Here is a 288,358-nt window from a genome sequence, read left to right as displayed (position 1 = left end):
GTAAAACTTTTATTCTTTATTAAGCATAATCTTATTTAATTTGTAAAAACTGTTAGCGAATAAAGTAAAATATATTCATTCACCTATTTAATTTGCAAAATAAATTACTAATCAGTGAAATAAATTATTTAAAAAACCATGAAAACTAGAAAAGCAAATCATTTATCGAAAAATAAAATTAGTTCAAAAACGAAATCGAACCATTAATAATGATTTGAAATAAATACGTAATTCTGTTTTTACAACAGCCAATAAAGTTACAAGTTCTACAATTTCATTTTTTTTAAGTAAAAAGAGAAAATTTATACTGTTTTGAAATGAAAATAGAATATTGCCTACTTTAATTTTTAAACATATTTAGTTCTTAAGATAATAAAAAATATTAATATTTCCGAAATTTAATCTTAAAGCAAAATTATTCGTTTAATTATCTTTACAGAATTGGTAATGGTATATTTAAGAAATTTTATACATGTGTATTATTATATAATAAGACCACATTTGTTTAAACAAAAATATACGAAGAACAAACATCTGCCTACAAAAAAAAGTGCTTTGCTTTTTTCCCCCTAATATATTACAAAATAAATAAAGCGAGTTCGAATAACAGATTATAAAATTTCCTTCTGGAACTAATTGAAAGTAATTTTTTTTTATCTAAATCTGCACTAACTGAAATCCACGTGCCTTCAGTTTCCGGCCGGAAACTTGTAAACAGTACAATTTATAGTGATCTAATTTTAAATATATCTGCATGATAAATTTAATTCCAAATCTTTTCAGCTGTCATTTTATCATGTTCCGCTGCAGAATCCATGAAACTAGAAGAATTTATGGCAAACTTGGCGAAAAGTGGAAGTGAAAGTGCCAACGAAGTAAGTTAACAATACATTTAACAGCATAGAACTTTATTTTTAAAATAACTAATATATTATATTTAACCAATTAAAACTCTTAGCTCTTTATTTGCAGAAAACGTTTTATTTATTAAAATTAAACAGTCATTGTTTTAGAACAGGGGTTTCCAACTTACAGGTGGCCGGGGGCCGCAATTAAAAACACCAGTCAAATGGTGGGCAGCAAATTTATCAAAATTTTATATAGGACACTTTTATGTTTGAAGTAACGTTAAATATTACTGTCAGATTTTTATCAAAGTTTTTCAAAGATTATAAAGCAAAATAACAAGCATTACAAATATTACTTGTTACGTTGAATCTTCTCTTAATCAAAAACTTAGTGATAAGATTTTTTTTTTCGTTTAAATTTAATTCTGTGATAAATTAACATTTTTTCGACTTATTAGGAACTAAACAACAAAGAAAGAAAAAATTCTCTAGCATCTAAAATTATTATTTTTTTCTTTTCCGCTCATGCGTTATTCAAATCAAGGAATTTAAATAAAACACGATATTCATTCCCTCTTTTATGAGTTTTAAAATTTGCAAATGTAAATAATTTCGTCCAAAATGAGTGGTTTCAAAAAGTAAAATGGCAGAATTTCCTCGAGAAAATTTCTGATATGCACATGCTAAATTCTATTCACAAATTACAAAAAAAAAGAAATAAAAAAGAGCAAAATACACGATTATATTTGTATTTGAATAAATATTTTCTTGGACGCAAAACCTGAGAAATAAATTTGCCCACAAAAAAAAAGCTTCGCGGGCCGCCAGTTTGTAACCACTTTTTTAGAAGTTATAGATGTTTAGATAAATGGAAGTGGGGTAATACTGAATAGCTAAGATTCGATGTCTGGTAGGAGCTTAACTGTTCGACCTAGAAACTGTCAGACTTCTACAATATATCTTTCCAATATGCAATATATTAGTCCAGTTGTACAATATATCAGTCCTAAAGTCATTGATTCACTACTTTTTTAAATGATTTTTTTTGTATGAAAAATCAAATCCACCGATCTTACCCCACATGTGGGGTAAAGCCTAGTACACATGTTTACTCTGAGGGGAATTCAGAAATGCTGGAATTTCAATGAAAAAGTAACAGGTTATTTTTATTTTATATGACATTCCTATTTTATGTGGCAATTAAGGAAAAATATGCACGTATTTTACATTTAGTCAAAGCCGTTGAAGGGGACAATTGTCGTTGACCTCGGAACTGCATAGGACCCAACCGAAATTCTTCACAAATATGTAGTGCTTATTAATAACATTTTAAAAGAAAATTACAGAGAATTTCTTTATATCTATACAAAAACTACGTTTTTGTGCAAAGGATCCTACAAAATATGAAACAACACAAACAAAATATGTTCCACAAAATATGAAAATAAAAATAAGGCTTTTTGTGCTTTGAAAGAGGGATCACAATACATTTTGTCTCGGGGTCCGTAAAAATTTTATTAAGCCTTGGATACTGCTATTTTCTTCCTCCGTTGCACAGCAGTTTTTGTGCGATCAGCAGAAGGGGGGTGCCCAGTCTTATCCCGAGATCAAAGATTATCGAAATGAAACAAAACAGTGCTACTATTGTACAAAATCCTCACCGTTTTCAGGGTATGAATCTTTAGAAAATGTATAATAAGCTGGTTATATAATAATAAGCACCAATAAATAAGGATAGCTTTAAAACAGGAAAACATTGGAATGTTGACACAATAGAACGAATTTATCGGCACAGACGCTGTGAAGGACAGTACGCCAATATGGTATGGCCTTCTTCTTGATCAGTAAAGTGTAATTAAGAGTTTGCTCGACTTGGAGTTATATTGGAAAATTTATCTCGATATAATAAAAACTGGTCTCTTAAACTCTAAGGAATGATAAATAGAAGGTAATGAAATTAATTTGTATATAACTTCTTTTCAGGATCAAGAATCCGCTCCATTATCTGACGACCAGTTATCTCAGTTCATGAAACGGTCTGGTCTTATTCAACCATCTGTAGACTCTCAAAATATGAACCGAGAACAAATGATAGCTTCAGCACTTCAAGCCCTGCAATCCTTGAATCCACAATCATCTCCCTTTTTATTAGCACCGCAATATTCTGCCCAAACATCTAGCGCAACTACTGCTCAACAGCCACTTCCAAAGACTGTTCAACCAGGACAAACAGCCACAGCGTATGCTTCCCAACAAAAAGGTCTGCTTTGGGATGATGACAAGTCCGCTCAAATGCAAAGCTATCAACAACCTTCAAGGCCTTATTCTCCATCAGCCTCAGCGTCTTCCAGCTTACCAACAGTTCAATCACAGCAGCCAGTCTACTTATCGCAAGGGCAGCAGCAACTTTACTCTCAATACATGCAAGCTTCAAATATTGGTTCAGACAAGACACAGACTTCCGCGGATAAGGATCTCAGCAGTTCCAAAGGTGTCCTTAAGCAGGATCGACAAGGTCCGTATGCCTATGAACACGGATACGAACCTGCTGCATACGATCATCAAGAAACGCAATATCGCAATCCAGGAGTATATAACCAAGGAGGTTATGGTGGTGGTGGTTACAGCAAACCATCAGCCGCCGTTGCTATAAAATTAGATCCTTTAGGTTTGCTGAAACTTCTGCTCTCAGGACTTCCGAAACCTTTACTAAACTTGAATGGCAAAGTATTCTTTGGAGTTGAATTAGGAAATAATTTAGGTATAGCCAAAGGTATAGGTGGTAAAGGAGGTTATGCTGGTCAAGGAGGTTATGCAGGTCAAGGAGGTTATAATAATGGCGGTACTGTTATATCTCTAGGTTAAAACCACCCGGATTCCAACTGCCAATTAATAATGATATCGAGTAAAGAATGACTTATTTTCTTAGTATGGAGATTTTCTTGATGAAATATGATAATAATTGTAATCACATTCATTATTTATTCCTCATCGCTTCATAGGATAATTTATTTTCATTTAAAGTATGTCTTTTAAAAATACCTCTGGATTTAGCATCAAAAGCTTTTTTAAATTTATTAGATACGCATTGTACTTTTAAAAATCATCAAGATTAGGAGTATACTTTCGGGGAATTACACACACCAGGTGGTGGATGTGTAACGATAATTAACTATTTTGGCTATTCATTTAATGGCCAAATCAAGTTCATTAAGTTACGATAATAAACTATTTTGGCTATTTATTTAATGGCCAAATCAAGTTCATTAAATTGCGATAATAAACTATTTTGGCTATTCATTTAATGGCCAAATCAAGTTCATTAAGTTACGATAATAAACTATTTTGGCTATTTATTTAATGGCCAAATCAAGTTCATTAAATTGCGATAATAAACTATTTTGGCTATTCATTTAATGGCCAAATCAAGTTCATTAAGTTATGATGATCAAATAACAGCAAAAAGAAACTTTAAACTGAATTATAAGTTTGCAGTTTTTTTTAATAAATTTTGCTAACCTATGCAATTTTTGTAAGCATTAAAAGTTTAAGAATTCTTATAGTAAAATTTATATAAATTGTCAATCCATTGCTTCATTTTTATTTCAGTTTATTAAAATGAACTTGTTCTTAAAAAAGTGTCAATAATTAAATGTACTTTTTTAAAATAATTTGTCATGTTTTGTTACATTTTGACACATTAATTGTTGTAAAAAATTGTTACGAAAGTTTGTTTTGTAAAGCTTGTAAATAAACTTGAAATAAACTTTTTTTTATAAAATCATATCTAATTTTCTATGTTTCAGTTTTTAGCATAAAAAATATATTTCAGTTAATTTACTAAAATATTAACGGTGATGATTGACTGCTTGCTGAAAAAATTGACATAATTTAAAGGAATATAATCACAAGATAAATATTTCCATAAATATATTTTCTAGTTTTACTTTCTTCTACTTACCACAGTTTATGTAACAATAAGAGAAAAAAATGTACATTGGACAAAAAAATTCGTCATAAAAAATAATTTATGATCTCTTGATATTTTCTTGAATAATACTTTTATTTGTAGTTTTTGCTTATAATGTAACAGATACGCAAAACATTTTCTTAATGTTTACATTTTATATATAATTAAAAAATATATGGTATTGACCTCGGAGCAATGAGAAAATTATGTCACCAGTGAATATAGGGGGATTGACTGAAATGCTATGAATAATACTTACATTAGTTTAAACACGATAAAAACTAATGAAGGAAGCTAATTATAAATGTAATTTTAATAATATTGGCTAAAAATAATATCTATAATTTTTCCACAAAATCATACTTTCAATTACATTTACTAAAATATAACTCTATAGCTCTTTAGCGCAATATAGCATACTCTAGTTTTTACAACGTTGTCAAGCTGACAGGAATAAATTTTTTAGGTAAAGTTTTAAAAATATTACAGTTTAAAAAAAACCCTTTTTTATTTTCATTTTTTCAATATTTGCTGTGAAGTTTCAGAGTACAATCTCATAAAAAAAATTTCAATCAATCAGTATAATCTTATCTTCGGAATAAGAAAAACTGTATTAATTTTAAGATCAGTTACTTTTGAATAAACAGCTTTTAGTTTTCAAAAGCACTGGCAAAAACGTGTTAATGATAGTTTATTATAAAGTTGAACTTAATGCAATTGATGCAACCAGTCTTTATTTTTCTAAAATAATTCCTCATACAAAAATTTGGAGTATAGTACTTTTGTCTTGAATATTAAATATTTGAATTTGTTGACGTTTTTAAAGGATAAAATTTTTGGAGTTAAAGTTCGAACAATAAATTTAATTTTTCTAAAATAATCCACTGTTTTTTTAACTTACAAATCAGTTAAGAGAGCACTATACCAATGAGAAACCTTTTATGGTAAATTATTTATTAGAATCGTATATATCAGTGCATAACTCTGTTTCTCAAAGCCCTGAAATTTTACAAAATTTGGGAAGTCGATTTATATACCGATAAAGTTAGTCATTTGTTGATCGGGAAATATCGATGTATTATAAAGAAGGAAAATTAACATTTAATAACTGTAGTAATTTACTTACTTAAAGCTATTTTTAATGCGTTATATAAAATTAATTTTGCACTTTCTCTCGTCAATTTTTTTTACATATAAAGTTTTTTCATCAGAACTAATACTCAATACTTTATAACACTTTAAATGTTATTTAGAAAAAAAATGATAACAAAAGTTAAGATAATTTATTCAAGAATATTTCAAAAAATATAATACAATGAAAATTTTAAAAATATACCATGAAGTTGGAAATTCAAATATTCCAGAATATCATATGTGTTGGATTTAATAACATTAGCAGTATCGTCCAACAATGCTACACTGTAATGGATACTAGATAATCTTCATCTGCTGCCCTACAAAAAGTCGTCTACACCTCATCTAAAAAATTAAAAATGGATTCAAATCAGAGGGATAAATATCATCATCAGACGTTCTTCCGAAAAACTTACCTAGACAAAAAAGGATTCATATCAGAAGGATAAGTATCATCATCAGAACTTCTTCCGAAAAACTTACCTAGACAAAAAAAGGATTCAGATCAGAGGGATAAGTATCATCATGAGACTCTATTCCGAAAAACTTACCTAGACAAAAAAGGATTCAGATCAAAGGGATAAGTATCATCATGAGACTTTTTTCCGAAAAACTTACCTAAAAGAAAAAGGATTCAGATCAGAGGGATAAGTATCATCATCAGACTTCCGAAAAACTTACCTAGACAAAAAAAATTATAATTTTGACCATTGCTGCTCGTTTAGCTATTATAATTTACTATTATTTATTTTTCCCGGATAAATGAATCGAAAAAGTGTCTTTTCGTTAAGCTTGAAATAGCCTTACTTTCCATGAATTTCTGAAATTCAATTCATTTGTGGTTTCGATTAATATATCTTGGATCCTTTTCTCAGTTCCTTTTATATTGTTAATAAACAGATAAGTTTTAAAAATTATTAAATGAACAGTTATTTTTTATAGGTAGATAAATATGTAAATATTTTTCTGATGGTAAAAGTCAAGATTCCCCGTCATATTTAAAATTGAAATATTCATTTTTAATGAATAGTACTGTTATTCATTACGAAATTTGGCGATAAAACATATTCGTTTTACTGTTACTAAATAGTAATGTGAAACATATTTTATTTTATCCTAGTCTTAAAGAAATCCTAATGAAATCCTAATCCTTTATTTTATCCTAAGAAACACATCTATGATTAAAATATTAAAAATTATGAAAGTTATTCAATTTCAATCAGTCATCTGTTGTTGTCACCAATTGTTTACGACTAGAACATTAAAATATTTATTTGGATTAAATATAACTTGCAATAAACTAGTCAAATTGTACTTTAAAATTAGTCGTAGGATATTGAAATATATTTAATGGTTGATTATTACGTATATTTAAACAAAAATAAAGTACAGCCTGGAGCTAGATTATTGCACAGGCCAAATAAAATCTTGGCGTAGATCTGGCTTTTAAAAATCGTAAGGAAATTCATGTGATGCACAAAAACTCAGTACATGAAAAATTGTAATTTTTTTCTTTTGTTATTTCAGTAAATGACACCTCAACTAATCTTTTATTACACAATTAATGTTACGATTTAATCTATTTTTATTAATAAATTTTAATCTAATCCTTTACTTTAAACCAATTTTGTATTAAAAACTTTTTAATGAAGGAAGCAAAAAATTGGACAAAATTATAATTACACTTTTTTTCACAACACATATTAATTTCCATTTAAATTTATTTAAAAAATTTTACTTAAGAATTAAAACTTATTTGTTTGTTATCTTTCATTGTTAATTAAATTAATATATAAAACCTGTGTTTGAAGCTTTGGTAACAAGACGTTGGATAACAGTTTACAATAGCTCTTAGTTTCCTTATTATTTTCTGATTTAAGAAAAATATGCAGAATTTGCATGGATAGTTGCCAATATACTATATTATCAAATATAGAACATTTTATTGTTAATAAAGAAAATAAATTATCATTTTATACATAAAAAATGTTAAAAAAATTGAATGAACAATAAGCAAATAGTGTAAAATTCAAGAAATTTTACGCATTTCCCTGGCATTCAAAATAGAATAAAGAAAAAGAAAGTTAGAAATCTAAAATTTAATAATAGAATTGGTATCATCAATTATTATTAAATTAGTAAATCAAACTTTTGGTGATGGAGAACTTGGATAATTATTTCACTCTACTAATTGCAAAGATTTAAATAATAGGAAGTGTAAAACTAATTTTTGAAATTGTTTGTTAAGTTAAATAAAAATATTTTCAATAAATTGGTCATGCAATTAGCGAGTAACTACATTTTTTCTTTATATATTTCAATTGACAAAAATCCAAAATTGTTGACTATTGAATGCCTTGAGTTTTAAGTACATTTAAATATAATAGATGGCAGTACTAAGCTCATCAGTAAATTCAATTTAAATTTCTTTTTTAGGGAATATTGTTATATTAGATGTTAAACATTGATAAATATGCCATGGCATTAAAAAAATGATTTTTTTGTGAAAGATATAGTGTCTCAAGGTTTGAAATAGAATTATGAAATGACTTAAAATTCGATTATAAAAATTTTATACAAACATTAGTTTGTTACCTCATTCAATATAACAAAATATAAGTATAAATAAACGAAAAGCTACAAAATATTCAAAAAAAAAAAAAAAAAAACAGTAAGGAACTACCAAAATTAGTTTTTTTATCCCTAAAAATATTGCTTGACTTTATATGTGCTTAATTTTTTATGAATACTGAGGAAATTTTAAATTGTCACCACATTCTTCAAATATTTTATAGCAATTATTCCGTACCCTAAGTCTATTCGACGGCAGGGCATTCTCACCATCATCTAATTTAAGAGGAAAGAAACATATTTGAAAAATAATTCTTAATAATATAATTTTTCCCCCTTTTCTCTCCTAAATAAGATCGTTTTCTTAACTGAATGGAATGTTCTGAACAGTGAACAAAGATGGCAGCACTAACGTTTCCTTAATCCGTTAAACTTCTTTTTTTAATTTTTAAGTTTAGTTATATTTAAATCTTCTAGATAGCAGCACTATAAGCAACTATGATATCCATTTTTTTTTCCAAAATATTTTCCATATATATGCAAAAAAAACTACTCTTTTTTATGCATTCTGTAATTATTTGGTAAGTTACATGTCACATCATGTAACTGTCAAAACATGAGTTTGAGAGTTTTGATAATCACATGAATTTAGGGAAACATCTTTATAAATATACAAATTATACTCGAGTGTGCTAACTTTTCAAATTGTCCAGCAAAAACTTAATTTAAAGTATTAGTCACTTGTCACCGCAAATTCTTTGAAACTAAAATTACTTGAATTAAGACAGATAATGTAATTTGATATTAATAAACAAAACGCTGGTATTGGTGACAGATAAAATCAGAACTGAAATAGAGATACATGAAAACTAAAAAAAAAAAATTTAAAAAACGTGCAGTTAACAGATTTAGACATGGTCTTTAAAAGATACAACTCCGTCTCAAGCTAGTTGAAAAGAGCCTGCAGCAAAAACACAAATATATTTAACAAAATACACTTTCTCTAAAATTTTTGAAATGTTTTATATCAATTTGAATTTCAAAACAGTAAAGTTTAATTAACAAGCAATTTTTTAAAAAAAATTTAAAAAATGCAGTTTATTAAAATAAATTTTTGTGAGTCCCGTCACTTTATTTAAAATTGGAAGTTAGTTCGCAACATTGATATTTTGTCAAATGTATAACGTTACGGTGCTGTTACTTTTCTGAAACTGGTAGTCAAAATTTCCAGCTTTATATAAAAGTTTAACAATGTTTTAGCATTGAAGAACACTTTAAAAAAATAATTTCACACAATATTGCTCCTCCTAATCTAAATATTTTTACTGCTAATATTTTTATAAAAATCAGGTTTAAAACTATGTTAAGTAGGCTTACATTGTTTGAAATTGGTAATTGAAATTTCATGTTGTAAGTGAAAAATATGACAATGATTTTAAACGACACTTTAATTTATTTAACACAACTGCATAGAAAAATCTATTTGTTTACCATCAATATCTTCTCTAAGAATCATTCTTTAAAAATATGCCGCATTCATTTGCGTTGAACTTTCATGTGAGAAAGGCGAATCGAAATATAATGTTTAGATGGCTGAGCTTCAATTTTATAAGGAAATCTTTGAAAATATTCCAAAACTAACAGTGTAGCAAAAATAATATTTTTTTAGACATCAATATTTTCTACTACAATCAAAACAGTTTCACTTAAGTTGAAGTAACTTTGTAACAGTCAGTCAAAATATGGTGTTATAGGTGAAAATATTACAAAGCATAGTAACTTTGTTTGCAACTGACAGTCAAAATATTATGTCATAGGTGATAAGATTAGATATGATAGTATTTTGTCTGCAACTGGCAATCAAAATATCATGTTATAGGTGAAAGATTACAAAGGATAGTAACTTTGCCTGCAACTGACATTTAAAATATCACGTCATGGATGATAATATTACGAAGAATAGCAACTTTGTCTGCAACTGGCAATCAAAATATCGTGTTATAAGTGATAAGATTACAAAGGATACACTAGAAAGTAATTCCATATATTTGCACCACACACATATATTTTTTGGGCATCAATATTTTTAGCGAGAATCAGTTTAAAACTAATGTGCAATTTTTAATCAAATTGGCAATCGAAATTGAATGTTTTAAATGTAACTGAATTTTTACATTACAAAGTGCACTTTAAAAATTAACTCTGATTTAAAAATTAACTCCTAATTACTCCTAAATTAACTATTACACGTAATTGCCACGCGAAATCTATGCTTTTTGTAATATCAATATTTTTAACAAGAATCATTCCCTAAAGTAGTGCCACATATTTTGGAGTTGAAATTTAACTCTATCTGAGAATGGAAGAAATATTTTAGATTGAAGAAAAAAAAAAAAAAAAAACTGAATTTTAACTTTACAAAAGGAAATTTAACTTAAACATTTGCTTTGCGAAATCTTTAATTTGCAAACATCTATATTTTCTGCAACAATCGTGCCTTAAAATTGTGGCATACAAGCTGAAGTTAAGTTTTTGTTTAAAATGTTGTTCCAGTTATTGTTGAAGTCTAAAATCGGCAATCCAAATTCATACTTAAAGTGAAAATATGTCTGAATTTTAACATTCAAAAATTCATTTCCTCATAATTGCATTGAGAATTATACATTTTTTTACAGTCAAAATGTTTTCAAAAATATGTTCTTAAAACTGGTGTCAAATACTTCAAAATTGAGATCTAACTTGGTATGATTATGCCAATCGAAATAATATGTTTTCAGTGAAAATATGACTTAATTTTAACCATTGCAAAGGATACTTTAGAAATTAATGGTACATATTTTTCGATAAAAGAAACATATAGCTAACAGCTTTTATTTTAAAACAAATTTGCCCCACAAAACCTATTTATTACTAAAGACAATTAAAAAACTAACCTTTCTCAATTGCACACAAATATAATATAAAGTACCTTTACCTTCAATATTTTCTGCAAAAATCATTTTTTTAAAAAAAGGAACATACTTCGGAGTTGTTCTACAAATAAGTTTGAAAACAGCATTCGAAATATGATGTTTAAGTGAAAATAGGATTCATTTTTAAACTTTGCAAAGTACAATTTAGAAAATAATTTTCTTACATTAGCAACACAAAATTTATGTATTTCTTCTTGGCAATCACTGTTTCATATGATTATAATCATGCTTGAAAACGGCGTTATGTGTAGCTTAGTTTAAAATTGCCTTAATGCTCTCAAGTTTAAAGTGAAAACATTACTGCGTTATAGTTTTACAAATAACATTAAAGAAAATATTTTCTATTAATCATAGATTTTTACTAATCACTGTTTTCTACTAGTTTTCTCAGTCTATTTTCTACTTCGTCTTCAACATTTCCTCAGTGTTAACTTTTTCTGAAAGTTAAAATATCATCGTAAATTATGATCTTAATCTTACCACCTAAGACTTAAAATATCATCTAAAATATCATCTTAAAATATCATTGTAAATTAAGACTGGATTTAAGCATTAAATATGGCAATTGAGAAATTAATTCTACTAGTTTGCGTAGAAGATATTTATATTTTTAAATCTCGAAACTTTCTAGAAAAGTCATGTTTTAATTTTTTTTAAGACGGTTCGAAGTTGAGTTGTAACTTTTTTTTCAAGCAGAAAAAAAAAATCTGGTGAAATTATCGTACTGCATAATAGTGACATTTCTGGAAAAAAAAGAAGAAAAAAGACGATAATTCTGGAAATATACCATAATGAAACAAAGTATACAAATCAACACAAGTGGCGCTTCGATAAAAAGAAAATTTCACTGAATAAAATTGAAATCGCTTGCGAAAAATGATGTTCCTTCAATAACATTTTGAAGTCCAAGGAGGTAACGCCCAAGAACGACTAACCACCATTAGCGACCATTTTTCGGTGGAACAGAGTGTGGTCGCTCTCGAGAGGTTTCACTGTATCTTATAATTAACATTTATCTTGTAATAACAATAAATAACAAAGTATTGATTGTAGTAATAGTAGTACTTTATTTACGTCGCACTAGAGCTGCACAATGGGCTCTTGATGTCGGTCTGAGAAACATACTTAACACGTCATTTTGACGCATTTCGAGTTTTATTAGGAAAATTACAAAACCCGTTTACATTTTTATTTAATCTCTTGTAATGACTTTTATCCATTGATCGAGGTAAATATATATTGAAGTTTATTTTCCTCGAAAGTGTTGAAATATTGAAATTCTCTTTGTGGTATACCTACCTCTACGGATATGCGTCAATTTGACACGATCGTAATTTAGACAAAATTTTGAGTAAACATGCAAACATCACATCAATAATAAATAAGAATGTACCGACAATAGTTTTATCCGTTAGCCGATATCGTTATCTCAAATGAAACAAGTGATAAACAACTGTTGCCGATAAGCAATAATAGAAAGAACAATGCAGAATGTCAATTGATGCCAGATTTTGAAGGTTTCAGTTCCTTAGTTCGAGTATTGAAAAATAAAATACTAGAATATTTCATAAATATATATCTCATATTTTCATTTTTTCTCTTATAGTATATAATTACATTGCTTTCTAAGTGTAAAGATACCAACTGCTCCGGACACGAAAAATAATTTAAAAAAACGGTAAATAACTACTAAGTAAAGTAATAGTCGTGGTGGATAAAAATCTACTAAATTGAATTTATTAAACCAAGAATCACAATTGATAAACTTCTACTTTAAAATATATATTTGCTGTCCGGAGCAAGTTGGCATCTCTGTAAGTGCTGTTATATGTATTCGTTCATGCGTCAAATTGACGCGAGATCGTAGAGATAGGTATATAAGAAACGTCAGTAAACCTAGTGTTAACAGTCACATTTCATCTCAATTTCGATCTTCTGCAGAGGGGATGACTCTCCTGTTTTAGTAGCTCGACGAACTATGCGCGAAGTTGAGCTTTTTACAGTCGAACTGTTTAATGAAGTCTTGTACCGCGCATCCACTGTGCCTACGCAGATTGATCAGAGTTGTCACCCAATCGCTCACTAACTGCAACCAATTGATGCTTAATTTCGGTGTTCCACTGGGAACCGTGTTATTACTATCGGTCCACCGGGAGACGTTATTGCGAGGGACGTTTTACAATCAGTATAATTATTTTCTAAGAACAATTACTAACTTTAAATTGCAAATATAAACTAAAATACAATAGGATCAGCTAAATAAAACGAAACGAAACTGAAACGAAATAAAAGAAAAATATTTTTTTTCAAAATAACTAATTAATAAACTGCATAAATATTGACAAAAAAAGTGGAGAAAATTGAAAAGAAAATATAATTGATACGATTGTTTGAGGAGAATTGTTTAAATAAAATAGATACCATATTAGTGTAAAAAATATTATACAAATGCAAAATACAATTCATAAGACTTCCTGATTTTATTAGGTCAAATACTAGTGGCAATTTTTACTTTTGTCCAAAATTTAAATAATGATAATGATTGGGTGACCCAATAAATTATTCCCCACTTTATAAATTTTCATTGAAATGCGATATAAACTTAAGAATCAATGTTTGTTGATTATGATTTTAGAGCTTTATACCTAGCCAAAGACTATTGTTATATTGAGATAATGAATAACCATAGACCCAAACACCATTTTTGTAGCAAAGAGGAAAAAGTTTAAATTCTTTACTAACCTAGAAATTAAGAGTGACAATAATTCGTTAATGGACATGCACAGTCTCGTGACACAAATTTCTCATTTTTCTGTGAACAATGCCACCTCAGTTATGTCACGTGCAACACTTTCCCTACATCACCTTCAGAATCAAAATACCACACCTATGAACAAAAAACAATGGCGATTTCACTTTTTTTGACATTTTCGAATAAAAAAATTTGTCCCCAGATCACCATCTTAACCAATTACTAACACCCTCACTCCTTATTATTCATTGTCCACCTTTGCAATCTTCGGCAGATTCCGAAACAATAGATTTTCGAAGCAAGATTGCTTGACGCCATCTTTAATGGTGCCTGATCACATGCGTGGAAGAATTGATGAGAGTTGAGCTGTTTTACGGAAGCTGCTTCCGGAACAAGTATTCGCCTTCTTCGTGCGGTTATAATGTTTTCATATGAATCTAAATACAATTATTGTTAAACCAAAGAAGAAATGACTTTATTGTTCGAATGCAGTTGCACAGTTTCATATTCTAATCATTATAGTAATAAATGAGCCTTTGGTAATAAATGAGCCTTGAATTTCTAATAGCATTTAAAGTTTTCATGCTACTACTTCATTAAATGTATATCATTAAATTATTTTCTTAAACTCCGTTTCACTTTTTAAACATTAGAATGCATGCAACTGAAAGATTTTTCTTGAATTTCAGTGTTATTTGCGCTTTATTATGTTAATACTTCCGTAAACGATCCAATTATTTAAAAAAAAAACTTTGAGGACAAAATAGTGTTATATTTCGAAAACTTACTTTTTATTTTTAGTTAAGGTAAAAAATTAAATTGTAATGTTGCAAAATAAAATTATTAAATCTTAAATAGAATAGAAACAATATTTTATTGCACTAAGAAAATTGAGCTCTAATACTAACCCATAAAATTCAAAACAAGAAACCTTTAATCGCTTACATAATAGAATTTTGTGTGTAGACTTCATTAATTTTAATTACACAGGTATTTTTAGCTTATTTCTAATAAGGGCTATAAATATAATTTAAAAAAAAAAAACTTTATAGTTTTACATACAGAAAAACTTAACCAATTTTTTTCTTAAATACGATTTTCTTACAATGCTGAAACTAAATATTTTACATAGTTAGATTAAAATAAAACCCTGAAAACTGTTATTCAATTGTAGGATATTCGTTTTAAAGCCTCACTTAACATGTGCACTGACAAAATAGGAACGGTCAAATCTTCCAAAATATGGTAAAATTTACCGTGTTTTCTGTCTCTGTGGGAGCACCAAAAAGTACGGTAATTATTACCGTAGCACTTTGGTAATGACTTTAGGTAAAATTAACAATAATATATGATTTTATTACCCGCTGTACAGTAATAAAGGAGGAAAATTTTGGTAAATTTACCAAAAGAGTTTCTAATTTTAATACTACAAATATAATTAGAGATAAGGCAAAAAAGTTCCATTTTGTTGCATTTATTTTAATTAACGCTTGTTAACTTTGTCTTGGGTTAGTTGTTTTTAGTTCTGTGTTAGCTATAGGCCAACATCTACCAATTTTAAAATCCCGCAGTGAGCTGATCTTAAGGACACGGTTCCCAGCAGAACACCGATGTCGAGCATCACTATCTGCTCTCAGTAAGCGTGAGGGGGACCACTTTGATCAGCCTGCGTAGGAACTGAGGGTGCGCGGTATCAGTCCTCTTTAAACTGTCCTACCGTAAAGTGCGTAGGTCGTCGTGCTGCCAAAGGCAGGGGAGCCACTCCTCTGCAGAGGATCAAAATTGCGATGGTATGTTTTCGGATCATCCTCAGGAATGTTTCCCAGACCGTCGCCAATAGCCCATTGTGTATATTTAGAACGACGCAAATAAAGTACCTATCTGCCAACTTTAACAACTAGAAAAAAATACATATTTGTAATTAAATAAATACCTAGGCAATCAGCAATTTAAATATCGCGCATTAAGCTGTCCTAACATTTTCAAGCAGAATCATAAAGGTAGCGGGCTCGAATCCAGTGACAACAATAGTGTATCTGCTTAGACTAATTTGTTTGTATTTATTTAGTTATAATTATGTACTTAATTTTCTTATTAATATTATGTTATTCATTTATTTTTATCTATATTATGTTATTCATTTATTGTTACATATGCATATACAGGCTTGTTTACTTCTTACAGAGTTCAGTTTATGAACCCTTGCCACGATGAAGAATAGATTTCACGGAAAGAAAAAGGACATCACAAAGATATAGCCAGAAATAAGGCGGTATTCGAACTCGTTGCCTCCATGCGAGAATTAATGCATCTTTGCGATGTTTTTCTTTTCTTTTTTAATTTGTGCTATCTGTTCCTCAACTTAGTAAGAACTTGTATGAAATCTTAGTTTGTAATAATTGGTATACAAGTCTACATATTTATGTGTAACAATAAATAAATACTTGGAATTATTCGTTTCACAAGGGCCACACGGAACAAACAGTCTTGCCTTTCCGCCAAATCGTTTTTGAAATAGAAGAAGTTTGTAATCCTCAGTAAATTAAAAAAAAATTTTGGTTTTGATACTAACACAAGCTTGTGGGCTTAATACAAAAAACAAAAACGGCCTGTCTCTCTCAAAATTGAAGAACAGATTACACATAAATGAGAAAGAAAAATGCTGGGAATCTGAATGGTGGGAACTTCCAATAAAACAAGTCGAAAAATTAGTTATCTCGATCATATGATTCTATTCATTTGTGCCTCAAGGCGAAATATGTTGAATTTTTTTAATTATATATTAGTGTACTTTTTTAGGAAATATTCCAAAATGCCTATTTGACAAGTACATAATACATAAATATATTTTATAAAACTTTTACGTAGATGTTTCCCAAATTTGAAAACAATGGTGTTCTCCAAGTTTCAAAAACGGAAAAACTTTTGCCGAATAATGTAAATATAACAATATGTTCCATAACCATTTTACAATGATGTTCTTCAAATATGAAACAATGGTGTTCTCCAAGTCTCAAAAATGAAAAAGCTTTTTGTTGAATAATGTAAAAAAAAATTATAAAAATTTTACAATGATGTTCCCTAAATTTGAAAACAATGATGTTTTCCAATTGTCGAAAAATAAAAACCCCTTTGTCGAATAATGTAAAAATAATAATGTATTTTTTTAAAATTTTACAATGTTCCCTAAATTTGAAAGCGATGGTGTTCTCCAAGTCTCAAAAAAGAAAAACCTTTTTGTTGAATAATGTAATAATAAAAATACATTTTATAAACATTTTACAATGATGTTCCCTAAATATGAAAACAATGCTGTTCTCCAAGTGTCAAAAAATAAGAAAAAACTTGTTGTCGAATAATGTAAAATTAAAAATTAATTCTATGAAAATTTTACAATAATGACTTCCCCCCTAATAAGAAAACAACAGCGTCCCCCAAGTGTAAAAAAAAAGAAGAAAAACCTTTGTAAATGAGAAGCAAACTTAAATATTCCGATGAACATCCGTTTTACAGCAAATGGCACGGGCAATAACCTCTTCAACGCCTCTTCTCAAAAGAAAAATCGTCTGTCACACGATTATTCCGTTTGTAGAAGACACCCAAACAAATATTTTTAGAACTTATTAACGAACGCACACACACATCAGCGATTATGGAAAATAATCCTTAAACGAAACAGCAGTAGGAGTTCGTTATATGGCGATAACTTTCCTTTTAAAAGGCATGGCGTGCGTGTATTTCATGGATTGACGGAAAACAAGTTGTGAAAGTGAACGCTTATATTTCAACTTCGCTCTTTTTAACCTGCACGGAATACAAAATTGGAACCTTTAATTAAAAGGAGAATAGCAAAGAAACTCATGTATTACCAGTTTGTTAAGTCTAATGAGGCACGTTAGTTACTTACTGGCTTCTGGATTCTATGTAACTTTCATTGTGTATGAAAGATTTTAAATGTTTGAGGAAATTTTGAATTCTATATGGTTATAATCATGAACTGGAGCTGAACAAATGAGGAGTATTTAGTAACACTGAAACAAATTAGCATTTGATAATAATCATAGTTATATTGCATATATGAGTACATTATTAAAAATAAAGAGTTAGTAATAATGTATTCAAATCCAGGTTTGTTTTGGATAATGGAATAGCAAAAACAATACGACCTGTTTAGAGAATAATTATGCTTGATTAAAATAATGGCAATATTTTAAGTTAATAATGGCAATGTCTTAAGTTTTATAAAATCATAACTGTGTGTAAAATTTTTTGAAGGTTTCCTTCTATTTGAGTCAAATTTAAAAAAGTTTATGACAAAAAAGAAATTTTCATGCAGCGAAAGAAAAAACGTTCTGTATGGTTATCGTATTTCTGGTAAAAAAAAAAATCTTTTTAATAAAACCAAAATTTGCAGTATTCGACTTGATTTGGCAATTTTTCTGCTCATGTAGTAATGGTTGCCGGAAATTCTGGTTTTCCAAATTATAATTCTTATTACCCCACATTTAGTAAAAAATTAAAAACTAATAAGTAAATTCAACCGAATAAATGGTTTTTATGCCATGTTTTAAGGTATCGTGTTAAAATTAACAAAATTTACCACATTTACCAAATTATTTCTCGTTTTATAAAATCATATTTTACTGTTAATTTTACCAAAACGCGTTTCGGTCAAAATTATCGAGCTATTTAGTGTTCCCGTAGAATCAGAAACACGGTAAATTTTACCATATTCTGATAATTTTGAAAATAATTTTTTCTCTCAGGGTAAAAAGAAAAATATATTTTACACATACACACTAAGCATTCTGAACTGTTGACAAAAGGGTCAAGTACAAAGTGATTCATACGTCATAAATTACCTACGCATTTCTAATAAATAAAAAACCAACATTCTGTACTTAATAAATCTCATATTTCGTACTTTGCCTTAAGTCACCAAGCCATTTTATGTAATGACTTGACATTTTCAGGGATGCCGGCATTTCATACATTGAAATTATTATACATATTATCAAGCCTGATTTTTATTCGATTCACTGTGTTAATAAAAATAAGCAAAACTTAGTTCGAACAGTAACAAATAATTATTTTGTTAAATTAAAAAATATTTTAACATTACGATTTAACATATTATCGAAGTGTTCAATTTAACATCACATTAAAGTAGGAAATGCCTTTGTTTAACGTTAAACCGTAGCATCGTGTAATCGAATTTAATATTGTTTAATTTGACTGATAATGTAGTGCAACTTAGTGCTACTGAACCATATCATCGTACTAAAACTGCTATCGATATTTTGAATAAGAATATTTCGTGATTTTGCATTAATCTTATTAAGGTCAAAAATTGAATCATTTATGTGTTTCAATTGAATCTTAGGATTGTATAGTCGATACTAAATTTATCTAAGTAGAGAGATGATATTATTGAACTTGGTGTCATCGAACAATTTTATCATGCTATTTAAGCCTTAAAATTTTTACAAATACAAGTTTGCATGAATCACACTGTGTCACAATTTTTTTTTTTAAATTTCTGTTGCATAGAATTTTTGAACAAATCATAGATGCTTTCGAATCTCTGATTTCTAACCTACGATCATTTTCTCTCTCCAAGAAACATCTTTTTTTTCTAAATGACATTTTTAGTCTATTTTTGTCAAAATTTTAAGGTTTGAAAGCGTTATGCGTAATTGGGGATCGCGTAAATGTTGCGAAACATTTCTAGGGCAATTAAATCACTTCATCAGAATTGAAATTGCATAGGAACCCATTACCGGAAATGACGTCATACGCTGCTTGGGGCTCGTTAGTATTAAGAAATGTTTCTTTGTGTGCTTTTGAACAGTTCATAACAGGTAAGTGCCACTAGCTAAATATAGGACGACTTTTCCAGGTATGGGTTTCTATGTAATTTAAATTCTAATGATGTGCCTTAGGCCCCCTAGAAGTTTGTCGCAACATTTACACGACCCCCTGTTCCATGCAACTTTTCCATGTACATTTTGACAAAAATAGACAAAAATTTTATTTCAAAAATAAATTGTAGCTTAAGGCGCAAAACTAGCGTCAGTTTTGAAATCGCCTCACCCGAAATAGGCAGGATCAAGTATTTGTATAAATGCAACAAAAAACCTGTGTTATCTCTATCTGAAATGATTCATAAGTTCACTTATTTGCAACCAAATCTTTTTGTAAAGAGGCAACTACATGTAACATATTTCTAATGATTTTAGGAAAAAATGTAATGAAAAGAAGTAAAAAAAAATCTCTAACCGAAACTAAATATTAAAAGATAATAAGAAAATAAAACTTGGAAATTTCATCATGACGGAACTATTTTTTTAAAAAAATATTTGCTGACGCAAACAAACTTTTCTGCTGAAATATCTAGATTTATGTATTTTTTTATCTAATTCTTCCTCTTTTACCAGAAGTCTGAAAGTATTAGATTAAAATGTGAATTTTAGTTAAGACATTTATTTATAAAACACAAAAAAATAAAAGAGCTGCCATTGTACAAAAGCAACAAACTGTAAAAACATTATAATTTCATGTCTTTCCCATTAAATGAGAGATACTTAAATGCAGTTTATTTAAATATTTCCTCAAGCAGGCCTTTTTATAAAACGAATTTGAATTATAGAAAATCCGGATAATGTAAGCAGACATGTTACATATGAAGGAAATTAGTTTTCTAACCTATGTGACCTTTAAAAAAAATCCAGGAAAAATAATTCTATCATTAGTTCTGGCAAAAAAAAACTTGTGAAAGTGATCTTTCTCTTTATATTTTAATTTGTTTTATTTTCCTAAAAGTCTTATTTTCCATTAAAGAAATAAAGAAATTTCCCAGAGTACCAAATTCTACGTTTGTAAAATAACTACAGAATATGAATGACTAAGTTATTAGTTGTTATCAGATATTTTGTAGGGTGGTTATTATGAAAATAAAAATGTATCTTATAAATTAAATTCTCTAAAACAGATTTATGACTTCTAAGTACGGTAGAAATTTAAAACACTTTATTATTTCATTATAAATTTGTTTACTGAAAAAAAAAACAATGCAGTTAGTTTTACTAATTTCTTTTAAAAATGTCTTGAAAGAAGAAAATCATTTTGTGAATAAATAATTTTAAAAAGGGTGGAAAACGAATTGTTTCGACATAATCGTTTAATTTTTCTGAAACTTTTTAATCAAAACAATATACAGAAATGCTTTCATCATATTTTATTGTCTACTTGAAATAGAAAATTTCAGGAGTGTTTTCAATGACTGTCAATCTCTTAAATATCTATAATATCTTATAATATCTTATAGTATCTTTATAATATCTTTTAATATATATTTAAACAAGGGAAACGTGAAATCGTCATTGAAATCTGTTTAATAATAAGATGAAGAAAATGGTATTAAAATAAGATCAATTTTATTGCAGCAATTTGAAGGAGATATATATTTCGAATAATCGTTTTTCAGCACCACTCAATTTCCATGGGTATTTAAATATTTTCTTAATTCTACATCTTTCAGTAGTTATTTCTCATACACCGAGAAAAATATATGGTCAAAACTTCCAGAATATGGTAAAATTTACCATGTTTCCAGAAAAATTTCTGGAATTCGCGACCACGATCTGTAATTTTTACCTATGTGCTTTGGTAATGATTTTGGTTAAATTAATAATAAAATATGGTTTTATAATATGTGATAAGATTTGGTAAATTTGATAAAATTTGGTCACTTTAAAGATACCTTACAACTTTTTGGTAAAAATCATTTATTCGGTTAAATTTAATTTCCAGTTTTGTATATTTTACTAAATAATTGGTAATAAAACTGTAATTTTGAAATCCAGAATTTCCGGTAAACCATTACCATTTGAATAAAAAAAATACTAAATGAATGATTCAAAGACAGTGAATTTGAGTTTTTTTTTATACAAGAATTATATATTTTTCTTACCAGAAATGTCTTTACCACACAATACGGTAAATTCAATGGATATTTGTTCTCCTTGTTGTTAGATATTTTCTTCTTTATTAATATTTTGTTCTTATTATTTTGTATTATCACTCTTTTGTATTTATTATTTTATATTATTAAGCGTTTGTCTTTTGTATTATTTTGCTTTTGAGTTTTAAGTTTTAATAGTTATTAAAATTTTGTTTTTGTAGGCAAAGTTTCATAATTAGATTTTTTATGTTTACTTAATTTTTTATTGGGTTTCATTAATTTACTAAAATGAACTAATTTCCTTTATGTTTTATTTATTTATTTTCATGTAACTCAAAATAATGTAATATATAGCGAAAGAATTTTACATGCACAATGCTTTAAATGTAACGTTCTAATTTTAGAGAAAGTTTTAGTCTGTCACAGGAAATTTGTTTTTATTTCAAAACATTGTAAAGGTATTGTTCGATTAAGCAAAATATTTCTTGATTAAGCGAAATATTTCTCGAAATATTCTATTTTTTCTATTTTATATTCTTTTTGATTTTGTGAATTCATTTGCTAATTTCCTTTTGTAAATTCATTTGTGGGGAATACATTTTCATAAAATAAATAATAGTTAATTAACTTTCAGCATATTTTTTGATATTTCACTAGAAAAGTTTAAAGTTTTATCTCAAAGAACTTTTACAAAAGTTCAAATGTTTTCCAATTGTAAGCAAAAAAATGCTCTTATTAAGTTTATTTTGTAAGTGTGATTTGAAGTTAAACAATTGAAGGTTTTATATTTCCAACTTGAATATTTATGGCGGGCAGTATATATATTTAATTTTAAGAAAATCACGGGTTTTGTGGCACTAAAAAATTCTAAGTTTGTTCGTTTGATTTATTATTAACAAATGAAATGAATAGATTTTCAATTTTATAATCGATGTTCAATAGATTACTAATTTTCTAATAGGTGTAAAGTGGATTGCTTAGTCACTAATAGATTCTTAATAGATTTTTCATTTTCTAATCGATGTTTAATAGATTGTTTAAAAATGCATTTTAAATTTGTTTAGGTAATATATACTTCCCAATGCAAGGCATCGAATAATAGGTCAAACTTTTTGCAACCAATTGCACTTTTCAGTAACAATAATTGACCTGTCAACAGAAACTATAACATTATCGACTGTTTTCACTTATATATTGTAACGAGGTTAACGTTATAAAAAAAGTGCATTCTTTTACAGTGAGAAATGACAGTTTAAGTTGTTTCTCGTTCGCAATGTTTTATTTCTATAACGGAAGAGATGGAAAAATCTTTCGACCGTTTACTACTTCAAAATCGAAAATGTGACCTAAGGCTCTTTAAGGAACGATATTGCACGGACTGATGCTCTTCATAATGTCAACGGACCCTTTAATCGAAAGTGAGAAAAAATATATTACGATGAAAATAAAAAGAAAACAGAATTAAAATGTATCTTCTGTGTCCAAGCCTCTTAGTCGATATTTTCATAGCTCACGCTATCTAATTTAGGTATCACGTGATAGATGGAGGAAATTTAGAGAGTGTTAAAAATAATTTTTTTAGATGAAGTTTTTTCTTTGAAAATGTTTGAATAACGACAAGTACGATTTTTATATCATCTTTATTTAATTAAAAACATTTTTCGCTTATTAATATTAAGAATTAATTCAAAGAGTAAAAAAAAATTGTAGTTTCAATAACCAACCACAGTGCTGGCATGAAATATCCTAAATGATAGACGGATCATGGGTTAAAATCCCCTTGCTGTCAGGCTAACCGTGGGATGTTTGCGTGGTTTTCCCCTATATGTTACGCAAATGTTGGTTAGTTCCATAAAAACGTCCTCCACAAAGGTTAGTTTGCCCTAATGCTTGATTTAAGAGTTCTTTTGTCTTCTGAATTTGGTTCAAAATTACAAGGTTCGGGGAGTTGAACATTGATATTCGTAAACTCAGAATTTGGTCAGCCATTCAACTCCGGCTATAAAATAAAATATAGTTCTAGTCATATATGTATACGTTTAACTTTTAATGATTGAGCAATATATAAGTTCATTGTTATTTAAGTAATATTTAAACTTCTATATATGTAGTAAATTAAGAAAAATTTTCAAAAGAATAAATATTAATCAACACTTCTCAATCATGCACACAAAACTGCAATCCATATACCGATATAATTAAATTAGTTAAAATAATTTCAATTACTTTTATTACTATTTGTGACACTTTTCGGTCACTTTCCGTTATCAGATTAAGCAAAACGCGTTTTTAGATGCTCGACTCACCAAAATTAAGCTTATCTTTATTCAGTATTATCGTCGAGGAGGACGTTATTGAATTTCAACATAGCTTCAAGTAACTTTAGAAACATTAATTTGGTGAGGTAGTCCTCATATGCTATCTGCTTTGAACCAGGTTCATATGCTAAACAGTTTCGTCTTTAGTTTTGTTTATATTCAGACAAAGCCAATGCATGAAATGAGATTTTGTCTTAAAATATGAAATATGTTTTACCACATTTAAAATTTATTAGGGTTTTTAAATTCAGATTTAAAGAATCTCTGAAAAACTTAAAGCCATGCACAATAAAATACTTGCATTTATGTTTTCACAACTTTGATATTTTTTAATCTTTTTTATTTTTATTGTAATTGTTAAACCAACGAAAATATTTAAACTAATGAAGAGAGTTTGAAAATATAATGTTTAATTTGAAAATAATCATTGTATTGTATTTTATTTTATTTATAACCAGCGCTGAACAGCTTAGTTTACGACTATCAAAGTTCCACTCCATAGCTTTGTAATTTTGAACCCAACCCAGAGGGCAAGGAAACTCTTGGATCAAGCGTTGGACACAGTAGCCTTCAAGGAGGACTTTTAGATGAAACTAACTCACATTTGTGTTACAAGGAGAGGAAAACAACGAAAGTTCTCTACTGTTAGTCAGAGGCAAGGTGATTCTAATTCATGATCCATCTATCAATGAGGATATTTTACGTCAGCACTGTAAGCGGTTTATATTGAATTGGATGCATTCAAAGTCACAAACCATTCTTTACTACATCAAAACCCAGTCTTTCATTCCAACGCTTAATATCTAATCGTAAAAATGGACTAATGCGTCGTTTAATCAAAATAAGTGACAGATTACTTTTCTCCACAAGATGTCCTAAACATAGAGTAAAAATAACGTTCTTTATAACATTAAAATATCAATTAAGTTGAATTCCATTCTGTCTATACCATTTAAGTTGAATCAAATTGTTTTCTCTTACTTTTTTTATTTTGTTTTGTAACCGTTGTTGAACAGCCGACCCAATTTTTTGGGCTTACGACTACTAATGTTCAACTCCGTGGCCTAGTAATTTTGAACCAAATACAGAAGACAAGGTAACTCCTGGATCACGTATTGGGAGGAATTTTGCCTTCGTGGAGGACATTTTGATGGAACTAACACGCCTTTGCGTTGCATGGAGAGGAAAGTCACGCAAACTTCCCGCGGTTAACCGTCTTTTGATGAAAAAAGTTCATTGTTTATACGAAGAACTAAAACATTAAGTATCATTGGAAATTTATTTTTATGGTGTAAAGAACGGTATTTGTGACTTGGAAATTATTCTATGAAATGCAATAATTATTTTTCAAATAAAATATCTTTGCTTTAAATTACTCTTAAAGTTTTCATTGGTTGTATTAACATAATAAAAAAGTAGAAATGCGTAAGTAATAAGAGAATATTTCTAACTTAGGAAAATTGTATTAGTTTAGGTATTAAATTTTTCTTGGAATTTTTTAAAGCTAAATTGAAAGTTAAAAATTTTTGAACGCAAAGAACCATGTTTGGTATTTTAAAGCAACTTAAAAATATTTCTACTTTTCTATCAATTGGCTTTATCAAGAAAGAATGAGAAATGTTGGATGAATATCGCAGACAACTTCAAACAATGTATGCATACAATGCATTACTAACCTAGCTGAAGCAATGCCGCTTTTGTGATCACTCATTCCAGCATATTAAGATTAGCCTGATATCCATCTTGATTTTAGCATGTAATAGTTTACTAATCTTAATCAACTTTGACTGACCAATCCGCAATCAAGAATAGCGTGGAATGAACTAATTTTTTGATTAAATAGAGCTGCAAGCTAGCGAAAATCGCTGAGAAATGCCGTCATCTTTATTGCTAATGCTATCATCTTTCAGAAATGCTATTATCTTTAAAATATTTGACAGATGATAACTTTTTAGTTTAATTTATAAAAGTGATTAATGCTAAACCAATGAAAAAAATTTATTTTACAAGCATCTCTCACAAACAAACAAACTGAAAATTTGAATCCGAGGTTAGAATTCCTCTCCCAGCTGCTATCCAAATTTTAATACCATTACCACAAACGGTTTTGGAGTTATAAATAAAAGTCACGGAAATGCAGACTCACAACTCTTTTTTTTTTTAAACTTTGCATAGATATTTGAAATTACGCTTTTTAATGCTTTGTTATAACCCTATTCGATTTTCTCTTCCTAAACACTTGTATCTGATTTTCGATCAAATATTCATATTTGTTGTAATAACCAATAGTATACAACAACAATCATTCTAACAATGAATAAGACATTATTGCTTAATTTAATTAACCATTGAGATTAATCGATGAGTGTTTGTTCTATTTCGCAGTAGATTAACTCTGAAATGGAGCTAACACTCATGGATAATTTATTCTTGCAGCATTGTAAAAGGGCTACAACAGCAGGTTAGATACAAAATGCAAGTGCAAATTAACACTTATATCTTAGAACCATTTAAGCTTCTCGTAGGGCAGTGCGATTATGTATTCACGGATGACTCAGTGACACATCATTTCAACAAACGCTTCTTGCAAAAAAATTCTAATTTTATGGCTCGATAGCTGCAATAATTAACGTTTAATTTTATACCTAGTTTCAAGAAATGTCAATGAGTCTAGAAATTTAGAAAAGGATCTTCGCAAAATTAATTTTACGAGTTATTAGTAGTACACAAAAAACATGGTTTGGTTAAAGCAAGATGTAATCACAGTATAAAAAAAACATACATGATGTTTAAAGTTTTTTAACTGTATGAAAAAGCGAAATTTATAAATTTAAATTGAATTTAATGCTCTTAATTGTAGCAGCTCAAAAGGGACATACCATACCATGCTATTTCGCTTTAATTGTACAATTATTTGCGAAAAATATATATATTTAGTTAACATTTTCCATGTGCAAGCAACTTATTATATTATAAAGTTAAAAAAAAAAACTTGTTTCATATACTACACTGTGAAATTCTGCATCAAATTATGGTTAAAAGTACTGACACCTTGAGTGTAACATCCGAAAAATCAATCTTAATGTAAAATCTATTTTTACTGTAAAATTTTGCTCGAAATTTTTACAGTAATATTTATTTAACTACTTTAAATATTACAGTATAAATGACGATACATCAGAAATTTTTGTTACGCATACTTTTACGGTAAAAATGCATTGTACGGTAAAATGTATTTTTATTTAAATGTAAATGCCGGTACTTTTTACAGTAATCTGATCCGATATTTTTTACAGTATAAGACCTTCCGGATAAGATCTGGATGTTCCACGTAACCTATATATATCTAACAGTTTGCATGAAAGTAGTGTTAAAGTTAAAAGTTCAACTCTCACGAACTGCTTACAGTTTTCTTTTAAGTCTGTTTTAAGAACATGGACATTTAAATTTCATTACATATTTAGGAAATTTGCAGGTTGTTAATAAAAATTCTCGACTCTGGAATTTTCTGAAACCCGATTCCGTGTTTGGATGGTATATCATTAAAATTTTTACCGAATCCTAGGAAAATATAAATATTATATTTTCATTATTTTTTTAGTTTATTGAATATTATTATTGAATATATTTCAAATTGAATATATTTAATTGAATTTATTGAATATATTTCAAATATTAGATTTGCATTCAATTTGTAACTCTAATTATATTTTTTTTTCAGTTTTTTAATAATAAATAAATCTTTTTTAACAATTGTACATTAGTAGTTAATACCAGCAGCATTTAGCGACCAGCTTGGGTCACCTTTCAAAATTATATCGTACAACATATAAACTTTAATGGTTACCAAGCCGTGTGCACATCACAACCGTATTCAAATATTCTAATTCTTCATCCCTCCTTTTCCAATCCTAATACTTCTAATAGTTTTAAACAATGTATTAATATTTTTTTTCATAGTCTAGCTGATGCCCGTGGTTCTGTTCGCGAGGTAGAACTTCGATTTCAAATGTACCTATTTGCAAGATATATCCACGATATTCTCAATGTTCTTTACGTATTGAATTATAGCAACAATATAAAATCTGATTTATTGATAGCCATTAAATCATACAAACCACCATAGAGATCGAGATATTTAAGCATAGCAGGCAGCAGAAGTATTAAAATTATTTTCATCCCCGTCTCTTGAGATAAGATAGAAAACTCATCCCACTACTCTGTAAGTATTATATATATATATATATATATATATAATACTTACAGAGTAGTGGGATTAAAAAACGTGGCATTAAAAAAACGTAAATAGCATTAAAAAAACGTGGAAAACGTAAGATCGGGATAACGGGGTAATAAATGTAAGCCTATTTTTCAAAGAATGGACTTACGAGATGACTTGTAGAAAAAATGTGCTTACTTGTTTTTTTGTTTTTAGATACAATTTCAACAATATCCCTCACAATACTTACTATTGTTTGCCAATTTGCTTTTAGGTGTAAATTTGCTAATCAGTATTGAACCAGAGTTTTGCGCTTTGGAACTATTTTTCAGTTATGGATATATCCCCCAATATTTTTACGCATATTCATTCCTATCATTGCGAGCAAGCATTATATGAGATACTGAAGGGAGTTGAAAAGTAATGTGGTTGTGTGCTGTAATGGATATGCGCGTCATTAACTTCGGAACATTTTCAGCGACGCAATTTTATTCTGAAGGGCCAATATTCCCGTTTGATACTGAGAAGCATGGCTTAATATACTAATTTGAAATGTATTTTAGTCGATACTGTCCAATGATGTAGAAATCAAATTCAGAGTTTTCAGAACATTTAATTTTGCTTTAGAAGCGTCTTGCAGGTCAACAGAATCAAGAAAATTGATTACTTAACCAGCTGCTTAGTGAAAAGTTCTTTATTCCAAGATTCAAAGTTTGAAGTTAGCTAAAAATAATCCCACTTGCAAGTTTTACAATTTAAGCTCCCAAACTCCATATAACACCCCTTTCTCTCTATGCATATCTCACCACCCTTCTGATTTTGACTCAAGGGAGAAATCCCCTTTCACAGACGAAAGAACTATACGATAAAATCAAAAAAAATGTCAGAAGAGCTTCAAGCAGCAAATAAACAAATCTTTTTTTTGTTTTAAAAAAAAGAAGAAGAAAAAAAGAAACAGTACTCAGAAAAGGATTGTACAAGCTTTGTAGAGAAAAGAATGATTTTGATTCGTTAGAAAAATGAATAAAGTGGTATTTTCTTAAAAATGGTAATGTAAAATCTGGGATAAATTAACATTATCAGAATAGGCAATTATTACTGACAGGCAGAAAATGACGCAGCAAGCTGGATAACGTACGAAACGAACAACGTAAAACCGGGATTCCACTGTATATATAATTATAAAGATTTGTTTAAATAGTTTTTCATAAGAGCAAAAAAATTTTTTTTATTCGTTTACTCTCTGGGACTCTCTCAAAACTTTCCTTGACACCTCAGATTTGATTTAAAGATTTTGAGGCAAAGTATGCAAGAAAATATCTACGCTTGTTACGAAAATACACTGAAAGTTATGTCTTTTATTTTAATACGAATATCTATTAAAATGTAAAATTACTCAACAATACATATTTAAAAATTGCGAGTAAACAATGAATTTTATATCAGTGTCATAATATTTTCATGAAAAGAAAACGAAGGGCTTTAACGGAAGTAAAATTTTCCTCTTTCTCAATCTGCTATATACAGTTTCAAAACTAAGTTAATGGGGAAGTAAACTCATCGAAATCATTATGCAGTCGCTCCCACTGACATCGTGACATATTCTCTCCAAAAATGAATTCTCGCCAATATTTGTCACTTGGCTTTACTTTCTAAAAAGAAGTTATTGGTTGCGGATCAGTGACGTCACTTTCTTCATCACAATAACGAGGTGGAGTTAATAATTTTTCAGACGATTTTTAAAATGGAACTTTTTGTTTCGCATGGCGGGTGAGGCTTGCGTGGTTGATATTATAAGAAATATTCTAATGCCGGCAGCTGTATTTGAATATGAAAGTGATGGAGACGTGCAGCACTGATTTGATATGCTAATAATTTTTCGTTCGTTTCAAATTTCATATATCTTTCTTTCAAAATATCGTCTGCAAACTATATATTGTTTAGAAATAGAATAATTTTAATCCGTATTCATTTACTTACTATTAATTTTACTTTTTAAAATTACTATTCTAATTCGTATTTGCTTCTCAATCAAATTACATTTTTCAATTAATCTTAATTTTATACAAAATTTTGGACGATTAAACTAGTGTGACTTGTTCCAGAAAGACTACGTTTTCTTCATCTGTGCCATTTCTGTGCTTTATTTCTAATGAAGTGAAATTCTTATTTCTAAAAATAAAACACATAAGTAGTTATATAACAGAAGAAAATGCGAAGTTCTAGAGTGCCTACATCTTTGTCTTCTGTTTCATCAAAAAGTTATGGATCTGAACGAAGTAGACATAGAACACATTCATCTAGACATTCAATAGATTCTGAAACATCTTCGAAAAGTCATAGCAAAATGAAATTTATTATTGTTGTTGGAATAGCTTTACCTATAATTGCGGCCATTATTGGTAAGCATCAATTTTATTGGACACTTATTTTTATTGAATTTTAAAATTTAAATGTTTAACTTTTATTATAATATTAAAAAAAACTAATAAGTTATATTTCAAAAATATCTTGTTTCAAGAAGCCCATTCTTCAAATCAAATTAGTAATTTCCATTGCATAAAATAATTAAAAAATTCCTTTTTTGAAAAATCGTAAAGTCTTTCTTCGAAGGTTTAATAAATCAGAAAAGGTACACTGATAAAAAAATATGATCAAAACTTCCAGAATATGGCCAAATTTACTCTGTTTCTAAGTCTATGGTAACACTAAAAATCTCTCCATAAATTTTACCGAAGCACTTTGGTAATGATTTTGGTAAAATTTACGCGAAAATATGTTTTTATAATAAGTGATTAAATTTGGTAAATGCGGTAAAATTTAATAATTTTATCATGATGTCTTAGAGCATGGTATAAAATAAATGTATTTGGTTCAATTTATTCTTTAGTATAGGATTTTTTACTAAATGTGTGATAATAAGAACTGCAATTTGCAAACCAGAATTTCCTCTAGACCGTTAACATATGAATGAAAAAATTATCAAACAAATGGTTTAAGTACCGTGAATTTTGGTCAGAATTAATTTTTTTCTTTTGTACCGAAAATGTCAATACTATGCAGTACGGTAGTTTTACCAGATATTTTTTTCTCCTTGTATAAATCAGATAAGAGTCAGGTGGGGTAAAGTGGGTATAAAATCAAGCTTTTTTTAAAAGTAAGAACTAAAGCCAAATCATTAAATTAATTTTACTGAAAAGTTTGATGTATTTTTTTAACATTGGATTCATATAGATTAAATATGAAGCATAATTTATCCATTTTGTTTTCTTACAGTAATGCATTCAAAAGAACATGTTTTGTTATACTCACTTTACCCCAGAGAGGGGTGGTGAAGTGGGTATAGCTCTAAAATTAGTACATATTATTTAAAAAAAAACAATATAAATATTCTTTTGGAAATAAAAATGCTCTTTCATAAATCTATCATGATTGTAAAAAAATGAATGCTAAAAATTTTTTTTTCGTATTAGTAAATTAAAGTGTTAATGGCTATCGAAATTAAGTTGCACTTCGGATGCAGTATATATTGATAAACTCTATACAATTTCATCAGAAAACAAAAAAAGACTGTAATAGTTTTTGGTTCATTTGAAATATTAATTAGAGTCCGAAAATCAATATCTACAGTGGTAATTTAAAGAGTTGTTACGATTATAGAGCTGTTACGATTTGTATTTTTACTCAACTTAGTCATTTTAAAAAAATTTATTTGTTTTCCATGAAAAAACTGCCATATGAAGGCAGAAACTATTATCTTGTTGTTTGTCTGTCTAATATTTCTAACATATCTGTGATATTGTTATTTCCCCCATCATTGTTTTAAAAAATAACCATTCATTTAAAAAATTAAATTTTGTGATTTGGTTTTCAGTGTTAAAAATACTCTGTAGGACTGTAATCAAATAAGTAAATTATTTTTCAGTTATTTCATTACAAAGCATTAGATACTTACCAAAGCTAACACAAAAGTTAAAAAAATATTCCTTCAACAACTTAGCTAATTCCAACCATATAACTATACTTTACCTTAAATAAGAAAACATTTCATAATAAATAGAATTTGGAAATTTATTCTATGCAGATCTGTTTTTTAGATATTTCTCTACCAGTTTGAACTAAAATTAATTATTTTTGTCAGTTTTTAATGATGTTAGAAAAAAGTTCATAAACAGCATTAACTAACATAAGTTGATCATGAACAGATAGTTTGCAAACATTAATTTTTTTGTCAGTTTCTAAAACTGAAATAATTGTCAGTAAATGTCTCTAAAAATATTAAATAAATTATCTTAATTTAAAAAGAGTAAATAGCCATTTTTACCCCATGTCCCCACTTTACCCTACCTGACCATATTTATTGATAGATTTTTGAAAGCAACACTCTAAGTGTTTCCCTTCCATTACTTTCAGCTTTGTATTTTTTGTGGAAATAAAAACTTAAATTTTGAAAACCAAAATTTCCAGTAAATTATTACCATACGAGCGGAAAATATACCATATTAGTGATTTAAATACTGTTAATTTTTTACCAAAAAACTTTGTGGTAACTTTGACAGAATTTATTTCGCCATGTGCTGAAGTAAATTAAAATTATTATTGAAATTAAAATACATTGTGTGTAAGTATTTCTCACTGCGCACATAATATTTAAATACTTTTTTTCTACTACATAAAGATATCAGTTATTTAAAACTCAATAGAAATGACGTGAACAGATAATTTGCATTGGAAAAAACTATTTTAAGTTAATTACTACTGATCTGAACTGTACAATACTGAACTTTATTCTTAGAGTTCTCTTATGTAATTCTACTTGCCTTTTATTGAAACTTTAACATTAATTTACGCATACTAAAAAACTCTCAAATTAACTCCTTTTTATTCGTTTTGTGAGATTTTTAATCATTGAATTGTTAAATGATCTATTTATCTGTGTTATACTTTATTATAAGCCAACTAATTTTTATTAACATAACTAAGAATAATAAACAAAATTTAGTTCCATGTTTTTCTTTATATCTCTTTATTAATAATCTGAGAAGTTCAATTCCAAAATATACATTTTGTCAAAAATTAGTAGAATTTTCAATAACGGTAGTTATTCGAAACAACTCATTACTGAACCTAATTCTGTCTAATTAATAAGAAGAAATGATTTACTATAGAATTTTACTTAACTTTGTCATTAATGGAATAAAAATGCATGGCACCGATGTTTAACAGTAAATTAGTTAATTTCTAAACATCAGTTTACATTGTAGGGAGTAATAACATTTAATACAAAAACTTACCACTTGAAGTGATGTTATAAATTTTTATAAGAATGCACTATTTTTAGTAACTAACCACCTTAAATGATCTACTAGTTTTTTTTTTAAATATATCTGAATTGAAACTAAATAATACTACATGAAAACTATAATTTAATACTTAAGCTAAAATTAAAAAATATTTTTTTCATGTTGTAAGGATTTAGAAAAAGAACTTTAGAAGATCCTAAATTTAAAATTGCATTATTTATTTATTCTTTTAAACTTATATATGTTTGTTAACTTATATATGTTTGCATTTTATATACCGTAAACCGGGGCGAGTCTACCCATTTTAGTTTTATTTAATTTTCACTATTTTAAATTGCAAATAAAAATTTTTTACCGACTGAGGACTTGGTTCAGACTCTAAGGAAGATGGCGCTGTAGTAGTTTGATCCGTTTTTATTTATTTAGTGTCTTTTTAACCGACCTGTTCAAACGTCTTTTGAGAGATTTGTATTGAAAATCAGCAAACTTTTAGTTGGTGCTCCATAAGTATATTATTATTATTACTATTTTCACTTTGGTTAAGTGATAAACTTATCTAAGACTAAGATTGCATTAATTTTAAATGAAAAAAAAACAAAACGAATGTAAGTTTTGCTGTTGTAAACAAAAAGCCAGAATTTGCGGGGCGAGTCTACCCATTCGTATTTAGTTTTAATAAAGCATAATAATATAATTTAGAACTTTGTTTATATTAAAATTAAGTCATTTTAAATGAATTTAAGTATATTATTTTAATTCTGCATTGATAAATTTATCATTAATAAGAAAATTTATAGGTTAAATATAAATATAAATATAAAATATGTTTATTTTACCTATTTTTTCAATTTTTATATTACAAAATTAACTTTTTTTATTTAATGCAAGTTAAATAAATTATTATTTATTATTACAGATGGTTCGAAATTATATTCGCAAAACAAATGGATTTAAATGTTACAAAAAAATGCCATGATTTTGTTAATAATCTTTAATTATTATTATTTATTAATTATTTAATTGTAAATTTATATTAATTTTAATTTATTTTTATCAACAGTAATCAGAAAAAAAAATTTATTTTATAATGTTAATGATTATAAAAACAAAACTGTGATCAAAATGTGATAATCGATCAAATACTCAATTTGTGTTATTTTATGAATAAAAAAATGGAATATATAATAAAGTTATGAATTTTACTTCATAAATATCCTATATAGTAACTAAAATAAAAATTTAATAGTAAAATTTGATTCTTTACAATGTTAACATTCATTTTAGTAGAATGGGAAGACTCGCCCCTTACGAGAGATTTGTCAGCAGTTCTATAAAAATATACAGTAACAGCGTAACTGTTAATATTTTCTAAAATCGATTTCACAGCTTTAAAGAGGGAAAAATAGCGATTCCGAAACACCTATTAAAAGCCTTTTTTCTTTAATATTTACAAAAGTTTGACTACTTGAAAGTTGACAAACTGAAAAAATGGGTAGACTCGCCCCGGTTTACGGTATGTCATATGTTTGTAAACTTATATAAGTTTGAAAAATGTTGAATTTAACGAACAGAAATTAAACAGACGAGAATCAAGATAAGATTTATCTTGCATTCTAAGTGAGATAAACTCACTTTTTTACCACCCCAAAAAGAGTTAAAAATATTTTTTTGAAAGAAAAAAAAATCCTGAAATTTTCAATATTTTATGCATCGATTCTACTAATAAGGCATTTTCTTTAAAAAAAAAAAAAGTACTTAATTGAACAGACTTATAGTGGTTTCATTTGCTGGTGAAATTTCCTACATAGATAGAAGATTAAAAACTTCATTTTCCCTTTATTTTCATTTTCATCACAATCCAGCTATGCTCACCGACTGATACTGAAAAAACTGATTACAAAACGGTTTATCTGTGAGAAATAAACGATTAAGGTGATACGTGTCGTTGAACTTGAAATATCTCCGAGGGTTTTTATTACTTTAACCAGACCTTAATATCATGGGTGATTTTTAATCCATTCATCCAATAATAAAAAAATAAAAAAAAACTGTTCCTATGGATTTTCTTAAAACGAATTTTCATTTGGTTGTTGTTAATCGTAGTTATAATTCATAAATTGATAATAATTAAAATTTTAAGAGTTAAGAAATCATATTGTTTAGGTAATTACTATTGAAAAGAGAAATTATCTTTTCGCACTAACAATCACTGGCTAATTTGGGCAATTTAATATGCTTATTAACTGAAAAGAGAACCTTTCATTTGCTCTGTTATCATTTATGCAACAGTTTTAAAACCCTTTATTTTCAATAACTGCTCAGAAAAACAAAGTATAATTAAAACGACCAAAATATGGCAAAATTCTAAATAGTGAAATTCTGCTGGCTCTATCTGAACAGCAAAAAGTATGGCAATGATTTTGGTATAATTAACAATAAAATATTGTTTAATAATTTTCGTTAAAATTTAGTAAATGGGCAAATATCTGAGTGATTTAATCATGATACCCAAGGGCAAGGAATAAAAATCAATTTATTTGTTTAATTTACTTTTCAGTTTTGTATTCTTCCTAAATGTGTGAATTGTCTGAAATTCTGGAACCACATGAACAGAAACCGTTACCATATAAATGATTTAAAGACTGTATATTTTGTTTTCATTGCCAGAATTATGGTTATGTTTACCAGAAATGTCTTTATCACATGGTACTTTTTTTTTACCAGAATTCTTTGTCTCATTGTGTCTTTTTTAACAATTATCTGCATTTTCAATTGCAATTCATAGGTTACGCTTAAACTTCAAGACTTATTTTTTACAATTTCTCACAAAAACTCTAATTAAAAATTGATGTATCTTTTTATATTTAGTTTTATAATTTAACCATTCAAAACATGACAAAATGTTGAGTGACTCTATCAATCTGATTAACTATCTTATGATAGAATTACAATATTTTAGATTAGCTTATGTTAAGATAAAGTTAACAATATTTTATTTAACTTACAATGATTCTCAATTAGTATGAAATATGTTGAAGATATATATATCATACAATTCACCGAAGAAAAATTTATTGATGAACCTTTACCATTGATAATAAAGTCACAAAAACAATACAATAAGGACATAAATACTTCTTTATTGAATGCCAACTACAAATAAAAATCTATTAGCTCTACTCAAAATAGTAAATATGCTTTCACATATGCCCTTTCTCTCATAAATATCTCAATAAATGAACGAAATAAATGGACAAAAGTGGAAGGACATTGCTCCAAGCAATCAGTGGAAGAAAATGATCCCGTCCAAAATATTTCGCATGTTTCTTCAATCGACTATTTGACTTTTCATCCTCTTTAGAGCAGTCATCCGTCTCTCTAGGTCATTAATTTCTCATAATAATGCCGTACTTATGAGTGAACATACTAAACTTCGTTTTGTTCCTTCCTCGACGTCGATTATGAGGCAGACTCAAGACTAGCCTAAACTCGACACGAGCTCGATTATGAAAAGTAGATTTCTGGCTCAGGTTTTAGTACCATAATTTGACGCGTTTTTTCTTCGAGTTTAATAAAATTGGTTTTTCCAAAATTATGTCGTATTTTATGTCTAAAACCGCGATGACTGGGGGACAGCTATCCGAAGAGGCTATTTAGGTTCGAATCCTGGAAACGATTAGGAAATTCGTACAAAGCCAGCAGCTCCCGTTGATAAGATCAAAAGAAAATATTCTCATTGGCGGAGGATTCAGGGGGTTGAAGTTTTCTTCCGTCAGGCTAATTATGAACGTTTTCATGATTTTCTTTCCAGTGTAATGCAAATGTGCATTAATTTCCCTTGAAATGTCCTTAACGATAGAGGCCGACTTTGTTACAATGCTTGATGAAGATACTCCTTTATTTTCTGGGTTGAGCTTAACATTTGAAGCAATGGAGTTGGACAATGATATTGTCAAGCGTTGCTAAAACTTTGGTGATAAATTTAAATTATTAAAATGGGTACCAAATCAATTACAAATTATCATTACCAAATCAATTTACTGTTTAACAAACCAGAAAATGAGGGAGATGATTATTTAGAGAATCAAAAAAATATTTTTTGTAGAATAGAAATGAAGTTAAAGAAATCTCCGCGAATTAGGAGTAGATAGGGAACGTAACAGTGCTTAAGGTCTTCATATGTCAATGTGTTGGACCAGGGTAGATTAATAATGGTAGTTGTTTTAAGTCTTCCCAGCTTCAAATGATGGGCACGGCAATTATGAAATGCTGATCATATTACATCCATCTTATTGTCGGTCTCGAAATTACTAGGTAGTGATCTCAATGATGCGGCTAAGTCAATAAAATTTCTGTGGCTAAGTTAGTCTCTCCAATAGCCTCCAACAGGCTGTTACAGGCTTGCATTGCTTCACATTAAGGGTAGAAAATATTTTTTTTAAGAGATGGAAACAGCAAAATAATTTTCATGAAGAAAACACTATTGAGATCAGAATGAGTTAGCTAGGATAAAAATAGTAAAAAAAATTACCTTTTAACACATTTAAAACACTATTGATATCAGTATGAGTTAGCAAGGATTCAAATAATGAGAAATTAGTTTTATTATTTGATAAGGAATTGATAACTTACGTCTTTTACTAGAAAAAATCCTTTAAGCTTTATCATTAAATAAGCAAATTTTAAGAATTCTTTTTTAAATGATTTGAATCCGTCCTTCCTTACATATTTATTGTTATCAGTAAGGATTTGTCAAAATTCAAGAATTTCTCATTTAAATGAGCAAACACAATAACTTTGATTTCTTAATTTTCCTAGTTCCTTTTTTTTGTTGCTAAATTCAAAAATATGCATATATTGTATACTAAAGAAAATTTAAACACTTATTATCAAATTAAAATCTTTGTATAAAATAAGAATGCTTATTTACTTCAAATAAAGTTAGTTATTTAAAATTTTAAGATTGAGGTAAAATGTAGCGATTTTAAAGATGTTTTAGAATTTTTTTTTTGTATATTTATTTGCATTTTCTGAAATCGATGAAACTATAAATTAAACGAATAATTTTATTTCGTCAATAATCTGGTTTTTTAATAATTGGTAGAAGCAGACTTTTCTCCGTCAAGAGCTTCAACTGACGCACGAAATTCTGAAGGTGCTTCTCCAGATAATAATTTTTCATGTTTGTTTCCAACTTCAAAACAAGCTGTTGCATAACCAATTTGACATTACTGTCACAAATTCGAAATGTTGGTATTTCAGTTATTTTTTCTTAATTTTTTTGCACGAAATTCGTAAAATTTTAATGAATTTCCTTTTTAATCTTAAAAAATAAAATTCCTTTTATTTTCATTTTCAACACTTATAATTAAAACAGCTAAAAAATTTAAATAGTGGATATTTTGTTTCAAAAATGAACAAAAAAAATGTTATTATTCGGACATAATATTTTCAATTATATAGAAAATGGAGTTTTGTTTTAAACTTTTTACATTTTTTAAGAAGGACTCAGAAATTTTTTAAGCATATTTACTTACTTTTTGAATCGTACAATAGCGTAAAAATGCAAAATAAAGTATATATTATTTAAAAAAAACATTTATTTTACTATTATTAATATAACCAATTTGTTTTAATTCTACACTGAGGAAAAAGTATGGTCAAAAGTTAGAATATTGTGAACTTTATCGTGTTTCTGGCTACATAGGAACACCAAAAAGCTATGTAATTTTTACCGTAAGAAATAAATTCGATTGGAATTAATTGGGATTTAAAACAAACAGGAATAAAGATGTTTGAGGAAATTATGAGGAAGATGAGGAAAAAGTATGGTCAAAAGTCAGAATATTGTAAACTTTATCGTGTTTCTGGCTACATAGGAACACCAAAAAGCTATGTAATTTTTACCGTAAGAAATAAATTCGATTGGAATTAATTGGGATTTAAAACAAACAGGAATAAAGATGTTTGAGGAAATTATGAGGAAGATGAGGAAAAAGTATGGTCAAAAGTCAGAATATTGTAAACTTTATCGTGTTTCTGGCTACATAGGAACACCAAAAAGCTATGTAATTTTTACCGTAAGAAATAAATTCGATTGGAATTAATTGGGATTTAAAACAAACAGGAATAAAGATGTTTGAGGAAATTATGAGGAAGATGAGGAAAAAGTATGGTCAAAAGTCAGAATATTGTAAACTTTATCGTGTTTCTGGCTACATAGGAACACCAAAAAGCTATGTAATTTTTACCGTAAGAAATAAATTCGATTGGAATAAATTGGGATTTAAAACAAACAGGAATAAAGATGTTTGAGGAAATTATGAGGAAGATGAGGAAAAAGTATGGTCAAAAGTCAGAATATTGTAAACTTTATCGTGTTTCTGGCTACATAGGAACACCAAAAAGCTATGTAATTTTTACCGTAAGAAATAAATTCGATTGGAATTAATTGGGATTTAAAACAAACAGGAATAAAAAGAATTTCATTCTAGCACTTTTGGTTGATAAAATGCTTCTAGATTGAAAAATATTTATTTACCTCCAAAATTCAGTCATCTTTACTAAGTAATTAATTAGAATTTCTGATTTCAGGAAGTAATAGTAGATTAAATATCTTTGTAGATAACCGAATTAACTTTCTGCCTAAAACATTATGAGCAAACAGTTAAAAAAATGGATATTAAATGAAAACTGAGAAAACTAGGAAGTGATTTTTTTTTAAGGTTGAGTGCAGATAAGAACTAATAAACAAACTGAATCTTTTAAGAAACCCTGATATTCAAGTAGAAATTATCTCAAGGCACAAGGCATTTAAAATTTTCACGACAAATACAAATCAATACAAATCTTGCAATTTTATCCAGAATTAACTTTGATGATTTATAAAAAGTCTCTTTTACCAGCTAATGTGTTTATTTATTTTTTAAATTAATACTTTTCTATTTATTGCATATTCGTTAATGTATTTGCTCTATTTTTATTACAGTTTATGAATTGTATATAAAACAGAGGGATAATTTTAGAATAGTCAAGTAAGCAAAATGTGTCATATGATTGCGGACAACCTGAAAGTAATTAAACCAAAAAGCTTAATATGATTAAAGATATTTCATGCTGACTATAAATTTTTTTTCTATATTTCAGAATTTATATTTATGAACTTATTGGAACTCCAAGCTCATATTTTTTGCGAATTGAAAAAATTAGCCCGGTTTACGGTGATTAATAAAATTGTCTTAGAAACATAAAAAGTATTTTTTTTATTTCGTTTTATTCTTGACTGTAAAAAAAATCTTGTAAAATTTATGGTTTCGAATTGGCAGGTGGGTTGGTTGTGTAAAACCATAAAATTTACGGATTAAATCGGCACCATCAATGGTGTTTTACCATGTAAGTTTTTTCCCCCGTCCGTTATGAGACTAGTTTTTACAGTGACAATACATTGAAAATAAATATGTTGTCTCATCAGACTCTTACTATTTGTGAACAAGTTTTCTCTGGGAAAGTTACGAAGAAAATCTGCGCTCGCATCAGATATGAATATTTTACGTGGTCGAATTTGTTGATTCAAATCTGTTTAAAATCAATTAAATAATTATAAGAGTTCCTGATAAATCGAGTTTTAAATATATGACTTATTTAAAATTCGATTTCTCAGGAACTATTCGCCAGATTTCGCTCAAATTTTGTATTTTTCCATGCAAAATTACCAACTTTAAAATTATGAGAAAAATTGTATACCTTACAATTCAAAATTTTAGAGATTATTGTTTAATAAAATAATAAAAAATAATAAATATTTACTAAAACGTATTTTTTGTTTGGCGTTATCTTTCGATAAAAAAATTTATAATTGGTTGCAAAAATTTTTAAATTCGCTATTACATGAAAGGGGCTAAACTTTGGATCGCACTCCTGATCAAACTCTGGGGCCATCTGATTGAGGCCATCCCCAATATTTTGGGTGTCATAAATCCGAATACGCTGAAAAAAAAGGTATCTTTAGTCTGAGAAAGTGCGTTTTTGTGTTTGATTTCGTAATTTTTAATATCGTCTGCATTAATTAATTAGCAAATTTGAGTTCAGCCTCTAGAATCATTAAGATGGAATCCTAGAACGTGAAGATTTGATCATTAGTTCAAAAGTTATTCAGGATGGTCCGTTTTTTCTTTCTTGCGCATTGTACGTAGTATAATTCAGGCAGGTACACTCGTTAATTTTATTTCTAATTTGTTATATTTTATGAGAACTGTTACCTTTGCTCATCTTACCTCTAATTACCCTATTTATTATACTTATATAGTCAAGCATTAAGGATTTTGCTTATACCGTATGGTACACGGGTAAAATCGCCTAAATTATGCATGTATACTTTTAATAATTTCCTTGTAAAAAGTAGTTGAAATGTTTCTTAAATTTAAATTGTTGCAATTAGTTCAAAAACTCATTTGCATAATATAAACTAGTTGTATCATTATATTTTAGGTATTGTCGCATGGGCTGTTAGTGCAGACAGTGCATTTTATGCATCTGATGATAAAACACTCCGTAGATCGGACGTAAGTTTTTTTTCTCTCTCTCTTTTTAATTACATTTATTCTTGTTGTTAAATGTAACAGTAACTATCAGCAATATTTAAACAATATGCTTTCAACGAGTGTAAATTCAGAGTATTAGTTCTATTTTCTTATTTTTCACTTTGCATTTACTCATAATTGTCCAAATTGTAATTTTTAAATTGAGTTTTGTTCGTAACTCGAGAATGTTGGTATTCTGAAATGTAATTTAAAATTCAACAACAATATCAATCATCAAGCTTAACCACAATCTAACAAATAATTATTTGTACACGTGTTAAAAGTATTAAATTCAGACATTTAATAGAATATGCACAGAATCTATGAAATGTTTAAAATTAGGTAACAAGAAATAATATGATTTAGAATTTCGTCTAGACATTACATAAAATGTCAAAAGACAAGAATTCAGAGTATAAAAAAGTATACCAAAACTGCAGTCAATCTTTTTATTGCTTTTTGTTCCATAAGGTATGAGTTAAAAAGTCTGTAGAATAACCAACACCTAGCTTTACTATAAACATCTTGACTCGTGCATTGGAAAGTACAGACTTACAATGGGTGTCTTTCAAAATTTTATGAAATTTCTATCATCAGTAATAAAGTTAGCGAAGTTTCAGCTGAAAAATTTCTAGTCAAAATAATAAGATGATGATGAAAAGGATAAAACGGAATTTCTTGTGCGGATTAAAGACATAAGGGGCGCTCAGGCCATTCTTTAAAACAAATTTAGACAATCATAAAAGTAAAGCTACACATTATATTTTGTCTCTTAAGGATAGACCATGGCAGTGCACACAACATTCTTCTCGAAGATTTGGTTATAACAAACTGTTTTCAAAATGGTTGCCGTGTTTGCTTACAATAGGATAAGAAAAAAGTGAGATTTTTCATTTGTATTAGGCAATAGATGAGACATGGATCAATCACTCGACTAGGTCTTCAAATTCTTAAAGTGGTCTTCAAAGAAGTTAAAAACACAATAGTTAGTCAAGAAAGTTTTGTCAAATGTTTTTTGAGATAATAATGGCGTCATATTTTTCAACTACATAGAAGAAGGAGTATCTTCACAGGGACCGGCTCAAAGACAATACGAGCGTGGCGCTGGATTTAAAGGACCCACTGAGGAAGACTTAGGACCTGAAGATAAGGACCTGATCTTTCTTCTTCTTCTACATCTGATTTTCGACCACCATCTAAAGCATTACAGCCGATTGCCAGCCACCATGGTCTCAGTCATTTTGTCCCTTCTAGAACTATTCGATTTCTCCATCTATTAACTCCCGTTATTTAACCACTTCTCTACTGTATCTAACCATCTTGTTCTAGGTCTTTTTCTTTTTACCGCTGGTGTTTGGAAGGTTATTTTGTAACATGATTTCCAGGATGATCTTTAGGACATGAAATAAATAAATTGAATAAATTAACAAATTAAGTAAATAAATGTTTTACGTTTAGAAAAATAAAATAAAGAAATAGTTATAATCATATTTATTTTGCTTATTTTTTAGGGAGTATTTTATACATATAAGAATTTTCAGGTTTTTAATAGCTTTTCTATTATTTTCTGACAAAAATACGCACTGGAATTATTTTCCTAGAATAAAGTACTCTATCTTCACTGCGCAGGTATTAAGGGGAAAAAACTAATTTAAGGCTTCGTTTAGGCAGTAGAGCAGGACCCAAATTGTAGAGTTCCAGCTCCATAAATAACATTCAGAAAAATTATAAATTAAATGAGAAAAAAATTCCAGGTTTTATTGAAATTTAGAAGACTTAAAAGCAATAATTTCTATCATATTTTCAGCATTTTTCATAGTTAGGAAAACTCAAACAAGGACTTAAACACTTGGCCGACCGAACGAATTGCGTCTGAACATAAGCAAGCCACCGCTAATTTTTAACAGCTAAAACTAATTGAGTTCCCAAATATTGCCAACAAAACGCATTTATAAACTTTTGAAAAAAAATGCTTGAATTAAAACTTATTTATTTTAATTCAAATGGCATGAGTTTGATTCAATAATGCTTAGTATTTTTTCAAAAAATGTGATATCGATGGATGTATACAAGAGCACTCTCCAGACTGCACTTTAAAAAGTTTTGGATTAATTTACCGGAAAAGTAACAGCACTCATGATCTACTTTTACCTTAAAACTGGTACTTTTTACAGTAAAATCGCTTTCACCGGAATCAAAAATCCGATATACCGTAATTTTTACAGTAATAATTACCGTAAAATCACACTAATTAAATAAATATTACTGTAAAAATTATGGTATAGTATTTTACGGTGAAAATGGATTTTGTGGATGATGCCCCCAAACTATTATATATAATACCGGAATTTTAACAGAGTGATCTGAACTCATTATTGTACTAACACGGAATATTTCGAGTGCAATCGAGTTTTGTTACAATATGATCAACATCTTATCTTAGTCTAAAAAATACAGTCTTGAGTAAATATTCTTAAAACGCTTTATAATAATTAATTTATAATAATTAAACTCTTTATAATAATGTGGAAGCTTAATAAAAACACAAATTGCACTTTTTCCACTCTCGCAAGAGATTTTCTTGGAATAATTTAAATGTTCTTTTCTGTTTCATTTTTAAAATAAAATAAAATATAATTCGCAAAGATTTTGCCTCTGTGATACATAAACAATTAAAGCAGATATATAAGCCCTAATAATAGTGCGGTGATGTTTTTGAGTGGTTGCAAACTTAAACAAACTTGCTGACCTCAATTGAAGACCAAAGTGGAAGAAAGTTTATGTCAATTTTTTACAAAAATTATGATTAGTTCGTCATCTTTTGAGGATTACTACTTTTTAACAAATTAATAGCGGGAAAATTCAGTTTTCCTTAAATCGCTTTTTTTCTGAATAATGCTTTTATGAACATAAACCATTTTTTCACCTTGGGATTCAATTGTTATTTCACTTAAATATAGTAGGAATCTAAATTTTCTGCCTTGGTCAATATGTAAATATTGTAAGAGGTTTCCTACACCTCTTAGAAAACTTTAATAAGGGTGACGAAAAAGAGACAATCTTCACTTATTTAAAAAATTTATGACCACCCCTGTACGTTTTTTTAAAGAAGATATTTGTGCCCTACCAGACCTCTAAACGTTAAGTGGTATTTTAAAAAAAAATTCCAGCAAACATTTAACGTAAATTTACTATCACTAACAAACTCTTTTATCACAGTAGCCCCACATCTATGGGCTCAAACAAGCCCTGCGGAATCATTAGCTCGTTTAGACTCAGTATTGGTTAATTACAAAAAAAAGGCAAATCCAATATGACTCTAAAAGTATGTCATAAAGCATATATTCATTCACAATATAATATCTTAAAATGTTAAACAATGAATAAAAATAGCGTTAAGTCACAATTAAAGTAAAAATTAAGATGTCAACTTCCTACTTTATTGGCTAGTATTTTATCTTCTTACTACGTACAAAAGCGTAACACTGTTTTGCTATTTTGCTAAATTTTACAGGGAATTTTTGAGTGATAAACAACACAATTAATCCATTTGTCTACTCTGGCCATCTAACCACATTAGCCCCTATTTATTGTAAGATCAAACACTAAGTTTAACTAAATGCAAAATAAATTATGTTAAATGAAAACTTTTAAAGAGTGATTAAAGCTACGAAATGTTGCCATTTTTTTATTTCATGATATGGAGTATGCAGTACTCTTATTTTTCTGTTGCACGTAAAGGGTTACATAAAATGTTTCATATTTTTGCTAAATTACTTTATTTATTTTTAAAGAAAAGTGCAGTTTAATTTTATAATTAAAAAAAATATTTTGTGAAACTATGGTACATGGTACACAATACTATGTCATGGTATACAATATTATGTCAACCCATTTGACGATGGGAACCAAATTTTAAGACAAGCATTATTGAAAAGTACGGGCTTTTTTAAAAAACAGGCATATTTAAAAAAATATTCAAGGTAGATTTATAGTTTTTCTTAATCAAATTCTACTTTTTTAAAATTAAATAAAATGCTTCTGAAAACAATATGAATCCCAACTCTTTCTTCATGTAATGTAAAAAATAGATTACTGCATTTAGAAAACTCTATGCATGAAAATATAACGTCTGTATTTCGCTACACTTCATGTATTAGTTTGATCCTTAAATGTTAAAAAATTTGAAAAACTCTCTTAATTTTAGCACAGTAATCTTGAAAGAGTTGAACAATGGGTGACGATACTCAAAAAAATGAACTAAAAAAATACGCAAATTTACAGATTTTCAAGTTCTAAGAAAAATGTTCCCGAATTTGAGCGGAATGTTTACACGAATATTTTTCAGTTGAGATTTAAGTTTTATGCTCGAAATAACTTTATTTTAATTGAATTATATTTTCCTGTGCTTGTTTTACTAAGTACGATAGAATTAGACACAATAAAATATTTGTGAATAATCATACAGGAACAGGAATAATTTTTATTTTAGTTTGAAATTAATTTTAACAGCTGAGAAATGAAAATTGTTATAAATTACTTCACTACAAACATTTCCTCTGCATTTTCGAAAATTGATAGATTTTTAATTGAAGTTCCGCGATAAATAAATAAGAAAAAAACAAATCTCGCAAATTTCTAGTTGTTATAAAAGAAAAGAAAAACAATCATTGTTAAAGGAAAATATAACTGCGCCTACCGTTTCTATGTCGCACGTAAATCAGTTTGTTAAAAAAATTAAATTATTTTCCCTCATCGCAGCCAAAACATAATAAAATACCTTCCTATTTCCAATTATGCCATTACATAGTTTTTCTAAAAGATTAAGACTAAATCGAAGAAATCATTGTTTTTCAGTTGTCGTTTAAGAAACGAAAGCGAAATTTCGAAAATTGTGACTTTTTATTCACCGTTATCGTGTTTAACACTAAAGGTAGTTTACATCTTTATTAGAGCGAAACATATCTGCACCTACGATGTGCATCATTGAGCACCATATAACCTTTAGGGAGTAAATTGTATTTGGCGATTTTATTAGGGTAAACAATCGAGGAAAAAGAAAGTTGTCATATGTATGTTGTATCATTGACCTCTTGCTGGAAAATCCTCCCGTTTCATTTCAAGGTAATTGAATTGAAAGCATTTAAAAAATAATTGTTTATTGTTTAGATGTTGTTTTCACATGCACTTACATGGCTATGACTAGTTATAAGAAAATTTTCATCGATAATTACTTTTTCAAAATTAAGGATATGACTTTAAAAACAAACATAAACATATCTAAAAATAGGTTTAAAATTTAAATATTTTATGGAAAATACACACTTGTTTTTAACAATAAATTTGTGTACTCGTTTTTCCATAAAATTCCTTTATTTTATTCCTGATATTCCTTTATTATTTCCTATATTTGAATAAACAATATACTAGTTAATAGAGAAATAATAGCTAATTAATCCTTGCCATAAATAATAGCTAATTAATCCTTGCCATAAATAATAACTAATTAATCCTGCCTAATTAATCCATAAAATTTCTTTATCTGCATTCTAGTATTTAACCTACATTTTTAAACTAAGGATTAAAGTTAAAAAAACTTCTTAGATTATCTTAAATTTAAACACCTTTACTTATGTTCAAAATTAAGAGAATTTTCATATTTGGTCGATTATCTCCAGAACAACTGAACATATTTTTAAAAAACATTAGTTTGAACATTGGTTGATATAATACAAAAATAATTACCATTTAACAGTTACAATATCAGGGCTGATTGTGATCTGGAAAAAATCCGTATTTCCGTATTTTTCGCTAACCGTCATCCGGAATTTTCCGGAGATCGAAGGTTCAGATGTTTCAAAAAATCATTGATCACAAAAGTTTCCGGAAATCAAATTTTCAAAGGCGGAACTTAAAAACACAGTTTATTTTATTTGTTTGTAAGGGAGAGCCAGAGAGATACTTTGTAAGCTTATATTCAAGATTAATATTAGTTTTTTATCAGCAAATAGTTATTATAATCATAAACTCAAGAAAGAAAGACATATTTGTAAATTTCAATTACTTCTCCAGGTTATCATAGGTATGTGTAAAATTTTAAATATATTTTAAGTAAATTAAGAAATATTGAGAAAAAGGAATAAACCTTGCTTAAATTTTTTTTCTGATTTTTCGATTTAAACTTTTTTTTTTTTACTCAAGAAATTTTCCGGAATTTTGACTTGGGCTCACAATCACCCTTGCAATATACACGCATGATCATGCATGATCAACACTCCCGGGAGTAGTATGTATTATAAAATGGTTTTAGAATTGAATAAAAAAAATGGTATAATAGAAATATAGCCCCTTCAGGGGGGGTATGGCCCATATTGAGAATAAGATAGTTAACTAGTTCATGTATCAGTTTATCCCACTTGTCCAGTAATGCTGTTTTTAGACACTGTTCGGTATTTCAAATGCCCTTCTCAGAGCGTCTTAAGATATGCTCCATAGGGTTGAGCTCTGGAGTTCTGGCTGGCCAATCCAATCGGTAAACATTTACATTTTCCAGAAAGTCGTCAACCATAGGTGCAATGTCTGCTGTATTTTTGCCATCAATTAAAATGAAATCAGGACTTACTGCAACTGTGAAAAAGCGAATATAGCGCTTTAATTCATTTTCCTTAGATCTCACACCAGTCACAGTGCCTATTTCAAAAACATGAAGACGTGTGCGGGAATCTAAATTATGCTTGCCAGTTTTGCTTACCAAAAGTGACCCACTGGGCACTCTCAGTTGAAACGACTTCTGTTCATGCCCAGACCAGCAAACATCGACCGGCATAATGGTCAATTTCCCGGAAATTAGATAACAGAGAGCTGGTTCTCTCCGTATGAAAGTACATCGAGAGTCTGTAGTCAGATTGAAGTGGTACTCATTAGGGAAGACATCATTTGACCATTGAACCATGCTCTAATCTCTATGATCTTTGTACCATCCTAAACGGATCCTTGTGAAGTCAGCGAAATGCAAACAGAAGGTCATCGTGCAAATAGCCCTTTCACATGAAGACTGAAAAAAAGTTACCCACAAAACTCCGCTCTTCCCTAGTCCTCATAGAGGTCATGAGAGAGCTGGGAAGCTGTGTATTCTTGTTACGCCTCGCTGTAATCAACAAGGACCGATCCTCATTGGTAATTGTAGCTCTTGGCTAACCTTGGCCATGCTTTCTCTCGACAGATTCGGAATACTGAAACTGTCTCCATAAATTGAGTTCAGTACAAATCTAGATTTGAAAATCGTGGTGGCTTGGGGGATAGAGCACTCGCTTCTGAAGGGGTGAACCGTATTCGTATCGCAGTGATAAATGATAGATTTGAATTACACACCCGACTCGTACTGACCACAGTGCTGGCATAAAATATCCTCAGCGGTAGATGGATCATGGGTGAGAATCCTCGTGGTGTCAAGCTAACCGTGGGAAGTTTTCGTGGTTTTCCTCTCCATGTAACGAGTTAGTTCCATGAAAGCAAATTTCTCCCAATACTGGATCCAGTAGTTACCTTGTCTTCTGGATTGGTTTAGAAATTACAAGGCTAAGGAGTTGAACATTGGTAGTGGTAAACTCAAAATTGGTTCTGCGGTTCAACGACGGTTGTAAAATAAAATCAAATTTGGCAATCAAAAATCAAAGATTGGCCTGCTTCAATTCCCTACAATTCGCCACCTTATTCCATCATCTAAACATTGGTGGTCGCTGATTTTCGTTGTTTGAAATAAAGTTTAAAAAAGTTGGCTAAAATTATTGAAAAAAAAGGAAGAAATTTGGCAAAATGTGCCAGCGAACGAAATGCAGATTTTGGCAAGATTTTGACAAGTACAAAGTCTATTCCTTTATTACATCCGCCCACAGAACACCTACAAGCTTACGCATTTGACACGCAAGATTTACATCATTGTTACATTTTACTAAATTGTTTTTAGGCAATACAACAAAGTATTCAAATTCTCTTAATTTTGAACACCGATAGTTGTAAACAAATATTCATGAAATGAAAAATTTTTAAATTCAGCAAATAATCCCACGCAATTTTTCTTTCGTACTTGCGTGTGCTCAATTTAAGAAACTTAGCAATAACTGCTTACCATACACTTTTGCTTACCATTAACTTAAGAAATGGAGTTTTAAAACACCTAAAATATTTGTAAATTGTCAAAGAAAAAAAAGAAATAAATAATTCTGTTTGAGTAGATAGCAATTATAAAATCCATTGAGATTGAGAATATGTTTACAAACATTTCTACCTAATTTTTTCTCTCTTTTTTTTTAAATCAGACTTTTCTGTCAAGAAAAACATTACTTTCTCGTTACAGCCAGCAATAGTAGCAATTATTAATATAATATCAAAAAAACTGTTTATTACGATACGCTTGGTTATCAACAACCATTAAAAACTCATAATAATTTGCGTAATCTCTCTATGGGTGAATTTTTTCAGCATTTTCAAAAGGAACATAACGGTTTGGAGGCAAGCTACTTTTTTTGACAAAATAACGATTTTAGAAACCTCAATTAAACTCAAAAAATACTTTAAAATGTTATCGACTTTTTCCCACATTTATTAGCTATATTAAATCATCATGCATTGCAATTGCTATTTCTGACTTATACTTGTATCAATCAGCTTATAAAAAAAATTTAATTATCGTCATATAGTTTTACAAGGGATTGCAATTTCAACCCCAATTCATTAAACATCGTAAAAAGACATTTATCAGTCATCTTACTGGTTCCTGGATTCTCATTGAAAAGAAAAATCCCATGATATCTAGAAATTTATTTTTTATTTTATCTACAAAAAGGACCCAGAATTTTCCGGCTATTATTAGCTTAAAATTAATAAAAATTAATTTGGTATGTACCCGTAAAATAATAATTAATAATAACAATAATAATATATTAATAATAATAATAATACTAAATCAGTAATAATGATAATGAATTAATAATAATAATAATAAATTAATAATAATAATAATAAATTAATAATAATAATAATAAATTAATAATAATAATAAATAATTTATTTATCATTTTTTGAATTTTATTGACCCGTAATATTTATCCATTATCTCTTCCTTAATATTAGTAGCTCATCACATTTTCGATTTTGATTTATATTCAAAACTAAAGACGTGCTACTAAAAGTGTTGTTTATTTATTACAAAAGGAATATGCCCTAATTAGGCAACATTATCAGATAAAGATAGTTAGAGGCAATTTTATAATTATTAAACATCAAATTTACTTTTAATTAAAGTAAGTGATATTTGCTTTTATTATAAATTTTATTTAAAATTATCCTCAGTCAACGTAGTAACTAAAATAATAAGTACAAAAAATAACTATTTGAAATTCTAAGCCTGTATTGAGAATAAACGTTTCACGTAATTGATAGAAGTTCCCTAAGGGAAAAAATATTTAACTAGTTTTTTTAAAGAAACCAGACACAGAAAAAGATTTTTTTTTAAATGTCTGTGCCTGAAATTGAAATCGTAACTTAATAAAAAATATTAAGTTTAAATTTTAATACAATTGAATTCGAAATTAAATCTTTAGGTCCCAAATTCTGCTAATCCTTCTATATTAAAAACTGCAAGCGCCTCCCCTGTTGTTTTGGATGCTTTTCGTTACGTTACAATTTCTTTTGCTGCATAAAAAAAATAGACACGTAAAATTTAAAATTACAATGTAGAAAAATATATGGGGAATGCGATGGAATAATAAAATGTAATATTCGGTTATTCATTCGAGAAATACTAACAGCTAAACTTGTCATTAAAAACACCACTCGGGCCACTCTATTTACCACTGAAATGTAACTACAGAGATGAAACATGACCTACTGAAAAGCACATGTTTGTTAATGAGTTTAATTCAAGTTTTCTCTTTTAAAAAGAAATCTGTTGTTGTCATTTCTAATACCACTTACCAATACCAGCAAGCCTTCTTGGCGAAAACCAAACGAATTCAAGGGAGAGGAAACGTTTTCTTGTTTTTCAGTGGCGCCATCTTTGGCCAAGAATACGACTTCAGTCGCACGTACGTCGAATCTCATTTATAGGGTGGAACGATTCACACATCCATTCATTCAACGTCATTTTGACCTGAAACGGAGAATAATCAATCTCCAATTCAGTACTCACAGAGGTATGATTTGTTATGGGAACATGGAGGACTTTGAGACCCGACAGATTTAACGTACACTAGATTATTACACGAGGTGTCTTCGGCCGACGGGAATCGAATTCATGATCCCTTGCGGGAATATCAGAAAAACTCGGTTGTTTACCGAAGCGCCCTGGTAATGATTTTGGTGAAATTAAAAAAAATATATATTATTTAATATGCGATAAAATTGGTGAATGTGGTAATTTTATCGTGATATCTTAGAGTACTAACGCAGAATTTCTATTAAGCTTATTTTTTTATACTTTTACGTTATTTTGTATTGATTTAGGTCAAAATATGTGAAAAATATAATATTTTGCATTTTGATAATTTATGGTTATGATAGGAGCATGAAACACTGCGATAACACTGCGATAACACGGCTTTTAATTTTTTAACAAATTTTCAGCAATTCTAATAATTTTTCAAATTCACTATTTTTGCTAAGATCATTTTATTTAGATCTAAGAGATAATTATTTAGATTTAAAACACAGTTATTCATCAATGAAATCTCTTTAATTTACAAAATCAATGTTTGATAAATTTTTGAATATGAATGAAGAAATGTCAAACTACTTTTATTTTAATTTTATATTTTGGTACAAATATAATTCCGATATTCTGGTAGTTTTTTAATAACTATCAGACTATTTTTTATAATTTAAAAGCACCGAAATATAATTTCGCTTGTAAGTAGAGCATCAGAAAAAAATATATAGAAGGTACACCGGTGTCCCATCTGCGTCAATACTATTTATTCGATTAAATTTGCTTTTCAGTTTTGTATTTTTTTTTACTAAATGTGCGGCAAGAAGAACAATAATTTTGCAAACCAGAATTTTCGGTAAATCATTACCATATCAACGGAATAACTTACCAAATGATTATTTTAAATCCCGTATATTTTGATTTTATTAACCATAATTACGTTTTTTTTTACCAGAAATTTTATTATTATACAGTACGGTAATTTAATGAGGTAATTTTTCCTTCGTATTAGATCTTCAGCAACGATGTTTATTTCACTTTTCTTAGTTTTACTTTCAAGCTTAAACTGTTTACTTAATGTTTTTTAGACGAGTACAACATCTCAAGAAGAAGACATTTTTCAAATAATGGAAAACCGTCATGAGATGGCGTACAGTCGTTATCCAACAGCAAACAGTCAAGATAGCCATGATTCAGAGTTATCAAGATTTGACGCTAATCAAAACCATCACCCACAAAGTCAGTTTGACGACACAGCAGAGAAAGATCCATTGTACATCGTGCATTTTGTGCCCTCCCCAAAACCCAAAACAGAAGCTAGTACTGCTGGACCAGACACTCCATCAACCGTACCCGATGATGTCCTTAAAAAGATTCTTTCTGTAAGTAAGGGAGCAAAGCCTGGAACACCTCAATTTGTAGTTTTTGCTCCAATGCCTGGAGAAGAAGGTCTGTAAATATTTTTATATTTTTTGTTTGCAATATCTTGTTGTTTTTAACATTTACCTAAATATTTACTATTACCATATGGAAATTTATGCCTTTTTCAAAATGTAAATATAATTTGAAATCTTTTAAACAACGTTTTGCTTAAAGCATACCAAACATAGGTAACAAAAGTGCCAACATTTTTAGCCCGTATAGGATATGTAATTGAAATTAAGTATATTTTATTAAAGTGCTTTCAAAATGTTTGTAATTAAATGCCAGAAATTACTAAGTTAAACAAATTTTTCAACTATGTCAGTGGTGGGATTTGAAGAGAAGGCATTAGTTTTATTAATCACTTTGCGACTTAAAATATTAATTCCTTTATCCCGAACTACATAAATTAAACTTATTTTCAAAAACTTTTAAAATATCTCCAATTAATCTTATTCCCTCTTAAATGTTTTTGTATAGCGTAAAGACACCCAAAAATGTCTAAATTACAGATAAATGCTGTTATTTAAAAGCGAATAGTCCGTAACGGATAAGATTCATTACACCATGAAGTATAAGAGTCCGCTTCTATTTTGTTGCTATGACAAAAGAAGTGGAATTAGGTTTCAATTTTCTGCAACACAAATTTGAGTTAGTTTTCTTTCCAAAAAAAAAAACCCTTAAGAAAATAAATAATCGATGCAAGTATATGTTTACCCTTAGCCCCATGTTGTTAGCTAAAATGGGAATTTTGCGGAATCTTCATATCGTTCATGTAAGTTAAACTATGTAGTTTTATTTTCGTAAGTATTTAGATTTAGCCTAGACAAAGTAAAAACAATAATGCATAACATTTTTATCATTTACTTCCATTTAGGAAAGACCATGAAAAACCTCAAAATTGTATTATCTTATGATTTCAAATACTTTAAAAATTTTATTAAATCTCTTATATTTTATAGATACTACTGAAAAAATAAATGATATGCATTTGGGAGCATCTGGTTTAAATTTTCTGTCAAAGCTTCCTCCACAAAAAACGGAAATGGATTACGACTATGAAGAAGAACTGAGGAAGTACCAAGATATTTTGAATTCAAAAGATAATTTAAAACAAACAGTGCAAGTAGGCGAAAATCTGCAAAAAACTACTAATCAGGCAGATATTCTGAAAGAATCCATGCGTTTAATTTCACAAAATTATACTTCCGGTAATCTACATCAAAGCTTCCAACAAAGCCAGCCCAGGACGGAGAGCTCAAACATTGGATTAAACTATGCAGACTTCAACAGGCCATCTTCACAAGCACCAAACTATCTTTCTCCAGAACAAAGCTACATCCAACAGAATATCAACTCTCCTCAACAAACCTATCAAAATGTGCCCCAGGCCTATCCATATGCTCAAAGCAACCAAGTAGCACAACATACTTACCAAAGACCTCAACAAGTGCCTCCCCCAGTTCAGCAAGTAGCAAACTATCCTCAACAAGTGGTAAACTATCCTCAACAAAAAGGGCTAAATGACCATCCACAACAAGCTGGATCTTATTCTCAGCACCAGACACAAGGTGGAAACTACGCGCAACCGCAGAATCCAGCCATAGGTGTCGACAGATCAGGACAATACGAACCTTTGGGCATTAAGTTAAGCCTTGGTAATGGCAATAATGAACATGCTGGGGGACTTCTGGGTGGAATGCACAGTCCCTTAGGAATAATTTCATCTATATTATCACCTGTAATAAGGAGACCAAAAGTGAACTTGAATGGCAAACTCATGTTTGGTGTCATGCTGGAAAAAGGCGTCAAGTTTGGAGACGACAAAGGACACCAAGCACCAGCACAATATGGTTAAACATCACAGATTCAACGTTATAATATTGTTTACGTGCCTTAACTTATTAAAGATACTATTTATTTATACAAAAAAAGTTATTTAAGTTATTATTGTTAAAAGCATTAAATCTGGCTTTTATCACCAGAAAAAAGCAGTTGAGCACAGTGAGACCAGGATCTGGTGATAGGAAATCGGGAAATCTTCAGGATTTCTTAAGGGGAACTATTCTTATTTCTTATTCTTTTTGCTATTATGTCTATTTTGGTAGCTCTCTGCATTTATTAATTTAAATAAGCTATCCCAACCAATTTTCGAGGTCGATTTAATTCTGGCTGTTTTAATGGTCTTAATCTCTAAGTTTTATTTTCTGCTCTATTTTTTCCCACCTGGAAAAACACTCATTACTTATTTGTATTAAATTATTGTATAACAATTATAATAAATTCTTTCTTTTTTAATATATTTCAAAGATAGTGGACACGGAATATACCAATAATGCTAAAAGCTGACTTTTTCTCAGTATCTAAACAAGATACTGTTGCAATTTGTTTTTCATAGAATATTTACCTATACATCTTTACACTGTGATAACTGGTAATACATATCTTTGGCAGAAATGTTTTGAAAAAAAAAGGAATTGAGAACCTTTAATTTCTTAAAATTTTTCTTCAAACATGCACAAAATTTATAACTCAAAAAGTATTCCTTATAACCCTAAAACATTACCACGGCATGCAACTGCTATAATCTCAAATGTTCCCAAACAATTTCAAAGCGATACCATAAGTAGTTTCTTAGAAAAAGTACATCAAAAAAGGTCAGTTTTAGCATTATTGATATATGCCCCTAAGAACATGCCCTTAAGAACATGCTTTTACATCTTAAACATTGCATTTTGGAAAGGATTAAGCAAATACTTGTAACAAATGATCCATTATAATTCATTGTGTATTTTAAGATTAAATTAATATATTTACCAAAGTTTCAAAACATTTGGGTTCGGTTTGATAGAAACTATTTTGTTAGACATTTTTTGGGAAACTTATCCGAATAGATATTTTTTAGAAACTATTTAGTCATTTTATCTCCAAAGATATTTTATATGGTATAAAAATAAATCATTTCATCATATGATTAATTATTGATCATATTGAATGATTAAATGATTCATCATATATTCAATCATATGATTAATATAAAATGTAGAAAATTGTATTATGTGTTATTTATAAAAGCAGAAACAGAAAAAATAAATAAAATTCTCAACCTTATCAGGCAGGTTATCTTCAATAAAATTTTCTGTTCCTGTTACTTTTTAAAAAAGAAGGACAAATAAACCTAAGTGTAACCAGTTAATGTTGGAGACTAGTAATCCTGGTAGGTTATTGCCCGACAAATATTTCAATGCCTCCTCCAAAGTGGGTCTAAATCTGCTGACTATGTTGTTCAAGAACATATCGAACAATTGTACCTTAAAAAATATCAGTACAGAAAATACATATTATTTAACTGTAAAAAGTCACACGTGTAGTCAATCTTAATATCGAACGAAACTTGGGAGCACTGTAGAGGAAAAGTTATTTATTCATTATTGCTTTTTTAAACATATTGTTTCGTAAACATATTGTATTTTAAGTATATATTGTTTTTTAACATATTCTTTTTTAAGCATATTGTTTTTTAAACATATTGTTTTTTAAACAAGTTTCACACCCTAAATGATTTGTCAGACATACTTGTTTTAGGTAGTTAAAATGGAAAGTTTAAATTCTTCGAGATTTAATTGACTTTGATTTGTAATCACCACTTCACCAGTTAAACTTAGGTTAACTACCTGTCTTTCTATACATATTGGTAAACAGTTTTTTTTTAATTATTTGTGCTCCTCTTTCAGAATATTTATTGTATGAAAAAATTGTAAAATAGCGATTCATTATGTATTTTTATCAAAATTTTTATTTACCAAACCAATCTGAAATTGATTTCCGAGTGTTAACTGTTCTGTATTTATTTATTTGAAATTAAGTGAAATTGTTTCATGAGCTTATAATAAAGTATGTATTTACAGTTATGATGTGTATTTATTTCAAATATTAAATTTATCAATACTACATTTTTTTAAAAACTGAAATTGGCACTATATAGTAATTACTCATTTTTATAGCATGTCTAATAAATTAATATTTTGTTGTTGAATTTTAACAAGAGCTGAGAACCAGAAGCAAAAAAAAATAAATAAATTTAATGTTCTAAGTAAATAAATACGGATAAAGGCTTTTGGTGTGTTTGAAAAATACAAAGTCTACACATTTCGATAGCAGTTTGATACAGACCAAGGGTGGCCAAGCTCCTTGTTAGTCGAGCCATTTTTCAAAATTTGAAATTTTTCGCTAGCCGCATGCAAAAAAGTATTATTGAATTTAAATATTAAAAATTAAACACATTTATTTTACTTCTCTTCATAATTCTTTAAAATGTGTTAGAAATTTCTAAGAAGAAAAAAAATTATTGATAGATCGTGTTAATCGGTTTGGAGTCGGTCGATTGCGGACGATTACGCCACTGTTTATGTTCGTTCGCGCAGTTTTCGATGAGTCATATCATTCTTAACTTGAACGGAAATGAAAATTTGTTACAATGTTGCACTTAGCCTTTCACATTTGTTGTCAGTAATTTAAAAGACTTTTTAAAGCACATACGGAACGGTAACAATTTTTTTAAATATGATAGCACAAAAATGAAAAGGGGACAAGGGTCGTGCATTTATCGAGAGCCACAAATAATCCTTCAAAGAGTCGCAGTTTGCCCCCGCCCCTTGCCATAGACAATACTTTTTTTAAGAAATATTCTTAATTATATGTATAATATAATTCTTGAGTAATATTCTTCATTAAGCGTGTTGGAGAATTAGGGTCAACAACTATCTTTAGGGCAAAATCTCTTTACTAATATTCAAATAATAGTAATTTTTGTAATATTAGTAATATAATAGTACTATATGTGACCTTTCCTTTTTTTTATTTGTAAACTTTTATTTTATCCTCCAATCAATTTTATAAATTTAAGTACAATATTTCCATTGTTCTTTCTTTTGTAAATAAAGAACACAATAGCATTTTATCCACCTACTGCTCATATAGCATATCCATATTGGTTTTTGTCCTATTCATTCAATTCAATGTATTAGTTAGGCATTAGAAGTGTTTACAACGAAGTGCTACGGGTAACATCATACTCACTGTTTTCTTCAGAGAATCTAAAGGATTACAAGGATGCATTAGGGATCTAAGCTTGCTAGTAAAAAAAATTTGATGTTTAAAGGAAATCGGTAGGGAATATACCAATAATGCTAAAACTGAGCTTTTTCAATGTATCTTTTCTCAGCACCTAAACAAGATATTGCTTCAGTTTCTTTAATATTTACATATACGTGATTACACTGTGATAATTGCTAATACATATCTTTGGCAAAACATTTTTTTTTTAAAATATGAACTGAAAACCGACCGGTCTGTGTTGGAGTCAGGGAACCGGCCTTGATTTAGAAAGGTTCTTGGTTCAAATCCCGGGCAAGACATGTTCTTTCCTTCTCTGTACTATATGTCCTTACTGTGAAAGGGAGCAACGCTGGCCTACCTAATATGGTGCCCCTGAAAGAGTGGCCAACAAATCTGCCCTTCAGATGCCTGTATGACGAAAGGTCAATCTCCAGGATCGATTTTAAAAGCGTAACACCTAAAACACAATATAATAACAGACAATGTCGATATTAAGGATATGAAATAGAATAAACAGTACATTATTTGTATCAGTGAAAAGTGAACATCAATATTTCCGGTAAAATACCTTGTAGCATTAAACACCGATGTACTTATACATCATGTACAATGCACATCATTTTACATTATGTACTTATACATCATGTAAAATAGAAAGCTTAGTTTAACGCAATATACTTGCGTTTTAATCTATAGATCTTAAAAAGAACCAAAGACAAAAACAGAAAAACTTACAAAATAAAAACGTAGATAAAAGAGATAAACAAAAATAAAAACCTTCTCAAGGAATAATACCTTCTTTTAAACATTTTACTTATTGTATGTTTGTATCTAGAATTTAAAAACTTGACATTTAATGCATTAGACTCTATATATATGAAATTCAATACAAAAAGAGTTTATTCAATATTCAATGCATGAATATGAAACTGGGCTAAATAAAATAATAACTACTGTGAACAAAAAAAGGGCCTTTATTTTTTCAAGAGCAATACCTTGTTGTAAACGCTGATGAAATTAATGTAATATTGATGAAATTTAAAGGATCGATCTTACACAATTTGAAATGTAGTAGTTTAATGATTCAGCAGCTTTAACTACTTTATTCCTCATCAAAAATTTAAAACGCTCTATCTTACATGATTTGAAATTAAATATCAGTTGCTTTCGTTTTATCGTGAAGTATTTTGTAGTTTAATGAGTCAGTTGCTTTAGATACTTTACTTAGCAGCAAAAAATCTTAACCAATTAATGCGGTTTGGAATTTTTCTTCAGTTGTTCTTGAATTTTGTAGCACTGTTTTGTAGTTAAATGTCTCATCAGCTTTAGCTACCTAACTCTGTAGCATAATATCTTAAAAGATTTAAAATTTCTTTTGTATTATGTATGAGTATTTCATTGTTTGATGTCTTAGCAGCTATGACTACTTTGCTGTGCAGTAAAAATTCTTAACGCTCAACGTAACGCAATTTAAAATTTGACTTCATTAGCTCTTGAATTATGTATCAGTATTTTGTAGTTTAATGGACTCAAAAGCTTTAGCTACTTCACCGTGCAGTGAAATTCCTAAAAACTCGATCTAACACAATTTAAAATTTTACATCAGTTGATTTTGTATTATGTAGAAGATTTTTTTTAGCTTCATATCTCAGAACTTTAGCTACCTTACTTTGAAGCATAAATCTTAAATTTTACGTGATTTGAAATTTCCAGTTCTTTCTTTTCATTATATAGCAGCATTTTGTAGCTCAATAACTCAGCAGCTTTAGCTACTTTACTGTCCAGCAAAAATCCTAAGCACTCGATCTTAAACGATTTGAAATTAGTTGGTTTACACTGTAGCAAAAATCTTAACAGCATAATTTTCATGATTTGAAACATGACATAGTCACGTCATATGCTCTTTTAAAGGGTAGTAGTACTTTGTAGGTAAATGACAAATTTAATGATTCAGCATCTTTATCCATTCTTCTTCATACCAAAAATTTGAACGATATTATAGAATTATTATAACGAATGAAAAGGTTTTATGAATCTTCAAACGGCAAATAAGGTCCGCTATGCTCCTACTATAAATTTTCTATTCAAATTACCTAAAAAAAATTTAAATTCGCAAAATTTTTTAAATTCGCTTAAAAATTTCTCGAGACATGGCGATATTCGTAAAAAGTAAAATTAACTTTATCGGTCAAAACTCCTGACCAAAGTACTGCTTTCCCAGATTGCCTCTATCTCCTATATTTTAGGGGTCAGAAATCCAAATCCGTCAATAAGGTATGTTTATTCGGAGAAAGTACATTTTTGTGTCTTATTTTGTAGCTTAAAATATTGTCTGTCCCAAATCCTAGAAGATATAATAAGTTAGAAATAGCCATTCTATTGTTCGGGCTCTGAAAATTTGTTTAAATATGAAATGGCAAGGGGGTTCTAGTTTGTCTAAAGTAACTCCCCTAGCCATTCGACTGGACCTGTGTCTGTGACTATGGTAACGAGGTATAACTTTTTCAAGTAGGGGTTGTGGGCTCATTGTTTAAGACAGGTTTTGGCTAGGAGAAAGAGAATCTTTTCGTCAGTCAATTGTGTTAGACCTAGAGTGAAGAGCAGCTACCCTCCTTGCCTTTATATCTATGCCTCCCTGAAATGAGCTATCCTTGTTTCCATAGCAGCATACGGTCTCAGACTTTGTGGTGGGAGGAGTTCTTACGATAGACAAACTAAACTGCTTTAGCGAAAAATTCATAGTTTCTGGTCGCATCGCACAGGAATATTTTGTCACTTATATGGCTGTTGGTCACGAAATTGTAGCAGCTTAACCTCCATGATCCCCTGGTCCTCAACGAACCATTGTAGGAATGCTTTACTTTATAATATTGAGTTAAATTTTTAAAACATGTTTTCGTAACATATATACATACCATACAATAGAGGCCTGTTACATGAATAACGTGATTATAATCAATTTTAATCAATGCATTAACTTTTGCTGAGACTACGTATAACAATAAATTTTTTTTTAGCTATTTTGCAAGTTAAAAACCAATTAAATTCATTCCGTAACCTTTCGTGCTAAGATATAAATTGCAAATAAATGTCTAAAAACGAATATAAAAGAATAAAAATCTTATTTGTACAATGCAAAAGGTCTTCTTTTTATGAATTTTTCTTCACATCCGCATACGACCATTTCTAATTGAATTTTATAGTTCAAAATACAGCACAGCAATCCACCTACATTTAGTCAGAGATTACGAATAGGGTTTACTTGAGAGAATATCGTCCCTGAATCACGTGACAAAATTTTTTGCAACTAGGGCAACTGGTTATCTCTCCTCAACTGGTTATCTATGTAAATCTCTCCTCTAAGGCACATATTAATTAGCATATTTGGAGCCCCCCCCCCTCCTTAAACCATTCAGATTGAGTCCTAGAACGTAAAGATCCAATCATTAGATCAAAAGTTATTAAGGGTGGTTCGTTTTTTTTTTCATTTTGCACACGGTACACACATTAAAAGCCCAAAGCCAACCGTACATTTTAAATATCCGATCTGCAAATAACATTATAACTTAAGAAAGTTATAATGTTTTTATGTCAGTTCAAATGCACTCTGCAATTATTGGAGAGTGCATTCCAATATTATTTTTCATTTAAAGCAATTTATATATTTACTTTAAATCAAAAAGTGCCTCAATTGAACTGTTTTGTTTGAAATATCTATTATTACATCTTTACCCTTATATAGTCCGAAACTATCAGTGTCCGTAATATGTTAGTAAAAATAAACAGGATCCATTATAGTTCTTAGCAAGTCATTCGTGTTAACGGGAAAGCTCCGCTGTGCAATGATTAACTAATTCTAACGAGAGAAAAAACTGCATGTTGAAAGAAATAAAGTATGAATAACATGACACGGAGGTTTCGAAAATGTATTAACTTGGAGCAATGAAACCACAAATTACACGGAGTCTGTTTGCAATCTCATCTAATTTTTGATAAAAATGAATTAATTAAAAAATTAGTGCTTGTCAAACTTGTTTCTATCAATCACAATTGAATTGTTATGAGTGTCAGTGCAGAAAAAGTATAGTTTCAGTATTTAATAATTTTAAATAGCAAAAAATCACTTTTAAGCTCTCCTTCACACAAAAAAAAATTCTACTTTTTTCGTGTTAATCTGCAGAGAATTATGTGTGCTCATATTTCTTAATTATTAAGTAACTAATAAATTAATAATAGGTGAATTTGCTTCATTTTACGTTGAAGTAAATAGAGCAGAATAAGAAAAGTTTGCACTTTTAGTAATGTAGGTATTTTTGAAATTTTTTTCAAATTTCTTGTATCAAAAAAAAACTTACAATCTTAAATTTTGTAATTGTGTAACTAATTTTAATTGAACACATTTCAAGGCATAAAATGAAACAAAAACTACTCAATACTGTTAGTTGCTTGAAAACTCATAGTAAAATTTTTTAAATAGTTAAGTAAAAAGCTCTTTCTGTCGAAAGTCGAGAACTTCGGTTTACCAACAATGCAAAACTATCTTATTTTTAAGATTAATACCAAATACAAAAATATCATTTTTTAAGATTTGCAACAATACTTCTATTCTTGGAAATAATGGCAAACTTTGAAAAAATAAAAAAGAGACATAGTTTTAAATATTTTAAATCATTGTTGGCAGTAATATATCAATTGTTAAGAACAGCAACAAAGAGGCATAAAATAATTTTTACTCATTCTCTTTTGAACTTTACTTGGTGAATGTGCTTGTATTCACTGCGATTTTCATATTTAATTATGAGTTTTCTATATAACCGGGCGGTATTAAATTACTGGCTCCAAAAGTTGCAGAAGTTTCCTCAAATAACAGGTAAGTACAAACCACACACTTTTTAAACTCTTGTAACTTTAAATAACTTTTTTTCAAATGTGATTGGAACATTTGAAATCTAACAGGTTTGAATAATAGGTTCCAACTTGCCTGGCTGATATGCAATACCAATTACATGGCTACTCCCATACTGTTAGTTTCTAAAATGTGGAGTTTTAAACTTTTCTTGGCCAAATTTTTAACATGTATCATTAAATATATTTTCGAACAAGAAAAATTTAGATAAAAAGTACATTTCTAATTTATTTTTAGCTTCTGAGGAAACTAATAATGCAGCTGATGAGGAATTGGATGATATTGAGTAAGTACTTTTATAGAAATTAGCTGTGTTATAATTTCGTCAAACATTAAACTTTTCTTTAATGATACATTGTTGTATTGTAGAGAAACTATGTAAGTTGAAAAAATTCAAAGCAATAATAATACGATAGATTAATATATGCAGTTAGCATTAAAATATTTTAATTTTATTCCACTCTCAAATTGAGTTATTTGTTTCTGCTGGTAAAATTACTCTGTTGGTTTTAGATATTGCACATAATTTTATTTATTCAGAACCATAATTTCTGTTTCATTCATTCATTTATTATGTTCCTTTTATTTCATTCATTCATTTACCATCTCGTTTCTGCTTCATTCAGTGTTAGTATTAAAAAATATTGGAATTATCAATGTTCTAAACGTTGTACAATAACTCATAAACGTGTTATACTATCGCTACGCTTAAAAAAAAAGTCAATTTTGGATGTGTGAATGAGTGGAATATTGGAACCACTTTCCAGATATCTAGGGTACTCAAGTTTCTACTGGATCTCTGCATCTCATAAAGAAATTCAATATATATATTTTTTTTTACCACTTAAGCTAAAATTATTGCGATTTTATATTTCTAAAGAAAATGATTACTAATCAAATCACCGACCATTTCCTGTGAAGATATTGAAATATTGATCAAAGGTCTGCACTGATGAAGTACCGCTTTTCAGTTGTTTTCAGATATATAAAATCTGAATTTCTTGATATATTAAAAAAAGAATATATATATATTAATATATATATATATATATATATTAATATATATATATATATATATATATATATATATATATATATATATATATATATATATATATATATATATATATATATATATATATATATATATATATATATATATATATATATATATATATATATACCATAATAATATGCCAAAACTATAATGAATGCTGAATTTTCTTTTTTTTTAAATATACATAAAGTGTAAAGAATTTGAAATACCTTCTTATAATTTTAGGGAAGACTTAGGTCTTCAAGATGATGAGATAAGCGGACAGGTTGAACCAGAATTTCCATCTGGACCTGGTTTTTCCATCTGGAATATAATTGGTTGGAGGTATCGTAATTTTAATCAAATCAGTTACTTAAAATGTCATTGTAAGAAACCCTGTCCTTATATGTAAATCTATCCTCATAAACTCATCATATTAAGGAAAAATCGTGAAAATGACCCAAAGTTAAAGTCTAACATATATAATTAAAAATAAAATTGTCCCCAAAATAGTGCACATAATAATGTGTAATACAACATAAAATGTATTCACCAGACAGTTATGATTTTACAGAAATTAGCATACGTATGAAATGAATACATCAGGTGCGGATTTAAACAGATTACGCACTTTCAGAATGGACTATAATTTCCTATACCAAATATACGGTAAATACAGATATGAGTGATACTTTCAATTAAGTGGTCTACTAGTTTTGTTCGTAGTGGAGCCATTGTTCTTGCAAAGTTGCAAGCGTGGTAGGAGAGAGATTAAATGCAGTTACACGTTTTCTAAAGCATTCATGCATGCTCGATGGGATTCAAATCCGGGGATCGAGAAGACCACTCTATGTGCTGAATTCTTTAATCCTGACGATAATCATCCACAAGCCCTGTGCGGCATTGCGTAATCGACCTGTATCACGAAATCATCACCTGTAGCACTAAATCTCGTCTGCATGCATAATAAACTTTATTGTATATTACGTATAACACTATTTTTTCAACTAGATTAATGAAAATTCTTTTCACTTAGAAGTTGATTTAATTAAAGTAAAGTAGGAAAGATAGTAGGTTGGGATTTAGTAATGTAGCTGAGAAATTAAAGGAATTAGGATATTCTTTCTCTTCAAATACTTTTTTCGATACATATATCTACTTTTACTAAAAATATGTACTAAATTAATTGGAATACTTAAGAATATTATTTGTAATTTTATATCAGTAATTACAATTATTTAGAATCATAAGAATTCAAAATAGCAAATTTTACAAAAATGTCGCATTTGCTCTGTATTCATTTTTTTAAAAACTATTTTCCTGTTATAACGTCCCGTATAAAACCTAGAATTTAATTAACGGCACACTATATGTATTATTATAGACGCGAAAAGAAAGTGTTGGATGATTCAATGGTTGAGTTTGATGAATGCAAATGGGAGGAAAAATGTTTCCATCCTATATTGGGAGATGAAGTTGTTGAAAACAACAGGTATCTATAAAAATTTTAAATACTAATTTTTTTTATTAAAATTAAAAAGGTATTAGTATCTTAGATGGATTTAAAAATACAAATTGTGACCTTCAAAAAATTCAGAAGTGCTTGCCACTTCCAGATAAATCGATCTATCCCTAAATCGTTTGAGCCCTTTACGGACAAAATGATTTGACTTATATTTTTTATGTTTCAATTTAATCACAAAATTATACTCTAAACCTACTAGTTGAAATAATTTATAAAAAAATATTGGTACTTGCAATGAAAAAAAGGGAAATTATTTTGTACTTTTCAGCTACTTGACTGTTCAACAATTTTAACATTTATAGCATTTATCTATTCTGTTTCACAGCATATGTTGTTTCGACACGAACGTAAAATAACATACTAGTAACAAGTATTATTTCCTTAGTCTATTTTTGAAAAAAAATTAAAGAATTTATAGTTGGAAAAGATTTAATCTATATAAATTAATTTTTTCACGTTTAAGCATAAACAAAATTTTAAAATAATTAAAAAAAATACGTTCTCATTTTGGAGTTATACTTAACACTTTTTCATTACTGAATAGATGAAAATAATTTTTACTTGTAGTAAAAACAAGTAATTTTTAATTAAAACTAAAGAAACTCCCTTTTCTCATTAAATAAATCTTTCAATTTAATTGCATAAACGAAAAAAAATTTACGCTGATAATTACTTCAACTCTGGGCAACTGTAAACATTAAAAAAAAATTTTTATTATTGTTCTAGAGAATTCATGTGGGACGATGGTTCTACACAGTTGATTTATACTGAAGAATGTGTTTCTGAAAAGTTTGGTGACAATGGTGTAGAATGGTATGAATAAAACTTTCAAAAATAATTTTTGTTCTACATGCAAACAATTTCCTAATTACTCTGTACCGTAAAAAGAAAAAAGAAAGTTTAAGCACCTCTTGATTCTTGCGTAAAATGTAAAGTTGAATCGAAATACGACCCCCGTTTCCCCCCCCTATAACTCCGTTTCTTAAATAGACCTTCCACTATCACTTTTCCATGATTTTATAACCAAGAAGTAAATTTAAAGAAAGGAGCAGAAATACTTTTTACAGTTTAACGTCTTATGAATGGAGTTGAAGAGTTCAAATGCATTCACAGAAAAGGAAGAAAGGGTGAGATATTGAGAAGAATTTTCAAAAACTTAAATTATACAAATTGTACAAAGTTACATGCGTGAAATTAGTTTAAAAAATCTTTTTTCAATTGTTTCTTTTTCGGATATATTTCAATTATAAAGGAAGTGATTTCAGAGCTGCAAAATGTATGTTAGGTAAAATAAATATTGAGTTTAACTAAACTATGAACCAAATTTAAATTTATAATTAATTAGTGAAAAGAATAATATTTACAATTTCTTGGTTTAATTTAAATATTTTCATTTTCAATTTCATTTTTAATTTTAAGAAAAAAGTACAGTTCTTAACTTGTAACTAGCTTTTTGGATATAATATATTTCTTAAGAGCAGTCTTCAGTTCTAAGCTTTTATATAATTGGATTTTTCACGAAATATTTTAAAATATTTTTATTAATTAATTTAATAGAATAAAATCTTTTCTTTTAAATGTATGTATAGCTGTCTGCTTGAATAATAAAAACAATATTTTATTACGTTTTTTAGTGTGGAAAGTGCAAAGAAGGAATCTTTGGAAAAAGATTTGGAAGAAACACATTCCGAACCGAAAGAGAATATTGTGGCTCAAAAGTACTAAGATTTATTTTTAAGCCAAAACAAGTATTATAAATATAATTTGTAGAAGTCAAAACAGATAACTTTCTTTTCTGATTAATTTAATAGTTTATTAACCAAATTTAATTTAAGAAAATATTTATTTACAATTCATGTGCCTTATTGAAGTATTATGTAATAGACCATGCCGTATACTGGAAGCAACCGTTGCTCTGCAGTCTGTTTCTCTTCAGTTACCATCGACCATAACTGTTTTTTAAAGAAAAATCATCTATTCTCACAGACAATGCCTCGTTTTTGCAACCCTATTGCTATTACTTCCTTTTTTTCCATCCAACAATAATTATTATAAATCAGGACTTTCTCTGGATTGACTTGATATTACAAATTCTTACATAATTTGTAGTATTTGACGGAAAATTCATTTCAATTTTAGATATTTTAAAGTTGTTATTTTAATGTTTTATATTTGATGCACTTTTTAAAAAAAAACATATGTTTATAAATGAACTTTATCAAAGTTTCTTTTTTCATGGCAACAACTCTGCAGTTGAAAAAAGCAAATCCAGCTTCATATCACAACAAAAAATGTTCAGTATTTTAAATGCTTTACGTATATCTTTGAATCCTTAAGGGGTTAAATAATGACCTCGAATTTCAGATGTTAGGTACTACATTGTAAATTGTACTTGAAATCTGCATTGTAATATCTGGAATATAATCGTGTGAGTTGATAACGAGGTTATATATTTTATTAATTTTATTTTCCAAATGTTTATTTTGCTTTAATTTTTAAAAGAAATGTCGAATATTTTTAAAAGTAATTTTAAATTACTTTTTTCTTCTAGTTTAGGAATCCTTTACATCTTTTTAATCAAATAAATCACACATAAATCTTTAAGTGTAAACATGAATGAAGAATGTGTAAAAAAAGTAGTAAAGATACTAACACCATATTTTTATTTTAGAGGGGAAATTGATGTGTCAAACAGTGTGATTAACGATACTGTGGAGCCAAATATTCTACCTGAATCAACGTTTGCTTTTTGGAATATCATTAGCAAGTGGTTTCCGAAAAGAGTCCCTGAGAATGTTGTTAGAAGTCATAGGTATATCTATCTATGTCAAATTCGTTAATATACAATAAGTTTTCTCTTGTATACTTTTTTAATATTTTGACATATAAAATAATGTAGTTTTATTATCATTATTGAATGGAAAAGGAAAACTAATTCAGAGCAAGAGTAAATCTGTAAACTAAATCTGAAAAAACTAGACAAGACTAAATAGTTTATAAGAATTATTAAGAATTCTGTAGTAAAGCATTTAAAAGGCATTAAAATACATTTAAAAAGCAGTAACTGATTTTTGTAATTGTTAATTTAAGTTTTATGTCTACATTTAATTAAAAAATAAATTATTAATAAAATTAAAATATTAAATACTGACCATTTGGAAAGTGGATTGTTAAAGTTAATGCTTAAATTTATTTTATCATAGAATTCATTGTTATAATGCTTACAGTGGGTATAAAAATAGAATATTATGAATAACTTTGGATCTAATGTTTGGATTATCACGTACAAAGACTCCTCAATTTTTTGAAATAATTATTTTAAGTATGCTAATTAATTAATGCATACAATATTTCAGATGCAAAATCAAACGAATGAACTGTCACTTGAAATATTAGAATAGCCAAAATCGTGAAAATATAATCTCAATAGTTTGTTCAGGAAAACTTATTAATTAGCGTATTCAATTTTAGGCCTTCAAATCATCATGTAAAAATCCGATTATTAAATCAAAAGTTAATTCAGGGTGTTCACTTTTTATTTTCGTTTACCGTTTTACTCATCTACATATTAACTCTTTAAATATTTCAGCTCTTAAAATAATAATAGGCTGTTTTTAAGTTAGCTATACCTTAGATATGTTTTCAATTTTGAATATTTTTCAGAAAAATCTTCTATTCCAGTAATTTTGTATTTAAAAAACATAAATATGTGAGAAATTTATGTGCAAACTTGGGTGTTAGAAGTTAACCAAACAAAGAAAATAAAAACCCTCTATTATTTTATTTTAGAGTTGATGACAGTACTTGGGATGATAAGATGTTCGATTCTTTCGAATATGCCTATGAGGAGAAAAGTGTTCCTCCTAATTTGGCGAGTGAAGGTTTGGACAGTGAAAGGTATTTATGAAAATTTTATAATAAAATTGTTCTTTAAAAAATTTATTGTAGTACGAGTAACAAATATTCTTTAATTTCTTTGTTACATTAAAATTGTTGCATCTATAAAACAATAATTTCTAAACCAGACAGTGCTTGTATTCTGATTATATTTTGCACTTATGTTTATAAAGAGTAGTTTCTGGCTATTAGTTTTTAAAAAAGATGCATATTTTTCAATGTCATAAGTTGTACTTAGGATAACAATTCATTTTGGCATTAATTACATTTAAATTACTTAATTCAAAAAATAAATGATGGTTGCATGGAATTCTTTAAAAAAAATATTGTTTTATGTGTATGCATTTATCAAAACATTTTCTATTTAATGGCGAGTCCCTAAATATTGATTTGCGCACATACGATATTAAATTTTGTGTCCTAAATTTGTATAAATATGGATAATGCTGTTCAGATAAGCGCATAAAATAACAATTTATTATCAAATCTATGCATTAGGTTTATAAAGTAATTATAAAATAGTTATAAAATGAAGATAAATTTATCAAGAAAAAATAATTTTTCACATTTCAAAGCAATTTCATTTAAAAAAAAAAAATGCAGTAGAAGACTTCTATACTTGTTTTAAAGATTAAACTATTTATCCAATTTGATGCAGAAACCTTTTTTTTTTACTTAAATCTTATGCTCTTTCCAATATAATTAAAAAAATCATTATTTAATTATAAAATAAATATCTTGATTTAATGACAAAAGTGAAATAAATTTTTAAAAGCATGCGTCCATATGTTTTAGTTACCTTGAAACATAAGGAAAATTAAAAATAATTCATTTCATTATTTTAGGCATATTTATTGGAATGTAGATTCTGAAGCATCATATTATGCAGAAAAAAGTGATTCTGCGCAAATTAGTGATGATGATGCTAAAACAGAAAGGTATGTATTAAACCTTTAGAACAAAGTATTCTGTTACGAAAAGGATAATTCTGAAACTATAAGTAAATTTAGAAAAGATTGCTATCAAGCTAACTACGAAACTTTTATTGCTTCTGCATAAAAACATGAAGTTGATTTTTACATACAACTGAGATAGAGTGACCATTAAACAGTGGTTCTGCTAGTTTTCATGTTTAAATTTAAGTTAAATTAAATTTATGATAAAAATAAGAACTTTAAGCTTTCAGTATGCAATATTTACTGACAAGGGACTTTACTGACTTACCCTTTGGATGCAAAATATTTGGTTTCCGAAGTAAAATATTTAATTTCATGCTCGCGATATTCAAATAAAATGATTCTTAACCATTGGGGTTAAAATAATCTGTTCTTTTTTAAATAATATGGGTGACAGTGTTCTTGTTTTATATGTTAACTTTTATTTAGGAAAAACTGTTAAGAAAGTTCATAACAACTTTTTACATTTTCAAAGTTGGAATATGCCCTTTAGAAAAGGAAGCTGAAGCATCTGTTCAGCTAGAAATTTTTGAAAAAACTTTCACCCATAATCGGGGTCTTACTAAGGTGGATTGTGAAAGGTATTTACATTTTTAACTGAATTAAATGTAAGTTATGGAATATATTTATAAATATATTTGGTTATTTCATCGAGAAAATATGAAAAAAGTTATAAAGAATTTTTAAAGGCAAAAAAAAATGTTTTTACAAAATATTCACAATTTCAAAATTTAATAAAAAGTTAACAATTAAAAAATTTTAAAATTTAAAAAAGAAAGTGGAAAAGGAAATAAGGAAGAATATAATTTCGTCATTACCTCTAAGGATTATATTCGAAAAAAATAGTGCTTTCTAATATTGCATTAATACATTATCGTTTCATAACAACTGTTTAACTTCCTTTTATTTTACTCAAATTACGTTACATATATATATTTCTTTCACCTTTGGCTCTTGTTTTATTATATTTCACATGATACCAATGCTTTGGTCATTTTATTGAAATTTCTAGCATTGGATTTCTCAGAAACAAATAATTAATCATGTATGTTAGTTTAAACAAGGTAAAAATAAGTGATAATTGGAATTAAATTACAAATTTTAATTTGTTTATTTTTACAGAAAAAATACGAAATAGATTTTAAAATCTGATGGAGAAAAATGCATTCAGCACATAAGAAATGGATTTAAATAATTTCATATTCTAATTTGAAATTGAAATTAGTTTTTTACTTCTTCTTTAATCATTGCTTAAACATGCCAAATTTACGAACGTACACTTCTTACTGGCTGTCATTTTATATTCAAAACCTATTTTCTAGACTAAACTTTAATACTGAAGATTCCTAAAACTTTGTTTTCAGAAATGTGATAATAAATTAGAAGAAATAAATTACAATATAGAATAACTTTTAAATTGCACGAATAAATTTAATTTTTTTTTCTGAAATGATTGAATTGTGCAAATAAAATTTTAACAATAGATTTTTCTAGTTTCAGTGTTGATATACTGGATGTAGAAGTTGCATCCGATGTGAAACCAGAAATTGTGGCAGAAAAGTTTGCCCATGAACTGGGTAATGGAAATGAGGGCAGAGAAAGGTATTTTATTTTTGTTTGAGTTGATAAGTTTGTTTTTAAAATTATACAATAGTTTCATCGGAATTTTTATTAGTTTATTTTTATTATATTAGTTTTTTGTACCAAGGAATGCAAGTTTTTATGTTAAATTAAATCATGTATGTATGACAAAAATCATAATTTAAATCAAAGCGGTTAAAGTTTTATTTTAATAGTTGTCAAAAAATCAAACTTTAAGTTTAAGTCTACTTGAAATATGATAATTTGCACCAATTTCGTTAAATTTTTTTTGTCATTTAAAATAACAATGTTTGAAACTGAATAAAAATTTCTTTGTCATACAATTGATACTCATTTCAAGAATTTTTGAATTACTAATGCAAAATAATAAATATTTATTCAAAATAGTTTTCTGCATTGAATTAATTTTGGAAAGACGAATTTTATAACTGTGAGCAAAATGTTGATTCGCTTGAAATACTGGTTTTATGAATTATGGTTGTATTATGTTTATTAAAAAATACGAAGCCATATTCCATTCCGTGAATCATATTGGTATCTTTCACCATAGGTTTTTCTCAGTGTGGTTAGTGCATTTTCTTTAATGTATTTAACTTTTAAGTTACAAAATATATTTATTACTCGAAAAATTGTTAGGACAATATTTCAGTGAAAACTGAGAGATTACGTTTAAATTATACTTAAACGAAGCAGGTTTATTAATTGTTCATACATTAGTAATTGCTTGTACTCAGAATCGTAAGGCAATCACTAAGAGAATAATTTAAGTCCCTTAATAATAACCACTGCGAATATCACATCCACTGCAGAGAATTTTGGAAAGTGTTGAAATATGTCTTAGTTGAAATTCGCTAAGGACTTTGTATTATTGTACGTTTAAAAACATTTCGTGCAAATACATCATTTTTAAACTTAATTATAATACCATTATACTAATTGAATTGTAAAAGTAATTTTACACCTTGCTGAATATACACAGAGCTGAGCATATTTTTAATAAGTTAGAATATTAATTAACGTGAAGACAACTAAGTACAACACCATGTCATACAGAGATTTATTTTAAAATACAATTCTCTCTCATGTACATCTTTTACTTAAATTAGATTTATTAGTTGTGTGTGCTTTATTGTAACGGCGATATACTTTTGCTTCGTGTATTTGGCAAATTCGATGCATAATTAGTTTGTTTACCTTCTACATAGCTAAGTGCCTATCTTTATGTTAAATTAGAAATATATAGCAAAATAATTGAAATCTTTGTAAAAGGATGCAAAATGCGTCACTTAAGAGAATTAATATTTAATGGGACTGGGTTACTCGAAATGGAAAGAAGAGTTACTAACGTAAACAAATTCTACTTTTCAGAAACCAATCAGGATCAAGATACCCACGCTACGTCACTTGCAGGCATCCTATTCATCAATATTCATATCCATTTTCCCCCTAAAAGTTACAAATCATAAAGAGTTAAAATGCTTAACGCTCTGCTGCTGCATTTCATTACTAAATTTCATTTAATGTTTAATACTCGCAAAATTTAAAATAAAGGATCAATAGTTTTTCATTTTTATATGATATAAATGTTTGTTTACTAACCTTGCTATACAGAATTAGAACACATTAATTCTTTTTTTTAGGAGTGATAGTTGTGAAACTGCCGAAAATGAGATTGGTGAATCAGGGGAACAGAAAAAGACTAAAAAGACAAAAAAGAAACGCGTCGGATGGTTTTTCCGTAAGTTGTTCTGTTCCTGCATGAAAAAAAATAAGGAGTAGTTAGAGGTGACAAGAGACTGCTGAAGCTGATTTACGCAGTCTCAGAAAGATTTATCTGAAGGAAATCTCGTCGAAGCCATCGTTTTTGTCATTTTATCGAGGCAGATGAATTTCATTTCATGTTTAAATGATTTAATTTTCAATTTAGGCCATTTTTGGTATTTAATTAAATAAAAATGACAGTTTTCGGTGTTTATTGTTTCTGTTTTCTTATGTTTCAATCAAATCATAAAATTATTAGCAACTAAGTAGCTCAATCAATCAATTGATAACAAATTAATTGAAATCAATTGATAACAACACTGAAATAAAGATTCATTTGGAAGAATGGCTCATATCCATAAAAGTTGTTTCGTGAGTGTTGACGGAAAAAAAATTTAAAAAAATTAAAAAAAAAAAAAAAAGACGGATTTTGTGGTAATCGTTACCGTTTTTTCCTCAAGCCCGTCCATCCTCTCTGTGTAACAACTCTCAGGTATAACAACTTTTCATCGTTATAGACTTGACGAAATTTAGTAATTTTTAATTTTCAACAGATTACGATCTAATCGTCATTTTTGTAATAAAAAAATTGATATTAACCGTTCTTCTTTCTTGATCTTCATATATTTTGTTATAGTTGAAAAAACCACAGTTTAAACACCTTATAATTCTGAGAGAGAGAAAGGGAGAGATTTAGTGCTCAAAATATTGAACAATATTTAATACAATTTTGTCACTAAAAATATTATTTTAGTAATAACACTTTTAAAATTTTTATTTTTAAAATAATACTTTTAAATAATTCTTTTTCAATAAAAAATTTCAAATCAGATTTTTTTTTTCATTAGTTGTCAAATAATGAGCGAGGAGAGTCAGGAGAAAAATGAGCGCTACACCCTACTTTCAGGGTTAATGAGCTCACTTACTATAGTGCTATAGGATGAGCGCTACACCCTACTATTAGGGTTAATGATCTCACTTACTATAGTGCTATAGGATGAGTGCTACACCCTACTTTCAGGGTTTATGAGCTCGCCTTGTATAGTGCTATAGGATGAGCGCTACACCCAACTTCCTCAGTATGGAAGAGTCATGTTTTATTTTTATATGCATGCTCATAATGTAGCATTTATCTGACTTAAGATTGTTTCGTAAAAATTTTTGAGTACTTATTTCTTGACACACATGGGAATGTTTGAAAAAAATTGACTCTCGTTTTATGATCTGAAACGAGTGTAAAATTAATTCAAAAATTAATTAATTCTAATTGCAAAAAATTAAAAAAAAACATGGCAAATTGTCATTCTTCACAATAATTACACATAAATGCTCTTAACGTGATTCAACAAATCCTTCTTAAAATTTTGAGTACGTACTTAATTTCGGAAACATATTGGTATTTCTTAAAAAATAACGCTTTATTTGTAATCTGAAACAAGATTCAAACGAATTCTTCAAATCAAAAAATTATTTTAAAAAAAATCGCAATTTATCCGTTATTAAGAAAATTATATTAATGCTCCGAATGTAGCATGGTTTGCACTTTGCTTCTGAAAAAAATTGGGTATTTATTTCTTCACATTTGTGTTTATTTCTTAAAAAATTTGAAGTTTGCTCTGTAATCTAATACAAGTTTCAATTAACTTCCTCATTTCCAAAAGTTATAAAAAATTCGGAAATCATCCTCAAATATGGTAACTATAAATATGCTCTTAACGCAGTATTAATTGGGGTTAACATTAACTTAAACAAATAAATTATACTAAAACTTCAAACTTTTTAGTATTTATATCTTAACACATGAGAGTATTTTTGAAAGAATTGACGCATAGTTTGTAATCGGAAAAAAGCTTTAAATGATTCTCTAAATTTGCAAAACATTTTTAAAAAATTTGCAAAATAAACTAGAATATGTTAACTATATATATGCTCTTTACATAACCTGATACTGACTAAAATGCTTCTTAAATATGTTGAGTATTTATTTCTTCACAAATAAGGGTACTTTTGAAACATTTGGCACTTACTTTTTATCTGAAACAAGTTTTAAAGGAATTTCTCATCGCAAAAATGGATTAGTGTTGGATGAACGGAAGTATAGGGTTCAACTATGGTTAAATTGTAAAAATCTCCTATTATTACAATGGTTAGCAAAATTAATTTCGAAAAATTAATTCAAAGTAACATAATAGTGAGACATAGTTAATGATTACTGAAATTGGTAGATTGATGACATTACAATTGATAGCGTTGAACATTATTTGAACCAGTGGTAATAAAATATAGCAGTACAGTAATTTAGTCAGAGTTACAAAATTACATAAATATCAGAATTACAAAAATTGATAATGAATAAAATCGTGAGATTACAGAGGCTTTTGAGTTTAATTTTACAAGTATTTAATACTAGAGTTATTTGATTGAACAATTGAGAATTAAGTTAGTTGATGAATGGTAAACCATTTTCGGTTAATGTAAAGTTATAATTTTGGTGATTTGGAAAATGAAATAGTTATGGTTAGCGTGAGGTTGAGACATGGTAATATAAATAATTTGGGTGGAGATTAAGATGGGGTAATTTAATCGCGATTTCTAAAAAAACGGAGGAATTCTGCTTGAAAATGTGGACTCCGAAAAAACAAAACTAGATTTCGTTTTCGTCTTCCCGCGGTACCGAGGACCTGATCCATAGCCTGTTGCCGACAAGGTGGCATTGTAGCTAGTACGATGTTTCACCCAACTCTTACTTAGAGCTTTGGCGATTCCGGCGCGTTCAGTGCAGCAGCATGTTATACTGACACTGAAAAATATTTAAACTTGTTTCAGATTATAAAGTGAGCATCATTTTTTTTCTTAAAAAACATCCGTATGCATAAAAAAATAAGTACTCGAAATTTTTAAGAAACAATTTTTAGTCCAAACAATGCTGTGCGTTAAAAGCATTAATATAGTCAACATAATAATGGTTATATCGCGAATTTCCTAATATTTTTTGTAGTGAAGAAATCTTTTGAAATTTGTTCCAGATTACAAAGAAAGTGCCAATTTTTCCAAAAATACCCACATGTGCGATGAAATAGGAAATCAAAATTTTTAAGAAGGATTTGATTTTTAGCACTCATTCTTTAATCTAACCTGAATTTCTTTTTTTCTAGTTCTTTCAAAATTCTTTCTTGAAATGTGTCACGAAATAAAATGTACTCAAAGTTTTTTAATAGGATTTGTTTACTCCAAATAATACTATGTTAAGATCATATTTACAGTTAACATATTTTATTTTATTTTATATCCTTCGATGAACAGTCGACCCAATTTTGGGTTTACGACCACTAATGTTCAACTCCGTACCCTTGTAATTTTGAACCCAATCCAGAAGAACAGGAAACTCCTGGATCAGTACCCCCAGAGGTATTAATTTGTTATGGGAAAATGAAGGACTTTGAGACTCGACAGATTTAACGTGCATGGACATGGGCTCAGTGCTCTACCAGCCAGACTATCCCGGCCCAAAGTTACATATTAGAAAAACTTTGCGATTTTTTTTCCTTAATTTTAATTTTTGGAAATGCTTTAAACGAAAAAAATAAATTTTAATTATTTTTTTAGTTTAAAAAAATAATTACTTTTCTGAACTAAAAAAATAATTTTGTAAAGCTTTAAACTTGTTTCAAATTATAAATTAAGTGTCAATTTGTTTTCAAAAATCCCCTTAGGTGTCAAAAAATAAATACTGATTATTTTTAAGAAGCAATTTTTTATCCAAACCATATATCCTATGTTATGAGCATGCACATAAAAATAGCGAAGGAAATTTTGGAAATTCTTAATAATTTTTTGCAATGAGTATTTCATTTGAAAGTTTCTTAAAAAAACTCTCTGTAAAATATTTCAAAAAAATAGCGAAATGTCTTCTATTACGTTAATTATATACATACGCTTAACGTACCATTGTTTGAAATGAAAATTGCTTACTAAAATTTTTTTATATATGTTTCTTTACATAAATTGATATTTTTGAAGACGTTAACGCTCATTTTCAACATGAAAATTTTTTTAAAAGAATTCCTAATTGCAAAAATTATAAGTCTTATAATTAGCTAAAAATTATAGTCTTCCACTTTTTTAACTATATATACGCACTTTAACATGATTTAAACTAAACAAATGCTTCTTAAAAATTTTTGTTTTAATATTATTATTTATTTCTTGATATCTAAGGGCCATGCCACGTTAAGAGAAAATATCTGCAGAACATAATGGAGGAAACTATGAGAATTTTGTTTAGCTTTATTTCATATAATTTCATATTAGGATTAATATAAAATGTAGAAAATTGTAATATGTGTTATTTCGAAAAACAGAAGTAAAAAAATTAAAGAAGAATCACATCATTAACATACTAATTATCCTAAATGAATTTCTCTGTTTCTGCTACGGTAAAAAAAAGGACAAATAAACTAAGTGTAACCAGTTAAATTTGGTTAAAGCCTAAAAAAGATTTCAATGCCTACACTAAAGTGGGTCCGAATCTGTTGGTAATGTTCAAGTGCCTATTTAACAACTGTCATCAACCTTAAAAAAATACCTTCAAACCTAGAAAATAAATGGCCTTTAACCGTAGAAAGTCATTAGTGTGGTGAATCGTAATATCGAACGAAAGTAGTGAGGCACTGCACTAGAAGAGTTATTTATTTATTAGATAATTTATATTGTTTTTAAAACATATATAACATAACTTCATCCCCTAAATGACTTATATTTTCAGGCTTTCTTGTTTTAGACATTTAAAAAGGGAAAAGTTTAAATTCTTCGAGATTTAATTGAGTGTGATTTGTAATCTCCTTAAACAGTTAAATTTAAGTTAAATTCCCTTCTTTCTATATCCGAAGCATATTGGTAGACAGTTTTTTTTAATTATTTGTACTCATTTTCCAGAATATTTATTGTAAGTAAAAATAGTAAAATAGCTGTTAGTTATGCATTTTTCTCAAAATTTTTATTTACTAAACCAATCTGAGATTTATTTCCACATTTTAACTGTTCTGAATTATTTATTTACTTGAAATTAAATGAAATTATTTCATGAGATTATAATAAAGGATGTAGTTATAGTTACAATGTGTACTTATATCAAGCAATAAATTTATTACTACTTCACTATTTTTAAAATAAAACTGGTAAAATGTAGTAATTGCACCTTTTCTCATAGCGTGTCTAATAAATTACTATTTTTTGTTGAATATTGTCAAGACCAGAGCACCATAAGCATAAAAATAAGTTCAATGTTCTAAATAAAAAAAAATCGAAAAAGGCTATTGGTGTGTTTGAAAAATTCAATGTCTAGACATTTCGATAGCTTTCTTTTCATTTGATTTGTTCATTTACGTCGCACTAGAGCTGCACAATGGGCTATTGGCGACGGTCTGGGAAACATCACTGAGGATGATCCGAAGACATGCCATCACAATTTTGATCCTCTGCAGAGGGGATGGCACCCCGCTTCGGTAGCCCGACGACCTGCACGCGAAGTCGAGCACTTCACGGTAGAACAGTTTAACGAGGACCAATACCGCACACCCTCGGTCCCTACGCAGACTGATCCAAGTGGTCACCCTCCCGCACACTGACAGCAGTCAGTGATGTTTGACTTCGGTGATCAGCTGGGAACCGTGTCTTAACGATCAGTCCACTGCGTGACGAAATTTCGATAGCAATTTACTACAGACATTAATTTCTTTAAAAAATATTCAAAATATTTTTAAGATGTAAAATGTAATTCTTGAATAATATTTTCGATTAAGCGTGTTGATGGACTAGGGGCATCAGCTATACTCTCCTTAGTAATATTCGAATAATAGTAATATTTGTAATATTAGTAAAATAATAGTGATATTGTTATATTTGTGACCTTTTCTCCTTCTATTTGTAAATTTACATTCCATCATTCATTCAATTTTATATATTTAAGTATAATATTTCGATTGTTTTTTCTCTTATAAACAAAGAACCAAATTACATTTTGAAATACCCACCTACTGCACATACAGCATAAACTTATTGATTTTTATCCTATACATTCAAGTCAACTTTATAAACAAAGATTAGAAGTGTTTTTACCAAGTGTTAAAGGTAACATCATACTTGCTTTTTTTTACAAAGAATCTAAACGATTACAAAGATTATAAAATTCATCAGGGATTTAAGCTTCCAAATAAAAAAACTTTGATGTTTAAGGTTTTTATGTTTTTGTAGTTAGAATCAATGCGTCTAAAGTTTAACACAAAAAGAGACAAAAACAATATTCAATTTATATTTTTATTTTATATTTTATAACAGTCATTGAACTACCAAAATTGAGCTAATGATTACCAATGTTCATCTCCATAGCCTTACAATTTTGAACCCAATTCAGAAAACAAAGGAACTTTTGTAGTATATGGACAAATTTGCTTTCGTGGAAGAATTTTGGGGAAATTAATCCGCATTTCTGGAGGACTATTCGGTGGAATTACCCCACATATGCATTGCATGGAAAGGAATACCACAACAACCTACAACGGTTAACCAGGCGGCTAGAGGACTCTAACCCATGATCCACGTCATATATTTTTCCATATTTCATATTCCATATTTTGCGTCAGTACAGTACATTAGTCGGAGTGATACGGGGGCAGAATTTGTATTGACCAGCCATCGTTGGGATTCAGTCCTGGTTCACTTCATCGTGAGTCGAGAGCTTTATTCCTTGAGCCATCATAGCTCGTCAGTTCATAGTTAGTATTACTCAGGCTAAACAAGATGTTAATTTTTATCTGCGAAAAACGAGCCTCATTTCTCCTAGAGCTATGCCTAGTTGTAAGCGCTGATGTGCTTCTACCATTTTAAAAGCTCCATTTTACGAGCGTTACATCTAATGCATAATAACAGACAAAGTTAATATTATGAATATGAAATAGAATAAACAATATATCATTAGTATCAGCGAATAGTGGTCATCAATATTTCCAGAGAAATACCTTATAGCATTAAGTGTTGATATACTTATTATAATGTTTGCTTCTGGAAACTAGAAAGCTCCATTTTACACAGTACACTCGCATTATAATCTATATATCTGAAAAAGAACCAGAGGCAATATTTGATGCGGAGGTATAAAATAGGCTAAACCAAGATAAAAACTTTCATCAGCGTGAAATGGCACTTATGTTTCAAGGAACAATAACTTGCTGTAAGCGTTTTACTTGTTGTATGTTTGTATCTAGAACTTAAAGAGCTCGACATTTAATATATTAGACTCTATTCATTACAAAAAGAATTAAATTCTATATTCAATGCAAGAAATATGAAACAGGCTAAACAAAATAATAAATTCTGTGAGCAAAAAAGGGGCTTTATTTTTAAGGAGCAATGCCTCCTTTTAAAAGCTGTTGTAATTAATATAATGGGCGATTCTTTCGTTACGTGTGTTACTTTTACACGACATATTTCAACTTTAACACTTATTATAATATACTTGTTAGATATTTTTTACGTTTTTCTTAATTTGTTGTTAAATCTATATGTGTTGTAAGTTTTCAAAACGAAGATTGAAGGCGCAAATTAATTTGATGTTGAAAAAAAAAAATTCTGAAATTTTGTTACGTGTGTTACCCTTTATAATGCTAGATATTTGAAACTTTGAATATATTCATTTAATTCTGTGAAGTATAAAGGCAAAAAATTAAGATATTTTCTTTTATAGAGAGATACAATATCGAAGTTGTGTTTAGTGATTTTTAAAAATTTCTTGCAACAGTAAAAACTTCTTTATTTTGGTGAAATTGGTGCGTTACGTGTGTTAACTGAACGTTACGTGTGTTACCCTCTGTGAATATTTCAACTGAGAAGTCATAAATGTTGCACTAAAACATTTATTTATTTTAATTTAGCAGAAGAAAAACAATTTATTTTAGCAAATAAAATAGTTAATGGTCTGGAAAGATGGTTGTAGCCCTTCTTTATACTGGTTTAGAGAGTAAAACATAGCAAATCTTAGGCACATCTATTCCTTCAAAATCATTTCTGTTTGGAAACAAAAATATGCATATTTTCCAATTATTTTTTGCAAATATTGCATTTTAAGTTTACAAGCATGTGCATTTGCGTTAATAATGCTCCCGAGATAGAGCATATGTCGTTTTAATTTCAGTTATAGGCGCAATTCTGATCAGGAGGGAACAGAAATTGACTTACTGACTATTTGTGTGCCACAATGTGCATCTATGCATCTTATTCAAGTATCTAACGATACTTATGCATAGATTTTATGCTTTGTATTACCGTTGCCATGTATTGATCTTTTCAATTAATATCTTTATTTCCTTTTGGCTAATATATAATAATGTTGTATTAGGCATGAGTTGATTGTTTAGCTTTGCAAACAACACTGGATAGCACATAAATTTTTTTGTACAACAACACAATGATATAAATAACTTTGCTTTTTGCTTCGCTTTCAAGATTTTGTACTACACACCTATCCCATAGAAGGAACTTCTGCATGTGATATCGTAAAATAGTTCCAAATTAATTTCTTTTTTTATATTTTGATTGACCAAATATGAAATAATTCAACCATATATTTATTTTTAAATTCTTAACTTGACTTATTACTATAGAAGGTTTCTGTTAGCTCATCTTCTGAAGTAGAATCGTTTTTAAACAGTCTTAAAATAAAAGTGTAGACATTGTTTCACCTTTGTCTTTGCCTCAGGAAAATATTATAAAGGACTCTATTTTGAACTCTTTAGGAGAGTATCGTCTAAGACAACAGCTGCTGTGAATAACGGAACTGTGGCTGGATAGCATAATGCTGATTGAAATTCGTTTTGATATTCAAAAGAATATACCATTGCAAAGTCAACTTGAATTTCCCTGGTTTTAATGCTAGATATGTTTGCTTGGAAAGTATCACCTCGGATTCTTTTAACTCTTAGGTATTATTGAAAGTTAGTCCAATTTTCAAGAGTTATTTCAAGACATTCTTCTTGCACATTTGCCATTATATATTTTTTATTGTGAGCTATTGTCATCTTTTTCTCATCGTTACCAAACTACAATAAATGATGGTTAGAAACCTATAACAAGCAATGAGAAATTTTTGTAAGTATCAGAAGCACCCTTCCAACAATTAGATCCAAAATTTCTTTTACTTTATATACATAAATAATTCTATCATCACCATGTATTGTCATAAACTTAATTTTAGCCTTTCAGTTAAAGAATAAAAATTTCATGATATTTGTTTTTTTACAGTAGCAATAAATTTTTTAGTCATAAAGCACTAAATATGGAAAATTAAACAATGTTTAGGATGCAAGTGACAAAAATCAGTATAAGCCTCTCTTAGAAACATTGTTAGATAGTTCTATCGTTTTATTGCCCGTTTTTCCCCGTAATAATCCAGAGAACCAGCTCTTGTTTCAATACAAGCATAGTATAAACAATCTAACTTTTGAAGAAAATCCATTTATAATTAAGTTCATCTGAAATACTTAGTGGTGAACCTTTTACATCATTATCAATCTGTTTTGAAAGTTCAAGTCTAACTTTCATTATTTCCTTATTTTCTTTCCTTTGAAGTGCAAAATCTTATGCTCTTTTCTGTTTTTCTTCATCTTCTTATTCTTTTAAATCCAGATAAGGACACTATTTTAAGCTTATACATTTTATAATAATCTAGCAAATGCAGTCGAAATATTCTACTTAAACATAAACGTATAACAAATAGAAGTTTGGGAAAACAATTTCCAAAAGTTTCAAAATTATCGTCTTATTATGCTGTTTTTTTTATTAATGCTTATACCGACCTGATTTTACAAAAAACCACAATCTTACAATTCCGTATTTGTGGCATTGAAGTTGCGCGGCGGTTATAAAAAATGTCCGAACATGATTTAAATCTTTTATTGAAAATAAATAAATAATTAAAGTGTATAAGTACCTCTAACACACATAACAGTAACGCGCGTAACTTTTCGTTACGTGTGTTACCTTGAATAAAATTAATTATAAAATTTTAACTATTGGCAGTTTTAATTCGAAAATTTTTTCCGTTGCATATCTTGCCTTCTTAATTTATAAAACAAAAAATTTCTTAATTTTCTTTTTTACTAAAGTTTTTACAGAAAAAAATGCAAAATTATGTTACGTGTGTTACTGGGAAATTAGACTATCTTGATTAATCGACTTTCAAACAAGCAAAAAAATTTAGGCCAAATTAAAAAAATACATTAAACAATGATAAAAGAGTAAAATAGTTATATTTATTACTAAAAACTATTTTATTGCTCTTTAATATTTTAAGAACTCCATTGGAATATAACATAACAAAGAAAAGAACTCCTGTTAAAATTCATAGTGTTCCACCTTTTGTTAGAATTCACATAAATATTTTTTGTAATTCAAAAAACTATCTTAACTATTAAAAAATGTACATCTTCTAGATTCCGAAATTGTGTCATTTTTGATTTCACGATAATTTTGAAAATTTAGTCACTCAGGACCACTTTTCGTGGAATCGCCCTAATACTGATGAAATTTAAGAGATCAATCTGACACGATTTGAAATGTAACAGTATTTTGTAGTTTGATGACTCAATAAACTTAACTACTACTTAACTTTAATAACTTCACTCCTCATCAAGCATTTAAAGCTTTCGATCTTACATGATTTGAAATTTGACATCAGTTACAATCGTATTAATTATTTTGTAGTTTGATGACTCAACTGGTTAAGCTTGTTTACTTACCAGCAAAAAATCTTAACAGCTTAATTGTACGGGATTCGAAACTTTACTTCAGTTGCTCTTGAATAATGTAGCACAATTTTGTAGTTCAATGTCTCAGTTGCTTTAGCTACTTTTCTGCGCAGTAAAAGTCCTAAAACTCGATCTTACACAACTTGGCATCAGTTGATTTTGCATTATATATAAGTATTTTATAGTTTAATGTCTCAACAAGTTTAGCTATCATACTCTGCAGCATAACTCTTAACAGCTTAATTTTACGCAATTTGAAATTTGTCATCAGTTGCTTTTAGTTCTAAACAGCATTTTTTAATTTAATGATCTATCTGCCTTAGCAACTTTACAGTGCAATAAATATCCTAGACGCTCGATCTTAATCGAATGGATTTTTTTTAGTTTCATTTGTATTATGTATTATTCAGTTTTTGTTTAATAACTTTAGATGCTTTACTCTGAAGCAAAATTCTTAACAGCCTAATTTTCATGGTTTGAAATGTGTTTTTTAAAATTTAAAACTATTTTGAGGGTAAATAAAAAAAATGTTGATTCAGCAACTTTATCTACTCTAGTTCACACAAAAAATTTTAAATGATTTTATAAATTTAATGTAATGATATATGAATCTTCAAACGTCAAATAAGGTCTGTTTTTATCCTACTATAAATTTTCTATTCAAATTGTCTGACAAATTTTCAATAGTCTTTTTCTTAATGTACAGTGTGTAAAATAAAAGACAGTCAACCCTGATTAACTTTTGATCTATTAAGCTGATCTTCTCGTTCTAGGACTAATAATTAATCTAGGACTGCTAATTAATTAGTACATACAACATTTTGAGTTTCAATATCAGACACAAAAACATACTTTTCTGAATAAACCTACCTATTTTTCCGATAGATCCAAATTTACGGCCCACAAAATATAGAGAGGAAGGCTCAATTTTGGAAATATAGTTCCAATTTGTTGCTCAGAACAGCGGTCTAAAGCTTAGAGCTATTAATGTTAAATTTACTTCTCGCACATTTCACCGTATCTCCAGGATATTTTAAGCAAAATGAAGGATTTTTGAGCACACTCATTAAAAAACAATTTGCCAAAGTTAGTTCCACTAGGGAAATTTCAGCAATTTTTATTATTTTTTATTATTTAATTTAATATTAGTCTAAAACGTTTTGAAATGTAAGGTTAAAAAATTTTAACGTCATATTAAAAAATATAATTCAACATCGCAAAATTAAAATTTAAGTTAAATTGGCCGAATAGTTCCTGAGAAATTGAATTTCCATAATTTCATGTTTTCGAGTAATATTAAATAAAATAATTTAAAAAAATAAATACTCATAAAAAACTATTTTATGCAAGCAATTATCTTTGGAGAAACAAATTTTATATTTGCGGCAAAAATTGACGATGCACGCAATACACGCGATATGGAGATACACGCAAAAGTAAAATTAACATTAAGGGTTCCAAACTGTGGGCCGTTCTCCTGACCAAACTATTTTGACCATATTTCCCTTATTGTGGCTATCCCGTATAATTTTGGGATCAGAAATCCGAAACTGTCAATAAAAATGTATATACCAACCACAGTGCTGACGTGAAATATCCTCATTGGTAGACGGATTATGGGTTAGAGTCCCCTTACAGCCTGGTTAACCGTGGGAGGTTCTCGTGTTCCTCCTCTCCATGCAACGCAAATGTGGGCAAATTTCTCCCAATGCTCGATCCAGGAGTTCCCTTGTCTTCTGGATTGTGTTCAAATTAAAAGGCTACGGATTTGAACAGTAGCGGTCGTAAACCCATAAAATTGGGTCGGTTGTTCAACGACGGTTATAAAATAAAAATGTATAGGCGCCGTAATAGCCTGGTAAGGTAGGGCACGTCCAAGAGGTTGTGGGTTTGATCCCCGCTGACCGAAAACTCCCCGTGTATTAAATGGTGACTGATGCACGCTAAATCTGTAGGGTCACAAATTCCTCCATGTACTTAAAACAAATCATACTTCTGGAGGTACTGATCCAGGAATTTCCTTGTCTTCTGGATAGGTTCAAAATTACATGGCTACAGAATTGAACATTAGAAGTCGCAAACCCAGAATTAGATCGGCTGTTCATCAAAGGTTATAAGAAAAAATAAATAAAAGGGCATGTTTATTCAATGAAAGTACGTTTTTGTGCGCGATTTCATGACTTAATATATCGCTTGCACTAATGAGTAAGCGTATTTGAGGTGGCCCCCTTCGAATCATGAAGAATGAGTCCTAGAACGTGATCATTGGAACAAAAGTTAATAAGAGTGATCTATTTTTCATTTTTTTGGCTCACAGTGCACACATTAAAAAACTGAAGCCGCACATTTTAAATATCTAATCAGTAAATAACATTATATCTTAGAAAGAACTTAGATATTTGTTTTTAGGCGGAGTTCAAATGAATCCCACTCTGCAATTACTGGGGATAATGTTTTTGTTTCCTTTCACTATTTTTCTTTCAATTAAAATAATATATATCTATATATAAACTAAACTAAACTCAGCGGCGCGACAGCTTACGAGGGCCAAGGCCTACTGTGCCCATCTCAGTTTGTGCCCTGGGGTGCAGAAGCAGATGTTCCGGTCAGGTGATTAGCCGAACGAGGAACCCCCAGTGTTTAGTTCCCAAGCATGCTTGGTACTCATTTATCGACCCACTGAAGGGATGAAAGGCTGAGTCAACCTTGCCCGGGCCGAGGATCGAACCATCTGTCTATATATATTTACTTTAAGTCAAAAATGTGCTTCAATTAAACTATTACGGGTTAAATATCTATTCATTGAAACATATTTATCATTAGAGTCCGAAACTATCAATGTCTGTAATATTTTAGTAAAAAGGAACAGAATCCAGTATAGTTCCTTACCAGTTATTCGTGTTAACGGGAAAGTTCCGCTGTGAGAGTATTAACTAAGTCTAACGGTAAAAAAAATGACGAATAAATAACATGACATTAAGGATTCGAAAATGTAATAGCTATTTGTTTTTCAATAGAGGTAAGCACTTGCAGCAATAAACCACAAATTACCCAGAGTCTGTTTGCAACCTCATCTAATTTTTCATGAGAATAATTGAATTAAAAAATTAATGTATCTCAAACTTCTCTCTACCCGTCGCAATTGAATTGTTATAAGTGCCAGAATTTAATAGTTTTATATAGCAAAAAAATAAATCAGCACTTTTGAGCTTTTCTTTCAGACAAATAAAATTTCTACTTTCCACATGTTAATTTGCAGAGAATTATATATGCTCAAGAAGTTAATAAATAAAAAAAAAGAGGATTTGCTTTTTTTACACTAAAATAAATAGAGCTGATTTGCAAAATTTTAAATTTTAGTAATGCAGGTATTTATGAATCTTTTTTCAAATTTCCTGTTTCAAAAAATTCCGTACTCTGTAAATAAGTTTAATTGAACACATTTCAAGGAATAAAATAAAACAAACACTACTCAATGTTGTTAATTAGTTACTTGAAAACTCTCCATAAAATTGTCTAATTAGTTAGTAAAAACTTATTCTGTTTAAAGGGGAGAATTTAAGCTAAGATTTACCAACAATGCCCCTATTTCTTACACGAAATTTAAATGTAAAAACAAAATACAAAAAGTATATTTTCTGAAGATTTACAACAATACTTCGATTCTTGGAAGTATTAAAGACATTGTTTAAAACATTTTAAATCATTGTCGTTAGCAATATTTTAATTGTTAAGAACAGCAACAAAGAGGCATAAAATAATTTTTCACTCATTCTCTTTTGAACTTTACTTGGTGAATGTGCTTGTATTCACTGCGATTTTCATATTTAATTATGAGTTTTCTATATAACAGAGCGGTATTAAATTACTGGCTCCAAAAGTTGCAAAAGTTTCCTCAAATAACAGGTAAGTACAAACCACACACTTTTTAGACTCTTGTAACTTTAAATAACTTTTTTTCAAATGTGATTAGAATGTGTCTGTTCCCGGCAGCAGAATTTGCAAAGTCAATCAGCAGGAGTAACTTTAAAAATGTAAATTTTTTTGCGACTGATGCAGTCAAGGATTATTTTTGCTTAAAAGCAAGCTTAATCTAACATATGTTTCACATAATTTTCAAATATTAAATATAATAATGTTATACATGAAAATTTTATGTTGTTTAAATTTAATCCTAAAGATATCTTTCTTGACTAAACAACAGCACGATAGCAATGTTTCTAAGTTATTGTGTTGGACAGAAGTTCTGTTCTCCACTGTGGTTTGAAACCTAACAGGTTTGAACAACTTGCCCAGCCGATATGCAATACTGATTACATGGCTACTCCAATACTGTTAGTTTCTGAAATGTAGAGTTTTAAACTTTTCTTAGCCAAACTTTTTGCAGGTATCATTAAATATATTCTAGAACAAGAAAAATTTGGATGAAAAGTACATTTCTAATTTATTTTTAGCTTCAGAGGAAACTAATAATGCAGCTGATGAGGAATTGGATAATATTGAGTAAGTACTTTTAAAGAAATTAGCTGTATTAGTATTTATTCATAAATAGAACTGTTCTTTAATGCATAAATAGAAAATAAAGATACATTGCTGTATTGTAGAGAAACTATATTAGTTGAAAAATTGCAAAGCAATAATATAACGGTTGATTAATATAAGCAGTTAGCATTAAAAAATTTTTATCTCATACTACTCGCAAATTGAGTTATTTGTTTATGATGGTAAAATTACTTTGTTGATTTTAGATATTGCATAGAATTTTATTTATTCAGAACTATCAGTTTTGATTCATTCATTCATATATTATATTTCATTCATTCCTTTCATTCAATTACCATCTCGTTTCTGCTTCATTCAGTTACAGTATTAAAAACTATTTGAAATATTAATGTTCGACACGTTGTACAACAACTCATAAACGTGATATACAATAGCTACGTTTTTAAAAAAGTCAATTTCGGATGTGTGAATGAGTGGAACATTGAAGCCATTTTCAGGCTATCAAGAGAAATCAAGTTTCTACTGAATCTCTGCATCTCATGAAGAAATTCAATAAAAAAAAATTACCACTTAAGTTAAAATTATTGCGATTTCATATAACTAAAGAGAATGATTACTAATCAAATTACCGATCATTTCCTGTGAAGATATTCACACTGAAATGTTGATCAAAGGTCTGAACTGGAAGAAGTACCGCTTTTCAGTTGTTTTCAGATATATTAAATCTGAATTTGTTGATAAATTAATAAAAGAAAATTCAACATTCATCATAGTTTTGGCATATTATTATAATATATATATGTATGCATACTATAATAATATGCCGAAACTATAATGAATATTGAATTTTCTTTTTTTTAATATATATAAAGTGTAAAAAATTTGAAATACCATACTATAATTTTAGGGAAGACTTAGGTCTTCAAGATGATGAGATAAGTGAACAGGTTGAACCAGAATTTCTATCTGGACCTGGTTTTTCAATCTGGAATATAATTGGTTGGAGGTATTGTAATCTTATTTAAATCAAATCAGTTACTTAAAATGTTATTGTAAACAACTCTGTCCTTACACGTAAATCTATCCTCACAAACTGTTTATTATCAATTAAGGAAAAATCGTGAAAATGACTCTAACTTAAAGCGTTACGCAGATAATTAAAAAACTTTGTCTTCAAATGAATGTTTATAATGTATAATACAACATAAAATGTATTGACCAGCCAGTTATGGTGTTACAGAAATTAGCATACGTAGGGAATGAATAACTCAGCCAAATGGCCAGTATGGTTTGAAATGGAAAAAGCACCTTCAGAGTGGAAAATAATATTCTCTATATCGGATTTACGGCATATGTGATGCTTTCAATTAAGCGGTCTACTACTTCTGTTGGATATGTAAGCCTTGCAAAATTGCAAGCGTAGTAAGAGTCTGATAAGAAGGATTAAATGCAGTTACACGTCTATCTAAGGCATTCCATACATGATGGGTGGGATTCAAATTCGGTGATTAAACAGGCCACTCTATATGCTAAATTGTTTAATCCTGAAGATAATCATCCACAATTCGAGCCTTCTGCGGCATTGCGTTATCGACCTGTGTCACGAAATCATCACCTGTAACACGAAATCTCTACTGTATGCTTGATAAACTTCATTGTATATTACGTATAACACAATTTTCTCAACTAGTTTAATAAAATTAATTAATTAAAATTAAAATTTATTTAAAGTAGCGTAGGAAGGATAGTAGGTTGGGACTTAGCAATGTAGCTGAGGTATTAAAAATGCTGAAATGTTTTTTTCTGCAAAATACTAATTTCGATATATATATATATATATATATATATATATATATATATATATATATATATATATATATATATATATATATATATATATATATATATATATATATATATATGGGTTATTCTCACGAAAACTGTCATTTTTCAGTTCATAAAATCCCAAAAAAGTAAAGTGAATAAAAAGCTCTGAAACCTTTTATATTAATAGAAATATGTAATGGCATTATAAAGAAACTATATATCCTACAAATTATACTTAATATTTAAATTAATTAATTTTTTAAATAATTAATTTATAATTAATTAATTTATAATAATTAATAATAAATTAATTAATTTAATAAATAAATTAATTAATTTAATTAATTAATTTATTAATTTATTAATTTTTTAATTTATTTTTAAAATTAATTAATAAGTAAATTAATTATTTTCACTATTTAAAAAGTGAGGGAATGACACTAATAGTGAGGGAATGATATTTTATTTTAATACATGTTTTTATCTAAGTTATCTACCTAAAGTTTGAAAATGATAACATACTAAGTATATCTAATATTTATTATAATTTAGTCTTATATATTTAATAGTTTTTACAGGTTTGGGAAATAAAATTGGCTGGCACGATTGAACAAAAAAAAATTTGATTATATACTCATCTTGAATCATTCCCTCACTTCAGCGTCATTCCCTCACTTTATACACTAGTGAGGGAATGACGAATTCAATAAAATTTAAAAATAACAGTTAGGCCTAATTAATTTCTGAAGTCAATCACATACAATTATATTCATACAAGAAAGCAACATATAATTATCCACTTTCTCGATGAAGTTGTATTTTATTTTACTCTAAAAAATGACATTAGGGAATGACAAATGTAAAAAATTTTACCTGCTTTGATTCATTCAAATTTATTCCACAGCAAAGCTTCTTTAAGTTGAAGATGGAAGCAGACTGCAATTTTTTTCTATGATGCCAGTTGTAAACTTCTGAAGTTTTTATTAAAATATTTTTATTCTAAGAAGATTGCAGGTGATAAGAACATTGTTGTGAGGGAATGACGCGAAACACTGGGGACAAAGTTTAAAATAGTGCTGTGTTAATATTTTTATCAGAAATTAAGTATAAAATTGATTTTCTGAATTCTATATTTCAGTATTCTGAAATAAAAAACACGAATTTGTAAAAAAAAAAAAATTTATTTCAGAAACAATTTTTTTCTTTTTTTAAATCAGCAGTGGGTACAAGTGAGGGAATGACATATTGGTATATTTTAATTACCTAAAATAAATAAAAACCAAAAATTGATACTTTTATTTTTATTCTTTTGTTAGCTTGCATTCCGAAGGACACTTTCCCTGAAATTTTTTTTTTTCGTAAGCTGTAAAACAAACATAAAATATACTGGGGACATGAAAATGACTGTTTTTGTGAGAATGACCCATATATATATATATATATATATATATATATATATATATATATCTTTATTTTATTTTCAGTAAATAAAATTAATCAAAAGTGCGAATTTTACAAAAATGTCACATTTGCGCTTTATTCATTTTTTTAAAAACTATTTTCCTGTTATAACGTCCCGTATAAAACGTAGAATTTTATTAACGGCACACTATATGTTTTATTACAGACGCGAAAAGAAAGTGTTGGATGATTCAATGGTTGAGTTCGATGAATGCAAATGGGAGGAAAAATGTTTCCATCCTATACTGGGAGATGAAGTTGTTGAAAACAACAGGTATCTATAAAACTTTTAACAATGAAACATTTTTTTAATTAAAAATAAAGACGTATCAGTATCATAGATGGTTTTAAAAGTAGGAATTGTGGTGTTTAAAAAATTCAGATGTGCTTACCACTTTCAAAAATATCAATCTATCCTCCCACGGTTTGAGCCCTTTTTCAGACGAAACGATTTGATTAATATATTTTATGTTTCAATTTAAGTACAAAATTATACTTTAAAACTATTATTTGAAGTAATTTATATAAAAAATACTGGTACTTGCAATGAAAAAAAGGGAAATTATTTGTACTTTTCAGCTACTTGACTGTTCAACAATTTTAACATTTTCAGCATTTATCTGTTCTGTTTTACAGTATACGTTGTTTTGATACGAACATTAAATAACATACTAGTAACAAGTCTATTCCTTACGGGGTTTTTTTTCTTTAAAAATATGAATCTAAAGAATTTAAGAGTTGGAAAATATTCAACCTATATAAATTTATTTTTCTTGCATTTCAGCATAAACTAAATTTTAAAATAATTAAGAAATATCTTCTCATTTTAGAGTTAAGATTAACAAGTTTTCATTGCTGAATTTATGAAAATAATTTTTACTTCAAACAAATAATTTTTAATCAAAACTATATAAAATATCCCTTTGTTTATTAAATAAATCTTTCAATTTAATGACAGAAATAAAAGAAAATTTAAAAAAATATATGCTGATAAATACTTCAAATCTGGGCAACTGTAAATATTAAAAAAACTTTATAATTGTTCCAGAGAATTTGTGTGGGACGATGGTTCTAAACAGTTGATCTATACTGAGGAATGTGTTTCTGAAAAGTGTGATGACAGTAGTGTTGAGTTAGAAAGGTATGAATAAAACTTTAAAAAATAGCTTTTGTACTAAATTTTAATTAGATATTTTTCATACCAACTATTCTGTATGTACTGAAAAAAATAAAGAAATTTTAAACTCTGACACTATTCTTCTTGATTCTTACGTAAAAGGTAAAGTTGAATAGAAATATAACCCCCTGTTTCTCCCTTAAAACTCCGATTTCTAAATAGACCTTCCACAATCACTTTTCCATAATGTTATAACCAAGAAGTAAATTTCAAGAAAGGAACAGGAATAATTTTTACAATTTAACTTCTTGTGAAAGGAGTTGAAGAGTTCAAATGCATTCACAGAAAAGGGAGAAAGGGTGAGATATTGAGAAAGTTTTCAAAAACGTAAAAAAAATTTTTTTGTTTTTTCAGCTGAGCAAATCAAGATACAAACACGTAACATTTCAATACTTCTGCAGCTAAAAAAATTAAGCAAATCATAAATAAAGGATAACTTTTTAATTATATGTACCGATAAAAACAATTATGGTCAGAACAACGAGGTATATGGTAAAATTTACCGTGTTTCTGGCTCAATGAGAACATCAAAAATCCCAGTAATTTTTAACTAAGCGATTTAGTAATAGTTTTGCCTAATTAACAATAAAATATAGTTTTCAACTTATGATAAAATTCGGTAAATGTCGTAAAATTTGGCGATTGTACTATGGTACCTTTGAACATGGTATAAGTATATATTTGGTTAAATTGACTTTTCATTTTTGTATTTTTTACTAAATGTTTCGTAAAAAAATGCTGGTTTTAAAAACTAGAATTTTCCGTAGACCGTTATAATATGAAAAATTTCAAACGAAGTTTTAAAATTCCGTATATTTTGGTTTAATTAACTAGAAATATGGGGCCTTTTTTTTCCAGAAACTTAACTGCCGTATACAAATCGGAGATTTTGACTAGAAATTTTTTCTTCGCGTGCTTCATTGCAGTCTTTATAAAATAGGAATTAAAAACAAATGTTTACTTACTGTTTTAAATATAGAAAATTGTTGTTTTTCAGTTTCTTTTGTTTTAGAAAATTAATGTTTGATCCTATGAAATTACACATTTATTATTTGTAGAAAACTTGAAGTTTCCAATTTTTGAAACTTGTTTGAAAATATACGACGTATTAAATAATTTTTAAATTATGTATGTATGATAAGTTCGTATATCAATTTAGAAACTTATTAACTTACTGAAAATACAATGTTCGACAAAATAAGGAATAACATTAACTGAAATAAAGAAAAAAGATAAATTAAAAACTTAAACTTTTTTTGCGCAGATTATCCCGAAAGTAATAATAATTAATTAAAACGATTATTTTTTCATTTGCTACAAATTACACTAAGTTACATTATTGAAATTAATTTAAAAAATCTTTTGTTTAATTGTTTCTTTTTCTTATATATTGCAATTAAAAAGAATGTGATTTTAGAGTTGCAAAATGTATGTAAATAAGGGTAAATAAATAGGTAAAAAAATATTTAGTTTAATTAAAGTATGAACCAAATTCGATTTTATAATAAATTAGTGAAAAGAATAATATTTTCAATTTCTTAGTTTAATTTACGTATTTTAATTGTTAAATTCATTTTTAATTTTAAGAAAAAATTACAGTTTTTAACTTGTAACTAGCATCTTGGATATAATATATTTCTTAAGAGCAGTCTTCAATTCAAAGCTTTCATGAAATTAGATTTTTCACGAAATGTTTTAAAATATTTTTATTAATTAATTTATTAGAATAAAATCTTTTCTTTTAAATGTATGTATAGCTATCTGCTTAAATAATAAAAGCAATATTTTATTACAATTTTAGTGTGGAAAGTGCTAAGAAGGAATCTGTGGGAAAAGATTCGGAAGAAACACATTCTGAACCAAAAAAGGAAAGCAAAGATGTTGTGGCTCAAAAGTACTAAGCTATCTGCTTAAGATTTATTTTAAACCAAAACAAGTATTATAAATACTATTTGTTGTGGTCAAAACAGATAACTTTCTTTTCGGTTTATCAAGCGGTTTTAACGGTTTATCAAGCAAATTTAATTGAAGAAAATATTTATTTACAATTTAGGTACATTATTGAAGTATTTTGTAATAGACCAGGCCATATACTAGAAGCAACCATAACTCGGCGGAATCTTTCTCTCTATTTAACATCTGCCATAACTGTTTTTTTTTTTTTTTTTTTTTAAATCTACTCTCTCAGATAATGTCTCGTTTTTGCAGAACGATTGCCATTACTTCCTTTTTTCCATTCAACAATGATTATAATAAATTATGACTTTCTATGGATTGACGTAATATTACAAATCCTTACATACTTTGTAGTATTTAACAATGAATTTATTTCAATTCTAAATTTATTTTTTCACTATATTTTATGTTTGACGCACTTTATAAAAAAAAACCAAAAGTGCATAAATGATATCAGAATTTTTTTTTCTCGTTGCAACAGCTCATCAGATAAAAAAGCAAATTCATCTTCATATCACAATAAATAAAGTTCAATATTTTAAATGTTTTATATATGTCTTTGAATCCATAAAGGATTGAATATTGACCTCAAATTCTAGATGTAAGGTAGGCAATTAAAATCTACATTGTAACAACTGGAATAAAATTTCAAAAAAACTTAACAAATCTATGTACCAAATCACTAGGTAATTTAGAATATTCAGAAAATAATAAACAGTTTTGCAAAACACAAATTTGAGTTTGGAAAGAAGGTAAAACACGCTTTTCACTTTTCTAAAAGTAAACGATGCATACATATCTTAAGTTTTAAATAAATATTTTTCAAATTGCTTTAAATATATTAATACGGTATTGGAAAGCACCGAAATGTTTTGGGATGTAATTGAGATATAATCGTGTGAGCTGATGACGAGATTATATATTTTATTAATTTTAATTTCCAAATATTTTTTTTAATTTTAGAAACATTTTTCAATAAATTTTTTCCTCTCCTATGGAAATTCTTTGTAACGTTTTCCTCAAAAATATTACATATAAATCTTTAAGTGTAACCATGTATGAAGAATGTGTAAAGAAAGTAGTAAAGATAACAACACCATTTTTTTCATTTTAGTGTTGATCTTGATGAATCAGACAGTGGGATTAAAGATACTGAAGAGCCAAATGTACTACCTGATCCCACATTTTCACTTTGGAATACTATTTGCGAATGGTTTCCGAAAAGAGTCCCTGAGAATGTAGTTAGAAGTCATAGGTATATTGATCTATCTATCTATCTAATATTCTTATTTAAAAAAAACATAAATAAAACAGAAATTTATGTAACTTTTGAACTTCAATGTTAAAATTAATCAAATGAAACAAAGTACACACTCTATTATTTTATTTTAGAGTTGATGAAACTTCTTGGGATGATACAATGTTCGATTCGTTCGAAAATGCCTACGAGGAGAAAAGTGTCCCTCCTCATTTGGCGAGTGAAGTAGTTGACAATGAGAGGTATTTGTGCGAATTTTAAATAAAAGTTTTCTATAAAAAAAAATGATTTTAATGTGTGTAACAAATAATCTGTAGTTTATTTGTTACATTAAAATTGTTATAACTACAAAACAATAATTTCTGAAGAAGACACTGATGGTATTCTAATTATATTTAGTATTTTTGTTTATAAATAGTAGTTTCCACTTATTATTCAAATAAAAAAATACATATTTTTCAGTATCATAAGTTGTACTAAGGATAACAATTCATTTTGGTATTAAATACATTTAAATTACTTAATTCAAAATGTAAATGATAGTTGCATGGATGAAAAAACATACTTTTTTAAAAAAAATTTATGTCACAACTTTTTAACAATACAGAAAATATTGTTCCGATAAGAGCATAAAGTAACAATTTATTATCAAATCTATGCATTAAGTTTATAAAGATATTCTAGAATAATTAAAAAATGAAAATAAATTAATCGAGAAAAAGAAATTTCACATTTCAACACAATTTTATTTTAAAAATTGCAGTAGAAGATTTGTTATATAGATTAAACATGCTATAATTCTTCAAATTTGATATAAAAAACTTTTTTTACTTAAATCTTATGTTCTTTTTATAATAAAATCATAATTTGATTATAAAAGAAATATCTTAATTTAATGACAAAAGTGAAATAAATTTTTAAAAGCATGTTTTTAAAAGTATGTTTTAATTACCTCGAAAAATAAGAAAATTAAAAATATTTTTTTATTATTTTAGGCATATTTATTGGAATGTGGATTCTGAAGCATCATACTATGCAGAAAAAAGTGATTCTGCGCAAGTTTGCGATGATGATGCTGCAGTAGAAAGGTATTTATTAAACCTTTAAAGCAAAAAATATCTGACACTTAAACTATAACAAATATTTTTTTAAATTAATGATGAAATCAACCGAATATTAAATTCTTAGTTGACATTGCTGACATTTTCGTTTCTTTTGAGCATCAATATGATACAAAATTTTCCTAAATTGGTTTAATTTGTAAAGCGAAGAAAATGGAGGGAAAAAAATCAAAAATTTCAAGATTTATGATTACAAAAAAAATGAATAAAGTACGTACCATAAGTTATTAAAAAATTTAACTTAGATTTGGTTTTTTCTTCTTTTGATTAAAAACTTCAAATTATGCAAAGTCGCCATATCTCCTAATATAATATTTTTCACATTCTAGTCAAAAAGATCTATTAAATAATTATTTTAAAACTATAAGGTCATTATAAATGTCGATTTTTTTAGCAAATCCTTATAAATAATGTCATGTCTATTTTTTTTTATTACCAAAAATGATATTTAAGAAAATAAAACTTCAATTTTTAAATACTTTTAACCTAATTTCAAATTTTGTTTGATTGATTAATGAATATTTTTATTCAACTAATTTTGGAAGCAGAAATAATAAAGACTGAAACATCTAAATAATAAAAAGAATTTAAATTATCAAACGAATGTAACACAATCTGAAAAACTACTTATATTTCTTATCGAAACACTTTTTAATGAAACACATGTACTATGTTAAATACATTTTAATATGCCCATACCTTTGAATAGATATTACATCTTTTCCTGGCAGTGGTCCCCAATTATTAATCGAAACTTATATTTTTATTAATTATTTTTATAACTTTTTTAGCATAAATTATTTAATGGAAATATAAAAAAAGAGAGTTACAGTATTTCGTTTCTGGAAAAAATGTCTGAGAAAAACATTTTAGGAGTGTACTTTTCTTGCAAGTTCACTTTATGTTAAATTTTCATACGAAATATTTTAAAAGATTATGTGAAAAAATATTTTTAATACCGGCAACAAATGACAAAGAATTAAGTAAACTCCTCTGATAAAACTTTATGGTCAACATCATCAACATTGTAAAAAAGAGAGAGATCTGCTAAACAGGTTTGTGATTTAGAAGCTAAAAAAATTTTAAGAGATATTATATGTAAGGAAAATTTACGTTATAAATCTATGTAATCTATGACAATAAGTTTGGAATCTTTATTATATTCTGTTACGAGGATAATTCAGAAACTATATGTTAATTTAGAAAAGATTTTTATGAGGCTAACTATGAAACTTTAATTGTTTCTGCATAAAAACACGAAGTTGATTTTTACAACTGATGCTGAACGACCTTTAAACAGTGGCTGTTTCATTTTTAAATTTAAGTTAGAAAAAAGAACTTTCAACTTTCGGTGCGGAATATTTAAACAAATAAAATAAATAACTTTACTGACTTGCCTTTTGAAGACAGAAGTGAAATATTTAATTTAATGCTCGCGATATTCAGATAAATTGATTCTCAACCATTGGGGTTAAAATATTATGTTCTTTTTCAAATAACATGAATAGCGGAGTTTTTTTTTTATCCGTCAACAATTATCTAGGAAAAAACTGCAAAGAAAGTTCATAACACCTTTTTACTTTTTCAGAGTTGGAATATGCCCTTTACAAAAGGAAGCTGAAGCATTTGTTCAGCTAGAAATATTTGAAAAAACTTTCACCCATAATTGGGATTATGCAAAGATGGATTGTGAAAGGTATTTTAATTTTTAACTGAATTAAATCTAAGTTATATAAAATATATTGTAAATGCGTGTCTCTCTCTCTCTCTCTCTTTATATATATATATATATATATATATATATATATATATATATATATATATATATATATATATATATATATATATATATATATATATATATATATATATATATATATATATATATATAGATTTGACTCTTAATATTAATGTAGATAAAAATATTACATTTAAACTTTTTGACAAAAGAAATGATTTTAAATTTCCAGTTAAAAAATGCATAGATTTCAACTCTAACTTAGCCAATAAGGTTTTTTCTAATATTATTGCCAATCAAATTCATAGATTTTACAGGAATAATTCTAACTATAACGAGTTTTTGTTAGATACTGATATATATAAAAACGATTTAATTAATAGCCATTTTCCTAGTTCATTTCTTAATTTCTATTTTAAAAATATCTTAAAAAACTTGGTACATTAATTTTTAATTTTTATTTAATTTTTCTGTTTTAAGAATAAGCTCTGATTTTTTCAAGGTAACTATGATACTGTAACTCTGATTTTAACAAGGTCAACTAACTATGATAAACTATTCCTAAAGCCACTGGACGGAATAGTTTGGATGTATGACCTTTTATACTGGATTAATTAAATATTTTTTAGTTACTTTTTAATATTTGTAGCCTCTTAAAATTAATTTAATTTTAATTGTCCAGTATAATAAACAGTTTATTTATTTATTTATGTATTTATTTATTTAATTATTTATTATTTTTGTATAAGTGGAATGGGCTCTGGTTCGTAAAGAATCACCCCAAATGAATGCAGGTGATACGTGTATACTTTAAAATTATGTAAGGTTGTATGAATGAAGAATAAAACCTATAAACGGTTTTCTATTCCTGTATGCAGGCTCTGATTTTTAAATAAGTCACCCTATGAAAGATGGATATGTGTATTCTGTAAAATTATGTTAGAATTTATGATTGAAGGATAAGTCTATAAACGGCTTTCTATCCTGACAGACTGACTTTTAAATTAATATCCCTATAAATGATTTTTTTTTTTAAGACTGCTAATTTATTCAATCCGTTAAACATTTTTATTATTATTTCAATTTTATTACCTTTTTACTAATTGTTTCTCATAGATGGCAGCACTAATATTTTACCTAAACATTTTTTTTTCTTCTTCTTCGATCAAATATTTTTTAATTTTATTATATTCGATTCAAGCTATAAGCAATATTTTACATCTTCGCGATTTTTGTTAACTGTTTTATTATTGTACTTTTAAACCTAAACCGCGTTTTAATTCACGCCGGTAAGTTTGATTTCCTTTTACATTTTTCTTTTATTTCATGATTTTTTACAACATAAGGTTTTTTGCGATATCGACACATAAAAAGAATAATTTTTATCTTAGGATAATTATTCTTTATTCAGAAATATCGCATTTATAGCAATAGATGTGTCTTGACAACGACTATTTGCTTTTACCATTCTTGTTTCTCTACCATTTAGTTTTTATTTTATTCATGTTTTTCATGTTAATTTGTGTGTGTATATATATATATATATATATATATATATATATATATATGCACACAGAGAGAGAGTAAAAATGTCGGGAAAGATATAAAGATTTTTTGAAAGCCAAAAAAAAAATTTTTTTAAATATTCACAAATTTAAAATTTAAACAAAATTTAAATTTTAAAGAAATTTAAATTTAAAAAGAAGTTGGAAAATAAAATTAGAAAACGATATAATCTGGTCAATCTAATTGATCATGTATGTTAGTTTAAACTAGGTAAATAAATTATAATTGTAATTAAATTACAAATTTTAAATTATTTCTCACAGGAAAAATACGAAATAGATTTTAAAATCTTACGTAAAAAATGAATTCAGCACTTAAAAAAGGGATTTAAATGGAATTATTGGAATTGAAATAAGTTTTTTACTTCTTCTTTAATCATTGTTTAAACATGCCAAGTTTACGAGCGTGCACTTCTTACTGACTGTCATTTTATATGCAAAATCTTTTATCTAGACCGATCTTTAATTCTGAACATTCATAAAACTTTGTTTTCAGAAATGCGATACTAAATTAGAAGAAATAAATTACAATATAGAATAGCTTTTAAATTTTCACGAATAAATTTTATTTATTTTTTCTGAAATGATCGAATTGTGCAAATAAAGTTTTCACAATAGATCTTTATAGTTTCAGTGTTGATATACTGGATGTAGAAGTTGCATCCCATGTGAAGCCAGAAATTGTGGTAGAAAATTTCGCGCATGAACTGGGTTATGGAAATGAGGGCATAGAAAGGTATTATATTTTTGTTTTAGTAATAGTTTATTTTTGTTATTTCAGTTTTTTGCAGTGAATTGGTAAAAATTTTGCTTTATAGTTCTCAAAAAATCAAACTTCGAGTTTACGTCTACTTGAAACATGATAATTTGAACCAATTTTGTTTAATTTTTTTGTCATTTAAAATAACAATGTTTAAAATTGTGTGAAAATTTCTTTGTCACTCAATTGACATTCATTTCGAGTATTAGAAAATTAATAATGCAAAAGAATTCATATTTATTCAAAATAGTTTTTTTCAATTGAATAATTTTTGGAAAGGTGAATTTTAGAGCTGAGCGAAAAATGTTGATTCGCTTGAAATTCTGGTTTTATAAATAATAGCTCTTATTACTACACGTTTAATAAAAAATACGAAACTGAAAATGAAATTTAACTGAATAAATGGTTTTTAATGCCATGCGCAAAGTATCGTCATAAAATAACCAAATTTTCCATCATTTACCAAATTTTGTAACTTATTATAAAACCATATTACTATGAAAATACTATTAGTTACTATAAAAATTTAAAGCAGTTTGACTTAACATATCCATACAATGGTACAATCCATGCAAATCAATACATACAAAATACATTATGTGCTAAATCGTAAGTAAAGGCCACGGATTATTTTCAGCCGACCTTCCTCTTTTAAAATTAAAGCAAAATATAGAATATTGAATATTATCTTTAAAAAGAAGTTTAGCAATTTTAGACATTTCGGCTTAAATAAAAAGGTGTTTAACACTATCTTATAATTCTTTTTCTTGCTTAGAAAAATAAGCATAAATAAGTGAATTTAAAAGTTAATTAAATATCATCTTCTATACAGAAATCTTAATTTAAAACACATTGATTTTTTTTTCTTAGGTGTGATAGTCATGAGACTGCCAAAAATGAGATTGGTGGTGCAGGGGAACAGAAAAAGATAAAGAAGACAAAAAAGAAACGCGTCGGACGGTTTTTCCGTAAGTTATTCTGTTCCTGCATGAGAAAAAACAAGGAGTAATTAGAGGTGACAAGTCACTGTTGGAGATGATTTTTGCAGTCTCAGAAACATTTATTTGAAGGAAATCTCGTCGAAGCCATCGTTTTTGTCATTTTATCGAGGCAGATGAATTTCATTTCATGTTCAAATTATGTAATTTTCGATTCAGGCCTTTTTTGGGATTTAATTAAATAAAAATGACATTTTTCGACGCTTATTGATTCTGTTTTCTTTTGTCTCGATCATTTCATAAAATTTTTAGCAAATAAGTAGCTCAATTGTTAGCAACACTGAATAAAGATCAATTTGGAAGAATGGTTTATATGTATGAAAGTTGATTCATGAGTGCTGAGGAAGACAAAAAAGTACAAAGAAATAAACGGATTTTGTGGATACATAAATCCTTTTTTTTCCCAGACTGGCCCATCCTTTCTGCGTACATAACCGCGTTTAATCGTTATTGATTTGACAAAATTTTTTAATTTCCTATATTCAACAGATTGAATATAGGAAATCTAATCGCCATTTTTCTTGAAAAAATGAATATAAACCGTTCTTTTCCCTTGATCTTCAAATATTTTGTTATAGTTGAAAAAAAAAACACAGTTTAAATACCTTATAATTCTGAGATTCTAAGAGAAAGAGAGAGAAAAGGCTCAAAATATTGGACAATATTTTAAAATTTTTGAAATGTGAGTTGATTGTTCGTTTTTTGGATGCAAATTTTGAAATTTGTAAATCTTAAAATTATTCAAAGTTTTAACGCAGTTTGAATTTTATATTTTAAGCCAATGGTCTAACTCTTTTTCTCAAATGAAGAAATTAGCATTTGGTTAAACATAGATTTCACTTTAAAAGAATCATCGAAAAAAAAAAAGAGTCGTAGAGAGAATTTTTAAGTTTCTCTATATTTATTTACATACATATTAACATCGAGCCTTCTAATTAAAGTACAAACTTTTTTTCTGTAAAAATAGACTATGTAACAATTAGAAAAACGAATTTTAGAATTTAATGAGAAAAACCATTTCAAGTCTTGAAGAAAACGAGTCATGATATCTTCAGATCAAAAAAATATACTTATAACTTTTTTTTGCAAAACTGAACTATTATGCGGTACAAAGGGGAAAATTAAGTTTTTACATTAAATAATTTAAAAGCCAATCGATACACTAATAATATTTATATCAAAATTTTCTATTAATGAATAACTTTAGCGTTATGTGAGTGAGAAGCCTGGAAATTTTCTGAAAGAGCAGTGACTGCGACAATAAACTTTCTTTATCACAAATAAGTGGTTTTTAAGCTCACAATGTGTTGCAGATTGCACCATACAGTACAAAATGCATCGATAATCAAAAAAAATTTTTTATTTAGATTTACATTAAAATTTTTTGAAACGAAATTTTAAAATTTTAAGAAAGCTTCGAACCAGAACTTCATAATATCAATTATAAATATTTTTTGACCATCACTGTAGTGTTAAGGATTTTTACAAACTAAAACTGGGTAAATTAAAACACAACTTTATTCCATTTTTTCAAAATGTACAAAAGCAGCTTAACTGGATTATATTTTTATTTTGCAATAAAACCTTTAATTAGATTATTACTCTTTTATTGAAGTAAAAATATATATCATCTTTGAAAAGTTCTTCGTTATAGATGGAAGGAGATATTTCAAGTCCCAGGCGAAATATAACTTATTGTTTTTCATAATTTTTTTTTAAAATATCAAACTCTTTTTTTCGTTGGTATAAAAAAATACTTAAAGGAAAGAAAATAATTATTTTAAGATACCCGTCGATAGTAATTTTATAGATTCCTTAATTATTAATGAGAGCTTAATGATTTACCCTCTACTTTTATCATCAAGTCAGATTTTGGAATGTCTTTAACTGGCGATATGTCCTTGCGTTCTTTTCTTTTGGGAAGTATCGCATACTGAGTTGGAATTTCTGGAAATATATTCTTACTTTGCAAAGCAAATAACATTTTCTCTAAGAGAAAACTTTTAAAATCAGATTTCTGATAAATCTTCCTCTGATTCGATATAAATCGATTTCTTAATGTATCTCTTTCTTTTGAAATATTCCTTAACTTTTCATTTAGAACATCATTCTCGTAAATTAGATCATAAAGTGAATCCTCGTTTATCTTTGCATTCTTTAATTCATCTTTCATTTCTATTTGATCAACAACTCTTTCATTTTGTACATTCAAATCCGTCGACGTAATAGAAGGATGTTTATTAAATTTTAATTGCTCATTTCCCCGTTTGGAATCCCGTATTAGTAACTGCAAGTTATTCAGCTCGTTTCCAAGTTTCTCTACTTCTTTTTTAAGAGCGGTAGAAGTTTCCAAATTTTTACAGAGGATTTCTTCGAAATAAATCGCCAATTCCTCAGCATACTTTGAGAAAGGATGTCGCACGATATTATCATTTACCCTGGATTCAAAAATTTTTATAATTTTAGCCACTTTTTCTTTCTGGAAATTGTGAGTACTATCATGGAACGTTTGTATGCATTTTTCGGCGATGGTCTGTAATTCGTTTAAATTCTTTTCTTTGGAAACAATCAGTTGTTCTTCTTTCTCTCTCCTGTTAAATAGAACAAATTTTTCATCGATGTTATTCTTTTCGTCCTCTCGAACAACACATTCTAGAAGTCTTTGTTGGTATCGTTTTTCTTCCCCTTGTTGTGTCTTCGCCAATTGAATTTTTTCAAATGCTTTGAAGTTGCATTCGGCATCTTTCATTTCAAGCTCAAGTTCGGCAGCTAGATTTTCCCTTTCATTTTGTTTCAAGCTATGAAAAGTTTCGTCCAATTGTTTTTGAATAGTAGAATTTTTCTGAATTAAACTTTCGATTCTATTGAGAATTTCTCTATTCGAATTATGAAGAAAATCTGTGATTTCATGCCTGTCTCTTTCTGACTGAATTAAAAGCAATTTAGCTCTTTCTTTCTCTTCTACCAAAACACCGATGTAATCTTTCAATTCCTTATCTGTCATTGTTTCAACATCATAAAGACCAATAAGCGATTTTTCCTCATTATTTTTATTTTCGGCCGCCATTTTTTTATTTTGTTAAATTATTAATTTAAATGAATGCAAATTATTTCGATTTTTCTGAAAAGATTTAGGGAATTGAATTCACAAGACATTTCTTACTCCATTTTAATTCAATAAAATTTTATTATTTGATTTCCTTTCTCAATTTAAAGAAGTTGGCCGACTATTTACTCGTTTAAATAAACATCTTCTCGATTTGATTTCATTGATGCTTTTGTCCTCCTTTAATTTCTAAAGGTGAATTTTTTTAATGTTGCAAGAATTTCAAGTAATCTTTGTAAATCTTTAAAAATACAGCATTTATTAACAAGGTTAAAATTAATCAAACGACACAGATTCAAATTTTATAGAAGCGTTAATAAATACAACAAAATACGTCATCTAATACAAAGCTCCCATCGTCGCGGACCGGTCAACGTTTGTTCATTTTGAATATTTTGTTCATTGATCCGTTGAAGAGAGGGTGAACTGTGATTATTTACATTTCAGATGATTTTTATTTAATAATTTTAATTTAATTGTATTTAAACATGCCTTCAAAACAAAATGCAAATACATGAGTGGTATGGTGACGGATCTTAGTTTTAAGTTTATCTCAAATTGGGATAGGGGACCACTGATCTATTACATTAGAAAGAAAATGGAGAGAGAGAGCAAAATGCTGAGGTTCAAAATGTATACAAGGAAGCGTCACGGGCTATTAATGAGATGTACAATAAAATTTGTAATTTTTTTTCTCTTTCGTTTATTTGACACATAATTTGTTGCATCGTAAAATTTCGTTGGAATAAATTTTTTTATGGAAGCAGGTGTAAAAATGAAGAAACCTGCGCTCGTGGAAACATACTTTTATTACATTAAAAAAAAAATTCATCAGACATAAGATGTGTGCCTTGTTAAATATTGGATTTGAGCCTGCTGATTCCATGCTAGAAAACAGAGCGTTTCGAACGGAGAATGTTCACCAATCAAAGTCTGATTCTCTTTGTGACAAGATGCATTAAATAGTTGCAGTAAAAATAAACCTGCAGTAGAGTTTCAAAAAGATATAAATTTTATGTAAGCGACAAGCACATTTTATCTTGATTTTGTTTAAATAGAAATCCTAATTGGAATTAACAGAAATAAGTTATAAGAAACCATGTAACTGCTTGCAAACAAACTTTAGCACTTCACATGGTTTAAATTTGTATATATGATAATTTTAAATAAGTAAATTTATATAATAAATTTTGAAAGAAATATCTCGTTAGATCAATTTCTAGTAGAAAATGTCTCGATCACTAATACGTAAAGCTTTTGAACTAATTGAAGACGATTATAAATCTCGCAACAGTGGTAATGTCAACACAATATTAATACGTTTTAGTTCCGTTTTAAAATTTTGACATTCATTGTTCTAAATTTGATTGTGTTTTGCATGTACTTCCCTTTATATTTTTTTCTATAAAATTTTGTTTTGTGTACTAGGTATGAGTTATTTATAAAACCTGAAAAATACTACGCAATGTATTTAAAGTAAGCTTTAAAGAAATTTATTTCATGGTTGATCATGTAATGTTTGATAAATAGCATAACAATCTTCAATCAAAATTGTTTCTTTTTCGGAATTTCCATGAAAAGAATCGATCAAGGCTTAATGTATTAGTTTTATCTTAGATATTAGGTTTGGATTTTAATGGATTGGATTTTTATTTTTTAATTATATTTGACTTAAGTTTCCATTTTTTGATGGCTAGTGCTACAATTAATGTTGATGCTTATAATAATATTTTTTTAAACTAAAGAAAGTTGTGAATTTTAATATTGAGTTTAAACCTTTTAATTTGTGTGTGCATGCAAGTAAAAGAAAATATCGCAAAATGTTCACTTTTTCAAAAAAAGTAGAATTGGTACTCTTATATATCAATAAGTTAATGAACTATGCAAAGTTATTATGACATCAAAATTATATTTATTATAAAATCCTATTTGGGAAGATCTTTGTAGTGATACCTTACCAAAATAAGTGCTACATTCTATCCATTTTTAGGCAGTAGCACACGAAAAACTAAGAAAAAAACATAAAAAAAGGAGACTAACTTTGTATAACTTGTAATCCCTTTTGCTATTGTAGTCAGCCTAAACTGGTATCAATACAAAAATACCCTATCCAATATAATTTCTTTGTTACTATTATCATTAGATTTTTTAAATTATCTTTTTTTCAAAGTTTGCAGAAGCTTGTAAAAAAAAATTTAAAAAAGAACTTATTTTCCAAGTAACAGTTCATTATTTTTTTTTTTCAAATTTCATTTAATTTGTATAAATTTTATTTATTTTAAACTTTGTAGGTCAGGTGCCCCTATCAGCAGTGCAACTAATTTCCCAATGTTGAGGTAAATGAACTACATGTGGCCCTTATATCTAGGGTTGCAAGTTTCTCGCGGCGCGAATTTTCGCGACCGTTCCCGCGAAATTTCAAGTTTTTTTTCAAAAATTCACGAATTTTTTAAAATTGCGCGATTTGAACGAAAGTTATTCAATTCGAGCGATTTAAATGAAAATTATTCACAATTTGAAGTTATTATTTAATACCATTTCATCTTTCGTCACTGACAATGCGTCTTACATGAACAAAGCATGGGAAAAAAGATTGAAAGCAGTTTTCTTGAATGCTGTTCATGTGACTTGCAATGCACATCTTTTAAATCTTCTAGGAGAAATATGGCAAAATCAATTTGAAAAAGTGAATTCTTTTATTGTGCATTTAAAGCGTGCATTCAGAGCATGTCCTTCACGTAAGGGTCGATTTAGAGCCTTTTTAGTTGAAAAGGGCAAAACCGCCGCTCTACCACCGGTTCCTGTACAAACCAGATGGAATAGCTGGTTTAAGGCAGCTTTGTTTCACGTAAATTACTTAGCTGAATATGCAGAGTTCTTCGATAAAGAGTAACAAAATAGCAGTAGTTCTTTGATCAGCACGATTTCCAAAGAATGTTGTAACGCAGAATTGAGTGAAGATTTAAGAGAGATTGAAAAATATGCATCTTTAATTTTGAATCTATTAAATTTATATGAAAAACAAAGAATAAGTTCGCATGTTATTTTTAATGAAATGTCTGATCTTGCTGAAGATTTAAAAAGCAAACTATAACCTGCCAGCACTTGAAATCTAAAAAAGCTTTAAAATCATGCCAGGAAAAAATTCAGGCATACTTTATTGAAGGCAATATTACAACACACAGATTTCGTCAACCAGCATCAAGCTTTTTTAAAGCATGCAGAGCTTTTGATCCTAGTCAATTCAAATACTTAGATGTTTTCCAAGAAGATGATAGTTCTTTTATTTTTAACTCTATCTCCATGTTTGAGGATGAAGAAGAGTTGAAGAACGAATTTAGTGCTTACAAAGCGACAGTTAATGATCTACATGTTGAAAGTAGACAATTAATTCAGTTTTGGAAATCAAAGATGGAACGCTATCCAAAACTGTCTAAAGTGGCAATTCGATGTTTGTCAGTACCAACTAATAGCGTGGATGCCGAACGATCTTTTTCAAAATACAAAAATGTATTGAGTGATGAAAGGAGAAACATTAGCGAGAATAACCTAACCATGTATAATATTTTGTATCAAAATTCTGTACATTTAAGTAACGGCATTAATATTGCTTAAAAATAAAATTTTGTAACTTTTTTATGTTTTTTATTATTTTTAAATTGATTTTCGGTGTAAATATCAGTGCATATGTTATCCGCGAAAATTTCGCGAATTTTTAAAACTTTTGCGTGAATCACCCGCGAATTTATGTCTTTTTTTCCCGCGACGAACTTGCAACCCTACTTATATCCTACCAGTTGCTTTTAGATCATATCTGAAATTGAGTAACTGCACACATAGTAGCTACATGTATATGCAGTTGGCAGACTTAAGTTTCAGTTGTTCACATGTTTTACTAGTCTGTATTAGAGTATCAGAAGAAGAAAGCGTTTGAGAATTTACTTTGAGAACTTGCAACCCTACTTATATCCTACCAGTTGCTTTTAGATCATATCTGAAATTGAGTAACTGCACACATAGTAGCTACATGTATATGCAGTTGGCAGACTTAAGTTTCAGTTGTTCACATGTTTTACTAGTCTGTATTAGAGTATCAGAAGAAGAAAGCGTTTGAGAATTTACTTTGAGAACTTGCAACCCTACTTATATCCTACCAGTTGCTTTTAGATCATATCTGAAATTGAGTAATTGCACACATAGTAGCTACATGTATATGCAGTTGGCAGACTTAAGTTTCAGTTGTTCACATGTTTTACTAGTCTGTATTAGAGTATCAGAAGAAGAAAGCGTTTGAGAATTTACTTTGAGAACTTGTTTGAGAACTTGCAACCCTACTTATATCCTACCAGTTGCTTTTAGATCATATCTGAAATTGAGTAACTGCACACATAGTAGCTACATGTATATGCAGTTGGCAGACTTAAGTTTCAGTTGTTCACATGTTTTACTAGTCTGTATTAGAGTATCAGAAGAAGAAAGCGTTTGAGAATTTACTTTGAGAACTTGTTTGAGAACTTGCAACTCTACTTATATCCTACCAGTTGCTTTTAGATCATATCTGAAATTGAGTAACTGCACACATAGTAGCTACATGTATATGCAGTTGGCAGACTTAAGTTTCAGTTGTTCACATGTTTTACTAGTCTGTATTAGAGTATCAGAAGAAGAAAGCGTTTGAGAATTTACTTTGAGAACTTGCAACCCTACTTATATCCTACCAGTTGCTTTTAGATCATATCTGAAATTGAGTAATTGCACACATAGTAGCTACATGTATATGCAGTTGGCAGACTTAAGTTTCAGTTGTTCACATGTTTTACTAGTCTGTATTAGAGTATCAGAAGAAGAAAGCGTTTGAGAATTTACTTTGAGAACTTGCAACCCTACTTATATCCTACCAGTTGCTTTTAGATCATATCTGAAATTGAGTAACTGCACACATAGTAGCTACATGTATATGCAGTTGGCAGACTTAAGTTTCAGTTGTTCACATGTTTTACTAGTCTGTATTAGAGTATCAGAAGAAGAAAGCGTTTGAGAATTTACTTTGAGAACTTGTTTGAGAACTTGCAACCCTACTTATATCCTACCAGTTGCTTTTAGATCATATCTGAAATTGAGTAACTGCACACATAGTAGCTACATGTATATGCAGTTGGCAGACTTAAGTTTCAGTTGTTCACATGTTTTACTAGTCTGTATTAGAGTATCAGAAGAAGAAAGCGTTTGAGAATTTACTTTGAGAACTTGTTTGAGAACTTGCAACCCTACTTATATCCTACCAGTTGCTTTTAGATCATATCTGAAATTGAGTAACTGCACACATAGTAGCTACATGTATATGCAGTTGGCAGACTTAAGTTTCAGTTGTTCACATGTTTTACTAGTCTGTATTAGAGTATCAGAAGAAGAAAGCGTTTGAGAATTTACTTTGAGAACTTGTTTGAGAACTTGCAACCCTACTTATATCCTACCAGTTGCTTTTAGATCATATCTGAAATTGAGTAACTGCACACATAGTAGCTACATGTATATGCAGTTGGCAGACTTAAGTTTCAGTTGTTCACATGTTTTACTAGTCTGTATTAGAGTATCAGAAGAAGAAAGCGTTTGAGAATTTTTATCTATCTTAAATAATCAAGGCGATGTCTTGAAATTTAAATTAAATACTAAAAAAGTCAAGGAAAATGAATTAATTTGAGTTATGTATATCTAAAAGTATATTTTTACCTATAAAGTTGAACTTGCAATAATTTTTTCTTATAAAATTTCTGTTATTTTTCATCTTATATGACAAGTATAAATATTATAATACATTTTTTATTTTATGTATTAGAATAGGTATCTATATGTTTATAATATATACTGAATTAGGAATAGAGAATATTTACATTATGTTACGCTACGCCTTTATTATGCATATAAGAAGGCCCTTTGGTAACTGCGTATATATACTGCGAGTATATGAATACATTACACATCAATGTTAGTTTGAGGTATTGTCTAGTTTAACTTCACTAGCTATAAACAAAACCTTTATAGTTGGCCTAATTACTTATCAGAATTAATTTTCTTTGTGAAGTTTAAATTATAAATTCTTAATTTGTTAATTTTTATTATATTTTTGTCATTGTTTCATAATCTTTGGACAAAATAAGCAATAAAATGTGCTTAATTTGTCAGCAAAAGCTTTAAAAGATTTTAAATATTCTTGATTCTCTCCTAACTTTTGATTAACAATAAGAAATTATTTCTTTTTTTAAAATTTCTAGCCATTATAAAGATTTTAAAAGTTTTGTGCTGTACTGTAAAATTTATGGTCTTGTATCTAAAATCCTATTTATCTTATTTTTATATTTTTAAACTCATTTAACCCAATAAATGCTCAAAAAGTAGAGGATAACAATTATTATTTAAATGTTTTTTTTTTTTTTATATTAAGGCAGGGTTGGCAAGTTTTTGACACATGACGGTTTTTACCGGTTTATACCATGGTTTTTACCGTCATGTCAAAAACCCCTCTGTCGAAAACTGTCAAAAACCCATAGTTTTGATAAAACTGTATTTTAATTTGAGTTTAACTGCTTATTATTTAAAATTAATTCATTTTTGGGCAATAAAATTAGAAAAAAAAGTTGTTAAACGATATTTAAGAACAGATTTTTGCATTTTCTCAACATGATTATATCAAATCATACTATTTGGAGTAAAATATTGGGTTACTAAACAAAATTTTAAACATTTCCAAGCATCATTTTGTTTGGCATATTACATTACTGAAAAGTGTCAAGTCATTCCTGACTTAGAGTTTGTTAGTAGTTACAAGTTTTGAAAGTTTTGTTTAGCTTATTTCTAATATTTAGCTTATTTCTAATATTTCCAAATTTTAAATTCTTCTTTTTAGTTCCTGAATTTATTAATAGTTCCAAGTTTTTTTGTTTGTTTGTTTATTTCTAACAATTAAGAAGTGCAAAATTTCGAAAACATTGCAAATCAAGCTACTATAATGATAAAAGTTAAGTATCACTATTTTCGATTAGTATGTTACAGTATTTCTGTATGAATGTATATCCTTCTATAAGAATGCTTGTATATAGTTGCAAAATCAATAGCAATCATTTACAACATTCATTTATAAAGGCAATTAAGTGAAAATAATATATTGTCCGCTATATGCCATAAATTAAAGAAAACAGTAGGTTTTGACGGTTTTTACCGGTAAAAACACGGTTTTTACCACTGTCATATCAAAAACCAGTTTTTGACGGCAAAAACCCAACCCTGTATTAAGGTCATTGGCAACATAGCCAGCTTCTATCTACATCTCAATGTTAGTCTACGAGAGAAGTTTTAACACTTTCTCTCATACGAACTGACCTACCTGATGTAACAAATTATTTTTAAATTCTATTAAATATTTTTAAAACAATTTTGAACGTGTTTTGAGAGCAATTTTCATAATGTGTTTATGAAGTTACTTTTTAAGTTATTCACAAACTTTTTATAAAAATATAAATATAAAAAAGAACATATACGTGAAACATATACGAACAAAGAACAAAACAATTTTGAACGTGTTTTGAGAGCAATTTTCATAATGTGTTTATGAAGTTACTTTTTAAGTTATTCACAAACTTTTTATAAAAATATAAATATAAAAAAGAACATATACGTGCATAATTTTTTTTCTATTGTCAACAATATGGAAATATATGAGAGGAAGTAATGTTGAAAAATATTTTTTCAAGAGGTATGAAAAATTTTCTCCTCTGAAATTGTTCTCCTAAACCACAGGTGACTTCAAGTGGAGATCACTAAACTATGAATAAGGGAGGAACTGTGAATATCTGAGTAATGTTTATATGCTTTTAGTAATAGAGGTTAAATAAATTGAATATCAAAGCCATTATTCAGTCATTATGAAAATGTTAATTTTGATTATGAAATTATTTTTAGAATTTGGTGAACAGCAGTTACCGTAAAGTTGGATTACTTTGGGACACTTTTTTTTTAATGAAAATTTCTTTAAACTGCTTTTTAAAGCTCTGAATATATATATATATATATATGTAGGAAGCGTATTCCATACTTTGTGCGCACACACATCCCATTGCGCACATGCTAACCCTTTAACTAAACAGTGATTAGATTGTCATTCTTGTGATTCTTCCCACGCAGCGAATGTGATGAAAGCTGACGAGGCAGATGGCCTTTTCTTGTATGTTAAGTGTCCTGTACTAAGTCCTGTATGTTAATAAATGTTGCTTATTGTAGTTATGCTCCTTCCCTTATATATATATATTAAATCAAGCTTTTTTATCTCATAAATTTATGCTATAATTTTCCTTTTAATGTCAGAGTAAATTAAACTATTTATGCATAAATAAAGAAAAAGCATATTGAAACCTTAGTTTGAAACCAACACTTTAGAGGAACATATCCTTTTTCTCTTTTGGTCCTTTCACTGACCCCTTATAGAGCTAAAACACATTGGATCAGGGAAAAAAAAAGGAAATCATTCCTTTTGTGTTAACTTTCAGGATATTCGTAACATTGTACATACTGTTTCCCGAATGTAAAGTAGTGATAACTTGCAAAAGAAAAGCCTGGTGAATGAAGGGAGGTCTCATTAGCCATTCAAAAGCCTGTGGACTGCTTATTGTAATGAATCAACCCTTTGAACTTTCCAGGAATTTTTTCTCACCACCAGGGGCTAAGGATTCATGTGGTTTCCTTTGCTCTCTTCTTCCTCACAGACATTTCTCTTCCTTAGCAAGGTGTCAATGAGCTTAAGTGTTTTAATAATATAATATTTAAAAAAAATTGTTCTTAATTGTGGGGTATCTTTAAAAAATTAGATGTGGTAATATGTATTAAAAATTTAAATAGTATTATAATATTTATTTCAAATATTAATAGTGGTATTCACATGACCTTTTATTAAAATATGTAGTAACACAATTTTATAACAGTTTATTTTATGCTTAGATAATAAATCCAAGCTTCCCAAGAAACATTCATGCTGTCAAAAGAAAAACACTTTTGGATCACAATATGCCACAAATTCTGAAGCTTTTGATTGGAAAATAGGAAAAAGTAATCCAAAATGCAAGCCCAATTTAGGTGAGTTCAAGTATTTAATTTATAGTTATATTATATGGTTAGAGTCAAAATCATTTACAGTTTTTATCATTCATTCACAGTACTGTACATAGTTGGGAGAAAGGTTATAGGCTTAAAACAATTAATTTGTGATCATAATTATAAGCGAGAAAAAAATCCGTTTATATTTTATGTTTGCAACAGTACCTAATCATGGTTTACAAGTACTTAGGATTTGTTATATAAATTATTTTATACTGTTTTGCTATTTCTCTATGCTTTTGTCTTTATTTACTATCTAGCATATTATTATCTGTTTCAATATTTTTATAAATATTTTAATCAAAATATATTTATATTTTTACATGCATGTTTTTTTTTCCCGAATGTTTTCATGTTTTGTTTTAATTGATTTATCGCTATAGAAATCTTTCCCTATTTAAGACTAACAGCTTATTCTAGCAGTGTTCAGATAACAAAAAAGCACATTATTGATTGAGTAATCTGTATGAATAGTTGATAATTTAAGTAAATATGTACAGGGGTCTATCTAGACATTTTGTAAAAGGTTCTGCTTTTGCAAAATTTTGAAAAAAAACTACTCATAATTTGTGAATTTAAAATAAGTGTTAAATCACATTCTTTCAACCAGGGTCCTACTTTTGTGAATTTGTGCAAATAGGGTCCTGTTATAGCAAAAATTGCTAAAAACCTTTTTCAAGAAGTTTTTAAGTTGTAAATAGATGCAAAATTCTGCTCAACAATTGCTGCTACTAAATTAGAGATGCAACATACAAATATTTGGTATTTAGCCTATACTGCTCAACACAGAATATTCATTTCGAATGAATAATGCAAACAAAATCACTCAAAATTTTAATAATTTCAATTGACATATTTTAAATAACACAACTTAATTATGTATCACTTTTAATGTGTTACGCATTAAGTAAATTTAAACAATTAAGTTTATAATATTTTATTTAAAAAATTGCCTGAAATTAATTTTTATTTACATAATAGTCTATTAATTAATTTTATGAATAAATATAAATTGATCAATTATTTATTTACAAAAAAAATTATCATTTAATATTAATAAGAATGTGCACACAATGTTTGTAAATATAGAATTATTTTCTTAGAATACTACATTTGGAATTTAAACTTAGGGAAACTAGGAAAACTTAGTTCGTTTCAAACTGTCTCTCCACCCCCACCCCCGAGAAGGTTTATTCGATTAACAAAACAATAATGAAGATAAACAAAGTTGTGAAGTGTCCGATCGAAAGATAAATTATTTTGTGAAAGGTCCGTTTTTATGAAGAGATATTTTGTGAAGGGTTTGTTAACGGACCCAAATTTCTTCTAAACAGACCCCTGATGTATGTAATTGACTTGTGATTTCAATGTTTTATAAACAAAGAATTATGGCACTTTTAACCCATTCTTTATATTTTTTTCATTTAGTTGCTAATTGATAGGTTGCTTAAATTTTTTTGCTTTCACAATAAATTGTGCTATTCAATATTTACACTGCTATAATTGTTCAAAATTAGTCACTAATGGCTCAACCACTTTTTATAATCAATTTTGAAAGACTATTATCATGCAACTACAAATTCTTTTTCAACTATTTTGCAGTTAATAGTATTGCTGGCTGAATTAGTAAAATATGGAGGAAATATTATGATTGAAATAAATTATGAACTAATAAAAAAAGTTTGAACAAGAGTTTATGCCATACAAATAAAATTTGGGAATTATTATATCCTGTGTTCAACGAGGCAATAAGTAAGTGTGTTTGTAAAAACTACAGTGGAATAACCATATTAAACACAACATATAAAATATTATCAAGTTTGTTAATGGACAAAATATTAAAAAAAAGTGTGGAAAACTTTTTGGGAGAACATCGATGTGGATTTTGACAAAATAGAAGAACTGTAGATCAGTTTTTTGAATTATGGAAAGCTTTTATGAATACCATCAACTTCAGGCCAGGATTTCATTACATTAATAGTAAAAAATTGTATGAAGCAATGCACATATTTGGCAAGCCATCAAAACTAATAAAACTTACAAAAAGGATAATGAAAAATCCTAAAATCGGTATAAATATGGATGGAAGAAATGGAAATGCACTTGAGTTTGACAAAGGTGTTAAGCAAGAAGATTTGCTATCTGTTGTGCTGTTCAATATTGCCTTCCATTTAGAAATCAGCCAACAAGGACCAGTTAACATAAATCTGTGCATACATTATTGCGAGAACAAAAACTCTGCTGTTAAAAGAATTCATAAAGATCAACAAATGAAGCAGGTCTAGGGATAAATGAAACCAAAGTCAGAAAACGGGAGACTAATACCTTATCTAAAAATCGTTGACAAACTTTTTAAGGGTGCAAGCACCTCTGCCTATCTTGGTTAACGATAAAGCAGGGTGTGTAGCATTTTTAAAAAGTGCTTAAAGGTGCTTATTTTCGATTTTTATTTTTAAAAGCCCTTAAAGGTGCTTTTTTCATTGGATGTTTTTAAAAAGTGCTTAATTTTCCCCCTTTCAAAATGAAATTTTTCCTTGACTATGTTGATTTTCGCTACGAATTATGCAAAAAGACATAGTTCTATTCAACGTTTTCACAATTAATTCAAACCCAATCTATTTCGGCGTATTGTCAGTCCGTAGCATATGAAACCGCCATTCATTTTACATGATTCAAAACTTCAGGATTTTTGATACAATAGTCAAAAACAATGCCAAAAGTTTTTTTAAGTCCAATGGTGACATATGAACGTGATTTTATCCAACAATGATGAATATATGTTAAGAGATTGTTGCCATAAAATTACTAGAAAAACTAGATAGCATGTACATGTGACATAACCATGAAGTAGAAAAATTAATTAAAATGAAAGCATTGTGAAATTTATCAAAGCTAAAAGAATACAGTGAATAGAGCATGTTGAAAGGGAAAAGGATGATGTGCAATTCTATTGTAGAGGAAGCCAAAGCTCACCAAGGTCTGCAGAGCTGAAAAAGAAGATTTGTTACCCTTCCCAGTAACATACTTATTCAGTGACCCCATATGTCACAAAATTATTCAGGTTGATTTTATTTGTGTTAACGTAACATAGAAAAATAAGATAATGGATTAATTTATACAATATGCTGTATGCTCTCAATGAAGCTCTTTTTTGATTAAATAGAGCTGTAAACTAACTCTAAGTTTTAATTTTTATCTTTTAAATCATCGGGGGGGGGGGGGGGGGATCATATGTAGTTTAAATTGCAACAATACATAGCGATATTTTGAAAGAAAACTCTTTCTTAGGGTTGTAGCAGGTGCATTGGTGTCAAGGAAACTCTTAAGGCCAACAGTGATGATCCTCCTGCTCTCATTAATTTGTACCCCAAATTCTGTGCAAATCTGTTTAAAATGATTGAAATTTCATATCGTAATCATTCAGGCTTTGGGTTGTGTATGTATCTGTAGATGCTATTTATTCATTCCAAAGTCCTACATAGATATTATATACTTAGAATATTGGAAATAAACCTTTTAAGTACCTAACTTAAATTGATTAAAAAATTTAATTAATTGTATTTATTGAATTGAAATTATTTTTTTTATAAAAAATATTTTCTAGATTCAAGCAAAATTGATAGAACTGAAGAGAATCTGAGTATTTTAAAACAATTAAGTCAACTGAGGCCGAAACCAGCTGCTGCTCAAAAGGTAACAAAAATTTTCTATTAGGGTTTTTTTTTTTTTTTTTTTTAAAGTGAAATTTTTATTTTTAGCCCTAATTAATCTGTTACTAGAGCCTTTTTTATTTATTTACATTGTTCTTTTTATTTTCTGTTTTTTCTAAAAATTCTTTCTTACTTTAATGAAACTGTTTTAAACTTTTTATTTTTGTTTTGTCATTCAGTATGAATTAAATTCAGTTGCCCATTACAGACTTAATACTTATTAGGTATCTAGCATTATGCATTTATATTGTTACAGTAATGATTTTTTCAAAATTAAAACAAAAGAAACTTTTCTCTTTTTAATTTATTTAAGTTATTGTATCGTAGATTCTACAAAGTTCAATGTTGATGTAAAAAAATTAGAAAAAAGAATTTCTGAAAATTATTTTGAATAAAAACTTTAAAATAGACTTTTAAATTACGTGATAGATTTTATGGTATATCTTTTGAAAGCCTGATAATTATTGAATTCGACAATGTAAGTAACATTGTTTTGAAAAATTATCAGAAATTTTCTTTGAAAGTTAATTTTTATATATTACCTCTTACAATAATTTTACATTTTACCCAACTTTCTTTGATCATAAAAACTATTTTTTATGAAACAATTATACTTGTTATTAATTACTTAACAAATTTTTATCTAAAGTAAAATCTGTTGTAAAAAAATTGTCCTTAAGAATGAGAATTGTTATGTTTTTGAATTGTTTCTGAAAATGAATATCATTATTTGTAACAGTATATTTGTTTTCTTTTGAGTTTTAATTACAGTTTATTTTAACACATAATGTAAAAAATTTTTAAAAATTTATGCTTTTCCTTATATTTTTATGTGGTATTTTGACCTGCATTTTTTTATATTTCTTACTAAAAAGTTTTAGTTTTGCTCGATTCTAATTACGAGATATTATAATTACTTCACAAATAAGTATAATTATTCACAAATATTATAATTCACAAATAAGTATAAGATGAAATTTCAAGAAGTATGACTGTAAAAGTAAACTCTTCTATTGACAGTGTCTTTTTGTTTTGTTTTTTCAGAGAGTTTATATATTAGGTTATTTTCAAAAATATATTAAAAAAAATATTTTGATATCTATCTTACATTTTAGTTTGATTTGGAATTACTATCTGCCATTTACAAAGTGTTATATTTTATTATTATCCAAATTTTATTTTAGTTTCCTTTTTTACTTTCAGTACTTCAATTTTTATAAAATTGAATACTAGGAAACAGTAAAAATTTCTCAAATATTAACTGGTTTTTTTGTCTTTATTTCAATCTTAGACTGCACATGAATTTTATTTAGCTGAAAACACGAAAAAAAAAATTTTTTTCTTTATATTTAACTGAAAAACATTGTCTGCTTTTTTTAATATCTGAATCATTGTACTATTTAAACTGAGCTAGTCAGAAACTAGAAAATATTTGTTTGTGTCTTAGGAGATGCTGTAATTAATTTATTAGATATTTTGTCTTTCAACTCACACCCTAGTTTAATAATTTCCCACTGAACTATGGGTTCATCTTCAAACATGGACTTTTTAGAGTAATGTATATAGGACAGATACATATTGTAAAAAATCTTAAATTGAAATTGGGATATTTTGAATTACTCTTTTCCAGATGATTTTTTTTTTAACTGAAAAGTTAATCTATTGTGATTCTGCTGAATTTATTTGCTTGCTATTTCTAACAATATCAAAACTTACATTTACCATTCTATTTATTTTAAAGTAAAAAGTGTGAATATATTATGATATATATGCGATACTTAATATTTATCAGCTAATCCTGGTAATTTAAATAATTTGATGTGCTGAGAAACCTTTGCTGTCTGTGATTAACAATTATTCTGTGCCAAATAATTTTTTCTTAAATAATTCTTATACGCTATCTTTGCTTACTCTTAAAACTGTTCAAGCAAATAAATCCCATATTTCAAAGCTCTCTTTCTTTTTTTTTGCTCCCTTGTTTGGGTTTCTATTCACATCATTAATGAAAATTTTACTTCCAAGGCAATATTATTTAACTTTTTTTCAGACATCATTTCTCATATAGAAGTTGGTGTGTTTAAAATGAATGAGGTAAATTTGAATGCATTGTATCCTCTGATCTTCAAATTTCAATGAAATTCAGTGCAGTGTTGATATTTGACAATTCACAAACAAATGAAAGAAGGTTTTATCGTTTTCTTTTACGCTGACTCGTCATTGAATCGATTGCAAAAGAAGGGACATCTCTCTTTGTTTTGGTTAATTTAGCTATGAAAGATAGTCATTCTTTTAAAGTATCAAATTAAAGAGAAGAAAAAATAAAATAATTGAGAATAATTAATAAAGAATTAATCATAAAAGGGCTATGACCTTAGAGTTATGGTAAACTGACTGTTTGTAGTTTCATTATTATAAATTTCAGTTCATATTCTTTGAAAATTTCTAGTGTGTGTTCCATTCTACTTAAGTTTTTAAGTATTGTATTAATGATATTGTGTCAATAACATTGTTTTAGTTAGAAATTAATCTTTATTGGTATCAATCATTTTTTCCCTCTTTTTTAGTTTAATTTTATATTATTCTTTTTAAATCACTATTTCTTATAAATATTTTGAAGTGCTTGTTTTATTGCTTATTTGTTAGTAAAAATGTAATTATTTGCATTTATTTTCATCTGAATTAATCAGCAGTGCATCTAAAAGGCATTGCATTAACAGTGCATTTAGACAAACAGAGCTGGAACCTGTTCTGTAGATATGATAAAAAAAATTTATTTCTTTTTCTTCTAAACATGTGACATAGTTTCCAACTCTACTGGAATTTCCAGTAGACTATAGATTTTGTCTGTTTCTCCTAGTCTACATGTTTAATAAAAATTATCTTCTTTTTTTTTGTATATTTTTAAAAAACTTCCAAAAATTTAATCTGTGTTTTTAGGAAATCCCTACTGAAGTAAAGATTTGGCATTGACAATTATTTGCTTGAATATTTGAATAAGTATTACTAATACATAATAAAGTGAGCCTTAATACAAAAATCAGTTTAAAACTTTTTTTTGTTCTAAAATGTTGAGTTTGTTAAGACTCCCTTTTCAGATTATTTAAAAATCTTTTAACTATCTTTGATGAATTAAATGTCTATTACTATTGTAAATTATGAATAAACATAATACATAATATTTCAAGTTCATTTAATGTTAATCATAACTGGAAAATATTGCAGTTTTTCTTTTTCAGAGACTATAAAAATCCTATATGTGAAATATTTAGTACACTTTGCACTAATTATCACGAAATTTATATTATTTCATAAAATCTACTGGATTTTTTTCCTATTTATGTTGGCAACTATACTGTGAAATTTATGCACTGTCTCCCATTTATTTTAGACTTTTTCTTTATGTCCTAAATTATACATTTTACACCCTTTAGTACAATCCTTGAGTATTGCAATCCTTCCATTGTTTCGACTGCTATATGAAGTCCTGTTTGATGCTCCATAGATGCAATCTTATTTTAACACCAATTAGAACATACAAACTGAACCATTCATATCAATACAGCAATCAAAATTTTGTTTCCTTTTTTTTTCTTTCTTTTTTTTTTTTTTAGTTCCCTAAAGGTCACTTTAAAAACAGGTGTTAGACAGTTTTCTATTTTTGAAACAAAAATTTCTCCATTGACAACAAGTCATTCGATAATAAAAGTTTCGAAAAGCTATTTAAATCTCTATTTTGAAAGTTTTCTATTCTATTTTGGATGGCCCACCCATTTTTAACCTAGGAGATCCTTTTGCAAAATCTATGGTGAAAAAAAATTTTAATGTATTGATTATTTACGATTGTTTGGAATTTGAAATATATATTGTACCGTCATTTAGAAATCAGAGTTTCCTGTCTATTCAAAATCTTTCAAAAATTCTTTTCAAAAGGTTCAATATATACATGAATTATATTTTCTTGCTTAAAAATTGTATTCACTCTTTTTGGGAAGTGTTGTAAGAGGTGGTTTAGTTTGGAGTTAAAACACATGGTATCATTTTAATTTTTCTTGACTTTGGTTTTATTCTTTTCTATGGCATATGTTATTTAGTGAAAATAGCTGCTCTTAACCAGTATAATGCTGTTTGCTTAGAATGGAAATTTTAAAGGAAGGTGATAAAAGGATAATATTGTAATCTCAAATTGTTAAATGATTCAAGAATTGGAAAAGTACTTTTTTTTACAATAATTAAAAATCATGTTGTAATTCTGAAAATAAAAGAACAAAGTGATTTCATGATATCCTTCTTGTGAAGTTAAATTTCAAAATCTCAACAAAAAAAAGAAAAAAAAAATACACTGAATGACTGACTATAGTTTATGTGCGATACTAAAAGATGTCATTTGAAAAATTTGAATGTATTTTTGGCATTTTAAATACAGTGACCTCATGCTGTAACTTCCATTTTCGTACTGATCACATGGGTAGGACTGGGCGATATTAGAAATTATATATCGTGATATATCGTCAGTTTTGCATCGCGATATAGCGATGTATAGCGATGTATCGCGATATAGTATTTTTGAATTTCATTTACTTTAAGGCACAGAAAGTCAGACTTCATACGCATATTGATTTAAATCAATTTATAAATTTGAAAATATATATGTTTTGCTAAAGAAAGATATTAAATAAATTGACTAAGATGTACAAATCTTACTTAAAATATTTATTGAAAAAATGTGTGTAGATACAGAATGAAATATTTGCACTTCTTTATCGTTTATAAGGTATAAGCAGTCTTAATTTAAGTTAACCCCTAAAACACCCTTAATGAAAAAAAATATTGTTATTAAACAAAAGCTGATTTTAAAATTTCAAAATATATTTTAATTAAAATAAAAGTTAGATTGACTAAAAGCCGAAGTTTAAAATTAAAAATGTTCGAATTTTAAACTAAAAAGTAAACATAAGATTTGTCATAATTTCTTAAAATTTTCGTTCTCTGAAAGATTTCTCAGTTTAAAAATAAAAAGGGAATTTTATAAAGATATCTAGCTGAAATTATTGAAAGAAAATTTAAAAAATTAAAAAAAAAGCTTGTTAAGAAATTCATTATACACTTAAAACAAAGTGTTAAAAATATTTTTTTTTTTTTAAAAAAAGAAACTTTTTTTAACAAATCAATATTTGCTTGTACTATTATGCGTAAATAATTACAGAATTATTAAGTTCGATCGTAATGTTCAAATTCTTAATGAAGAAGTAAACACAAGTTTTGTTATATTTTCTAAAAATGATCACGCAAATAACAAAAGATTTCTTAGTTTAAAAATAAAAAAATAAATAAAAGTGAAATTTATCAATATATTTACCTAACAGCATAGGAACAAAATTTAAAAAATAAGTTCGTTAAAAAATTATTTGTATGCTTAAAACAAAGAGCTAAATAAATTTTAGGGAAAAAAAATGCTTCTTAAACACTATTTTTATTATTATTTCATATAAATAATTAAATTAAATTAAATAATGACCGAATTATGAACGAAAAACAAAGTAAGGCAAAGTTTCTTAATTAAATTCTTAAAAATAAAAACAAAAGAATTGTGATATTCGGTAATATATTTAGCTAATTAACTAATAATATAAAATGAAAATTAAAAAAAAATAATGATTTTACTCTCTAATAAAACGAAGTAGTAATTGATAAAATAAAAAAAAGAAATGAATAAAATTCGCAAACTTTTCAAATTCTTTTGAACAAATAAAGTTTATTGACTTATGTCTACAAAATAAGTTTTGTTTTAACTTTATTTCTAAAAATAAAAACAACTCAAGATTTATAAATTTAAAATCAGTAATAGAAGCCCATTAAATTATTAGAAGTTTTATCCGAAAGGTTTTTAATAAATTAAAAGAAAGTAAAAAAATAACCTAACAAATTTATTTACTTTGTAATTTAATTCCTTATGGGTGCCTTAAATTAGATTTCCGATAATTTTCACATTTAAAAATATAAAAAAAGTTTTGTCAGAAAATAAATAAAAAACTTACCTAATTAATGAAGAAACTTTTCTTTATAAATTCTTTTCAATAATAGATTGCGTTCAGAACAAGGTTACGACGGCGATCACGAAGTTAATCCCATTGAAAATAATCTACAAGAAACGATTTCAAATCGCGAAGTTGCGAAAACGAACATGTGATATAACGATATAAGGTCTCAAAAGTGATTCTGATTCTACCGCTCATCAGTCAAGGCCGTCTCAACATAACGAAACAATATCGTCTTCCACAGCGCGAGTTGGCATCGGAACGTAAGAGAAAGTCCTTGCGTGTATCGCTATATCGTTATATCGTCTTCTTCACTCGACGGCTTAAATCAGATTTCTGATGCATCGCTTGGAATGTAAGTCGCTGTATCGGTTTGCCGATATAGGCGTTAAATCGATATGTCGCGATATATCGATTTATAGCCCAGTCCTACACATGGGTCAAGTGTATAGTATTTAAATTGTTATTCTTTCTTTTTTTTCGCATCATCACATATAGCTAAAATTCTTTTCTGAAATAATTAATTGAAATCTAAGTTTTTTTTATTATTATATTCTTTATTTATTTTGATGCATCTGAACATTTACTGTATTTTTTTCTTATTTTTTTTAATTGTATTAAATTTAAAACATATATTTTGTTTTCACCCTTAAAAAAATCTAGGACCCATTAGTAATTTTTAATATTAAATAGAAAATAGTTGTAAACGTTAAATGGTAATTCCAATTCAAATCATGTATAAAAAAAACATAAGCAGTTGTTTAAAGAACCAATAGCTTTTCCCTGACAACGGCACCCTTAAAAACACTGATTTGCCTGTACAAATAAAAAGAATTTTTGGGATACCCCTTTAAACTGAAGTTCTCCACTGGAATCAATGTAATCCTGCTTGGTTAGATATATTTTTTTTAGTAATTTTATTTTATTTTTCAATGTAATTTCGTTTTCATAATTTGTCATGTCTTTGTTTTTCATGAAAAAAAATTCTAATTATTCATTCTATTTTTGCTTATATTTGGTATTCAATTTCCATTTTACTTGTAATAGTTTTGGATTTTCTACCTTTATAATACTCTAACCCTTTATCTGCTTGTATATTTTAGTAGAATAATCCTTTACGATGGTTGCTTATTTTTTGGTGTAACATCGTTGCACCACCTTATATTGTTTATAAATGTAACTTTTTCAAAGATAGTTTTACATATTCCTTTTGATCATTTTATCAATAGTTATAATTCATATTTTTAATCTGTCATATTTTATTATGGATTATTTTCACATGAAATCTATATTTCATCTTTATATTAATAATTTTTTATTTTCTTTTAAATAATTGTTTGTCGCAGTTTGATCAAAATGTTCTTCCTATCGTTCTAGTTTAAATATTACATTTGTTAATCTTTTTTCTTTCTTTTTTTTTACTTTAAAGTTTTTTGTTTCCAGTATAAACTTCTTGCATTTTTCTAGTTTTTACTTTTTTTAAAGTTATTTTGTTCAGTTTAGTTTTGGTTTTAACGTAAATGACTATTGCTTTTTCTATCAAAGGCCGTTATAGCCTATTTGGTAGGATGTTAGGCTTGTGCTTGTAAGATTCGATCCCGCTGGCCGAAGAATCCTCATGTATAAATGGTGACAGATGCTCGTTTAATCTGTTGGGATCACAGAGTCCTTCATGTTCCTATAACTTATAACCTTTAGGGTATTGAATTAGAGATTGATTGTGCTCTAGTTCAAATTTGTGAATGAGTGAATAAAAAATATGAATAAGTTCTCCCTATAAAACAGGCTGTGATGCACGTGTGGCTGAAAGCATATTCTTGTCCAAAGATGACGCCACTGAAAACAAGAAACACACCCATCTTTAAATTTGCTTGTTTTCCCACAGCAGGATTGCTGGTATTGGCAAATGGCATTTGAAATAACAACATGACTATTTATTGATGCTATTCACTATTTTATGTATGTTTTGAATCTTATATGATTTTAATCCAGTTTTGCCTCAGATATCTCATAATAAAATGACAATTTTCAATTAATTGTTACTAATGTAAAATAGAACGAGTTAACTTAAATATACTTGCTGTTGAGAATATCTTTCATTGATAAACTGAAATCAAAAGAAACATTAACAAAACTTATTTTCTCTAACAAAGAAATAAAACCTATGTTACAGCAATAGTTATGATAAAAAAGAAGCAATGGAGTTGCATTAGAGATTTTTCACATTCATGAGATCCCCCCCCCCTGAATTTAAGTTTTTTGGAATCTAGAGATTTATTGGTTAAAATGTAATTATTATTTATAAAACATTATGAGTTGATTGTAAAGCTAAAATTTGCTAACAAATTTTAGTTCCTAGTAAAGAAAATTTTTTGTATGTATTTTTTTAATTAAAAAATGTACCAGGTTCTTGTACCCAGTGAAAATTGAATCTTTTACCTGGTCAGCTTTGGGTGCCCGATAAAATTTTCGTTTCTAACTTGGCCGATTCTTTGGTACCTGGTTAAATTTAGATTTATTACCCGCATGGTTATCATAACATTTATTTGAAACAATGGAAAAGTCATATAATTTCCTATCAAATAAATATTATACAAGATATAGTTATAAGAAAATAAAATGTTTTTATTTTTAGTTCAAATTTATAAATAAAAAAATTCTTAAAATATTGCCCAATTTATATGTAATGAAATTTACCTTAGTACAATCTCTTAAACTTCTTGATGCAAAATTTATCTTATAATTAATGTTGAGCAGAAGATTTATACCACGGTTTTGCTTTACTTAAATGTTGTGAATCTATCTGCATATCCTAGTAATTTTGCACTCCCAAGAAATAAAGTATTTTTTGGATCAACAAACAAAACAAAAAATGTTTTTATTAAAAACTTCAGTGAAACTAATGAGTATTTGCAATGTAGAGCGAAAAAAATACCACGAAAACCTCCCGTTTTTAACCTGACCATTAGAAAACTTTAATCAGACTTGTTGAATGTATTGAGCTAAAGAGTAAGAGTTATAAATCGAAGTAAAGAGTATCAGTTATAAGTAATAAACCATTATATCTGCAACTAAATAAACATGAGTTAATAGTATTTATTAGGTTTTTCCCATTTCCCCCCATGGTTTTTGCCGGTAAAAACCCAACCGTGACTCTCTCTCTCAGCTAACATATTTTTCTGTCCCAAATATGTCTTCTTTACCATGGTTATTCTGAATTGAAATTCTGCTCAAGAGTAAAATATGTCATTCACTTTCAAGTTATTTCAACTAGATTATTAAGAATACATGGATTTTCAAAACTGCTAATATTTTTATGAATAATTTTAATGTTACTCTAAATCTAAATAGGATTATCTCGAACATAAATGAGCTTTACCCATCTTTAAAAACCCTGTAAAGTTGGCCAGGTACACAGTACTAGGCAGTGAAACTATTTGCCATGTTCGAGTATTGAAAACTTTTCCTGGTATCCAATACATCTCTAGTTTTGATATAGTTTGTAGTAAAGACATTAACAAAAGTTTTCCACTCCATTTTTTTATGAATTAGAGTTATTTTTAACCTCATATAGTGCAGTCGTTAATTTTATGTGCATGAAAAAAAATTTTGAAATATTTGTTCGTAACTTTGATTTTAATATCCTGTATTACATCTTTTATTTTAGATCATAGAATATCAAAGAAAATTGCAAAGTAAGCGCTATTTAGAACCAGAAATTCCTGAGCCTGAGCCAGAATCTATATTATTTCCTGAAGAGAAAAAAAAGAAAAAGAGAAGAAAAGTGGAAGAATTTTAAAATATCTTTATGATGTTTTGTAAATAACTTATCCTTTTTCTTTTTAAATAAAATTAAGTTTGATTTTACTTGTTTTTACATCATTTTTCATATTCCCTAAGAATTAGCATATTAGTTTACAGTTTACTCCCTTAAAATTGTTTTAAGATAGTTTTCCATATTTCTATTTCTTTAAAGAGTTATTTGTGAAAGAAAACATAATTATATTGTTAGAGGAGTAAATATTGTTATACAATACATCCTTAAAAGGCTATTAGATTTTTTCCACTTTTTAAAATTATTAAGTTTAATTGTGAAATTTTTTGAAAGATCTTTGTTTTTGGGGGAAAAGGGCATTTAGGGGGAAAAAAAGGCAATTTGAATTTTATTCTTAAAGTACTCTGTTATTGTAGTTAATAAATAAGTTATTGTAGTAATAATAACTCTGGTGATGGAAGATTACCTGATAGATTAAGGTTTTAAGTTTTGAGATTATTATTCTTTGATAGAAAAGTTGCAGTTTTTTTTAAAAAAAGAAATACAATGATATAGATCAATCCTGGTGAGTAGCGTTTTTAAAAAGTGCTTATTTTCGTTATTTAAGAGCCCTTGAAGGGTCTTTTTTTCATTGGTTGTTTTTAAAAAGTGCTTAATTTTTCCTTTTCGAAAATGAGATTTTTTTATTTACCATGTCAAGTTTTGCTACGTATTATGCAAAAGCGTACTTTACATTTTTCTATTCAATGTTTTCACAATTCATTCAAACTTCGGCTTATCGTCGGTCCTCAGCGTATGAAAGCGCCAATCATTTTACATGCTTGATGAAATACTTGTGAGTCCGTATGTTCATATATACTCAGCTGGGTTCAGTGAGATTATTGCACTATCATGTGCAACTCTGCTGCATTTTGCAAGATATTCTCAATTTCAGACTTCATTTTCCACTTTCTGATATCGAACCGACAAATCTTATGATCATTTTATAATAGCTAATATCAAGAAAAGAGTTCTTTGTCAGAAACTAGTTATTTTATCATGATCATGTAAAGTCTTTGAAAATTATTTTGCATTTTGTTAATGTATACAGTGCTTGAAAATAAATTTTAAGTTCTTAAAAAGTACTCAAAAGGTGCTTATTTTTTGTTGAAAGATATGGCTAAGCACCCTGTCAATATAAATAATTAATATTATAATATTTCTAATAGTTGTTTGTCAACTTGTTAAAAAAATTACAATACAATTCATTTGTAAAAATTATTAGAACTATATAAATGTAAATTAAAGTTGATGTTATTGATAATTTTTGTTGTGGCATTGATTATTGATAATGAAATGACATAGTTATAAAGCTATGAAATGCTGTTGAAAGTACACATATAAGTACTAATTTATTTTGGCTAAAGTAGGAAAATCATTTGAATGGATAATCCCAAGAAACTGAAGTGGAATGATACACTTGGTGATATAAAACTGCATTTGCTTCAAAATTTATGATAATGGTATTTAAAGTTGACATTTTTTAATGTTCGGGACTCGTCAGATGTGAGTAAGGGGAAAAAATGTTATTTAAAACTGAAAACTTAAAGTAGCAAACCTAAATTGGAAAATAAAAGTGAAAAGCAAAACTAGAAAAGCTAGTAGCTGGGAGTGAAACAAAAAATTTAAAATAACAAAAAGGTCAAAGGACGTAACCAGGAAAACTGCAGTTTGACAAGGGAGGCAAATCAGGACAAAATGCATTCATGAGCTAAAGGAAAGCGGTGAGGAACTCGTGTTGTTAACGACAGAATTGACATTCATATGAATGAAATAAGATTCCAGGGCATCAAGATGAGCTTAAGTGACAAGGGTGGAAAAAAAATTTGGCATTAACGAAATTGAATGTATGACCAAGAATCCAACAATGTGCTATAATTGATGTATAAACAGGGTGCGTAGCGTTTTTAAAAAGTGCTTAAAGGTGCTTATTTTTAATTATCATTTTTTAAAAGCCCTTAAAGGTGCTTTTTTCATTGGGTGTTTTTAAAAAGTGCTTAATTTTCCCTTTACCCTGTTGATTTTCGCTACGTATTATGCAAAAAGACTGTTCATATTGTTCTATTCAATGTTTTCACAATTAATTCAACCCCACTCTATTTCGCCGTACCGTCGGTCCTTATCGTATGAAAACGCCATTCGTTTTGTGATTCAAAATTTCATGATTTTTAACAATTGTCGAAAACTATGCCTGCAAAACTAAAGTTTTTTTTTTGACATGACATTTAAAACCGTCAATTGTCAAACACTTGCCAACCCTGCCTAATTATACATTTTTTTGAAAGTGCTGAAAAATATTTTTGAGTGCTTAAAAGGTGCTTATTTTTTGTTGAAAAATTTGGCTACGCACCCTGATAAATGAATCTTGAAAATTGACTCAGGCGATAGAGGATTCGCCTTCCAATAAGGTGAACCGAGTTCGAATCCTTGCAATGACTGGTTGATACGAATTCCGCATCCGACTTGCACCGACCCCAGTTCTGACGTGAAATAACGTCAGTAGCAGACGGATCATGGGTTAAGAGTCCCCTTACCGTTAGGCTAACCATTGGAAGTTGCCGTGGTCTTCCTCTCCATGTAACGCAAATGAGGATTAGTTCCATCAAAAAGTCATCCACGAAGGCAAATTTCTTTAAAAAAAACTTGATTCTGGAGTTCCCTTGTTTTCTGTATTGGATTCAAAATTACAAGGCTACGGAGTTAAACATTAGTAGTCGTAAACCCAAAACTTAGGTCGGCTGTTCAACGACGGCTATAAAATACATTTAAAAAAATCAAGTTTTTAAATAATCTAATTCTTAAAATGATTCTGAAAATCTTGCTCTTTTAACCAAAGAGCGTAGTGCAAGGAGATGCAAAAACTGATTTCGTTGTAAATGTCTGCTGTTACGTCTTTGGTCATTTTGACATGATTTATCACTGAAACATTATATCTTAAGGCTACAAAATAAGCCTGAATGTGCATTGAATAAACTTGAACATTAATCTTTAGTTTCGAAATTCCAAATGCAAGTACTTTTGTGTTTGGTAAGCATTTTTTCTTTTATATCGATTCAGGAATTTAAGTATTCTAACTTTTATCTTTGAAGACATAAATAATTTTCTTATCTGCCGAAGAATATCAATAATGACTATCGAACCGCACCAGGTGTTAGTACTCTCATTCAAATTTTTAAGTTAACTTTCTTTTCCTTTGAAATTATTTAAGGATCGAAGTGTACTTTATAAAATGTTCTGTTGGATTCTGTTAGTGCTTGGTATTGCAGTTGCTTTTTGTAAAACAAACCCACCTATTTATCCTTCTGAAAACTGTGAGTACTCATGCATACTGTTTTTTTTTATTGAAAATATCTTGTGCTGAACCTAAATTTATTATTTGGTTTACCAAATGCTATATTCTTTTAAATGTTATACAAAACAGAGAGTTACGATCGTCAACAGTGAATTCCTAGTGCTACCGCTTAAAAATAAATAAATGAAATAAATAAAAACATTGAGTAGCTCAGAAAGTATTTTCGTTTTATTTATGAAAAGGAAATGTGATTTTATTATAGTGAATAAATATTTGAAACCTATATACATTTCACATGGTGAGTAGCGTTTTTAAAAAGTGCTTTAGGTTGTTTATTTTCGATTTTCGTTTTTAAAAGCCCTTAAAGGCGCTTTTTTCATAGGGCGTTTTTAAGAAGTGTTTAATTTTCCCTTTTCCAAAATGTCTCTTTAACCATGTCGATTTCCGCCACGTATTATGCAAAAGCGTGGTTTTTACAGTATTCTATTCAACGTTATTCGCAATTTATTCAACCGCAATCGATTTCGGCATATAATACCGTTGGTTCATAGCGTAAAAAACGACCATCATTTTACACGTTTGATAAAATATTTGTGAGTCCGCATGTGCATATACTGTGGGTTCAGTGAGATTATTGCTCTCTCATATGCAACTCTGCTGCATTTTGCAAGATATTCTTAATTTCACGGTTCATTTTCCACCTTCTGATATCGAACCGAAAAATCTCTCGATCATTTTACAATGTCTCGATCACTACAGTATAAACAATTACGTTCTTTGTCGGAAACTAGTTATTTTGTCATGATCCTGTAAAGTCTTAGAAAATTATTTTAAATTTTGTTAATGTATATAGTGGTCATAAATATTATCATGAGTGCTTAAAAGGTGCTTGTTTTTGGTTGAAAGATTTGGCTATACGCACCCTATTCTAGTCCAATACCTTTTGCCATCTTTCTGGGCAGTAGTCATTCCACGCGTATAAAACTTTTGTTCTTTGTTGGCAAAAACTGATCCGGGTGATTTTTGAATTCGTCATTCGAAGTAAAGCTTTTACTGTTAAAAAATGTTCTATGGAGATTGGAACATTATTGTAGACTACCCATTTCTCGTCCCCAGTGATGATGCTTTCAAAAATGGATAATTTTCTTGACGTTTGAGAAGCACAAATTTATTTCCGTAAGAACATGAGGAACTCATAAGCTCATAAGTCGATGATGATGTCATATGAGATTAGACATTAGGTTTTTCAAATTATCATGAACGATAGAATTTGATAAAGTTTTATGTCCCAGCAATCTCAAGAGTTGTTATTCGCCGGTTTGTATCAGTTATTGCTCTTATTGTGTCTTCTTCAGTTTAAACTGGTGTTGTGCTTCTAAGTACATCTTAATCGAAATTTTGCAAACCAGTTTTGGCACTGGCGCACTATCAACACATCTTCAACAAACACATCGGACATTTTTTTTCTTGCTTGAATAAGAATTTTAGCTTTTTGATTTAAAAAAATTCAAATAGACCGAAAATTCTGCTTTTATCTTTCTATACTTGAAAGGGCATCCACAAAAAAACTACTGCATAGAATTAATCAAAATTTTTCACAAGCAAGTTTCACCAAATATATTATGATTATGCAGCTAAAGTATGAAATTGGCCGGGAAAAATATAATAATGCCTCTGTTAGGAAGAAACGAAATTACTTTCTTAAAAAAACCAATATAATAATGTGATATACATAGCCAGGTGGCCGAGCGGTTAGCGTGCCTGACTGCGAAGCCGTAGGCTGCGGGTTCGAATCCCGCTCTGGGCATGGATGTTTCTCTCTCTCTTTGTGATGTCCTCTGTTGTGTGTGTGTGATGTGTGAATGTGGCCCACCCTATAAACGGGTTTGTGGCAGTGTGGCGTGGGCAATGTTGCTCGCCTCCGTGACTTTGGTTCACATACTTTTTTTTCCAAAACCCCCTACATAGAGATTGTACATTTTTAATTTATAACTTTTAATCAATACCTTTTAAATCGTGGCAATGTAATGACTAGCCATATTTTCGAATCATGCAATAAAGCGTATTTAATGAAAGGAACAGTTTCACATAGGAAATAATATATAAAACTGATACAGAATTAGTTTGATTTATTAGTTTGTTTGTTTTTTTGAGAAAAAAAAACAGATTTTACTACATAAAATAACAACTTTTCACTATATAGTAAAAATAAAATTTATTTTATTGATTTTTGCGCAGTGTAAATTGGTGAAGCACAGTTTCGATGGTGATGGGAAAAAAATTTTTTAACGTAAGTTACTCAAAAATATATATTTATTAAAATATTTTGAAACATTTTTAACATAATATAGAAATTTTTCTGAAAGCAAACAAGCAAGCGTTAAACTTAATTATCTTTCAAAAGTACTGATTATTTTGGTTGTATATGTATTTTTTTTTTCCTCGCAAATTATCTATTCAATTTGTGAAATTATGCCCATTTTGCCATTCTCATTATGCAACTGTATTGTAGGCTATTCTTTTCGATAGATACTGTGAAATAGAATAAATTTCAATTAATTTGTTTATGAAAATCAAGTAAATATGATTAAAATCATATTTAGTGTTTTTTTCTGTACTCGTGAGATTCAAACTGCATATTTTGCCTATCTAAAAGCTGACCTCATAAATATTAGCTGTCAGTTCTGGTAGGAGAAATACTAATGTCTTTAAAATATAAATTTCGCGATGCTTATTTGTGATATTTATTGAAGGATATTCTTCCGTAACATTAAAATTTTAGTATTCAGTCTGCCATTTTTATACAAAGTTACAACTTAATTTCGATTATATGCAATTTTTTTTTTGCTAAACGTTTTCTAGTAAAAAAATGTTTATGTTAACTGAAGAAAAAAAGAAAGAAACTTTAATTGCATGGCTAAAACTATTAGGATATCCCAGGGTTTTCCAACTTAAGGCCGGGCGCCGCAATTAAAAACATCAGTCAAATGGCGGGTCGCAACTTTATCAAAATTTTATATAGGTCTCTTTTATGTTTGAAGGAACATTAAATATTACTGTCAGATTTTTATCAAGTTGTACAAAACAAAAGTGCTGAATTACAAATCAAAATAAAAAGTAGATTTCTACCTGAGAAAAAATTTTTTTTTGCACCGTTGGTATGTTAAATTTCAAAGAAATTAGGTTTTTTTTTAGCGAAAGAAAAGTATTATAAACACGTATAGATTTTTACGAAAATTGTCCGCAAAAAAATGACAACTAATATATGTTAGTTCGCGGGCCACAAAAAAGACTTCGCGGGCCAGATGGGGCCCGCGGGCTGCCAATTGGTAATCACTGGGGTATCTCAAACTTAAATAAACTTTTTCCATTCATAATTATGCTTGACAACTTTGACTATGACTATTGATTTTATTATATTTTTGTTTTCATTTATTTCTTTTTAGACCATGACGAATTTTTCCAAGGTGATATCTACTTGCGTAATGGAAGCTTAACATGGGTGAGATTTTAATTTTTGTTATGAAACAAATTTCTTCGACAATATGTTATTATTTGAAGAAAACAAATTCTCATATTATTAATAAAAATTAAACGCAGCTTTTTTTTTATTTATTTACAGTATAGGAGAAGTGAATCGAATTTATATTTTTATTACATAAATTCGTAGTAAGAAGGGGGAAAAAACATTATATTAAAATAATGAGACATCGCTAGAATTTTATTATTTTTCTTGTAATATTCTAAAATAATGTCTTAAATCAAAGAGCTCGCTTAAAGTAAGTTTTAGATTTCTTGTGAAAAACGAAATTTAAAAAGCATGCAATACTAGACGTTTAAAATTTATAGTATCTAAACAAAGAAAAAAAAACTTTACAAGCTAAATGGAATCGCTATTAAAGAAGAAAAGATTAAAAATCAAAACTGATTGACCTATGAGAATCAAGGTTTTTCAATTACTGTCAGTTTCTTCTTGAAATTGATTTATTATTTTTGACTCAAGCAAATTAATAAATGATTTTTTAAGTTTTAAAAACGTTTCTGTTTTCCCTCTGATTGATTAATTTACGAACTGCTGATGCAAAGTATATTTTTTGTCATTTTTGAAGAAATATTAAAAACTATGTACTTCCTTTTACAACCGCCGTTGAACTGTTGACCCAATTTTTGGGTTTATGATTACTAATGTTCAACTCAGTAGCCTTGTAATTTTGAACCCAAACTAGAAGACAAGGAAACTCCTTGATCAAGAATTGGGAGAAATTTCGCCTTCTTGGAGGACTTTTTGATGTAACTAGCCCACGTTTGCGTTACTTGGAGAGGAAAACCGCGAAACCACGTTTGCGGAAGGTTTTTATACTTTTTTTCATTTATGGAACTGTTTTCGATTAGATTTTCCAAGTAACATAAGCGCCGCTTTAGGACGCCTTAAATTCGTTTGTTAACAATATTTTTTAATTAAGAACTCATGTTTGTACTTTTTTTAAAAATTATTAACTAAGCTTTTATACTTGAGGAATAGACGAAGTCCTCAATTTATTTTATTTCGTTTTATTTCATTTCAATTTATTCGTTCGTTACAATTTATTTTACTTACACATTATGAGGCATCATAACTTCCTTGTGATGCCTCTGCTTATGTCTTACTTATAATGATAATTATAATATAAATGAAATAAAATCTAAAAATAAATTAAAATTTAAAAATAACGAAAAAGTATGAAACTTCTAGCATTAAATTTGATTGTTACTGAAAACTTTACATTTTCAAATAGGACAAATTTGCTACCACGCAGAAAACGCTCAGATGGCCAAACAAAATAGTTCCTTATATTTTTGATGATATTTATAGTAAGTAGACCTTTTTTTCTGTTTATATGAATATTTTCGAACGGAAGTTCATTATAGGTTAAGCTTTAGTAATCAATTTAAAACTCCTTTATTGTTGTATATATTTTTACAAATAGAATACAAAAAATCAATTCTCTGTCAGTATTTTTGATTGCGAATTTTTGGAAAAATTTATAAAAATTGTAATTATGAATTTATTAAACTTACTTACTTTTGACATAAGTTAATCTCTGTTACCCTCAAGTACGTGCATAGGTTTCTCAAACCTGACTAACTTTCAAACCTAGCCTTTGACTTGACACTATCTCAGTATCCTCAAGAACGCACAAGTCCATATAGTAATAAATCCTTCGATGCATAGAAGATGTATAGGAGAACTGTTTCATAGAAAAGTTAATGTTTATTATTTGTCAACAGAATAAAAATAATCACTGCACAATTGGTAAATAAAGTGACATTTTTTGAGATTTTCATATATCTTTTGTAGGATCGTACCACTAATTTTTAACTCGCAATTTTTAATAAATACTGATTTTTTTATATTATTTGCGCCAAATTCAATTTTTTTATTACCACTAGTTAAAGCTAGTTTTTGTGTTAAATTTCTACTTTTATTTGTTAATTTATTTATTTTGAATTTTTTAATTTATTTAATTTCTATATTTGTTTAACTTATAAACATAAGTTTTTTGAAAAAATATTTCTTTTTGAGTGTTGACTTGATTAAAAAAATTTTTAGTTTCATTAGTAAATAATATTTATTCTTTGATTTCATATGTCCACACGTTCTGATGTTTTAATCACACTTTTTTTACTTTATTTGCCTAGGTAACATACGCTAAAGACACCTGTGCTTAAAAAAAGAATGCATGCACGAATAATACAGTTATTCTTTAAAACCGTTAATCAATTAAAAAACAAAGAAATCGATTAAAAAGCTTTTTAATTGATTTTGAATCGATCTTTTAAACCGATTTGCCATTTAAAAAAAACTGTGCTTCTATGGTGGCTAGCATTCCCATACTGTTTAAAATTTTCAAACGCATTGAACCATATTGTTAATATTTGCTGTAACCTTAATATAATGTCAATGTTCTACTATATCATCGCACTTCCTAAACTTATTAAACTGCGTCATTTAACTCCTTATTGAAGTTGCAGCAAATTTGAAAGAAATTATCAGCATACCGATATTATGATTCATTGTTGAACCAATTTTCCGATGGGTGTAGAAATGCTTGTCAAATTTATAACAGATAGTCTACAACTTTTACAATTTAAGTAGCTCTAGCCACTTCAGTGTAAGCCTTCACTGTTCACTTACCGAAAAGAAGAGAGCTTACTAACATCCATCTTTTTTTAAAATTTAAAATTAAGCTGGTTGCAATTTACTCTTCAATTTAAAATTGTTTAATATGTTTGTATATAGTGTTATTCTTCATTAATTATATTTATTTTAATTTTGCAGCTGAGAGTGAGAAAGAACTGATGCGATCTGCAATGACTGAATTCGAAGAAAAAACGTGCATCAAATGGATTGAAAGAACAGATGAAGATTCTTATGTTGAGATATACAGTGACATGGGGTATGTTTTAAACCGATTTGAAACTGGTTTTAGATTCATTATTTATTTATAGAGCTTACGGATTTTATTTTATTTTTTGTCATTGAATATTTACCAATAATCACATTGTCAACCGAACTGATCAAAACGATTCGGTTCCCAGAAAGATCACCGAAGTCGAGCATTCCTGGCGGTGGTCAGTGAACAGGTGGTTGACGGGTTTGATTATTCTGCGAAGGGACCGAGGATGTGTGGTATCGGTCCTCATTTAACTGTTCTACCGAAAAGTTATCAACTTTGTTTTAGGTTGCTTAGGTCGTTGGACTACCAAAGCGGGAAAGCCATCTCCTCTGCGGAGGATCAAAACTGTGATGACATGTCTTTAGATCATTTGCAGCAATGTTTTCCCAGACCGTCGCCAATAGCCCATTCTGCAGCTTTAGCGAGACCGAAATAAACGACTACCACTACTAATCACATAAGTGCATAAAAAACATCTACTTCTTTAGTTCATAATTTTGTGAGTCTCAAGGAGATATCTAGAAATTTTCTAAAATTTTATTTTTCAAATATCTGTATTTTTTTCTGTTTTTTTTTTTTTTTTTTTTTTTTTTTTTGGCATTTTGCTTCATCTTTTTTCATAATGGGGGCCCCCAAATATGAGTGTGGAGTCTGGACAAAATTTGAAAGATCTTCGAATGAAAAACACCGACGAATAAAACCTTGAACAGCTCTTAACACGTTGTTGATCGGTGACGAGTTAACTCCTGATTGTACTTGCGTTATCTCTCTATCTATCTCTCTATCTATCTATCTATATATATATATATAGATATATATATATATATATATATATATATATATATATATATATATATATATATATATATATATATATATATATATATATATGTATGTATAATGTTGTTGTTGCACTAGACGCACTAGAGCTGCACAATGGGCTATCGGCGACGGTCTGGGAAACATCCCGGAGGATGATCCGAAGACATGCCATCACAATTTTGATCCTCTGCGGAGGGGATGGACCCCCGTTTCGGTAGCCCGACGACCTGCACGCGAAGTCGAACACTTTACGGTAGCACAGTTTAACGAGGACCAATACCGCACACCCTCGGTCCCTACGCAGGCTGATCAAAGTGGTCACCCACCCGCACACTGACCATAGCCAGTGATGCTTGACTTCGGTGATCTGCTGGGAACCGTGTCTTAACGATCAGTCCACTGCGTATATATATATATATATATATATATATATATATATATATATATATATATATATATATATATATATATATATATATATATATATATATATATATATATATATATATATATATATATATATATATATATATATATATATATATAATATAATATTTTCTTCAAACAAGTCTTTTGTTTCTTATTTAGTTGCTGGTCTGAATTGGGAAGAATCGGTGGCGTTCAGTCACTATCCTTGGAATCTCCTCTATGCATGAAAAAAGGAGCTATAATGCACGAAATGATGCACTCATTAGGGTTCTTGCATGAACAATCTCGTCCTGATAGAGACGATCATGTGCGTGTTATGTGGGACAACATTATAAGCGGTAAGGGTTTTCACCTTAAACTTGTTGATAAATGTCATTCTTTCGAAACATTAATTATTTGTAATTGGTTACGATAAATAATTAGTCTGGCAAATACATTACGGTTATTTTACGAATACATTTCTGCTTAACTCTGTTTAAAGTTAGCACACCTAATAATTAAGACTGCATCATAGTCTGTCAAAATCTCAATATTATATGAAAAATATTACCGTGTTCTTTTTTTTTCTATTTTACGCACTGTATTATATATATTTAATTTTTTAAAGTTATTCAATAATATGTTAATAGTAGTAGTTAAATATTTAAAAGTTTTAGTACTCGATTTATAATGACAATTTATAGATATTAAAACAAAACATTTCATAACTCCACACACTAAATTTCCCCCTCTGCGTTATTGAATTCGATACGGCGTCAAAATTCTTGACTCGTTGCTTAACATAGTAAAAGTGCATTACGAGTTTTGTCCGTTTTCACAAACATGTATTTCGAGCATTATTATTTTCGTGAACACGCATTTTAAGTTTCGTCCATTTTCGAAGAAGACACACATTTTGAGTTGTGCCCATTTTCGTAAACACGCTTTATAAGCTTTATCTATTTTGGTAACCACGCAATTTTGAGCTTTATCCATTTTAAAACCACGCATTTTGAGCTTTATCCATTTTGGTAACCACACATTTTGAGCTTAATCCATTTTGGAAACACGCATTTTGAGCTTTTCCCATTCACACAAATACGCATTTTGATCTTTGTCCATTTTCGTAAAGATGAATCTCGTGCTATATCCAGGTTCAAAAACTCACCAACGTTGTGATTAGGATTGGGCGATATTAGAAATTATATATCGTGATGCATCGTCAGTTTTGCATCGCGATATAGTATTTTTGAATTTCATTTACTTGTAAGGCACAGAAAGTCAGATTTCTATCAAAACTTCATACTCAGATTGATTTAAATCAATTTATAAATTTGAAGATATATATGTTTTGCTTAAGAAAGATATTAAACAAATTGACTACAATGTACAAATCTTACTTAAAATATTTATTGAAATGTTTGTTTAGAAATTCATAATACGCATAAAACAAAGTGTTAAAAACTTTTTTTAAAGCGTTTTTTACAAATTAATATTTTCTTGTATTATTATGTATAGATAATTACATAATTATTAAATTCGATCGTAATGTTCAATTTCTAAATGAAACGTTAAAAATTATTTGTATGTTTAAAACAAAGTGCTAAATAAATTTTAGAAAAAAAAAAACGCTTTTAAAACACTATTTTTTATTATTATCATTTCAGTTATTATAGTTCTATTATAGTTTACTTACGTCACACTAGAGCTGCACAATGGGCTATCGGCGACGGTCTGGGAAACATCCCTGAGGATGATCCGAAGACATGCCATCACAATTTTGATCCTCTGCAGAGGGGATGGCACCCCCGCTTCGGTAGCCCGACGACCTGCATGCGAAATCGAGCACTTTACTTTTGAACAGTTTAACAAGGACCAATACCGCACACCCTCGGTCCCTACGCAGACTGATCCAAGTGATCACTCACCCGCACACTGACCGCAGCCAGTGATGCTTGACTTCGGTGATCGGCAGGGAACCGTGTCTTAACGATCAGTCCACTGCGGGACCTTATTATTTCAGATAAATAATTAAATTAAATTAAATAATGACCGAATTATGAACGAAAAACAAAGTAAGATTTAATTTCTTAAAAATAAAAAAATTGCGATATTCGATAATATATTTTGCTAATTAACAAATAATATGAAAAGAATATTTTTAAAAAAAATTCATTATACTCTCTAATAAAACGAAGTGCTAAATGATTTTAAAAAATGAATAAAATACGCAAACCTTTCAAATTTTTTTGTATAAACAAAGTTGATTGACTTATGTCCAAATCCAAAGACACAAATAAATTTTGTTTTAACTTTATTTCTAAACATAAAAACAACAAGATTCATAAATTTAAAATCAGTAATAAAAACTCATTAAATTATTAGAAGTTTCACCCAAAAGTTTTTAATAAATTAAAAGAAAGAAAAAAAAATAACCTAGCAAATTCAATTCTTTATGGGCGCCTAAATTAGATTGCTGATAATTTTCACATTTAAAAATAAAAAGAAGTTTTTTTTAAAAAAAAAACTTATCTAATTAATGAAGAAACTCTTCTTTATATATTCTTTTCAATAATAGATTGCCTTCAGAACAATGTAACATCGGCGATCACGAAGTTAGTCCCACTGAAAATAATCTACAAGAAAATTCGCGACAAAGAAAAAAAAAAGCTAAGAGGTGCGAAAAGGAACATGCGATACAACGATATGCGTTCTCAAAACTCTGATTCTGATTCTACAGCTCACCAATCAAGGCCATTTCAACATAACGAAACGAACATTGTCTTCCACAGCGCCAGTCGACATCGGAACGTAAGAGAAGAGTCTAATATCGCTATATCGTTTTCTTATATCCTTGCGTGTCTTATATCGCTATATCGTTTTGCGCTCGTTGTCTTTACTCGACGGCTTAAATCAGATTTCTGATGCATCGCCTTGAATGAAAGTCGCTGTATCGTCTTGCCGATATATGTGTTAAATCGATATGTCTCGATACATCGATTTATAGCCCAGTCCTAGTTGTGATGCTTTGAGGATTATCAATTTTCTCTCATTTCGGTTGTTACTATGAGGTGTTAAGGTAAAATTCCGCCACAGACATGTTCGTTGTTATACAACTATAATATAATCTGGTACAGAGCTAATCCACATAGTCTGTTATCGACTGAAAAATAATCAATTTATTTTCGATGGCTAAGAAATAGGGGTTAAAAACTTTTGATTTGCTGATAAATTTTTCTCCAAGCACCTTAGAATGTTTTGTTGTTAGTGATTCTAACTATCTTTTAAATTCAATCAGATATCAGTCGGTCGAGAGTTCTGCAAATGCGAGATTCAGCTGCTCCTAGTATTATTTCGTAGGTTGACGTACGTATGTTTTGAATTAATTGCCCCTAACTCGTGTTAACTGCGTCTGCTCATTTATTTCAAAATATTCGTACATTAGTATACGGGATAGTACTGAACCAACCATAAATCCAGGGCTTAGTCTTCTCCCCCCCCCACCACTAAAGTGTCCATGAAACTGATTAGTTTTATTGGATACTTATTAGTTTTGCGTGATATTTCACTGATAAATTTAATTTGATAGTAGGAGGGATTAAGAAAGAGCCGCGGTGGAAAATCATTAACTAATCGCTCATGGGCTGCAGTAGTGGCACAACTCAAAAAACACGCGTTTTGGACTAAGAACAGATGTCAATATGAAAATACACATTCTTTCAGCAGCAATACTTGATAAACTCATAATTCAACTTGGAGGTAATCTTCGTTTAAGCAAACAAAAGCATTTCTTATGCATTTTGCTTAGCAATGAAAACTTGAAACCCACTTATCTCAAAACATGATTTTTTGAGTTGTGCCGCTATTGCAGCCCATGAGCGTAATAATCTGTTTAAGTAATTCAGAAAAGCCAGTAGAACATAGTAACGAAATTCCTTCTTATATTTCGAAAAAGTTGTTCATAACTGTAAAATATAAATTAATACCTACATAAGACCTTTTATTTGTAATTTACAATTAATACTCCATATGTCTAGCCTTTTTTTCTATTTATTTATTTTAGGAATGGAGCCCAATTTTGAGAAGCTTTCTCCACTAGTATTCGACGACTTAGGACTGTCCTATGATTATAGTTCAATCATGCATTATCGAGCGTATATGTTCGCTCAAGATCGATCAGAGCCTACTTTGATGCCCGTTGACCACCAAGCCAACATCGACGATCTCGGTGCCGGACAGAGAGATGCTGAGTTTACGGATTTAGATCTTCAGAAAATAAAGAAATTTTATGAATGTTAATACAAGGTTTTATAGTCAACTTTGATAACGAAAATCTTATGTATGAATAATTTAGGAATGTCTTATACGCATATATATAACTTTTTTTAATATGTAGACTGACTTTTAATTTGTTTCAGTAAATATTTTAATATGTTTTAGTATTATTGTTTAATGTGTTTGTATGTATTTAATGTTTTCTACTTTACTTTTACATTTATTTTTACCCACCGTAATTTTTAATAATGAAATATCATTTTTTTAAATAATGTCATTCACGACTGTTTTTTTTTAATAGATATGGGTTTAAAAATTAAATGAGCGTGATCGGATCATACTTCCGTGTCTTAGTCGTACGAAATTCACTCTAATGTTATATCTCTTGGTGATTTCAGAGCCGAAAAAGTTTCTGTAGGGTTGGGAAACACTGTGTGATGACTAGATGATTACTTCTGTCATTTGTTTACTGATCTAAATTGTGGTAAAACATTGTTAAAACAACCGCATTCATTAATATGGTGTTTAGACAAATACTATTGATGTATCCTTCATGGTTTCAAATAAGCCATTCACGTAGCTTTGACACTTAACAATCAAATCGATCTCAGTTTTGAGTTAGCTTAAATTTTAGACTTCAATTCAAAGCAAGTGCCTGGTATGGTGCCTAAGCACGTGACAGATGCCTTGTTAATACTGAGGTTCTTAAATATTTTTGAGGCACGAACCTGATACCTTCGTTATCGTAGTCCAATACATTATTCTGAGCCGTGATGGCTCAGGGGATAGAGCATTTGCCTTCCAATGAGATGAGCCGGGTTCGAATCCCAGCGATGGCTGGTCAATTCGAATTTCGAATCCGGCTTGCACCGACCACAGTGCTGACGTAAAATATCCTCAGTGGTTTTCGGATTGTTCTGTATTGGGTTCAAAATTGCAAGGCTACGGAGTTGAACATTAGTAGTCGTAAACCTAAAAATTAGGTCGGCTGTTCAACTACGGTTATAAAATAAAATACCTTATTTGCTGTGCCACATCTCATATTTCTCTGCTATAAAATTATGAATACGAGATGTTGGTCAAAACAATTCTAAGATTAGTGCTACCAAGACATGTTTAGAAGAGAACTCAGTTAATCTGTGTCTAATCAACTAATATGCTTTTAATTAAATTTGGAAGTTGAAAGAAGGAATTATCGACTTAGGCGTAGAACATATAGACCTAAAATATTGAAATTATGATTTTGCGTTTGTATGCGTAAATTAAGAATTTATTTAAATTGATTGCGAACTGAATTTATATTTAAATGAATTGATTTCTGTTGAATTACGATGGAGGAGAGCAGGGCACAAAGTGACAGTCTGAGAAATTTGCAATCAGGCATACTCTTTTTCTTATTTATTTATTAACCTGCATATACGACTTATGGTGATCAACTCAAGGAACAGTTTACAAACCTTTTTCAAATTGAAATATATGTATATAAATGGCATAAATTACAGATTGTATAAGATTCTTTAGCAAGTCTTAGATACTTTCGTATCACTGATTTAAAATCTGTAATCAGTTTCTCTCTACCAGCTATAGTTTTTTTCTTCTCTTTCATATGACATTTTTAGTCTTTTTTTTTTGTTGAAATGTGTAAGTTTAAAAACGTTATATATGTCAGGGATCACATAAATTTTGTGACAAATGTCTAGGGGAGTTAAAGCACGCCATCAGGATTAAAATGGTATAGGAACTCTTGTTACGAAATGTCGTCATACGCCTCTACGGGTGCTTCCCCTATCATGAACTGTTTATTTTGTGCTTTTATGAACAGGTTATAATAGAAAAGCGCTTCCATATTTCCATGCAAAGGTTTCTATGCAGTTGTAAGCCTGATGATGTTCCCTAACTCTCCTAGAAGTTAATAGCAACATTTATGCGTCCCCCTGTTCATAAAACGTTTTTAATATTGTACAATCTGACAAAAAATTAACTAAAAATTCCATTAAAAAAAATCTGTTCATGATCTGTTCAAAAATCTTTAAAAAAATCTGTTCATTATGCCATTATAAAAAATCAAAGCTTCACGAGCAAAACTGATTTCAGATTTAAAATCCTCATATCTGAATTAGGCGAGAATTAATATTTGTATTAACTTCAAAATGTGCATTCTAGTGCAATTCAAACGTTAATGGATTAAGTGTTAAATGATTCACAACTTCAAATTTTTTTCTTAAAAAAACATCATAACAGAAACCTAAAACTAATTGAAGTTTTATTTTTTTTTATAAAACCCGTTATTTACAAATATTTTACAAAAAATAATAAATAATTATAAATCGATATTAACATTCATACAGCTCAGTTATCTCCAGAATATCCGTTTCTGTGAGTGTTCCAATGGTTTTTGCTCGACCAAGATCTCTGAGTCTAGTTCTGAGCTGCTTTGGCCTCATTGTTGGCAATCTCGGTGATGTAGAAAATGCATACGCGTCATAATGCATTACGGATTGATAATCATAAGGAAATTTAAGAAAATTCGATGCTTCTGGAAAACTCTTTGCAAAATTTATTTCTTTATCTGAAAAATTGAATTCGACAATTACTAAGGTGACATTTTATTTATTAAAATTTTTAAGTAATGTATAATATTTTCATTGTTACTAAATGAAAAAGTAATGGGAATTTATTACTTTTCTAATCAGTATGAAATGATGATAACACTAATTTCTTTACTTTAAACAATATTCATTATGAAATGATAAGAGTATTATTAATTACTAATTTTATGATAATCAACTTGGCTGCAACTGTTGTACCAGCCGTCTGCAAAAGGTTTAATCTTACGTTCTAATCAGTATGAAGTGATGATAACACTAATTTCTTTACTTCAAGCAATATTCATTATGAAATTTATGAAATGATAAGAATATTAACTGAGGTTGCAACTGTTGTACCAGCCGTCTGCAAAAGGTTTAATCTTACATTCTAATCAGTAAGAAATGATGATAACACTAATTTATTTACTTTAAACAATATTCATTATGAAATGATAAGAATATTATTAATTACTAATTTTATGATATTCAAATATTAATATATCAAATACTTTTAAAACAAAAAAAAATAAACCCTTGGGCTGCAACTGTTGCACCAGCCGTCTACAAAAGGTTTAATCTTACGTTTTAATCAATATGAAATGATGATAACACTAATTTCTTTACTTTAAACAATATTCATTATGAAATTTAGGAAATGATAAGAGTATTAATAATTACAAATTTATGATAATCAAATACTAATATATCAAATACTTTCAAAATTAAAAAAATCAAAACTGAGGTTACAACTGTTGTACCAGCCGTCTGCAAAAGGTTTAATCTTGCGTTCTAATCAGTATGAAATGATGATAACACTAATTTCTTTACTTTAAGCAATATTCATTATGAAATGATAAGAATATTAACTGAGGTTGCAACTGTTGTACCAGCCGTCTTCAAAAGATTTAATCTTACGTTCTAATCAGTATGAAATGATGATAACACTAATTTCTTTACTTTAAACAATACTCATTATGAAATTTAGGAAATGATAAGAGTATTATTAATTACAAATTTATGATAATCAAATACTAATATATCAAATACTTTCAAAATTAAAAAAAATCAAAACTGAGGTTACAACTGTTGTACCAGCCGTCTGCAAAAGGTTTAATCTTACGTTCTAATCAGTATGAAATGATGATAACACTAATTTCTTTACTTTAAGCAATATTCATTATGAAATGATAAGAATATTAACTGAGGTTGCAACTGTTGTACCAGCCGTCTGCAAAAGGTTTAATCTTACGTTCTAATCAGTATGAAATGATGATAGCACTAATTTCTTTACTTTAAACAATATTTATTATGAAATTTAGGAACTGATAAGAGTATTATTAATTACAAATTTATGATAATCAAATACTAATATATCAAATACTTTCAAAATTAAAAAAAATCGAAACTGAGGTTACAACTGTTGTACCAGCCGTCTGCAAAAGGTTTAATCTTACGTTCTAATCAGTATGAAATGATGATAACACTAATTTATTTACTTTAAACAATATTCATTATGAAATTTATGAAATGATAAGAATATTATTAATAACACGTCAGCTAATTAAGGCAAAGTTTCTTACCAATGTCAAAGCAAATATTACCTTTAATAACATTACTCCAAATTATTTCAATAAAATCATCTCTGTCCGATCTATTATGCTCATGCCAGAAACCAAGAACATGCATCAACTCATGTATAACAGTCCCTTTGTTAATACAATCAGGAACAGTTAGGGAAACAACTTGAGACCCACCTTGGCGACCAACATATGACCAGCATCTACTCTTTGGATTAGATGAAAGACAGATCGGTTATAGTCATTTTAAATAAACGTCATAATAGTATTCATAAATATTATTCTTAAATTACTTTTTTTAGGTTTCTTACCCTCCATCTGGGGTGATGTAGATATAATCTTTTTCAGTTGTTCTTCGGATAAAGCTGATGCAAGTGAAGTCTTCTATTTCCTGTAGAGCTTCATTAATTACATATACGTCATAGGCATCTGGAATGAAGTTTTTGATACTTTTAATTATATTCAGACAAATCTATCTGTCTATCTTTCTATATATATATATATATATATATATATATATATATATATATATATATATATATATATATATATATATATATATATTTATATATATATATATATATATTTATATATATATATTTATATATATATATATATATATATATATATATATATATATATATATATATATATATATATATATATATATATATATATATATATATATATATATATATATATATATATATATATATATATATATACAAGAAAACACGAGGAAAGTTAAGAAGAACAATAAGTTAAGTCTGTTTTACGGATATAATCGTGTGGGCTGATGAGAAGATTATATCTTTATTTTCCGGTTTTTTAAATAAAATTTCATCCTTTTTTCTTCTTCTTCTTTTTTTTTTAAACTGTCGTTTGTTATTTTTTTACTTATTATCCCCCCCCCTCCTTTTGTTTCATATGTCTATAATTTTTCTTTGTTTTATTCTTCATTTTGAACTTATATATATATATATATATATATATATATATATATATATATATATATATATGAAATGAAAACGTATTTAAATGTAAATTAATAAGTGAATAAAAAAATAATAATAAAATAAAAACAAAACTGAAGACTTTGTGCATAACCTTGAAAAAGAATCAAAGCCTGTTGTTTCGCCTTGTTTATCTTTTGGCAACAAATGATAAATAATTTGATAAGAAAATGTTTTATCATTAAAGGTCTGTTTGTAAAGATCTTGTGTGTCACTCAAATATTACCGTGGATAAAAGATAACTGTTTACTATCAATTCCGTGAAAAAGCTGAGCTTTACATTTTCAAATTTAAATATTATGAAACACATTACATAAAGATTCAGCCAATTATTTTCTATGAGCATTAACGAATTAATATTAACTACAAGTTAATTAATTTTAAATACTTACTGGAGATGTAGAGAACACAAATAAAAGAGGGACAAAAATAAGAAACAGCAAATAGATGGTGTAACATCCGGCTCGCACTGACCGCACCCGGCTCGCACTGACCACAGTGCTGAGGTAAAATATACTTTATGGTAGGCAGATCATGGGTTAGAGTCCCCTTATCGTTAGGCTAACCGTAGGAAATTTCTGTGGTTTTCCTCTCCGTGTAACGCAAATGAGGGATAGTTCCATCAAAAAATCCTCCAAGAAGGCAAATTTATTCTAGTCCATAAAATTCCTTTGTCGTCTGAATTGTGTTTGAAGTTATAAGGTTATGGAGTTGAATATTGGCAGTTGTTAACTCAAATATTGGGTCGGCTGTTCAACGAAGGGGATAAAATAAAAACAGTAAATCATCTCTTTAGGCTATTTCATGCATGCATGTTACAGGTGTTGATTGCAGTTATTTTCAGAAACAGTTAAACAGGTATCACAGAGACGCTTTAATGCAGTAATATCTAGATCTAATGATATTACCAGTAATATAATGATTAAACCAGTAATATCTAGATCTAATGATATTACTGGTATGTCTCACAGCTACATCAGAGGTATCAGGGTCAAAGTTTGTAATCGAATCAACTTGGTCTTGTACCTCAATGTCGTGCACAGTACAGAAGTGTGTTTACCGGGTGCAAAATAAATAAATAAATAAGAACATTGGCAAGATACATTTTTCCAATGCTAATAATTCTTATAATAATACTTGTTTGATAACTTTGCCTTAATTTTAAAAATTTACAAATTTTTTAACCATTTAATTCAGTTTGTTCTTTTTGGAGCTTTGTGCCATTGGACGTTTTATTCAATTAATTTTATTCTCATTTAAATGTATATTTGGAATTGAATGAAAATTTTCGTTTCTATTTAAAGAATTTACCTCTCGTGCTTTGATTTTTTTAAAGCCCATTTAAGAGTATAAAAGAGAATTATCAAATCCCTAACTTTTTTTTCAGCTTATGTCAATTACACATTGAAAAGGTTCAGGTCTTATTGTGAAACCTTTTTACGAATTTTATTCTAAAAGTATATATGAATTCCAATAAATAAATAAAAAGATGATTCGACGGTTTTTTAGGTTCAAAAAACATTTTACTAGCAAATATAATATAAGTATTATAGTTTTATGTAAGAATATTTTGTTAATAAGTTAATCGTAAAGAAATGAACGATTTCCTGGATTTGAAAAATAATCAATTATATTTGAAATAAAATTAATAAACTAATTTTCAGAATACAGAGTGTGTAAAGAAAAAAAAATGAGTGAGAAGTAATTTTACTCGCTAACGTGACCTTTATCATTATGAAAAATTTGAAAAAGTATTTTTTCTCCCTTTTAATAAATATTTCATGTTATTTAAAAGTGCCGGCGAGGTGGCCGAGCGATTAACGTGCCAGTCTGCGAAGCCAATGCTTGCGGGTAGGATCCTGTTCAGGGCATTGATGTTTCTCTCTGTGTGTTGTCCATTGTTTTGTGATGTGTGAATATGATGTGTCCATTGTTTTGTGTGTGTCCCCATGAACGGACATCTTTGGCGTGGGTAATGTTACTCGCCTCCGTAACTTAGGAACACAGGTGTTCACCGGGTAGCGTTAAAGAGCAAAAGTTCAGTGTCTGCTGTTAAAAAGAATTTAAAAGTTCAATATAAATGTTAAGATTATCAGACATCTTCTCTCTCGTTTTTATTATTACCTTTAACATCAAATTAAGTGCAAGCTTACAAATAAATTCCAAGTAAATAAGAGAGATACATAAATTTTCCTACTACAATAATAACCAAAACAGGAGAAAAAATTGCCAAAAAAAAATTAAAATGACAATAACTTTGAATAAACTAGAATTTCCAAGGAAAAAAATCTCGTTAAATTCACAAATAAAAATAACTCTTTTAACAAATTTAATTTAAACTCTGTAGATGAATTTCTGTGGTCTGCAGAGCGGCTCATAAGGCATTTTTTACTATAATTTTAATTAATTGATTTTTAATTCTAATTAGTTGATAAAAATTCTTAATTCTTTTTATTCCATCTTACATTATTCTACAAATAATCGTAATTTCATGTTTTTAAGTTTTATACACTTGGGTAGCAAAACATGCATGAAGTAACGTTAAAATGACAACACGCAAAACAATAGTAGTGGCAGTTTTGGTTACGATTTTTTATAATTAAATTCTATATTACTGTAATATTTAACAGTACTTATCAGAAATTGTACTTACTGTAAACTGTTTCATTCAGAACATACGGTACAATACCTTCTGTCCATCTATTCTTCTTCATATCCACCAATGGACCTGATTTTCGACCCTATCATAAAGTTTAAAAATCAATACATGTTCTTTATATGGATAATTCATAGCAAATTAATAAATTCTTAAATTTTTATTAAATTTAAATTAACTGTGCAATAAGTTTCAACAGAGGAAAGAAGAACTTTAGTAAACAAAAGGCAGATTTAAACATGGTATATGTTTGATTCAAATAATTTAAAGTAAAATCTCTCTATATGAAATAATTGTAAGGGCAAAACACTCCGCTGTTTTGGTAGTTTAACTTAATGTTACATTTTGTTTTGCTGAGCAAAATTTATAAGACTAAGAAACTTGAAATTATGATGGTGAGTAGAAAAATGAACAGGAATTACAATTTAACAAAAATATTTAACATTTGATAATTAGTTCAATAACTTGTAGGAAAAAAATACCATTCGTACAGCTCTACAGGCCGCAGGTATGCAACTTGGAATACTGCAAAAACCATATTTTTTCATAAATTTAACTGAGTTTTTTTTAAATTTATTTATTTACTTATTTTTATTTATTAATTTATTTTTATTTATTCATTTATTTTTATGTATTTGTTTATTTATGTTTTTTTTTTGTCACTCTAATTTGCTTGACAGTTACTGCAATTTTAGTGCTTTCACCTTTTTTACGGTACACCTTATTGTGTCGCATAAAATCTATAGCACGTAAAAACTTAAAATACGGAATAAACAAAATTAAGATTCTACAATTAGTTCATTAATTATAAACAGTTAAACTTGTAGGGAAAAAATACGATGTCTTCTCTATCTGAAGTGAAATGCAACTATGTAGTAAACATTTTACGTGCTAAAAGACCCATTTCTTATTTGCGATCTTAACGCGAATTTCACTTCGAAATTTCAATTTGCAAGTTATTGTAAATTTAATTGCTCTTTCGTGAAATTTTTCAGATTTTTTCTTTGTTGACTATTTATCCATTGTTGTAGAAAATTTATTTTTCTCTCAGAAGATCTCTTTTTTTATTTTTGCTTAATTCATTTCTTAAGGTATCTGGACACCTTCGACAACTTTTTTTTTAAAAATCCTTATTAATTGAAACCTTAAGGGTTTTTTTGGTGCCTTGTAGTATAAAAACTGCTTTTTTGCAGTTGTTTCAGCAAAAAAAATTTTTTTTTTTGTAAATTTGGGGAAAAATATGGTAAAAAATGCTGTTTTTATGAAACCACTGTTTACGCTCTAAAAATTTTTCAAGTTAAGTTATTGAACAATTTTCTTCACTATTACGTTCGTAATTAATGTGTCTTAAAAACAGACTAAAAGCTAAGCTCTAAATTAGAGGAACTATAAGTTATGGCGTTTTAAATATCTTCATTTAAAAATTTCGAAAAAAATACAGTTCAAAATAAACAAAAATTGCTCAAACAAAGAAATTTACATATTTATGAAAAAGATTTTAGTCTATCTTTGAAAGAATGTTATAAAAAAGCTGTACACAAAATTTCAAGACTTTGGGACTAAAACTTTTTAAGTTATGATGTAAATCGTAACTCAAAAGTTGCAAAAAATCAAAACTTCAGAAAATGCATTTAAAGTAAACAATTGCATAAAAAAAATTTTTATTGTAATAAATATGCAAGGAAATCATATCAATGATATTTTACACCTTCATTTTTGTTATTCAAGTAGAAACATTTTCATAAAAACATTATTTCCTTTTTATTAATTAAGTTTTTACCAATGAGAATTATCAGATTTACTAATATGAATAAGGAGTAACCTTGATGTTTTATTTTAAATTGTAAACATCATTTATCATTGTAAACATTTAATATATTTGCTAGTTAGAACTTCTTTCTTATAAAGTGAAATGCTAGTTATATTACAAGATTAAACAAAATATAGTTTCGGTCAATAACATTTTTAAAAACAAGCATACACTTCGTAAAAGATAATGACTTAGAAGTATTATAACACACATTTAAAAAACACAGTTTAGAAAAAGAACATAATAGTTTTGAAGTAAGAGTTTAACAAAAGAAGGCACTTATAAATATTAGAAACAACCGCTTTGGTATGTAACCCCTTCTGTCAGTTCGATTTTTGAAAGCTTACGCTTTTTAGAAGCGTGTAACTTTTTTCTTTGAATTTTTGTAGACGGTAAAGAATGTCGGTGAGCAGAATTTAACCGCAGTTTGTTCATTTCTGTGAATGCAAGAGTAGTGAAATAACCAGGGTTTATTCCAAATGATCTTAAAACAGATAGTAAACCACATGACCCATCGTTGAATTGCAAAATTGCACATGACACACCAAACTGCAGAGTTTCCAGTCCAACAAAAACATTCTTTGGCAAGATTTGCCAGATAACACCATTGAAGCTTTCATTTTGATTCTGAGTTTTTCCATGCAAACATTTTTTCAACAACTCTTGATTGCACAATTTCATGTATGTTGGCTTTATAGCCGCCATTACTTTCTCAGGTAAACCTTGGACATTTTCTTTATAGTTTTTTCCTAACGCCTGAAACTGCTGGTACTTGCACCAACTCTCCAAGCCAGGAGGACACTGCACATGCATTGGCTTTTTTGAGCTAGAACAACAGTGGAAAAAAGCAGCAATTACTGATCTTTGCATCTCCAGAAGATTTCCACTATTGCTCCGAATTGCAATCCCATAATAGTTTTGTAGTTTATCTATGAACTTATCTGTCAGTTTGCCTTTCCCGCCAAGTCCTTTTGTATTTTTTTTTACCTTTCGTAAGTGGGAACCAACACGCTTTTGCACATGTCCAATGCATTCATACTTCACAACACTGTCTTTTCCATATACGTTTTTAACGGTTTCATATGCTTTTGCATCTCCATCGCCATAGTACTCTCTATACTCAAGGCTATTCAGTAGAGCCGATCTTTGAAAGATTCTAAGAGCACCAACACTCTCCATACCTCCAGCAGAGCCCGTATGATTTCGGCAAATATGAGGTTTCGTAGAATTTGTTGATGCTAAGCACATTCTACAATAGGATGACATCACCTCACAGTCAAGTACTTTACCGGTATCAATGGAGATGACAGAGACGCAACCATTCAATGAACTATAACCTCGACGTTGCCAAGTTCCATCGACAGAAATTCCACAAGGTGTCACAACTTCATTAGACTGTTTCATTGCAATTATTTCTTTTGCAGCCTCATTCATGCTGCTTTTGGACAGTTTTACAACAGCATCAGATAACTTTTTCACTTGTTTCTGAAAACTGTATGGCGCTAAGAAAGGTAAATCAAGTATAGAAAATAGCTTTCTGCCTGCAGTGTAACCTCTACCAATCAATCGCAACCCATAAACAAGAAGAGTGTTGATTTCAGAGCATTTATCAATTTTCTTTGATGTTGGGAAAGGAACCATAAAAGAGCAGCTGTTACACTTCACTGTAAAGTTTGACAAAAGTCCATACCTTGAATCTTCAATTATTGACAGCGATTGCTGAAAACATTCAGAACAAGATAGGGCAGAAAGTAAGCATACAAGGAATTCCATCGATATTATTCTATTACCTTGAATGTTAGCATTTGAAACTCGCTCATGGTTTTCCACTGTTTGTAATTTATCTTTCAGTTTAGAGAAACTAGCAGTAGAAAGTTTCTCCTTTTCAGTGCCATCCACGTTATTTTTGTTAGGTAAATTTGAATACCTATTTCCATAGAACTTTCGCTTTTTATTGCGATAATTTTTTCCTGCCATATCAGCTGAAAACAATTATTATGAAATAACCCAAAATAAAGCTATTTAATCTAGTATAAATCAAATCAAAATAAGAAAACTAACTCCAAACAACAATCGAAATCACAAGAGAGCCAAATGACAACAATCTCTTGTTGCCATATTTCAAGTAATAAAAACAATACAGACTATTAAAATATTTCGAATTGCTTATAATTACTTTAAAAAGTTCTTTAAAAGCAAAAATAAATGGAAAACAATGATTTATGCACTGAATCTGTCAAAAACATGATTAGTTTCGGTTTCGAAATTTCACTTCCGGTGAATTTTCACTGAAACTAATACTTTTTCAAATGCACATATCTCGGGTTAGAATTATCGTATCAACGAAATTTTACCACCAATCGAAAGATAAGATTCCAAATATTTTTAAAAGTAAAAAATCTCAATTTCGAAAATTTCATCGAAATTCGACTTTTCAAGGTAGTGAGGCACCTTAAGCTCGCGCTGGAGTAGATGTCAATCAAATGTAGCAAAGAGGGAGAGAGAGAGAGAAAACTTGTTGCCAGATTTAAATCTATTCATGGTGAAATTTTTAGAAACCAAAAAAAGCTTAATAAAGAGCCATTCCTATTTAAACTGATATAATTCTCGTCAACGAGTAAAATAATTCTTTTATTCATTTCTTCTTTAGTACTATAATCTATATTCTTTAGGGATACAGATGATCATTTATTAAATCTAGATAATCGTCTATTTCGTAACGATTATTATCTTAACGAAATGTTCTCGCTTAAATCTAAAATAATTGTTTATTTTGAAAACAAAATGTTCTGTTTTTCTTATGAATCAGAAGAACAATAATAAACGAGAAGCAATTACGAGGATTGTTGAGTGGAGCGAGCAGGGGCGGAGTCTCGTAGTATCTTTAAAACTTTTAAATAGAAGACAGCGAAACCTTTATAATGGAGAGCTTTTGCGTTACGTTGCGGTTTCCCGTGAATGCTAACGCAAACTACAATTACGCTTAACAGCGCATGCGTGGAACTTAACGTTACAAATAAAAACAAAAAAAGTATATCTTTTAATACAGCTTTTGCATAACGTTTGTCAAAACATTAACGAAAACGATATTTATATCAAAATCCGTACATTATAATGTATGTTATTATGTATATTAATTTGATTAAGCTGTGTGCCCTTTGATTGTGTAGCCGAAAGCTTTATTTTTTCTTTATTTTTATTAATTTCATTTTTTCTTCATTTTAATTAATTTTTTATTTATTTTACTCTTTAAAATAAGAATAATTTGTTGGAATCGGCGAATATACGATAGTATAAAAGAGAGAATGTAAGAAGCATTTATGCTGAAATTATCGAAATTTCGTACGAAAATAAACTTCAGATAAACGAAAAATGCAAGAATCGATTTTCCTTGATATGTGAGAAAGGTTTTTAAGATAATACAATTTTGATTTAAATATAGTTTTTTTTTCTTACATGATTGTTTTACATGATTTGTGAATAATATTAGAATGAAAACTAAGAAATGAACGGATGCATAAAAAATTGCTTATTAACATGTTATGGAGTAATCGACTTCATGTTAAACATTAATATTTGTAGCTCAAATATACTTTTATTCGTTTTATTCACTAACTCATTCTGTAACTTTTGATTGTTACAATCGAACTCTAAATTGATTGTTATAGAATCTAAAATTGATTGTTACAATCGAACTTGGTAATAGCTACTAACTCAAATCTTAAAAAAAAAGGTATTTACTAAAAAGGGGAGTTTTTATCCAATTACGGAACAAAAAAAATCTGATATACCGTAATTTTACTGTTAAATTACTGTAAAATCATTGAATCACTCTAATTAAATAAATATTACTGTAAAAACCATAGTATAATATTTTACGTTAAAAATGGATTTTACTGATTATGCACTCAAAGTGCCGAAACTTTATACAGTAATTTGATCCAGAATATTTTATAGTGCATGCTGTAATAAAATTAAAATGTTACTGAGAAGGACTAAAATACTTCCACTTTAATTTATTTTAACCTCTTAATACAATTTTTTCATGCTAATTAATAAGATACTAGAGGAAACATAATAATCATCAATGATATAATTCGTTAAAAAAAAATTAAAAAAAAATTTGCAAACATTTTGAAAGAAAAAAGAAAACACTTTAAACATACCCAGTAATCCTTATCTTCTCTTAACATGATATCACCTTCTATGACATCTGTAATATAGATAAAAAATTATTGCTTGTTTAAATAGAAATTAATAAGTGATAGCAAGATAATTAAAAGCAAAAAAATATGTAAAGTTAGTTTTAAATTTCACGGAAAAGTTAGTTGTAATAAAATATTTATTAAATAAAAAATGGCTTCTTAATTCAATCAGCTTTATTTTACGAACAGAATACTATTTTTAGGGAAAAAAATTAATTCTTATGGCTTATTTTTCTGCGCGAAAACTGCTTACAATCCAATTTCAATTCTTATAGATTATTCCAATTCGATGCATGGATCATAAGAAAAAAAAATATTTAATTTTAATCGTATCATTTGGAAACTTTACTTTATATCCACCACAGTTTTTATTATCTAATTTATATCCATAGAATTATATATCTAATTTAAAGCAGTTAAGATTTTAAAAAGATATATACTAGAACAATTAAAAGTTTTAACATTACTGGTTTAGTTCTTGGATTTATCACTACTTTTTGTACTGTTGCTCGTAAAATATTAGAATTCATAACATATATCGTTCATAAAATATTATAATTAATATTTTGCTTTTACGGTCTGGCAGTTATTTGAGAAAAGCTATTTCCTCTGAATTCCTTTAAAGTTTTATTTTTGTTATTTTAACGCTAAAGAACATAACCTGTTGTCTCGTAATATGCAAATTAATTTATATTTTAAATGAAAATAAATTTACGGGGGCAAACTATTTAATATTTTAATCAAGAAATCACTGAAACATTTTGAAACACGGACAAAGATATTTCATGTCTGAAATATCTTTTTACCATTTGCAAATAGATAAAAATAGTTATATTCATATTTTTAAAAAAAATTTAAATAGGAAAAAAATCATAATTTTTATCTCGCCATTTTTTTTAACTTAAGTTATTATCTTTCTAATCGATCAAAAAAATGGCATTGATTGATTTTGCATTCAGCCACCTACTGAAAAATGATCAAGCCATTTTTACTCACTTTAACGCTGCAAAAAATTCCAGATAAAATTACAGTATCAAGTACCGGCATTTTGGGTGCATCATCCGTGAAATTCATTTTACCGTATAATTAGCGTGATTCAGTGTTTTCACTGTAATTATTACTGTAAAAAGTACTGTGTGTCCGATTTTTTTTGTTCCGTAACATGTTCCGGTAAAAATGAAATTTTTTCGGTATACCGGCAACTTGAATACTGGTACTTTTTATCATAATTTGATCCAGAATTTTTTTTACAGTGTGTATGAATTTTGTAATTAATATAACAGTCTATGGCATTATTTGACGATTATTAGTGAACCGAGAAGAAATGAAGAGAGGCAAGATATGTGATTACAAATAGATTGAGATGGAGAACTATGATAGAAGCCCTATGCTCCAATTTGGAGTGAAGATATCGCTCTTGGGCTACAATAGTGGCACAACTCAAAAAACACGAATTTTGGACAAAGAACAGATGTAAATAGGAAAATACACATTCTTTCAGCAGCAGTACCTGCACAACTCATAATTCAACTTGAATGTAATCTTTGTTTAAGCAAACGAAAGCATTTCTTATGCATTTCCCTTAGCAATGAAAACTTTTAGACCCACTTATCTCAGGATTTGATTTCTTGAGTGTGCCGCTATTGAAGCCCATGAGCGATATATATGTATGTACGGCATTGTTTTTCACTCTACAGTTCTTAAGACACCATTACCACAAATTTGTTACTTATTCAATATCAAATACAATAAAGACCTTTTAAAGAGATTTTCTAAATGGCGAAAACATTGAAAACAAGCGTAGATTGGAAGAGCCAAAGAGAATTTACTTTGGTTTTTGATCAATATTATTCTCCAGAAGAGGATGCAGTATGCGTAGGGAATTTTTGTATAATAAATCAATTTATGGAAAACCTAAATAATAATCTTACTACCATAGAAAAAGGAGAACTTTTTGAATTGTCTTCGGATCTAGGATTAAAATAACCAATTCAGTAAAATGTTTATACATGAGGTGGACAAAATAATAGAAATAACACCTCCATATTAATAAATTTTTTCCTATTTCTCAAGCAATACTTAAAGAATCATTTTATAACTTCAGAAGTTTTCTAGATCATGCGATTTCTCATACTTATCAATGAAGTTTAATGCGTTTATAGGTTTCAGGAACCGACAATAAATTACAAACGGAAAATAATGTTTTTAAACACTCTATGCCAAAAAAAATGTATCAAGAAATTTGTAACTTGTAACTATTATTTCAGCTGTTATATGCGATAACTGCACTAAATATTGTTAGTTTAGCTTAAATATTTATGGAGATATAGGCATTTTTATTAAAAAAATAATTTTTGTGTTTTATTTTTTCTTGCTATAACTTTAAAAATACTCAATAAAATTAAGCAAAACTTTTAGAGCTGTTTAAAATTAACTACAAAATTTCTTCCTTAAAAATTCGTTGAAAACTGTGCAATATATAAGTAATTAAAGTTGTTCTTTTATACTGCTCATGCGCGGAATAAATTAAACAGTTTTTTTTTCATAGTTATCTAGTGAATCGTAGTTGGCATACAGTGAAAAAACTCCGATTTGAATATCTTAAAAAAATTTAAAGAATTTAATGTAATTTTCTAAGTATTTTTTGTACTTTTTAAAGACATATGATGAAACAAAGTAATATTTCAGTTTTTTTTGTTGAGTAAATAAGGATGAAGGCATAAGGTTGATATTAGTGGGCTAAGACTCGGATAATAATAATACATATACTCAAATATTCATAAGCATTGCTTTGTAGAAAAAATGGGCTGAGAATCATTTACACTGTAAAAATATGATGCAACTTTCTTCGTTTTTGAAGAAACCGTTTGGTATATTCTCCGAGCTAACATTTTGTCAAAACTGAGTAACAAAATAACTACTACTACTTCTTCGAGGAAACGAATTTATTCTAAAGTAAAGAAATATTTCTAATTTTTCAAAGAAAGAAAAAAAAGAACCTCGTGTTGTGATTAATATATATCTAACTTTTCTAATAACCGCTTTATCGTGGGTTCTATATGGGTGGCGCAACACAACAACGACAAATAGAACACAGAGATAAGTCACACTCATGCCCGAAGCGGGATTCAAACCCAGGATTTTCTTCATACGAGGCTAACACCTTGACCACCATACATCCGGTTGGCTTAATCCGACGCATTATTTTCGATTGTCTAGTCCTTATTTTAGCTTCGTCATTCCAGTTAATAATTCCCACAATGCATTCCGATGAGGTTTAGAGTTGAAGAAACATTATCCTGTTTCGTCACAAATCACGTGATTTCGCGACAAAATGATTCTCAAAATTATCTAAATACTGTTCAAAGATTATTGAATCCTTAAAAGTGAGAGTTTTCTTTCTAAGAGTGCACCCGATATAATCAGAGATCAAATTTTATTTATTCGATTTTCTCAGTAGTTCAGAAATAAAATATGTTGACATAGTAAAAATTCTTCACCTTAACTTTTTCTTATTGACTAAACAAATTAACGCTTTAATCAAGTTAATTTTATTCCATCATAGATTTTAAACATGAACTTTTTTTAATCTATTAAACTACAAGCTATAATGCTATTAAAACAAAGAATAAAATACTCACTCTGTGACTTTTTTTCTTTTTGACTTACTGCAGCTACACCAGATATAAAAATTAACAATAGTGCATTAAATGGAATCATACTTCACTAAAACACTACAATTAATTGCACTTTTGAAAATATTAGTCACTATTTTTTCTCGTATAATTTCTTAAAGAATTCGTTCTCCTGTGTACAAACTATCAAATAATAATCTTAATATTTTAGCTGGCATATGAATGAGTTTATCTCAATGTTGATGTTTAAAATGAAACTAGTTTTTGATAGTAAAAGATCTTTTGACAACAGAATTTCGTTGCTATAGAAACTTAACGTCAGTTGATTTTGAAACAATAGTTGTTTTATCAAGTCATTGGCAATGAGGTGTACATTAAATCACTTAAAAGAACTTTGATAATATTGTCAGTGTAATCATGCTATTTTTGAAATTCTCTTTAAGATTGATTTCCTATTAGTTACAGTTTAAATAATAAATAAAAATGATTGCATAAGTTGATAAATTTAAAAAAAAATACTCGTTGAGAGTCTATAAGCTAGAAATTAGAAATATTTAATCTTATAAATTAGAAATATTTATCTATAAATTAAATATATCCATAAATCTCTATAAATTAGAAATATTTAACCTTATTAACTGAAATAATCTAAAAAACAATTTGAATTTACTCAAATGATCAAAGTAGTTAGACTGAAAAATATAAATAAGCTATTATAATTTTTTAAAATATATTATTGAATATTGAAATATATTATAAGAAGCTTTATTTTATTTTATAACCGACGTTGAACAGTTGACCGATTTTTGAGTTTACTACTATTAATGATCAACTCTTTGACCTTGTAATTTTGAATCCAACCCCGAAGACATGGGGACTCTTGGGCCACGTTTTGGGACAATAATAGAATGTGTGGAAGACTTTTCGATGGAACAAATCCGCATTTACGTTATATGGTGAGGAAAGCCGCGAAAATCTCACACGGCTAGAATGACGGCAAGGGGACTTAAACTGTCTATCGTAAGGGGATTCATCTATCACTGGGGATATTTTACGTCAGCACTGTGATCGGTGCAAGCCGGGGGTGGAATTCGAAACGACTGGACATCGCTGGGACTTGAACCCGGGTCACCTTATTGGGAGGCGAGGGCAACATCTAACGGCTCATTATAAACAGTTGTATATTTTCGCAGTTTATAATTGCATTAAACTGCTCTTAGCTGCTATTAATAAAATACAAATAATTAACTGTCGCTCTGAATTTTCGAGTTTATACATGACGCTCAAGGAAATTAATTGTTGTTTGAGATAATTTCACAAAACTACTGGAACAAATTACATTAAATAACACAAATATTTATTTAGACCTTATAAAAAAAATTAAATTAAAAAATCTTTACATTTTTTGAAAAAAATTGTTTTTTTTTAAAATAAAAAAAAATACAACTGATAATTTCGAACTTATTAAAAAAAAAACTACTTTAAACTATTCCAAAAAAATATTTATATTGCAGTTTTTAGTGAAACAGATTTGTTACTTTTCCAACCTTGACTTTTTTTAAAGAAAATACCACACTTTGCAAAGTTTTAAAATTTCATTTGAAGTTTATGCATTTCTCTCGTAGCATAAGGAATTTTTCTTAAGAATCCATCGCATTTGAATACATTATTTTCTATTCGAATATTTAGTTTTCTATACTATTTTATCATATTTATGTAATTCTCTATCGAATTTTCGTAGCACAAAAAAAATTTTTTAAGACTCCATAGTATTTGAACACATTTTCTATTCAAATAAATAGTTTCCTATTCGGTTTTATCGTATTTCAACATTCTCTATCGAAATTTATGCAATTCTTTCGTAGCACAAGGAATTTGTTTTAAAATCCATCGTATTTGAACACATTATTTTCTGTTTGAATTTATAGTTTTCTATTCCATTTTATCATTTTCAATATTCTTTATCGAAGTTTATGCATTTCTTTCGCAGCACGAAGGAATTTTTTTAAATTCCATCTTACTTGAACGCATTTATTCAAATATATAGTTTTCTGTTTTATCATACTTAAATATTCTCTATCGACGTTCTTGCAATTCATTCGCAGCACAAAATGTTTTTTAAAAATTTCATCGTATTTGAACACATTTTGTATTTAAATATATAATTTTAAATTCTGTTATATCGTATTTAAATCTTCTCTATCGAAGTTTATACAATTCTGTAGTATCTCAAAGAATTTTTTGAAACTCCATCACATTTGAACACATTCTCTGTACAAATATATAGTTTTCTATTCTGTTTTATCTCATTTAAATATTCTCTATCGAAATTTATGCAATTCTTTCGTAGCACAAATTATTTTTTTTTAAAAATCCATCGTATTTGGAGATATTATTTTCTACTCGAACATATAGTTTTCGATTCTGTTTTACCATATTTAAATATTCTCTACTGAAATTTATGCAATTCTTTCATAGTACAAATAATTATTTTAAAATATCCATTGTATTTAGAGACATTATTTTCTATTCGAAAATAAAGTTTTCGGTTCCGTTTTAACATATTTAAGTATTCTCTAAACTCATGTTATTTTCATGCCACCCTAAACTTAATAAGTATTGAAAATTTATTTTTATGCTAGCAAATAATTATCTAAATCTGTAATTAAAAACATACTTAAAATATCTACGCTATTTTTAGAATGCAATTATTTATACAGTAAACAAACTTAAGAATAAAACGTATCTTCAAAGCTATGTCTAATAATCATAATGGTACATAAAAAAACAGGTCATTTTTATCAATATAATTAAAGAAAAATCTCGTAACCTGAAATTAGTTTTAAAGGTTAAAAAAAGTTTGGGAGAAAATCCAAAGTAAACTTTTTTTTTTACGTTACATTTTCTTTTGTTTAAATAATTTTGAATGTATGGGGCAGCATAGGTCAGAACCAAACTCTCAGTTTAACCCTGATTGTTACTTTACTTTAATTTAATTCTACTATTATATTTGAGTTTCGGATTTTTCTTGAAGGTTGAAATGATTATTTCATAGAGAAAAAAGGCATGAAATCATATTTAAAAATTATTATTTTCATGAAGTTTATTTACAGTGTTGCATTTTTTTCCACGCCAGGACTACAAGGAAATAAGAAGAATTCTTATAAAATTGCACTCAGTTGAAATTTCTCAGTTGTTGCTCAAGTACAATATTTGTATTAAAATTTTTTTTTAAAAAAAGCCTTAAACACTGACGAAACCTATCTTTAAATATAAAGAAAACTTATTCTTTAGGTGAAAGTCGGATAAAACTGGGTCTTTATTAGGTTTTCTTTCATTTCCACTATGAAACTCAAGAAACTAACTACTTAAACTTTTATTCATACGATTAAATAAAATAAAAATAAAAATTATTTAATATACAAAAAATATTTTGGAGGTTAAACTAATTATTTTTTTAAAGCATACTAAAACTTGGTTTTATTTGGCCAAGTCGGGTATATATAGAATGAAGTAATTTTTTATATCACTTGCTTAAAAACTTCATTCTTATTTTATTTATGCGAATGCTGATTCCCCTGTTAACGGCATTAGCTCACTTTTCTAATGCATTTTATTCTAATTTACCTATTTCGACAAGTGTTTCTTCTTGTTCTTTTCTTGTTTTGTTTTTCATCTTTTTTCCCCTCTCGACTACTGTGGTTTCTAGTTTTGGTTCCTCTTCTTTATTTTTCCATATTTGGTCGGTAACTTTACGTTTTATCTTTCAAAACACTTTTGTTTCCTCTCATTCACGACTGGCTAGTCTTGAAAATTAGTGCCTGCTTTTGAGCGCTTGAAACATGTTGACTGTTATTTCTCATTTCTATATTTTTGAAGCGAATGAAACTTTTAATCAAGTAACATCTCACCCCTGCTATTTCTTGGGATTATTTATTTAACATTTAAATATAGTTACAAATTAATGACCCTCTTACACTGAGAAATTTAAACGAGTTTCAAAATCAGGAAACGGAAAGTTTTTATTAGGAATTTATAATGAATCGTTAGTTGATCAGATTTAAGAATACTAATCATAAATAAAACCTTTTTTTTAGTTTTTTTTTTATAAAAATACAGACTTAAGGTGCCTATCGTTTACGGTTGAGACACTGTATTTCAGAAATTTTAGATTGGAGCATTGCAGAGTATAAAACTCGGTCTGACTGAAAAACTGCCGAATTTAACCGGCAACGTCATTTAAAAGAAAGGCTTAGCTCATTTTAAACGTTTATAAAACCTGTTTTAACAATTGAAAGCAATGGCTTAAAAAGTTTGTATTCAGATGTTGGAACTCACTTAAAACAAATCTTCAACCAAGTATAAATTACAAAATTAAATTCTTGTCCACATGCAATAGTAGCTTTTCTAATCGAATTAAAATGCTGGCTCAGAAAACAAGTAGCCTTCTCTGTTTTTCATTCATCTCCAAATAGCAAAGCGTCGGTAAACAACTAATTTCTTACGAATTCTGATGAACGGCTGTATTAGTTTAACGAAAAAAATGCAGGATCCGAGTTTAATCTAACTTTCCCTTACATGAAAAGTATTCTTTACACATTAAATTCTGTTTCTTTCAATTAAAATTATAGATCTTGTAATATATTTAGTTTCAGTCTTCACTTTTGACCGAAGAGTCTAGGATTGAGATAAGAAGAATTTTATTTTTTTATTTTCTATACACTTCAAATTAATATTTTCTTGCATTATTAGCTTAAACTAAAACTATTACGAACAGTTTTTAAAGAAACTACAGCTCAATAAAAAGTTAATATTCACCAATGAGTCCTGAATTTCAATAAAAATAAATAAGTAGAAATCAAAATATAAAAAAATCCAGGGGTGAGATTCAAGCTTATTCATTAGCCGTAACCATTGCAAAAAAATTTTCTTTAAAAATATTCTATTCTGAAAAAAAAAAAATTTAACGCCAATCTCAAAAATATATTTAAGAAAATGTTTAAAATTCAGTAAAGTAATATTATAGATCTAGACCTATAATATGCATGTCTAGTACTATAATATAAAATCCAGAAAAAGTTGTTTCAAATCTTGTTTTTCATTTTATTCAAAAATTTGTCAGTAACTGATTTTGTTAATTAAAGAAATTTAAATGATGAATAATTGTTTCTCTGAGATCTAAATAACTATTAATAAATGCAAATGGGAAAATTTATTGTTTGGAAGTGAGTTGTGTTTGGAAGATTTTACCTTCAACGCAGAAAAAAAATACCGGTGTTTCATGCTAAATTTATAATTATAAAAATGCTAAAATTATAAGATAATAGAAAAAAAGTGAATTATAAAAATGCTAAATATAGTATTTTCCCCTTATTTTGACTTAAATTAATACAAAATAATGAAAAAAAAGCATGAAAAATATGTTTAATAAAAATTCTGCATTAAGGGATTAACATTTGGTAAAAGCTGTTTTCAAACAAAGCGAAATATGTTTCTTCTTTTACCTAGATTCTAGGTCCTAGAACAACTAAGTCAAGATGAATATGACTTTTTTTCATTGTTTTTACAAGTAGAAAACAAACTGATTATACGCATATCATCGGGGAACTTTTCGTTTTAAGAAATGGATTAAAATGGGCATGCAAAGGAAAGGAAATAGCTTGAAGTGTGTGTTTAAAAAAAATGTGACTTTTTAATGTTACTAGGGGACTCAACTTCGCATTCATCATTGTTTGTTTTGTAGTATTATTCTTAATCGATAATGAATCGATTAAGCAAGATTATTATAAATTATTTCTTATATGTTGGATGGCAACAGTCTGGTCAACCATACTGTTGCCATCCAACATATAAGAAATAATTTATAATCATCTTGCTTAATCGATTAAGAATAATACTACAGATAAATTATTTCTTTTGTGTTGGACGGTAACAATCTGGATGAAAAATAGAACAGTTATGGTGAATAAATATTTGCTAACCTTCTGAATAAATCTCTCTTGTATTAAGGTTATAAAACAACACTTCAATTTCCTTGGAAAAAGTTGATAAAAAAATTTTTGTTTATAAAATATGTAACTATTATAATTTTATGTAAGCACATTTTATTAATATGTCAAATGTATCACACACACAGTTTTCACAGTTTTATGTTTAAAACAAACCATAATCAATCAGTTTTAAACATACTACAGTTTTGCTGTTTTTCGATCGCTAAAAATTTTAATATTTTTTCGATTCTTTAATACATCATCTCTCTAGAAAAACCAGTTTTGTTCTTTTTTAATTTAAAATGCCATTAATCCTTATATTTATAGCTTCCAAAGAAGCCAATTCTGTAGTCATGAAAACATGTAGAACCCCATTGTTCAAAGCCACTAAAATAAACTTGTTGACCAATGGTCCTCCACTCAAGAGGGTGACCCCTTTTTCTCTCGTTTTCATTCCATTTTAGAAAGAAAGTAGTGAGTTTTACTTTTGACTGGTTATGAACTTTATCATCTTGACATCGTTTGAGTTAACCTTTTTGCACACCTGTTTCCAATCACGCACCGTTATGTATTGGAAATTAATTTATGGTGGGAAGAAAAAGAGAATTTTTTTTTTTGACCGTAAATCAAGTGGGAAAAGAAAGACTTGTTTTAAAACATGATATATTACGTTATTAAAATTATGAGTTTTTGCAATAACAAACGAATATGCATTGCAAAACTTTCAAACGTCGTGTATTTTCATTTTTCTATTCAGTCGGAATTACTAATCTTAAAAAAGTAAATAAATAAAAAAAAAATCTCATTTTTTTCTTGTATTTTACTTAATATTAACTTTACCTAGTTCAATTTCCAAGATTTTTTATGGGCTGTTTTGGCGGATAGAATCCTCTATATTGTAAAAAATTCCGGATCGAATTACGGTAAAAAGTACCGTAACTCAGGGTGCTGGTACTTTTTGCCGTAAAATCCATTTTAACCGGAATGTGTCACGGAACAAAAAAATCTGATATACCGTAATTTTTTGCAGTAGTAATTACCGTAAAGTCATTGAATCACTCTAAATAAAAATATATTACTGTAAAAATTGCAGTATAATATTTTAAGGTAAAAGTGGATTTTACGGTAAAATATATTTTATGAATGGTGCACCCAAAGAGCTGCCATTTCACAGCGAAATTTAATCCGGAATATTCTACATTGTGTAAATAGTATTCAAAAATCGATAAAGTTATATAACTGTAATAATGTAATGATTATATAACTATAATAATGATATGTAACTGTAATAATAATATAATAAATATGATATATTGTTATAAAGCTATATTACATAACTGTAATAATGATATAACGATAATAATGATATATAACTGTAATAATAATATAACAAATATGATATATTGATACAAAACTATATTATATAACTGTAATAATGATATTTTAATAATGATACATAACTGTAATAATAATATAGCAAATATGGTATATTGATATAAAGCTATATTATATAACTTTAATAATGATATAACTGTGAGCACTAAGCAATACAGCTTTCTAGCCACACCAGATCAGGATGTAGTAGGACATTAAATTCGTTTACCGATAGTCTCTCAGGAAAGAGAACCATATGTCCCAGTGAGGGAGCGAGTGATCTATTGACCACCACTCCTGCATTTGACTTCATTAAAATTACATAAAAACAAATAGAGAATTAGTTATGGCTTAAAGTTTGTAAATCTGCTGTTACTACGTTTTCAAACTTTAAGCCATAACTAATTCTCTATTTGTTTTTATGTAATTTTAATGAAGTCAAATGCAGGAGTGGTGGTCAATAGATCACTCGCCCTCTCACTGGGACATATGATTCTCTTTCCTAATAGACTATCGGTAAACGAATTTACTGTCCTAGTACATCCTGATCTGGTGTGGCTAGAAAGCTGTATTAAATATTCAACCTGTAATTGAGTAAAAATGACAGGAATTAACATTAATTAGGGATTTACATGAATTCAATTATTAAAAGAATTTAGTAAGATATTTATTTTTTTCATCTAGTACATGGTGTGTTGCCATGGTGGGTACGCCTTTCCTACATTTCTGAAATATTTTTTCAGAAAAGTATGGGACTTTCAAATAAATAATGGAAAAATTCAAAGAATGTTTCTAAATCTCTGGATTGTTTTAAAAGTAATTTATTGAGGTGAAGCTAGGAGAGATAGCGTGGTTGAAAAGAAGACTCAAGGAGTGGGTCGGTGAAGAAGTACAGTGTCCTGGCTGTGATTCGGGTGCATCTGCACAATCGCGGTACTGGTCTGCTAGAACGAGCCTGTTAATTGGTACGAGTATCCAGGATAAAACACGGCTAGTTTGTTTTTGCATGTTTTTTTTTTTTTTGCATGTTTTTTTTTCGAAAGGTAAATGCTGTATTATAACTCTTCTTCTAAATTTCTCCCGAATAAAAGTAATAGAAAACATTTTAAAAGTAAATAATTTCATTTAATAATATTCAATAATATTCAACCGGGAATAGCGATGAGTACGGGATCAATTTTTTCTAAAAACGGCCATTTTTAAAAACAAATGCCGAGCAATCAGTTTTACTAAACATGGAAGTTTCGCGTGCCTGCTACATAATAGTGGTGGCGCATTGTTTCTTATAGAAGATACGCAATGTTCGAGCATCCAAAATAGACACTCATAAAAGCATTGCAACAATTAAATGATCCTCAAACTATTACAGCCGAGGTGGAATAGCCTGATTGGTTGGGCAGTGGGCCCATGTTCAAGAGGTCGTGGGTTCGATCCCCGCCGGCCGAAGACTGACCATGTTGTAAATGGTGACTGATGTACTTTAAAGCTGTGGAGTCACAAAGTCCTCCATGTTCCCATAACAAGTCATACCTCTAGAGGTATGGCTTGTTATGACTCCAGGAGTTTCCTTGTCTTCCGAATTGGTTCAAAATTACAAGGCTACGTAGTTGAACATTAGTAGTCGTAAACCCAAAATTGGGTTGGCGGTTCAACTGTGGTTATAAAATAAAATGAAATCTATTGCAGCTAAATTAATTTTTCTGATTCCTCTTTTTATAATTGAAATTCTTTGATTCTTCTTAAAACTCCTTTTTTTCTGTAGTCAGTAGATTAAAATATTCATTCTCAATACAATAATAATTATTTACAAAAACCTTGGAGCCAAAAAATGTAAGTGCACATACTATTTCTAATAAAACTTCAGTTTTAAATATAAGAATCTCACCTACTCTTGTGCTCAATTATATCAATTCTATAACAATGATTACAAAAAAGAGAAATTTTTGTTTTTCTTACAGTTTTATTTTAAATTAAATCGCAGCAACAAAAAAAGAAATGAAAAACCATAAAAAAAAATGTAGTTGGCAATATTCATGGATATGTAACAAAAAAATAATTATTCAATTCCTTTTAAATTTTGGTTCAATAATGCGCAAAATCTCCTAGTTTTTCCTTATGACTTGACTAACTTGAGAATCATAATAGCTTAAAATTAAAGCTTTTATTTGAAGCAAATTTAATCAAAAAAATAGTAAATTTAATTGTATCACTATTTAAAAATAAGCATCATGAATCTTTCAAAATTGGTGATAAATAATAATTTTTCAAATAATAATTTTTCAAATAATAATTTTTCAAATTATAATTTTTCAAATAATAATTTTTCCGATAGTAATTTTTCAAATAATAACTTTTCCGATTTGCAGTTATGTAGATCTAAGAGAAACAGTCATTCATCTCTGAAATTTATTTAATTTATAAAATCAATTATTTATAAGCTTTTGCATATGAACAATTTTTTTTAGCTTATGTTGTTATTGCCGTATGCCGATAAGGCAAAAGGGGAGCGTTTCTTCTTGTTTTCCAGTGGTGCCATCTATGGCCGAGAATTCGCCTTCTGCCACTCACATACGTTACAGTCCGTTTATAGGGCAGACGTTTTCATACATTCGTCCACAGATTTTAATTTTGACCTAAACCAGAGAGCGATCAATCTCCGATTCAGTACCCGCATAGGTATGACTTGTAATGGGAACATGGAGGAATTTGTGACCTGACAGACTTAACGAGAAGCAGTCTCCTTTTACTTCACGGGGATCGAACTCACGCCCTTTTGGACACACGCCCAACGGTTTAACAACCGAGCTAAGCCGACCCATTCCAACTACTTCCTTTGTTTTTTATATTCTAGTACAAATTTCAATTTCAATAATCTAACACATTTTTTTTAGTAATGTACTGTATTTCAGTAATTAGCAATGGACTTTATTTTAAAATTACAAAATAGCAAAACCACCACCCTTTGTTCCTTACATTTAAAAAAATATATGTAAGGATCAATGCTCTCTAATATGAGAAATTTTAATTAAAATTTTTTTAAACTCTTATTAGAATTGAATACCTATAAGGAAACTATTAGTAATATAGTTCAAAAATTAATTTTTTTTAAAGTTTATTTCATATTTTTCCTTTGGATAAATAAGCCATTTTTTCCCACACTTATTTGTAATTTTTTTAAGAATACGTGTTATTTTATTTTTAAGAATGCCGTTTCGCGTGTAAAATTATGTATAAATATACTCAACATCCGTAAGTGCGTTCATTAAACTATTCTCTAATTTTAGATATTCTAAAACTTATATCCCAATTTAGTGATAAATTTCGTAAAAATGTTGGAGCATATCTAAAGTTTTTTGCATATATTATATTTTTTGCATTATTTTAAAATATTTTCATTAAATTATTATCTAAATTTCCATCTCATCAGCTGTTGTTGTTGACGTATGCTTGTTTAGGCAGAAGGGGTGCGATTGTTTTTGTTTTCCAGTGGCACCATCTATGGCCAGAAATTCGACTTCCTGCAAACCCGTTTATAGGGCGAACCCATTCATACATCCACAGATCGTAATTTTGACCAGAATCAGAGAACGATCGATCTCCAATCCAGTACCCCCAGAGGTATTGATTTGTTATGGGAACATGGAGGACTTTTGTGACTCAACAGATTTAACATGTATCAGTCACTTTACTACACGGGGAGTCTTCGGCCGGTGGAGTTCGAACCCACGAACTCTCGGACATGGGCCCAGCGCCCTACCGACGAAGCTATCCCTGCTCTCGATCTTATTTAAAATTGTTAATTCTAGACAGACTGTAGATCTATAAATCATTAATTCAGAGTTATAGCTTATATTCCGAAATTCTTCAGTAAATTCTTGTTACAATTCTGTTAATTACATATTCTGTAATAGTTTTAGTCTTTCAGAAGAAAAATAGTTTTGAAAAGTATTTATTCCATATTTATGAAGCTACAAAAATTTAAGTAAATAAGAGTCGGCAGCATTAACAATTAAAAATTTATTATACAAAATCATCAGTAAAAAATCAATTCATACAAAGAATATTATCAAATACTTAGAACAACTCAACATAAAACTAAGAGAATAGATCACACATAGAACCAACTTATTCTAGAATAAATGGCGAAACTTTGCCATGAAAGACGTAAAATATGAATTTTTCTATGAAGAACTTTTAAATTTTGTGCAAAACTAATTGAAGTTTGTATGGCTGTGGTATTTCACAGCATATTCAATAGTTTTTCTTTGAACAGTTTTTAAATTTTGAATGCACTTAATTGAAATATGTATATCTGAAAGATTTTATAGCTCAGTAAAATAGTTTTTCTTTACAACGTTATTAAATTTTAAACACACTTATGTGAAATACGCAAACCAAAAAAAATCACAACTGAACAAAAAAGTTTTTTTTTTTTTTGAATTATTATTAAATTTTGAAAGCACTTATATAAATAAGTAGATTCATATCATATTTGATTTAAAAGATTTACAGCCTATTAAAATAGTTTTTTTTTTTAATCTTTATTAAATTTTGAATTCACTTGATTAAAATATGTATATCTGAAAGATATCATAGCTTTGTAAAATATTTTTTTTCTGAACCGTTATTAAATTTTGAACTCACTTAATCGAAATATGTATATCTGATTGCTTTCACAACATTGTAAATTTTTTTTTCTTTGAACCGCATTTAAATTTTGCACTCACATAATTGAAGTATGTACAAAATTTTCGCATCATTATATAGTAATTTTAACCATTTTTAAGTTTTGAAAACGCATAATTGAAGTATGTATAGCTAAATTATTTTACACAATAGAGAAATTTCTTTTTTAATCATTTTTCAAATTTGACCACTTGTAATTTTAGAATGTATAGCTGAAATATTTCACAGCATTGTAAAAGAGTTTTCAACCATTTTTTTTAAAATTTTGAACTTACGTAATTGCAGTATGTAACCCATAAAGTATTTCAAATCATAAAAAAATTTAAAAAGTTTAAATAGTGCCTTTGTAAGCTGCAAAAATCATACGATATTGTACTTATAACTGCAAGTTTATAGTCCATAAATTATTTTCGAGAGATTAAAAGCTGTTCTATTGAAAAGGTTTTTTTTGTTTTAAGGATTATGAACAACTCCACCCTGTTATTCATTTCCACAAATTTGGTTGAAACAATAAAAGATCGCTATTACTTCTAAGAGAAAACGATTTCTCTGGGAAGCGATTAAGTAAACATAATCGGAACACTTTATTCCGTGATTGCCTCCAGAAACAATTACGATGTATTTAAGTCTGCTAAAGGGTTTTTATGGTAATAAATCACAGTTTTAAAGATTTTTTTTTTACTTTTTCACGTTATCATTGTTTTATTCTATCTTAAGGTGTCATTTATATCACTAATTGCTGTCTGAAATGTTAACGCCTTTAAAATTTAATCGGTTTTAAATGCTTTAAAACTTACCAAAGCCCGATTTTTATTATATTTAATAAATAATACTATAATAAACCCAGATAGACGTTTCAATTTTTTTCAAAAAATTTTAATATTGAAAAATGATATTTCAATTTTTGTGAATTTATTTATTTAGTCATTGTTATATTGTATAAATTTCGCAACAATGTCTGACATAGTATGATCTTATAAAATAGAATTTCAGTTTAGAACAATTGGGGATTTATTTTATGTTTAGTATCAAGCATGATATTTTATTTTAAATAACTGAATCTATTAAAAGAAAAAAATTTGAATATTATTTAAACTTTTAAATAAATATTTAGCTCAAAACTTCAACTATTAAACATTATTATATTGGATATAATTGGGACAATAAATAATAATATTGAGATTAGGATAATACTTTAATAAATTTTTGAATTTGAGAACATAAAATACTTTGAATTTCAAAAATTATTTTTAGTTTGTTTAGCTAAAAATTATTTTATTAATTTGAATTTTAATCTTAAAAATTTAGTAATTTTTATTTTTAAATAACTTTACTTTGTAATTTAAGTTTTTTTTAGACATTTGAGACTGAATTAGTGCTAGAAAAAAATTCCGAAAATATTAAAAAAATTAATTTTGAACAAATTATTAATAAAAATTTCTGGTTCATTGAGCTTTATGTTTTATGTTTAAATGATTAGCTCTATTTAAATAAAAAGATTTAGAGGCCCTTTAAATTTCTAAATAAATGTTTGAATGCATTATATTATGAATTACTTGAACTGAAACTATTTTAAATTCACGAATCACGAGATCAAAAATATTAAACAAAGTGCGTTTCGTAATCATTAATCATATTTTTAGAGTCCTTGTGAAAAATGATTAAGAAAACATGCACATTAGTGATCTCAAATTAAAATATGGATGAAAAAGCAAAAAGTTCGTCTGAGGAACCGCTTCAGTGGAAGTTCAGAATGACGCGATTAATATCCTCAAAACTTGTTTGAGTGCCGGAAGAAACTACGGTTATAAACAACCCCATGTTTTATCTAGCAATTAAACTGGTTTTAATGTCGTCAATCTGACCTTACTCAATCGTGATACCTCATATTTAAAAATTATTCTTGCTTTTTCTTCTCTTCATTAATTTGGGACCTCTAACATATATATTTTGCATTAATTTTTGTCAAGAACTCTAAAATTATATAGTTAGAATGGTAATTACAAAGCAGCCTGCATGTTAAACAAGAATATCAAATTAAATTACAATTTAAAGAAAAAGCTTTTTTCTCAATTTTATATGGGTTTCAAATAAACAAAAGGCGAAAGTTTAGCAGAACAGTTACATGAATTTAAAAATTGCAATTGAATTTTCAGATATGAAAGCAGGTGGTGTTTTTCTTAATGCATTTTCAATTTAAAAAGTAAAAGAGTATCTAATCGGTTCTTTTTAAATTTGATATAATGTTCATTATCTTTTGCAGTTTGGCAACATTAATTCTAATTACAAATATCCCAAATGACTTTTCGATCTCAACCGTATTGTTTCGTGATATGACTAATATTTACATCGACTGAAACGTTTCTTGAACGCTTCGACAACACTAGCTAACACTCTATATGAGGAACATAACCGAGTACGAGTGTCCGTTATACAGAGGTTGGCCATTTTGGCAAAAACAATGCAGTTAAAAATAAAATGTTTTCCGAATATTGAGTTTTATGTACATCACAGTTCTTTGATTCACAAATCGTTTGCAGTTCAATGATTATCGTTTGATTTTCCTTTGTTCTATGTCATTTTTTCTTATTGGATCTACTCTGCAAGAACAACCAGCTGGGAACTTGAATAGAGCCACTACTGGACTACGGTTAGGGTCATGTGGATAAACAGCAAGCAACCTGTGAAGACTGTATCTTTGTTGGCAAGTAGAATCATAGTATGGTGATATAAAAGAACAAGGCTCGTTTGGTCTCCTGTGGAAAAAGAAAACGTTATCATTTGTATGTTTATGGTTGGCAACAAGATATATAATTCGGTAAATAAAAATCTTGAGGTTAGAATATTTGATAATAAGCCTGTTAAATCAAACGAAAGAAATGCAAAACGGTTGTAAGTACGACGACTTCCTAAACAAAATCAAGCGGTATTTCAAGTTCTGACAAAATTTAAATAGATATTTAAAGTTGTAATTTGCAGCTTGAAATACATCATATTTTATGTATATGTTTTGAAATTTGAAAATAGACAAGAGGTAAGTGCGTTTTTGGATAACTCGCTACATTTATTTCTATATACTGAGGTGTAGTTACCTCAATACACCTCAGTATAATCTTATATACTCAGTATCAATAACCATATTCACTACTACAACAATAGAGCACAACGAGAATTTCTGGAATACGAGTTATTTCGTCCATCGCGATGAAAGAGTTAAAAGTCGTGATATTGTTCATCATTATTAAATATTGAATGTTTAAAAAGTTTACCGAATATTTAAAATAGTTTTTTATTATTATTTAACTTCTTTCGGGAAAGAAAAAAATTAAATCGAAGTTTTAGTGAAGATGAACCATAAGAAATAAAGTCATCTTATGCTCTAAATGGATAGCTATGACTTTTACATTTATCAATAATTAAAATCCGCTTTGGGTAAGAGATAAAAATAAATCTTACAAATTTACTGGTTTATATTATTGTCAAAATTAAGGGAAGCTGTCTTTATCTCACCAATCCTAAACGAGATTAGGACTGTTCCAGATTTTTAAGAAAAAGTATTTTGTAAGCCAATTTCCCACGACTCAAGTGGCCATAACTGCTTTTTGGACCCTTTTATGCCATATGAAGAAAAAAAACTCTAATAAAATACCGTTATGTATGGTAATGAAATTTTTTGTAAAGAAGCCATAAATTTTGTTATTGAAAACCAAAATATACGTATTTAAAACATTTATTTGGAAAATTTTCCGTTCATATGGTAACGCTTCACCGTAACTTCTGGTTTTCGAAATTATAATTCTCCTCACCGCACATTAAGTAAAAAATATAAAATTGAAAAGTGAATTTAACCGAATAAAATGTTTTTATACTATGCTCTAAAGTTTCATGATAAAATAGCGAGGCTTTTCCCCATTTACTAAATTTTATTATTACATATTAAACTGTTAATTTTAGAAAAATCATTACCAAAGCTCCTTGGTAAGAAATACCGACCTTTTCGGTGTTTTTATAAAGCCAGAAACATGATCAATTTTACCATATTCAACCAGTTTTGACCATCCTTTTTTTAAGTGTACTTTAAAAAAATACAATTGATTTTGGAAACTAAATTTACATTTGAAAAACTTTTTTTTATGCAATTCTTTGCGTTATTCTAATAAATGTCGCATTGGAATGCTTAAAAAGTTCCATCCCAACTACGAATCATACAATGCAACAGTGCTGTTAGTGTCTAAAATTCGATAGAAAAAAAAGATGTTACTTACGAGCAACTTTCTGTTCGAACTTTCTGTGGGAAGAGGTCAGTGTTGATGATAACCATCCAGTCTCCAGTTACACTCTCCTGTGCCCAGCCTGGCCTCATTATATTGGCCTGTGTCTCGCAAGCGAAGCTACCACGAGCAGCTGCACTGTCACCATATTGGTTCTTGAAAAGTTCAGGATCTCCGACGGTTTGTAATTCTTCGTACATAATTCTTACTTTCGTCATACTCTTGTCCACCACGCGATTTACAAAGTCTCTGAAAAAGTAGGAATAATTCGATATTATTGCACATTCTTTTCAAGATATTTCACATTTCAAGATGCATTTTACAAACCGCAAAGTTGAAGAAACCATTGATTTAAAATTTGATATCTCATACAAATCTCATATCAAATATCGCTAGGATAAAATCTCGTACCGATGATATATAGCTTTCGAGAAGTAGAAACTACGACATTTACTATAATTTTTCATTGGTATTCTTTTCGCTCACGTGACGAAGTGAAGCATACTCTATGCAACAATTCGCCCGATTTGTAGAATTTCCGATTTACTTTCCCGTGAACCGTGAACTTTTATTTTCTCTTTAACTTTTACACTATTTGAAACAAATGTTAAGAGTTGTGTGAGAGAGTTGTTAAATCAACAATTTTTTTTACAGTCTAGTATAAAAATTCAGAAAATATTACATTAATTCTAAATAACTTTGCAAAAACATCCGTATTTTATATATAAAGATGCGCCTGTTGCCCTTTTCCATGGTAATCTTCTGTTGTAAATTTTTCTTCTGATATCCAAGTCTTTTTTTTTTACGGTAATTTTATATCAAAACACGGGTTCTTTAAAAGTATTTAAATATTTTTTCCTAATTATAATTGAAGTTTATTGTAGAATCCATAATTTTTTTCTATTCTATTTCTTATTTATTTAGTTAAACTTTTGGTTAATATAACATTATTGAAAATAAATAAATTATTATTTCTGAAAAATTACGAAATTGTGTTTACTTTGAAAACAGGACACTTATAACGGTTTGGTGACTATTTTGTTTCGTAGCTTAGCTGTGTTTCTTAAATATAAAAAAGAGAAAAAAGAAGATGCTTTTCATTACTTACGCTGGATAGTCATCTGTAAGTATGCAAAAGTTTCTGCCACTTAGTGCACATGGTGGCATTGATCCATCGGGTTGTGGTCGATCAGGTCTGGGAACTTTAACGGGTGGTCCTTCAGACACACAATCTTCATCACCAGTTCCACCAGTAGGGGGTCTTCCAGGTCTGGATGTGGGTGGTGGTGGCCTAATTGGAGGTCTCACAGGTGGTTGTGTTGGTGGCCTTATTGGTGGCTGTGTTGGAGGAGGCCTGACTGGTGGCGGTCTTGTTGGTGGTGGCCTGGCAGGAGGCTGTGTCGGAGGCCTAACAGGTGGTTGAATGGGTGGAGGCCTGACAGGTGGCTGTGTCGGGGGAGGTCTAACTGGTGGCTGAGTTGGTGGTGGTCTAACTGGTGGAGGTGGTCTAGTTACCGGTGGTGGTGGGGGTGGAGGTGGTCTAAGTGGTGGTCTTGTAGGTGGGGGTCTTACTGGTGGTGGTCTAGTTACTGGTGGGGGTCTTACTGGTGGTGGTGGTCTAGTTACTGGTGGAGGAGGTGGTGGTGGTCTTACCGGTGGTTGTACTGGAGGCGGTCTAACTGGAGGAGGTGGTCGAGTTACTGGAGGTGGTGGAGGTGGGGGTGGTCTCAATGGAGGCCTAGTTGGGGGAGGTCTAACAGGAGGAGGAGGTCGAGTCACAGGTGGTGGTGGAGGAGGAGGTCTTACCTAAAAAAATGCAAATACGTTTGAATTTTTCTTAACGTAACGATGCATAAAATATTAAATTATCGAAGAAACTGATGAGTGATTTTGCTTCTACATTCCTTTCTGTAATATTTTACATTAAAATACTACACTAAAATGATTTTCTTACTCGGTGAATCGTAATAGCCTCTCGATTGCACCAAAAAAAAAGCCTTGAAGCTTCGAACTGAAACCTAACATGTATTTTCAAAATACAAGTAGATCAAAATATGTTAAATAATATTATCAATTATTCGAACACTAAGGAAAATGTAACTAATATAATGCACGTCATTTGTTAAACAGATTTAAAAATGTCTTGATATTAAACCAAGACAACTGTTCTGTATTTATCTTCGTTGCTTTTATTTTAATAAGATATTTATTCATGAATGAAGCATACGAGTACAGTTCAAATAGAAGACAAAAGAAACTTGTGTTAGTGGAAAATGGGAAAAACACAAACGAAGCAAAAATTTTGATTTCTAATTCTCACAAATTTGCAATTTAGCATGCACGCACCAATTACTTTAAGATATCTCTTAATGTACCCATGCTATTGGGAATCTAATTATCCACGCTTTCCGTATTCTTTTAGCTTTTTGCTCTCTCCTTTAGAATGTCGTTGTCTTAAGGCTTGGATAACGTATTATTTAAATGTTTAAAAATGAAAAATTAATCTGTAAATTGAGCAGACCTACCAATTGCATTTTACGATGCAGTTGCAATTATAGTAGCATATAATATTTAAGAGCATTTTTATGATAATTTGACTAGAATAACCTTTCTCTTAACTGCAATGGTAGTGCAAATTTTTACATTGAAACAAGAGTCAACTGGCATATATTCAAAAGTTGCGGTTTAAAAACTTACGGTTTTAAGCACGTCCTGACTTCCTGATCTTAATTAGTTAAAATATTTAAGTGATCTTCGAACATTTCGAGAAATTACCAATTGTTTCGTGAAATGTAGCTCGTGTTTAAACACACATCATCCAAATTAAGATCAAGTATTTCACGAAGCAAACAACCCATTCACGCGTTCTTATATCATTTTCATTGTCGGTGATCTTGATGATTATATTCTATTTACTTCATGTTGTTGTTGTTGCACACCCCCTTTGGTCAGCAGTGCTAGATCAGGTCCATGACGTTATGCACCCTCAAAAAATCCAACACCGTCAATGGATCATCTGCTAAATCCTGTTTGGTGAGCCTCAGGCACGCGAGGATTCGGTGAGGCGAAGCCTGATATGAAGAACAGTTGGTACAAATTTCAAAGTTCTTGTATCCCTCCGAAAATTTCATTGATTTAAGGTGACCACTTCGAAAACGGGAAAGAATAGTTTGTTCCTGTCTATTAAAACCTTGGACTAGGGAGCCTCCAGGTCAGTGCTTTGGGGGGACATACCATGGGTGCTTTGGGGGTACATTCCAAGTGGTCTTGTTCTTGTGTTTTATTTTTGAGAAGATTTCCAAGATTTACATCATTCCAATATCGAAGTTCAGTAGCGTAGCACAATGTTCTTAATAAATAAAATCTAAGTCGCTATTAGTAAACAAAACAAAGTCTTGTATGAAGTAATACATTTTAGAGAGTAAAATAAATTGACCTGGTGCTCAATCATTCATTTAAAAACTCTAATCATATAATGTCAAAAGCCTTTTATCATAATAGTAAATAAATTTTTATTTTACCATGTTAAATAATAACTTCGTAATAGTAAAAATTTAGAACTTCGATAATTTCGACTAAAAAGCTTTTAACATTACCGGTGGTTTCGTTGGTGGAGGCCTTACTGGTGGAGGTGGTCTTGTGACTGGTGGTGGAGGAGGTGGAGGTGGTCTAACTGGTGGTTGTGTTGGTGGAGGCCTGACTGGTGGAGGTGGTCTTGTACCTGGTGGAGGTCTAACGGGTGGTGGTGGTCTGACGGGTGGTGGTGGTGGTGGAGGTGGTCTAACTGGAGGTGGAGGCGGTGGTGGACGTACTTGGGGTGGAGGCGTCGGCCTTGTTACCGGTGGTGGAGGCTGTTTACCAGGTGGTCTTACTGGTGGTGGTGGTTGTTTGCCTACATAAATGTGCCGAATGATTATCATTATTCTTTTTCGTTTAAAAAAAGAAGAGAGGGAGTTACGAACAAAAATACATCAGAAAATAAATAAAAAAATATTTTTAGCACCTTCATATTCTGTTACATTGTTATTTGTTATTTCATTCTCTGTTACAATGACTAAGATTTAACAATGATTTTAATTTATTGATAATATGATATATTTATATGATTTATTGAAAAATCAAATAAATTACTGATAATAATTTATTTGATTTTTAGTATTTCACGAATTATTTGGAGTCAGTGATACGAACCGAATGATTATTTTTCATTGATGCGATTACACTCTATTAATCCATTTTGAAACTGATTAGAATCCTTATTTAAATTAATTATTGGCCTGATCACCAAGTCAACTTAATCCAGTCAATGATAAGAATCAGTTGAGTAGCATCCTTTTATTCGTCTAAAGAAACTATAATCTGTTGAATATAATTTGATGATTCTCTAAACTTTATTGATCCATTTCAAACTGATTTTAAAAATTAAATTTAATCAAATGATTTCCCTGTTAAATTACATTAGTTTATTTTAGTCAGAGAAACGAATCAGATAGTGCACCATTACAGTTTGTTTTGAGAACGCGGATTTGAATCAGTGAGTTAAATCGTTTATAAACCATTTTGCTAAAATCCGTTAATCGTATGAGATAATTACTGTCCACTGGCTAGAATAAAATGTGTTAATCGTTTTCAAATAGTCTTTATATCAAATAATTTGGATCACTTATTCAACTAAATTTGTATAAATCCATTAACCTGAAAAGATTCATGGATTCGAATCTAATTATTTAAAGATTCCGAAAAATATGTTTAATTATTAATTCAAATTACTGAAGTGTAATGTTTGGTTTTATGAAATCATTTCAAATGCATGCGTTGCCTAACGAGGTACCAACATGATAAAAATTTGTGATTAAGTTAAATTATCTACAAAAAGAATAAAACAATTGAAGGAAATATCTGCAATAAAGAAAAATCTACAATAAAGAAAATCAATTTAAATTAATTTTGTTAAAATTAAAATCAATTATGAATTTAGAAATTTTTATACCGCATTAAATATAAAAACAAAATCTACAGTAAAATACAAACGAGTAGCAGGCATATCTAGTTTTGAACAAACAAGTTCAGAAGCAATTTGAATATTTTAAGCATGGTTACCCTTTTTCGCGTCCGCAAAAAATGGATTCTTCAATATAAAAAAAACATTGAAAATACTAATTTACATCACGTGAATTAAGCAACAGTAAGCAATTTTATTCTTAAAAATGCTAAAGTTATTAAATATTTGAAATAACTGCTATGTTGAATTTTATTACCTGGTGGTCTTGTAGGTGGAGGTGGAGGTGGAGGAGGTGGTCTGACAGGCCTTTGTGTTGGTGGAGGAGGAGGTCTGACTGGTCTTTGTGTGGGTGGTGGTGGTGGTGGAGGAGGTGGTCTGACTGGTCTTTGCGTGGGTGGGGGTGGGGGAGGTGGTCTGACAGGTCTTTGAGTAGGTGGGGGTGGTGGTCTGACAGGCCTTTGAGTAGGTGGGGGAGGTGGTCTGACAGGTCTTTGAGTAGGTGGGGGTGGGGGAGGTGGTCTGACAGGTCTTTGAGTAGGTGGGGGTGGGGGAGGTGGTCTGACTGGCCTTTGTGTTGGTGGGGGTGGAGGAGGTGGTCTGACTGGCCTTTGAGTAGGCGGTGGTGGGGGAGGTGGTCTGACTGGCCTTTGAGTAGGCGGTGGTGGGGGAGGTGGTCTGACTGGCCTTTGAGTAGGCGGTGGTGGGGGAGGTGGTCTGACTGGCCTTTGAGTAGGCGGTGGTGGGGGAGGTGGTCTGACTGGCCTCTGTGTTGGAGGGGGTGGGGGAGGTGGTCTGACTGGCCTCTGCGTTGGAGGGGGTGGGGGAGGTGGTCTGACTGGCCTCTGTGTTGGAGGGGGTGGGGGAGGGGGTCTGACTGGCCTCTGCGTTGGAGGGGGTGGGGGAGGTGGTCTGACTGGCCTCTGCGTAGGTGGGGGTGGGGGAGGTGGTCTGACGGGTCTTTGAGTAGGTGGGGGTGGGGGAGGTGGTCTGACAGGCCTTTGCGTTGGTGGGGGTGGGGGAGGTGGTCTGACAGGCCTTTGCGTTGGTGGAGGTGGGGGTGGTGGAGGAGGCCGTGCAGGAGGTTGAGTAGGCGGTGGCCTAACGGGTGGTTGTGGAGGAGTTCCAGGCAAAAGACAAGGGCATGGAACTCTATTTCCATATTCATCTGTAGGAAAAATTAACGGCCGAACCGTGGGATCTGTAACTTCACCTATATATTTTTGCCACCACTCTTTCCACCATTCACCATTATGATCATGTCCTCCAAAATCATTACTTGTTCCAATGTTAGTTGATCCTGATCCAGTTTTTCTACCACCTTTGACTGCGCGTTTATCTCTGAAGATCTCTTCCCCGCCAGAGGGAATTGCACTGCAGAAAATTGAGATCAGAAAGATAATCGCAGTCCATTTCTGAAATAATAAAAAATGTGTCTGTATTAGCGATGAAAATAAATAAAACATCAAAAATAAAATTACACGAAATGATACAATTACACGACCTGGCGGTAAATTGTTTTAGAGTTGAGTCCACCATGCCATGGAAGCAAGTAATTTAGACGTTAAACTTTTTATACTACTTTATTTTCCATAATTTTTTTTATAGATTTTTAACTTATTCATTACGAACATTGATAATCTGAATACTTTTATTTTAATTATGAGTAGTTTAAAAATATATGTTTATTTGAAATTTCCGTACCAATTTAATCGTATAACTTATGAACATATATAACAGGCGTGTTTCACTTATCTACGCGAAGCGAATCACAAGTGGTTTACTAACCAACTTTTTTAATAAAAGTATTGGTTCTCACTAAAATCACTTATTGCGTAATGTTTCAGCATTTATTTCAAAGAATCAAGTTTAATTATTTTGCAGTTTTTCTTTTTTATTAAGTGCTTTTTTGTCATGATTTCGCAATCATTTTGTTCACCTCAAACTGAAATTTGTAAAAGATTAGAGTACTTTAAAGATGAAATAGAAAAGTACATTTTTGGAGAAGAACAAGGGAATTCACTGAAATTCAAAAAAAGGTCTGTAAATTAGCAATTTGTGAACTGAAATTTTTTCTCCAAAGCGATAGTAAACAAAATGATAATTGTACAGTATTTCTTCTAAAAAGCCTCTTTTTCCTCGATGTCGTATGGCACAAACGACAACCTTTTCATTTTTTTTCGATTATACAAACTTAAGAGTTTTTTTTTAGACATTTGTATTCATTGGTTTGAAAACACTTTCAAATTTATTCTCCTCCGCAAGAAAAAAAAAGTTTCTAAAAAAATATGCAGTAAAATGTAATAATCACCATTATTTCTGTAAAGAATATCATCACTCATTATGAAATACATTTAAGTGGTGTGTGATGGAGTTTCCAAAATTTCAAAATTTGAGTACTTAGATATTTTTACATTTTTATTAGGTTTTGAGATACTTTTTAAGAAGAAAAAAATAAAATAATTTATTAAATGGTGTTTATTCTGGCAAAAATTGTGCATTCAGTTTTAGGAAGCCGTTGTAAACTAGACTAAACAATAAAAACAGTTCTTTTATTTACTAATACATTTACTTATGTACTAGTACTGTTATGTGGTAGTAACATTTAAGATTAATTTCTAATACGTTAAAATCCAATCTTTTGATGAAAAATTATTAAATTAATTAGGTTTTTTTCAGCGCAGAGTACATGTGTAAAATGACTAGAAACCTATGAAGATTAAGAGTTCCATACCTAAAATAAGTATCGTGATTATCAAATGTAACAAGAAACGCTTTTATTTGGATTTATATATTTCTTTAAGTTTTCAAAAATATTAAAATAATTAGATAATTTAGAGGCTAAAATATTAGAATAGAACTTTAACTAAGAAAGTTTCGAATAAATAGATATAAAAAGATGAATATAACAAAAGCAAATTTTCTATTTAATCGATCTTCATAATATTCTCATGATAATTCAATTAGAATTTTTCTAATAAAACTGCACATCCTGAAATTTCACTCAATTAACCAAATTTTTATAAATTGCACTCTGTGTTTTTTAGCCACTTTTGACTCTTTTGCCATTAAAATTTACATTTTATCAACCAATCAATTATAACTCGAAAATATTTGTATTTAGTTTTGCAAATTTGTTTTATACATATTTAATATTTTTCAAAACACTGAATTGGCTAACAAATTAAAAATGAGCAAAAATTACATATATTCAAAAGCAAAAGATTTCAATTAAATAAATGTAAGAAAGTAAATATAAGAAAAAAAAATTTCTTTTAATTGACTCTTCAATTAAAGATTTCAATAGTTGGAATTCTAATTTATTAGGAGTACTCAGTTTCAGTTTTCTAAATAAATTCCTTTATCGTCAAATTTCAATAAATTAATAGAAATTAGATAAATTGTGTTTTGTTCCGGATAACAACTTTCGTCTTTTTTTTTTCTTTTTTTTACATTAAACTTGCATTGAACGAACCAACTTAATGAAAATATCGAAAATAATAGTTTTTTTACATACTTTTACAAACTTTTTATATTTTTACATATTTATTTTTATACTTTTACTTACTTCCTTAAAAATTAAAAATAATAGTTTTTTACATATTTTTACATACTTTTTTATATTTTCACATATTTATTTTTATATTTTTACTTACTTCCTCAGATTTTTAAATTCTTAATCTAATTAAACAAGTAGCTGAAAGAAACTTTAAAAACGAGCGTAAATTATGAAGATTTCAAATAAATAGATATATAATACAAAAAACGAAAACATTATTTTTAAATGTGTCTTCATTATATTCACATAAAAATTTTGTTTCATTAATTCTAATGAAATTCAACTATTAACAGCCAAATTATGCAACCAAATTTAGCAACTAAGTTTAACAGCCAAATTTCTCTCAATGAACAAAATTATATTATATAATATTTATAATTAATTATATTTGGATTATAATAAATTATATTTGGTGCAGCTTCATTCATATAGCCACATTCTATACTTCTACCATTAAATTTTACATTAAACTAACAAACTAAATGTAACTCAATAATTTTATTAAATTTCACTTTTCTTATATTTCGAAATTCTTGAAGTAATTAAATAAGAAAAATGTCCGTAACATGCTTCCTTTAACAAAACTTCATACAAACAAGCTCAAATTTACAAATTAACGAAAATTGTGTAAATTGCTTTTGCTGCAGTATAGCCACTTTCGATCATTCTGTTAGAGAATTTTGCTTTCTTCAAAATGAAACTCAAAATTTAATTTTAATAAGTTTTGCAAATTTTTTTATAGTTCTAAATTTTTTGAGCAATTAAATAAGTAAAATGACAAAAGCATTTAAAACGAACGTTTCAAATGTTTCAAGGCAAGTTTCAAATGTTTGGATATAGGAATAAGCACAAATAAAATGAAATTTCTTATATCTGGATTTTCATTGTATTCCTACTCGAATTTAATGTCACTTCCTTTAATAAAACTCCATACAATCAAATTTAACTCAATTGACAAAAATTATGTAAATTGCGTTTGGTGCAATATAGCCAGTTTCGATTATTCACCCATAGAATTAAGCATTCAGCACAACCAAATAAACAAAACTCAAAAATAATTTTAGTTTATAAAGCTTTGCAATTTTTTCATGCAATAAATAATTTTTTTAAATAATGGATAAATTCAAAAAATTGATTAAATTTTTTTTAAATAATTGATAATTTAAGTGGCTAAAAATTAAAAACGACCAGATATAACTAGTATTTCAAAGACATAGATCTAAGATTATAAACCTAAGAAAACGAAATTCTCTTTCAATTGGATCCTTATATATTCTCACGATAATTTAATCTCATTTGTTCTTTGATAAAATTCTTTATCATCTCAATTCTCTATTCAACTCTCACAAATAAAAGAAGTTTATTTGTGATGTTAATCTTTGATACGACTTAAATATAAAACAATTCTTATTAATGCATATTTAAATTTTAAAAAGAGATAAATAAATTTGAAGGTCGTGTGCTATCTTTATTTTTATCTGGAATTACTCGATTTTACCTTGGCTTGGGAGTCCGTTTAATTTTCAACTACTGGTGAACCCTTAAGGTCAGGGTCGCGAAAAATCACTGAACTAGATTTATGAGAATTAAGATACCTCACAGAAGTTGCTATTGAATTTTAAAACTTGCCATTCAAGTTATTTTATCGTGTTTTTGAGGAATATTAATTTATTCTAAAAAAAAGCAAAAACCGTTAAATGTGAGGTTCAAGGGCGATTATTATGTTGTTGAATTAAAAAAAAAAAAGGTTCTCGTACAGTGTGCAAAAAAAAAGTGAGCACGCTGAATAACTTTTGATCTAATGATAAGATTTCGACGTATTAAGACTCAATTCCTAAGGACTTAACTTACATATGCTAATTAATAAGTTCAGATGATATCTCATGCTATGAAATCTGACACAAAACGTACCTTTTTTGAATAACGTAAGTAATAAACATTTTTTAGATCTATTCGGATTTTTGACCCTAAAAATATGGGAGGTATCTGGGAAAATTCGTTTCCTATAGAACTCCTTAATGTTAATTTTACACCATCTTTCAAAAACGTTTTAAGCGAATTGAAAATCTTTTAATCACATTTACAAAATTCTCTTAACAAAAGATGTTTCTGTGTAAAAGTAATTTTTAATAATTATTTATTATTTTTCACTTTTTTATTTATTAATAATCGAAAAGATTTTGCATTGTAAGACTTACAAATTTTTGCATCATTTTCAAAAAATGCAATTTTCCATGGCAAAATGCAAAATTTGAAAGAAAGCGATCGAAAAGTTCTTGAAGATATTAAATTTTAACTATACATCCTCTTTAATATTTGATAATTTTGACTGTTTGCTATTTTATGTAAATGATTGAAAAATATGATTGAAAAGTACAACGACAATCGAGTAAAGATTCTACTTCCATCCTCACTAGAAGTTTAGAAAAATCGCTTTTTTTTTTCCTAAAATGCACAATTTTCTTAAAAATTAAATTATTAAAATAAATTAAAGTAATACATTAGATAATATGCTTAAATGTTTATGAGCAAGCAAAATATCTAAGTCATCTAAATAATAAAACTTTGAATTTTAGTGCAGTCTCTCTCACTGTGCATTTCAGAGAATTTCAAACGCGTTTTTCTCGAATCAACATTTTTCGAAGTCGGCAGGCCTCATAGCTCAATCAAATCGCAATTTGAAATTAATCGCTGAAGTCAGCATCACCGATTAACTTCAAGTTTGAACTACATATGTGTAAAATTACACGCTTTTTAAAAATAGGCAGGATTGTTTCAAGTCATTACATCATTGTGAACTACACTTTTATGCGATTTTTGGGTTTAGATTTAAATTAAAGCGCGTACATTTTGCAAAACTCGACACACCAAAAAATATCGTATATATTTCTGAAGCTATTTTTATGCATATTTGAAAAAAAATTGTCTTTTATCCTAACTTGAATTCGCAGTTGTTACAGGTCAACTATATAACTTTTGAAAAAAAGATATACAGCCGCCATATTGTTTTTTATAGCTTTTGAAGAAAAAAAATAACAGTTCATTAAGTCTTTGAGAGCTTTGATTTATTCAAATGTCTCCCAGAAAAATTATCAAAACATTCCTTTTTTCTTACCATTAGTGTTAGCTTTACTCCTTAGACTGTTATTCACTGTTTGGAGGAAAATAATGTTATTAGCTAAGATAAGAGCCTTAAAATTTAGAATTTTAAGCTGTTACACTAATTATCTCATTAAGCATATATTAGTCTTTTGATATGAAAAGAAGAAAACTGCAATTTACTACTTATAAATTCTTTTTTAAAGATTATTCTAAAACTACATCATAGATGAAAACTATGTTTTCTCACTTATTTCTAACAAATTTTATCGATAGTGTCATCAAGCGTTTGGTTGATTCATTCATTTCTTTTTTACTCTTGAATTAAGGATTGCATTTAAAGATTGTTCTAAAACTACATCATGTACGAAAACTATGTTTTCTCACTCATTTCGAATAAATTTTATCGATAATGTCACCAAGCGTTTGGTTGATTTATTTATTTATTTTTTACTCTTGAATTAAACTCGAAATTAGTTTTTATTGCATTGACCAGGAAAATTGCTTGTTTGCTTACTTATCTATGCATTATTTAATTCCATTTCATTAGAAAATTTGTTAAGTAAATAAAATTAAAATACAATTATTTTGTAATTTTACATAATTTTAAATTTTGATAGTGTTCTATTCACTTGCAAGCATTAGGATTTTTCATTAACTTCAGAACTCTAACTCGGGCCTTAGTTGAAACTCAGGTAGTCAGCCAGTTCTGCTTCAGAATTGTTTTCCTATCTATATCCTTCGATAAATTTACAAGCTTGTGTGTTTCCACAGCTCATAATCAGTTATAATAGTATAAATTGCAGAAGGACATCATTAAGGGAGCTTTGAAACTACATGCGATTACCTTTGACCCACGTGCGAATGTTTAGCATGCAAGACGAATCGGTCGCGCAAGCGCGAATCCTATTGACGCGTAATCGCATATACGGATCTCATGCAGTGAGAAGACACTCCAGGTTACGTTGGGAATCGAACCTGCGACCCTCAAGCTTCAGAGTGTTCTGTTTTCTGGTTTGTCTAAGACCCTTTCAGCTGTTTAATGGCAGAACTAAGAGTCATGAGATAATATTGCCAAATAAACCAGTCGTAAAAGCAACGTCAAGAAGAATTGACGAGGTAGTTATGATGATCAAAAACACGTGAAGGTATAGAGTAATAGTCAATTTTGCATTCAACAATTTTTGTGTATTAATTACCTCATATTGGTTACACTACAAATTAAAGTAAGTCAGATTGAATTCTGCTTAAGATTGTAATGTATGTTTATTTTTTAATATAATTTTATGGTAATTCGTATTACAATTGCATCGATTGATATACATTAAGATTTAAAAATTAAATTTTAAATGTTATCACTTGCTTCTTTTTTCTTTGAAATCTGTGAATTAATCTAAAATCGATCTAATCACAATCGCTCATTTTCTTATTGTTAAAATACATAAATGAATTTTCATAAATTTTTTTAAGAAAGGCAAACACGATATAAATGTTTGAACATTTCTTTTTTTTTAAAATTTGTTATACATTTTTTTCTAATTTAAATTTTGAGCAAAATTGATTAGGGAAAGACCTGATAACAGTAACACAACATCTGAACACAAGTCTAATAATAATTTCATGATTTCAGTAAAGTTATTGTGCTAATGCAGTAAAATTAAACTTCTAATCATTGCCAATTATTGTTCTGTCATTATTCTGTATCATTCTGTATCGTTCTTTCTTTTATTATTCTGTTTCGTTACTAAATTCATGAATAATAGAGTGTACACGCACTTGAGTACATGCAAATTCATTCAATTTATCAAACTTCACAATAGTTATTGTTCTACGCTTCAGCTATTAAAATAAAATTGATAAATTTGAAACTGCTTAAATTTCCTCTAAACTAAAAATGAAACTACTCAGTCGATTTCGTCCATCTCATGCAAAAGAAATGAGCAGGAGAAAATAGCAAGTTATCTACTTTATAATGATCTAAAAGAATAGTCGTGATAGTATATAAAATTTCTTAAAAAATAAATTTAACGATGCTTCATCTCAAATTATCTTGTTGCATTTTATATGAAATTAAACTAATTTTACTAACCGTTTTGATTAAAAGGAGTAATTTTACTTTTTTCGATCTGAAATCGCATTTCGCAATTTTCACTTCATCATATAGAATTCTAACACTTTTAAAATAATATTCTCTTTAATTCTAATTGCATTAGAAGTATTTTTATGAATTTTCAGAACCTTTTAACTTTACTACCGATTCCTGTTCGAAATTTTTTATCAATTTCAATTTTAAATTTCAATTCCAAATTTCAATTCCAAATTTCAATTCCAAATTTCAATTCCAAATTTTAATTCCAAATTTTAATTCCAAATTTTAATTCCAAATTTTAATTCTAATTTTAATTTCTAATTTTAATTTCAAATTTTAAATTTTAAATTTTAAATTTTAAATTTTAAATTTCAATTTTAAATTTTAATTTTAAATTTCAAATTTTAATTTTAAATTTTAATTTTAAATTTTAATTTTAAATTCTAATTTTAAATTTTAAATTTAAATTTTAAATTTTAATTTAAAGTTTTAAAATGATGATTTAATTTCAAATTTCAGTCTTAAATTTCAATTTTACGTTTATATTTAAATTTGAATTTTAATTTCAATTTTAAATTTCAGTTTGTTACCTCAGAGATAACATTTTTAAAACTGTAGCTCTAATAAATCCAAAGTTTAGTAAAAAAATATCTCTAGATTAATTTTATGACAGTTTTTGACAAAATACTTAATGGAAATTATTTATCATTACAATCATTCTTTTAAATTTAATTATTTTGATTTTGTCTAATATTTTTTTTTTTGGTGTAATCTTCTGAAAGCTAAAAATTAGTTTCTTCAAGTAACTCACAAATTATTGCTAATTTTGTTTCTTTAGAAGGTATTGTCAATATGATCTTTCCAAAACATTTTTAAAGATATCTCCTTTCTCAATGATCACCAGTTTATCAAACAAAAGGAGGTATTACATACAAGAGTATTGAAATTTCATCTTTGATTGCAATCTCGATCATTCGAATTTTTTATACCAAGTTTTCTAAAAACCTTCAGTAACTAAATACGCTAAACTTCCGCCTACGCTTTTAACGCTATAGTTGTAAGTTAAAGAAAGTATAAATCACGAAACGCATTAAAAAAAATGTTTACATAACTTTGGCGGAACATCTTGTGATTAAAGCAATGTAGAAAAACCGTGATTGATTATAGCGCATTCCAAATATTGGCTGAAAAAATGAAAATATATTACTCTAACTAGTAGGCCTTGGCATACATTTGATAGTACTGGGATTTGGTTGCCAAGGTTTATCACCATAATGGTACAACATGAACAAAAATCACGAAGGTTATCCAGCATGAATTTCTTAAGATAATTGAGATTATGAAATCGTATATTAGAAGCAGGGGGTCTACGTGTGCTGACAAGAATGTTTCCTTATTCTCACAGATGAGAATCTCAACAGGAAAATTTGTACAGGGATTTGATGGAGTTGGATTTCTTTGGGGGAAATTTAAGGAGAGAGATGTAATTTGTTTGAAATTAATTGTTGGGTAAAGTGAATAGGAAACAATGCTAACAATAAATATTTTATAATTGTCTTTATGAACCGGGTGCTGAAAATCTTAATCAAACAGCTTGACTACTTTTCTATTTATTGTTTTATAATTTTCAAATAATTCAAAACAAAAACTATAGTCATCTTTTGTAGCTGGCCTTCCTTCATCTAATTATGCTTTCAGACAGTTTTCTGATGGTTTTATCGTCGCATGGAATAATACGTTAATCTTTAGAACTGTTTTTATAACTGTTGAAAGCATATTACAGTTCGATCAGCTTTTTATTTTGAACATTGCTCAAAATGTGTATTTAAGGAAATGGACACAGCTTAAAATGTGTATTTAAGAAAATGGACACAGCTCAAAAGGCTTGTTTAAGATAAATGGACACAACTCAAAAGGTTTGTCTAAGAAAATGGACATAACTCAAAATGCGTGTTTAAGATAAATGGACACAACTCAAAATGTTTGTTTAAGAAAATGGACATAGCTCAAAAAGCGTATTTAAAATAAATGAACGCAACTGAAAATGTTTGTTTAGGAAAATGGACATAGCTCGAAATGCGTGCTTAAGATAAATGGACACAACTCAAAATGTTTGTTTAGGAAAATGGATATAGCTCGAAATGCATGTTTAAGAAAATGGACATAGCATTTGATACCATTCTTGAAACTTTCCTTAAAGAATGAACTAAGGAATCCAAATAAATGGATTTGTCTAAAATCAGTTTTTAGATTTTTTAAGCTACTTTTTTTTCGGAAGAGACATTAAAAGTTAACGTTTTTTTTTCAATGTTGCCAAGAGTCCTATAATTTATTATAGTGGTATTGAACTGACGTTGTACGAGTTTAGATTTTTAAAAATCACTTTGTGGTTTAGTGATCTAAATAAAAATTTAAAAAAAACGCCTGATAAATTACACCTTTATTAAAACCAGCCGTCCCGATCCCGAAATCTGGAAACTTTGCGTCTTAATACGTCTTCGTTTGCCTTAAAATGGACTTAACTTGTGGTTTTTTTTTCTTGACAGCAGAACTCTTAATTTGTAAACACTTATAACAAGTCAATGAAAATTATGGTAAAAAAATTACAAAAACTGAATAATATGATTGCTCGAATATTTTACACAATCCTCATACTAACTAGTTAAACCTCACACAGTTATTCAGTTTTCTCAACGTAAATACTCCGCGCTTTTACAAACATTTATATTTTTATAACAAGCAGTTCCTTAATATTGTATAATAATATGTATTTAACATGTTTTTGAACTTTTCACTAAACACAATGGATAGATACACAGTATTGCCTACTTTGAAGTCTTTATGTTGGTTATCAAAAATGCTCTGAAAAATTTTAAAATATGGTTTATCAAAGATCTAATTGTATATTCAAGCATTTTTTTATTTGAATTCAAACATTTCAATAGCATTATTTTCCTTTTTCTAAATTGTTCTGCATTTGAAAGCTAATTTTATGTACAAATTCTATTACAACGATTCGAATGCATTGTGTGGTATTAATAATTTATCCTTTTAGCTACCACTTAAATTTTTTAGAAAAATTATCTCAAGAGAACTTCAAACGTAAATTAGAAGTTTTTCTTTGTAAATAATATGTTGTTATCATAAAGTAATGTGCTTTTTATTTTAACAAAACCTTATGAAAAAGTAGCAATTTGGCCAACAAATTTTGTATTCAACACTTTCAGATATTTTTTACGGATAAAGAATAAAGTGGCTTACTAACTCTAGTTATTTAGTGAGATTTCCTAACAGACAAGTTCTTAGTAACTTTTACTTTCCCCATTTATAAGTCTAAACCTGGACTCTTTTGAAAGCTGTGTTTCAATCTCCGGGCAACTAATAATTTTCGACTCAGTTCGTAAATCGAGTAAAGATATCGAAAATATGTCAAATCATTTGTCTATAAAAATCTTCATACAGGTTATAAAGTGAGTAAAAAATAAAAACGAACAACCTGGAATAACTTTTTATGTAATGACCGGATTTTCACATACTAGGACTCAATCTAAAGACTAAGGGGATGATCACAAATATGCTAATTAGTTAATGCAGGCGACATTTTATGCTCCAAAATCAAACACAAAAGCGTATTTTCTCTCAATTAAAATTTCTTTTTTCGACGCATTTGGGTTTCTGATCCTCAAAAAATTGGGGGCTTCCGTGATTTGGAAACTGTCCTAAAAGATTGGCTAAGAGAAAGGTCGATTGTTCGGACCTGTTAATGTTATTTTACTTTTTACGGGTTCGCTATATCTCGAGAAATTTTTGAGGGAATTGAAAATCTTTTGAACAGAATTACAAAACTCGTTATTTAAAGATAATTTCATGCAAAGAAATAATTTTTAATAATTACTCATTTTTTATTCTAATTCATGTTATCCAAAACAGTTTTAAAATCTAAAGTATACACATTTTTACCTTATTGAAAAGAATGTTAATTCTATGGCAAAATACAAAATTTGTACGAAATAGGTCAATTAGTTTTAGAGAAATCAATTTTTTTAAAAGGTAGCATATTTAAAATCTATTTCTCGGAAACTATTTGAGTAATGCTGTGTTTTATTCTGCCTCACATTGAATTTTTTATTCTGCCTCATAAAATTACTTTCTTTAAAGTTTGCAATTCAATTGTTCTACTATTATTTATTAAATAAAAAAAATAGTGAATGATTTTTCAAAATTTTGCAATTGTGAGTAAAAATGTTTGGATTCACTTAGAGATTAAAGTAAATAGTACAGGAAATACGCAAAAAGTGAAATTAATATTAAGGGGTCAAACTTTTGTCCTGATCAAACTATTGGAACCATGTTTCATTGATTGCATATTTTGAGGGTCAGTCTTTCAACAACAAAAAAGTATGTTTATATGAAGAAAGTACGTCTTTATATCTGATTTTGTAACATAAATTATAGGTCTGTACTAACTAATCAGCATAAAATATTTTTAAAAAACATTACTCCGCATTACTAGTTGAAAAGTCTTATGGTATTAAACAATGTCCTATGAAATTTTCCTTTCCTAGCATTCTGAAATATAGATTAAACATATGAACTAATTTTAACAACTTAACGTATCTCCGTATTGAACACAATTTCTCAAAAAGTAATGAACTCAACTTATTTAAATTTTACACACTTATTTTATTTATAATTGTCTTGATATTGAACAACACATATAAATTTTCGACAACGTTGAATAAAAAAAATTTATTAAATAATCACGTTTGGAAAATATTTTCGATCCATTAGCTAATTACGTTGGGAAAATGTTTTCGATGTATATCTACGTTGTGGAAATTTTTCATATCCGTTAGATAATTACGTTTGAAAAATATTTCTGATTGGAAGAAAAAAAAATTTAAAAATAGACGTTTTGCAATTTTAAAACTTATGCAACTCCTAAAAGAAGTTGCAGACTACTGAAAATAACATTCTATTTAAACAATTCGTTAATTTTTTGGAAGATTATAAATATAATTCTTCCAGTTTGTCACGCATTTAATATTTGCAGCTTGAAACTAAAATGAACATTTTTAAGTCTCAAATATGTTGGTAACAGGTTTAGAATATTTAAAATTTAAATTATTTTCGTGATTTACTAAAATAGCGCACATGATAGTACAAAACTTTGTGAATATAATCTGTTAAAATTAGTATACTTCTATTTAGAAAGATCCGAATATCATTCTGTAATACTAAAACAATTATAGTTAATAATTTTTTAATTTTTCATTACTGTATGAAAATTAATTGTTTTTATTTTTCACTGAAAGTTTGCTATTGAAATCAGAGTCAGATAAAAAAATTTCAGTATAAAGTGAAATATCATTTATTTAAATTATAGACTAGCGTAGTAAAATTATCAGTGCAAATTTATTTCTATTCAGTGATTTCTCTTCAACTTTGCGCAGAAGCATAAAAAATATAGTTCATAGGAAAATCACAGGAAATTAAATTTTTAAAAAAAAGTTTGGATATTTGAGATTCAAATATCTCATTTTTTAGATAACGCTTTTTATTTAATATGTGAAAAATTAAAGGAATGGATTAATATTTCATATTATAAAATATTTGAGATTTATACATTTCATTTCTTAGATACAGCTGTTTTGATTTAATCTGTGAGAAAAAAATGGATTTCATAAATTAAAATATGTGAGGGGAAAAGTCACCATTTGTTTTAGAAAATCCTAATAATATCTGAGAGGTGAAGAATAATAAAATTGACACAAGTAATGATGTTACAGCGACTTTTATAAAAACACGTGCTTTTTCTAAGAATAAGTATCTTTTACTAGAGTCGAAAAAACATTGTTAAACCGTAACCTGTTTTTTAGATGAGTAGGTAGAAAGAAGAGTAAATATAACTGTTCCATTAAAACTTCTCACCAAACTGAAAACTACGTGAATTGAGCATGGAAACAATTTTTTGTAAATAATTCTTTATTCTGTGCTTGCACAAAAAATGTTCGAAATCAAATGTATACGGGAAAAGTACATTTTCCATTTCCGGCCATTAAATGTATGTGCTAAGTTATTTTTAATGCCACGTTCTTCAAAGAGGCACGTGGAGATTTTACATTGAGTGTTTGATTATGGTGAAAAAGTGTTAAATTCTTATTTTGGTGCAAATAACATACATTATTCATGCCCACATACTTCCTTATGTCATATTCAAAATAGAGCAGTTTATCCATAACTTATTTAAAGTATTTATCTTTTTTTTTATTGAAAAAGGCTCCATTATTATTGCTTGTGTTGTTTATTTTGCTTGTGTGCATGTTTTGGGCGTTCTCCTTAGATTTTTTGTTTAGTAACTTTTTGTCAACATTTAGATTAGGATGTGCTTTATGTTACGCATGAATAACGCAAAAGAACGCAAATAAAAAACGGTGCATTTATTTGTGTTTTATTTACGTAGCTTTGCTTTATTTACTTAATGGAACTTACTTCTTTAACAAGTTAATTATATGATATATTAATAAAATGATATATTTTCATGTCCATTACAAATATTATAATTACTTCAAAGTGTTTAAGCAATTACAATTCCAAGTTTATTAGCGATAGAATTAAATATTTAAGGGAAAATAATTTATGAGTTTTGTCATCGCTAAAGTTACTTTAAGTAGCTCGTTTTAACGTTTTCTTACTTTGACTCGTTTGACTTGTACTCATCAATTATTTGCGCTAAAATAACGCCACAGCATATGAAGCAACGGTTTTAACTTTATTAATAAACTTCACTCTGTTTTAAAGTTAAAGGCAAATAAAATAAATTTGTTTAAATTATTAACAGATTTAAACTGCCGATATCTATCAAGCAATTACAGATAGCGTGATTATTTAAATTATAACAATTAAATTTTCAATCATCAAATTCACTAAATATAAAAAAATAAAATAGAAGGTGTAGTTTAATTATTTGCAATACTTCTAATAAATTCAACATTAAAGCTTAATATTTACTTGAATTAATTTTTTCGATCTAAAATAGTTTAATCTAAAATTTTAATTGAAGACGAAAAATGCAATGATCGATAATGTAAAAAATAGTAGTTATATGGTGTTTATTGAAACTACATTTAAAATATTTAAAATTGTTTTCTTTTTTCAACATCTTCATTCATACATTTTGATAACTAAATTTAATATAGTTATAATTAATTCAAAAACCACATAATGTCTGAATACATTAAATTTAATTTAAAACTTATATTTTGATGCTGAAAATACGAAAAGGATTTAAGAAGAGAAAAAAGAATTTAAGGCTGCTATGTATTAATCTTATTGCATAGAAAACGGTGGAATTAAATATTATGTCTGAAATAAATTTTTATATAAAAATATAACTTTTCTCAGAAATAAGCTAAAATTAGCTATCTAATTTTGTACAAGTTACAATGAATTACTAAAATTTATTTTGTGGTTCAAAATTTGTCTTGTTTTGCCTTGAAAGTGAGAAAAGAACAGAATTTATATTTTTGAAAAAACTATGGCAACTTTGACAATTTTATGAATGACAACTTTTAGGGAGGTTTCTTATTAGTTAAAATTTAAATTATATTATCTTTTTTCAAAAATATTATCTTCAATTAATAAATTTAAATTATTATCTTTTAAAAATATTATCTTTTATCAAATATAAGCTTTTGTCGTAGAATAAAATACGACTCATTAAAAGGCTTCTTGTAAATTATTATATACATTGCTCAAGTTCCGTAAATTATTCTAAAATGCTTTTTCCTATAGTTAATGTGAAAGCGGAGTACATGTGTTTTATCATTAACAATCTAAAGATAAAATAAAAATGGTTATTTAAAGTATTGTGCAACTAATTTTTATTTGATATTTGTTTGAAGCACGCAAAACGTTTATAAGAGTATGGGGAATAATGATTCGTAAAATTTCAACATTAATTTGAGTAAACATTATCTGATAAATCAGCTCAACCTGGAAATATAATATCAGCCCCTTGATCTAAAATATTACACATTTGCTGTTCAATTATCTAAAATTGTTAAATGAAACCCCATTTCCGTCCAAATTGCATTATAGTGTGCCATCCAATCTTAATAAAGTTTAAGTTTATAATGTTTTTGAGAGTAATTGGCACGATATGTTAAATTTGGTATCACATTTTGGTTATAGTTATAGACCAAAATTAACGGTCGTCACAGGGCAACGAAAGGTAACAAGTGGCGGGTATAAAATAATCTGCCAGATGCCTTCCGATGCCCACTTTTTTCATAGAAAAAGCATTTCCTTTAACGCATTTTTTTCATTATGAATTTTAGTAATTTTTTTTTTGCTGGCTTAGGGGATAGAGCGCTCGCCTCTTAGTGAACTGAACTGAGTTCGAATACCAACGATAGATGGTTAATTTGTTTTCCGCACCTGGCTTTTACCGATCACAATGCCGACGTAAAATATCCGCAATGGTAGACGGTCCATTACTTAGAGTCCCTTATCCATCAGGATAACCGTGGGAGGTTTTCGTGGTTTTTCTCTCTGTGTAACACAAGTGCAGGTTAGCTCCATCAAAAAGTCTTAACGAAGACATATTTCTCCTACTACTTGATCCAGGAGTTTCCTTGTCTTCTGGTTTGGGTTCAAAATTACAAGACTACGGAGATGAACATTAGTAGACGTAAGTCCAAAACTGGATCGACTGTTCAACGACGGTTAGAAAATAAAAATAGATATAGAATGAATCGGGGTGGTTCAAGGCATAGAGCATTTGCCAGCCAATGAGGTCATCCAGGTTCGAATCCCAGAGGTAGAAGCTTGATGTGAGTTCTGCTCCCGGTTCGCATAGACCGCAGTGTTAATGCAAAATATTCTCCGTGGTAGACGGATTATGGGTTAGAAACCCTTTGCCGTTGTGCTAACCATGGGAGGTTTTCGTTTTTATCCTTATTAAACAAGAACAAATAAAATAAATGATATAATTAAGTTCTGTTACTTGTAATATATATCTAAAAAGCAACTAAATTTTTCCGACATTTCTTACATTATTTGTGTGTAAAGTAGCAAAGTTAAAGTTCAATTTTTTACGCGAATAGTCCAATATATCTTGAAAGTTTTATTATTTAGCCGGAAGTATTTTTCCTCAAAATCACTAAAGATTTGAATACAACATGCAAAAGAAAGTTGTATGTAAAAAAGTGTTGTATGTAAATTTAAAAAATATATATTTTTTTCTTATTTTTATCAGGTTTTTATTGCGTATTTGATACAATCGGTACTATTTTTAAAAATAGTGAGATTAGAATCTTTTATAATTTAACATAATCAATAAACAATTTACTTTAAATAATTTCTTCGGTTTATCTAAAAGAATATTTTCAGTGAAAAAAAAATCTATTTTTTATAAATTAGCTACTTTTTATTTTCATTGTTGTTTATGCAGAACATTTAAAATGCTATTTAAATAATAAAAAATTATTTGAATGAAAAAAACATTTAACTTCAAACATTTGCTTAGATTAGTGAAGAATTTTGAAAGATGAATTTTTTCTTATAGACCGCAATATCAATAACTATAGGCACGTAGCAACAATAAATAGAGGAATAAGTAGACTTAATCTTTTGTTATTAGATTAAAAAATAAATACATATGTCAAAGGAGAATCAGGCGATTCCTCACAAGCTATATAGTTCAGCAGAACATATGTAGAATATCAATATATTCAAATGAATTCTTTTATAAACTTGACAAAAGTTTTTTTTTCTATGAATCATCCATCAAAAATGTCAAGTTACAGGCAACAATTATTTAATGTATCTTGTCAAAATTCATACAATGTATTAAAACTTAAATACATTGCGAAATGAATGTTTCAATTTCGCTTACCGTGCTTTGAATTTCTATTAAATGTTTCAAAAATGGTATGGTACTGTCATTAATTTGAAAAAGAATATAAGAGTCTCACAAAATCACTTTTTTTACATATTTACACATTTTAAAAGAATGCACCAGTGATATTTAAGAACGAAGATAGGAGATTTATAAACTTTCTAAATAAGAGAGATTTGTGCTTTTTGTTTTAATGATAGCAAACTTTTAATGTTTTCTAAAAAGAATAATTTTTTTAGTATCATTCTTAATAACTTTTAATCTTCATCCGATTAACATAAAAAGTTTAAATTTTTTATACCTTTTACTAGTTTTTCTTCCTTAAAATTTATTTAATTCGCTTAACTTCGCTTAAAAGAGTGTTAAAAAGTGGTTTTTAAGATAGTTTATGATTAAAATGTCTCTTTTTGATTAAAGAAATTCCTCATCAATGGCATCTATACAAGAAATATCAAATTTTTTTTGAATTTCGAGGTAAATTAAAGAAAAATTGATATAGTTTTAAAATGCCTATTAATTTTCGTTCGTAAATTCAACAGAACTTAAGATCCTACTTAACGACTCGTCCTTAAATTGCTTTCCCCGCAAAGCTTTTATCATTGTGTTTTCCCATCAGTAACATTACGAAAGCGGAAATTCATTAATTCGCTTAACTTCGTTCAAATAAGTGGTGAAAAGTGGTTTTTAAGATAGTTAGTGATAAAATGTCTCTTTTTGACTAAAAAAATTCCTCATCAATGACATCTACACAAAGACTATCAAAGCTGTTTAATTTCGAGGCAAATTATTAATAATTATTATTATTTTTTGAAATCGCCTATTAATTTTCGTTCGAAACTTAAGATCCTACCTAACGACTCGTCCTTAAATGGTTTTCCCCTCAAAGCTTTTATCATTGTGTCAGTAACATTACGAACATTACGAATGCGGAAATTCATTACGACTCTTACTCGTTTCTCTTTTTGAAGAATGAGCAATGAATATTTAAGTAATTAGCAAAATACAGTTAAAAGAAATTGTAGTTAAGTGATTAGTATCACGTAAAATATAAAAATCAACTTTTTTAAACACGTAAAGCATGAATTTAATGAACACTTGAAACGGAAAACGGCTTCGCTATTTTTAAAATTAAACAACTGAAAATAACATGCTTAATTTTTTCTTAAAGGACACTGATGCCTATGTTTATTTTATTCCGTTGAATGATAAGTGGTACGCAAATTTACACAACTTAAGATTCTTCCAAACATCTCGTTCTCAATAATTTTCCCTGCAGCTTGTTTATTTCTCTGAATTCCGCCTCAGTAATATTACGAACGCGGAAATCCCTTAAGACTCTTACGCGTTTCTCTTGCTGAATGATGTTTCATGAATTTTTAAATAATTAATAAATACAGCAGCAAAAATCGGTAATTAAGTGGAAGGCATCACGTAAAATACAAAAATTAATTTTTGAAACACGTTAGGCGTGAGTTTAATGAACACTTTAAACGGAAAACGGTTTTTCTATTTATAAAATTAAACAACCCGAAAGAAACTAAAAGCATCTGATCTTTTTTTTATTTGTGGTTTATTCGATGAAGAAAGAGTTTTAATGCAATTTCAGTAAGTAATAAACTTTATATCTATATTAGATTCACTATGTATTGAGAAGACTTTAAAACTAGTTTTGAAGTCAGATTTTCCTTATTAAATTTATGTTCCTAATTAAATTTATGTAAGATTCAAAAACTTTAGAAGCTATTACTTTGCAATACAACTCATATTAACAAATATTCATGCTTAATAAATATTTAAAAAGATACATCACATGTTTTTTAAGCGTATAAAGTTATTTTCTGAAAATAAAATTAAAATAAATTCCAACAATAAATTGGAATAAAAAAGTATAAATTAGTTATTATTAACGTTGATTAAAGTTTGAATGAACTGAGCATCAATCATTACAAAAGCATTAGGGATTATATTTTTTATATTAAGCTAGTTTTATTTTTAATACGTAATTTGACATTTTTTTATGAAGTATATAGAAATTATTTCACAGGTTTTACGAGATAAAACATTGAAGTACAAAAATCTATATCCCAATATTAGTTTTGATAAATATTATATAAACCTATTATTCCTATTACGTATCTTTAATTTATTTACATAAATTCTGTCATATTTTTTCCCTTTTAAGCATTTTTTATACTCAAAACCCAAAATATGTCTTTTTATGACATATTTATTTAAGAATAAAAATTTGAAATGAAAATAGTAAAACTACAGTGTTCATGAGACATTTCTAATAATCATTTGCATAAAAAAGTCGTGTCATTCTTCTCACTCAAATAATTTTTCATTTCAACAAACAATTCATATCATTTTTTTTATTAGAAATTATTGCTTTCTGGTTGTTTTAACTTAAAAACTGATGACAACTTGTTTCTATCAAAAATACGCTTCTCTGATACTTTAAATACAACAACCAGTATGAAAAAATTTTACTTTCTATAACGTTAAATTACATCCTAAAAATAATAGCAAAAATCTCTAATTTTCTTTTTAGTTAATTAAAACCATTTTTTAAATCATAAATCAATAAATAAAATTTAAGATACTATATGCATTATAAAAATTTCTCTTTTCAATTCACTAAAAAAAAATTTCATATTATAAAATCATCACAACCTACTGGACAATTTTCTTCTAGCTCATGGGAAAAGAAATTTAAAATAGCTTTTATTTTAAAATTAAAAGAATGATTTCAAATTATAAATCTAAAATAACCTCAAAATTACTCCATTTTCCATAATTTGCTAAAATAAAATTAAAATATCATAAAATTATCACAAAAATAGTAAGAAAAATCTTAAAATTAATAAAATTATTTAAAAATTCAAAATTGAAAACTATTCAATTCTCGATCAGCCTCGATTAGTTAGCCTTTAAATCTCCATAAAGGAGTAGGTTTGAATAGAGGTCTTGCAAATGATGTATGTATGCAAATGATGTTATTTGATATGATTTCAAATAACAATAGATTGATCTTAAATAAATACAATTCAGTTTGAATTAAATACTATTCAATATTCAATAGATTTTTTTTTTCGTCCTAAATGATACAAAAATTAGGCCTAAAAAGTTTGGGAATAATTTTCCGATAAATCATGCACGTTTTTCGAAGCAATTTAAATAATCTCTATAATTATCCCAATAGTTTTAAATCTATAAACATGCATTGATATCCAGATATCATTGTTGAATATGAATGTCCATTTTAACAAATTGTATAATTTGATGAATATTTATGCAAACTCACATTCATTGTTGATTTTACAGTAGGACCCATGTAAAATCGAACGGTTAGTCCAGGTAACTACTGATCCATGTCCAGTCAAGTAAAAGCAGAGGATAAAACAAACACGATGTAAGTCAGTAGACAATACCGTATATGAAACAAAAAAGTAAAAAAATCCCACGACAGAGAAGAGAAGATACGGTTCCGGCTAGGGACCAAAGGATGTTTTACCTGGCCGCACGCGAGGGGACGTCTTTTAATACTTAAGGTAAGAGGTCATAGGTGAAGTTGGACGGACAGGAAAGAACAGGTCATCCCCTGGCCTATCGCTGCCCGGGGAAATAGGCCACTATGCTTTTCCCCAAAACTTTCTTCTTCGAATAAAGAAAAAGAAGAAAAGTCCTCCTCCGAAGATGCGGTTTTTACTTTCGCTTCTTCTTCATCCTGATAAAAAACGAGGCGTGACCAGCTTTTGAAAATTCCCTCCGAAAATTCTGCAGACGATTAATTTAAAGGATAAAATTTGTTTGCAGACGATATCTACTTGATGACGACATTAGAAAAAGGTGAATAGAAGGCAGACGATAAATTTGAAATATGTTTTTTTATTAACTATCATATCTGTGATCCTGGTATGTGAAGAGAAAAGAAGTGAATTAATTAATGCCAATGATCATTTCATCTGGCTGAAGATGATCGTGCTTGTTTTTATTTTAGGTGCGTAAAGAAAGTGAAATGATGTGAAAATCCGGTGAAAGTAATTTTTTTTTTCTTATCAAAAATATTTTTGGGTAACGCAATCTGAAAATCCAAGACCAGCATATTAATTGAGCTTTAAATTCATAGAACAAGTCTTAATCTAAAAAAAAAGAAAAACTTTAAGACAAGCTAACGTATAGAAAATTTATATTTTGTTACATATTCAGAGACCTTGAACTTCACTTGACTTTGAACAAATTTAGCGGTCACCTTAAAAATACCTTCAAGTAGAATTGCAGAGATATTTAGCTTAAACATTTAATTTTTAAAAAACAGAATTAAAACTGTTCAAAAAATTCAAACCATTTACCCGGTTTACATTATTAAATTATCGATTACTAACTAGTATGGTGATGCAATGTGAAAAAAAAATTGTGCATATAATCAGCCTTATGTTAGTACGCTCTTTCTAGTGGTTTAAGACGAACATTAATTTCATTGATGAAAAATAAATGATTGTTCAATGTTTATTCATGTTTTAAATTTTGCTTGTGTCTGTAAACTCTGCAAACTCATCTTTAATACTTTCAAAATCAGCGACGTTTCTCTAGCTCTGCTATTCTACACTTTTACTCAAGGAGATTGTCTTAAAAACTTTTTCATCATATATTTACTACAAAAAGTCATTACCATGAAGAAGTGCCAAACATGAACTGCAAAAGAAAAATGTCTTTTTTTTTTCTTGTATTTTTCTAATACCTAGACTATTTTAAATTATACTTGAACAAGCTTTGAAATTATATGATATGCTTTTCCGAAGGACCTAAATTTTTTCTTTAAAAAAACTTTTTAAAAGTCGTATGTGTTATTGAAAAAAAAAACTTTTTTTATTATAAACTATTTTCAAATTTTAAAACAAAATTAATATTTTAATATAACTGAAAAAAAATTTAACATTGAAATTGCTTATTTTACTTTACTGCAAGGGAATTTAAAGTTTGCTTTTAGTATTTTTTGCTATAAATATTTAAAAATATTTTAAGCTTAAATAGAGAATAGTTTTTCTTTTTTTTTACCAGCAGCTTTCTTTTATTATCAGAATTGTACATTTTTGAAAATTTTAATAGAGATAAATGCTCAAAATTTTTAATCTTTTGAAACATTATTTACTTTATTTGTTTACGTAGAAGAAAAATTCATATATTTTTTAAGTTTTTATGCTCTTTACCTTGAGGTTATGAATATTTTAAAAAAATCATCAGTATTTTGTATTATTTTTTATATACAAAAAGCACTTTTCTTTTTTCGAAAAATAGAAAATAATACACCATTTTGATAAACTAAGGCAAAATGTTTAATTTTAGTGTCATCTGAAGACTATATTTCATGTTTGGATATCAGATCCCAGAATGCACATTCTTTGAATAAATACACATTTTCTATACGAGTTTTTATTTTTAACCTCGTTATATATATATATATATATATATATATATATATATATATATATATATATATATATATATATATATATATATATATATATATATATATATATATATATATATATATATATATATATATATATATATAATTATTAAAATATAAAAGAAATAAACACTTGAAAAAAATTGTACACAGAAACAAATAATCCCTTTCTACTTGTATTTTAAAAATTAACCAAAAAGGACGATAGACTTCAATTACATTTTATATTCAAACAATACTGAATTTCATGTAATTCTCTTGAAAAAATTTTTGTGGGTCTGTAGGCTTGAGCTAATTCGTAATTCATAAGGCACTTTTCATGACTTTTTTTGTAAACTCATTTATTGTAAAAGAAAAATGGATTCAAATATCACCGACTCAAATAATAGTTGAATTTGAAAACCCCATGTATTCAAATTTTAAACAACGTCTACTTTTTTTTTGAGTAAAATGGTAAAATGCTTAATCTCAAAAGACATGTGGATGGAGAAATGTATGAGAGATGTTCGTTGGCGGCTAGTAGGATTTTAACCAAGGACCTCTGGGTTCATAATTAGATGCGCTGACCACCATAATTGTATACCAAAATCTAGGGTAGGTGAGAAAGCTTTATATGATGGCCACACAGCAACGACACATCATTACATACATTCCATTCGCTTAAAGTTATAACGAAATAAGCAAATAATGACTCTTGACTAAGTTATTGAAATCATATTTTCCTAATTGCAACCCTTTATTCCATTGAAATTAGAAATCAACAAGTCATGATATGCCATTGCCGCGGCCACTATATAAAGCTTTATAATTTGGTGTCCAAATATTGAATAGAGCTTCCTACGACCCACCCGGTAGTCCAGGTTGCGAATCCTGCCGACATCTACCGAACATCGATCTTACTCATTTCATCCTCCATATCGCTCTGAGACTTTGCATTTTGCTCAAAACTGAGTATATGCATTTCAATTTTAAATACATGAAATTTATAAATTCGAATAATATTTCTTTTGGATTTATCTTTGCTTACATGGATTGCTTACATGGATTTATCTTTGCTTACATGGATTGCTTGGATGGATTTATTTGGCGAGGGCTTGACAGAGTTTTATATGCAGTATTTTGAACTCAAATTTAAAATATTTTCAATTCTTTTGAAATATATATCTAATGAAGCAGAAATAAAAATTTACTACGAAGTTTTAAGAAGTATGTGTTTTAGTACCAATTTCCTTTTTCTAAAAAAACTAAAACATACCTTAAAAATCAAATGCTGTTGCTGACATTTTTTGTATATGCACTGGAAATTGAAAGTATTATATTAACTTATTTTTAAAAGCATTGCATTGCATTTGGAAACAATTTTCAATAAATTTACTTACGTTAAAAACTTAAGGGTTATCTTGCACGCATTCTTGTTAAAACTTATGTAAATTCCAGTGCTTTTTTCTGATAAACTCGTGTGAACTCGCTATATTATGTCATAATATGTATGCAAATCATATCTTAATTCGTAGATAGATAACTAAAAAGCATTTAGATGCTTTTAGACGTTTCTGCTTTTTAAATGATCATATTTAATCTTATCTAATGTCTCTTTCATGCATAATATTAAATATAGCGAATACTAATATTTTAATAGAGTTAAATTTTAAAACTACTGAAGATGCCATCTAATTATAGAGTTGTGTTACTCTTATAAGGATGCATTTAATGTCACGTAACAGTAAGTTGCATACAGCTAAGATATCATACTTCACGAAATTAAAATAAAAATATCTGCACTTTTTTTGCATCAATAATTTTTTTATTGTAATAGTTAATTTTCACGATATAAAAGACATATATCATTTCTGTGAATTGTTACAGACCTTAAGTATTCCTTTTATCGTAGTTGCTGCAATTCATTAAATTTATAAATTAAATATTTAGATTCTCACAAGTTGCTTATGAATATTTGTAGTTTTCATAGAAAGACCGTCTTAAGAAATTAGGTATTAAAAAGTCTTAACTTTTAATTTATAAAATCTTATTTTTAGGCTCATTTATTATCTAACAACTATTAATCTTTTTTGGTCTATATTTAGCTTATTTTTCCTAAAATTCATTTTTTATATTAAAATTATGATTTCTGGTGCCGCTTAGATCTGGAGTTTTAAATTTTAAAGGTTTCTAATAAGGGTTTTTTTTCCTCTGAAAAAGTGTTTCAAACCTGACTGCATATTTAAACAAGAATGCTGATGTCCTATTATTTATGCTGTGCAAGATTTGAACATAAATTTTCAAGATTTCCAACATTTTCCTTCAGCATTTCCAATTAATTATATTCTACATTGAGAAAAAGGTATGGTCAAGATTACCAGAATATAGTAAAATTGGGGCACTAAATGGTATATTAAGATTAGGATATATGGGAACACTAAAAAGCTCAGTAACTTTTATCGAAGCACTTTGGTACTGGTTTTGGTAAAATTAGCAATAATTTATGGTTTTATAATATGTGATAAAGATTTGATAAATGTGGTAATTTTATCATAAAACCTTAGAGCATGATGTGAAGTCCATTTATTTGGCTAAATTTACTTTTCAATTTTGTAATTTTTTATTAAATGTGTGATGATAAGGATTAGAATTTCCCGTAAACCGTTACATGAACCGAAAAGCTACCAAATGAATGGGTTAAGTACCTTATATTTTCGTTTTTATTAGAGTTAAGGTTTAATTTTTTTTTTATCAAGAATATCATTTCTATGCTTCATGATAATTTTACCAGAATTTTTTTCTCATTGTAGATAGTCAAGAAAATGTAGAAACTGATTTTTCCTTTTTTTTCTTTTCGTCATTTCATAAATAATATTTTATTTGCAAACCAAACTATTATCATGAAAATAGTTTTATTTAAACAAAGCTACTTAATACTGTATATGTAGCGGATTGGAACGAAAACTGAAAAATATATCTGTTTCTGCTCGTTTTATTATGTTAAGTTCTGCTCTTGATCAGTTTCTTTTTTACCCCTTCTTGAATGCAGCGCATAGTTTTCGTAACTAGGATGTATACTACACAGCGTATGCAGTTCATAGGATTTCAAAAATTATCAAATATGAACAGAATTTGGTATTATATTACAAAATATCATAATTTTAATTTAATTCACTTTTTTGTTTAAAATTATTGCGTGCTTTCTTAGAATACCTCTTTCTACCTCTGTTCGAATCTATTTGTCATATAAAACACTCAGGCACTGAGATAATCATAACAATCCGACTACTGGGTTGGGACCTCCAATTCTTTTGAAATTCAGAAAAGATTTAAATATGATACGGTAACTTATTTCATTAATGCTTCCAACTTAAGTTTATACAGTTTAATGATTCTAATTTTGAATGAGTAGCATTGTTACTAATGGCAGTAAAATTATTTAAATTTTATAATATTTTTTTTTAATATTTCATCTCGCAAATTCAATTGCATCTGCATAAAGTTTTATATAAGCATTATAAATCATATTTTTCAAGTGATTTTAACTTTATTTTTTTCTTTCATTTGATTTTATCACCTGTTACTTTATAACCTTAGTTTGAATCTATTTATCAAATCAAATGTTCACACGCATGAAGTTCGTCTGAGTTGAGCATAATAATCAGGTTGAAGGGTTAGAACCTTTAAATCTCATAAAAATTCTGAAACAGGTTTAAATATGATGAAGGTGATGACAAATGTTAACTTATTTCAGTAATGCTTACTAAATATTTATGCACCTTCAAATTTAAATAGTTTCAAAAGCATGAGATTAATTTTCAAGTCATGTTGAAATTAAATACAGTAATTTAATTAACATTTAGATTTGTATAGTATTCCATTATTAAATTATTTTCCTAATCATTCATCATTTTTTTGCTCGTGGAATTTTTTTTACTACGCAATAAGATTAATGTATCCAGATGCCATGTGGGAAAATCTTTTTATATTGAATTTATATAAATACTTGATCTTGCCTAATTCAAGAGTGAAGATTTCAAATCTGAAATTAACTTTGCTTTTAAAGCTACGGATTTTTTTAAATAACATTTTCAGTCTTTTTTTTTGTCGGAATATACTAGTTCAAAAATGTAGATTAAGAAAGGGTCTTGCAAAAATTGCGGCGAACATCTATGGGAGTTCATCAACAGTATTATATGGGGCACATATATACATATATGGGGCATATCATCAGTATTAAAATTGTATAGTAGCCTATGCCCGGAAATGTCGTCTTACGTGGCTCGGGACGCTTCCCTTTTATGACCTATTCAGAAGAAATAGTTCTAGAAATAAAAAAAACGATTTTTAATGAGGTTTAAATGTTTATTTTTTTATCTGTTTTCGTAATGAAAGTTCCTTTTTTTTGGAACATGGCTGAAAAATTTGAATCTTCGTTTGTATAACCGGTTTCAAAATTCTTTGAGTAACCACTATTTCTCAAACATCTGAAATTACTAAAGATTTTTTTTTTCCTAAGTTGAAAAATTTCAAAATTATTTTACTTGGTTATATAGATGCTTATTATTTTACACAGGTTAAATTTTTAGGAAATTCCAGAAAAAAATTTTTGTTTAAAAACAATAGTATCTATAGGGGAGAGTGAGGTCAATTGTAACAGGGTATGATTGTTACAGAGCAAAAATTTCGAGTGTCGGGTTCTAGATTTGGTTCCTAGGTGGTGCACAAGGTGTATTTAATAAATCTACTTGTACACCCCCGCTGGCAACCATTTTTATGTACTTTTGAAAGAGTTACATTACAAAAGATATTTTCACGCTACGTAAGTACTTTTTTTGGTATTAGAATATTATATTGTAACAAAGTAATTTTGTATAAACAAATAAAAATTATTAACCGAATATGTAAGTGGACACCTTAATTAAAATTTCAATTAAAAAACAATTAGTTTTGTTAATTAACTAGCATTGCTTTTAACAAATGAAGCTGAAATGGAGCCTTGGGGTCGATTGTAACAATAAGTAAAGGGACGATTGTAACTGCTGAAAATAAATAATCTTATGTTTACAAACCATTACTTAACTCTTTAAGAGCCACCAATAGTTTCCTATATCGTTTATGTTATGTTGCATGTGCATTATTTTATTTGTCACCTTTCACAGCATAAATTAAAATTTTTAACCCCTTAAAGTGAAAAGTTTAACCCTTTAGGTCTCTGCTCATTATTATTTTTACTCCTAAAATATAACTACTATTTTGATCAATAAAAAATATATCACAACTATGATAATATGTATAATTAACAATGTTTTAGTTGAATTTATGAACTGTTACAATTGACCCCGTAAGTGGGGACAATTGTAACAAGTGCACGACTGTCAAAAATTGTTAATAACTAATATAATAACATTTAAAATAAGGTATTTATTTTTTTCTAGTAGAGGATAGTCTACCTTACTCGTCTGTCAATGAATACTAATAATATACTGGTTTTTTTGTTAGTTAAAAATAGTTAAGTAAAAAATGTTACAATTGCTACTCATCATGCCTCTCTTTCTGACTTTTTACGAGATCGAAATTTAAATCAGATATTAAGGTGCTAAACGACCCATTTATTTATCTGATAATGATTGGGTGAATTCTTGAAAAATTGCAAAAGATACAAAATTATTGCAGTTATTTCTTAATTACTTCCTCCGAAGTTTATCTTACAGCGTGGAATACAGGTGCGGATAAAATCTTAGTGTGATTCACTATGACATGGGAGGCATCATAAGGGTGTCGGATGTTCTAGAATATTTCCTCTCCATAGATTTTATGGAATGTATTATCGGTCATTAGCACGTATGTCAAAATATTTTATTTAAAAAATTGTTTTTGTAGTCCAAGGACAGTTTAAAAAAAAGGTTTTTAGAGGAAAAACTGTAAAAGACAACTTTTTTTTAATTGTTTTGTGATAAAATATCGATAAAATGAGGTATGAAAGGTACAATCTATGTATTTAAAATGTCATTCATTACGCTACCATTCTTATAATACTATAATACGTTTCCTTACATGTATTTCCTTAGATGTATGGTATGGTTTTTGGAAAAGGAAGAATTAATAATTTTTATTAATTTAGGTAAAAATAAGTAATAAATATTAATTTTAATTAAATTTTAATAATTCATTAATTAATTTACTAAAATATTAATAATAATAATATAAATATTAATAAAATTTTAATAATTTATGGTAGTGAAATTCAGAATAAAACACATCTTTTTCTGAGTTAAAAATAAAATCTTCCAAACAATATTTTTTTTTTAATATGCAGTAACTCGCAATTATTTAATTATAAGAGAAAAAGTTATTAATCATTAAAATTTATTTAATTTCATTTAATTTGGATAAACAATTAGCGATACATTTTTGAATATTATGAAAAATAAATTTCAAACAACTTTTTTTTGTATTTTAAATTTTAGTACAATATAATTCCGATAAACTAACAGATTGTTTTCAGTAGCTATTAGACTGCTCTTTACACAATTAAAAATTGCCAAAATATATTTTTGCTTACAATTAGAGCGTCAAAAAAATGCATAAAAGGGGTACCGGTGTCCCATCTGCGTCTAAGGTTAACGAAGCAGTTAAAGCGTAAGCGTGAAAAAATTGTCCCAATTATCGAAACCTTTAGTTATGTGTCCAATACCATCGATTCAGATGCAATCACTTTTCACAGGTAAGCATACAGGTATTTTGCAAGAAGGAATGATTGTTTTATTATGATATAGTAGTAGATTACGCCCAACTTGTAGTAATCTTCAAAACTGTTATAAATCATAGAACCACAAGAAAAACATTTAAACAGATATTAAAAAATGTTGAAAGTATTATTAAATGATGCGAAGAGTATCGAAATTGATAATAGGCAATAAAAAATGATTGTTTATGTTTACGACGTTAGTTTTTCCCCATATTTTTTCTTTTGATTCGAAATATTTCACGATTCTTTTGTTAAGAGCATTTTTGAACGTAAATCACTAAAAAAACTCAGCTAACTATTTTATCACCAACACTTTGGAATAAAACAATAATCAGCAGTTGCTTCATGTTCTACATTTTAGTTTTAAATCAAGGGATTTTTATCCACAACTATTATTGACAAGAAATGATTTCCCACAATTAAAGCTGTGGATACTGCACTTTATTTCATCTTAAAAGTTTAATAGTTTATTGTCAAAATCTGTTTTTAGAAGAAATGATCCATAAAATAAGTTATAGTTTATATTTATATATATTTATTATTTTTTATATTTATTATATTTATATAGTTATAATTTAGTTTATATTTCCTTAAACAATTAAAATGCAAAATAATTATTTTTTGGAGAAACTAACTACACTATAAGAAGTTCCGTATCAAATTACAGAAAAAGTACCGGCACTTGTGGTACATTATCTGTTAAATCCATTTTACCGTAAAGTCTATTTTTACCGTAAAATATTATACCGTATTTTTTACAATAATATTTAGTTAATTAAAATGATTCAATGATTGTACTGTAATTATTACTGTAAAATTCCCCGTATATCATTTTCATTTTGTCGTATAACATGTTCCGGTAAAAATGGGTTTTACGGTAGAAAGTACTGGCAACCTGAGTGTCAGTAATTTTTGACGTTTTTAATTTTTTGCAGTGTTAGGGAAAGAAACAAATTTAATTAAATACAAACAAACGTTTTAAATACTATTTCATTAAAGATTTGAGATAACTGTTGTAATTCTCCTTAAGTACAAAGCAAATAAATATAAGTAAAAATAGGTTGCTATTAAATATAACTAATAAAATATATTTAAATTATTTTGTTCAATCGAAAATTTCGAAAGGTATGCTTCAGTGTTTATTCATCAAAAGAAGACGCATCAGCTATTTTTTATTGAAGAATAAGAAAGACTAGTGTACTTGTAGAAAAAAAATGTACTGAAAGAACTACACTAATTAGAAATAACTTATTTTGTATGGAATTGAATCCTTAATTTTTTATCCAGAAAATGTAAAATTTCAATAAATGAGATCTGAAATTTTGGTTTCATAAAAAATTTACAACTACATTTACTACTACAACTTACATTTAGCTAAAAACTTATTGTTTTTAAGTTAGCAAGTTTTTAAATATGCAGAGTGTTCCACAAACACTGCCCTTAATATATACTTTTACCATATCATCACACTGAGAAAAAGTATACTGTCAGATCTACCAGAATATTGTAAAATGTACCGTTTTTTTGTCTCCATGAGAACACCAGAAAACTCGATAATTTTCACTGAAGAGCTTTGATATTAATTTTGGTAAAATACTAAAATATGGTTTCATAATGTATGATGAAATTTGCTAAATGTAGTAAAGTGTAGTAATTTTTTTCGTGATACGTTAGAGCATGACTTAAAAGCCATTCAATCGGTTAAATTTGCTTTTCATTTTTATATTTTTACTAAATGTGTGGTAATAAGAACTATTATTTTTAAAAACCAGAATTTCCTCTAAGCCGCTAGCATATGAACGAATAAATCAAAGAATAAATTTTTTAAATACCGTATATTTTGGTTACATTAAGAGTTATGGTGTTTTTTACTAAGTCATTACACTATGGAGCGGTAATTTTACCAGAATATTATTCTCTATCATGAAAGGAAGTAATAAAATAACCGAATTTCATGACTTGAAATATCGTCTGCACAAATTTGTTATACTTAGCCGCTTGAACCATTGAAATCTCAGTTTAGTACGGATAAATCTGCTCATTAGATTAAAAGTTATTGGGATGTTCATTTTGTTTATTATATTTGAAGTGTGTTTAAACTTTGAATCTCCAGCATTCAAGCGAATCGTTTGTTTTGTTAAAACAATTTAATTTATTTGTTCAGTGGAGAAAACAACTTGCTGAAGCTGGACAGTAAGTAACTTGTGTATTTGTCAGCAAACATTCTAAAATATGTTGTTAAATTTTCAACATTGTCAGAATTCCTGCAGCAAGAACATGCTAAGCTACACGAAAATCATCAAGCCCATTATGTTAATTTAAACAGTTTCCTATAACATGTGCTTCCCTTAATTCTATATTTAAAAAATACTTATAAAATGCACTTAACATGAGGAAAGGATAAGTTTCATTTAAAAGGTTACGTGGATTTAAAACTGCTAAAATTTTACTGTACGACATGAGGAAAATATTTTCCTGAATTGCCAAATCGATTGAAGATCTATGCTACTAAATCGGAGACATATCAAAAAGGAGACAGAGAATTTAAAGAAATTCTTTCCGGTTAGGCTTAACTGGTCGAGAGAAAAAAAAATGAAAATAGCTTCCACAGAATTCTATTTTCAGAGTCTGTGAACTTGATTTCTCAAAAAATAAAGCATTGATTTTTACATATTTCTTTAAATTTAATTTACCCAAAAGTAAACCGTGGAATTTTTTGTTTGAATGCAATTTATTTCACAAGGCAATGTAGGGTCTAAATTTAACCAAAGGATTTTTTTTTCGTAGGATTTTGCAGAAAATTCCAATTTTATCTGTTTGAAAAAAACTATTCAATATTCAATTCCATGCAGAAATGTTTAAAATTTCAATGAGATAGTTTTGATTTGTTCTCAGCAAGGTCTCTTTTACTTAATCCTTTCATGGGCCCTTTATTTCTAGTAAAAATAAATTAAAGTATTTTTGGAATTGAAACTGTTTTAAGAACAGTAATTTATATATAAAAAAAACTCATTTAGTTTATAAAAATGCCATTTTTTTGGTGGTAAATATATTTAACATGACCTATTAGGAACTTAATGACTTTTATTTTTCTTTATTTATAAAATTAATTCCTTAAATGCTACAAACTTCAAAAGGAATTATGTAAATATAACTTTTATACGGTTTTAAAAGTGACAAATGGTTACCAATTTTATTCAAACTCACTTCAAGAAAGCTGAAGTTAATGAAAAATGGAAACCTAAATTAAAAGTAGTGTTCTGGTAAGTATACTTACCACGGCCTTCAAAAGGGTTAAGTGGAATTCGAAAATTAGATTTCAGGGAAATATTTTTAATCATTTTTAAACAGAAACGTTATTAAATGTAGTTTATAGATTATTTTGTTTGCTTAAATTTTGAATAAAATTTTTTACAATGTTAAAAAATTTAAAAAAGGCACCTCCTTTTTCTCAAAATCTATGTAACTTCTTTACGCAGTGGTTAATCTTATCACCATTGCGGTAAGCCTCGTCAGGTTATTTTCGCCACAACTGTACTAGAGCTAGCACAGTTGAGCTCTGACCGATATGAAAAGAAGTTAAAAAGGCTTCGGTTTGGGATTAAGTGACCGTCAAAATAACAATAAAATTGAATTAAAGTTTTTTTTTTTCCAATGCCCACTTGGAGAATGACTTATGTCATACAGGCATCTGAAGGGCAGATTTGTTGGCCACTCTTTCAGGGGCACCCTATTAGGTGGGTTAACGTTGCTCCCACAGTAAGGACAGATAGTACAGAGAAGGAAAGAACATCCATACCTTGCCGGGATTCGAACCCAGAAACTTTGTGATGCAAGGGCAGTTCCCTAACCCCTACACAGGCCGGTCGGCAATTAAATTAAGGTCATAAGGGTGAAAATGATTTTTTACTGAAAAACAGCATCAAAAAATTCGTATGGAATGAATGTTTTTTGTTATATTAAGAATTACCCGGTTTTAACTTGCTTTTAACCGGTTTAAACTAATGCTTTTTTTTTAAGATTAATTTCCACTGCCCAGCGTACCCAACACAGACATTTTTTTAAGGTTAAATGCTACTATCCGGTATAAATTAACCCGTCTACTAACACAAAAAGTCATATTTTTAAGTGTACATTTAAACATCTTCTACAGTCAGTTAAGCCTTTTGAGTGATGGATTTATTGTGCGTAAGAAACCATATTTTATGCGAATGGCTTGTAAAGGCTAATAGCATTACTAATGTTATTAGCTTCGGCTACTCCTTTTTAAAGTTCTAACTGTTTGCTGGCTCAGCGTGTCCCTTTGTACCTCTAAACCCTGCATTCGATCAATCAATTTGCTAGTACGATTCAAAGGTTGTTTAGAACTTACTTAGAATTATTCATAAAGTTCCACGCTAGATTAAACAATGATTTTTTTTAAATTATGAAATTAAGCAGTATTTTTTTTTTTTTTAAATGTGCTTCAGGTGATTTTATTTTCAGAAGTAAGTTAGAAATTTAAAGAAGATGTTCTTAAATATAAAATCCAAAAGACAGTTGTTGTATTTCGAGTTCATATACTGACGTCGTATAAAGACTAAAAAGGTATGTTGCCTGAAATTTTATTAAATAAATTATTGTATTCTACCGTGATAATGTATCTATGTGAGAATTATCACATAATGTACTCAGATAATGTGAATTAAACGAAGGAGTTAATTGAGTTAAACACGCGAGTTAGTGCGTTAAACGAGACCAGACTGATCTGGAGTCAAATTGTTAATGAGGTCATGGTCCACCATGGACTAAAGTGTCATAGAGTAAGGTAAGTGTTAATGTGAGTAAAATTATTTCACTACTTATCAAGGTTAAATTTTATGCCTTTTTATTGAATTAAAATGAAATAAGCATCTGATAAATATACAGTAACAACGTAATATTGATTAGGCAAAATCGAGCAGACACTTTGCTTGCTTTAAACAAAATAATCCAAAGTGATGTTTATTCCATATTACATACGTAAAAGTTTATTGAGAACTCGTTTTTTCTCGTAACTTTTGAATAAAAAAAGTTATGAGTTTTTAATTTGAAAACATTTTTTTCTAGATTTTGTTTTAGGACAGTACGGTGAAGCCAAGTATTCTTAATAACTCATAAAGTGTTAATCAAAGTAGGTTTATTTCGAAATGTTAATTGTCACGTGACAGTCCTGTGACCGATACGCCAATAAAACCTTTTATGAAAGCGTTTAATTACTTCTGAATTCATAATTCAGTATGTGATATAATGCACTTATTATTGCATTTGCTTATTTTTATGAAAAACAAACTCTTTGTACCATGCGTATTCGATACAACTTGCGAAACATTTCAAATCAAAATAATATATTTTATGCCTTGAATAAAACACGAAGTATTATCATGTAGGGCAATTATAATAATTGGGAATAAAATGACTGACTTGACTTTTGCATTTTTTATTAAAGAAAAATAATTATGCTTACATGAATAAACATTTTGCATTGTTAAAATCAATAGGTGAACGCGTTAATTTATAAATTGGAAAAAATGTTGGAAATATAATATTTCAATTTTGTCACTACTATTTAATTTAAAACTCATTAAAACAACTAGGAATTGGTATTGTTTTTAACGCATTTTTCTGCGAGAAAAAAAAAAGTTCAGCTTGAAATTATATTAAAAAGCACGCATTCAAGTTTTGAAAGTTAAATCTATATAAAGGAATACATGAAATAAAAATTTAACTATCCCCATGTTAATTAAGAGGATATGTATAATAATTGCAATGATTTGAATTATGAATAAGCCCGGAGAGACTTTCTTAGATTAAAAAAACATCACATTAACATATCTAAACGCGTAACCAAATATTTCGCAATGTACACGCTAGGAAATGTAAGTGTTTAATTAAAAAATGGAATGAAATTTTTAATACTCGATCTAAAAGGGGTGTAAATCAATCCAAAACGAGCAATGTGTATGACAATCAGTGCATTCAAAATATTCTAGTAGACTCAGATCTCTTTAATTGTGTAGCTTTCTGTTTTATGTTAATCATTTAGAATTTTTTCTACTTATTCTGTAAATGATTAAGAATTATTATATAAAATTATGTTTTTAAAATAATTTATATATATTTTAAGTTAAATAACTTTCTTACTATTTGAAAAATGAACGAAAACTACAGATGGTTTTTTAAAGCAGCTCGTTATAACCTATAAATTATAATAAAGTATTTATTATTATTCGCTAGTCAATAAAACCTTTTTTTTTAGAAAAAATTGAAATATTAGATTTTTAACAATTTCTTTACAATGGTGTAATGTGAGGAGAGCAATATATTTTAGTAGTAAATGTATACTTAGCAGCTTAGGAGATCATGGCTTATTTTATTTTAATACCGTCGTTGAACAGCCGACCTAATTTTTGGGTTTACGACTACTAATGCTCAACTCCGTAGCTTTGTAATTTTGAGTCCAATCCAAAACACAAGGGAACTCCTGGATCAAGTATTGAGAGAAAATTGCCTTCGTGGAGGACTTTTTGATGGAACTAACCTGCATTTGCGTTATATGGAGAAGAAAACCGTGAAAATTTTCCACTGCTAGCCTGACGACGGGGGGGGGGGTTCTAACCCATGATCCGTTTACCACTGAGGATACTTTACGTCAGCACTGTGGTCGGTGCGAGCCGGGTACAAAATTCGTATCGACCAGACATCGTTATGATTCGAACCCGGCTTAACTTATTGAAAGGCGAACGCTCTATTCCCTGAGTCACCACGGTTAAGGTTGCAGTTAATCTGAACAGTGTTATTGTTCTCTACTCTTCCAAATTACTAACACTGTGGGCGCATATCAAAATATCTTTAATTAAATGCTGATGTCAAGTTTTGAAAACCACAGTGAAATAAAATTTTAACAATTTTATAAACTCAAACAATTTCTTTCGTTTAATTAAAGTTGTTTTATTCTTATTTAGAACTAAATATTGAGAAACAACACACACAACATAAATAATCACATTATTCTTGAGAACTAGGTCTAGGATTCTAACGTAAAACACTTCAACCGAAGCAATCATTTTCGATAAATCTCTCGCGCAAATTAAAGAAACCAGCCATTACATTTAAGACTTTAACTCTATAGATGGCCATAAGAAAATGTCATTGTCTTACGTCAATGGTCAAAGTCTTTTGTCCTGACAGCAGGCTTTTCACGCATGGGAAGCGGTCAGAAGAAAAAAAAATGACAAGTGTAAATAATTACCCTCTATTCTTGCAGCTTAGTCTTTAAGATTCTACATTGTTGTGTAGATTGTTTTCGTACCATGCAGAAGGCAAAATAAACAATGCGGGATTGTATGAAATCGAATATGGTTGGCAGAGATTAGAGTTTTTAATGGAAATTTCATTTGAGATTTATTTTTAAGGAAAATAATTTAATTGGTGATGACAGTTGGTCGTATATAAGGAATTAAGCAATTTGGTTTCTTGAATAGGTAATGTTTAATTATCTATAAAGATTTGCATTTAAAATCAATGCAAAGACGTGGAATTTTTATCTGTTCAAGGTTTATTCTTTTATCTAGATTTAGGTTTCAAATTTTTGTTGAAAGCTTTGATTTGTTGAGTCACTGATTGCTTTGTAGGAAAATTAGCATTAATTATGAAGCAATTAAAAATGAAATGAAAGTCTGAAACCTATTTGTGTTGTATGATTTTATACTCTAACTGTAACAAATGCCTTATTTTTAATACTTAATCAACCATTTTACTAAAATGTGAAAATTTCCTAACAAACTATACTTTTACTCATACCAATCCTTTATAGATGATACTCTTTGCTTTGTGGGGAAACTATAATTATTTATAAAGCAATTATAAATCGAATAAATTTCTGAAACCTGTTTGCGTTGAATGATTTCATACTGCTTTTTTTCAACTGAAATAATACTTATTTTTAATATTTAATAATTACTTTTACTATAATGCTCAAGTTTGCCAGAACAACGTGAGTGAAATTGATCATTTCCTAACAAAATATGCTTTTATTCATACCAAGACTTTATTGTTACGGTTTGCAGAAAACTTTGCTTCGATGAGTCTCTTATTTCTTTGAAAGGATGCTAGCATTATTTGTGAAAAAACTATAAATCAAAGTCTGAAACCAGTTTGTGTTTAGGGATTTCATAATGTTTTTAAACTATAATAATACTTATTTTTAATATTTAATTAATAATCCTACTGTAAAGTATAAGTTTGTTAGAACAAAGTGAGAGAAATCATTCATTTCCTAATAAAATAAGCGTTTATTCATACCAAGACTTTGCAGATGCAAAATTACCTTTTGCAGCACACTAGCATTATTTATTAAACAATTAAAAGTCAAAGTATGAAACCTGTTGGTGTTGAATGATTTCATATTATGTTTTCTTTTAACTAGAGTAATGCTTTATTTTTAGCATTTAAACATTTAATTGATATTCTTTCATGGTGTGGTCATATTTTTGAACAAGATGAGAAAAATCGTTCTTTTTCTAACAGACTATATTTTTACTCATATGTTGTGTATATGTTGCCCTTTGCTGAAGGCTTAGTTTTGCTGAGTCGCTAATTGCTTTATAGGAATACTATCATTGTTTAGAAAGCAAATATGAATAAAAAGTCTGTAACCTATTTGTGCGTTACGATTTCATTCTCGATTACTCTTAACTGAAATAATATCTTTTAATCTCTAATCGATCATCTGACTATAATGTGCAAATTTGTTAGAATGAAGTGAGGAAAGTCATTTTTTCCCTAACAAACTATTCTTTTATTGCCACAATACCCTTATAGATGCCGGAGGTAATTAAAAGTTTATTTTAGATTATTTAAATTAATTAAATAATTTTTAGCATATTACCCAAGTTATTTGTCATACTTATTTGCAAGGATCCTTGTAGAGGCATTTAAAAAAAACTTTCAGTTTGCTAAGAGTCTGATTTTTAAACTTGCCTGTGACAAACACTTCGTGAAGGTGTTTTGACATTGACTCCATTTAATAGTGCACATTTGTCGAATTTCATCAGCAACAAAAAAATATCTTTCTGTTGTATAATGAGTAAAATAAAAAAAAACAGAAACTATTTAATTTCTAATCTAATTTTCAAATTTCACCGTAATAAGATGTAATCTTAATGATTCAAGGGTCTAATCTTAAATATAATTAGTTTGTGTTACCGATATAAAACAAAATAAAAACACTTTTTTCTAAATAAGCAAAGTTTTTTTACGCGGATCCGGATTTTTGACTCTAAAATTATGATATGTAGCTTATTATTGTACATGTATTTTAGCTAAATTTATCAGGCTTTAAATAGGAATTAATCTTTAGATGCTATTTGTCGGAAAAAGAAAATCCCATAACCTTTGCTTTAGTTGGTATTTAGCAACTTGCTGAACATGCTCTGATTGATGAAAAAATAGAACAAAATTATTTTATTCCAATTAATTTCCACAATATAGTATTTATTAGTTGTTAATTAGTATTAATACCTAATAAAAACAATTAGATAGTTATTTAAAGTCTCATTATCAAATACATAAATAAAACAGACTAGTCATTATACGGATGTAAATTTAGTGATGATTCTCATTCAATGAAAGTAATTTAAAGTTATAAAATCAATTAAATAAATTTAATTTTAGACAAAATTTGGAGTTTTTTTAAAATTTATTTTTCTAATTACTCAACTTTGTCGCCAATAGCCCATTGTGCAGCTCTAGTGCGACGTAAATCAACAACAACAACAATAACTCAAAAGAAAAAAAGATAATGAAATAATACCTTTTCTACTCCTTTTTCCTTATTTAAATTAAGTTGTATTTTATTTTACATTGAAATTTTATGTAATAAAATTTATAAAACATTACTTTCTATTCTTTCTTTTAATTAATTAATAGTTTTCTATAAAGTAAGGAACAAAATTCTTTTATATAGCTTCCTATTATGAGTTAAAGTGAAAGGAACTATAAAAATCCTCATAAAAATTTACTATTTTATAGGGATCTTTTATTGGGAAGAAATTAATTTTATGTAACAGAAGTATTACAAACTACATAAAGTAAAGGCTTATATGATCTACATCTTTACATTCTATTTCAGAGGCATGACTCTGAGAAAAAAAGAAACAAAACATGGAACTAATAACATGTTCCATGAGATATGACTTAAAGGTTCGTAATAAAATGGTTCAACAGACTATAATTTTGTGATATAAATGGAACAAATACGATTACAATAAAAATAATCATAAACAAAAGAGAAAAAATGGAGTTTTCCGACTATAACCAATTGTTTGAAGGTTTCCATTTATTCGTTCTTTTGTTTCAACTGAATCCCTTAATGATTGTAAATTGCAAAGAAACTAAAAGTGTTCCAAAACGTGTTTTTGGATCATGTTTTTCTTCCTTGATAAAGAATCTATTAAAAAATGTACGAAAACCGTTTTTTTTTCATGAACAATTGTGTCGCGAATTAAATTCAAGAAATTTTCAGAAATATTTTAATTTGCAAATATATTTTTGTGCGCATTGAATTTACATATCTTATCACATATCATCAAATCTTATCTACAAATTATATTTGATTCATGTTAGAAATAAATCATATTGAAATCAATAGTTATTTATTATTTTTATCTGAAAATAATACGTCATGCTGATTAACGAAACATTTAAAAACTATTAAAGTTTTTCTAACAAATTAATTACACATTTTTATCATGATATCATGCTTAAACCAGATTTTATCCCACTAAGTTCTAGTTGATAAGTCGTGGGATTGATAAAAACGGAACCCTAAAACATGTATTTACCAATGTAGTTTGTTGCCTGTGTGTAGCATATTCAAATTATATTTTATTTTATAACAGTCTTTCAACAGCCAGTACAATTTTGAATTTACAACTACCAATGTTCAACTCCATAGCCTTGTAATTTTGATCCTAATCCAGAAGAAAAGGGAACTCCTGCGTCAAGTATTGGGAGAAATTTGCCTTCGTAAAGGACTTTCTGATGGAACTAACCCACATTTGTGTTACATGCTGAGGGAAACCACAAAAACTTCCATGGTTAGCCTGGTGGCAAGGGGACTCTAACCCATGATCCGTCTACCACTGAGGATGATTTACGTCAGCACTGGGGTTTGTGAGAGCCGGATGCGGAATTTTTATCGACCTGCCATGACTGGGATTTGAACCTGGTTCACCTGATTGGGAAGTGAACATTCTGTTCCCTGCGAAACCACGGCACTCAAACTGTATTTATTTAGAATACTATTTTCAAACTGTATACGATCGAACATTCTTATGATAACACTATTTTATTTCCTTGCCTGGAGTAAGTAACGCCATTGAATTTTGATGCACCATAGACGAATCCAGCTATTGTGCCTTAAACTCAGCATTTAGTATAATTCACAATCAGTTAGGAATAATCTATTCACAATGGCTTTGTTAGTTAAGAATAATCGTTTTGTCATCTGATATACGCCATAAAATAATTACATTTTACGAATTGGTAATTACTTTTAGGTAATTCATTAAACACCTGTGCTTCAACATGATCTTCACTGTGTGAATAGCTGAAAGATAGATCCGGTTTGTTTGTTTTTTTCGATTTTTATACTAGCAATAGCATTTTAATTTGCATACAGTAGTTTTACGATTGTTTTCAAAAGCTGTACAAGGGAGATTCTCCAAAAACCTAAGAGTATTAAGTAAAATAGCACTATCTTGTGATATGTTGCTTGGACGTTTGAAGCTATAAAAGAATACGAGAAATCATCAATTGCTGCATGTTTTTTTTAAAAAATCTCAGCATAAATTCAATTTCGACAATGCCAAAATTATTTCTAACCCAATAGCATTAGTTCATCTTGATGCCCTGAATCTTGTTTTATTCATATGAATTTTGATGCCCTGTTTAACAACATTAGTTTCCCACCACCTCTCCATAGCTCTCAGAAATGCATTTTACTCTGATTTGCCCCTTTCGGCCACTGTGGTTTTTCATTTCTGTTTTTAATTTCTTTTCTCTCTCGGCGACTGTGGAGAAAAGAAATAAAAAACAGAAATGAAAAACCACAGTGGCCGACTGTGGTTTTTATAGTTTTGTTTCTCATCTTTATTTTTCCATTTTTCGTTAGCAGCTTTTAGTTTTACGTTTAAAATCACTTTCGTTTCTTTTCATTCACGTCTGGAAAGACGTAAAAATGAAATGAGCACTGATTTCAGAACACTTGAATCCTGTCTACTTTGATTTCCTATTTATATATTTTTGAAGCTAATGCAGTTTTTAATCAGATAATATTTTACCACCTCAGTTTCTAGACATTATTTATTGAATGTCACAAAATTTACTTCAGATAGTGAGTTATTTTGATACATTCAAGACATAATTTTTCCCATGCATATAAAAAAACTATTCATTTACAATTTCCTAAAAAAAATGGTAATGCCTAAAAATTTCACTCCTACCCTGTCCGAAACTTTTTCTTGAACTTATTTAATCTATTTAAAATCTTTACACCAACATTTCCATAATTAAAGTTGTATTAGAGTAAACTCTATATGTTTGAAGGTGTAAAATAATACTTTTTGAATCCGTTTAATTATTTAACCCCAAGGTGTATTATTTGTTAGCTTAGCCTTAAGTTTTCATATCACTCTCCTGTTCCAAGAAATTTTTCTATTATTTTTGGGAAAAAATAAAGAATTTTCAGTTTTGCGTATGCAATAGTGTTTATTCCCATTATTTTGTTGAATTGATAGAGTGCGTTGAAGATGTGATTCACCTGAGCTTTGAAGTTCTAAACGGAGTTGTGTAAAAGTTTCTGCTATCATTCTCCGGTACAGCTGTTTTTTTTTTCTTTTTTTTTTCTGTACATTAAAACATTTTATTATTTTTTTAAATAAGACGTATCATATTTATGCGTATCATGTAAGATTCAAATAGAATAACTTTTTAAGCCTAAATTTATCTAAAGAATTTCCTTAAGCCTAAATTTGCTTTAAGAACTTTTTAGGCCTAAATTTGCCTTAAGAACTTTCATAACCTACATTTGCCTTAAAAATTTTCTCAAGCCTAAATCTGCCTTTAGAACTTAGTTGCAGACCTCAGAAAAAATAATAAAAAAAAATTAAAATTCACTTTTGTATGCAAAAATGTCACTATGGAACAAATACCTAAAAATTACACTCCTATTGGTATTCCTTGGTATTTTCCGAGATAGAAGGTTGACTTCCAGCGTCGTTAAAGTGAGTTTTCTTTATTTCTCTTTTGTTAAGTGCTTTATAAAGAGTAAATGTGAGTTTTTGTTTTAGATTTCTTAAAGTTTTTTCAGTTTTGAAAATTAACATAATTTTTGATAATTACTCTCATAAAATATTTTATGAAAGCAAATATATTTAGTCAAAAAAATTTTCCAGTTATTATGTTCCATTTGATTTTTAGTGCCTCAAGAAACGATTTATTTTTAAATCTTTGAAATTTTTATATTTCTAAGAATCTGCATTTAACATTTTACAAAACATAATTTACATTAATAATAAAGATTCGTATCATTAATAACATATAGATTAATAAGAGAACAGATGGAGAAAAAAATGACTCAAACTGTTTCATTGCATTGTTCTCCATTCTGATGACGATTAAATGTTATAAAAAAGAAACATTGTTTCAACCGTGTATTGAATCAAACTCAGTGATGCTTACTTCGATGTTTTCTTTTTGTTAGTAACACTTCGTAATCGGAAACAGAACAATGAATAATCAATATTGATCATTCTTCATTAGCTTTTCGTTACAAAACAACATTTAAAGGTTGTTATAAGAAGAAAAAAAAACATTCTTTATTTGATACAAAACGACTTCGGTTGTTAGCTTGGGCTCCTTTTAAACATAGTTTTTATACAAAATCCTGGCACTTTCGCCAACTAAGCATTAAGTGCTTCAGAACTCATATATTATACACCAGACAATTTTTGCTCTTTCCGTGAATGATTTTCCGTTGTACTGTGGTAGTGCAATAAAAATTGAAGTATAATTGTAATCAAAAATTGAATTGAAAGAAAAATTGAAAATAGTCATATTCAATATTTTTAAAGCTATCCAATGATTCTAAACTTTTACCAAGCACCGCCTGCAGCCAGGGAGCTATTTCGAAATCTTAAACATAAATCCTTCCTTTTCCGGAAAAAAAATTAACCCTATTTGAGTTGTAGGTTTATACATTTGACTCTACAGATGGCGCTGCAACCGAGAAAATTAAAAAGGGTAAAAACTGTTTGAAATGGTGGTAACTCGAGACCCACCTGATTGAAAACGAAAAAAAGCGAAACTTAAAAGTTTCGGTGTTTTTTTCGAGGAAAAAAAATCTATAAAATTTTTCTAATGAGTTTATATTCTTAATCTGATGATTCTCAAGAATAAGCTTATGAAAAGCTTGTGCTATTCAAAATAAAATAGAGTAATGAGCTTGCAGAAAGCTTATTACTCTATTTTACTTTTCTCTCTTACAGCGCCATTTGCGGAGCAAAATGAATAAACCTGCAACTCAAATATAGTTACTTTTTTCTGGAAAATCCAAATCAGAAATATAAAAAAATAAGGGTTCAAAATTGCCCCCCCCCCACTCCCCGGGGAACAAGATCAACTTTGACATCATTGGATAACCTTTAAAATATACTTAATGTATCTAGGTCCCGCAGTGGACTGATCGTTAAGACACGGTTCTCATTAGATCACCGAAGTCAAGCATCACTGGCTGCGGTCAGTGTGCGGGTGGGTGACCCACTTGGATCAGTCTGCGTAGGGACCGAGGGTGTGCGGTATTGGTCCTCGTTAAACTGTGCTACCGTAAAGTGCTCGACTTCGCGCGCAGGTCGTCGGGCTACCGAAGCGGGGGTGCCATCCCCTCTGCAGAGGATCAAAATTGTGATGGCATGTCTTCGGATCATCCTCCGGGATATTTCCCAGACCGTCGCCAATAGCCCATTGTGCAGCTCTAGTGCGACGTAAATTAACAACAACAGCAACAACAACAATGTATCTAGTTTCGCTTTTAATTTGTTTATATTAATATTCTTAATCTGGTGGATCTCTAGAATCGTCATTTTAAAAAGCTTGTACCCTATTCAATTTTACTTGATTACTGCGCCATCTGTGGAGCAAAATGCATAAACCTATAACTTAAATACGGTTACTTTTTTCTAGAGAATTTAAATCAGCAACAAAAAATTGTGGTTCATTTTAAAGATTCCCCCCACCTTACTCCCGGGGGGTGCGAGATAGAGTTTGATGCCATTGGATAGATTTTAAAATGTATTTAATGTGTTTAGCTTCACTTTTCGATCCGATGTTTATTTCTCGTGACATGTGACCGTTTCGAAATTTATTTTACACCTTATTTATAATGTTAAACTGAATGCATTGGTGGTCACAATTGTTTTTTAAATAAAATTATAAATCCAAGAATTGAGCATGAGAAGAATAAATTTAACTATTGTCTTCAATATAAAAAATTAAATGTTCCAGAGAATTCTAAGAAAAAAATTGCCTTTCAAATGCACCCAATTGATAAGCGTTTTATTTTAACTCATATAAACGTTTACGCACTCGTCGCCTGGTATTAATAATTAAAGTGTTTGTGTCAGTATAGTGAAAGCAACATGGCTTTTCACAGATGGCATTTTTAGATAAAACTGCTCTGTAGTAATGTTTCTAAGAAGATATTTTACTTGTTTTGGAAATTTCCACCCAATTACAACACAATACACGCAAACATGTTACTTAAATAGAAATTGATATTTATAAACAAAAACATTTTTCTTGACAATTTTAATATGTGCCTTGACCAAATATTTTCTTGTCTTATAAATTCGAATTTATATCCCAGAGTAATAAGGGTTGGTTGACCACTGGATTTTAATTGCGGTGCTAAGTTGAAATATATTGTCGCACTTTTTTTTATTTCAATTTAAACTGAAACACGATTCAATTTTACCCCTCATAAAAGTAACAACAAATTAGCACCATGTTACGACTCAAAGTACAAATATTTTGATTCTGCAGTGTATTGATTTTTCTGATAGTGTAGTGTTCTACACAAGGGATATCATTATTTCTATTTTTTACCACCATTTGATACAATCGATCTGCATATATATCCTATTAATTTGATAAGGTAAATTCACCCCTCAGCAGTCAAAGTAAAACTGGTTTGCAATATACTATAAGATCTGTTCATATTGAATAATTTTTTTTACAAAAATATTTTTTTATGAGAAAATCTTCGAACAAGGTGAAATGAATATATTTTGAAATCAATTTAATTTTAAAATGTGTGATATTAAGAGTGATAATTGAGAGAGTGATTGTGATAATTTTGAAAGCAAGAATTTCCAGTAAATCGCTATCATATGAAAGGAAAAATTACCAAATGAATGGTTTAAATGCCATATATTTTGATTTTATTTAATCTGAGTTATGGTGCGTTTGTTTTTTACAAAAAATGTCATACCCTGCAGTACGGAAGTTTTACCACAATTTCTTATCCTTGTAGCATAAACAAAAAAAAATTTAATATTCATCATAGATCAGTATTATAAGATATAAAGCAGCTGCATAATAATGTAATTTCATAATTGAGAACATAAATTAAGGCATCACCCTTAAAGGATACAAAATTTTCACCCTTTTTAAAATATTTTCTATTTGTATTTTGCCCTTAAAATATCAACAACATGAAAATACCATAGCATTAAAACAACAGGTGACCAAAGAAAGATAATTAAATAGTTTAGTACTTTGATAAGAAAATAATAACCAGCAGTACATTGAATTCAGTATAAGTTTGAAGTTTTGCAAACATGAATTTGTATTGACATAATAGTATGAATAAAAATTACTTGGACAAAAAAGCCAATAACAAATTTAATTTTCAAACTCCGGGGATTTTTTTTATGTAATTGAAAATATTTCGTAAAATTATAACTGAAAGCGTAATTAATATTAATGTTTCTTTGTTACTCTTTATGAGGGAAGCGAAAGGAATGAACTTGAAAATAAAAAATTTAATGAATGAATAAAATAAAAAAATTTCAAAAATATTCGTTTTGAAATTGTATATTCACGTTACTGTACTTATTTGCTACAATAAAACCTGTTTGTTTTCCTGCTCACAACAGAGTGCGTTCCAGTAAAACATTTGACATTCTAATATAGTTAAAGTGCTGTGGTAATACAGGAGTTAGTACATACTCACATGTACATTTTAGTACATATGTTTAAAAATTAGAACTGTTGTAACATAAGTTAAACTACAAAAATATGTTGCATTAAATATTTCCTTTAAAAAGTTATATTTTCAAGTTAAAGGTAAAGTTTAAAATTCGATTGAGTAAAATAATTATTTTGAATGAAAAATTATTTAAAAATAAACTTCGTACGAAAAATATTTAAAAAATATTCTCACCAAATGATGCAATATGCTATCATTTATTAAAAACTTAACAAATTAATTTTACAAATACTCAATATTTTGAATAAAACCATGTTTTAATATTTTAAACTTTGTTTGAAAAAACATTTATGATTGATTAATTTCTTGTGATTGATGATTAATACGGTTAAAACCATTTTTTAAATCATTCAAGATTTTAAGTAAGATACGTGATAGAATTACTAAATAACATCTGTTTACTACTTATTTTATAACTTATTTGCCTTTTACATACATCATTAGTATACAAATTGATGTTATTTTCTATGGAATATCATAAGCGAAAAAATTACAATTCATTTAAATACCTATTTTACATATAAAATAATAAATCATTTTACGTTTCTCTCTCAAAACTCTTAAAATTATTTTGCGAACTGGCTTTTAAACAAATCATTTCTCACTTATAATCCGACTAAAAAGATTACTCATTCCAAAATATTTCGATTAGAAATGTAATTAAGATGTAAATTGATTCAGATACAAAATATAATAAATAAGTAATTGATTATTTAGAGGAGTTTGGGTAACTAAATAAATGTTAGTTTTACTGATAAAAGAAAATATTTTTAATTATTTCTCAATTAATATCTTCAATAATTCTGAAGGAAAGTATTTTGTTTAAAATTTAGTAAATTTGGATATACATTGATTAACTTGGTTAGTGTTTAACTGATCATCCGGGGGAAAAAAGTGACAAGTTGACCTATTGACCTCGAAAAAAAGAAAAAAAATTAACCCGTTAAAATGCAAGTCACAATTTTTTAATAATAATTTCTAAATTAAGTCAAAATGTCAAATTCGTTTGGAAATTTGAATAATTATTTAGAGTTGAAAATGTCAGAACTTTTACTGTTTTATTCAAAATAGGGTTGTAATTTAAATAGTTTTAGCACAACTCTTCGAAAAAGTGTGTTACTCGGAGACTCGTAGATTCAGTTCAACAAAGCGGAACCAAACGGAATTTCATATATATGTGTTGTATATCATACAAGACTTTTGTCCAAAAGTAGTTAAAAACATAGCCAATAGATGGCGCTGTACTACTTAAACCATATGCAAACGAGTAGCTCGAGTAAAGTTGCTCTAAAAGTTATAAGATGGCCAGCATAATCACCTTTTTTGGATCCACGTCTTTTTTTTTTTTTGTGCAAACCTTATATGCATCAGAAACGTGTTACTAACGAAACGAACTTGGAAACATCCGACATTTCGCAGAAACTATCAATACGATTTCCTTCAAGTTTGGTATTCTTCCATATTTTTCAAATTTGTATACCTTGCAATTCAAATTTTTCCAGTTTTAATATGTAAAATACTAAAAAAAAGTAATAAATATTTATTAAAAATTATTTTTTGTTGGATGAATGAATTTTACAATTGAGTAATTTTGTAATTGTAAATTAATTGACCCACTTAAGAAGTCCTTGAGGTAGACTTGGAGGAGAAGACTGATTTGAGACGTCTTTCAATTAGTTGGCCACCTGTCTTATCAGAACTGGTGAAAAGTATTGAAAGTCTTGCGGCCTTGCGGAATTTTGTTTCTAATGTAAATTTGTAAATTTTTTCTCCTTTTGTTTTTTACTTACAACTGTAAGCCTCATGCTATACTTTGTGGTGCATGAGGAGTTTTAAGTCGTTTAAATTAAAAAAAAAAAAAAAAAAAAAAAAGCTTTCATCCTTTCTCCTAACCAAACAATTGGGATCATATTTCTGAGATAGCGTCTATCCCTATATTTTAAGCGTATGTAATTCGAATTATTGTTATTATAATATATATATAAACAAAGTTTTTTCTAGCATTACATATGGATATCGGCATATAACAACAGATTCATATCGGATTGACGGTTATATCAATGTTCATTTCCGTAGTCTTATGCCTTTGTACCTAACTCAAAAGACAAAGTAATTCTTACAGCAAACATTGGGGCAAATTCGATTTTATGAAGGACTTATTTAGTGAAATCTAACTAGCATTCTTATTGCATAAATAGGGAAAAGAAGAAATCCTCTCATGGCAATTCCATTGCCTAAGGTATTTAGTTGTTAATTCGTTTACTACTTGTATTAGTTTTCCTCAACACTGTGGTCATTTTGACCCAGGGGCAGTATTAAAATGAATCATCCATTGCTGGAAATTGAACCTTGTTCAGTCATTAAATGAGAAAAATTGTACGTTTTTTTTATGAAATTCACTAAGCTATCCCTCAATTAATACAATGTTTTTTTTTTCCAAGTAACACATGTACCTGTTACTTTGTAAAATTTCGAAAATGTCTTCAAAAGGAAATCTGAAACTGCGTAGGACATTAAAGGAAATTATTCATATTTTAGACAGCGAATTATTAAGAAATATTAAATATTCTAGATTTCGTTACTGTTTATCAGTTATGGAATTATCTCTCTATATATTTGGCATCATATATATGTGGCACCATTAACTCGACTATTTCTCTATTTGTTGTCAAAACTAGTATATATATTTATTATCTAATAAGTAAAATATAATATATATAAATAATAAATATAAATAAAATATATATATAAATATATATATATTTATAATAATATATATATAATAAATAATATATATAAATAAAATCTTCACTCCGCATCAAAATAATATTAATGAACACAATGGGAAATACAAGAAAATGTATTTTCCATTTCCCATTATCTAAATTGTAATTATTTTAGTAATAAGAATTTAGAAATAAGATTAATTTAGTAATAAGAAAATTTATAATTGAGTACTTGCACTTCAAGAAGAAGCTCACAGATACCCGCACATGTGACCTATGCGTCAGCGCCAGTTGACTGTTTATCAGCAAAATAGCGTGTTAAAGTTAAACTAAGTTTCTCCACATGAGTTAGAATGTTAAATAACGTGAAATTAATTAAATACAGTGACGTATCGCTCATCGAATTTGAGGAAATATTATTTTTTTTCGTCTACTTCTTCTACTTAGATTTATTAATTATATATTTTATAGTAACCGTGATATATTCTTGTTTTATGTATCTGGCAACTTCGTTACCTAACATGTTTGTTCATGTTCTACATGTCTTCATGCCTGCCCTTGTGTTAAATCTTTGTGCAATTATATAGTGAAAGAATTGAAATCTTTGTGAAAGAATATCGACTGTGTCACTTCAGAAAATTGATACTCGATGGGCTTAATTTACTCGAAATAGACTACAAAGAACAGTTGCTGACGTAAACAAATGCCACGATTCAACAACCAATCAGGATCGTGATACCCACACAACGTCACTTGCGGGTATCCCCTTGTCATTTCGTAGAGTCTTTCTTTTAAAGTAATTTACTCGAAATAGACTACAAAGATTAGTTGCTGACGTAAACAAATGCCACGTTTCAGCAACCAATCAGGATCGTGATACCCACACTACGTCACTTGCAGGTATCCACTTGCCATTTCGTAGAGTCGTTCTTTTAAAATTTTCAAAGATTATTTAACTAATTAACGTGAAGAACTCTGATTTTTCACATTTTTTTTAAAAAATAAGAGGTTGTGCAAGATAAAAGACTGCATAAAGCGGAATTTTCCTTTGCGACCGGTAGACGCCGACTTAGTGAGAGTTAACTCGATTATAATATTTTTGCAAATAATTGTTTTGGGTAAAAATACACGCTCTTCGAAAAATTTGTTTTTGCCTTTTACGATCTCGTGTCATTTAATAGTTTTAAAGTCAACACTTCTTGACATTGCGAAAAATTACTTTCGAGTCAATCTTCAAAATTAAGGAAAATGATTGCCTCAACGGCGATACACTTTTTAACAAAAAGAACACTTGAAAACTATTTATGTTAAATTTATGTCGAAAAAAAAAACAATTTCTAGGAGTTAATCGTGAGTTTGAAAACCGTCCGTGCAAAGGATAGTCCAGGCGTCATTGTGTTAAGAAAAAGCCTTTTGTTCGAGTTTTATTAATGTTAGAACAGAAAGGTACTAAAGAAATTATGTGACATTGAACCAAATAAGAGTTTGACAAAATAATGGATTATATGTGAACTTTCCTGCCTTGAGGAGAAAAATATAGTAATTTATTTTTATATATATTTTCTTAACACTGGAATTAAAAAACACGAACCGTTTTCTTTATTAATTGGAACTAATTAAGTTTTAAAATTGACTTAAAATTAGGAGTTATATTATTAAATACAATTATAGACAGTTTTCAGTTGCTAGTTTTTGTTAACTAAATAGTTTTTGTTAACTTTTTTCATAAAATCATAACAGAACCAAACTTTAAGAAATTACCTTTTTTATAAATTAAAGAGGTGCAGAAGCAAAACTACTTGAAAGTCCGTCATATTTTTAACAATTCTCTGTGTATTAAAAAATCGTAAAAGCTACCGCCACTATCGTTTTCTACCGTTGCTATTTTGAGTATAGTTTGTCTAAAGTAAGAACTCTCCTAGCCATTCGTCTGTACTCATGGCGGTGACTATGGTAACGAGATATAACTACTTCAAGTAGGGGTGTGGGGTCGGAGAAAAAAATTTAAATATTTCTTCGGTCTATTTTGTTAGCCCTAGAGGGAAGAGAAGCTGCCGTCCCTGAAATCAGGGCTAAAGAGAATAGAAGGGCTGGTTCACTCCTTTGAAGTATCTCTCGCCGCGCCGATCCTCCGACGTCACTCTAGTGACGTCACTTTGGTGCAAAGCTCACACTTTTACTTCAAGAACGGAGCATTTGGCCTTACTAGCTCGAACTAATATTGGATCATTTCTTTTTGCGAGATATTCTAAGACATTTGTTATTTTCTATAATGACTTTCCTCAGTTTTTGCAGTGAATTTACAAGAATTTAAAACTATTATCGAAATGCCAGTTTGCGCGATTGCAACTTGAAAAAAATTTGATAGAAAAACAAAAGGAAAAAATAAAATTTTCCGCGTGTTCCCTAAAGTAAATGAACAACTATGTAAAGAATGGATTCCGAAATGACACAGTTAATATAAAACAGCAATACGTTTATTCTGTCGTTAAGAACTTTTATAAAAATTCATTATCTAAATAGAAACCGCCTCGTTACTTCAAAAAGAAAGGCAGGTGAAAAAAATGGATAAAATCAAAGAAAATTAAAATGTAAATGAAAAGTATAAGTAAAATATATAGTATATAGTTGAAATTCTCCTAATTTCATAACATATTTTTTAATGTAGTTATTCTAAATATTTATGATTTTTTTTAAAAATTATATTCTCTTCAATTTAAATATCTATAAATTATATCATCGTAAATTTAAATGTCTATAAACAATTGTAAAATTTCTAATGTCATTATGAACCTAAATTATTATTTTGTTTCAGTAATTAGCGTTTAAGGTTGATGTTTCCTAATGATTAAGTATGAACCAATTGCTATTAACGACATATTTCAAAATCAGGGATTCTAAATTTAACTTAACTTATCGTAATAAAAGGATATGTAGATAAAAAAAGTGTCGATTTATGCCTTCATTTTTCTTAATAGTTAAAGTTAAAACTGAACTTTTTAAAATAAAGTATTTATCGTGTCATTTTCACCAACTAGCAAAACATTTTTATAAGTTTAAAATGGTATTTTTTTTAATATAATAACCAAGAAAGTTTTTTTTGAACTATGTTCATGAACGGAAATAATGTGATAATTACGTAAAGTCTGAAGGCTAATAACCAGAAAAAGTCTGACTTATTTTTACAAAGAGAAGGATGCAAAGTTATCATATCTTTGCTTGCGATCTCCGAGATCTGTGGACACAGTGACGTCATGAGGAGTGAAATCGTAGCTTCAGCTCTAAGAGCGGAGTAAACTAGCCCTTCTATTCTCTTTAGCCCTGCCCTGAAATGCCCTATTCTTGTTTCCATAGCAGCAGACTACCTCTGACTTTGTGGAAGGGGAGTTCCTATCGCAGACAAACTATATTAAACTTAGCTTTATATTTTGTTTTACTTCGCAAAAACTATAAGACCTAGAGATGTGTACCCTACTGAGGTGTGTTGAAAAGTGCACAGTAATTACGATGAAATAAAGAGGTTTAACATTTAATAATTCGTTCGAGTAATTTGTTGATAAATTGTTGAACTTACTGGGAAAAAAATACAATACGGACTGGAGTAATGAAACTACAAACTTGAAATTTGGCATACTGAAAGAACCACATTTGTTTCTTACAGAGATTTTTTTTTTTCGAAATTCTGATTTGTTCAAAAGTCAATGCAATTTAAATTGCATTTTTGCGATTTGTTTTCTTTACGTCGCATTTTGCTTTGCTGTTCGAAATCTATAATATTTAGAAACTTGAAATTAAGAAGGTGTGTAAAAAATAGTATAGGAAATACGACGAAATAAAAAAAAATTCAGATTGGTCAATTGGTTCTTTAATTATTAACTGCTAAATTTGTAGTCAAAGAAATATGTTGGTCGATCTACTGCCCACTTAAATGCAACTACAGAGTTGAAATTCGAAGGTAGGGATATTATATTTTTGTATTATAATGTTAACGAGAAATTTTCTTTTTTTTTTTTAAATTACTATTTTTTCCATAGTTATTGCAAATTGAAATGCTTTTTCATGAATTTTTTTAGTATTTTTTCCTTAAATATTGACTATTTAACCATTTTTGTAGAAAATTTATTTTTCCCTGTCCTTATTTCCTTTCTTTTGTATGCTGGTGCTCTTGTAGATATGTTGCCAGAGAGGGAAAGAGAGAAATTTTATATGTTGCCATACATAAATCTTTACATTCGTGGTAAAAAACAAAAACTTAAAAAATAGCGATATACATGAAACATAATAAAGATTAATGAAAAGAAAGAAAGAAAAATTATTAAAATAAAATATTTTTTAAAAATATTTTTAAAAAAAATTATATATATACATATATATTTATGGGTGATTCTCACGAAACATGACAATTCACTGTCCCTTGCTCTAAGATCTAAAACTATAATGCTAAAAGAAATTTTTTTCATAAAATTAATAAATAGCATTGCTGTTAGCATTTTAAAATGACTTTGCACTAGCAATGACTTTCTTGTATACTTAAAAAATTTTATTAAATATCAAATTGTCATTTTCCTGGCATGTCCCAAACAATATTTCCAGTAATAACTAGCTTCAAAACTTCCCATACATTTTTCAAAATCTAATTTTTTTTATCTTATCCTATGTAAGCATTTCTAGAATATACGCAGAGGGTATTATTTACTAAAACTTCGTTTAAAATAATTTTTTCTGTCAATAATTTGTTTGTCCCATGAAAATCTGTCATTTTCCTGGCTTCTCGAAATCATTAATAACAAAAACAACATAGATTTATCTGAGTTATTTTAAGAAATACTGTTGTTTTCTGCAGAATATAAACGTCTTCGGCCAAAATATTAAATTAAAGTAAAGTTATATGCTACAAAATAGCGAATTTGTCATTATCCTGGCTGTCATTTTCCTGGCTTATGAATGCCAGGACATTGAAGTGTAACCAGAAATTCTTTTTAACTGCTAATACTGTAAAGAGGGAAAGCAAATATTAACCTAATACCAAGTTTATGTATGATTGTAATATGCTTGGATGTAATCAAAGTTATTTATTTATTTAATGATTGATTATTATACACAATTTAATTCTGTACATGTCAGCAGCAGAAATGTTTTTGTTTCTTTCTGCAGTGGATAAAAAGAATTAATTTAAGCATGGTCCATCAAACATAAAGGCTTAAGTTGAGTTACTTACTATTAACTTAAAATGACTGTTTTTTAAACGTCTAAGGTAATATGTCATTTTCCTGGCATTCAAGATTTGATGAATTTCTATTTTTTTTTTTTTCTCGAGCAAATGTCAATAAACTACACTGCTGTCTATAAGATATTAATAAGTATAGCTAAAGAAGTATTCAAAAAAAATTTGGATTATTTGGAAGAAATTTTGTGGACTGAAGAAAAGATTATATCTTTTTTTTCCCGGTTTTTTAAATAAAATTTCATCCTTTTTTTTTTTTAAACTGTTGTTTGTTATTTTTTTTACTTATTAAATCCCCCCTTTCTTTTTTTTTCATATGTCTATAATTTTTCTTTGTTTTATTCTTCATTTTGAACTTATCTAATGAGTTCTGTTTACTTGCAGCTTAGGCGCGGTAAATGAAACTTATTGTTTTTCTTAACTTTCTTCGTGTTTTCTTGTATTTATTTATTTATTATATATATATATATATATATATATATATATATATATATATATATATAAGCATCTAGCGTGCAAAAGCTTTGGTCAAACTCAATTTTGTGGCTGGTTAATTGGAAATGCAATAAATACTATATAATTTTATACTTAAGCATTCCTAATATGCTTATCAACCAGAAAGCAAAGTTAGCGCTTTGAAAGTCACTTTAAATCAAATGCAATTTTCATATCAGTTGGGTATCTGCTTTTCTTGAAGTGATTTTGTTACATCTAAGAATTGGATAAAAATACAACTGAAAGATACAATTTTAAAAAATAAGCATTAGCTTTGCTTATTTATTTACGGAAATCGTGATTTTAACTCTAATTTAATATTGACATTTATTTTTGAAGAATTAGTTCTTACAAGACTTATATAATATTAAAAAAGGAAATATTCAACTGAACTGAGTGCAAAGATTTAAATTTAATCCAAAGAAGATTACATTTTCCATTAAATTGTAAGAAAAGTAAAAATTCTGAAATCAAGAGTGATATTTATGCTGACTTGACTGAATAAAACGGAAATGATCTCTACAAGAAGAAAAACGCATAGAAAAGTTTAAATGCCTTTAAAGCGTTGACCAAAATTTGTGTATATATATATTTATATATATATCTCCTAAAAAATAAGATGAATTTTTCTTAACAAAACAAAAGTTTTTTATTTTTACTTTATTATGCCTTTATGCATGTAACCATTTATTCTCAGTCCATGAAGAAAATTGGCCGAGAATATTGTAAGTAAGATAAATAATAAAAGTAATTACTACCCAATTGTATTAGAATAATTAATTGTTATTGAAGGATGAAAAGTAAGAACTCGATAAAATTAAACACATAATTTGATTAATTGTGATAAATAATATTAGGAAGAAGAAGACTATTGGATAACTCATTCAATAAAAGGAAATAAATATCTGTTTTTCTGTTCAATTTTGAGTTTAAAAATATGTACGAAAATTAGAATGTAATTGCCGAATTGTTAACGATTTGACAAGCATTTCATGATAAACCTACAAAAAAAAAGCTTCTTCTTTTTCTGTTAATTACTTTGTGCCCGATGTCTCTTTCTTCCGTCATTCCGTTATCGTTATATCCTCTTTCTTTAAGAATTTTCTTTTTCCTTTCGTTTAATAGTTGATTTCGGTAATGTACTTGCATAATAACTACTGTGGTTTAAGTGATTGTAATTTAAGAATGGAAATTATTGCTTTATATAATTCTATTCTTTCCTTGAATTTTCCGGCATACTGATACAAAATAATTAACGTGCACTGAATTTAATAAATAAACTGAAAATAATACCGAATTCAAATGAAATATTTATTATAAAATTTTTAAGATATGTAAATTGTGCTTTCACGAAACTTTCAATTTTTAAAACAAAACGTTCCTCAAAGTTCATTTAAAATGACTTTTTTCTCATTTCTTCACGTTAATCTAGAATTTTCCGTCCCGCAATGGACTGATCGTAAGGACGCTGATCCCAATAGAACACCAAAGTTAAACATCACTGGCTGCCGTTTGTACGCGGATGGGGATTTATTGCCTCTGATAAGGACCAAGGGTGCGCGGTATTGGTACACATTAAACTGTTCAACCGTAAAGTACTCGACTTCGCGCACAGGTCGTCGAGCTACCAAACCAGATGAATCATCCCCTTTGCAGAGGAAGGATCAAAATTGCGATGGCATGTCTTCAGATAATCCTCAGGGCTGTTTCCCAGAGCGTCGCCAATAGCCCATTGTGCAGCTCTGGTGCAACGTAAATAAAGTACCTACCTACCTCTAGAATTTTTCGTAATTACCGCTCTTAATATATATTCCTGGAATCTTTTGCAAAAATAAATTTAAAAATTACTAATGTTAAGAGTTGGAACTCAGTATTGACGTGAGAATTATTTTTAAAAATAGAACGAATCACTTCTGAGGAAGTTGAAACTGAAAGCATCAAAACCTGCTTCATTGTCGATGCATACAGAGAAAGGCAATTATTAAGTTATTAGATTAGAAATCAAACAGGTTTCAATGTTTTTGCTCATCTCGTGTTTATCTCTAGTGATTCAACTGATTTCGGTAACTATTTTTGGTTCTTCCTTGTTTAAATATTAATCTGCGATCCTTAATACGGTTGTTATTTTGTATTTGTTTTTTTTTTTTAAAAAAGATTCTGAACATATATATTAGGGTCAATAGTTAAAAAGAATCTTGTCCAGTTTCAGTCACTGTGTATTTGCCTCCAACATTTTGTTCATTTTTTCAATTCATTCGTATTATTTATTTCTTCAACAGCCAAAATATTACTCAAAGCCAACAAGGGTGTAAACAATAAACTTTTTTTTTCATATATCATAAAAATTCAGGCCAAATTATCGGTTTAAAACATGCTATATTATTTCATTATTTAATTTTCTACTAAACTTGATAGCTTTGAGCAGTCTTAACTAAAATTTGCTTTATTTATATTAACCAATATTTTCTTTTGCGTAGTTTGAACTCATTAAGAATCTCGACTTAAATATAAAAGTCTCTTCTTATTTAATACACTCATTATTGAACCATAATCATTATTGAAACATAATATTGCTACACAAGTTATTGCAGTTTTAAATGCTTTTTACCAATTTTTTATCGCTTTTCTTTGATTTAGGTTACAATTTGCTTTACTGTACAAAATCCACAAGACTCAGGAACGTGAAATAAGGAAGGTATGCAGAAAAAAGCAGAATAAAAATATTTAAGATTCCAAAATTATTAACTGTTACATTTCTAAAAAATATACCTGGTTCAGTTGAATAGTAGAAAGCTGAAATGACAGTACGGAGTTAAAATGCTGAATGAGTCTTATATTTGCTAAATGTGTCTTATATTTGTAAAATGCTGAATGAGTCTTATATTTGTGAACTTGACGCATATTTTGTTTAAAAATTCCAATTTGTTTGAAAAATAGTGGGAGTTTAAGTGCTGTTTAGTTATTTTTTTCAGCGTTTTTACTTTAAATAATGATTATCTATCCAGTTGTTGAAGAAAATTCAGTTATTGAAGTAAAGTTGTTGAAATTAAGTTGTTGAAGAAAAAAAAATTTTTTCCTCACGAGATCTTTATTTTATTAGCTCTCGCTCGAGTATATGTCAAACAAAATATAAAATTAGAAAGGGAGAGAGATTACATGTTGTCATATATAAATCGTAACATTTATGGTGAAATATTTAAAAGTAAAAAGAAAATTACCAAAGACCTTTGAGGGTTTAGACTTTTAGTTAAAACAAAAATATCAAACTGTTTTAATCAGTACTTAAATTTCCGAGCATTTTTATGAGAATTACTACACACTTGTATATATCTTATTTGCATTATTAAAAACAATTTGAATTGCACAGAATAGGTTTTTAGCAATAAATATTTCTATTAAAAGGAAATTTTATTAAAATTTCATAATTGTGTTTTGTTTTATAATTTTACAACCGTCGTTGAACAGCCGTCAATTTTTTGGGCTTACGACTACTCTGTAACCTTGTAATTTTGAACCCAATCCAGAAGACAATGAAACTCCTGGATCAAATATTGGGAGAAATTTGCCTTCGTGGAGGTCTTTTTTGATGGAACTAATTCGAATTTGCGTTACATGGAGAGGGAAACCACGAAAACCTGACATGGTTAGCCTAAAAGCAAGGGGACTCTAATCCACTATCCGTCTACAACTGAGGACATTTTTACGCCAGCTCTGTGATCAGATGCGAAATTTGTATTGACCAGCCATCCCTGGGATTCGAACCCTGTTCACCTTATTTGAAAGCGAACTCTCTATCCCCTGAGCCATTACGGCTCCATAAATGTATTTGCTGTAAATCATTTAAGTTGTTTATAACTTTACAAAACGTTCCCCAGAATAAGCAAAGAAGAAAACAAGAGTTATTTTAGCTAGCGCTGAAAAATGCTGAAATTTTTGTTGAAAATTAATATTTCAGTTAAGAGGTAACATTAAGCAGTTAAAGTTAATTTAGTTCAATAAAAATAAAAGCTTTAATCAAGTCCGCAACTGAGTTTCATCATCGTTGCTTAGTTAAATAACAAACTGACGATGCTCATGTTTTCCCAACGATTATTCTTTTTTTTTTTTTTTCAAACACCTACAGAAATTATACCATACACTTATTTTGCTAAGAAAAAATGAACGAAACATAACAGGTGCTTTATTGACATGCAAATATCATCTTAGAAACCCTTGACCTTTTCCTCTGAACCGCTAGATGGAGCTGTTTAGGTAAACTGCATCAGCATATCAATGAGAACTTTTAATTGATTATTGTGTCTCGTTAACCTTCATTAGAGGAAATAATACTATGATTATTTTCAATAACTTCTGATGATTGCCGCTTTGTGTTCTAACGAAGCATCTAATCACCTATCAGATACATTAGCAAAAATGATTAAAATATTTTGTTGCTTTTCCCTCTAAATGCAAGACAAATTAATTAAAATATTAACATTAAAACTATGAAACTATGTATCTAAGGAAAAATTGACCTGGTAAAAAAATTGTTTTAAGCAATAGGACATAATGTTTCTCAATGTAGGTATTCAGGTTGTTTAAGGAACTGAATAAATAGAGATTGAAAGTTATATTTTAGCGGATTTCAATAATTGGCTTGAAAACTTTAACATTTACAATAAGAAGTGAAGATTAAGCATTGCTTTTAATTCTTATTCGCAAGCATTCGGTTAACAAAATTTATGAATCCCTAGCATTCTTTTGAACTATTCGCGTTCTAGCGCTCGCATTCTTGGTGTTTATTTTTCTACCCAAAGAGAGACTTTCTAAGACTACTCGTTGTCTTTTTGTCACCACAATCCACTCAAAAACATCTTCCACTTCAAAAGTACTTCAAATCTATAGCTTAGTGCCTTCATTCACTCATCGGCGAAATTTAAAGATTTAGCAAGTTAATATCTTAGTTAATTAAGAATAAGATGAGGCTGTTTTTCTTAGAAATCTCACGCTACCTTTTTCTTTCATAAATTTCACTTAAAACCTTCATCCATGTATATCTGTGAAATTTTAAAATTTATATTGGCATAATGCTGTGTAGCAAAAAAATAACGCTAAAATAAGATCGTTTCTTTAGAAATCTGTTTTTTTTTCATTAATTTCCCTTAGGACTCATTCAGATCTGTAAAGATTTAGAATATTACTGTAATTCTGCAAAGTAAAATGTAACTAAAATAAAATACTTTCCTTAGAAATATTAGTTTTTTTTTTCTTCATAAATTTTAAATCAAGTCTTTTAACTGGAATCTCTTAAGAAACGTAAAACAAGATAACTATTCCGGAAAATCAATCTTTCAATTTATCAAGCGTGGAAATTGAAAGTAACTATTCCTCACTAAAGTGTATTTTTATTCAATTTTAAACACTATAACTCATGAATAATGTAAGCATAGATGGAAATGATATCTTTAGTTGTAATATAGATAAGAGAACGGACGATTGAAATAAATGACAGCTCATTGTTTGATGACAATGAAACTGACACTTCTTATTTATCGTAACTTTTTGATCATAATATATTGCCAAAAAAAAAACACAAGTTTTTCACAGTCAGAATTATTTTGGGTAGATTTATAAGATAGTATTGTGAACTATGTTTATAAAATAAAGGAAAGTTTGGGATAGATATGACGCTTTATCAAATAATACCAAATTATGAAGTGTTTTAAATCATGTATGATTATTAGACAATTGACTCTTTTTATTCAGAAATCTGAGAAAATTGCTAAATTTGGGAGAAAAAAATTTTGTGAACTTCTTTAGTATTCAAATGTACTTAACTGCAATTGTAGTATAATCGATTAGAATCTTTATATGTGCTATTTGTTTTTATTTTTCACAAAAAAAATATTTGTTAATCATACAACTGCAAAACACAATTTAATACTAAATTAAAAAGAACTACTTAAATTCGTATTTTTTAAGGATTTATTTTTAAGAAACTTATTACAATCTATACTTTCAACTATATTTAACATTACAAACAGGTATTGAAATGTAAACTTTCAACCGATTCATATTTAAGAAAAAAACAATTATAGATCAGATTTGTAATCAATATATGCTTTTTAAAAAATAAATAATAATTAATGTTTTTGAAACTGACTCGTATTAAAAAGAAGAATTATAATTCAAAGATAAAAACATACCTAAGTTGTGATTTTGAAATTTTGTATCACATAAGTGTATAATATTAAAGTTATTGCTATATTGAACAAAATTGATCTAATCTCGGGTATGGTCAAATGTTAATTTCTTTTTCTTCAAAAAAAAAAAAAACTTATCATACTCAGAATAATCGGTCACATAACATTTTTTTCTCTTAAAAAGTACCAAAGAAAATCCAGAAGTATGTAACTTGATTCAGAATACATGCAACATACAAAAGTTTGTATAAAAGAAAGTGATTAATCGTTTCTTAACCGTTTTCAACAGCAAGTTTGAAAATTTCAGACAGACAGGCATTATAGCAACTCCGAGCCTACATTTAAAACTCTAAGCAAAAGAGGCACACCTAAGCTCTATGCTGTCTAAACAAATAGTGATTGCAAAAAAAAAAAAAAAAAAAAAAAAAAAAAAGAACTTTTAGATGTAATTAGTTTTAAAATTTTTAGTAGTTTGTAGTATTTTTTGAATTAGTGTTGCCATATTGGAAACTCTGGGTAATTAGATTGCTGGCTTGCTTTCGTATGTCTGTTAAGGCAGAGGGGTGCGATTGTTCTTGTTTTCCAGTGGCGCCATCTATGGCCAAGAATTCAATTTCCGCCACACCCAATACGTCCCGCTTGTTTATAGGGCGGACCCATTCATTCATCCACAGATCGTAATTTTGACCTAAATCAGAGAAAGATCAATCTCCAGTTTAGTACCCCCAGAGGTTTTGATTTCTGATGGGAACATAGAGGACTTTGCAACTCGACAGATTTAACGTGCATCAGTCACCATTTTACAACACGGGGAGTCTTCGGCTGGCTTGGTTCGAACCTACGAACTCTCGGACAAGGGCCCAGCACCCTGGTAAATAGATTGACAAGGTTAAATAGATTAGATAATATCGTCTACACTGGACTACGGGAATCAATACTTTTTTCTTTAAACCAGCTTCATTTTTTTTATAAAAATTGTCACAGTCGGTTTAAAATATTGTCTTAGAGAAGAAAAAAAATGCTTGCCTGGAGTCATGTCCTATAAGTATGGATGGTGTACAACGCATCTAGTTTCTTTACAAAATTAAATCGTGCGTAACGTATCATGAAATGAAAGATTATCATCATCTAATTCTAATGTTCCTGAAACTGGAAAAGTGGGGCAAAGGTATAATTTTAAGCCTCCTATCCTAAAAATTATTCAAAAGTTTCGATCGGATCGTTCTGGAGTTTATAAAATAGAATTTTTTTATTGGCTTAGAAATCTCTATTGATAGAAATTAAACTGAATACCGTTCTTTTTTTACAGCAGTGATATTTTCTAACTAAGGAGTTTATTTCTCGTTTCGTAAGATTTAATTATTATTTTTTTCGTTACGTCAGGTGAACCTGATGATCAACACGAACATAGAAGCTTAGTCATCAGATTATTTTATTATATTAGTATTTCTAAAGACATTCACGTGTTAGTTTTGTTTATTGTTATGCTTTTAGCCATGCTAGTATCAAACTAAATGATTTAAAATCAAAGCTAGTTGGAATAAAAAATATTTACTGAGAAGCAAAATTAGCGAAGAAATAGAACTAATTCACTTAGGAGAAATATAAAAATCTTTATTATATAAAACGCTAATACGTACGTATGTATCTATGTATCAATAAAACCGATGATATTTCTTTTCTCGCTCTGGCCACAGTTTTCATTTTTAATTGATTGCATTCGGCGCACATAGTGAGCAACCAGATAACAATAACCAGAGTGAGCATTATCAGGTTGTTCAATTCAGATTCATGCACTAAAAACATGACAATATTTAATTTAAACTCAATTAGGAATTAATTAATTAATTGAAGTGAGAATGCTTTAAAAGGCCGCTGTTGAATTGATATTTTTCTACTGGGAGCTACCTAAACGTCTAAAAAACGTTTAAGTGTTTGTATTGAATGCATTGAATTTTTTTATATTTCGCGTTTATTTATGCATTGAATTTTCACGCTTTAAAATGCAGAATATTAGTGAAGCAATATTTGATAATTTATTTTGCTAATATGTTTCTTATTTAGCTAATGTTTTGATTTTTTCACCATGTACAATCTAAATAGCTAATATACTTTTTTAAAAGCCAATAAGAACATTGGTAAAATTCTTCTACATAAGTACAATACTATGTCTTTGATGATAAAATACTATGTCTTTGATGATAATATATTATGTCTTTGTGCTAGAACATTGCGTTCATTGGCGAGCGAGCGCAGCGAGCCATGGTTCACGGCGTGAACCACATAGGATTGCGTAGCAATTCTCGGGATTTGGCGAGCGTTAGCGAGCAGGGGACGGAGCCTCCTAGTTTCTATTTAATTATTGACGACAATTATACTTGATTAGTTTATAATTAATCTTCATTTGGATGGGTATGAACTTCTAAAAACGTGTTTTGCTAAATCTAATAAAGTCACAGAGAAAAACAACAAATAATAATAAATAAATAAGATAAAGCAATGATTTTAACTTTATTAATTGTGTCGGTATTTGTATTTCAGTTTTGTACATAATTCCGTAGTTTTCAGTACTGATTTTGATTTATTGATTCCTTTTTTTTCTCACCCCGTACGACGAACGGGTATTCAGCTAGTATTTAATATATACTCAATTTGAAATCTAACCTAACCACGAAAAATATCGATCATATAAATTTTATTATATACAAACTTTACAGCGTATTAAATCATATAATTTGGTATTTCGCGACATTTTGCGGATTTGTTATTTAGATATGCGATATTTCCTCTGCACAAATTTTTATAAGGCGAAACTTGGTTTCTCAAATTTTGTCCCGATGTCACATGCATCTGCAACCTAATTATTCTACCATCGCGGCTGTGGCAGCTGCACTTCAAATTCCTTTTCTGTAATTAAAATACAAAAATTAACCATTTGTGGTTTTCCAAGCAAATTGAAAATATCTTAAAGCAAAAAATCTATATGAGTTCAAATCAGAAGCAGCAAACATTTCCGTTCCTTTTTTGGCCACTTATGTTACATCCATTAAAGCGTAGGAAGCTTCGAATCTAAATTACTAAGCCTCCTCGAGAAGGACGTTCTAAGGGTCAGACGGAGGGGTCAGTTGATCCTGAATGAAAATACCTAAAGAGGTCAGGATTCGTGCTGTTTAATAGAAAACTTGCCCAGGCCAGCAGCATGCGAGGAAGAAAGTTGGAAATAAGTGCACGTATTTTTAGTCGGTTAAGTATCGTCTTTGTTTTTGGCGATTTTACCATTTCGGTGATGGTTCTTCAACACGCCCATGATAGCAATAGCTACTTAAATAGTTTCATTTTCGTTTTTTGCCAAAAAAAAAAAAAGAAGAAGAAGAATAAAGATTATTCTTTTGAAGATGTTATTATGTTTATGCGAAGATTGAAGAGTTAGATAATGAAAAGCACTTATACGACCTGGTTATGCTATTATGGGTTTTGTTAAAATTGGATGTGGGAGAAACAGGAAATCAGTAAGAAGTTTCCGCATGAAATTTATTTGCGATGTATTTTATTCGCCAATTTGGAGTTGTAATAAACTTAACTCTTAAATCTATTCGTATTCGTATAGGATGGAATCAATTTTTTTTCATTTAAAACTCGCAGAAGGACATTAACATCCTTCCATCAAGATTCTATTTTTGTTAGCAACTGCAAAGCCTTATTTGCGAATATTTAGTCTCATAAACAATAAGAAGTTGGCGATATACCTAAACTGATTGATATTCATATTTATTTGCCAATTTTATTTTTAAACGGCATACTTCCTAATAAATATACAGCATTTTACTTGTCAATTTAGAGCTGTACTTCAATGTTTCAGCAAGCTTCCTGATGATATTACATCTCATGGTATTAAAATATTCCAAAAAACATATTTTTTTCTTAGCTTCAAATTGACTTCACGGGCTTCTATCTTTTCTAGCAAAATCTATTTTTGTTCTATTTTGTATCTTTTCTAGCAAAATCTATTTTTGTTCAATAAAAAAATATTTTATTTATGAACAGTTGTTCCAATAAGCACTGGAAAATTGGCGATTCATAAAACAAGTATTAGTTAATGACATCAGAATTTTAATTTGAACACGATTTGAACATTAAAACGAATGGATACGAATGCAGAGTCATTCTTAATTGGCTCATTCATGTTTGCTTAATATTATTCTTTTAATATTTATCAGTAAATGACCTTTGATAGAAAAATAAAAACAAACATAGATCAAAATTTAAATAAAATCATATTAATGCATTCAAAAGTATAAATCTTGACAGGGTCAAAAGTAACAAAATCCAGAAAAATAATATATAACCTTATCTCTTTAATATATCTCTTTGGACTAAATGGTCTCATTGGTTGTATTTGTTTTTTTAATCTGTCCTTAAAATGATTATTTTTTATCAAATACAAACTAATTTATTAAAATTAAGTAACAAATAGAGAAGCTACAATAGTCACAAGTAACATGAGCATTTTTAACTTTAAGTTAATTCAGATTTTAAAAAATTTAATTTTGATTCTTAAAATTTAACACATTTTACTGGCATGTGATGATAAGATGTATGCAAACTACTAATTCTTATTTTATTCTGTATGTGGTCTTCGTCTTCCAATATTTATAGCGAGGAACAGTAGCAACGCAGTAAACTAAAGGACAGCATTTTTTTTTTTTTTTTTTTTTTTTTTTGATGAATGGTAAAAGTGCAAAAAGTTTAAAGGAAAATCTAGTATGCCTGGATTTCAGATAACCTTAACATTTAAAAACAAAAGCATGCACGCATATATATTGAGCATAAATTGTATATTACTTTGAAAACTTACTTTATCCAGGTCATCAGTGAAATTTTACGCATTTGAATTTATCTGTTAGCTTAAATATTTATGATATAACAAATGTAATGTTTTTAAAAAATGTAATTAAAAGCCTTTTTTATGCGAGAATTTTTCATTTGAGATATAAAAAATATTTAGGTGAGCAGCAAACCCATTTTGTATCTCCGAATTCTGATATAGAAATTTATTTTTGGATATTTTTGACCAGTATGGTCAAAAATTGATGTCCTTGTGTCCAAGAGAGGACATATGCTGTTATGGTAGATTTTATCAATATGATTTTAATGTGAAAGAACTGAATATTATCTAACTGATCAAACTATAAGATATAAAATAACACTAACGTCCTCTGTAATGTTATAGTATACATTCGGAAATAAATAAGTAAAATATCAAATTTTCACTTCTTTGAGTCCTCCAGCGACTGCCAAAGAGATAATATTCTTCTAATTATCTTAAATGGCCTACCACATGGTGTGGTTTCCAAGAATTGCTTAAAGTCTTCAAATAAGAACTACATGCAAATTACAGCACGAATGTGGAATCTGAGTAACAGTAAAGCAAAATGTAAAATTATATGTTCTCAGTTGAAAGAGTTTCTCAAAATAGTAATTATGATCTTTCATATTTTTTTGACATTTTAAATAAATATAACTACTTTTCCCAAAATTATAATTTCCTTAAACTTTTCACATGAGTACAAATCAAAGTAATATATTTTAGGTCAGATAAAGAGTTTAACTTTTTAAGTTTCCACTGAAGTCCTTAAATTTAAATTAAAATTTTCATTTTTTAATATATATATATTATATATATATATATATATATATATATATATATATATATATATATATATATATATATATATATATATATATATATATATATATATATATATATATATATATATATATATATATATATATATATATATATATATATATATATATATATATATATATATATATATATATATATATATATATATATATATATATATATATATATATATATATATATATATATATATATATATATATATATATATATATATATAGATTACGAATAAATAAAATGTTTGTGGAAATATTTAAAAAAAAATTATTAAAAACCGGAAAACATATGCTCAAAAAGAGTATATTGAATTGATATGGCAAGCAAAATAAACCATGTACGAAATATCTCTTTCTTTTTCTTTGTTTTCTTTACATTTTTTAATTTATACATATATATATAAATCTTACCAAATTATCAGTTAAAAATTTATCAAAATTCTAAGGTGTAAAACATAATATTTCTGATATAACAAATCTAATGTTTTTACAAATAACGATTTTTTTAACAAATGGATTGTTCTGTAAGGTAAATTATCAGAAAATAATATTATTACAATTAAATAAGTTCAAAAATGTCATAAAAAATTTTTTTGGTTAGATTTTAATGTTTGTAGCTCAAAAACTACACATCAATATGATAATGTTGAAAATATGAATTGTAAACCCCATTATACAAAAGCATTATGTCTTCAACATATTATTATACTCATTATATAACAAAACATCTTCTTATAAATTATTATTAAATAGTATTCTCATGTGTCTTAAGGACCTCGAAGATGCCGCTCCTGCAAAACCAGACGATTAAACACTTGGTTTAAGAAAAGTTTTACTTTTTTCAAAGGTCAAGGGATCGTGTCCTCTTTAATGAGGTTCTGATCCTCTTCCTGAGAAAAAGAAACACTACTACTTTCATTTCAAAGTTCAGTAAACATACACTTAAATATGTTCGAACTCCCACACCCTGCGGGAAATCGAAGTTACTTTCCTAACACGTGTGAAAAGATGTAGGTTACTTTTGAAGTATTTGGTACGAGGCGGTATCACTGATTAGTTAATTAGTTGCAAAAGTATTTCGCTTTTGTATTGTTTATAAAATGTGCACCCTTTAATTACATTGTCTTAAGGTTAGATGATTTCATTGAAATCGTTACCATGGTGACCTCACGAATTTTCTCACAAAATCGTGACCTTTGTTGTAACCGCAGATTTTTCTACAAGGTAGTTCTAATTATGTTATAAGTTGTTGAGTCAAAATGGAGAGACTTACATTTGAGATAACACACAATAATTGGGATGATGATGTTCTATGCATTATTCAAGGATTTTCTTTAAACAAGAAAATGTAAATTAGATGCATCGAGTTATGTTCTACTCTTAAAAGAAAATGCTTGGTCAAAATTAGACTTATGTATATTTGATAGTAAAATGTCCGTAAAATTTTGCATCTTTAACAAAAAATTTTGTCATAAATTACTTTGTAGTTGCTACATGGATTAGATTCAAACACCAGAACTTAATATTGTAATTTTAGTTTAGTACTGAAGGGGAGAAAAAATACCTCTTAATTTGAGTTTTGAATTTATACTAATTGAACAATAAAGATCTATTCCGCATGAAATGTATTTTACACTCAATTATTTTAAATAAAACAATCATTATATTGAATGATCTGACACCAAATGGTCTTTATACTGAATGTTCTGATATTAAGTATTCTTTAAACTGATTGATGATTTACGCCGGATGTTTTTATGAAAAAGAGTATTTATACTAAAGAGTTTAAATGATGCAATTTTTATTTTGCTGTTTTATACTTTTAAGAATTTACCAGTTCAAATTACTATTTAAACAAACTAAAAGAACAAAAATAAAAACACTAATTTGAACTATTATTGCTATTTCTAATGAATCGAGAAACTAGTTAAGGATCTTTAGAATTAGAAGTTCGGTATTTCTTAGGAAAAATGGAATTTTCTATAAAAACTGAATTAACCTAAACGTGCTGAGTGTATTTTAAAAATTTCAAAACAAAATATGTATATTGTGAATCTAAGATATTAATATGGGTATAAGGATTGAAATTAAAGTCTAAAATTAAAACTTTCAAAGCATTTTGACGCTTATAAATTGATAAATTACTAAACTCTCTTTATTTGTTAACTATAGCTCTAAAAAATTAGTTTACTTTATGATTAGTTTAGTTATTTAATCCTAATCAAATCACATAAATTTTGAAAAATTAGAAAACTTAAATTCTTTAAGTATGTTAACACTAATAAAAAAACTAAACCCTTTTTATTTATTAAACATTCATTTGAAAAATTAAATAATGTTATTATTTTGTTTAATTTCTTTTTGAAATAGAGTTACGAGCATTAAGGCGGTTTTTCAGATACTCCCATCTAATATGATTAGAAGTCAAATTGCAAAGTTTTTTCTTTGCTATCATTTTAAAACTTCATTCTTATTATTATTAAATGACAAATCAATTTTTTATAAAAACAATTTCTTCATTCCATTTTGTATATAAGGTATTCCTTTTGTAATTCCTAATTATCTTACTGTATTTTTGGTACTTTTCCTAAAACCATATTTTTAAACGACTTTTTTATACGAGAAAAAAGCGAAATTTTATCCTTATAATTTTTTTATAAAAATTTTTGGCAATTAATCGTAGTTTTTGCTCTGGCATTTGATGTTTTTCTTCATCCTAGACAAATCATAAATTATATATTTTTTTCAGGTGGTTTCACTACTTTATGTATGTCGTTAACGTTGTCACAATAAAGCTTTTTGTTAAATCTTATGCCATTAAACTCTACGTCTAATCCAAACCAATCCTTGATGAAATAATAACAAAAGCTACGTGACTATTTTTGTCAAACATTCTATAAATTTCACAAAATATTACAAATTATAACAATTATATTGATTTAATCTCTAACCCTGTGAAATCTCTTCTCCTTCATGGTTATTCTTATTTCCGTCTTCATATTTTAAGCTCCACGAATATCCAAAGCAATAATTTAAACGTCATTTGCTTTCTAATTCTAGACATTTGAAGCCCGTTCACTTCAACTTGATTCAGGAAGAAACTTTGCACGTGGGAAGTATGCTAGCTTTCATTTTCGTTACAATAGCGTCAGAAAAGAAAACAAAATGAATGAACCAACATGGCTTAGGGCGGGATGATACTTTTCAATGAATACCAAACGGAAACCACGCAACTTTAGGGTCAAGAAAAGTCAAGAATTGTTGGTCAGAACATTATTGCCACTTCATTGACTGACAGCAACTTACTGACCTACGGGCACAGTAATTGAGTTCTTAAGACAGAGTAGTTTTGTTAAAATTCATGAGAGGAAATATTTAAAAACTCGATATGCAATTCTCACAATAAAAAGCCTTGAAAGGATAAAATTTAGATTTTACAAGTAAAAGTAATACGCCAATAATTTAACTGGTTAACCCTTTTATGCATAAGTGATGTCCCTTTTATATTTTTTGACACTCTAATTACAAACGAAAATATAAATATGCAAAAATATATTCTGACATTTTTAATTATAAAAAAAAACTGTAAAACAGTAAATAAGAAAACAGAATATCTGTACTAAATTATATTTGTATTAAATGATATTTGTATCGGAATATCTCCAATAAATGATATTTGTATCGGAATGGCGTTTGTAAAATGGTATTTGTATCGGAATATCTCTAATAAATGATATTTGTATCGGAATGACATTTGTAATAAGTAATATTTGTATCGGAATATCTATACTAAATGATATTTGTATCGGAATGATATCTGTACTAAATGATATTTGTATTGGAATAAAATATGTACTAAATGATATTTGTATCGGAATGAAATATGTACTAAATGATATTTGTATCGGAATGATATCTGTACTAAATGATATTTGTATCGGAATGATATCTCTAAATGATGTTTGTATCGGAATGAAATATGTACTGAAATATAAAATCCAAAAAAAAAGTAGTAGAATTTTTTTTTCCATTTATATTCAAAAATATATCCATAATTGATTTTGTAAATTAAAGAAATTTCAGTGATGAATAAAGGTTTCTCCTAGATCTCAATAGCTACAAATAAGAGCAATTTTAAAATAGTATTGTTTGGAAGTGAGCCGTGTTTGGAAAATTTTACCTTTAATGCAGAAAACGACGGTTTCATGCTGTATTTCATAACTATAAATTATGAGAATACTAAATATAATATCTTACGCTTATTTCGATTTAAGTTATTACAAAATAATAAAGAAGCAGGAAAAATATGTTTAGTAAAAATTCTGAGTCAAATGGTTGTGAGTGATCAAAATACATTTCAATTTAGATCTACTTACTTTATACACGTGCTTTGATTTAGATTTACGAGTTCTGAACTGAACTGTCTCAAATGTATATTTCAATTAAATTTATAAGCCATTGAAAAGGATGGAAAATTTGCATGTTATGACTAAAGCCCGGGATACGTAGATTAAATAGCAACACGCCGCCATCTTGGTGACTGCAACACTCTTGTGACCGCAATTCTCAATGTAGAAATGCGAAATTTCTATTCGAAAACGCCACTTTTTATTTTTCTATTTTTATATTCTAGAAGATAGTTTAAACTTTTACTACTTATCCTTTAAATTCTTTTATTCTCTCGAAAATTATATGTTTTATTTTTATTTTATTCAGTGAAAACAATACCCTAGCTATAAGTTAAAACTCATGTCGTCTTTCATAGTCTGCAATAACTTTTTTTCTAAACTCTTTGAAATTTTTTTGCAGTCGGTATTTCATAAGGTTTAAAAGGTGTTGTTGTGATTTTGGATTGATAACAGTGGGGATTGATAACATGATTAACAGTGATTAAAATAAAAGTTTTCTTCCCGAATAGTTCTTTTTCTTCTTAATCATTACCAATAGTTAGTTGATCTTTTATAATAAAAAATTACTAAAACTTTAAGTACAATTAATTAAATTTTATATAAAATCTTAATTAAAGTTTCAGATGCAAATACATTTAAAACATTTACATTATACATTTAAACATTTTAAAATTGCTGTCTAATTTTTGAGATATTAAATTAGATAGAAATGTTTTTGTCAATTAAAATATACAACACATTATATATTAATTGACGTATATTATACATATAACATAACTTATGAAAGATAACAGGTTAAACATATTATTCATGTAAGATATTATTGCATATTATTGGCTTAATATCATCAATATTAAATTAATAAATTCACTTGAACAACATTAATATTTTCAGAAAAAATTCACGTTTTTTTAAATTACAATAATTTGTTTTATTTTGTATTATCTTATCGCTATTACAAAAGTTTAAGCTACTTAATTTATATAGATTCACTATGATTGAGATATATTATTTTAGTATTTATAATATTGTATAGTAAATATTTTATTTTAATAAATAATTCTTGATATTTTTTTTAAAAAATAATTTTATTAATTTAGTAAAGTAAAACAATCAAGCTGTGAGGTATATAAAATCAAAAAATGGAAACATATTTTACTAAATTAGAATAAAGGTATTTAAATTGTATACAATTTGATTCTTTGATAATTTTATGCTTCATAAATGAGTAATAATGTTAGTAAAATTTTTTTAAAGAGTTTAATTATTATTTTATTGAAATCGACACATTGTTCTACAATAAAATAAACTTTAATAAAATAAACAAAGTGATTCAATTTTTCAATGTAGACATTTCTTTAAAAATAAAAAGATAAAATTCCACATAAGCAAACAAAATAATGAACAATTTAAAATATAACGAGACAACTCGTTTTTTTAGTATTTTCTTAATATAAATTTTATCGTAATTTTGCTTAGTATCGTCCATTTATCTCTGCCAATTCTATGCAGTCATGCTTTCCGTCGTTCTTTATTGCTATCTCCATCAGATAAGCGATATAATTTCAAGTCTAATTTTGACTTCTTCCAAAGGCGATACAGCCTGTCATTATTAATTATTAATTTAAAAGTATGAAAGAAATAAAGTAAAAATAATAGCGAAAATTGAAATAAAAGATGATGCAGTGATGCTAATCAACAAAATGGCGACAGTTTACCCATGTGATCAGCGAAAGCCAATCAAAATCGAAAGCGACACAATGGTCTCAAGGAAAAGAGTGAAGCTACTTACACTTGGTAATCTAGGGCTTTAATTATGACTATTATGACTAGGCGTGTATAGGGACCAGGATCAGTTTTTAGACGATTTCTGTAGTTATATTTGGTTAAGATTACCCATACTCGAATGTTTAAGTATTTAATAAAGCGTTGCCATAAACGAAACAAGTTAAGTGATAGTTGAATGCTGTACGCTTTGTTTTATATTGTAATATTTAAATGTATCAGAATAATAAAATTCTTTGAGACCATCTTTGGGTGCATAAAGCAATATTCGAGGAGTTTTGATGAAATTTTGATTTTCGAATCTATTATACAAAAATCATCCACTATCAATTATTACATTTAATTCAGTCTACGGTAACAGTCTACTCAACAGTCTACGGCCATTAACGATAACGTTACAGCTCAAATACAAAGTATAGAGCACCATTTTGAAGGTAGATATTTTTATGGTAAAACTTTCGGTTATTTATTATGTTAAAATTTGTGTTATTTATTTTTAACGTGCCCCCTGTAAAGCATATTTCTCTCTGTAAGACCCATCGCTATATTATCTTTTATAGAAAAAGTTTTACCACAAACAAAAAATTTAATATAATATTTTTAAAAATGACACAAAAAAATTTTTTTATTTGTTTCCCCGGTGTAAATTCATAAAATTAATTTTTTAAGTGTCCCTTGTAACACTAAAAATTTAAATACGTTTATAAAACTCGATATTTTACGGACGGTTATGCACTAACTAAAAGGCACTGAAGGAAAATATTTTTATGCTAAAATTTTGGTATCATGGTGCACATTTATAAAGTTGATTTTTAAAGTATCCTTTATTGTGACTCTCGATGTTTTGCCATGTCTCTCTCGATGATAATTGGCATTCCACTGCTATTTTAAAGTAACAATTTAAATGCAAAGTTTATGATACCATTTTGAAAAATAAAGCTTTTACAATCTATTTACGCTTTTAAAAACATAGGTTCCGTGGTGGAAATGCGAAAAATTGATTTTTAAATTGTCTCTTTCAAAATTTAATTACTTTTCTCTCTATTAAGCTCTTCAGTCATTTCAGTAAGGAGTGAGTATGTTGCCAATTTGAAGAACGACGTAAACACATATTTCAAACTATGGTTGTATCTCCATGTTTGTAAACACACATACGAGTTGTGTCCAGTTTCAAAAAACTCATTAACGTGATATTTCACATCTAAGTAATTGCTCGGTATTAGAACTGATTAAATATTTTAAAGATTGTGAATGTCCGAGATAGCCTAGCTAGATAGCCTCGCTGTCCAAGAGGTCCTGAGTTCGATCCCAGCCGGTTGAAGACTCCTCGTGCAGTAAATGTATACTAGTGCAAGTTAAATCTGTCGGGTCACAAAGTCCTCTGTGTTCTTGTAACAAATCAATACCTCAGGGAGTACTAAATTGGAGATTGATCATACTCTAGTCCAGGTCAAAATTACAATATGTGGATGAATAAATGGATGTATGAATGGGTCCACCCTATAAACGGGCTGTGACTAGTCTGTGGTTGAAGTCGTATTCTTGGCCATAGATGGCGCCACTGAAAAACAAATGCACCGTCTGCCTTAAATTCGCTTGGTTTCACCAAGCAAGCCTGCTGGTATTGGCAAGCGACATTAATAAAAACAACAATAAAGATTGTGAATACCGTATAGTGTATAAATGGTTTTTTTTCTTGGTCACCTCTCTTTTATTCCATTTTTGGTGATTTTAAATCTTCCTTTTAAATTAACCAACAATTAGAAAAACAAAAACTCAGATTTGAGTTCATGAGAACGGTCATTCAGGTTTACCTAACTTTAACAAATGTAATGTAAAGGTTATTTTAACCTGATTTGAATGCGTAAAAATTCTAAACTTGGGAAAATTCTAAATCCAGTGCGTGTGTTTTGGAACTCCAAATACCATTGAAATGCATTAAAAACAAACGATGTATAATTATAATTCGCCACAGAATAAAAGCTTTGTTCTGGGTAACCGCAATCGGGAGAAGTTTAAAAAGTATTGGAGAAATTTTCGCAAATTGAAGCAAATATATTTGCCACTAAAAGAAAGTATATTTAGTTGTTGAAATGAATTGCTTTCATTGACCATTGACTTTTGAAATTTCATTATCAGACGTACGTTAATTTTACCGGAATCTTTTTATCTGTGTTTGTGCATTGCATTTTGTGTTCCTAAAATTGTGTTCATAATCATATTACGTATTATCTCTGTATTGTGACGCTTATCGTCACTCAAAATTAAAATCAAGAAGAAAGGGCTAAAATTAGATTTCTAGAACATTTCAAAGTCTTCGATTAAATAAAACTACCGTGGGAAATCTCCATCGGCAAATAGTAACTTAAATACGGATAAAGTAATTCAAATAAACAATTAGGTTTAAATCTTACAATGTCACCCCCATCATGGGACAAACTCGAAAATAACAATAACTTTTGGACTTGACCTTTCCTCAGATTTGTAACTTTTTATCACCCAAAAAAATACGATATAAAAGCAGCCTAAGGAAAGGGTTGACAGAGCAATCAGAAGCAATCAAAAGAGCAATCAGTCTCTCTCTCCATCTATTCTAAAAGCACGTAAGAATTAATGTTAAATAATAAGTTGGTTAATTGTATATTCTAATTCTGAAATAGTTATGTGAATTCTAAATAGGTTTAGAATAGTTATGTTATTTCTTAAATTGTTTAAATAAATAAAATTTTACTTTATTAAAAGCAAGACTTATATTAATTCTTTATTTAATTTAATGAAAACGCCACAGTATATTAATCCTCCACGGGTTGTGTTCCTGGGCAAAGTTTTACTAAAATTTCTCTGCAACATACTACTTTCCCAATAAATATCATTAGGAAAACAGGTTTTTTATGCTGCTTAAAGTTCTGAAAAAGCCGGAACTAAGGCCCAGAAGTTAAAAAAAAAATATTACTAACACCACCACTAGAAAATGTTCACGTGTTGCATTGAATTAAAGGCGAGCCCCTTAGTTTTGCTAAAAGAAAAATGCGTATGTGTTTCTGGTTTTAGTGATATTTACAAAAAATGTAAATGATGTTTCTAATTGACTCTTTGCCAAGATTTTTTTAGTCGAAACATTGATAAAAAAATTTCCCAATTTTTCAAACTTTGACCTGACTTTAATAGGCTAATTAGTTCTACTATCTCGCAACTCTATTATAAAAAGCGTCAGAAATATTAATTGTTTAATGCCACTATCTTGAAATGTTTTTCCCTCTTAGGTGATTGTCGTTATCAACTCTGGATTACCGTGACATTTGTCTGCTGTCATTTTACGCGATGCGCCATTTTTTTATGACACTATCTCGAAGCCATTTACCTTCAACTATTACAACAGAATACTGCATCGTGAGTGAAAGAGGTGACATGAACTCTGACCTTTCGCTTTTAAATAGGACTTCTAATGCGCTTCTTGATTGGAATAATAGCAAAAAAAGTGGTTTTTTTTATCGTTAGAATAAATAAAACTGGTTCTCGCCATTTTGAGATGTAAAAGAAGGAAGATAAGTTATATGTTTTTTTCTTCTTTGTGTGTGTAACTTGTGAAAGGCTAACGTTTGGTGAAGAATATTATTTAGTAATATGAATGATATAGGACACCAAAAATTATTTAAATTTGAAGTAAAACAGAACCAAGCTGCATGAAGTTCGAGAATGGAAATAAGAGAAGAAAAAATGGAACAAGAAAATGAAAAAACATCTGATAAAATACTTAATTATGCAGGTAAAATCAGTACTTGCTAAAAAAAAAAAAAGTTTTTATCCCTAAGTATCTAGGTGTTTATCTTAATTTCTCATTCTATTTCTCTTCAATTCTCGCATTCCTGCTGCTAGGTTGAATTTAAATAGCTTTTTGATTCAGATATTTAAATTTAATTCGCATTTATTACTATTTTCATGATGCCTGAACCTGGTTGGTCTAAACGAGCATATTCTTCGAAAAATAACATGACATGTGTGAAAAATACTGTAATGAGAAATGTCTTGTTCACAAAGAAGGGTGTGAGACATTGCTCGTGACAAATATACGAGACATTGTCTACGCTCATATTTTCCAAAGGGAATCTGCAATTGCCCCAATATATACTTGTTCGGTAATGTTTAACACTGATGTATCTGTAAGTTGAAGAGCCATCGCTCTGTGTATATGAGCTAGAGTCAAAAAGTTCGCGGAATCGATCAACTACAAATTATTAAAAAGTAGAACAATAATTTTACTTTATTAGCCTCAAAAGTACTTTCCTCCTGCATTCACAGACTTCTTCCAGCTGTTCAAAACACTCCTGGAATCAATTTTTTGAGAGATCCTCCAGATGCTTTGTCCCATTTTTGACCACATCACCTGAATCCACCAAACGGTGTCCCTTCAATTTAATTTTCAGTCGTTGAAACTAGTAAAAATCCGCTGTGGTCAGGTCGAGAGAATAAGAAGGGTGTTTCAGATTAGTAACACTATGTCTGGCAAGGTGCTTTGTCACAATCAGATGGAGCATTGCGTGTTAAAGAAGCCAATCATTTGTTGCCTGTCTTTCAGGTCGTTTTCGTCTAATTGCATCTCCAGATAAGTCTCTTTAGGGGCAGCCTGACCTTCTGGAATAAATTCGTACTGAATAACGCCCTTGTAAAGGAAAAAACACCTCCAACATCACTTTCCCTCGGCTTTTGTCCAAACGAAATTTTTCCTTCTCTGGGAATATTTTTTGCTTTCAATTCACTTGATTGGCGTTTTGTCTGAGGGTCGTAAAGAAAGCACCGTGGCTCATCACTTGTTACGATTTTCTTCAAAAAGCTATCATTCTCATCAGCCAAGTCAATCAAATCCTTGCACATGTTCACTCTCGCTTCTTTTTTTCAGGTGATAACATTTTTGAACCATGTGATATTCAGAGGCGATACCATCAATGGATATTCGTCTGTCAGCTCGCACGATTTCTCGAACGCGCTCAAGATTTTCACCTGCGGTGAAAAAGAGGGGCTCCCAGTCCGAGGATCATCTTCGTTGTTTGTGCGACCTTTACGAAAACGCTTATGTACACAGACCTTTTCTTTTCATGGCATCGTTTCCGTATGATTTTTTCAGCATCTCGAGTGTCTCAGAGGATGATTTCTCAACCAAAACGCAGAATTTGATGTTTGCACGCTGCTCAAAAGACGGCATTTCAAAATGTAACCAATGAAAAATTCGTTTTGTCCAAAATCACCTGCTGCTAACACCGACAGTACCAGAAATGAATTCCTGATGGCCGTGTGTTTTCGTTATTAGTGCTGCCAACCTTTAAGTACCTCGTAGGTATTTGATTCGCCGTTAAATTTTATACGACACTTCACGTATTTACAATTTCGGCATTCTCAGTTCGGTCAATCAGAATTTTGATATTCACGGGGTTTTTTTCGTCGCAGTTTTGCCCGTAAATTGATTTTCGTTCATGAAATCAATTCTTTTTTGCTTACTTTCCTTATTTATGTCGTTTAATTCTTTATCATACAGCTTAATGCTTATTTTCAAACTTATTTACTATACTTTTTTTAAAAATATGGAACATAAATTGAATTATTTTTAGGGATTGTTTCGATCCCTCAGCCTGTGATACCCAGCGTAAAATAGGATTTCTAAGAATGATACCTTTCACAATTTGCTTTTATTTCAAGAATAATTTTGCTACTTTACTAGTTAATATTTTGGCTATTGCTACCTTACTGTTTACAGTTTTACTTTTTTTCGGAGCAGTCTGGGGTTTACCAGCTGAGGTATTAGTGGGGATATTAATTATCTGGGGTATTGGCTCTCTAGCCTACTGAAATTTTTTTATTTTAAATACTTTAAGGCCTGGTAAAAATATCTCGTAAAAATATTCTGGGTCAAATTACGGTATAAAGTACTGGAACTTTGGGTGCATCATCCGTAAAATCCATTTTTATTGTTAAATATTATACCGTAATTTTTACAGTAATATTTATTTAATTAAAGTGATTCACTGATTTTATGGTTAATTTATGGTGCATGATATTTTTTGTTCCGTAATATGTTCTGGCGAAAAATTAATTTTGCGGTAAAAAGTACCAGCAATCCGATTGCTGGTACTTTTATCATAATTTGATTCGGAATTTTTTGCAGTGAGCAGAAATAATACCTAGCCGAAAAAGAAAAATAATTTTCAAACAAAAAAAAAAGCAGTTTTCACGTTTTTTTTTTTAAAAAAACGTTATAGTTTTAACCGACAACTAATGCTTTTGTTTATGCATGTTTAGGAAAGCAATTACTAACTAGATTATCTAATTAATATAAAAATCAAAAGAATTAAGGAAACGCGTCCTAAATCTTAAATGTTTTATTTCTGTTATTTTATTAGATAATAAGCTACTTTAAATGCTTTTCAAGTTATTCCACACTTTATTTTAAAACAATCTTCCGCCGCACGCTGCACGTGGTATTTTTTTTTACTGAAACATTATTTCTTTTTTTTTTCTAAAAAAAAAGGAATTTTTATTTTATTACATAAAAAAACACGTTTCTTCATTTGTTATGCGACAGATTATCTAAGTGTAATAAACATTAGAAATTCTAAGTGGATTTTGTCTGGAGCATTTCATTACTAAATGAAGTCATTTTATTATTATAGATATTTAAAAACATATTATTAAAAACATATTAAATGATTACATCTTATTTATTGCATACAAGTAACAACAGTTTTATTTAGTTGATGTAAGTATTTGAGAACAAAAATTTTATTTATTTTATCATATACAACTTTTCAAATACTAGTTAGTTTAGTTATTGTAAGCAAAATAACATCTTATTTATAGTTAATAAGTTACAAAAACTTTTACTTAGTAAATATATGCACCTGAAAACAAATATTTTATCTTAGTTATAGAACACAAGCTCAAAAAATGTAAATTTAGTTATTCTATACAATTAGAAACAAATTTTTGGTCCTTTTTTCATATGGTACACAAGTTATGAAAGCCTGCATTTACTTTTTGTAAATATATCAGAAACAATATTTTCGTATTTATATTACACAAAATATAAAATTCACATAAAAATAATATATAATTTAGAAACAAATATATTTTATCTGTGGTACACAAGTTATAAAAATTGCATTTAGTAATCGTATACATTTAGATACAAATATCTATATTGTTTGTACACTACAAAATGAGGCATTTGCTTAACGTACGTATTAATAAACAAATATTAATATTTTATTAATAGTACACAGAAAACTATAATTTAATTAAGCTTGTAAATTGCAATCGTTCTATAGGAATTATTCCTAATTAACTATTTTTGTATGTTTTAATTTATTGTATTTATAATTTATTTTATATTAGTTTCTCAAATTTTGTAACAACAATTAGGCAAATAAAACATTTCATAGAGCTTTGATTCATGTTTGTATTTTTATCTGACAAATCGAATTAAATTTCCTTAATGTCTTTTTTAATAACATTTATGTATTCCTCTTTAAAGTATAGTGAATAATTGAAGAAAATGCTATATAAAAGCAGCAAAAAGAGCTTTAAAAAATGGGTATGTTGCTTATATTTATTGCTGTTCCTGAAATACAAGCAAAGCAATTCGATAATCAGAAGAACTGCAAAATTAGTAGTTTATCAATAAAAACAAAATTGGAGAAGAGTATTGAGATAATATAGAGATAAACTACGTTTTTTTTTCCTTCAAAAATGTGAATTTAGCATTAAACTGTTCCTTAATATTGTTTTAAGGTAGTTTGTAAGTTTCCAGAATTCCACTAAACAGCAGTACAATAGAAAGAAACATCACATTGCCTACCAGAAAAGCTTAGCATTTTTCGTCAAAATTACTTCCCGGATCCATTAGTAAATAAAGCTTATCGTATGTGACGCGTCCTATTAAATCAGTTACACTAAACATGATTTTTCTTAATTTTTTTTTAATAACCGTCGTTGAAAGGCCGACCCAATTTTTGGGTTTACGACTACTAATGTTCAACGTCATAGCCTTGTAATTTTGAACCCAATCCAGAAGAGAAGGGAACTCCTGGATCAAGTATTGATAGAAATTCGCCTTCAGGACTTTTTTGATGGAACTAAAACGCATTTGCGTTAGATGGAGAGGAAGACCACAAGAACCTCCCGTGGTTAGCCTGATGGCAAGGGAACTCTAACCTATGATTCGTCTACCACTGAGGACATTTCACGTCAACACTGTGGTCTGTGCAAGCTGGATGCGGAATTCGTATCGACCAGCCATCGCCAGGATCGAACCTCGCTCACCTCATTGAAAGGCGAACGCTCTATCCCCTGAGCCATCGCGGCTCTAATAAACATGATTGTACAGAAATCATGCTTTAGTATAACCTTCAATTATACTAAACATGATTCAGTTCATTACATAACTTAATCAATTATACTAAAAGCTGTTTACATGATTTCAAATCATGATTCGCGAGCTATGATTAAAGTAGTAAAAATCATGAGTTGTGATTTTTACTTGGTTAAAAATTAAAGTATTTTGTATTATTTTGTGTCATTAGTAGGCTATGATATAACCGTATAAATTAATAAATAAATTATTTGTTGAAAATTTGCAGTAATTAAATTAAAGAATTTGAGGGGTTTCAAATTTAAATTTTATTCTATCATCTACATTAGCATCTTTCAACTCTAACGGCTCAGACCATTAATAAACTCGATAACTTGTTCGAAAACAGAATAAAAGAAAGAAAAAGTAGTTCCATTAAGCGGGAGATCACTTTCAACGGTAATTGCAGTATTCATTATCATGTGCGTGCCAAAACCGTAAGATAAAGTACATCTATTACCACTTCATTTACATGTAAAAATACGATGCACCCGCGACAAAGATTGCGCTTTTGAGTGAATAATGTTCCAATCTTGTAGAAAAATGTTCCTTCCAGAATTTAAAGCAGTACAAGATTTTATCTTTTAACGTTTCTTTACAAAGGTTATCATAAATATGCTAATATTATCTTTAAAATGTCACATATATTAGTGCATTTAAATCATTTACCAACAAAATTTTTGGATTACCTTTTATACAAAAACAAATATAAAATTTTAGAGCAAGATAGCAATTCAAAAACTCTCCATTTTCAACAAGATAATAAAAAAGCGAACATCCTGAATAATTTTGGATCAAGTGATTGGATCTTAATGTACTTGGACTCAATCGCCTGCAGGCATAACCTTAAATATGATAATGAATTAGAATGAGCCGTGGTGGCTCAGGGGATAGAGCGTTCGCCTCCCAATGAGGTGAACCGGGTTCGAATCCCAGAATTGGATGGTATATACGAATTCCACACCCTGCTCGCACCGACCACTGTGCTGTCGTAAAATATCCTCAGTGGTAGACGAGTCATGGGTTAAAGTTCCCTTTGTCGTCAGGCTGACCGTGTCAGGTTTTCGTAGTTTTACTCACCACGTAACGCATATGTGAGTTAGTTCCATCAAACAGTCCTCCACGAACGCAAATTTCTCCCAGTACTTGATCCAGGAGTTCCCTTGTCTTCTGGATTCGGTTCAAAATTACAAGGCTACGGTTGTTGAATATTAGTATTCGTAAACCCATAAAATTGGGTCAGCTGTTCAACAACGGTTAAAAAATAAAATGAATTAGAGCAAACGATATTTTATGTAGTGGAGTCAAACACAAGAACTTACTTTCCCTGAATAAACTTACCAATTACTTTGTAATTACTAAGTAATTAAATTACTTTGGGATTCTTGAGCATTGAGATAAGGAAGCTAGTCGTAATCTGGAAATAATTCATAATAGTTAGTCTGGTAAAATATATTATGTTAATATAATAAATCGTTAGTCTTTAAAATGTGGTCCCAATTGTTTAGTTAAGAGAGTGAAATTTTGGGACTTTTCATGTTAAATTGCAGTTTTTGAAACACTGACGTAAAGTTTACACATTTTTACAACAATTTAATATTCGTACTTCTAAATTATAAATTTCATAATTTAAAGAGAGTCGGGAAAATAGTTCTTCAGAGATAAAAATCTAAAAATAAAACTTCTTTGAGATGAGCAAAATATTCTAAATGTTTAACATTAAAAGGGCCATATTTTCAGCTGCTCTCCTGTCAAAAACATTGGGATCATTTTTTTTCAGACTTCGAATTCTCTCCCTTATTTTGAAGTTCGAGATAAGAAATTGCGTATTTGTTATTCTGATTTAAAATATCGTATGCATTAATTAAAAGATTTAAGGTTATTAGGTTCTTGAATCATAAAGATTGAGTCATAGTACGTGAATATCCGATCATTAGCGCTACTGTATTTTTTTCTTAACTTAAAGTATCGTCTGCATTAATTATTTAGTATATTAACAGTTAGGTCTTTGAACCAATAAGATTAAGTCGTAGTAAGCGAAAATCCGATCATTCGAACTACTGTACTCTTTTTCTTTTCCTTCGCACTGCACATCTACATCACATTTCGTGTTTATTTTAAAATCAATTTAATTACTAATCAATAAACTTATCATGTTCTCTCATCCATTACTGTTTTATCGCGTATTTCTTTATTCTCACTATCACTTTTCGAACTTTCTTTCTTCCTCCGTAAGAAAGTTTAGCTTCAATACTACTTCTTTTGCACGTAAAAATGCAATGTTTCCTCACCAAAAATTTTTCTTTTGAGTTAATGATGTCGCAATCTTATTGGCAAATGTTCGTTTTAGAGTTTGAAATAGTAAAAGCTCTAATCTTTTAACTTTCCTTTGAATAGGCTATAATAAAAGCATTGGCTTTAAAATATTGCACGAAGGAAATCTTACTCAGTTAATTTATTTATCGTGAAAAAATGTGTTTTTTTACGTTTTAACCAATAACTAATATTAAGTTATATAAAAAATAAAATGCTTTTCTTATTGGAAGTTTCTTTCGGTTCAATATGGAATATTTATTTTCTGAGTTATAACAGTTTTGATTAAATTTATATTTCATTTAAGTCTATCGTGTTTTTCAACCACCGCTATTTAATAATTTTTTTTTTCCTCGTATTTCATTATTCATTTTTTAATTCCTGACTTTTCTACCTCTTAGTTTAAATATATTTGTGGCATAATGATTTCCTTCTGTGCAATTAATAGAATGTTTCAAGATTTATATTAATCGTAATTGCAAATTCTAGCTTCATTTCTATCTTGCATATAACCATTCCCATTTTTCTCAATATCTAGTCAGTTGTGCAACCAATCTTAACACATCTTAAGTTGAATAAGTTTAATTCTTTCAATAAAATACCATTCAATTTTCTCGCACTCGAAAAGTGAGATTTTTGGGATGTTAGACATTCTTTCATTCCCCTCCATCATAGAGTATAAATAATTGAGAAAATAGATCTGCTTTCTTTCGAATATCAATCATTGAAACTCTGTAGCATGAATTGCATAATTACTTTTAGTTATACTTTAGAAATGATGTTGATTGTATAAAGTTAAATTTATTAAAAAAATTAAATCCAGTAAAAAGTATCTTGAAAAAGAAAACATCACCTAATATGCGAAAGTAAAACAAATTTTATCAAATATTATTCCTGCAGACTTAAAATCTCACAACATCTAATAGGCCTTAAATTGCATATGATTCTTCTCTTTTAACTCAATATCCAATCATTTATAAAACTAATCCCAACACATATCAAGATTGAGATTATAATTTTCAAAAAAAATTTGAAAATTTCGAAATAATATTAATTGCAAAGTTAAATTTACCAACTAAATTAAACCCAATAAAAATATTTTGTGACAGAAATTATCTCCAAATATGCAATATCATAAAACAAACTTTATCAACAATTAATATTGTATCAATTGATTTTATCCCCAATATCATCTAACAGATTTAAAAATGGCAATTTTCCTTTTTTTTTTCAATATCCAATCAGCACTTATACAACTAATCTTGACACATCTAAAATTAGGAAATGTTAAATTCCTTAAGCAAAATGCCACTCAGTTTTCTCATCTATTGCCTGGAAAGTGAGACTTTTGTCCTGACCTCTATAATGTTAGTCAATCTTTTATTTACATTCATTATAGAGGATAAAGAATAATTGCTAAGATAAATTTGCTTCCTTTCGAATAGCATTCATTAAAATCTAGTAGTATGAATTGCATAATTATCTTGTTTTTAAATTTCGAAATAATATTAGTTGCAAAAAGTAAAATTTATGAACTAAGTTAAACCCAGCAAAAATATTTTGGACCAAATACCTCAAAATATGCATTATAATGAAACAAATTATAACAACTATTATTACACCAATAGATTTCCTTCCAGAATCATGTAACTGACATTAAATTTCATAGCATATGGCCATTTTCATTTCTCGTAATATCCAATCACTTATACAACTAATCTTAACACATCTCTAGTTAAACATGTTTAATTCCTTAGACAAAGTGCTACTTAATTTTCTCACCCTTTGCCTGAAAAGTGAAGCTTTTGTTGTGACCTCTATGCTGTTAGTCAATCATTTATTCGCATCCATCAAAAGAGTGACTAACGTCATGATGGTAGTCAATCTTTTATTCGCATCCATCAAAGAATAATTACAAAGATGGATTTGCTTCCTTTTGAATAGAATTCATTAGAATCTTGCAGTATGAATTACGTAATTGTCTTTTTTTTTAAATCCGAAATAATATAAGTTGTAAAAAAGTCAAATTTATGAACAAAATTAAATCCAATAAAAATATCTTGGACGAAATACCTCAAAATATGCAATATAATAAAACAAATTATATCAACTATTATTATACCAACAGATTTTTTTTCCCATATCATCTAGCAGACTTTAAATTTCATAGCATATGGCCATTTTCATTTCTTTCAATATCCAATGACTTATACAACTAATCTTAACACATTTCAAGTTGGAGATGTTTAATTCCTTAGACAAAATGCCATTCAATTTTCTCACCCTTTGCCTGAAAAGTGAGGCTTTTGTCATGACCTCTATGATGTTAGTCAATCTTTTTATTCGAATCCATCATAGAGGATAAAGAATAATTGCGATGATGGGTTTGCTTCCTTTCGAATAACGCCAATTCAAATCTTGTAGATTCGTGATTTTCAGGAAATTATGTCACTTGAGATTGAATTGAGGCGTGATATTTACTAACAAAAAATTGACAGCTTTCTTAAGAATCGCTAAGTTTCTTTTCTTTCTTTTCATTCGTAGAAAACGTGAGAAAATTTAATGGTTTCCATAACATTGTATGGCCATGATTCTGATTTTAAGCGTGATTTTTATTACAAAATTTTAAATTAAAGAAATCTTTGAATATATTTCTTTTTATCGAATTTTTTTTCTTCTTTCTGTTGCATTTTTAATTTTAATTAAAATTCATTTTCTCCATTTGAAAACTTATAAAATGTCTTAAAATTTTTGTTGTTGTTTATTCATGCGCTTACCTTTACTTTATACATTACATTATCACTCACTTTTGAAAGAGGCTATTATTTCTCTGGTATTTTAAATTATTCATGAATTTTCATCATGCAGTTCCCCCTTTTTTTTTTTTTTTAGTTTTTTGCTATATTTTTAGAAATTTTCGACCATTATGAACTTTATACCAAACTTTTTTTTGTTGATAAATGCATATTTCTTATAATTTTACATTACAATTGTTTTTCTTAAATATGCATTTTTGAATTCATTCATCGCGAATATTTTATTTTGAGGAACAACTTAAATAATTTTCACTGATTAAAAAGTTAAGAAAATCGTTTTGAAAGTCTAAAAATTTTATTTTTATTTTTCTACTTATAGACAAGCCTTGCCTCTCGAATTGAAAGGCATAAAAAATTTACTTTAATTAGTGTAAATTTTAAAATCATCTATTCGGGTCAATTGTCTTTCGAGGAGTAAAAATACATAGTTGTTTAAAAAACTTTACAGTTCAGGAGATATTCGACAAATTTCTACCAAACTTTCAATTATGAGATTATAAATTACTTAATTTATCAAGTGTAAAAAAATCTATATTTAAAATTCAATTTTTTCATAATTAAAATAATTTCAAATAACAAATAATTATACAAAATAATTTTCAATTAATGGAATTAATAGTTCAAACAAAAAATAAACATGCTTATTCAGATCAATTAAATTTTTTTCACTGTTTCTTCTTAACAATAAGTACTAAGTTTTCTCACTTTTCCCTAATTAGCTTATTAAAGGTATGCTCTGGAACTATTAAGATTTCATAAATTCCTAAAAATCCCATTATTTGAACAAAAACTTTTCAAGATGTGATTTTTTTTTTTTTTTTTTTTTTTTTTTTTGTATATTTATTTCAAACATCAACGCTCTCTGGGAATGAAAACCAACATAATTTAAGAAATTCTTCTTAAAAATATTGTTGACATGAATTTCATAATAATGTACATTTTTCAGAGACAATTTTTTATAATTGATTTATCTGTAGCAAATAAAACACTTTTACTTCCCCCTTTCCATGAATTAGAATATTTTTTTTAAAATTTGTAAAATATAATAAAATATTTATAGACTGTTTCTGATATTTAAGCCGTCACGGTATTGATTTTATAATACGTAAAATTGTGGACTATTATTTAACTTTAAAAATAGTAATCACGAATTCTATGCAACGCGTTTTAATATTTTTATCGATAGAAAATAAATCATAAAACTCAAGGAATGATAATATTTTATCCTACAGTCCAAATTTGTGCTTTTAATTTTCTTTTTAATTAACATTTTGTTATCATTTTAAACATCATCTCTCGACTTTTTAACAGCAATATTACTGATTTGATTATTTATTTCATAACCTATAGCAATTCTCGAAATATATGAGGATTTTAATATTATGGAAAAAATTGCTAGCCTAAACACGCTGAATTTGGTCAGACTTTGCTTTCGTTTCCTTAAATTTCAGTTTGTGTAATAAGTTGTATGTTCAATTTGGATTTTGCTCTGAAATCTGAATTTCCTAAATAATTTTATTGGAAGATTTTGCAAATATTTCCGCTTTTAAAATTTTAAATTCGAAAATTTTTAAGTAAACTCTATCCTATCTGGATCAATAGCAATGCTCATGGGAAGGATGTTATAAAAACTTTAAAATTACATCATTCTATCCTAATAGTTTAGGTACTGATGGAAAGTTCAGCTTTTCACGATAGATTTTTCCTACATTGTGAAAATTTCGGATCAAATTACGATGAAAATAACACAACCCGAGGGCTAATAAAAAATGATATACCATAAAAACTAAGCAAAAAATCTGATTTACCATAATGTTTACAGTATTATTCACTTAAAAATTACTGAATCACTCCAATTAAATATTAGTGGAAAAATTATGGTATAAAAGTTTACGGTAATAAATGGATTTTGGGGTAAAATGTATTTTAAGGATGCTGCACTCAGGGTGCTATAACAAGGTACTTTTTACCATAATTTGATCCGGAATTTCTTATAGTGTACACGTGTTGGAATTACAACTTAGCTAAATTTAAACTGGTTTTTTAACCGTTAACAATTATCGATTCGCAACAACTCTCACCCCCCACCCCAATGAAGTGGCATTTATTGTCAAATAAATGCCATCTTTGGGGGGAGATTTATAAGTAACTAAAATTGAAAAAAGCACTTAATATTAATGAATATATTATGAACTAAATAAAAATGAATACATTAGGTTAAAATGAGACTTTTAACCTAATGCATGGATAAAATAATAAATGTATGAATAAAATAAAAATAAAAATGTGTGCAGTGCTTGATTGTTTGAAGAAAAAAAAAATTTTATAATCCTGCCTTTTTTGAAGATGAATTTATTTTTTAATTATTATTTAAGACCAATTTTTATACTTAAAAAAGGAAGGACACATTTCGTGTCTCCCTACAATAATCCAAAAAAAAAATTTTAAAACCATGTTTAGTTTAAGGAAAAGTTAAGACCGTGCATAACATGTTGCTTGTAATATGTTTATAAGAATGGCAATTGCAATAATAAACAATATTTAATAAACCAACCACAGTAATTATTATTTGAAAACATGGAAAGACTAAACAAAACTATTTTGTCCTAATTTTTCTTTTGTTGTCTTCCAAACAACAGTTATCTGTCATTCTTAACTCTAACCAACTATATACGCTCAGTGAATCTTTTCTGTTTCAGCATTTGAATATTAATCCTGTTTTGAAAAAAAGATGCGTTGTAACCTATTTGCATAAGAATTAAAAAAGCTCTTCCCCATAAACTTTAATCTACCTCCGAAACGCTCTACCGACTCTGAGTCTCAATTTACAGCCAAACAAACAAGAAAACAAGGAGAAGGCATCGTTTGGAGGATTTTATTATTTTCTTTATTTCAACTTGTGGCTATATTTCTAGAAACTACCGCAAGGACTATCTGAAAGAGAAAGTACCAACGAAGATAATAACCCGGAAGTATGGAGAGGAACAAAGCTCTTTCCCATTTATCACCTTCGGTTTTTGTAAAGTACCACAAGGAAGAGCTAGTGCAAAAGGTGCGTTCTTCATGTTGCGTCTGATAGACTGGTTCTCCTACTTAAAGCTCACGTTTCACTAATAAACTTTTCTTGAACCCAAAAAGTCGTTTGGTGAATGAATTTAATTACAAAGGTTAGCTGTTATCAGCATTTTGATAATGCAAACGATTTCATATGAAAGTAATTATTTTTTTATTATAATCGGTGTCACTGTGTTTACTTAAGCATACCCAAATCAATAAATTACAGATATTCGAGCATGAATACGAATTATATATCCTTTTTACGCTATCAGATTTACTGATGTTAATTGAAATTATACTCTTCGTGACTTTTTCCCCTAACTTTGCACACCATATCTGCACTCAAAAACCTTCACCCAGATTATTTTTAAAAACACAATTTTATCTATTGTTTGTAGCTAGTAATAATAGCTCAGAATAATTATTATATGGAAATATAGATAGCTTAGATTCCATAGTTTATTTTATATAGTTCCGTATTGAACTTCACGTTTCACTAATACACACTTTTCTTGAACACAAAAAGTCGTTTGCTAAATTGGCTTAATGTAATAAAAGTTAGATGTGACCAACGTAATGCAAATGATTTCATACGAATGGATTCATATGGATTAATAGATGAAATTATTTATTGGTAAGGTTCCATAGTTTAATTTACATTGTATTAAAATTAAAAGTTCGCTAATAAACTTTTCTTGAACTTAAAAAGTCGTTTGCTGAATGAATTTAATTGATAAAGTTTAGCTGTTTGTGCATTTTTAAAATGCAAACGATATAATATGAGTGTAATTTTTTTTTAATAATCTGCCTCACCGTGTTTTCTTAAGCATACACACATCAATAAATTTCAGATATTTGAGCATGAATATGAATAACATATTATTTTCACACTTTGAGACCTAACAACGCCAAATGAAATCATACTCTTATCGACCTTCTCCTGCACAGTTCTGCACTCAGAAACCTTCCTCTCAAGTTAATTTTAAGTTAATTTTCAAGTTAATTGACATAAATAAATAAACAGCATGAATCAACTAGTGGTATCCATTCATCGAATTCTGTCACAGATAAAATTCTGGAAGGGGAGTAACGTGGCGTAACTACCACTACAAATATTAAATACCAAATCACTAGTATATAAGACATGTTAACTTGAATCTATCTTGAGGTAACTATTGATAGATGAAGGTTGACATAGTCGATTTACAATTCCCTTAACAATCACGTTTAACTAATAAACAATTTTCTTGTTACTTAAATGTTGTTTGCTAAATTGCACAAATTTAACAAAAGTTAGATTTCAGCATAATTCAAACTACTTCATATGAATGTAATTAATTTTTTTTAAAAAAGCGTCACATTGTTTGCTTCAGAATACACAAATCAATAAATTGCAGATATTTGAGCATGAATATGAATTAGATATCATTTTAACACTTTCAGACCTAGTGATGCGATTGAAATCATACACTTCCCAATTTCTTTCTTCAGGGCAACTTTCCTCCAAAACCTTCCCGAAATTAATGTTAAAAAATACAATTTATCTATCATTTGCAACCAATAATAACAGCTCATCGCAGAGAATTTATAGATGAAAATATTGAATGGAGATATTTAGAAACGAATATTACGTATGAATATAAATCGTTGGGTTCAGAAAAAAAGAAGGTAAACCGTTAGCAAGGGCATAAAAAAGGCATTGTTTTCAAAAAATTTATATTCGCGATCGCAACGCTCGAGTACGCCGTCTAGCGGGAGCCTGTAAATATCGGACATTAATTTATCACGTTTTCATTTAGTTCGATCAAAGTCATTGACTGAATCAGACGCCATTTTTTAGCAGCAAATAGGAAACAAAATTTCCCTAAGGAAAAGGCCGAAGAACTTGAAAAAAATCTCCAGAATATTAGTAAATCTTTCAGGAACAGAACACGCCAAACATTTGAAGAAAAATTCTTCAATAATTTTTAATTTCTATTATCAACAAACTTGCAACTGATGACTTCCGATTTCGGATACTGTTACAGATGTGTGTATTAAGGTAAAATGCATTTCTTCTGTCTTCAATTCATTACGAGTTAAAGTGAAGTCAACATTGCTTTCGTCATTCCAGTGAATAAATATGAATTCAGAACATACAGAATTGTAATAGTTATAGAATAGTATATATTTCTGTATCCATATAATTCGGAAAACAACAATAAAAAATTATCCAAGTTACTTGAAATAGTGCCATTTCTGCTGATTCTTAATTAATTTAAATCGTTTTCTTGGTAAGTTTTTTTTAATTTTGAAAGAATAAGTTCAACTAGAATTCAGGTATTCTGTTTTTAGCTACATATTCAAATTCATATCAATTATAAAATTTTGCTGTGTAGTATGTTATCTAAAAGTAATGAAGGTATAAACTATGTATCTATTATTTGAGAATAAAGTTTTCAAACAAGGAACTTATCATTTTGGAATTCTCCGGGAATCATAAATCAGGTAAGTGCAATGATTTTTACAATAAAAAATTTGCTTGTAAATATTTTTTTTTTCATTTGATGATGGTTCTCTACAGAATGGTTTTTTACGTCTGATTAAGAACTATAAGAATAATAAAAAAAGAAACAATATGAAAGTTTTTATTTCAATGTAAAGAATTCTTAAAATCGTTTTTTTATCCTAAGAATTCTTTATTTTCCGTTTTTTAGTTTATAATTTTTTGATAAAAATTGTTCTGAAAATACTTTTTTTGAAAAATTAAATGGTATAACATTATGTGTTTATGTATACTTCTTGTATATTCCAATGTTTGAAGTAATATGATTCAGAAAAGTATGGAATAAAAATTCGGTACTAACGTATTAACGCCACCGCCGCTACAGATTTGGCGGTTTTTAAGAGCCGCTAATCTACACTTAAAATTTTTGCGACAATTCATAAAATAAAACACTTTATTTAAAATCAAAATAGTTAATCGGATTTCGGTGGAAAATGAGCCGATATAGAGTTTAGCATAGATTCAAAACAATCATATCGCCATATGAACTCTGATGAATAAGATTCCAAATGAAATAACATTTCCAAAACGTACGTTTACCAAGATAAAGTTTTATGTTGTGGGAATTGGTACATTTTCGTTTTTTCGGTAAAATATTTCCCTCCTGAAAAAATAAAATTGCATCTTGTTTTGTTTTTGGCAAATCCCAAAGACGAATATTCGTAGCACTAAAAATGGCGACAAAAAAGAATTGTCTTTTTTTTTTTGTTTTTGTTTCGTCAGCATTCTTTATTTTACGTTTCTTAGTTTCTAAATAATGATTTTTATTGAAACTTGAAATTTTTTGATAAAAATTGTTGTCAAAAAACTGTTTACAAAATTAAATTTCATAAAATTATGAGGCTTATGTATACTTTTTGTTCATTTTAATTTTTGAACTAATATGATTCTTAAAACTATAGAATGTAAAGTTTAAATGGGCCTTTCATGTTATATCATTAAATTTAGTAATACTATTTCTCGGGCATTAGGTTTTAACTCTTATAAGAATATACATATTTTTTTCTGTTAATGTACAAATATTTTTCCGATGTGTTTTGGATGTTCCTTCTCTAATAAAAAGAGATACCATTTTGTTTTCGGTTGTACAAGAAAGAAGATCAAGCATTTTTTTTTTTAATTTAATAAGCCACATTAAAGAAGGAACGTTGCAATGCTACACGCTACATTAACGACGTCTCCAGAGTAACTGAATGACGGTTCATATAGAAATCGCAGGTAAGCGTCTCATACAACAACGCCCCCTATAGTTCGTTGCGATCGCGAATTGTACAAATCTGCACTTCTTTTGTTTGTTTTACTTAATCACCATTCCTATTAGGAAAAGTATCAGTTCTTGTTTTAACTCTAAATTGAATTATATAATTGATACGAATAAATTACAGGGCATAAAGCAAAGTCTTACTTTATATTAAAGATATAATTTCTGTGGTAAATGCGAAATAGATATATGAATCTTCGCTGAACAGAAAGCTCTATTAGGGGAACCATCCAGAATATTTGATTTTTTACTTTCTTATCAGACGCTTAAGTTTGTTATTTTAAGTGTAGATATAAAAATATTATGCTGTCATCGATGTATTAAAAAGCGGACTAATTTACTAGGGAACATAATAAACATAATTATATAAAAAATTTCTCAGTTAAAACATTTTCTACCTATGAAGTTTTAACGTATCATAAGCTATATAAATAACAGTTCCGTTTTTTTTATAAAAAAAAAAAATTTATTCACACAAACACAAACTGTAACAGATATGAAGTACCCGTAACGGGATAGTTATAATCTTGTCAAACAAACTAGAAAAACCCGTAACGTGTTATAAGAAAACTCAAATTCCAACACAAAACTAATCTCAAAAAAACCAACAACTCTGTTGTTCAGAAAATCTTTATTTTAATTTGAGTATTGAGTATAGTAAAGTGCGGCGTGCTCTCTGCTTTCGCTTATAGCACTGCGTTTTTATTCTAATTTTATCGCCTGCTTTTTTTTTATTTATCTCTTTAAGTGTTTAGTTTATTTTATTGCTAGTCCGTTTTTTTTTTTTTTTTTTTAATTTTCACTTTTATTCCTGCTTTTGCTAGCCAATTATTTTTTTAATATTTTTAGACTTTATAAAGTCTAGCTCAAATTTTGCTTGCGACTGCACTGTAAAAAAAAAAGTTTTTTTTCTACAATGCATTAATATTTGTGTATACAGACTTTAATCTTTTACGGTTTTTGTCATATTTCATTCTATAGTCAACAACACCCAAATTAATCGATATCCAAGACCTCCACTATTCAGCTTCTATTTCCTCTTCTAGTAAGTGTCAGACTAGGTACCGTTAAATGCATGAGATGCTGGGAAAAATCTTTGATTTTTCATTGTAAGTTTTTCTTTATCATTATTTTTGCTTTCATCTATAATCTATATTTCAAAAATACTTTATATGTAACTAAAATTAAACAGTTTAAGAAATATCCCACAATATTTATTATTCAGTCAAAATTTTACATTTCTAAGATTCCAATATAGAAATATTTTTTGTGAGCATATGGAAATTGTGAGTGTTCGAGCGATTTGAAGTTTAAGGTAAAAACTTCAAATCATCCAAATGTATGGAATTTATTATAGGAAGTTAGCCTTATTTTTACTTTCATACAAGTTGTTCTGAAGGTACTGATCAAAAGTGGAGATATATACACGTTGTTGTTGTTTGTAACGCCGCTTGCCAATATTATCAAGCCTGCTTGGGGAAATTAAGCAGATTTAAGGCTGATGGAGCGTTTCTTGTTTTTCAATGGCGCCATCTATGGCCAAGAATGAGACTTCAGCCGCTCAGACATCACAGCCCGTTTATAGGGTGGACCCGTTCAAACATCCATTCATCCAGAGATAGTAATTTTGACCTAGATCAGAGAACGATGAATCTCCAATTCAGTGCCCCTAACGGTATTGATTTATTATGGGAGCATAGAGGACTTTGTGATCCGACAGATTTAACATGCATCAGTCACCATTTACTACAAGGGGGGTCTTCGGCAGGCTGGGATTAAACTCACGACCTCTTACACATGGCCACAATGCCCAACCAACCAGGCTATCCCGGCCTTTGAAAACATATACATAAAATAATTGATGTCGCAATGAAGAAAATCTATGCCTGGACACAAGTCATTGTTATCTTACTTTTAGACAAGTACAACTTCAGCTTAGTTTGCTGCCAAACCGAGTACCTCTTAAATCAGCTAAGATAGCAAAAATTGCATACTCTGATTCAGAGCTGAAGAGCGAAGAGAGAGTGCTCCAACTGGCCCAGACATCCAATCATAGGCAAGCATATATTCAGCAACTAAGGAATCTAAAAATTATTAAATTACATTTTTTTAGTAGAATTTGACTTAATGAAAATATGTAATTAAGAATATTATATGCTTTTAAAGCAAATTTGATTAGGAAGTTTTGGGATGGTTAAATAAAAAAATACCACCAATAAAAAAAAAATTTATATTTAAAAAAAACATTGAGAATTCATTTTTGTCCTACATTCATTTCCGCTCACAATTACATAAAATACGGATACTAGTGGTGGTATTTTCTTCCACTCGGCTTGGAGAAGACGTGTAAGTTCAATTCACCGATTTTGGACGGGTAGTACAACTCTTAATTCGACGATTAAACTCGTCCCAGAGGTTCTCGATAGGGTTCAGGTCTGGGCTCTGGGTAGGCCAGTCCATTCGATTAACTCCATTGGCACCATACCAGGCCTTGGTGACCCTCGCAACATGACAGCTTGCATTGTCGTCCTGGAAGTAACAGGGGAGTCCACCCCGTAAAACTGCCACAACGTAGGGAGCACATTGTCATCCAAAATAGAGCAGTAGGCATCTTGCATGGGACTAATGCCGGTGTTGTTTCCTACACGATATATACCGGAAGAGGGCGTGATGTATCTCAGGACCGATGATATAGTCATTTGCATAGGTGTCCAAATACTTAATGGTAAATAGTGTACATACTAGATGAACATTGCTAGGGATCCACGGCTTTAGTCTTCACAACTTTGTATACCACAATATTTCATCTAAATTATATATTCATATTATTATTCATTCTAAAAATATTTAAATCAAACGGCATATTTATAGTAATATCTAAAGTGTTTTTTTTTCTCCTTTTAATAATTTAAATATAATACGCGTAACTTTTAAATTAGAAAATTTCTTATTTTAAACATGACTTCCTATTGGAACCTTTTCCTGCATGATTCAACATTTACCTTGACATCTATCATTTCGCGTCAACTTTATTACCTCAACTTCGTGATTAAGGAGTTAATAGTTTTCACCATTGACTATTAGCAAAACCACCGAAAACCTTAATCTAATGTAATGATGGATTCTTGATGCAAACCGAAAAGCAAACAAAATTTAAGTGAAAACTAATTTTAGCGCGTCAGATTTCAAGATTAAATTTACATTATCGCATAGCAACCTAACGGAACATTAAGAGATAAAAATAAAGATCTGTGTGTCAAGGTTATCTGATCATTCAAGGTCATATAGCAGTCACCATTTCTTGAAGGATTTCCCATCACCAGGTTCTGCAAATGTGATGAACAGCAACTTCATAAAGGTGAAATCTTAACCTTTTGCCCTCAAAAAATGCAGAAAACGGAGTTATTTCGCAGAGATCCAAAATCTGACTCACCCATCCAGTTTGGATTATGATTAATGAAGAGGCACGGCAAATGGTTTTAAGTTACACGTGCATTAACACGGCTATCTCATGAAAGAATAAACCTAACCAGCTTCACTCAACTAAAATTGGGCGTAAGCGATCATATTTTAAATAAATTAAGAAAAATGAATTTCTAACACTCCTTCATTGAATACTTATAGCACGCCCACGCCAATTTATGCTCAAAACTATCACAGTTCATTGTGTACATCCTGTTTGCTGATCTTTCAAGGTGATTAAAGATTCCTTACACCGAATCATTAAAAAAAAAAAAATACAGAATCGAATATATGTAAAAACATACATATAAAACTAAACTGTAGATAATAGGCAAGTACTGTTCTAATTTTTCCGAATTAAGCTTTACAAATTTGGGACATGATCATTTCAAAGCATACAACTAACCCAAATAACTATTTCAAAATAGCTGAGCTCAGTAACTAATGCAATAGCTTCAATTCAGTCGAATTTTCGTAAAGAAACTTCCCTAAGGTTAAATCCTAACCATTTTGACCTTAAAAAGTGCAGAAATGAAGTTATTTCACACCAAGCTCCAAAATCTCATCCATCAACTTTGAATTGTGATTAATGAGGAGGTTTTGCCAAATGGTTTATATTTACCCATGCATTAACCTGGTGATCTTATGACAGTGCGCACCTAACCAGCTGCATTCTACTATAATTGGACGTATGTGTATTTTAAACTAGTTAGGAATATAAATTTACATTCAACACTTTTACATTCAGTACTTTAGTAGGCCTAAGCCAGTTCCTGCTTAAAACTCTCACAATTCGTTGGACATATTCTATTTGCTTTACTTGTTAGAAAATTAGAGATTAGCACTTAATATGACATTAGTTACTTTTGAATCAATGAGATCGATTAAAAATCGCGGGCAAATAGAACTTACATATAAATCCAAACAGTAAGCGTGAGGCAAAGTACGGTTCTAATTCTTCCTATTTCTATTTCAATATTTCGGGACATGTTTATATTAAGTTTTCTGAATTTATAGCTATTATAGGTTGTTTAAAACTTATTGAGCCTATAGTATTGAAATTAAAGATTAAGTTTACTACACTATCTACCAATAAGTATTTGGACACGTGTGATTGAAAAGAAAAACAAACTTTATTCAATAGTTGGTAGAGCCTCCACGAGAGGCAATTTTGGACGGGTAGTACATCCCTTAATTCGGCGATCCAACTCGTCCCAGAGGTTCTCGATAGGGTTCAGGTCTGGGTTCTGGACAGGCAAGTCCATTCGATGAACCCCATTGGCACCATAACAAGCCTTGGTGACCCTCGCAACATGAAAGCTGGCATAGTCGTCCTGGAAGTAACAGGCGTCCTCCCCGTAAAACTGCCACAACGTATGAAGCACATTGTCATCCAAAATAGTGCAGTAAGCATCTTGCATGAGGCTAATGCCGATATTGTTCCCTGCACGATATATACAGGAGGAGGGCGTGATGTATCTCAGGACCGCAGATACTATAGTCATTTGCATAGGTGTCCAAATACTTATTGGTAGATAGTGTATAACTATAGTTTATATTCATATAAATATGAAATGGTATCCATGCACTTAAATTCGCTAATTTTGAAGTAATCGAAATTAATGATGGTTTCAGGATTGGAGCATTAATATCTTACTGTATGGGGAGGCGTTTAAACATCCTAGACTATTCTCTAACTTTTTGACAACTTATTAACATTTATAGTTGTGGAACGTAATAAGCCATAATAACTTTAATTTTATCCAGTGTTGCCTATAAAGTTTTAGTCGTTGGGTTCAGTGTTAGCTTAAATTGCCCTATAGTAGTCGAAAACATGGATCAAAAACTATAGCTTTTCTTGACAACTAAAGCAATTCTGCTGCCTTGACTATTCTAACGGCACGTGAGATTTGTCTAAGTTTTCTTCACTTCGAGGTACCTACACATCTATTATTAGTTTTTCTCCAGCTCTCTCCCAGTGGTTTCAACTGTTTTGTGTGTTCAGCATTTTGATAATTCCTCAACTACTTACTTGCATGATATATTTTCTCAATTTTTGCTAGGAAATTACCATTTTTTTAGGATTAGTTATAGACCGAGAGTTGCTTACTTGAACAATGAAATTTCCAAACTAAATAATGGTGAACCATCTTCTGTTTGCTTTTGACACAATCTTTTGAAACTGCTTTTAACATTCTTTGCAATTAAGAGCACAATTTTTTTCCCACGTCGATGCAGTTCTTATCACTTCTTTTGTTTCAATATTTTTTCAACTTAATTAAGCCAGAGTAATAGTGTGGTATCTTTTTAAAACTAGTTTCAAAGGAATTTAATGAATTTCTGATTGGTACAGAAAGAATAGTTACGCATTATTAATAATTGTAGTTGCAAAAATATAAGTTGACAAGGGGTCACTGCACCCTGCTTGCCTCGCTCTCCATCCTCCTAGATTGCTACGATCTTTATTATCCTTTTGCTCCTTGATGACAAACAGATTGTTAAGTTTAAGTTTAAAAGCATTCATTTGTCGTTGCTTACAGGCATCCAATTAAATTTGATTTAAATCACATGGTTAGGCATAATCACTTCACTACTTTTCGAATGACAATTACCCAGATGCCGAGCATAAGAGGGACCTCAGATTGTAAATTATTACATGAATTAATAGCAGAATAGAATTATAGAAATAATTATTACTCATAAATACCTTTTGAAGGAAATAGAAATGATTTATAGTTAAGCAATAGTTTTATAGCTTTCAATAATTTCATGCTGATGACAGTAAAAAAAATCTAGAACAGCATATGAGAAAACTAGATCATACTTTGTACTTTTTTGATCAATGTGAATGTGCCGACAACAATGGAAAGCGATTTCATGCCATTACGTTTTTATGTTAGAAAACTTGATTCGAAACTAAAGGCAACTATTATTTTTCTTGCTAGCGTAGCACAATTATTACGGACATTTTTTATTGATTTTCATTCTTTCTTTAAGTCTATAATTGATTGTAAAAAATGGCTTCTTTAACATTTAGACATTGAGTTTTTCATTAGAACCGTTACTTCAAAATCTCGTTAGACCATTTTTTTTCTTTCATACACTCTTGAACCATTTTGGCGTGAACTCTACACACACAGAAAAAAATTCTGTTAAAATTAACGTACTATATGGTAATAACATTTCTGGTTTAAAAAAAAAACAGGAATCCGCTAAAGAAAAGCAATATACGGTTCTTAAACGGTTTTTAAATACGGTTTTTAAACCATTCATTTCGTATGGTAACGGTTTGCCGAATATTCTGGTTTTCCAAATTGCAGTTTTTATTATTATATCTTTAATAAATATATAAAGCTTAAAAGTAAATTTAAGTATTAATTGCCAAGGTATATCATGATAAAATTACCGAATTTAACCACATTTACAAAATTTTAACATTTACTATAATGAAACCATATTTTATTGCTAATTTTAGCCAAAATCATTACCAAAGCGTTGCAGTAAGAATTGCAGAGCTTTTTTGATGCTTCCACAATGCCAGAAATACGATAAATCTTACGATATTCTGGAAATTTTTATTCTACTTTCTTTCTTCCGTGTACAAGACGTCAAGGCGTTTGTAGTATTGTAGCACTTTTCAATAGTGTGAAGCTTTATGATTTCGGATTTATTAGATGAGTGATACTCTTTAAACAATACTCTCCAAATGCTCATAGAAAAGTTAATTTTTGCCTAAATCATTACCAAAGCGTTGCAGTAAGAATTACAGAGCCTTTTGATGTTTCCACAATGCCAGAAATACGATAAATTTTACGATATTCTGGTAGTTTTTATTCTACTTTCTTTCCACCGTGTACAAGATGTCAAACCATTTGTAGTATTTCGTAGCATTTTTCAATAGTGTGAAGCTTTATAATTTTGGATTTATTAGATGACTGATACTCTTTCAACATCACTCCCCAAATGCTCATCGAGATTGAGATCTGGGGATTGTGGGGGTCAACCCAACAAAGCAATATTTCCAACATGTTTCTCAAGCCAATATTTTACGATGCAAGTTTTATGGCTGGACACATTATGCTTTTGAAAGTATTACCCACCATTAGGATAAATCAGGAACATTATTTGCAGGATATACTTGGATGAATCTTTAGCGACCGTTATCAAGGATACTTGGATGAATCAGTGATCTTTATGATCGTTCAACGTTCTTATTAATCAGCGATATGTCTTATTCAAACTACCTTGCGCAAAAATAAACTTATGAGAGCATTTTATTATATCGCCAACGTTGATCACCCGATCTTCATTTGGCTATCACTTTACAACTCCACTGTCTTGTTATTTTGAAGCCAATCAAGAGAAACGAGACAAACTTGGATCAATCATTGGCTCCTAAAGCATACATGAATTACACAAGTCTCTTAGCGGCAACACTGCGATGCCAATAGCTTACTTGCAGGAAACTGAAAGGTGGTCATTACAAATAGTCGTTCAGTCGATGAAATAATAAGCATTCTAAAGAGCCATTTTGCATTGTTCAAATTTGTGCACAGTGAAAATTCTAGGAAAATTACCGTACTGTATGGTAATAACATTTCTGGTAAAGAAAAATTTTAAAAAACGTATTTCAAAACCAAAATATATGATACTTAAAAAATTCATTTAGTAATTTTTTTCGTTCATATAAAACCAAAATTTACCGGAAATTTCAGTTAAGTTATAGTTCTTATTATCATGCCTATAATAAAAACATAAAACTGAAAAAATAAATTTAAGTATTAATTAGATATCGTGATAAAATTACCAAATTTAACCACATTTACTAGATTTTAAAACTTATTATAATAAAACCATACGTTATTGTTAATTTTTACCGAAATCAATACCAAAGCGCTTCGATAAATATTGCAGAAATTTTTGATGTTCCCATAAAGCTAGAAATATATTAGTACTAATAATAAAACTGGAAGTTTTCATCATAAATTTTTTTTCCTGGGGTAGTTATAAAGTTTTAGCACCATTAAAAGATTTTTTATATGATAGTAGCTTTCTTCAAAATTAAAAATATAATATATACGTGTTAAAATAAGTTATTTTTCAGAATTTAAATTTTAATAATCATTAACGATTATTAAATAAATTAACATAATGTTTAAAAAATTGTTTTTAACATCTCAAATAAATGTATTGCATGAATTTAGAAAATTTAAACATACCCTCATTCGTAAAATTATCAAGTGGTGACCAAACCGAACAGATAATAACCAAATGCGAAACTTTTAAGTCGTTGCAACTTTAGCAAAATACCTGAGAAACGGCAAAAAGATTTTATGCATTGTCAATGTAAGTATAAAATTTTGTAAAAAAAATTTTTTTTTAAAAATGTTTAAATTTCAAGTGACAGTTGTTAAAGTTTGTATGCATTTTTCAGTTATGCAACTCAAAAAAGTTTTATTAGACATCGAACTGCAATTTCAAATCAAGACAAACTTAAAATTTAAGTCGTGTTTTTAAATAAAATATAAAAGCTTCGTTTAATATCTGCTACAAAATATTTATTTTTCTGCTTGCATATTTTTCAGCTTAACGATTTATGGCTGTTTGAATGTAATTATCTTACCAAGTTTTAAAACTTAGAATTTATGAATGTTTCCTTTATCATCACATAGTGTACATGGGCTGTTTAAAATTCTAAAAACACATGTGGTTAAAACGAATAGC

General features: G+C 28.6%; 6 protein-coding genes across 7 annotated transcripts in view; 4 read left to right on the top strand and 2 right to left on the bottom strand.

Moving 5' to 3' along the window:
- The window catches only part of LOC107441400 (uncharacterized), a 5,668-nt gene extending 1,188 nt beyond the window's left edge, over nt 1-4,480 (top strand). The window contains exons 2-3 of the mRNA XM_087154000.1: nt 784-875; nt 2,832-4,480. Of these exons, the coding sequence (XP_087010126.1) occupies nt 784-875; nt 2,832-3,713 (974 nt within the window). The 3' untranslated portion in view covers nt 3,714-4,480. The remainder of the gene's footprint in view (nt 1-783; nt 876-2,831) is intronic.
- A 25,962-nt stretch (nt 4,481-30,442) lies between these two features.
- LOC107441399 (uncharacterized) lies at nt 30,443-58,081 on the top strand. The gene is made up of 4 exons (XM_043043688.3): nt 30,443-31,149; nt 42,538-42,611; nt 53,922-54,282; nt 55,218-58,081. Exons 1-4 carry the CDS (start codon nt 30,960-30,962, stop codon nt 56,111-56,113), a joined length of 1,521 nt encoding a protein of 506 aa, XP_042899622.2. The 5' UTR covers nt 30,443-30,959; the 3' UTR covers nt 56,114-58,081.
- A 50,319-nt stretch (nt 58,082-108,400) lies between these two features.
- LOC107448623 (uncharacterized) lies at nt 108,401-130,081 on the top strand. The gene is made up of 4 exons (XM_016063893.4): nt 108,401-108,621; nt 116,314-116,448; nt 120,074-120,162; nt 129,882-130,081. The coding sequence occupies exons 1-4, from the start codon at nt 108,555-108,557 to the stop codon at nt 130,011-130,013; spliced, it is 423 nt and encodes a 140-aa protein (XP_015919379.2). The 5' UTR covers nt 108,401-108,554; the 3' UTR covers nt 130,014-130,081.
- A 3,068-nt stretch (nt 130,082-133,149) lies between these two features.
- On the top strand, nt 133,150-145,429 carry LOC107448611 (zinc metalloproteinase nas-15). Its single transcript, XM_087153279.1, has 6 exons — nt 133,150-133,339; nt 136,767-136,822; nt 138,096-138,171; nt 139,640-139,757; nt 141,168-141,346; nt 145,051-145,429. Exons 1-6 carry the CDS (start codon nt 133,258-133,260, stop codon nt 145,284-145,286), a joined length of 747 nt encoding a protein of 248 aa, XP_087009405.1. The 5' UTR covers nt 133,150-133,257; the 3' UTR covers nt 145,287-145,429.
- Nucleotides 145,430-147,508: 2,079 nt separating this feature from the next.
- Nucleotides 147,509-163,008, bottom strand: LOC107448604 (astacin-like metalloendopeptidase). 2 transcript variants are annotated; one of them, XM_087153278.1, is made up of 6 exons: nt 162,753-163,008; nt 159,073-159,119; nt 153,094-153,181; nt 149,739-149,856; nt 149,452-149,630; nt 147,509-147,831 (listed from the first exon to the last, which is right to left on the bottom strand). In XM_087153278.1, exons 1-6 carry the CDS (start codon nt 162,829-162,831, stop codon nt 147,596-147,598), a joined length of 747 nt encoding a protein of 248 aa, XP_087009404.1. In that variant the 5' UTR covers nt 162,832-163,008; the 3' UTR covers nt 147,509-147,595. The 2 variants fall into 2 exon arrangements, with proteins under 2 accessions (XP_087009404.1, XP_087009403.1); XM_087153277.1 differs by lacking the exon at nt 162,753-163,008 and adding an exon at nt 162,111-162,240.
- An 11,104-nt stretch (nt 163,009-174,112) lies between these two features.
- Nucleotides 174,113-206,361, bottom strand: LOC107448607 (uncharacterized). The gene is made up of 7 exons (XM_087153276.1): nt 206,019-206,361; nt 184,479-185,481; nt 184,326-184,442; nt 182,664-182,959; nt 180,176-180,873; nt 179,062-179,316; nt 174,113-177,552 (listed from the first exon to the last, which is right to left on the bottom strand). The coding sequence occupies exons 1-7, from the start codon at nt 206,046-206,048 to the stop codon at nt 177,345-177,347; spliced, it is 2,607 nt and encodes an 868-aa protein (XP_087009402.1). The 5' UTR covers nt 206,049-206,361; the 3' UTR covers nt 174,113-177,344.
- Nucleotides 206,362-288,358: the final 81,997 nt, after the last annotated feature.

This window comes from Parasteatoda tepidariorum, chromosome 10 (assembly GCF_982258835.1).
Source record: "Parasteatoda tepidariorum strain Cologne lab strain chromosome 10, Ptep-v5.0, whole genome shotgun sequence".
In the NCBI taxonomy this organism is placed as follows: Eukaryota; Metazoa; Arthropoda; class Arachnida; order Araneae; family Theridiidae; genus Parasteatoda; species Parasteatoda tepidariorum.
This window is presented reverse-complemented; position numbering and strand designations above follow the sequence as displayed.

Coding starts and splice junctions, on each gene's coding strand:
- LOC107441399 (XM_043043688.3), top strand. CDS start 30,960: ATGCGAAGTTCTAGAGTGCCTACATCTTTGTCTTCTGTTTCATCAAAA. Junction 31,150..42,537: donor TATAATTGCGGCCATTATTG/GTAAGCATCAAT, acceptor ATTATATTTTAG/GTATTGTCGCATGGGCTGTT. Junction 42,612..53,921: donor AAACACTCCGTAGATCGGAC/GTAAGTTTTTTT, acceptor AATGTTTTTTAG/ACGAGTACAACATCTCAAGA.
- LOC107448604 (XM_087153277.1), bottom strand. CDS start 162,225: ATGAGTGTGACTTATCTCTGTGTTCTATTTGTCGTTGTTGTGTTGCGC. Junction 149,857..153,093: donor TCTGAATGAAACAGTTTACA/GTAAGTACAATT, acceptor ACTTCATTCCAG/ATGCCTATGACGTATATGTA. Junction 149,631..149,738: donor TACATCACCCCAGATGGAGG/GTAAGAAACCTA, acceptor TCCAAAGAGTAG/ATGCTGGTCATATGTTGGTC.
- LOC107448623 (XM_016063893.4), top strand. CDS start 108,555: ATGTCTCGATCACTAATACGTAAAGCTTTTGAACTAATTGAAGACGAT. Junction 116,449..120,073: donor AAAATGCAAGCCCAATTTAG/GTGAGTTCAAGT, acceptor AATATTTTCTAG/ATTCAAGCAAAATTGATAGA. Junction 120,163..129,881: donor AACCAGCTGCTGCTCAAAAG/GTAACAAAAATT, acceptor CTTTTATTTTAG/ATCATAGAATATCAAAGAAA.
- LOC107448611 (XM_087153279.1), top strand. CDS start 133,258: ATGTTCTGTTGGATTCTGTTAGTGCTTGGTATTGCAGTTGCTTTTTGT. Junction 133,340..136,766: donor TATTTATCCTTCTGAAAACT/GTGAGTACTCAT, acceptor ATTTCTTTTTAG/ACCATGACGAATTTTTCCAA. Junction 138,172..139,639: donor TATTTTTGATGATATTTATA/GTAAGTAGACCT, acceptor TTAATTTTGCAG/CTGAGAGTGAGAAAGAACTG.
- LOC107448607 (XM_087153276.1), bottom strand. CDS start 206,048: ATGGGTCCTACTGTAAAATCAACAATGAAT. Junction 185,482..206,018: donor CTGTAAAATCAACAATGAAT/GTGAGTTTGCAT, acceptor TTATTATTTCAG/AAATGGACTGCGATTATCTT. Junction 182,960..184,325: donor TCCACCTACAAGACCACCAG/GTAATAAAATTC, acceptor ACATTTATGTAG/GCAAACAACCACCACCACCA.